The following is a 288358-nucleotide window of genomic DNA, read 5'->3' as shown; positions in this document are numbered from 1 at the left end:
AAAACCAATAGTAAACACTTTTATGTGGGGTGTACCAGCATCTTTTTCACTAACTGCCTACAGTCTAGTTCAACCAGTCACTATATGTGCTGAAATAGTCTTGAAAAGAAGTATGTTTAATTGTGATGAATATTAAAAATCAGTACTTGCACTACTTAATATTAATTAAATAAAAAACAACTTATGTGCACTGAAAAGTACACTTTCATGACTGTTTCTTAAAACACTTAAGTACCCTTTTAAGTGCACTTTTTAATAATGACATAAATAATAAAAAAAAACATTTCAAATAAACGTTTTAATAATGTTTGATGTGTTAACTAACATACAGAAGCACATGTAATGTACTTCATTTTAATTTGAACTGTAGTGTTATTTGATATTATAATTATAATTATATTATAATTAAAGGTAATATATTTTAAATGTACTAAATTGCAACTTTATCATTAGAAATGTGTAATTACATATATATTTAAATACATTACATTTCAAGTAAATAAAATTGGAATTTGTAAACCATTAACAATTGCCAGTAGAATCAGCTGTGCATTTTCACTATATTTCAAAGACAATAGAGGTAATTATGAAATTACACATAAAGATATACTTAAGTCTTAGTGAATTGCATTTAATATAAATTTAAACCATAATACCTTTTAATTTAATTGCAATTACCACGCAGTTAAGTGTCCAAAAACATTGCATTCAGTTCACAATTAAAGGGATACTCCTACCTAAAATGAAAATGTTGTCATTAATCACTTACCCCCATGTCGTCCAAACCTGTAAAAGCTCTGTTCGTCTTCGGAACACAATTTAAGATATTTTGGATGAAAACAGGGAGGCTTGAGACTGTCCCAAAGACTGCCAAGTAAATAACAGTGTCAAGGTCCATAAAAGGTATGAAAGTCGTCATCAGAATACTCCATCTGCCATCAGACGTGCAATCTGGGTTATATGAAGCGACGGGAACACTTTTTGTGAAGAAAACAAAAATAATAACTTTATTCAACAATTCCTTTGTCAACAGTCTCCTCTGTGTACTCCATATCACCGTATGCTGTGTATGCTCTTCTGTATCATTTTTGAATTATTGAATAAAGTCATTAATTTTGTTTTCTTTTTGTTTTTGTTTATAGCCCTCCATCCTCTGTGTTAAGTCTCGACTCAATGATCTATTAAAATAAATGCAGTTAATTAAATTAAATTAACGAGACATTCGATTATTTTTCACTGCAGAATGGGACAAAATCCTTTATCTGAAATCCTTAATTCTTCTTATTCTTTTCCTAGTACATTTATTCAGCTCTTTATTATGAATATAAATTCATAGTGTGTTTTCTTTACCATAAAAATAAAGCTTAGACTGAAAGCTAAAACCCCGAGAAACACACTTCAAATCAGTCCATCATTTACAGTCCTGCAGAGTGACCATAACTTCCACCTTGAGAGAGACAGAGATTGAAGAGAAGCCTCCGTCCCGCCTCAGGGTGTGACAGGTTTTGTCCTTGTTAGGTTCTATGACAGAGAGCACATTGAAAGTTCCACCTCGCCCTCGTCTGCTTCTTTACTTTGTCTGCATTTATCATCCTTTCAGAAGCTGACCTCATGTACAGCCTGTGGGTAATTCCAGATGCCACTGATCAGAGAAGTTACTTATACTGGTTACCATCACTGTTTTACCTCTCGATGTGACCTTAAATCAGAGGTTCAAAATATTATTTAACTTATCCAGTAAACGTTTAGCAGAGACTTTTATCCGAAACTACTTTATTTTTGAAACAATCCCTTACATTTATCACAAATTGCCCTGTACGCATGCAGTTTCAGTTACTAGCAACCCATTTCTCTGGTACAGAAGTCTAAAACATGTATCAGCCTCTGCTTTCGATTCAAAATAAGGTTTTGTGAGAGTTTACTAGGTCAGCAAACAGAGATGGCGGATGTTTTACATCTGATTCACTGTCAACTGGCTTGTGGTTTGTTGCTGAGAGAACATACGCTAACATTAGCATTGCATATAATGACAGGGCGGGTTTCCACAGTTATTAACATCACGAATCCTACACAGCTACATTTGATATATTTTCATAAAAAATGTACATATATAACACTGTTTTATTTCACCTTGAAATAAGATTACAAAACAGTAGTTAACACTGTTATGAGAGTGTTTTTAATACAACGGCCGAGGGAGTGATGGTAATTTGACAGCCTTCTCTCTTCTGACTACAGTAATCAATCTCTCTGTATTTTATTATTATTATTTTCTTCTTCTTTTGGAAAGTTGGTTTACACCATGGCTGTCTAAATTTATACTGTATACTCTGCACTAAAATATGTTTCATTAGTGAAGGAGATTTCTGAGAAAGAAGAAAATAGTACATATATTGTTACCACTGACCCTTTGTTGTGTTGTTTTTGTGTTAACAACTAGTTAAATACTAGATACAAGATACAAGATTACTCCTTTGAAAATTAAGTATGCTTAATTGTATTAAATGTGCAATTTTAGTCTTCAGATCAACTTACTTTAACATCTTTATGTTTAACTAATTGCATTTAATGTACATGTTCATTCAATTGGAATTGCATGCAAAGAAGTTTCCAAAAACATACATTCAATTCAAACTTAAGTATAATGCAGACATTTTTGGCAATGCTCACCAATGAGTTGTGCACCAAAAGTCAGTATTATATGAACTAATTCTAAGTTTGCATCCTATTTAGATGGGATAACATGCAGGCTGGGAGGCAGCATATGTTTACGCTGCAAGAAGGTGGTGTAAAGCAACAGAATGCTCTCTTATATGGTTTTATATGCTTCACTGAGACTAAAACAGCTGAAACTGAGGCAAATGTCACATTCACCTAAAACAACACATGCTGCAGATAATTATAACAACATCTGCCTTTAGGAGTTTCATGAACAGATAAATTTGAGTTGTGCAACAGTTTTGCCACACTTTTGAGTTGCTACAGTATCAGTCTCACTAATGCAGTCATAATTGTACAATACTGTATAATGACCCTTTATTTGATTCAAAAAGGGTCCAGTATAATATCCACTCATGTATTCCTGTTGGGTTTGGAATAGTTCACCATAATAGAGACAGCACGTGGTCACTGTTAACTATCATATAGAATAGAGCTGCTTCACTGTATTCATCAAGGGTCCGTTCATCCAAGATTACAATTCTGTCATCATTTGCCCAACTTAATGTTGTTCCAAACCTGTTTGACTTCTTTTTATGAAACTAAAAGAAGACATATAACAGTTTTGTGAGTTTAAAACAACATGACATAGAGTAAATAATAGTAGTATTCATTTTATATAATTTACTCCTCAGACATTAAGAGCCTGACTGTAGGTGTCAGTATAGTTCTGGGTCTCCAGTCTTGTGTTGTGGTCTTTCAGAGTGAGTTACAGGGCCTCAGGTGGGCCAGATAGGATTAGGTTATCCCTGTAATTCCAGGAGATTAGAACACAGCTGGACCAGCAGAGGTATATCAGGACATGGGCAGTTTGGGGTGAACAGCGCATCCATATTTAGCTGCCCTTTACCAAAGAAAAGTTACACAGAGACGCACACATTCGCACGAATCAAAATGATTCATTCCGCTCGTAGGACCAGATGCCATCTGACAGAACTTGCCATTTTCAAGCCATTTCGCCTAAACTGCCACTTGACTCGATTACTTTAGAGAGCAGCTTGATTTGTGCGGTAGACTTTACCCAGCTCACTGGAGCTCAAATCAGTGTCCCTTGTGTGTTAAGAATACATACACTTCCCAGGAAGCATCAGGTGAAAATCAGTGGTGTAGAACATTGAAATAGCTGTGACATGGTTTCTATTTGCCCCTTTGCATGTCTGTGAAACAAGTGCACAGCACCAAACTCAAAAATTATCCTTTTGTGAGCCTGAAAGGGTTTACTGAGGATAACCTGACCGTTCACACAAATGTGGGACCCCATGTTCTTTGTAGTCTGAACTATTAGATATGTCTGATAAATTACAGCAAACAACAGTTCTGCTCATAAGTTTACACCACCTTGCAGAATATGCAAGCTAATAATAGAGATCTTAACATTTGCTGTTTATTTACTTATTTGCTGTCCATAATAAGCAGTATCACCTTCACTGGTGTTCAAGATGAAAACACAGTGCATTAAAGGAATTAATGTACAAGTGAAAATAAAACAAAATAAATAAAAATTAACAAGTGAAAAGTAAATCCCTTTATCCCTATCCCTTTAATCAATCAGTCATGTTACTGTATAAAATTATTCTAAGTAAGCATAGACATTATCATTATATATATATTAATTAAATACATTTTTCTTTTTTTTTCTTTCTTGTACCAACATACTGCCAAACTAGCTAGTTCCTAATGACAACTTACTTTAGGCTAAATATGCAACCCTTAATATCTAAAATAAATATAAAATAAAGCATTTTATATAGTGTTATATAATAATAATAATAATAATAATAATAATAATAATAATAATAATAATAATAATAATAATAATAAATGTTTTGACCCAAGGACTTTTTCTAAATGTTAAGCACTTTTCATTCATTTATTTTTATTTTTTTTCTTTTAAACAAGAACAAAAAATGTTACTTTCTTTGAGAGCCTTAAAAGGATATTGCAACCAAAAGTGAAAATTCTGTCGTCATTACTCAGTGCTACTTATCTACAGTGTTGTTCTGGTTCCCACTGACTTTCACTGTATGGACATGAACAGACGAAAAATACCACTAACAATAATAAATGATCATCTTTTGTGTTCCACAGAAGAAAGAAAGGTGAATAAATGATGACATTTTTAGGTGAACTGTCCCTTTTGAGCTGTTTTGAACCCTGTTCCTGAGAAGTTACACACACACATACTCTTGTAACTATAAAACGTGTCTGTATTTATAGGACTTTTGCAATATGTATGTTTCAAAACAGCTTTACAGCAAATGCATGTACAGCATGTAATTGTAGCCTCATGGCAGTGACATGTTCTAAAATAGCTGCTTCCGTGAAACAGGAAATGAATCTGTTTACCATTTAGTCAACAGCTTTAGTCACAAGCAGACAGTTGGCTGATTTTAACCAGCTATTCTTCAAATCCCAATGATTGGCTAGTTGGTGGTGGAAGAGATCCAGCCTGCCCCTCTCATGCTCTTCTTCTCGTCAGTCATACAGTATGATCCGGTGGACTTGCGATCACTCATAATATTCCTCATTTACATATGCACCCGCTCATTACGTTCCACTCTCTCTCTCTCCCCTCCAATTCCTTCCTCATTAACCCCTCTTACATATCCTCACCGCCCATGTAATTACAGCTCTAACTGACCACATTATTTGCTTCTCTAATGGATTTTTTTTTTTTTTTTTTTTTTTCTGAGGTGGATTGCAGGTCTTGTGGAGAGATGATTGTTCAGCTTGTTAAATTGATGGCCTGTTGTTTAGTTGAAGGTTTTCACAGGAAGTACACAGTTGTACAGCAGATCGCTTACCTTTTTAAAGATGAACAATCTCCCTTCTCCACCAGTCTCATCTAAAGTGCAAGTTTAAATGGCTTAGGAAATAAATGCATAATTGAGAGGCTCTCTAATAATTCAGAGGCTGATTGCTGAGTCTCACTGTAATTCACACTCTCAAGTTCCTACTAAATTATTAAAAAAAAAAAAAAAAAAAAAACATACTTAGCAGATCCTCAGCTCAACACACTTCAGTGCGTTGCTGTTAAATATGTTTTAAGAACAAAAAATGTTTTCTACTGCACGAATAATTCATCACCGTTTTCTGTCATAAAGTGAAAACATGTCAGAGTTAAATTTGTTTTTCTCTATTATTTTCACATTGAAGGGAGGTGTTTATGGACCAAAAACATCCATAAACACAGAATCCAGGAGTATACTTGCTGGAAATGTAGAATTGCATTGGTTTGTATGTTATTACAATACTGCCATATGTATCTGGCATAGGTAAACTACTATGCAACAACCATTTTTTACCATGACAGGAGGTACAGTATTTTGCCAGGGTACATTTTCTCACATAAAGGTAATTTCTCACTTTTGTACTACTCAACCATTATTGGTCATTTATCTTAAAAAAAACCAATAAATTAAATAAATTAAAAAGCAAAAACAATAAAGACGATTGACAAATCCCTGTCAACTAAAGTGTGAGTATGAGGTTATCAACAGATGTTTAGTAAAATCAGATCAACAGTTAGTGATGATGTGCATGTGCATGAGTGTGTGTTTGTGAAGGAGGAAGTCTGTCTTCCCTTGATTCGCCTCATCTCCCTCTACTGCTCCCCAGATGTCACTTCCTTTAATTATCAGACATGCCAAAAAAAGAAATATTGTTGGATGGAAAGAAGACCCCTGCATTTACCTGTTGCAGTGGCTGCATGAGGACAATATCCACTGTTTTGAAGTATAATTAGCACTTTGGGATGCCTGCGAGATGCACCTGAGGCTACTTCCTGTCTCCATGGCTTTTCTCATTTAGCAAGCTTGTAGATAAAGAGAAACTGTGTGAGCTTTTGGGAGAATAGAGCATAGAGTCTTCTTGTTTTTGTTTATTGCTGAGTGCACTTGCCTTGAGCTCTCTCTGAACTCTACCGAGCCCCGATACAAACACCGTCATTGTTCACGTCAAGGACTGATAAAACTGAGCTGATGTTGGTCTGCTCTGTGTAAACAACAGATGTAGGAGTTATTCCAGAGGCACGCTCATTAATACACACCCAATCGTGGACATGTGCATGTTTAATTTATTTATATAAGGAAAAATATGTATTTTTTTCTGGGTCAGATATATTTGAAATAATTTATATCTTGAGAACGGCATGGTTGAAATACATATATTTTCCAAATTCAAAATGTATATTGTTTAAATATTTCAAAATATGTATGAAAATTGTAAAAAGTATTAAAGATTTAAGTAAAAAATAAAAATTAATAAAAATAGCTCTTATGTTGAATATTCATTTGTTTTAATTTTAAAATATATCACTATATTCAAAAATATGCCAAGAAAATAAATAAATCATATTTGAACCACATTTATATGAACCAGGGTTGTTATAGCTAATAACTAAAATTAAATCCATACAAAAATGTGTTACTTAGCTAATTTCTCATTTTCTAGCTTTATTGTATTATCTAGCTTTAATTGATTTAATTGATTGATTATTTAGCTAAAACTGAAATAAAAGACATATGGGGAAAATATAAAAATAATATCTAATTATATATATATATATATATATATATATATATATATATATATATATATATATATATATATATATATATATATATACTATAATAGTATTTGTTAATATTTATGTAAATCGCAATGATACTAAAATGCATTATATGAATGAAAAAATGATTTTATAAAACTAAATTATACTAAAATAAATACAGACACACACACTGTACATTGTAAAATAATAAATAAAAACATAAATAAAAAATACAATTAATTAATTAAATAAATTCGCTGAATTGTTATTTATTTATTTATTTATTTATTTATTTATTTATTTTTAATTCTGAATCTCATTTTGATTCTCTACAGTGATTCACACTGCACTCAGGTTAGCCAAGATTTCATAGACAGTGTAATAATATAAGTCAAATATTTGAAGATGAACTCAAATATCCCCAAGACTAAATTATTTGGGCTATGCTAGCTACATCAATTTTATATTGTTCTTTCTCTCAGTTATCTTAATTTTAAGGGAAACATCTGCATGTGGATAATTCAGTGTACCATAACTGTGATCTTTGATAGAGCAGGCTTTGATCAATAACATTATCCTGCTTGAAAAACAGATGACGTGGTTAGAGTGTTTATGGCTCACATGAAGGTATAGCTTGCTGATCTTGAAGGCTGGCTGAAGAGTATCTAGTCAGAAGACAATACGGCTGTATTTTATCTGTGTTTGCTTTGTTTTTGTTTTTTTCCCCTGAGCCCCTGAAATAATCACAGCCAGTGATCGCTGACTGACGGCTCTATTGTCAGCACATCCACCAGCTCCGGTTTTTAATAGGCGCGGGTTCGACTTACACAGGGCAGCATCTTATCAGGACACCATGACCCTCATTCTGCTGCTGTCCGTCAAAGCTTTGATACTAGCATGTGGCTAGTGCCCTTCTCTGAACCTAATCTGCTTCACTCTTCTGACTGACAGATACCTGCATCCAAACAAAATCTGGTGACATGTCTCTATTCTGCGTGTTTGCTGTTTGCTCCCAACACTTAATGACAACAGTGAGTCCTTCAACATTTTTGTCCTTCCTCCATAGCTGAATATCAATCTTCATGGTGGTTTGAAGGTCATAAGTTGCTTTAAGAGCTCTGAGTGCTCAATTAATGATAATATGCTTCTTATAGGGGGATGAAATAAGCCTCATTAATAAGGCAGAGAAGATGACTTTATAAAGGCATGATGAATCAAATGTGATACTCAACAAAAACAATGCAAAAAAAAATTATTCTGGTGTAAATTATGTCTAAAGATTCTTTCAACTATTCCATATTGTTTCATATGCCAGGCTTTACAGGATCAAACATCAGAAAAATTATGTAGAACCTACAACTCTGTATCCTTCCAAACAATCCCAACATTAGCAAAGGTAGCTTATCTCAGTGGAAATAGAGAGTCATCTGGGGAACATAAGAATAACATTAAAGCAATCTCATGATAACAATAACACAGCATTGCTAATACAGCAATAAACATAAAAGCACACTGTGCTACATACATGATCCTCAATTAGCAGGCAGTTTATACAGTAATTGACACATTTTTCGCTAAAGGCACCACATTAACAGTTTGTTAATGGCTGAGAACCTCCTTTGAGAACTGTGCAATGTAGCATTCGTGATAATGTTGTGTAATATTGAATTTGTTTTGCATTTGGTTGCATCGGCTTGTTTTTGGCCTGACATTCTGTAGATGAGATGATATTGTAGGTTATTTATCACTTTCAATCTTTACCTCCATCAGCTGGAGGGATTTCAGTGCTACTGCCAAAAGAAAGCAATTATTTTGTTGTTTAATCTAGTATTAGCTGGCTTCAGTTGTTGTATTTGATCAATTTCAGCGATGTATCTCCTATATTCAGCCGTGGATGTGTGAAAATGTCACACCACAGCATGCATATGTAGACCGTTCTATTCAGCAGTTTGACAGTGGTGTGTATAAAAGATTGAAGAATTTGCATTTGGACGTCAAGCCACAATTCACGAGCAAACAGAATTCCTTTGCTTCATTTAATTTGTGTAATGAAAAGCTTCTGAAGAGGATGAAAAGATGACACGAATATTCAAAGAGAGGAAATTGCAATAACAATAATTTGCATTTTTGTCTCAAACACGAGATTGGGTCTTTGTAACTGCAAAAGAAATGTTTATTTTTGCCCCTTCCAGGCAAGTAAGGTGTACCTTACTTACTTCCCTCGATAGGTGTACAAAACATGTTGAAAAGATTGGCTATATTATTGTGTGCCTGTGAACAGATACTGTATGTGTGGGATTCTTGCGGTCATGATCCATAGGTGTCATGTCCCACCCCTTTTTGCTATTGCTGACTTTGTCCCCAACACATTATGTAATGCAGAGAACGTTTCTCCAAATTCATGTGTCCGAGTTCATTTCATTTCAGTTATTTTTAAAGATGTGTGGTTGTTGCGGATGTTATCAATAGCAGAAAGCAATGGTGACAGAGCTTTTCTTCCCTGCACATCTCTCAGATTTGTACTGTAAGCTATTGCTTGAGTAAAAATAATGCGATTCTTTAAGAAACTTTCTAAAATTAAGGACTAGTTATCTCAAAAATAATAAGAAACCAAGTCATAATTATCTCAATAATAACTCAGAATTATCATTAACTCAAAAGTTTAGCTAACATTTAACATTCTAACATTTTAGCTAATAATTGTTAGAAAGTTTCTCAATTTTGAGATACTACAGTATGTCATTATTATGAGAAGATTTCTCATTAGGATAAAATACTATGTCATTATGAGTTTTTTAACATAATGAGATACTAAGGCCTGGTTTACACTAGTGCATTTTCGTTTTAAAACGCATAACTTTTGCTATGGTTACGCCTATCGTTTACATTATTCCTGCGTTTTCGATCCTCGAAAACTGAGACTTTTGAAAATGCTGCAGACCCCGTTTTAGTTTGAAACCTCCAGGGTTGCATTTCAGTGTAAACGGAGCAAAACTGAGACTTTTGAAACCGATGGCATGGCTGCCCACAATTGCTCTGCGAATCCTTGACGACCGTGTAAACAATAACATCATGCGCATTGTTGTACCCATAGATGTATAGGTAGATTCCCCATTCGATTGCTCCAAGCACATAGACGTGTCCGCAATCTAAATAATAGGGAATATACCTATTCATATCTATGGCTGTACCTGCATGAATGGTCACGTGACATGCGTTTCAGGTTGTGTAGTGTAGCAGTTCTCAATTCCAGTCCTCGTGCCCCCCTGCTCTGCACATTTTGTATGTTTCTCTTATAGCTTCAGACGTTTGTTCTATTCGAACGTAAATGCCCTGCAAAATGGACATCACAGTATATTCCGCCATGATTCCAGTTCGAAGCAAACGTATATGTTCCATTCAAAGTGCATTGAAGTGTGCGAGAAATGAATTTGAATTGTATTTATTTACAGAGATATATGATGTCACTCTTGTCCGTGTGTGAAGACGTTGCGCAGAGCAAATCTGTGAATGAATGTTTCGAAGTGAGGAAAACTTCAACAGATTTCCCCTGTTCGGGGAGTAGGGTGCAGTGAACACTGTGTAGGGACCATGTCAATCGGAACACAGTTTATGGATGGGGCTCACTTCTAATAAGCTGATTATCTGAATCAGGTGTGTTAACAAAGAGAGACATGCAAAATGTGCAGAGCAGGGGGTCGCAAGGACTGGAATTGAGAACCGTGGTGTAGTGTAAACGGAGATTGTTTCAGAAATGCAGCGGAAACGTCAGTGTAGACGAGGAGCGTTTTAATTCCAAAATGCCGTTTTAAAACATAACCGCACTATTGTAAACGGGGCCTAAGTCACTATGATTTCTTTTTTTTTTTTTGACTTTCATGCTTGAGAGAAACTTCAAAAAGTTAGTTTTTGGAATTGAGGAAAAGGCAAATATCTGAATCTTGACACTGCACAAGGCTCCTTGACATTTCTGCCAGTGTTATCGGCATAAAAAGTGCAGATCGACTCTGTGTTGCACTGTAGTTCTTGGGAAGTACACATGAGCAATAAAATGTTTTCCATGATGCCTTCTTTAAGTTTCAGAAAGTGCATGCTCCTTGTATTAAGTGAGGGGCAGTACGCAGCCCCATCCGGAAGAAAACAGAGATTTGATGTCACTCTGAAACACCAAATAGCTTCTAATGACACTGTCTGGCAACAATGAATAAAACACAAGTCAAAGAAAATGGTCAATGCTGATCTATAATGAAATGTCAAGCAGAACATTGTGACATTTGTGAAGAGACTTCAGATGTTGGTTCTTATTAAACTTTTGAGTCTGATTAAACTACGAGTATGTCATGATGTAATGATGTCGTGATTGTTGTGTCATTGTTCCTGTCGTGTGATTTTTCCTATTGGAAGGTTTTTATATTATTAAAATGGGTGTATGTAAATAGGTGATGGAGCCTATAGCATGAGCCCCAGGAGTAGAGAGCTGCATAGAGAGAAAAATAGCCTAAAAGATGAACGTTGTCTGTTTGTGCCAGTGGTGTGAGTGAAGCCGCTGTGATTGTGGGAGGTAGAGGACACACAGTGAGGGACCTGCACTGCTGGGCAGACAATCTTAACAGTGCAACACCATTTCTCCACACTCAGCATGGCATCTTAACACCAACAAATACCTCGCACAGACACAAATACACACATTACTCACAAAGCCAAGAGATTACACAAGACCTTCACATTGCCTACGAACAAAATATCACACACATACAGAGCAACAGACACACACTGTTCTGACAGACAGCAGTGTCTATTAATCTGTCTCGGTCCTGATTGTTCACTCCAGTGGTTGAATACCTTTTCTGTAAACGTAACCCCCGAAGAGATTTATAAAATCTTGGTCGAGTTATACTTTTGAAGTAGTTTTGTCTTCTGATTTGTTCCAAAGTTTAGAGACTTGCCTTGGGCTTGGTCTTGACCTTTACCAAGCCGCAAAAGTGAATCAGACTTTATGCCAATAGTCAGAGATTAATCTTGGATGAAATGGCTCATCTCTCATTTCATACCAGTCTCAAACTGTTATATTAGTGTGTGGCCTGGAGCGAATTGATCATATCCTCCGATAAACAGCTCTAAATGTGAATCATTAGCGCAGTGTCTGTTATTTCCGTTCACAGAGGTATTGGTGATGCAGGATCAATGTGCCACCACGCCTCATTACCTTAGTCTTCACAAATATCTCATTTTTCAATTTCTACTCATTAATGGTCACATCAAAAAGTCTCAATAATGCTGAACTGTAGGATAAACTAAAGCTGTAATCCATGAGAATCATATGATATGTACTTGAAAACTTAAACTCTCGAGTGTCTTATTGCTTATAGAAATGGAAGAATAAGAAAGATAATAGAAGCCATTAACATGAATGTGCAATATATATTTATTTATTATTAATAATAAAATATATATTAGGGCTGTCAAATGATTAATCACGATTAATCACATCCAAAATAAAAGTTTTGTTTACATAATATATGTGTGTATACTTTGTATATTTATTATGTATATATAAATACACACACATGCATGTATATATTTAAGAAGAATATGTTATGTTTATATATTAAATATATTTATATATAATATAAAATATAAGAATATAAATATATAAATGTATATACATGTACAAAATATTTTCTAAATATATAATTTATGTGTGTGTATTTATATATACATAATAAATATGCCCTGTACACATACATATATTATGTAAACAAAACTTTTATTTTGGATGTGATTAATCGTGATTAATCATTTGACAGCCCTAATATATATATATATTTATTATGTAAACAAAACTTTTATTTTGTATAATTACAGTGGCAAAAGTGCATTTAAGTTCAAATCTAAATTTCAAAAAGCATTGTACCTTACACCTGAATGTACTTTTTTATTTAAAAAAAAATACAAATACGACAACACAATACTAAGGCTTCTTATATATACTCTATCATTCAAAAGGACACATGAAATTGATCAAACATAACATTAAAGACATTAATAATGGTACAAAACATTTATTTTTAATAAATTCATCAAATAATCTTGAAAAAAAAAAAAACTATTTTCAATGTTTTAAATGTTCAAATGTTTCCTGAGTGTTAAATCAGTATATTAGAATGATTTCAGAAGTATCATGTGACACTGAAGACTGGAGTAATGATGCTGAAAATTCAGCTTCGTATCTCAGGAATAAATTACATTTTATAATATATTACAGTAGAAAACAATTATTTAAATTCTAATAATATTTCTGTAACATTATAACTATTTTTACTGTAATTTTAGTCTAATAAACACAGGCTTGGTGACTATAAGAGACTTCTTTCAAAATCATAAAAAAATAAAAAAATAAAAAATCTTACCAACCCAAAACTTTTGACGCTATTTCTCCCACAATGTGGAAGGGAAAAAGCGTATTTCCTAAATGAATATGGATCTGATGTTATTTAGAATGTACTTTACTGATTATGTTATTTGTCAAGTCACCCTCAACACTGAGTGATAAATTGCTTTCTGGCTCCAGCTTTTAATCTGCATCAGTGTCTGCTTTGACCTTTATGAAGACATAGCAGAGCTGCTTCTTTCTTTGTGTGTAAAATATACCTTCTGTCCTCCGTTTGTGTCTATGTGTGAGCGAGAGATTGAGAGTGTTGTGCACTGGCACAAAGACTTATTTTGGTAGAGTCTGATTGCTTAGTACATCTGATTGTTTGGACTGATTGCTCTTCCAACCATTTACAATGAATGTCTCAGACCACTGGAGATTTATATTTATATTTAATATATACATAATATATATATGACTTGAAGCAGTGCATGTATATGCTGTGTATTTTTCCAAATCGGGAAGAATTTTAAGGTTTAATAAAGAAAATCTACATGTCTGCACTTATAACGAAAATACCTATCTTCTTCTTTGATTACATGCTTTAGGATCCTTGTTTGATGGGCAGCCAGTCTGTCGTCTATCCAGTCTGATTAACAGGACACTGGGGTGCTCAATCAAGCAGTTTGTGAGCAATCACAATCACTTACCCTCTCTTTTTCCAGCAAGACAGTCTACCGACAGACTTTCACTCACGGTCCGGGCATCTCCCTGTGGAGATCTCCTCACTGCAATTCATATTACCATCTCTCCATCAACAATTAGTGCCAGTATTTCCAGTAAAAAATAAATAAATAAATAAACAAAATTGGGGAACAGCACTGAAACTAATTGGATGTTAAGCAGTTATTCAAGGGAAAGCCATTAATGTCAGCAAGATGATGTTTCAATCAGGATCAGAGCACCAGGTGCCTTCTGAGAAGAGTTTTTTTTTTAAGTAAACATTATACTATTTTTGCACTTCACCCCCTTCTAGCAGCTCAATAGCTTCCCATGTCTAATTACAGTGACGTTCTGATAAAACAGGCTTTGTGTCATAAATATTTGATTGAGCTCCACTGAGCACTCCAGATAGCATCTCCAGCCAGTTGCCCCAGTTTGTTCTCTGTCAGGGCTGGGTGGCAGAGCGTGTCAGGACTCATGCCTGGATCCTGGATCAGATGAGTGTGACCTTGCTTTGGGATTAGCCTGCAGCGGCCAGCCTCAGTGACACTGAAACGCTCTTATCCACCCATCTGCTTTGCTAAGCTGAATAACTCATTAACCCTGTCTCATAATGCACAATGAGTGTAATATTTAAATTATTCAGAGCTTTATAATTGCTGTATTTATGATACGGCCTCCTTTGATGTACAGTTTGAGACCACCAGTGAAAATTGTTATTCGGTATTCTTTTTTGATCATGCATAAATAAACACACACGTTAGGTTTTTGTGTTTTGTGAGGACTCTGCATAGACGTAATGATGTTTATACTGTACAAACTATATATTCTATCTCCTAATCCTACCCCTTAATCTAATCCTTAAAAAAAAAGTTTTCCTCGTGGGGACCAAAATTTTGTCCCTACAATATATATACTGTATACTGTATACAGTATGTATATATATATATATATATATATATATATATATATATATATATATATATATATACACACACAACTCTATTGGAACTCAGTGTCCAGATGCTGTGCGAGTGTGGTTTGTGCAGGCAGGATATGTAATAGAATTATGCAAATCTATTTCTGACTATGTCTGAAACTGGTGAGAAAAAAAAAAAACTTAAACGTAACATGTTAGTTTTGGGACCAATTCTCAGTGTTAACTAGTTGTTTATTAGCATGCCTATTAACATATTGGCTATTTATTAGTAAAGCACATATACTGCATGACCATATTATACATCCTTATACCCAATACCTAAACTTAAAAACTACCTTACTAACTATTAATAATCAGCAAATTAGGAGTTTATTGAGGCAAAAGTCGTAGTTAACAGTTTGTTAATAGCCAAAAATCGACCTTTAAAAAAGTGTAATCATAATTTTATGTTTGGTGTGTAAAGTATGTTATTATTATGTCGTATGAAATTTCTGCACTACTAGTGGCACCAAATTAAAATGGCAATTTAATTTTCAAACTGAGTTCCAAAACACTCCATTCAACCAATTATTGTTATGTTAAGCTAAGCTGTTAGCTTGCTAACTAAAGGCTAACTGAAAACACAAATAGGTTTAAGTTGTTTACAACATAGATATGTATAGATAGATGCCCTATTATCAGCTGTTTCTATGTGCCGCTATATGTAAGCTATTCCCCATATTGGAACGGTCAAAGACGGTCCATGAAAACTTGTTGCCTGTGTGTTTGCAAACATAGTTATACACATGTATGAATATCTATATCTGCAATAGACTTCAGCAGATGATTTTGCTAAACTAACTATAATGTCCGCTAGAGGTAAGATGCAATAAAAAGAATTAAGAATCTCATCAAGCAATCAGACCAAAACTGCACCATAAATTGTGTTTAAATTTATTAAAGAGATGAGGAGAAACAGTTACTAAGTGGTACTGGGCTTCAGAGAGACCCAAGGCCCAAAGCAACAAACAAAATCAATCTAGTAAATAAATTAATATAATTAACCTAACAAAATAAATAGATGAAATAAAAATATAAAGAAACAGATTCAAACAAAAGGGCAGGTCTTTCCTACATTGACCATGTATTAAGTATAAAACAACAAACGCTGACAAGGATCTTCGCCTGGAACAGTGCGATTGGCCCGAAGTCACTTCTGGATAGCGAAAAATGCATTTTAAAAGGACCACCACCTGAGTATCCAATAACTGCTGACAGGCGGAACAAAAATTGGTAAATCAGCAGTGATCTAATAACTCAAAGACACACAAAGAGAATAGGAAAAACATAAAACAATTACAAACTACAACAAAACCACATAACATAACGCTAACACAATACAACCATATAAATCTGTTACCTAACATGACTTTAAAAATTTACTATAGTTTAATAAAACTGGGTAACAGTGTTCTTATTACACATGTTACATGTATTTACTATTGTAAAAACAAATTAATTATGCATAATTACATGTAAGTGACCCTAAACCAAACCCTAATCCTAACCCTAACCCTAACCAAATAGTAAGTACATGTAGTTAATTAATATTACTCAGTCCTTAAATGTATAGTTACACTGTAAAAAGGACACCTTAACATAAAGTGTTACCAAAAACTGTAATACTGAATTAATACATATTAAAAACACAAACCAAATTACCTGTGGATGTTTATCCAATTTCTTTAGGAATTGACATTTCAGCGTTTTTTACTACCAGAGGATGCGCAATGTTGTGGCATCTCATTGATTGACAAAAATCATTGATTTTTATTGTGAGTGACAACACATTGACCTTTCCAAGATGGTGGACATGTCGAAGTGTCTAGGGCAGTTGAATGTGGCATCTACCTATATATTTATCTATGGTTTAGATGCCGGAGCTGACTGGAGAAACTAACAAGCCAAACCCTGGTTCGGACATACACTCTTAAATTCACACCACTGGCTAACAAAGAATTTTTCAGGCAGCTCTAAACAAACAGGAATGATTTGAAAGTGTCTAAGAGCCAAAGTAGTTTTGTGGATATCCAATTGAAATCTGATTGAATTTAGCAAGTGTGAATAGCAATAAATAAATAAATAAAAATAATATGAAATGTGATTTTTACAAATCTATTTCATACAAATGCAACGAGAAATGCAACACCACCATAGTAACCAATACAGATATTCCAGAAATCAAAAGAGTGTCACAGCACACAAATTGGATCTTAACATTTGTGATTCAAAGTTAGAACAAACAATAATTAAGATCAGATTCCAGTCCAAAAGAATGAGCATTTTTCTTGAAGTGATGTAATCCGAGGGTGTTTGAGTGCTGCACATCTTTACTGTTGTCCTTTCAGCCAGAGCAACCGAGGGAGCTCACGGACAGGGAACCATAATTATATGAGTTATATGAGTTAAACAGAGTTATGACATATGTGGATGCAGAACTCTTGTATCAACAAAGAAAGACCTATGAAGTTCCTCAAGTGCTCTCTGGTATTTTCATAAGCATAATGTGTATTTATTATGGCAATGGTTAGCATACGTAGCCTTTAGCAGATGGTCTGCTTTGGACCAAGGTATTCCAAGAAAGCCCAAAGGAATACCTTTGGACAAAGGCCCAGAGGAATCCCAAAGGAGGCACAATCAAGCCCCGGAAGTGACTGTCCCTGGCACGCACTAGCATGCTCGCTTTTGGCCCGACAGTAGAAATGCAGCTTGTGTGAACATAGTCTTATTTATAGTTGAATTTATGTATTAAACTGGACTAGGAGAAAGTATTTTAACATAGAAAAAAAAAATCTCATTCCCTAATTATTCATGAAAAACAAACCCTTTGCATATTAATAATGTTTGCAGTTACGTGTTGCCTCAGAAGTGATTATGATGAATGTAAAAGTACTACACTGGGTAATACATTATCAATCCAGTGCAGCTACTCATGCAAAGTACCAATTTCCCTCCGGATAACCAAAGGGTTTGTCTTCAGACGTTCCCATTTTGATCAAATCCTTAATCATACTCATTTCCCATCTCACACAGAAAGATTTGTAACCAGTTTTACTCTTTTTATTTTGCCCGCAGCAATAATGAAAAATGTAGAGTCCACTGTTGTTTCCAAGAGCAGATACACTTGATCCAAAGGCAGCATAAATGTTCCAACAGCACCCATCCTGTCAGAGCACGAGTCACTTTCTGGTCTCTTTCATCGACAGACGGCTGGCTAATGGTGAAGTTTGCTTGTATTAGCAGAATAGTTATCAAAGTCTTTCCCCTAACTGAGCATTGTGCGAGCGTGGTTCGGACGAGCTCCCAGCGGACCCGCGGTTTGACAGCTCCCATGAATCGTCAGGCTGTGGCTCCAAGCTTCATGGCTTTAAACAGCCTCTTCTTACAGAAATAATCTACCTCCCCTCTAGGGACCCCCCTCAGCAGACACTGCTAAATTGTATGGGGCCATGTACAGCCTGCACTCTTTAAAAACGAGTTCATGGAATATTTAAAAATATCTTTGTCTTCGATGAAGCACCTCTACCATTTTCTCGGATGCTTGCCACTCTCGGGTCCCGAGGCACTTTCCTGCTCTAAATAACATCTTAAAATATTTAAAGTCTTAATACATGTGATGGTTGCATTAGGGACGTGTCAAGCGAGAGAAGCCTCCAACACGTTTGAGTTCGAAAACTTTTAATTCATCTTGCTGGGCATTTATGGTGCCTGCTAGCATTTGGCTGTCATGCATTTTGTCCCAGTAATTTGTCATGCCATTTAAGTCATGTTTAATAATGCTTAATACCGCTTTTCTCACTGAGCTGACGTGAAAGGCTGTCTTGTTGTGAGGTTGGTAGGTAGCTTAAGAGCAATTAAGCTTGTAAGGGTGTTGTTTGAATACAGTTAGGTCTGAATGTCTGCAGTCTTGGGATGAATATGTCAAAAGTTGAGTTGGTTTATGGAATCAATCAAAATAGAGCAAAGCCACCATGTTGCTTAGATACTGGGCTATGTATATTCTCTCTGCTTGATGCTAATATTCTCGCAGCTTGATGTTAATAGCAATATTAATTTCAAAGTTTTCTACAGCAGTCTTGTGCTATTTTTGTCCATTGGTGCCACTCCAGCTTATGTACACATTCTGAAGGTGGGAGTTCGTCATAAACTTTCTCACAATCAGTAAGATAATGTGTAGAATATTGCACGCTTTTCACATCAAGATAAGAAAGAAACCAATGATGAAAACTCACTGCTTGTCAATATTGCTTGGTTTTAAATACTGAGTAAGCTATGCTTCATGCATCTCTACACAGTTGACAACGGATCTAATTCTCAAGACGTTTATCCATTGTTCGTAGACAAATATGATGCTTAAATTAGAACATCATGGTTTCCAGATGATGCATCCTTTTTCACAGGCATTAGCAAAATATGTTTACTCACCGTGTCGATTCTCTCTGATAACCTTGGTTTCAGGTTGTGTCTTAATTGGTTTTCACGGCTAACTGTTATTAACCACTGCTTTTGACATCATTGATGATCCATTTCTGCTGAGCACATGAGAAAAGTTTTATAGCTGAATGCTTTCACATTGTACTCATTTGGGAGGGAAACAGCTTGTGAAGTATGCTGATATTCATCATCAATATGGTTTCACACATGGGGGGCAATGTTGGAGACATCTGTGAAGACATTTGATTTATCTATAAAAGGAGAGTTGATGGATGCTATTTGTGTCTTATTGTGGAAAAACTTTACAATGTACATTTTTATTTAGATTTAATAGTGGATTTATGAGGTGATATAATAAAGTTGTGGAGTTTTAAAAAAGCTCACAATCATTTGAACTTTAAACATACTTTCATATAGTTTTCTCTTACATTAATTTCACATGACAGTATCTCTGAGGTGTTACACTGCTCTCTAATGTACAGTAGTACTGCAAAGGTCCAGTTGATGTAATTTAATTTGAGTTGATTTAATGTGTTAATTTAGTGTGATTAATGATTTAATGAAATGCTCTAAAATGAATGCAATTAATGTGTGGTGATAAAAAATGAAATTAATCAAGCCTCTTGTAAGTAAATTCCATAAAGAGGAATTTTCGTACCATGTGAGCAATTTGTTATTTTGTGAGTCCAAAGTGCATATCACCCAGCTGGTAAAATATATATATTTTTAATAGTATAATAATTTAATATGAATATAAGTAATATTTTTTGTAATAATAAGTAACCTTATATATATTAATTATTATATTTATTCATTCATATTTTTTTTTTCATATTTTATAAGTATTATTATTTAAGATGAATTTGAATTTGAATTTTTACAAATTCAAACTTTACTACTACTGCTATCAATACACTGTATAAAACAAACAAACAAACAAAAAAAAAAACAGGGAAGATATATAGTACTGGTGATTTTCTGCCAGGACATTATTCAGTAATTTTACGAACATTTCCGTTAATCCTAAAACATAATGCAAAAATATAATGTAAAATTCAAAACACAGGTAAAACACCTGTAAAGAATATAGAACATGCCTTCATATTAGTACAGTTCATTGTGCCCTGTTTTTACTTTTTTTTTTCAGTGTAAAATATTTCAAAATTTATATTCTGTTGAATTATCAAACATATCAATTTGCATTATATTATTTGCATATGGTGATTTTTTTTTTATAATAATTGAGGTACGGTTATGATTCATGGTGCAGCGAGATGTACTTTGTGTCCTCAGGTAAAGGCATAACCTCAAAGCATTTGAAGAATTCTTCTTCCAATGTTTCTTAGAGTAAATAAAAAGCAGACCTGCCTTCTGCTTCACCGAAGGAGGCTTGAAAGAAATAACTTGTGTTTCCTCACCTCCACTTACTCTATACTGTCTTATATATACCTCTAATGAAAATTCTTTAGATGGCTTCATTTTATTTCTGTTTGTGTGCACAGAAGCTTTAACAAGCCTCTATCTCACCCTTCCCCAAACACTCTCGGTCTTTCAGTCCCTGGGGTTCTTTTCAAAGGCAGAGAGAGAGAGAGAGAGAGAGAGAGAGAGAGAGAGAGAGAGAGAGAGAGAGATTGAAGATGTTGCCCCTTTCAATAGTTGAGAACAGTGTGAATACTGTTTACATGAAAACATAAGGATAACATGATAATTTATTCATATGTAAGCAGATTTAAGAGCTCCAACAGCCACATAGCTGAAATAATGTCAGAAGACTTTACTGTAGATACATCAGTAATGGTTGTATTCTAGTTTCAAGTTAATGAACCAAACAGTGAATGCCCTTTTTTGCTATATACAGTACAATGCATATTTAAATCAAATACCGTGGACTTAATTTTGATTAAGCCTGTTTCAAGGTAACAGTAAGGTAAAAGAATCGGCAGATATGAGACAGAATGGATGCTCACTTGATCAAGCTCAGAGTTGAACTCTGTCTCTTTTCTTCTGTATTTAAATATGAACTTAATGCATTCTTAAAATGAACTCAAATTGAACTCTGTATTCAATGTGTTCATTAACACATGAGCCACACTTTGAAAAACATGTCATGAAAATTAGGTAAACTCCTATTTCTTCACAAGAGCATCCAACTGGATGAAAAATGATAAAAACCAATTTCAAGTAATGCATGTAACTATTGTGTTTATGTAACTATTGGCTAACACTTTATTTTGATGGTCCCTTTTGAACATTCTGTTGACAGTAAATAATGTTGCACCTACATGTCTACTAACTCACACTAGAGTATTAGAAGACTTTCTGCATTATATCTGCTAACTATTTACTGTGATGGTCTCCCAACAGACATTCTACTGACTATAAGTAACTTCGCAAGTACATGTCAACTTATACTAACACTAACTCCACTACTAATACTCAAATGAGAGTTGGTAGACATGTAGGTGCAACGTTACTTAAAGTCAACAGAATGTGTTAAAGGGACTATCAAAATAAATTGAAACCAACTATTGTTTATGGGTTTGGTTATAAACTGGATTTGACTATGTTTAACAAGCATGTGCCTTAGGAACACCTACATTCCCAAAAGTTATTAATAATGCACTGTAGTATATCTGCTTATGACTTTAAAGATATTCCATGTTTTATGCATTCTTGTGAAATTATGAGCTGTGAATTGGGCTGACAGTCCCTGCTGCCGGAGAAGACCTCGATTAGAGGAGAGCGGTCCATTAACAAGGTCATGTATGCAATGCGCCTGCTCTGTCACATTATTCTTCTGCCAGAGCACATTATCAATCAGTCTGTATGGTGCATGATGCTGTAACTGTGTTGTGGTTTCTCTTTACCCAACGGCTTTCAGTTCTCTGATGCTGTTGAACTGCAGTAGCTGGAAATACGTGGAATACAGATGGCGGTAAAATAACACATCCTGTAAAAGAGAACAAAACAGACCTTTAATATTGGTGTAGTAGTCAGTAAACCCTCTTCAGATGTGGTGCCTTAAACTTTGTGGTTGTCATGGAAATCAGGGTGAATCTTGTTTTCAATGAATCTTTTTTCATGTGATATGCATTTTTTCATTATTATGATTCATGTGTAAGTTGCAACATATAGGCTCATCGGAAAAACAGCCAGTAAAACACCAACTACTTTGTATTCTTTTTCACACAAATTATGATTACAGTTGCAGATTATCGATAGATAAAGATTTATTTTTGTATGGTTCCTTGCACAATGTTATGTTATGACCTCAAAATACTTTAACCACAGTGCATGACTTGTAAACTAATATTGATGTTTGCATCACATAACCAGCTCCATATGTACAGCTTTTCCAGCAATGTAAACATGCTCCATAGCTCACCTGGTACAGCATTACACTTATACAGAGTGCTCAGGTACGAGTCCCATGAAACACAAGTCACAATGAAAGAGCTCAAAGACTTGTAGAAGCAAGTTTAATGGCATGGTTGCTTCAGCATTTTTATATCAGATTTGCTTTAGTTAACAATATCTGTTATGTTAAGTTTAGTGTAGGTTGTGTGCAATACAGCATTAACCTTTTAGTGCCACTCACTGGACATTTAATTTCTGAACTGCTGCTTTACGTACAACAACCAACATACAGTAATAAAGAGTGGCCAGATTCATCTGTTTTGGATAAAACTGAATGTTCTGTTAGTGCCACTCACTTGTGATTTCACTTTAAAAGTGTCAACAAAATATAATTTTGCAGAAAATGTTACAACAAAGAGGGTTTTTCAAAAGAGGGTTTTCACAGCGTTGAAGAACTTCATTTTTAAGAGTGCAGGCAATTTTTTTCCAGTGAGCCTAGGTTGGTAACTACATGTTTACATCAATGACTGAAATTTATTTTTTAATTTTTTTTGGTGACATACAGTATATAATGCTTACACAAAGGATTCTGTCTCAACACCCACATTTTTGCCCTAGAATTTGAGTGTACTCTTTCTACATGCCTCACAAATGCATCATTGCCATGTGTCTATTATAAGTGCAAATGCTGGAGGTCTAATGATATGTGTTAATCGCTCTCAACATGTTTCTCACTGTGCCACTTACTCAGCGGAACTATCAGCTAAAAAAGACAGAAAGGCCAGATTTAATCACACTGCCGTGCAAAGCCTTTGCAGAATGCAGAGATCTGACGATTGCAGAATGTCATGCTGCTGTTATCTCTATTACAGCATCTCTATAATGCTTTTACCTTCATAAAGTTCAGGGAACATCCGATGAGGCATGATTTTCAAAAATGCAGTTGTCAAAGTGAGTGTTGTCTTATACATGCTTATCGTGCAAACATCTGGATGTGTAATGTGTTATCCTGCTGACATTGCACTATCTAACCCACTGGTGCATTATTAATGCTACAGAATAATAATGAAATTAATTTAAGAATAGTCTGACAGACCTGTTATCTAGCAGTTATATGTGGACTAGTTCAGCTGTGTGTTTATATACAGTGGGTACAGAAAGTATTCAGACCCCCTTAAATTTTTCACTCTTTGTTATATTGCAGCCATTTGCTAAAATCAATTAAGTTAATTTTTTCCTCATTAATGTACACACAGCACCCCATATTGACAGAAAAACACAGAATTGTTGACATTTTTGCACATTTATTAAAAAAGAAAAACTGAAATATCACATGGTCCTAAGTATTCAGACCCTTTGCTCAGTATTTAGTAGAAGCACCCTTTTGATCTAATACAGCCATGAGTCTTTTTGGGAAAGATGCAACAAGTTTTTCACAACTGGATTTGGGCATCCTCTGCCATTCCTCCTTGCAGATCCTCTCCAGTTCTGTCAGGTTGGATGGTAAAACGTTGGTGGACAGCCATTTTAGGTCTCTCCAGAGATGCTCAATTGGGTTTAAGTCAGGGCTCTGGCTGGGCCATTCAAGAACAGTCACAGAGTTGTTGTGAAGCCACTCCTTTGTTATTTTAGCTGTGTGCATAGGGTCATTGTCTTGTTGGAAGGTGAACCTTCGGCCCAGTCTGAGGTCCTGAGCACTCTGGAGAAGGTTTTCATCCAGGATATCCCTGTACTTGGCCGCATTCATCTTTCCCTCGATTGCAACCAGTCGTCCTGTCCCTGCAGCTGAAAAACACCCCCAAAGCATGATGCTGCCACCACCATGCTTCACTGTTGGGACTGTATTGGACAAGTGATGAGCAGTGCCTGGTTTTCTCCACACATACCGCTTAGAATTAAGGCCAAAAAGTTCTATCTTGGTCTCATCAGACCAGAGAATCTTATTTCTCACCATCTTGGAGTCCTTCAGGTGTTTTTTCATGTGTCTTGCACTGAGGAGAGGCTTCTGTCGGGCCACTCTGCCATAAAGCCCCGACTGGTGGAGGGCTGCAGTGATGGTTGACTTTCTACAACAACTTTCTCCTATCTCCCGACTGCATCTCTGGAGCTCAGCCACATTGATCTTTGGGTTCTTCTTTACCTCTCTCACCAAGGCTCTTCTCCCCTGATGGCTCAGTTTGGCCGGACGGCCAGTTCTAGGAAGGGTTCTGGTCGTCCCAAACGTCTTCCATTTAAGGATTATGGAGGCCACTGTGCTCTTAGGAACCTTAAGTGCAGCAGATTTTTTTTTTGTAACCTTGTCCAGATCTGTGCCTTGCCACAATTCTGTCTCTGAGCTCTTCAGGCAGTTCCTTTGACCTCATGATTATTATTTGCTCTGACATGCACTGTGAGCTGTAAGGTCTTATATAGACAGGTGTGTGGCTTTCCTTATCAAGTCCAATCAGTATAATCAAACACAGATGGACTCAAATGAAGGTGTAGAACCATCTCAAGGATGATCAGAAGAAATGGACAGCACCTGAGTTAAATATATGAGTGTCACAGCAAAGGGTCTGAATACTTAGGACCATGTGATATTTCAGTTTTTCTTTTTTAATAAATCTATTCATTCAAAAATGTCAACAATTCTGTGTTTTTCTGTCAATATGGGGTGCTGTGTGTACATTAATGAGGAAAAAAATGAACTTAAATGATTTTAGCAAATGGCTGCAATATAACAAAGAAAAATATGTGTGTGTGTGGGGGGGGGGTGGGTGTGTGTGTGTGTGTGGATCTTACTAGTAGGCTCCAAGGGACCATGAGGGGCACAGGTTAAAGCCACTTTGTCCTTCCCTGCAGCCTCTCTAAAAATGTGCCTCATCATTTCAGACTCACAGATTTAACAAGACAAGCTGGAGTGACTGTGACATCTCCATTGCCCAAAGAATATGTGTCATTGCCTATAAGGGTCGTGCATGTTTCTGTCACTCATGTTCATGGAGGGAGAATGGAAAGAGTCTAGAACATACCATTTATTCAAAGACTGACATCTATGATTTACATAATAATTGGATCATGTCACATTGACTGCATAGAATTCTGCATTAGACTAGTACAGATTATTAGGCAAAAACTTGTATACTTTTAATGTTTTAAGTTTGCTAAATTGCAGCTTGTGCCCATCGTGACACTGTCATAATGTGCACACTGTCTCCAACAAGCTAGAGGGCAGTAATGAGCCACAGCCAATGATGCTGGAAGCAGGGATTTAAGGTTTGGCTGGTTAGTCATTGCTGATACATAGGTAATATTTCATTATTATATAGTAGATGTTTTCTTAGTGGCACATTCTTTTCTGAAGGGCTATTTTCTCTGTCTGCTGTCATTGACGTCACAGCTCAGGAGAGTCACTGGCTGTGTCCGAGAAAGAAAAAAAAAAAAAAACCCTGCCTACAGGGTAGACAGAGCATGGCAGACTCATATGATTGAGTCACATCATGTCTAATGGATACCTTTATCAAAGATCTGATCGATTTTTTTAAGGCAGCTTAGATGTATCCTTAACCGCCTACATCACACTATCTGGTGTGTTCAATACTGACAGTGACAAGCAGAAAAAATGCAGTGGCATCTAAAAGTTGAGGTTAGAGGTCAGAAATTGCCAACATGGCTATGAATGTATTACATTCAGATTGCATTCATACTTTACATGTATCCTTAGTAGTACATTATTTATACTATACACATGCATAATTTTTTTAAACAGCCATGAAGTAGAACCTATTTAGACAGTATGGGATTTCATTTCCAATAAATTAGTAAAGTTATGCTTAGAAACGAGCATATCTTATGTGAAATTGTTTGTCTCTGTCTGTAAAGATCATTTTCACATAGTCTGTGAGACATGTGGAGAGTGAAGGATCAGACTAGAAAATATGTTACAGTTCATCTAAAATACTAGAGTGTGTTTAAAAAATATATACAAGTGGACAAATGAACATGCTTGAGATGTCGAACATTTGTGTATAATCAATTATTCTATTTATTAAATCACTGGACATTGGACTAATTATTAATTCATATGACTAATTATTAATTTATAGGAGACTGATTGATTGATTGATTGATTGATTGATTGATTGATTGATTGATTGATGAAAACCATATCCAATATGGGTCAGTTTGACCCTGCATATGTTTTTTTTTTTATGCATTCTAGGGTAAAATGTGTTTGTAATTAAATATATTTTTTAATTACACATTTGCAATGATGGAGCTGCAATTTTGTATATTTTAGTGCATAAATATATTCACTGTTGTGGCAATATCGCATACAATTATTAAAAGTATTACGTGTTTTAGTGTGTTAGTCAACACTTCGTAAGTGAACTGTACTTCTTAAAAGCACGACAGAATATTATTTAAATTACATATATTATTACATTACTTCGAAGTGCACTTAAAAGTGTACTTAAGTGTAAAAAAAAACTTTTTTAAGCACACTTGGCGTTTTATTTAATAAATATTATATTATCTACAAGTGCAGTTTCTTTTTTATTAAATATACTTTTACCATTTAAATTACACTACAAGAGCATATTTAATATAGTTAAGTGCACTTCTTTTTCACAAGGCCATGTCTAAAGGATTGGGGTCTGTCATAAAATATGAGCTCATAGATGTAATTTAATCAATCTGTTATTTTTTTTCATTGTTCAAATATTTACATTAGTGTGTACAGTACATTACACCTCATGTATGATGATTGGCTAAAAAAAAAATTGTGTCCAGAATTAAGTGGCCATGAAAAAAGATGTCAGAATTCAAATGGGTGTGTACTGCGCCAGCCAAGCAACTACCATTGAGATTAATAGGAATGACTACAGATAACTACAGATTACTACAGACTACAGACTACAGATAATTAAATTTATTAATATATTATTTGTATTTTATTTTTTTATTTTATTTTTTGAAAAAATAAATGCAGGTCATGTTCAGTGTTGATTGTGAGAATATAGAACTTTTGCATTGATGCTGATATTGAGATTGTGTGGCGAACAAAATTTTGAGTTTGGGTTTGTAGTTTCAAAGCTGAATAGCATGGGAAGAATGATTTTGACATGCTGATTTGTTCAGTTCTAAATAGAGACTATGACTGATGTGTGAATTCCTCATTATGTGAATAATCTTTACAGGGGTTATCTTGAGCTGTCTTTTGTGACCAGCAGCTCTATCCAGTCAGTTTCAATCAGTCATATGAGCATCTCCTGTAATGCGGCATGTATTCTCCAGTGCAGTGTGGATTAAGCCATGTTAGATGTAGGGAGGGATTACAGATAGACATGGGGCACGGCTTTATAGGGTCAGGGAGCTCTGCCAGATGTTGAATAAATCCTCCTACAAAACCCAAAGCACAGCCTCCTAGACATGAAACATATAATGACGTACAAAAGAGACCTTTAGAAATAGATTGAACATTTCCTTAACCTCCTGGGGTTGACAGTGGCTGGAGATTTTTATGATTTTTGCAGATTTTAATGATAACAGCGAAACAAATCACTTTTACAATAAGGCTATTTTAATGGATAACTATCGGGTCATTCCAGGGAGTTTAAAAACAGAAATGTCCAGCTTATTTTTTATTTTATTTTTTTTTTTTTTGTTAAAGTGCATGAATTATTTTTTCCACACAAAACAAATGTGTGTCATTTGTCGAAATAGAAAGGACTGAAGCTTTAGATGGAAAAACTTCTGGTTTCCAAGATAATTCCTCTACAACCTTAAAAACTAAGATTCTTTATTGACATCTATAGTTCCATTCAGAACGCTTAACATCCATGGAATCCTTTCAATCCAAAACACTTTTTGTAGTCGAAAGCCTTCTTTAAATTTTTTAACTGTTCTTGAAAGTGAAAAAAAGCGACGTGACATACAGCCAAGTATGGTGACCCATACTCAGAATTCGTGCTCTGCATTTAACCCATCCAAAGTGCACAAACACAGCAGTGAACACACACACCGTGAACACGCACCCGGAGCAGTGGGCAGCCATTTATGCTGCGGTGCCCGGGGAGCAGTTGGGGGTTTGGTGCCTTGCTCAAGGGCACCTCAGTCGTGGTATTGCCGGCCCGAGACTCGAACCCACAACCTTAGGGTTAGGAGACAAACTCGCTAACCACTAGGCCACGACTTTCTTCACAGTAAGATAAAAGAAGTTCGGAAACACTTTACATCAAGGTTCCCTTTGTAAAGGGTTTATAAAGAGGTTATAAATGACTAACAACTCATTTAAAAATGCATTATAAATCATTTATATCTAATGTAAATTTTCTTGCTATGTCTCTTACCAGAAGCTACTCTGTGTCCTACCCATTATACTCTCTAAAAGTTAATGATGTGTATCCACAGCAATAATTAAAACCTGATATCTTTTGTTTATAAAGATGAAATTATCATACTTTATTTTGGTGGGGGGAAAAAAATCAATATTAGTTACCTGTGAAACTTTTAATGTAGGGTGAACCATTTAATCACAAATTATAGATGTTAATAACCTCTGTAAATGAACCTTAAAGTAAAGTGAACCTCTGTGAACCATTTATTAATAGTTATAAACATTAATAACCTGTGAAACTGCACCTTAATCAAATGTGAACACCTCTGAACCATTTATAAATGAGTTATAAACATTAATAACCTGTGAAAGTGAACCTTAAAGTAAAAGTGGACACACTAATCGTTTATTTATTGATTATTGTTGCACACAGAAGAGATGGTATTTTCCTGTGAAGTGTATTATATTGTTGATGCACTATATCAGTAAACACAACTTTTTTTGCAGCACATTGGAACATTACTGTGCATAGCTTCACACGAAAGGTGGCTTATGCAAGTAAAATCACATTAAACAATTCAGAAAGAAGAAGAAGAAAAAAGGAAGTGGCGTGTGTCCAAGCATGGTGAGCCATACTGAGAATTTGTGCTCTGCATTTAACCCATCCAAGTGAACACACACACAGCAGTGGGCAGCTATTTTCGGTGCCTTGCTCAAGGGTTTCACCTCAGGCGTGGTATTGATGGTGGAAGAGAGCACTAGTTATTCACTGCCCCAACCGACAATTCCTGCCGGACCTGAGACTCAAACCCACAACCTTCAGATTACAAGTCTGACTCTCTAACCATTAGGCCATGACTTATAATTCTTGAAAAGCAATCAAGTATTATAACTAAGCATCACATCTATTCAACAAAAATGTTGGATAAATGCAATGTGAATAAAGGCATCTAAATATTTATATTTTAGCTAATTTAACAGTTTTTAAATAATCCTTAAATCAATGACCGAAACCACTGTTAGAGGACATTTTCATATTAATACGCAATCAATAATTATTAGTGATATCATGATAAAGTCCAATTTAATTTGAGTGTTTGACTAGCCACACTTGCAATACCTGCTCAGGCTTTGGTGATATGAACCTTTTTGATTTTCAGAATGTAACAGTGTATAACAAATAAGGCAAAAGAAGACACAAATTTAAAATGATAAGAAATTATATAACAATTTATGTGAACTTTCACAGGTCTCTAATTTTGATAATTAATATTATTATAATATGTAACATATAATTTATTTATATAATATTGTCACGTTTTAGGTTTATGTTCGTCTGCTAAGAGATACAAACCAGATTCCAAAATAGTTGGGACACTGTTCAAATTGTGAGTAAAAAAGGAATGGAATAATTTACAAATCTCATAAACTTATATTTTATTCACAATATAATATAGATAACATATCAAATGTTGAAAGTGAGACATTTTGAAATGTCATGCCAAATATTGGCTCATTTTGGATTTCATAAGAGCTGTACATTCCAAAAAAGTTGGGACAGGTAGCAATAAGAGGCCAGAAAAGTTAAATGTACATATAAGGAACAGCTGGAGGACCAGTTTGCAACTTATTAGGTCAATTGGCAACATGATTGGGTATAAAAAGAGCCTCTCAGAATGGCAGTGTCTCTCAGAAGTCAAGATGGGCAGAGGATCACCACTTCCCCCAATACTGCAGCGAAAAACAGTGGAGCAATATCAGAAAGGAGTTTCTCAGAGTTTGAAGTTATCATCATCTACAGTGCATAATATCATCCAAAGATTCAGAGAATCTGGAACAATCTCTGTGTGTAAGGGTCAAGGCCGCAAAACCATACTGGATGCCCGAGATCTTCAGGCCCTTAGACGGCACTGCATCACATACAGGAATGCTACTGTAATGGAAATCACAACATGGGCTCAGGAATACTTCCAGAAAACATTGTCGGTGAACACAATCCACCGTGCCATTCGCCGTGGCCAGCTAAAACTCTATAGGTCAAAAACTAAGCCATATCTAAACATGATCCAGAAGCGCAGGCCTTTTCTCTGGGCCAAGGCTCATTTAACCCTCTGAGGTCTAGGGGGTTTTGGGGGCCTGGAGAAATTTTGACATCCCCTGACTTTTGTGCTTTTTTCAGTTGCTTATAAATAGATACATGGCCTTAAGTCTAATAACACTGTATTCAGTACAAACTGGGCTACAATAATACGTAAATAGCATGTATGTACATGATTGTGTTTTTGAGAAAACAACGTTTATGCGTGGTTAGTAAAAAACTGCAATTTTGAAGTCACTGAAATAAGGTCATAAAACACATACAGAGCATTTGTTCACAAGACTGTCAAACCTGGAGCTTTTAGCCTAGAATTTTTGCTTCAAAATGATGTGAAAATCATCTTGTTTACTCACTCACAGAAAACAATAAATTAATTTAAACTTTCTAAGACACTTTTTGTTTCAAAGAGGCATATGCGTGTAGGCGTCAACTATCATGAATATTTGTGTGATTCACACCTGAGAAGAAAAAGACCCGCATAATGAGCTGCATAGTGAGCCATTCAGGCAGGTGAGTGACTGAGAGGGAAGAGTTACAAGAAAGAATGTGAGGACAAAATAAATGTATATATTTTTAGGTTTGTAGTTTATTTAGAATATATTTAATTATCCCACAAAATAACTTGAGATTCACTTGTGAGTGCAGTTAAACAGTTTATTAGGAACAATCAAAGCTAACTTTCAAAGCTGAATTTTTAGCATCATTAATCCAGTCACACGATCCTTCAGAAATCATTCTAATATTCTGATTTGCTACTCAAAAAAACATTTATTATTATTATTATTAATTTTGAAAAGAGATTATTTTTTTTATTACTTGAAAGAACAGCATCGTTTCTAACATGATTATTGTATTTATCATCACTTGTGTGCTAAATAAGTTTATACTGACTCCCAGCTTTTAAATGGTATAGTGTATATTGTTACACTGGAGTAAGACTGGAGTAATGATGCTGAAAATTTAGCTTTGATCACAGGAATATATTACATTTTAAAATCTATTCAAATAGAAAGCAGTTATTTTAAATAGTAAAAATATTTCACAATATTACTGCTTTAGCAAATGCAACGTTCTGTATTTTGGATCAAATAAATGCAGTCTCATGTGTCATGTTGAAATATATAAATGAACATCACACACCTGGCATTTCCAAAATGTATATTGTTTATGTGCTCTGAAGGACATACTTTTTTGAAGAGACTTTGAAGAGATGGGAGAGTGTGTGCCTCGCTTGGTCTTAGCTGTGTTCCAGATTCCTGAGTGGGCTGCTTATTTGCATTGGCTCGCTTTGCAACAGGTTATTATTTATCTGAAATAAAAAAAGTGTGTGTGCTGTTTACGCAAATAAACTGCATTATTAACATTATTGTGATGGTCACTGATACTATTAGTAATTTACAGGAAAAAAAAGAACACAATTACCACATAGAATATTTATTGTCAGTGATATTTACAGCTTACTTTATAGACTTTTATATATATATATTATTTACACCAGAGCAGAAATTGATGAACAGAAGCTTAGTTACATTCTTGAAAACACAAGCATGCTTTGTATGAAGGCCTATACAATATATATAGTTATAAACATAATTGGCTATATTCCTGAACAGAGAATTGTCACAGACACGCCAGGCTCCAACCCTGTCCAATCACAGCGCACTCCCTCACCTGAGTACTGATCACACACACCTGCCCCTCATCAGCAGCCAATCAACCAGCACATAAAAGACACTCTCACGCACACAGTCACTGTCCGGTCTCGTTTGCACATAGGATTACCTACCTGCCGATTGTAAGGACTTCCATTTGGGTTATTACCTGTCTTCCTTGTTCTCAAGTTACCTCCTGTGTCAACTGTGAGTGTGTGAGTGTGTGAGTGTGTGAGTGTGTGAGTGTGTGAGTGTGTGAGTGTGTGAGTGTGTGAGTGTGTGAGTGTGTGAGTGAGTGCGTGAGTGCGTGAGTGTGTGAGTGTGTGTCTCCTTCCCGCAACGTCTCCTATACTCGGATTCTTCTTGGACCTTCATCATACATCACAAGGACAGTATTCAGTTTACTCTCTCTTATCCCTCACCTCAAGAACACTCGTTGCCATATTAACTCTGCTATTGTCAATAAACACCACCTTACCTGTTATCTTCTGTCACCGTCCATTCTGTATTGTAACAGAAGACCGGACCCTAAAAATAGACGGATTGACTTTTAACATGAACCATCCAGATCCCTTCCAGGACCTCGTGGACGCCTTGCGGCGTACACTCAATGTCCCATCAGCACCTTCACCACCGGCGGGCACTTCCGGGAACGACACCACCACCTCACCATCCGTACCTTCCAGTCCCATGGCCAAACCACGCCCTTCTCTGGTTCGGCGGAGGATTGCAGCGGATTTCTCCTGTAATGTCCGCTGGTCCTGGAGATGCAACCGCACGTATTGCCCACTGAGTGATCCAAAGTGGCCTTCGTCATCTCACAGTTGAAAGGTAAACCACTTCAATGGGCCGATTCCATTTGGACCCAGAATAATCCTGTCATTCAATCATATACCAGCTTTGTTGACCACTTCAGGGAAGTTTTCGGTAAACCCACCTGGGATTCATCCATCGGTGAAAAACTTTACAGTTTAACCCTCTGGAGTCGATTAACGCGTATACGCGTTTTGGGGTATTTTCTCCTGATAACCCCGAAAAGAACTTAAATTACACTTTCAGTTTTGATCGTACAGATAAGAGCAATACATCAGTCCAATCTGTAAAGGGTCTACTTTTTTTTTTTTGTATACAGACATAACAACAAAACGTTGTGCACTTATAAAATAAAGATAACAAACCAGGAGTGCTGTCTGCAGCCTTTGTCTGCGCTTATCTTCAGTTACAAACGCGTCATTAAAATGAACTGTAAGTCAGTGAATACTCAACACAGAGACATGAGAGAGATATCTATAAAAAGCCTGACATGTCTACTTTTAAACTAAACAAGTGCTGCCGAAAACAAATATTCTGTGATATATCCTTCATTATCTTCTAATGCGAGCGCGCTTTTGAGATTCAAATGTTTCACTTTGAAGGGGGGGGTTTGATTAGGCCAAAAAAAAGGAGGAAAAGGAGGGGGGTTTTTTTTTTATTTTTTTTTTTTTTTTTGTTTTTTTTTCGATGAGAGGAATAAGACATAATTCACCCCAAAAAGATGTGATGTGGTTGAGGATTTGAGATTTGGATTTCCTCAGAAAAAAAGAATGAAGCACTTTATTCAGCAGAGATCATAAACATGAGTAAGTCTCTTTTTATTTATTTATATACTTGTACTAGTTTTCACATAACGTGTAAACATTTTACTAGTTAGACTTTTTCCAAACTATAATTCCTGACTAAATGTATAATCAAGTGAAATATTATGAAGTTTCAATAACAATATACACTACTATACCATTCAAAAGCTTGATGTAAATAATATAAATGTACCAATAAATGTAACTGTAACAAATGTAACAAACATTGCTGTTCTTTCAATTTATCCCCCCTAAAAAAACCTGAAAAAAATATTCTCCGCTCTTTTCAGCGATGATGATGATAATAATAATAATAATGATAATAACACAGTGTGACTGGAGTAATGATGCAAAAAATTCAGTTTGAAAGTCCGCTTTGATTGTTCCTAATAAACTGTTTAACTGCACTCACAAGTGAATATTAAATTATGTTGTGGGATAATTAAATATATTCTAAATAAACTACAAACATAAAATTATATACATTTATTTTGTCCTCACATTCTTTCTTGTAACTCATCCCTCTCAGTGACACAGCTGACTGAATGTCTCATTATGCAGCTCATTATGCGGGCCTTTGTCTTCTCAGGTGTGAATTCATGATAGTTTGACGCCTACTCGCATATGACTTTTACCAACAAAAAGTGTCTTAGAAAATTTAAATCAATATATTGCTTTCTGTAAGTGAGTAAACAAGATGCTTTTCACATCATTTAGGAAAAAAAATTCTAGGCTACAAGCTCCAGTTCTCAAAAGTCCCGGGAACCAATTTTCTGTATGTGTTTTATTGCCTTATTCAAGTGATTTAACATTTTTTTTAGTTTTTCACTAACCACGCATAACATTTTTTTTTTTTTCTCAAAAACACAATCATGTACATACATGCTGCTCACATATTATTATTATTATTATTATTATTATTATTATTATTATTATTATTATTATTATTATTATAGCCCAGTTTATGCTGATTACAGTGAGATTAGACTTTAGCCATTTAGATATTTATAAGAAACTGAAAAAAGCACAAATGTCAGGGCATGACAAAACTTCTCCAGGCCCCAAAAATACCCTTAGACTCCAGAGGGTTAAAACAAGGCAAGATGTCTGTGAATGAATATGCTCTGCAGTTTCGTACGTTCGCGGCCACAAGTGGGTGGAACGAACAAGCTCTGATAACAACGTATCGACAAGGATTGGATCCCCGTGCGCGGTTGCATCTCGCTGCGTACGAGGATACCATCGGGCTCGAACGCTTCATCCAACTCTCCATCCGTTTCGCCACTCGTATGCAGTCGTGTCTCGAAGAGCACCAGGGCCAGCCGCAGCACAACATCTCACTCTGCCGACCAGAGCCCGTCAGCCCTCCAGAACCAGCCCAAGAACCCATGCAGCTGGATTCGACTCGCCTGACTGGGGCTGAATGGCAGAGAAGGCTGACCCAGAATCTATGTCTGTACTGCGGATCTCAGGGGAATATCCTCTCCACATGCCCCATCCGTCCTCCTCGTTCCCTGGTGAGTGCCATCTTTCCTACCACTAATCAGATGAAACCACTCACCACTATTGTGACTCTTACTGCTGCTGATATTTCCATTCCAGTCAATGCACTCCTCGATTCTGGGTCAGCCGGCAACTTCATCTCTGGCTCCCTCTGCCGTCAGCTCCACCTCCCGACCACGGCAATCCTCCTACCAGATCCACTCTATAACGGGAAGGCCGCTGAGCAGGAGACGGGTTCGCCGTAGGGTCGGGCCTATACAACTGCAAGTCGGCATTTTTCACAAGGAAATGATCCATCTGCTGGTTCTGGAGGAATCCACCGCTGACGTGGTCCTAGGGCGCCCGTGGTTGGAGCAGCATAACCCAGTAATATCCTGGAGTACTGGCGAAATCCTGAAGTGGGGCGAAACTTGTTTCATGGACTGTTTCCCCGAGGTACCGGTTCCGTCCTCTCAGCTCCATCAACCAATCTCGGTCTGTGCTACGTCCATTGAGAGCCCCCTGGAGAAACGCTCTGTGGACATACCGCCTTGTTACGCCCCCTTCAGTGATGTTTTCTGCACAAAGAGAGCCTCTAAGCTGCCCCCACATCGGCCATGGGACTGCGCCATTGATCTGCTACCGGGTGAGTCAGTGCCAAGGGGAAGGATCTATCCCCTTTCCATCCCGGAGGAGAAGGCCATGGATGAATACATCGAGGAGGCTCTGGCTCAAGGCTACATCCGTCCATCCACTTCCCCTGCTGCTTCGAGCTTCTTCGTGAGGAAAAAGGACGGAGGCTTGCGGCCCTGCATTGACTATCGAAACCTCAACCTGATTACTGTCAAGTTCAGATATCCCCTTCCTCTCGTCCCAGCAGCCCTGGAACACCTCCGTGGTGCCACTGTCTTCACCAAGTTGGACCTCCGCAGCGCGTATAACCTCATCCGGATACGCAAGGGGGACGAGTGGAAGACAGCCTTCATCACACCCACTGGACACTACGAGTACCTCGTGATGCCGTATGGACTAGTCAACGCCCCCTCCGTATTCCAGGACTTCATACATGAGGTGCTCTGGGAGTTTCTCCATAAGTTCGTTCTAGTCTACATCGATGATATCCTGATTTACTCCCGGAGCCTGACCGAACACTGTCACCATGTTGCGGAGGTCCTGAAACACCTGAGGGAGTACCAGCTCTACCTGAAGGCGGAGAAGTGCTCCTTCCATCAGCCCTCAGTGCAGTTCCATGGTTACAACATCGATAGCAGTGGCATCCGGATGGACGAGGGGAAGGTGGATGCCATTAGGAACTGGCCAACCTCTACAACCATCAAAGAACTCCAAAGATTCCTCGGATTCTCCAACTTCTAAAGCCGCTTCATACAGGATTATAGCTCCATCACCAGTCCACTCACAAGCCTGCTCCGTAACAAACCCAAGTCTCTGTCCTGGACACCTTCTGCCACGGAGGCATTAGCCACCCTCAAGGAAGCCTTCACTACTGCTCCTCTCCTGGTACACCCTGATCCCGACAAACCCTTCATCGTGGAGGTAGACGCATCCACCACCGGAGTAGGAGCAGTCCTATCTCAGCAGCAGGGGAATCCCAGCAGACTCCCAGCAGACTCCATCCATGTGTCATCTTCTCCCGCAAGCTCAACCCGGCAGAGGTAAATTACAACATTGGCAACCGCAAACTCCTGGCTATTAAGCTAGCGTTAGAGGAATGGAGGCATTGGTTGGAGGGAGCAAGGCATCCATTCCAGGTCATCACGGACCACAAGAACCTGGAATACCTGAAAATGGCCAAGAGACTCAATCCCCGACAAGGCCGGTGGGCTTTATTCTTTACCCGTTTCAACTTTACCATTTCCTACCGACCCGGATCCAAAAATGTCAAGGCAGACGCCCTCTCCCGTTGTCATGCCCCTGAAACAATCTCTGAGGAACCGGAACCCATCCTCCCAGAGGGACTGTTGGTCAGCCCTATTGCCTGGTCCGTGGAGACCATACCCTCCTCCAATGCCTCAGCCAATACTCCGCCGGGTTGCCCCCCTGACCGACAGTACATCACCAGGACATGGCACACTCCCCTCATCCACGCTGCTCACACCTCACTAGGCACTGGCCACCAGGGGGTCAATGAAACCCTCTCGTTGCTAAAAGAACACTTCTGGTGGCCCAACATGGTATCTGAGGTCAGAAGGTACGTGCAAGGATGTAAGGAATGCGCCATCTCGAAGAGCCCCCGTAATCTACCATCTGGCAAGCTCCTACCTCTGCCCGTTCCCAACCGACCATGGTCACACCTAGGAGTGGACTTTGTAACCGACCTCCCTGTGTCAGGTAACTGCACCTGTATATTCGTGGTAGTGGATAGATTCTCTAAATCCTGTCGTTTGATTCCTCTCAAGGGACTACCGACTGCCATGGAAACTGCAGAAATCATGTTCAATCACATCTTCCGGTACTTTGGCATCCCCGAAGATATCATATCAGACAGAAGACCTCAGTTCATCTCTCGGGTATGGAAGGCCTTTCACTCTCTCCTAGGTGTGGCCATCAGCCTATCATCGGGGTACCATCTGCAGTCGAACGGGCAGACGGAAAGAAAGATCCAAGAGATCTGTCGCTTCCTCCGTACCTTCTGTCACGGCCACCAGGACTCTTGGAACCAGTTCCTTGGGTGGGCCGAGTACGCACAGAATTCCCTGCGACAACCATCCACCGGACTTACCCCGTTTCAGTGCATACTCGGCTACCAACCGCCACTATTCCCCTGGAGTGGGCCGTGGGGTGGGGGGGGGGTACTGTCACAGACACGCCAGGCTCCATTGTCTATTGTGCTATTGTCAATAAACACCACCTTACCTGTTATCTTCTGTCTCCGTCCCTTCTGTATTGTAACAAGAATAGCCTATCACAGTTTAATCATTCTTACTGACATTAAGCTAGCAATATTATAACTCATATTACTTTTATATCGTATTGCTGTCTGTTATAGAACATAAAAAAAAAAACATCCTGGCATCGTGAAACATTGAGAGGATGTAAATGAAACTTCATAATGTTTCACCTGATTATACATTAAGTCAGGAATAATAGTCTGGAAAGTCTAACTAGTAAAATGTGTACAAGTTATATGAAAACTAATACAAGTAGATTAATAATAAAAAAGACTTACTCATGTTTATCTCTGCTGGGTCGAGCCACTTCGTTCTTCTTTCTGAGGTAATCCACATTTTATTCCTCTCAGCGGTTTTATTGAGGTGAATTATGTCTTATTTCTCTCAGCGCGAAGCGAACAGTAACATTTAAAAAACTGAAGTACAGTCTCGCTGCTTTGTTTGCTCTGATGAGGGTGGTTACCGCGCGAGCTTCAAGATTATAATATCAATAGCGCGCTCGGCGCGTGGTCGCATTAGATATAATGAAGGGAGTCGTGAAAGACGGACATCGCGTTGTTTTCATATGGATTACTTTATCACAGAATATTTGTTTTTGGTAGCTCTTGTATCTCTCATGTCTCTGTGTTGAGTATTCACTGAGTTACAGTTAATTTTAATGACGTGTTTCCGAATGAAAATCACCGCAGACCAAGGCTGCAGACAGTGCACTCTGTTTTCTTTATTTTATAAATGCACAAAGTTTTGTTATGTGTGGATACAAATAAAAGTTGACCCTTTACAGAGTCGATGTATTGCTCTTATCTGTACGATCAAAACTGAAAGTGTAATTTAAGTTCTTTTCGGGGTTATCAGGAGATCATCAAGGTTATCTCTAGGCCACGGCTCATTTAAAATGGACTGTGGCAAAGTGGTAAACTGTTCTGTGGTCAGACAAATCAAATTTTGAAGTTCCTTTTGGAAAACTGGGATGCCATGTCATCCGGACTAAAGAGAACAAGGACAACCCAAGTTGTTATCAGCACTCAGTTCAGAAGCCTGCATCTCTGATGGTATGGGGTTGCGTGGGTGCATGTGGCATGGGCAGCTTACACATCTGGAAAGACACCATCAATGCTGAAAGGTATATCCAAGTTCTAGAACAACATATGCTCCCATCCAGACGCATCTCTTTCAGGGAAGACCTTGCATTTTCCAACATGACAATGCCAGACCACATACTGCATCAATTACACCATCATGGCTGCGTAGAAGAAGGATCCGGGTACTGAAATGGCCAGCCTGCAGTCCAGATCGTATTAGACAAGAATGGGACAACATTCCTATTCCTAAACTTGAGCAACTTGTCTCCTCAGTCCCCAGATGTTTGCAGACTTTTATAAAAATAAAAGGGGATGCCGCACAGTAGTAAACATGGCCTTGTCCCAACTTTTTTGAGATGTGTTGATGCCATGAAGTTTAAAATCAACTTATTTTTCCCTTAAAATGTTACATTTTCTCAGTTTGAACACTTGATTTGTCATCTATGTTGTATTCTGAATAAAATATAAAAATTTGAAACTTCCACATCATTGCATTCTGTTTTTATTCACAATTTGTACAGTGTCCCAACTTTTTTGGAATCGGGTTTGTACTTTACACACACACACACACACACACACACACACACACACACACACATATATATATATATATATATAGATATAGATATATATATAAATACATTATTGCATTCTGTTGTATTTGTATTTTGCATATCTATTGTGTTTTGATCCTTTTTCCTTTGGTTCTTGTGCATTATAGCCCTGAATTTTAGTCTTTGGTTTTGTTTAGTTTTGCTTAGTAATGTTGTTTTAAGTTTAAAGTTTTGTGTACTTATATAGTGCATCAAAAATAAAATGCATTTCACCAGAAAAAAAAAAAAAAAAAAAAAACACTATTATGCATGTGCATTAATAATTAATAAGTAAATGATTTGCATGTCCGCTTTACATTAAGGTGCACCTTTGCAAGTTACTAACGTTTATAACTCATTAATAAGTGGTTCACAGGTGTTCACTTTGAATTAAGGTTCACTTTCACGGATGTTTATCAATGATTTATAATGCATTTGAGTTATTAGTCATTTATGAACACCTTTATATACCCTTTACAAAGGGAACCTTAATGTAAAGTGTTACCAATTGTTCTTTTAAGAACTGTTCACTGAAAGTTTTATTTTCTTTTTGGTTGTGTGTGTGTGTGTGTGTGTGTGTGTGTGTGTGTGTGTGTGTGTGTGTGTGTGTGTGTGTGTGGAGCCCAACATGGTTCTTCAATGACATTACTGTGAAAAACAACCTTTTGGGACCTTTTTTTTAAGATTGTAGGTGGATATTTTCTTTGTAAACAGTCTACTTGGACAGAACCTCACACAGGTAAGGTGGTAGTAAGCAATTTTATCACACTAGACTCATATTTATGTTGGTACAATGCCTTGCCTCATAGACTATGTATTACTGTATATTTGTCTTTGTTATTATCAGTCAGTCAATTATCTGAAGGATTTTTAGTCAAAATTATTTTCTGTGGCTACTGACAGCCCAGAAAAACCACTGTCAATAGAGCTTAACAGCATTGAACACACTGCCCAGTCAGTTTTTGGCGGTGTCCTTTCTACAACATATCATTTGTATTCACTGAGAACAGCAGTAACATTAAAATATTTTTATCACCGAGTTTTATTGCATGTAAGGACTTAAGCAGTGAAATTTAATTCCATTGTTGGAGAGACTTTACAGCTCCCCAGTGCAACTCAAACCAATTAACTGTCTAAAACGACACAAGTTATTGCAGGACAGACATGCCATTTATTATTTGCATATTCACCACCAATGAAATATATGTCCTTTGATCTGAACTAAATGGCTGAGCATTTCCTATTTGCCTTGCTGCTAGAGTCCCTGTATCTGTGTGCATTTAAACACAGTTATCAATTCCACAGCCTCTCTATAAAGAGAGAGAGAGAGAGAGAGAGAGAGAGAGAGAGAGAGAGAGAGAGAGAGAGAGAGAGAGAGAGAGAGAGAGAGAGAGAGAGAGAGAGAGAATGCATAGAAACAATTTTCATTCAGAAATTGCCAGTAAATTTCACAAATAATTACAAAGAAATGGCAAGTAATTGAATTAACTAATTCAAGTAGACTAGAATAGTGTTTTCTTGTAAAAAAAAAAAAATACTTTTTACAGTGTGGGTAAACTCTTTTTTACCTTTGACCGGTAAGCAAGCACCCTAGCAACCATCCTGAAAACTCTCATAGTCACTTAGCAACATAATGAAAATACAATGGTAAAATTGTAATCTGAACAGACAAATCGCATGTAAAACCGGACCAAATTTTCATGCTGAATATTTGTGTTAACCGGCTTTTAGAGACATAAAATATTTTACAGATATTCAGCATTTAGCATTTTCTTAGAGATTGCTGCTATTTTTTTCACATGTTAGTGTGTTATATCTCAGATCACCCCTAAACGGCAGGTATAAACAAATTAAACTGTGATTCACTGCTTTCCATGTCAGTCAAGCTGTTTTGATTTATCTTAAAGTGGATGGAGATCAGTGCTCTTCTGTATTTCAGTGGAACAATGTCATTTTTGGCACTTAATTTTTCTAACTTTTTTTTTGCTCTTATGTCCCATTATACAATCTCTTGTAATTCAAGGGTTTACACTGTCTGTAAAAAGTCCCACTGTCTGAGACTTTGAAAACTCTGAACCCATATGAAGTGCGCTTTAGACCCATATAAATGGCCCATCTCTGGTACTGTTGTCATCTCTTCAGCAGTGACCAGGTGAGGGTGGGCAATACTATTCAGCCTTTTCAGCAGATCACTGGAATTCAGTGCTCCATTGCCCTTTATGACCTGTTTTCAATGCTTATTAAACAAGGTGCCTGTGCTATTAAGAGTGGAAAATGAGTGTTAATGGCAGAGCTGCTGGCAGCACCCGCCTCCTCAATGCCATCTCACATTTATGAGCAGCGCTATATTACAGCCCTAATTCAGATGGCCATGCATCACCGGCCCCAAAAATGTTTTCATCTATTTTTTTTTTTTTACAATCTCAAAACCTCAGCAATAGAATCTGGAGAGAGGTGGTTTGTCCAAGCATGCAAAGTTTCAGGTCTAACCTTGAATTTTATACACATTCAAAAATCCAAAAGACAAGTCTTTAATATCTCTGAATTTAGTTTTACCCGGTGAGAATGGGTTATGGGGGGTATAATATATCTGGCCTTGAACTTATACAGAAGTAGGTGCAGGTAGAGGTGAAGGTCCACCAGTGAGAAGAGAGGAAATTACATCATGCTCCTGGTTGATGGAGAGAATGGAGATGTGGCTGTGATGTGTCGGTAAATCAAGACTTGAGTGTGACAGCGGTGATTTTTTAACCAAATTCTTTTTTCAGGTATTAGGGCCCTGAGGAAGAACACCAGGTTGAAAGGCTCTATTAAATAATTGAACATACATAATTTTTGTTCAGCCACAAGTTATGGATTTATGACAGCGTAGTCACAGCCATGCCCATAGACCGTCCACAGTCGATTCACTGATTTCTGCATACATACTGCATACAAAAATAACAAGAGATTGATAGCTTTGAGTGCTACTTTTACAATGTTTTCAGTACAATTGTTTGTGCCAATGTTTGAATGAGTTCTTTAACAAATTTTAATAAATTTCTATCTATTTAAGTTGTGGCATCATTTCCACCACACTAAACAACTGTGCCCCTAATTAAGTTTTTTCTTTTTTTTTTTTCTCTCTAAAGTTAGTGTAGGCTATTTGTTACCAAGAAGACAAGAGTCACTGAAGAGCTTGAGAAGAAATATGAGACACATGAGGAAAATGAAGAAGAACAAATAATAAAACAAGGTAAATATAATATAAACAGAATATTTGTTGCATCAAGCTGTAATATTGTCAAATTACAGTATGAGGAAAGTGTGAACAAATTAATTAGTTATTTGCATCATGTGAGCTGTTAAAATACATCACGTGAGCTTTCCTGGAAAGAATTTTTAATCACATTTAGAAAAAAATATTGACAAAATAAATAATTTTGAGTGTGAAAGATTTTGTGTTGCCCATAAACAAAAACCTTAAAAAGAATACAAACCCAGACAGGGAACAATGCTTACTTATTTCAGTCCACCACATGCCACTGGTCTCTGCATATCAAACATATCACATACATCATCTTTTTAGGATACGGTGAGGTTTTTCTGTCAGATGAATGGTATTGATAAGTCTCTGGTATAGTGAGAAATCGACATCCAATATGCTGTCGCTTAACCCCGTGCCCTCTGACCCCTGACCTCTGCCGCCGGAATAGTGAGTCCATAATTATACATGTAGCATCTTAGAAAGCAGTGAGTCACAGTGCTCACACCTCTCCTTCTCCTCTGCAGCACCTTCTAATGAACAGCTTCTCTGTGGCGTTATATGTCTGAGCTGAACTCATAAGTGCCAGGGTCTACAATGAAATATTCATACCTGCATTACTTCCAGGCAATCGGGTATCCACACAGGCACTTATAATTATACAGCAGGCAGGCACGGAGCTCGTCATCGTCAACACAGAAGCACAAAGCAAGAGATTACTGTATAGTTGGATCTGCATGGGATCTCTAATCTTTTCAGTGGCAGCTTGGTGTCACACAAAGGTGAGGTGTGCTGAATACATGCACTTGCTGAATGATGCCATTAATAGATGCAGGCACTTCAAATGCAAATACTAGCAAGCAAGAAACATTAAAGGTTAGCTTGATCCTTCTGATGTTCCTACACTACAGAGAGTGATACATATAATTCTGCAACACAGGATGTGTAAAAGGTTCATTTGCATTCAACTGCACTGTTTTTCCTTTGTTGTTTTTTTTTAAATTATTTTTATGTATTGTTTTTTTTTTTTTTACATTTACTTTTAGGCATTTGGCAGATGCATTTATCCAAAACTATTTACATTGCATTCACAGTACATGTTTTTATCAGTTGTGTGGCTTTGCTAGCACCATGCATTGCTGTTTATGCTACAGGAATGTTACCTTCCATGTATTTTTCATACAACACTGTGTTCTAAAAATGCAGCACTCAAGCTAAACACATTCAACTTTCAAAACACAGGTCTCTAGACCCATTTTATTCCACCTCCCTGTGTCTCACATTTTTAAACAGAAACATGTTCCGTGTGAATGGACCCTAAGGTGTGAATATCTCACTGAACATTTTGGCTAAATGTTTTATCTACAATGTGTATGTCCTTAAGGTGTGTTCTGTCTTCAGTGCAAGTTAAAGCTGAAGTTTTTGTGCCACTTGCCTGTTTGTCACAAGAAAGAATTGTAAAAAAAAAAAAAATAATAATAATAATGATTCTTGACACTCCCATCACTGTTTGAGAAACAGTTCTCTGATTTCAGTTTATTGTGTAACTGCCTTAAGAACAAGACCAGCCAAAACTGACAGGATCCTGACACATAGGCCCTGTGTACACACCTGGTATCAAGATGTGTTTTTGTCGCAAGTGGACAACACTAAATACAGGTGTAAACAGGGTCTGAAAAGTTTTGAGCTTGTCCATGTCGGACCACTTTCAGAGAAAGTCGACCGGATTGTTTTTATAGTGTACTGTAGATGCTCATGTGGTTGAAAGCGTTCAAACAGCAGTTCGAACAGCAACAACATTGAACAATTTATTCTCTTCCATATCAGTCTTCGACGCATGTTCATGAGAGTACCATGATGCATGCGTGTGATGCTGCTGACACAGAAACAGCACCACACGCATGCATTGTGAGAAGAAATTGTTGAATAAAGTCATTATTTTTGTTTTCTTTACACACAAAATTATTCTTGTAGCTTCATAAAATTAAGGTTGAACCACTGATGTCACATGGAGTTTTTTTTTTATGTATTTACTTGCTTTCTTTGTGTTTATTGTGTGTGTCAGTTGCATTGCTGTCTATGAAGGGTCAGAAAGCTCTCAGATTTCATCAAAAATATCTTCATTTGTGCTCCGAAGATGAATAAAAATCTTATGGGTTTGGAAATTTCATTTTTGGATGACCTATTCCTTTCAATTGTGTGTGTGTGTGTGTGTGTGTGTGTGTGTGTGTGTGTTTGTGTTTGTGTTTGTGTTTGTGTTTGTTTGTTTGTGTGTGTGTGTGTGTGTGTGTGTGTGTGTGTGTGTGTGTGTGTGTGTGTGTGTGTGTGTGCATGTATAAGGTGCTAGCAACACCAAGGTCATGGGTTTGATTTCCAGAAAATGCATGAAATGCATACCTTGACTGCAATGAAAGTCACTTTAGATAAATGCATCTTCCGTATGTCATTAGCTGGGTTTCCATCCAAAGTTGCGAATTTAACTTATGCACTAAATATCGCATAAAACATTTACAAATAAGCACCGTTTCCATCCAACGAGTCAGAGAAAACAAAATCATCACTTCTTGATAAACTGGCACTAAGTATCACAAAGAAAAGTAGGAGAAGCCACTGAATATAATAATTTTCATATATAATAAATTACTTGCACCTCAGAGTGAGCGGACGAAACACAATAAATGCAGTGGTTGTTCTGGGAGCCAATTATGCAGAAATACTGTGACTACAAACTTTGCTCAGATATTTCAGAAGGGCCATAACAATATTTCAGATGTTGTGCAACAAGATCAGTCTGCTAGTTAGTCAAGATATGACGTCCCATCGCACAAAGTCACAAGTCATTTTTTGATGCGCATTGAGGAATTTATTTGCTAAATACATTTCCATCTAAAGTCAGAAACCAACTTGAGAGAGCGTAAAAAAAGTTTTTTTTTAATTTTTTTAAATTGAGTGTTTCCATCACTTGGTTATGATGCGATGCTTCAAAATGTGCATAAAAACAGGGTGATGGAAACATAGCTAATGATGGAATGCAGTTGGCCAGCACATGATCACCCTTAAGCATAGACATCCTATTGTAATTGCCAATGAAGAGTTTGTGAATAAGAAACTACAGGCCTCTTATAGCAACTCCTTCAGTATTTGAAAGACAAATTCAGCCTGCTGTGAGGCATCATCCTGATGTGCAGATATCAACACAAAGAGACAGTCTTCAGAAAGCTGCAGTCTAAATACAGCATCTCATGTATGACAGTGGATGAATTACATATCAAACAGAATGACAGTGTCATATGGTCCATTTCTTCTGTTCATTATTCACGAGTCATCTCATCTCTTCATGTTTGCTGCCTGACACACAAGAGAAAGCAGTATCTTCAGAGCCATCGCTGACAAACTGAGATATTACATAGATAAAAGAGGTATTCCGAGGTAATAATGCTCTAATTCTCTCTAAATGCCTGGCCTTGGACTCCTTGATAACTGGCTGATGCAAGAGCATCATGAAGGACTCCATAGAACTTCTACACTAATTCAAGTCAAGTTTTATGAAATGTAAGTAGTTATTTACTGAAAATCTGCTCCAGCTCTCGTTCATTCATGAACAAATTGTTGTTTTGAGCCAGATCTTTTCAGTGAATCAATTGATCTGTTAGCAAAACTGGGGCTGGATTCACAAAACTTAAGGAAATTCTTCTTCTTATTGGTATTCTCAAAAATATTTCTTAAGAATTTTCTTATCTTTTTTTTCATAAGATTATTAAAACGGTTTAGATTTCAAATTCTTGAAAAGAATCTTCTTAAGAATCATTGTTCCCCTTCAGGAACTCAAGCTGCGTTGAAATGCTTTCGGAACGCCCGTGTGTGCCCACGCTCTGAACCACATGTGAAATAAGTCCAATGGAGGGTCTCGGCGGGGTGACTTAGAGACCAGAGAGCTTAAAAGCACATCCGAAACAAGCAGTGTTAGCTTCTGTGTTTTCAGCAAGCGCTCTGTGTGAAACGTGTCAGTCTTATTTATTGTTGTTTGTATTAACAGCGCACAATCACCTCTATATGGTGAGCTAAACAGACACCACTTTAGATCTTCATGTCTAAAAATATAATAATTATGTCTACCAAACTCTGATAATGGAATATAATATTAACAGACTATCCAAATGTTAATAAAACAATAGGCCTATACATTTAGAAGCACGGATGTATCTGTCACTTTAATGATATGGTTCACACAGAAATGAAATTAGTCATAATTTACCCAGGTTGTTCTAAACATGCATAAAGTTCTTTCTTCTGTTGATCACAAAAGAAGATACTTTGAAGAATGTGTCTCAACTAAACAGCTGATGGTTGTAACTTCCATAGTAAGGTTACAAAAAAACAACAACAACAACAACAAAAAAAACATTGTCATTGTGTCATTGGGGACCAGAAACTGTTTGGTTACCCACATTATTTAAAGTATCTTCTTTTATGTTCAACAGAAGAAATAAATTATTACAGGTTTAGAACATCTTATGGGTGTAATTTTTGGGTGAACTGTCCCTTTAAGTCAGACAGTCCACCGTGAACAACCGAAATGCCTCTCTGCAAACTGCGCGTTCATCATTAGTTACCGGACTGACACATTGATAACTTTCCGTATTTCGTATTTTAAGGGACGGGTGGTAACCCTAATAACTGGATGTGTTTACATTAATTTTGTGTCATAAAAAAAAACAAAAAAAAAAACACTTGCACTGAGTCGCGCACAGCCGCATGCGCTAGCAGTCTTCACAAAATTCTCAGAATTGATCCAGAATCATTGGAGAGAGAATCGCGATGCATCTATTTTTTCTCCCACCCCTAAGCTCTATGCTGCAGCTATCTTTCTCTGAGGAGGTTGATGTTGTTAGAAATGATGTATATGAGATTAAGGATTTGCCATCTCAATCTTTTGCATATGAAAAGCATACTGCATTTTAGATCGCTTGTTTCTCCCTGCCCTCGCTATAATTAGGGGATGGAGATGGGCCTCACCCTTTCCCCTCCCTCACTGTCTAAGTACAGCACTCTCTTGGCATATAAAAAATTCTCGAGTTAGAGCATGGCGTTTTACCTCTCTTCCTCTGAGGAGATTGATGTTGTCAGCAAAATATGAGGAGTTGGTATGTCGGGACTCGGGACCTACCAGTTCCCACTATCTCCACACCGAGGTGGTGAGAGCATGGGTTTAACCAATTTTCAATCCAGCTCATCTGCCCTTTTAAAAAAATATATATATATTTGACGGGCTGAATGAGTAGGTTTTAGGGCGATGTATATGGTGAGATAGACGCCTGTGGGTGATCTGTTCCCATTGCAGTATCACCCCTAAGGCCCAGACATTTTCCAATGGTGGACACAGTTCTCAGGGGATCGTTCTGTTAACCCTGCCACCCTGGTGCTTCAGGGCACTGCGATCTCCAGCGAGTGTATCTCTCAGCTTCCGCCCAGAAACGTAGCGGTCCTGAAAGGCTCGCTACCTCCAAGGGGGTCTCTGGAGCAGCTAGATCGGTCATGTCCTGCTGGTCCTTCCCTTCAGGGCACTGAGTTAGCAGCTCTAAATACACCAGAGGTTTCCTTAGTACATCATCTGGCAGCATGGAAGCTTCTGCCAAATGTGTCTCATTGGGTCCTACACACTGTAGAACAGGGATAGGCAACTTCGGTCCTGGAGGGCCACTGTCCTGCAGAGTTTAGCTCCAACCCTAATTAAACACACCTGAACAAGGCAATCGGTGTTTTCGGGATTACTAGATAGATAAAGGCAGGTGAGTTTTTATAAGGGCTGAAGCTAAACTCTGCAGGATAGTGGCCCTCCAGGACCGGAGTTGCCTATCCCTGCTGTAGAAAGAGGCTACAAGATTCAGTACGGGTCGCATCCGCCTCTATTCAACGGGGTGTTTCCCACTCTGGTGGGCCCCGAGCAGGCTCTGGTCAAGGAACAAGAAGTAAACACTCTCTTGAGGAAGGAGGCCATCGAGGTTGTCCTTACTCTCGACAGAGAATACGGGTTCTACAGCCGGTTCTTCATTATTCCAAAGAAAGATGGTGGGTTGCATACGAATTTAGATTTGTTTGTTGAACCGCTCAGTCATGCGTCTCAAGTTCAGAATGCTCACGATCAAACAGGTCGTGTCTTAGATCATGTCTGAGGACTGGTTTGTGATGATAGATCTAAAGGGTGCATACTTCCATATATCCACCCTTCCTCAACACAGGAAGTTCCTAGGTTTGGTTTCAGGGGAAAAGCGTACCAATATTGGGTTCTTCCGTTTGGTCTGGCACCCTCACCCGTACTTTCACCAAGTGTGTGGATGCTGTTCTGGCTCCTCTGTGACTCCAGGGCATCCGCATACTGAATTACATAGATGATTGGTTGATAATAGCTCAATCAGAGCAGGTAGCAGTTCGGCATCAAGAAGTCATTCTCACTCACATGAAAGAGTTGGGGTTAAGACTAAACGCAAAGAAAAGTGTGCTTTCTCCAGTACAGTGGACCACTTATCTGGGCCTAGTGTGGGATTGGACCATGATGCAGGCACATCTGTCTCATGCTCGGATCAAGTCGATCCTCACGGCAGTCAAGAGAGTGAGAGAAGGACAGTCACTCACTGTGAAGCAGTTCCAGAAACTGTTGGGTCTGATGGCATCCAACATGATACCTTTTGGCCTGCTGTACATGAGACCCTTGCAGTGGTGGCTCAGGAGCAAAGGGTTTTCTCTGAGGGGCAACCTGCTTTGCATTATTAAGGTCATGCAGCGATGCTTACGTGCCTTAGACATGTGGAAGAAACCTTGGTTCCTTTCACAAGGCCCCATGTTGTGGGCTCCATGTCGTTGCATAATGCTAGTGACGGACACCTCCCTCATGGGCATCCTGTTGAGGCAGGGGCTGAGGCCCGGGGAATGGAAGCTCCACACCGAGGTGGCTCAGCAGGATCTCCTCTCTCAGGCGGGGGGCACCATCTTTCACCCCCACCCGGATTTGTGGAAACTGTGGGTGTGGCCCCTGAGGGGGCACAACCCGTAGCTTCCAGTCTCTAAACTAAGGCTGTTGAGACCATACTCCACTCCAGAGCTCCCTTCATGAGCAAACTGTACTCCTTGAACTGGGTTGTTCACTTCATGGTGCGGAAATTGTCAGCTGCCCCCTGTTAACTGCCCAGTTGATTCAGTTCTGGAGCCCCTGCAGGAAAGATTCTTCGAAGGATTGACCCCCTCCACCTTTAAAGTATTTGTGGTGGCCATAGTTGCTTTCCACATCCCTTTGGGTGATCATTCACTCGGGGTGAAACCCGTTGTTACATGTTTCTTTTTCGTTGTGCTTGAGGCCAGGGGAAGTATGGTACTGCTCCAGACTTTCAGGTGCTTCTGTCTTAGCGATGCTCACCATGATTTTACACTAGACAGGCATATGTCAGTATGGTGGCGTGAGCATACTCGTTCCCAAAGCATTTCGAAGCAGCTTGAGTTCCTGAAGGGAAACGTCTCTAGGTTATGTATGTAACCCTGGTTTCCCGAGGGAACGAGATGCTGCGTCGCGTTGCCATACTTCCTGCATCCCTTGAGCGAATTGCTTCAGCTATCAGAAGCTAACCCTGCTTGTTTCGGATGTGCTTTTAAGCTCTCTGGTCTCTACGTCACCCCACCTGTGACGTTTAGCCATTCCATTGGACTGATTTCACATGTGGTTCAGAGTGTGGCCACACAGAGGCATTCCCAAAGCTTTTCGATGCAGCATCTTGTTCCCTCTGGGAACTAGGGTTACAAACGTAACCTAGAGATGTTCTTAAAGTTATAATAACTTCTGTCATTTTCATTTTTAAGATATTATATAACTTAAGCACTTTTCAAGTGCAATTTCATACAAACTTTACTTAAATATAGCTCTTAACTTCTTTCTTAAGAACATTTTTGTGTATCTGTCCCTGGTCTGAGCAATTTCTTAAAGAATCAGACTCCAATTCTGAGGCCAAATGTAAGCAGGGCCTGAAGTTCAGGTCACTGATTAAATGAACTGTTAGCAGCAGTTGTCAAGTTAACAGGTCAATGCGAGGAAAGATGATCAGTGAATGGGTCATAATCTTTAAATTTCTTAAGTTTAAACTTTTTTTATACAAAATGTACATTCCTAACATATTATCACTTGTAAGAGGTTCATCTGTAGCCTTTTTGACGAGAAGATGAGAAGAAACTGGAGTTGAGCTGAATAAGTCTGGAAGGCTGTTGTCTACCGCCTGACATTCAGACCTCCACGTCAGACATAATTTAAAACTAGTTTATCAGGAATGCCTGAGATGAATGCGTACCACCTTCTACACTAGATGAATAATTCATCTCATTCATTTCTTCATCCGCCAGCATTGAAACATTCTAAAAGTTGTGTGAAATATCTACAAGGGCTGCTCATTTACTGATCTACGCCTTTGAAGATCTCCCTGTCCCTGCTTTAAAAACTCTTTTCAAACGATGTCTCCTTGATATGCGGGAGAGAACAGAGACACTTGAGAGGTGTTTGCTGTCCCTGAGGCAAGAACAAAAAGTTTCCCCATTACCATTTTAAGTCTGTAAATGGTTATATCTGTTCCTAACTGTTCCTGACAGCAGTTTGTAAAGGTAGAAAGTATGTAACTTATTTGGTGTTAGCTTTATATTTGAGCTGAACCTACTGAAACGTGAACATAAACTTTTCAGCTCTATATAAGCTTGGTGACAGTTATAAATTTGGAAGGAAAGGTTACTAGGTACACTCTAAAAAATATATTTAGGCCTAAATATAAAATATAAAAAATCCCATAAAAGTAGTGCTTTATATTAGTAATACTCTTCGGTATCGTCATATCATGTAATGATATAAATTTTAATCCTGCTTGTAAGAATCAGTCACCAGGTGACTCATAAAGCATCTGCTCTCTACGTCTATGGAGTTTTTCCAATCTTCTTTTTGATCGTACTACAGGGACAGATGCTGAACTCAATTTATAAATATATGTTTTTCTTGCTAAAACATAACCCCATTTTTAATGAATACATTTCAAGAGAGGGTGGGAACCTAATAAAGAGGGTCATATCATACTTTTTTTTTTCTGAGATCTAATTAAAATGTTAGTCAAGGTTTTTGCACCAACAACTGTTTAGTTTAATTTAGTTTTAATTGGCCCTCTCTCTGACCCTGACAATTAAATGGCCCTTTTTTTTTCCCTGATGTGCCTTTAATATTAGTTAAACAGCTACAATTGTTCTCATATTTCAAATACGTTTTTGTAACCATTTCTTTCCTGCCTACATGATTAAATTTTGTTAGATATTATTATAATATTCAACCAACTGAGCCACTTAGTCCTGACCAGTTAGAAGACTTTTCAATCCACAAGTTACCACCCTTGCTAAAATTTACACTGAATAGCATTATCTACTAAGACTAACACTACTAAATAATAATAATAATAATAAAACTATTTATTTTGTCAGATATGTTTTATATTATAAATTATATTATATATTTTAAATGATTAAATTCCCCCTGCAGTCACAGATTTTTATCCCATAAAATTCACATTTGATCATCAAAATGACACACACACACACACACACACACACACACACACATATATATAATCTATGAAAATAATTTCTTCATGCCTAAAAATGGCTTAAATATTACTCTGCATCCTTACTTTTACATATTTTATTGTTAAATATGTAATCTTCTATGGGAAGGAACTTTTATTGAACAAAAGTTTGGTTGACAGATGTAGTAGTAGGTTTCATAGTTCCATATGAAGATTTGTTATATAAATCTATTGTGATTTCATCGTCACAAAATATGACTGTATTTTTGAAATGAACAGTGAAGTGAATTAAACATGACTGTTTCATGAAGAATCTCAGTATGTCATTACTCAGAGGCTTAAACACTTACATAATCTGTGACATCCATTTGTATGTTGGTATCATGTAACTACAATAATATTTATGTGATTATAATTTGGCTGACTTGCATTCAATTCAAGGTTAATTGAGAAAGTACAGCACATCTAAAGCAAACGTGTCTGTTGGCAACCTTTAAAATCATTGTGTGACCTTGGGAAAGTTTCACTCAGGTTTTTTTTTTTTTTTTTTTTTACACTAATACACTTTCATATTTGTGGCACAGGACAGTTTACATTCCAGACAGCCCGAAACTTGAAGCAGATGATGTTTAATCAAGTGTGAGATATGAATGAAATTGTAAAGATCAGTCCAGGGTTCGGGGAGGGGACAAGGCCTCATTAAAAAGTGCTTGCTGCATAATTTGTTTTCTTCGACATACGTACTGCGATTTCAACTGTCTGTCCTCTGATGAACTGTGGCAACGTGTCACAACACCTGAATGTTAATTGCTCTGTTGAGATGTCACACAGATAATAACAATTAGAATAAAACTGCATGAGACTCAGGAGCAAACCAGCTCTTCATGTTCGATGGTACTAATGCCTTTCAGGTCTGACACATTTTTTGGGAGTTATGTTTTGTTTTGTTTTTCAAGCCAGACATGTCCAAACATCTAAAACCAATAGGTATGATGCTTCTATCTGGCAATTTTTTTAAATATGCACAAAACTAAACTCTAGAAATAGCTTTGTTATATGCTCCAAAGCATTGCATTTGAACTGTAAAAAGTGGTGATCTGCAATTGTTACCTTAAAGAGCATATAAAATACCTTATTTAACCCCTAAAAATATTTTTATTTGTATAAATTAATGTAATTATGTTGATTTGGTAATGCTAAATCATTTATTTATTTATTTTTTAAATAAAACCTGTTAATTTAGATCTAACCATTTTTAGATTACATTTTTTAGTGTATTGTAGACTCTTGGATTTAAATATAGCACAAACTGCACATTACATTATCTTACAAAATATATATTGCATAAAACTCATGCAAGGATTATTTAGATTCTTTGCATTTGACACTATGCAAAACATTTCTCCCCACAAAATAAAACATTTCCGCACAAGATTATCCACATTCTATGATGTGTATCCAGATTATTATTTTTTTCTTATTTTCATTCATGTTTCTCATTGTAAAATGGTATATTTTACAAAATATAAATGCTACCATAAATGCGTAAATATTTAGATTCTTATTGTAAAATGCTACTGTAAAACAATGGTCATAATTAGCATAGAGATTTTACAACAAATACTACTATAAATGCATAAACAATTTATAATTAATAATACTGCACTGTAAGACATTTTAATTATGAGTTAGATCATAGTAGTACCTACTCACACACAGATACTACTATGATCCAGCACATATCAAATGTGTTCTTTGTAATTGGGTCAAGGACTCTGCCCTCATGCAGAGTTACCCCACAGGAAGTGTGTGAGGCTCCAAAGAATTGCTTCTATGTTCGGCACTTAACACAGGCCTTTATTCAAGCGTAAGGGCCAAAGGACATGAGACAAAGGCACACCATAACCTAACCTTCCCTCCGAATGCTCTCAGCTTTCAGCGATTTAAGTGGCTGGGAGATTTTAAAGGGCATTATATCAAAATGTGCTGTAACACAGAGCGTCTCCCATTGACGTATGTAATACGCTTGACTACTCAATATAAAATTTTCTCAGATAAAACATTGTATAATGTCTTGGTGCCTTTCCATACCTGAGGTATATCAGGGGAATGAAGCATGAATGTAACTGTAACATGGCATCATGTGGTTATGTACACATTTTTGAGTTGTTTAGCAACAGACAAACCAGTCACAAGTGTTTACCTCAATAATGTTCAACAGAGACATATAACAGAGTAAAATTAACTGGAGTGATAAAGAGACACCTATTATTTGTGCTGTATTTCAGAAGATTTAATACAGCCAGAATAATTTAGGTGGTGACATTTCCATGAGCATTTATTAAAACAGGTTGCATACTCACCACATGCAGCATTTATAAATGAGATTAACATCATAAATATGCAGTGTGAAATCTTGAAACCTGACTACATACAGTAGGATTAATAACTAACCCGTGATAAACTATGAGCAGTGTGAAACATGAAACAAGACACATGTAGCCTACTTCGGATTTTATTTACCTAGGTTTTAGCATGTAACACAACATGAAAAGAATAAAGAACACACTGGACTGTGTGAAGATGTATTAGTGCAGAAACTTTTTTTTTCTTTTTCTGACATGTTGGTGTTATATATTTCACTTGAATGTCATAAGTTGCACTGAGTAAATACAACTGGATAAAACAAAAACTGTATTCCACTTCATTTCAGGCTGCAAAGCATCAAAATTTCTCATTATTTTCTATACCCACTGTAGGCCTATATCAGGGGTGGCCAACGTCGGTCCTGGAGAGCCACAGTCCTGCAGAGTTTTGATTAAAACGCACCTGCCTGCTGCTTTTAGTAACCCTTAGACCTTGATTAGCTTATACATGTGTGTTTGATTGGGGTTGGAGCTGAAATCTACAGGACGGTGGCTCTCCAGAACCGACGTTGGCCACCCCTGGCCTATACACACACATACTGTAACAGTTTGGAATAATTAAGATTTTTTTTTTTTTTTATGTTGCTGAAGTGAGTCTCTTGTGTTTACCAATTAACAGTAATATTATGAAATATTATTTACAATTTAAAGGGAATGTCTAATGCTATTTCATACACTTCATTAGCCTTCTCCTGAAACCATGCCAACATGGCATGTGGCTTGGACGGAAGCAATATAGGCTACACATTTCCGGTTTTGGGGCCTCAAGTGTTTATTTTGCACGTATAGTGTGAGCAGTCAAGTTGCAGCTTGACGAATGGACCGTATAGTGTGAGCACATAAATCCTGAGCCTTGGCTTGACATCGCGTGTGATTTGCTCATACAGTGAGAGTTGGTATTTAACAAAAACGTTGCTGAAACCACAGATAGTGTGTCTGCCTTACAGAAGTCCCCAACAGAGGTGCACAGGACTTGCTCAAGAAGGATTTTTCATTTTGTTTTTAGACCACAAAATCAACAATGTCTACAAAGAAGTGTGTTTTTGGTTGTGAGGGAAAGATGACCTGATTCAGCTTCCCAAAGAACCCAGCATTAAGTGAACAGTGGATGCAGTTTGTTTCTCTGGGGCAGCAACAGAGTTGTGCAAGTGTGTTTGTTTGTTCCCAGCATTTCGGTGATGAATGGTTTATAAACAAATTAAATAAATCAATCAAATTTAAGTCAAAAGCTGCATGTGCTCACAACTCCTAGCTCCGCCCAAGTACGGCACGGCTCCAAGAGCTTGACTATTTTCAGAGAGAAGCATAAAGCTGTATCTGTCTTTTATAAATCTGATCAAACTAAAGACTCTTCGGAGATGTGAAGGATGCAACTACTCTATAGGTACTCAAGATTAACATGAGATCGGCAGAAACTGTGTGTGTTATGTACCCTTTAAAATAACTGTTTTTTTTTTGTGTGTGTGTGTGTGTGTGTTTTGTTTTTTTGTTTGTTTGTTTTTAATGTATTTAAAAATGTAATGTATTCCTGTGATGCAAAGCTGAATTTTCAGCATCATTACTCCAGTCTTTATTGTCAAACAATCCTTCAGAAATCATTCTAATATACTGATTTGCTGCTAAAGAAACATTTCTTATTATTATCAATGTCGAAAACAGTTTCTGTGGAAACTGTGGTACACTACTATTAAAACATTTGGGGTGAGTAAGACAAAAAAAAAAAAAAAAGCTTTTATTCTTTTATGTTAATGTGACAGGAAAGACATTTATAATGTTACAAATGGTTTAAATATATTTTTTTTTAATTCATAATAACCGTTATTAATAACTGTGTACCGATAATAATTGAGAAATCTGAACAATTGAATTTGAAAATATATTATAAAATAGAAAACAGTTATTTTAAATAGAAATAATATTTGAATAGCTATTGACTGCAATATTGTAATAGTGTTTTTGTTGTTGTTGTTTTTGGTTTTTGATCAAATAAATGCAGTCTTGGTGACTGTATGAGAAGTGTGTGTGTGTATATCTTAAAATATTTCAGTGCCATTGTTCTGTCTCAAGATGCACACCTGTTACATTTTCTTCTAAGACATTTTTATAAAAGCTGCTTAAATATCTAAATTTGACTAAGGCCTAGTCATGGCTCTGTGAAACCGGGCCTTTTTAGTTGCACATTAATTTTGACAATTTAATATTTTTTTTCTTATAATACTTTTTCTCTCAAGAAAATAAAGAAGGGGAGCGAAAACCCAACTGCTCATAATGTGCCCTGAGCATACACTTGCCATTTAAACCGGCACACTTGTCTTGTGATGTGACTGCTTATTGAGAGTGACAATGACAAGTCTGAAGTATCCAAGAACATCTTTTATGCTTAAATCTGATGTAATGTTTCAAAACATGACATCATATTGCATGGTTCGTTTTTGTGGCAGAACAATGACAATGACAATCACACATAGCAAACCCAGCAAAGGATTTTTTCTGAGCCAAAATGTGGATTGCTGCATGTATGAATCACATCCGTCAGGCAGCCCTCAGGAGCTCACTGCATGTAAAAGATATCAAATTAAAACCTAAGTATGGCTCCTGTATTTAAAATTGTTTTATATTCTAAAATGTGTCCATTATTGGGGAAACCTGGGGTAGATGTCACATTGGGGAAGTTGTCTAAAGGTATCTGTATATTATACAGTATGTCATAATGTGATTTATATCTCATTCCATAAAGATCCCACAAACATTTCTAAATATAAATCTCTCTAGATTATGTGCGTTTTCAATAAGTTTTCCCACTGCGTCTCTACACAGGGCCATCACTTTAATTCACAGGACCTGGGACAATATTTTTCCTCAGCAGGGAAAGATACATTTAAGTAGGTCCCCTTCATAAACCGGGACCATTCCTGTGACAAAGAATGCAACTCCTGTCTAAAACTCAGGGTGAAAAGCAGCTGATACTGGAATGTCCTTAACATATCCTTAAACAAACTTCTGCATTTCCCATTAAATTTACACGTTTAGGTGGAGGATACAGTGAAGTTTCTGGAACATTCAGATAAGGATTCTAATTTTGCAAGCCAGTGCACTTTGTGTTGGCCACTAATGGCTAATGGAGTAAATAATTACAGAAGCAGCTTGCGATAAATCTGATTAGGCTTCATCTCTGAGCTAAAGGAAGCTACGGGAAGACTGTTTTGCTGTAATTATATAGACTGCAGCATAATATTAATCCATGAGTCTTTTCGGGAAAATATGCAATCTGTCCAGAGCATTAGATTAATAATGTGGGAAAAAAATTAAAAATAGTATAATTGGGATTTAGATGAATCATTATGACCTTTACCCTTAATAGATAGTGTGGTGAAAGCACAGATACTGTATACGTAGTTATATTAACAGGTAGAGTCTGAATAATTGCCACAGCAGGAATTGCAGAGGCAAAGTTTAAGAAAAATGGAAATTCACTTCATTTGCAGTTTTCCTATAGCATATTATATGTAAATCATGCATATTTTTCTTCTCCTTGAGTATAATGTGGTGTTCTATTTCAGTTCCAAAGGGTCAGTGACTCAAATATCTGCAATGACTCACAATTTATTCATACACAACATCTTCAAATTTGAAAATGCATATATAATAAAATCTCTCGTTATATTATATTATCACCAACTCTTGGGTTTAATCTTATTTCTTTTTGGAACTGATTAAATAAATTGAGACAGAAATGCATGGATGCACTTATTTAATCAAAAAATGAAGTGTGAAATTATGGATACTTATGGCTACTGCTTTAATTACGTAGAAGCAGGGGCTACTGGGATGATGGATTACAAACTAGCCTTCTTAAAATCATAAACTAGATGTATACTAAAGTATAAATCATGTTTTCATGTCTTTTATTTTAATATTTCCATATGGTTCCTGTTTTGTGTCATGTGATTTCATTGCCCCTCATTTAATCTGGTCATGTGCTTCCCATTTATGTGTCTTGTTTTCATTGGTTTTTTAAGCTTAATGCGTTTGGTTCTGATTGGTTTATTATTTCATTGCTTTTAGGTGTTTCTTGTTAGGTCATTAGTCCGTATCTATATATATATATATATATATATAGCGACAGTGCATTCAGGATATACAATTTTATTTTATTTTTTTACCTAACGTGTTCCCCTGGGTATTGAACCCACAACCTTTTGCGCTGCTAACGCAATGCTCTACCATTGAGCCACAGGAACACTCCACAGTATTATGCCACAGTATTGACCAGAGCTATAGACCATGTAGCACTGCCCCTTTTCAGCACTGTGCTGGTGTCTTCTGTCTTCCATTTGTATTTCCACACCTAGTGAAGATAAAGCCTACAAATGTATAAATGAACCGCTCATTTTAAAATCATTCCGGTCTAGTGACATTTGTTATAAAAACATCAGCTTTAAACATTACTGTACAATGAACATGAAAACTTTAATGTTAACTCTACAATAAGTAAATCCACTTGACCAGCTAATTATTCTTCAACAGTGATGCTATAGAGTTACAGCAAAAACAAAGTTCAAAGACAACATTCTGAAGAAGTCAGTGCGCTTGATACTCTGCTGAATATAATCTACAGGATTTAGAACTTCTCTGAATGCTTTTTATACAAATTTTTTTTTTTCTCGCCATCTTGGATGGATTTTCTTCACTGAGCTTCTTGCATTGTATTATGGGATTACTTTCTCCCTGAATCTTAAATATAATGATTTAGAATGTTTTGCTAAAAGGTTCCTTTACTGCACTTTACATTGGTAGTGTGTCTGTTATTATGTGAATGTATTCCATATGGACAAATTCAATCATTTTGGAGATAATGATTTTCCTTGGGTATGTATGCATTTATTTATTAATTTTTTTGGCATATGTTCTAAGATTCAAATATATGTGATTTTTATGCATGACTAGTTCTGAAACATACAATGTGTATTTCTATGAAAGATTTCAGCATTTACGGTAAATGATACATGTAGATCTGCAGTATTACGGTAAGTGCTTTATAAATGACAAGAGGTGTGCTATTTCTGTTTAGAAACTGATGATATTTTCTTTAAGGACATTGTATGTGAATTTTGTGCTGTTTTGACTTTGATTAACCCTAAAATGTGTAAGAAGATCACTAGGTTTTCAAACAGATCCGTATAAGGCATATAAGGAAAATCATGAGGAAAGCACTAAAATAACAAAAGGACCAAGTGAATAAGAGTGAGGGCAGAGAGAAAAATAGGAGACATAGAAAAGGGCACATAAGCACTCTCCAACCCTTGCACAAGCCTGAAGGCACCTCAACCATTTATTTTTCTATATGCAAGAAGTTGTAGTCCTGGGAGTGGAGACTGGAGAAGGAGCAGCAAGCTCCTGTTTCTCAGCTCTTTCGATGCTGCTGTGTTGTTTGCAGGGACTTGTGGGTAAAGAGGGCACAATGCAATTTAGCGTTGGAGTGGGCTCAAAAGAGTCGCTTCCGCCCTCGGACTTTCAGTAAGTGCATCAGTCCGAGTACCTGCTGGTTAACTGACATAGGAGAGAGTCACAGAGAATCAGTCCCAACTCTCTTACTTCAGCCGCCTCTGGGTCAGCAGGGACAGAGAAACACAGAAATGTGGATACCACAGTCTTATGTCCTTCACAGTGTAGCCTTCAGTCATGCTAAAATAGACAGAGGAATGTTAAAATTATGTAACCTTGAAAAGGCAAAACATCTCTTTGGAATCCGCCTCAGCTTGAACAAATTATTCTGGGAGCCAAACAACATTTGGTTAAAACCAAGAGTTTTGTATTTAAGATTGCTGGCTTTTTTTAAATAGATGCACTAGTCTTCTGTAAAGTTACTCAATTGAGGCTGTTTTTACCATTTTAAAGATCATATAAAAGTCTGACTTACACTCTCTCATACATATTTGTTCATAAACATCAATTGTATGCACATACTGTACTCCTACACACTCATCCATATTATGTTCCAGACTTTCTCCATCTTTAAATGCAGTTTTATTGCATGAATTTACCATATGCAAGTAAACTGACAGCCCTGTACACTATGTACTGTAAGTATGAAAACATACACTTAAGCATACTTTTAAAAAGAGTACTTATTACGGAAATAACATACTTTAAAAGAATATACTTAAGTGCAAACTGAGCGCAATGTTTTCAGACACTTGCACTACCCAGGCTCACTGGAAATACGCCCCTCTACCTACATTTCAGCAAAACTCAAAAAACGTACCAGTTGAAGTGAACACTAGAGGCTGTAAAACTTAGGGCCAGAGTTTCAATTAAGAAAGCTTAATTTTCACAAAATTCCTTGCAACATATTATGTTATGATTTTAAATATAATTCTAACATGCTCTGAGGTTTGAAAACTGATACTTTGCTCGGTAGCTCACACGATACAGCGTTGCACTTATGAAGTGAAGCACTTCAGTACATATCTCGTGAAACTATGGTTTGACAAAATAAGGAAGCGTACGGTTCTATGGTTCGCATAAGGAAGTTAAAAAAGCACAGTTGCATCAGCTAATGCATTTTTATATCACTTTTGTTGAACCTGAACCTACCTAACACTATCGGGTAGGTTCAGGTTTGGGTTTGGTGTAGGGGGTATGCTATTTTCCAACACAATAGAGCATTAACCTTTTGGTGACACTCCCCGGACATTTAAATTTTGCAATATATGCCTAAAGCAATGTAATAAAAATGCAGCAATACGTCCCTGTACCAACTTAATAAAATTGTGGCCACGTTCATGTACTGAAAGTGCATTTTAGTGCCACTCACTAGAAATTTCATTTTGAAACTGCCAAGAAATGTGAAATAAGGCACGTAATATCTGTGCTGCAGAAACATCGCCATAAGCACTTACATGTCATTTGCATTTAAATGAAAATGCATTTTATTTTAAATTTACATTTTAATGTTTTTAGACATTAGTACTTCTAAAAATCTTTATATGTAATTTTTATTTACTTCTATCATCTTTAAAATATTGTTAAAGTGTACTGCCGAATCTACTGACTAGCATGTATAGTAAACTAAAACATATTTTAATATAATTTCTATTAAAATTTGTCATGTATTTAAATATATTTACAGTCAAACCAAAATGTATTCAGACACCTTCAACGTTTCACACATTATCACAGTTTATTCGTTATAGTTTAGAAAATGGTAACAAAATATGACAAGAACTCAGAGTTAAACCGTGTTCATTTTGAACACAGATGAACAAATTCATCTTGATAATGTCAGATAACACTTAAGCAAAACATGGTCAGGTCAAAGTATCGGAATAATTTTTGGTCCCAAATTTTTTATCAGTTTTACTGGTAGTCTACTGTATGAAGAATTTTTGGGTATAATAGGTCACCGTTTACTTTATTTTGCTATCCTCACCCACTATGTCCTATACCCACTAGTAAAAACATATAAAAAAAATTATATCTGGTGTCTGAATAATTTTGGGTTTGACTGTATATTGTGATATCACCAATGACACTAATTGGCCCATTCTTGGCCATATAAACCTGGAAAGTAGACAGACTTTATGCTGATAGTCAGAAGTCTTACTAGACAAGACTTCCTCTCTATCAGTGAGAAGAGTCTAACACTTCAGAAAAGACCTAATGATGGTAATTTGAGGGAAGAGGGTCATTTTGACCCGGTCATGACTGTCATGTGGCCTTGAGTAGAGGTCCAATTTATTGTAATGACCAATTGCAGAGTCTCAAGAAGCAGAAGCAGCCTCTTGAATGTCAAAAAAAAAAAAAAAAAAAAAAAAAAAAAAAATTGAGCCAGTAGATTTCACACTCTTCCTCTGCTCCCAGCTGGGTAACAGTACTGGACTTGTGGTTTCTTGACGTTTTCAGTTCTGCTTAGAACCTTATATAATCTTCTTTGAAACATAAATGTAGCAGTGGATTTGGGCAATAATTTCATGGTGGACTAGAAAGGGTCTTTTTATTATCCTCTCTTTTGTTTATATCAAGCTTTTTGTGACATTTCAAAAAGTAGATGCTGATTTTCAAACTTTTTCTTCCACATTACTATATATGTATCCTTGTGGCATTATCAGATGCAAATTCAGCAATTCATCGAGAAATCAAGTGCATATTCTGTTGTAATTGAGCTCTGAAATTGCCACAGAGCTCTTTGAATATGGACTTCATCCATCTGTTTTAGAATCGCAGATGTATTATTATTGCTGATTGCGATGCAGAAACACTTCTAAGAGAAAGCATTGTATTTCTCCCCTAGTGTGCTATATCGCCACATACTGTATACTACAGTACCTTCTGTTTTGGTTGTTCACTTCTCTCATGTTATTATTTCTTATTTATTATTTGGAAAGCAGTGAAGCACGGCAGTTTCACAACCATTTTTAATGGGCTGTGTTTTGGGCCCTTAGTCTCACATTCTTCTAAAGTGTATTATGTTAATACTGTGTCCAAGTAAAACATCTCATGCTGAATTGTTGTGCTCTGTTATATGTATCCAAACAAGAAAACATCTGTTGGTTTCCAGATATTTTATGATTGTTGTAGCTTGATGAGCTGATTAAAATCCTCAGCCTACATTTGAATAGTTGACCTATTTTCTTTAAAGATGCATCAGTAAGCTTTAAGTATGGTTTAGTCATACATTGAGAAGTAAATCGGATCGCAGAGAGTTGTCTTGTTCAATATGTTTATCATGGAGCATATTTTTGCATGAGGGTAGGAAAGATAGATAGATAGATGGATGGATGGATGTTTGATGCAATCTGACCAAGAATAATGAAATGTCTGCTGCTATATTTGTCTAGATGTTTTTTTAATTTTCTTTGTCAAATTATGCTGAATGACACAATCTCCATATTTAACATAAAACTTGCAAATGAAAAGAAAATGAAATAAATGCAAATGCTTCTGAACCACACTGTGTCCCTGCAAAATTGAGTTTTAGTTGTATGGTTGTAAAAATCATATGTAAGATAGTATGTAATAGATTTTGCCACAAAACAGCCCACCAGTGTTTTTTATTAACTGTGTATTTCACTTGATATCAATACTTTACAAAATTCAATGAAACATTTTAGAGTATGTACTACACTGTAAAATATAATTTTACAAAGCTGTAAATAAAATAAAGATTGCTGGAGAACATTTAACAAGAAAATGCTATCTTTTTTTTTCTACTGAAAATTTAATGTTTAATTCAATGTTAATTGCCATTTCTTAGTAATTGGTTGAGAAATTTGCTAGCAATTTCTGAATGAAGATATATTTTAAAGGTAAAAATCATACACTCCCCCTTTTTTCAGTGTTTGTAAGAGTGAATATACTACTGTGTTGCCTGAGGCTGAGACTATAGGGTCATGTTAGCCTTAAAACTGCACTAAAGGAAGGTCAGATATTCAGTGTGTGGGGAAAGGCAGAGAAATGAGTCTTTGTCACCAGATAAATATATGCAGATAATTAATGTGTGTACACTGGGAGGGTATAGGATGATTTCACATCAGATAAATTTCCTCATAAACAGTAGGATATTTCCTTCCTGCTATACACCCAAAAAAGGTACTGCCCCAGTGACTGATTTTGTTAATTTTTATAGTTGTACCTTTTGAAAGGGTAGTTTGTTAAGGGTGTATAATGTATTATTTGAAGTTTTATATTTTTTTTGGTTAGACTAAAATATCATGTTATCGCCAAAGGTCTTGAATCAGATAGCATGAAATGTGTCTGACAGTAATGCAATGTTGTCACTGTGCTGGAATAAATTTAGATTCCCATAAACTGTATATCAATATCAAGGATGTAACCAAATAGCGAAAACTATAGGAGAACCAGAGGTAAAGGTTCAAGAATCTGCCACTGAAAAGCCCATCGACCACCAATTTAACTGCTGAGTTTGGAGGGGGTTGACTTTTTCCCTTGTATGTTGGGGGAATGTATGTGTGTATGATGGTTACACCCTCTGGTCAATATGTATTAATAGAGAACAATGAGGTGTCATTTTACACTTGTTTTTGCAATCGTTTGATGCCAGAATAAATTGTGATAGAAACAATCAATGTAGCTGCCCTTATTTGACTTCAGAACGGAAATGTAAGAAATTAAACCAATCATCTGACCTTCATGCATGACTTAATGCTGCCTTCACGTGCTATCGGAAATTTCCTATTTCCCACTTATGGTCATGTTTTGCTATGGTGCGGGAACACGGAGTGAGGAACAAGGAGACCAGAAGTACAAAAGCAAGGAATTTATTAATATCGTGGGGAATCACATGTAGCACAACAACAATACCGGACAAAGAAACAGGGAACTGAATACTCTTTAAATACACAGACAATAGGGACTCCCAACTAGACACACCTGGATACAATCAAAACAAACGGGGAACACCTGGAATGAAATCAATGAACAGGAGACAGAAACTGGGTCACAGAGCACACGGGGAACACAACACAACCAAAACACAGAACAGAGTCTGACCTAATGCCCCCCTCCGGAAGGCGTATCCTCACGCCATATACCATCCAATGGGAAAGGGGGATGTGCGCTCTGGAGGTATCCGTTCAGTGCGCCATGGCAGATCGGGAGACTTGGGCGGCCATGGCGGAGCAGGGGACTTGGGAGTACATGGCGGAGCCCTCCCAGGGCACTCCGGAAGGCACTTTCGAGGAGGGGGCACTGGAGTGAGCTTTGGGGCTGGCAGGCTCAGCTCCGCTACGCTCGCGGGTGGAAGAAACTGAGAGCAATGCTCGCTGGAAGCCGATGCACCCTGGAACTCTGGCAGGGTTGGCAGACCGACTTCACTGAGGCGAGATGGGCACCGTGTGATGCGGTGTGCACCGCTCTACCCCAGTAGGGGCCGCCCTCTGAAATCCTGACCCACTTGTATCAGGATTTCTTAGCCGAGGACCTCCTAGGCCAGCAGACACCAGAGCTAGAGAGCAGCGAGGGAGGAACCGCTGAAATGCCTCCGCTTGTTTGCGGGCCTCCTGGTACCTGTCGACGACTGAGTTGAAGGCCCAAGCGGAGCGTCGAGGAGGAAGTCCTTATCTTTTTCCTACATATCTGATAAGGTCAACCAGAGATGCCTCTCCGTTGCCACATCTTAACTCTTAAGACTTAACTCTTAACTTAACTCTTAACTTAAGTCTTAATGTTATCGGAGTTAAGCTCCTCGCCCTCATCCAGTTCCTTAAGCAGGTCTGCCTGGTACACCTGTAACACAGACATTGTGTGCAGACACGCACCGGCCTGACCTGCTGCTGCATACCCCTTGCCCACCAGCGCTGATGTTGTACGCAGCGGCTTGGAGGGCAGTGCCGGAGCCTTCAGGGATGATGCTGCGCCTGGGGACAGATTCAACCCGGGGCATCACCCTGTAACTGCGCTCACTCAACCCTGCCACATTTCCATAATAATAAGAAGCAGGGATGAAGAGGTGGAGCGAGAAAGGATTAGCCCTCAACCTCGACACCTCAGTGTGAAGGTCGGGGAAAAACGGCAGGCTCTGGCATGGAGGTGGTGGCCTCGACCGCAGGATGCATTCATCCACCTTGCTTTGCTGCGGCTCGGCTCAGCTTGACTCTCGGTGGGCCAATCGATTTTTAACTGGGCTACCGCACGAGTCACCACCTCCAACAACTCCTCGTACTGGGGCGATAGAGGGGGCGAGACCTCATCGATGCTCTCCACATCAACCTCCTCAGAGGAAGACAGGGGAAGCGTCGAGCCTTCACCCCGGGAGAAAGTAGCCGCAGTGCGGGATTCCAAACCCAGAGATCGGGCAGATCTGGTGGGTGAGGAAGGAGACGTGCCTCGAGAGCCGACTGTGCTTGCTCCGCTCCCAAACAAGCCACAAATAGACTGTGTGTATCCCCACCCGTGATGTAGCATGGGCAGGGTGGAATAAATGATCTAAAACTTGACTCTGTCTCACTCTCCTCTTTATATTTTGTCTTACTGAGTGCTTTAGACATAGTGGAGCTTATTATGGGTTGTGTAGGAACAAACAACGGTAAATAAGACTCACAACACAGATTGAGACTGACAACATACAGAGTGCTTGCTGAAATGACAGAAGCCTAACGCCGGCACTGGCGCACATGCTTTTAAGCTTCCTGGTCGATGACGTTTATCGCCTATGACGTCTTGCTTTTCCATTGGGCTGATTACACATGTAATTCAGAGCGTAGTCACGCAGAGGTCATTCCCCATAGCGTTCGATGCAGCTCGAGTTCCTGAAGAGGAAACAAGTTTACCAAATAAGGCAGGCTTATTTCAGTTAGTCTGACTCATTTTGAACCAAATCAACTGACATTAAGTCAGACCAACTGAAATAAACTTGGCTTATTTTGTAAACTTGTTTTATGAAACAGACCCCAGGTTGAATTACTGGAGTGAAACATTTTATTTCAATATGAAATCATCAAGTTAAGTCAAAGAGTAATCATTTAAAGTCAACTTAACATCAAACAATTACATTTGAAACAGATACCTGATAAAATGGTGTTTTTTTTTTTAAATAAATTGTTTAAATAAAGTGAACAGCATAAATATTTTTTTTTTTTTTTGAGTGCACACGTAGTGTAAATAATGAGAGCAGCAAACACAGGTCTATGCAGAAATCAAATGATAAAGATGCTCCGAAGACAAAATGCTGTGCAGTGCCAAGTTGTGGAAAAACAGTCTTTGCATCACCTTCCTTCAGATCCCAACATAGGAAAGAGAGGATGAACTTTAATTTTAATGTTCCAGGCTGCCTCAGTCAGAACTTGGGTCCTGGGGCAGTCATGGCCTAATGGTTAGAGAGTCTGACTTGTAACCCAAAGGTCGCGGGATTTGTTAAGTACACTTAAATAGCCTTTTACTTCATATCATATTATCTTCAAAAAAAATTTTTTTTTTTTAAATATACTTTTAAAATTTGAAGTACACTATAAGTATTTAGTACTATTAAGGGCACTTATTTCTCCTATAAAGGGTATACATTATAACTGCCTACAGTTTAAAGAAAAAAAAAGTAAATAGTAATGAAAAAAGTAGCAATTATTATTACACTCATCATATGCATGTTTAAGTCAGTGAGTGGTGTTAAGTGATCATCTTAGAAATAACAAATGATTATTTTTAGTTACTGGTTCAGGTCAAGTATCTGTCGTTATGATTGAGTCACTGAATCATTCATTCAACCAATTTATTCAACAATTCTAAATTTATTCAATAACTACACATGTGTTCTGTCTTTATGTGTGATTAATTAAATCATTCATTCAAATTATTCAAAAAATGGTGATTACTTTAAACGATTTGTTTAAAGAAGCTGATTTATTCAGGAGCAAAACTGTTTTTTTATAAATGGGTCATTGTATCATTCTTTCAAACAATTTGTACAAAAACAAAATCATTCAGTAATAAAACCATACCATGTGTTACAGCAGATGTGCTGCTTCAGACTAACAGAGGCTTGGAGACTAGACTAGTAGCCTCCGTTAGTCCAAACTAGATCTTGAAATAGTGGTGTGAGAAAATATTTCCACACACACAAGGGTCTTTGTGTCACTCCTTGATTGTCCTTACTACAGTACCTGTTTTTTGAACTGTTATATGAAAGCAATATCACAATTGCATGAGTGTGTTATGGCCAAATATCAGCAGGACTGTAATTACTTGTGGTGCTGATACAGCCATAACACTGCAAGTGTGATATTGCTTTAACAGTTATATGTTATGATATGGCAGTTTTCAGTTGTTATAATATTCTTGATGCTATTAAGCATTGAGTCCACAAAAAGACAGCTTAAGTTGAAATTATAATTAAAATGTTGCTACAGAGCCCTGTAATATTAAACTTTGTTAGAATGTGATTTTTAAAAGCCACATTTTCCACAGCACACCTATTTAATCTTTAGTTTTTGTGTTTTGAATAAGATTAATTTGTATAAAAACTGTTCCTAGATCCCTTATTTAAATGTCTATGAAAATAGTCGTTATTCAGTAACTGTTAACACCTTTATATTGGAAAGATAGAAATACAAATAGATGTCTCTTGAACTATGAACTTTTGTTTAATGACAGTTTCATAGTTTTAATAATTTTGTCATACTAGACAAATAGATTATATTATGTAAATAGATTTCTACTCCTTTTCCATTTTAGCCTTTCCTTTACAGTTGTACAAGGAGAAATATTCAGTCAGCTGACATTTCACAGCAGGGATAACACTCAAATCAGCACAGAAATTATGGTTTTGCCTAAACAGGACTCACATTTCTGAAAATCAGTATTTGATATCTTCAGTACCTCTTATAGTGGCTCAAAGTCTCACTTTCAAACACAACAATTAGTGTAATTCTTGAAAGACTGCTTGTCTCTCTGACTTGAGACTTGTTGACTTCAGAAAAGCCTAATGTTGGTTTCTACTATTATACATCATTAGCAAATGCTCAGCGCTACATCATGGGAATTGATATTTCACCTGATCATAAGCTGCCATTTAAAATGCTCATTCAATGATGTTGCAATCAAGGAAAAGCATTTGAAATCTTTCCTGTCTGAATAAGTAACACGAATTGGCAGGAAATAAATAAATAAATACATGCATGCATACATGATTGGTGTCTGTGAAATTATTCTTTAAATTCAATCAAAGTTTTTGATTTTTCACCCCACTAAATATAGTATAGTTTTTATTTTATTTTTTAATTCTTTAAAAGACAAACATTAAAATAATAATTTACCCCAAAAATGAAAAGTATGCTTAAAATTTACTCCGAGATGTAGATGAGTTTGTTTCTTTATCAGAACGGATTCAGAGAATTTTGGCATTACATCACTTGCTCACCAATGGATCATCTGCAGTGAATGGGTGCCATCAGAATGAGAGTCCGAACAACTTATAAAAACATCACAATAATCCACAAGTAATCCACAATTAGCATCATGTGAAGCGAAAAGCTGCATGCTTATAAGAAACAAATCCAATATTAAGGTGTTTTAACTTTAAATGGTCACCTCTGGCCATCCATAATAACACTCCTCACATAAAAATCCACTGACATATTTGTTTAGAACTGTTTTCCCATGTAAATGCTTGATCTGTGCATATTTCTCCCCTGAATTATACAAGATGACTTTTTCACTGGAGAAAGCAATTTTATGAGCAGTGGATATTTTAGCCGGAAGCAACAGTTTAAAGTTAAAATTGTCTTGATGGTTACTGCCAATAGCCCCGTGGGCAGCACGCCGACATCTAGTGCTGGCCCACAGATCTTTCACAATCCAGTCCCCCTCTCTCTCTCTCCCAGTTTTCTTCCTGTCTGAATACTGTCCTATCATATTAAAGGTGCCATAGAATGCAAAAATCACTTTTATAAGGTGTTTGAATACAGTTGTGTGGCCGCAGTTTGTGAAAACAGCCAACCTATAATGGTAAAAATCCACCAACTCATTGTTTTTTAATCCTAATAAATCATAATCAGTCTCTTGGTAATAGTAGTTCCAGTTTTTTTTTTTTTATGATGTTATATCATTATTAGTTTGTTTTAGGTACGGGCCTCCTGCTCTCCCATCTCCCGGCTTTGCTCACTGGGACAGACTGCTCTCACTGCAAGAGAATGAGTCTCGCCCATCCCGCTCTCTCTTTTCTCCCCTTCCAGCTGCCTTGGAGGAAGAAAAGCCATGGGGCAGAGAAACTAGACTTGAATGATCTCACACCGACACTTTCCCCACTGCACTTTGATACGCCGGTGTGTTTTACATGTGAGGATCAGCGCCCCTTGGTTTAATCTTTTTTTTAGACGGATCAGAGGAAAATGCTATTACTGATGATTAAATATCGCTGGCAGCTTCAGATTTGGGGGAATGGGCATGCTCCGAAGAGGATCCTGACACCCTTCCAAACAAGTTTGGATTGAGCTTAATAAATAAAATGACTTGAGAATGTGTTCAATAACCAAAACTGCAATGTGTGATCCAGGATGCCTGAAAGTGGTTGAACTCCATTGATGAGATAATCCTAGTTATTTCGGTACTTACATATTGCCTGTAGAGCTGAGTTGACGGGGTGGAAATTCACTGTCTCTGACAGTCTCCTTAAACACAAGCACTCTCAGAGTTGTGATAGAAACAGTGAGAATATGTCTTCACGCCTAAGTGTACGGACCTCACTTTCACAGAGCAAAACATGTAAAAGTCACAATGAATTAGGTTGGTGATACCTGTGACTAGAGTCTCTCCTCTCATATTTTTCCATATTTGTATCAGACATGGCGCAGTAAGTAATGCATGAAGAGTAAGACTGATTCCTTAAGGCTTCTTTAGAACAAAAATAAAGACAGTTTTAAAGACTTAATGAATGTTGTGAATGTCAAGGTGAATAGCTGATGAAGATTTTTAGTAATGCTGAGGCAAGGCTGTATAAAGCCTGCAAGGAAGGCTAAATGTTGTCAAGGTTAGTGACAATTATGATACATTCATTCTTGCCAACGAGAATGTGAGGACGCACAATAAATGGCTTGCAAAAGGATGTTTAATTAATATTTAAAACTAAACTATGAATTTTTTTGGTTATTATCATTCATAAAAAATTTATTTGTACATGGTAAAACATTTCCAAAACCATTTTAATGTGACCTTGATACAATAAAAATAAATGTTTCTGAAAAGAAAATGAAAACCTGAAAAAGCAACCCCTGAGACATAAAACTGCCTCAAGTTGAAGCACCCATAAATGTAAAGTAAGACAGCGATGCATACATTCAAGACAGACTGACTAACTGTGGTATAGGAGTCAGATAAATTCAAGTAGCAAAGAATATGCACCATATGGAATATAGAGCCTTTGCTTGTGCGTAATGAAAAATGCCTACATGTCCATCTTTATTTACAGTTGTTCACTGTACGTTTCAAATAGCAAAGAAATATCAATATAAGCTAGAGTGTCAGGCCATCTGTAAACATTTTCATCTCCCCTTTCCTTTGGTGGTATGAGATGAACTGTCCTCCATAATATTATCAGAACAAGTCTAAAATCAATAGACATACAGGGAGTGTCTTGCTCTCCTGAATTCAGTCTCAAACTGTAGTAAGAGAATCCAGCTATTTCTCTATGATATTGAGGAACAGAGATTGTGTGCACTTTATTGTGAAGTCAAGCTTTATATGCAAGATACTGTAGTTTGCATGGCCTTGATTCATGATGTAGTTGCTTTATGACTTAGTTGTTTTAAATAAGTAATGAAAAAACATTTGACATGACTTATTGATCATATCGATTGCTAAGTGAAAACTGTTTCAAAGTAAATCCTATACCAAATTTTATTCAGTTTACTTCAGCTCTGTTCCTAAACAAAACATGCCGTATTACTGTCTAGAGGTCAGTCCATACCATAACTTCAAACTTCAGTAAACAGAGTTATTTGTTTTTCCTTGCTGAATCTGTGTTTACCTGTTGGTGTTTGTTGGGGTGTACCTCCAGGCTCTGTCATGAGCCCATGTAAGTTTTCTTTGAGTTTGTAAGTTTAGTGTGAACCAGGCTTTAGGCAACATCCTAAACATTAATACTGTCTTGACTTGATTAGTGCTTACGATTGATAAAGTTTGAAGCATGTTGTAGGGACAAAATGTGAAACACACATTGGGATTGTCTTATCTATGAGGAACACGTCAATCTTGACATCTGAAGCATGCCTGTCATAGAATGCTGTCTATAGGCAGCTCACTGGAATCTGGAACACAGCTTTCCTTCCAAACTTTATTTCCTTGTCTACACCTCATCAAAAGGTTTGATGAGAATTGTTAATGTTATCAGGACTGAAATATCTCTGTTCAGGTACACTCTGTGCTACTGCAATAAGTGATTAAAACCAAACACAGTTGTGAAGATGGGCTTAATCACTCTATTACTGGTGTTAGAGTCTTATGACCTTCTCTTCCTCTGTCACGGACATTGCAGTAAATCTCCCACATGCTTATTAACAAAGATTAATACAAGGTCATTGCACTGAAAACCCAATAAACAGCACTGAACTCAAAGGATTTATAGCATCCAGTAGTGTGCTTAACAATTAAAAATAATGTCACAATATAAAACTACTGTAACTACTGAAAGGGATAAGTTGTCACAGACAATATTTTATATAAATATGGTTTTATTGTGTCATTTGCAAGCTTCATGGGAGTGGAAGATTATGCTCTTCTGAAAAGATTTTTCAGAAATTAAAGGGAAAAAATACACATTGTCTAAGCATATGATATGTCATCATTTAATAACCTCAGAGCTCACTCTAGGCCTTGAAAGTGCTTTCACTAAAAATCAATTACTTCATGGTGAAAATTAATGGGGTTCACTTCCAACTCTTGTCTTTCTGTAAATCCACTCATAGTTAAGTACCCTTTTTTCTGCTTCCTGAAAGTGCTGTAGTATTTTCTTTAATGCACTGTATACCAAATGGTGTCTTGAGACACTCTTCTTTTGGAGTTTGTTAAACTATTGAACCTTTCTAAAGAGCTTTTCTCTTAAGGGAGAAGCTCAAGAAGTCTTCAGAGACCACTGTCAATAAAATTACCCACATAAACATAATTGGATATAGAGAATGTGGTCCTTTTATCTGAATGTCAATGCTTAACGACCAATGGATACAGTTGCAACCCTCTAGCAGATACCACTAAACTTTCTCCAATCGATAGCTGCCGAACATACAGCAACGCTCCTGCAAAACAGGCTGTGGTAACCTGTGCCAATGCATAACAAATAGTTTTTCTTTCTTTGGAAGAAAATGTGGCTGCCTTATAAAGTTTGCAGTTCTCCAAAAAAACTGAAAACAAACAGGTCATTTGGTCAGTATTGTGTTTGCAAATGGGAATGGTTGCATCTCTCAGTGTGTTTTTCCCTCAATAAAACACAGCTGTTTGTTTTCAAAAATGTTTCCCTGGTGCCTACCACTGATAAATATCCAATTTACCTTCTCTACTCTATTTGGGAGCTGTATTCTAATGGGACGGAGTTTTGTGACTTCCCCTCATGCAAAGGCTCACATACAAACTCTATTTGATGTACTAATTGCATGCTGTATAATGTCTGCTAGCAATGTCAAACCTCCTTTTACCTACTTTAGTAAATAATAAATAGTTGGCCTGCAGGCAGATCCATTCGCTGGCTGATTACACTCCTTTATACGACATGACACCATGGTCTCAGTTTGCTAAAAAGCACATACTGTAGGAAAAAGCTGTCGAAAACATGTGCACCATGTGCCACTGCACCAAATGTGGCCCATATTTCAATCATCTTTTATCTTTGGAGCATTCAGGAGAAGAAGAAAATTAATTTCAGACCCCTCCTTTCCAGGAAACATCAAATAGCAAATGCTACAAACATCGTTCATGATTACTTCAAGTGCTGCATTGTGTCATGGAGATACGAAGGTCTCCACCAAGGAATGGATTACAAACTTTTATTTATTTCTAAAAAGCCAAAAAGGGGAGGGGGCACAATGGTGGGCCATAAAGAAGCCGCTGCAATGCCCCATAAAGAATGATAATGAGGGAAAGAGTTACATATGTCACAGCTGACCAAATATATGCAAGATTTTCAGGCAAATTTATGAGCTGAAATAACAGACATGGGAAAATATTTCTTATTAACTTTATGCAAGGATTATGGCAGAAAGTCACTCCAAAAAAGTTTAATTTGGCAGACTTGGCGCCTAGTTATTAACAGCAGGGAAAACAACTCATTTAATCAAGGTTTAAGCCTTGCTGGAAGTATGCATAAACTTAAACACATGTAGTTACAGTATGTTTTAAACAATGACGCCTTCATCTCATCTGAACAGAAATTAAACTTATATGTAAAAGTATATTCGCCTGCATATACATCATACGGCACTGCCATTCAATATCCTCATCATCTGTCATGCACTCAGTGATAAAATGTCCAAGGTATTTTACTTACGCACACATAGTGAGACTTTTATTAGGCAACTCAAAAACTGGAAAATGTATACTTTTATACTCAGTCCTGCAAATCATAACCACACTCTTACAAGGATTATATAGAATATCATGTTCAAGACCAAAATCAGAACACATAGCTGTTGAAGACCAGCACTACTAGGACTAAACACCACAAGATCATCTTAATGATTCACTAGAATATTCCCAATCATACACCCAGTTTTACAGGCATTCAAACACAGTTTTCCACAGTATGGCTACACCCCCAGATATCATATCTTTAATTAAATCCATACCAAGATCTGTTGTGGATTCACCAGCACCATGAAAATTATCATTAAAAGAATTCGATTAATCCAAGCCTTGCGTTGCTAAAAATGTCTCTTGCAAGCATAAAATGTCACAGTTCTCCAAAAGGCTGTCCACTACCATATGGTGGGCTTTATCTCCAACACTCTGGCCCACACGCAGACCACGACAGTTGTTTGACACAACCCGAATGTCTATGGGGGGCACCAGTACTTGTTTATTCTACATGAGGGCACACACTTTTCCCAGCAACTGGTGCAGAATTAGACCCAATGACTCCCACCCTACGCAACTCATAATAGCATCTAACAAAATCCCCTTCAGGCCAGAGCTGCGGGTCATACTTTTCACTGACTTCATTACATTTAGCAGATACTTTAAATTAACTGTATCTGCTTTGTACAGTTTCAATCTTCTGGCAAGCAATTTTTTTTTCTTTCAGAAACTCAGAAAAAGTCAAGGCATCTAAATAAGTTGTAAACTTGGAGGCAACAACACTCACCAGCTTGGTCTTAATCATTCTAATTCTAATGTTGCCCATAGCTCCAGTACCAAAAACAGACATGACAAAACTTGACTTCTTTTTCTGCCTGGGAATGACAGGTGGCGATCTTGATTTAGTATCAGCATTCTCAAAACCTTGTCGACGACCCTTTTTCACTACGAGACTCCACTTCGGAGAATGTTAATCCTGTAGCTCCCTCCATTGTCACAGGACTTTCCGCTTTCTGAGCATTCAAAGAAAAGGTCCCCACCACCACAGTTCCTTCGCCAATACCTATATCCAAAGTTTCCACCGAGTGCCGTACCCTCAATCTGTGTAGCTCTGACCGTTACTGCCGACACCACCAAACCACAGCTTTGTGTCATATCCGTCAATTACTCCAGAGAACACACACTTCGATTAATATCCACTGTTAAAGCTCGTAGATCTTCACCTATATTAGCATGAAACTGCAGTGTGTGTTTCATGGAACTAAGCTCAGCACTCTGCCCCATTCTTCCAAGCAAGCTTGAGACATTGATGCTATTGAAGGACACTGGCGGCAACTCATCCAAATAATGTCAAACACACCTGGGGATATCTTCAACACATTTGTTTATCACTTTAAGACAGCTTTTTATGTTATTAATGTCTTTCTGTGGCCCTTTATGAGAAACATTCTGTTATGTTGTAGAACATAATTCAAACAGCACCTTCTTTGAGGCCTCAATCCAATCAGAATCAAATGTCTTTTGCATCCAAGAGGACAATTTCATCCTGACTTAGAGTCTTAATTTTAACAGGAAGAAGATTAAGGAATTCATCCTCAACAATAACTTTGCCGTCAACAGTATTATAGTATATCTCATGTTTAGACGAGATCGGTTAAACACAGATGCAGACGAAGATGCAGCCAACCCTCATGTCGCAGCGTCCATCAACATTAGTAAAGTGTTACCAAAAGTAGAAATGGTGGTAAAACTGTTCAAAACAATATTTTTTTTCATTATTATTTTGCAATAATCCAGAAGTCGACTTGGCTTTTCTTCTGTATCCACTTTCTTCTTTGACTTGAGATGACACAGTTGTGATTCACTGTGTTCTCTGGTTCCTCCAACATTGGGCTTGTGAGAGATTTCGAGATCTAGTGTGGTTTTGGCTTTTTCCAAAAGTCATATTTCATTGTATTCTGAGATTTGCCTTCAGACCAGCAGTTGCATAAGAGGTTTAAAAATGGTTTTGGAGAGCGGTGCATGCAGCATGTCTAGATATGGGGTGTCAAACTCAACTCCTGGAGGGCCAGAGCCCTGCAGAGTTTAGTTTCAACCTTAATTAAACACACCTGATCCAACTAATCAAGTCCTTCAGGTTTATTTGAAAACTACATGGTATGTGTGTTAGAGCAGGGTTGGAGCAAAACTCTGCAGGGCTCTGGCCCCAGGAATTGAGTTTGACATCCCTGGTCTAGATCATCAAAAGTTTGCACTCCACACACTCCTCTCTGCTTTTTAGAGTTGCTATGGCACTCACAATGTACTTTACAAAATTAAAAGAGTTTTTATATTAATATATTTTATATTAATAAATTGGATTTTTCTGTGAGTAATTTCAATTTTTTTTTTTTTTTTTGTGGACAGCCAATTGAATAAAGATGTCAGTGGATATGAGCAACTCAAGGCCAGTGGAATCACACATCTGAACATTTGCATGTCTGCAACAGGCTTAAAGTTTCAGATTTTATTACAGCTAAAATAAACCTGCACGGTAAAATAACCTACAATATATGCATTACTTTGCTCAGACACATTTCTTACCATATCAGACTGAAGAAAATATTGAACAGCAAATATTATCAGCAAACTGTTGTAACAAATAAAATCGTATTATTAGAAGCACTAACCTGTATTTCAGTAAGGTAAGGTGATTTTGTTACATCAGGTCACACTTTATTATAATATGTCCTTGTTGCAGTGTAATTACACAAATTAATATCTAACGTTTACTTTATTTATTTCTCCTCATTAGAAAGGTTATAAATGTTGAGAAAAATTGATGTTTAGGGCTGTCAGACAATTTTGTACATTTACGTAATTATATAGCTTGTATTAATCAATAATAACTAAAAGGTGGTTTACTGTATTTTCCCTACAGATTTCCCTTTATGTGCTACAGAACGATAATACACACTAACACCACCTATGCTTTATTAGAACAGCATGTTATTGAAAATGGCAGTCTGAATTATTGCATGATAATGTGTAAAATATAATAAAATGATATTAAATAGCAGGGCCTGGAATTTCAAAAGATAGATAATGCTTTCCCATTGTGAAAAGAGAATTTATTTCACAACATGAGATGCAGGCAGGTCTGTGAGATCTTGGGAGAGGTTTCTATTACTCCACTAAGTGAACAAAATTAGGGGGCTGCAGTTTTGCTTAAGAAACCCTGTGGAGTTCCAAAGCAAGCAGCAGCGATAACAAGATCATGTCCAAGCCTTTTATCGAACAGCGTGAATGGCGCAGGAGTTCAGAATCAGTGTCTGGGAAAATTCATTATTTTTCCCTGCTAACAATGATCAATGGCTGTCAATGGACACACTGAAATCAGGACTCGCTTAAATAGATCTTATTGGTCTGATTGGAGCATGCTGCGGACCGACCATTCTCCTCTGATCAATACCGGTGAGATGGCCAGTGAGAGATTGCATTTTTGAGAAACCTGGGGTGTGTATCTTTGTGTGTCTCTGTATATTTGCAGAGGGCGGAGGATACTGCAGGAGAATAAGCCTGGGGAACAAGTGCACAGGAGAAAAAATGGCTGAAACCCAGGTGACAAAGAGGCTTAATTAACTGTAATGGCTGAGGCTTTTATGTGATCGCAAAAGGCAATTATTGGGCAGTCGCTCCCAGAGGGGGAGTTTTGGCATAGCCTCACATGGTCAGGATCTCTGCCAATCACAAAGTCATACTGTACATAAAACAGGAATATGAATTCAAGCACAGATGCTACATGTATTGCGAAAATTTGCAAACGGTTAGTAACTCCCTTAAGAGTAATTTATCACTAAGTGATTGTAAAATTAGCAATAATCGAGAAAAAGCAACAAATTAAGTGCCAGGTTCTTGTGGTCTACATTACAGATCTTATAAACGGCCAATATGCAAAAAAGAAAATGAACTACTAAATTTAAAGCATTGATGTATTTTATTAGGGGACATTAGAGTTTTACAGAATTGGCTATGTGATAAGATGTAAATGGAATACTTTGTTTTTCTCTGTTTTCTAAAGTTCAAGTGTCTGACCTCTTTTTGACAAAAGAAAGGCTGTCCATGGCCCCTATTATAGCTTTACATGACTGTGGCAGCCCTGTGCTCTATAATATGACCCATCTATAACACATGTCAAACAGAGTGCCTTAAAATGGGTTTTGTGTGTCACCTGGTGGGTGGTGGATGTGTATAATAATGACAGGCATTGTACATTTATAACGCTTTTCTGTTCGTGGTTATACGGTTCACAAATGATAAAACAAAAATAATCATATAGTGGGTATAAAAACAGTGCACGCAACTGGTTAAAATTGCAGATTTTTGATATGATATATATATATATATATATATATAGATTTTCAAGATCAAGTCATGTTAGAACTTTTTTCCACAACTAATGAAATGTTAAAAACAACAATGTTCAAATAAACAAATAGAAACTTAAAAAAAGAAGAGAGAGAGAGAGAAAAATAATAAATTCACCTGGTTGCATCAGTGTGCACTCTTCAAATAATACTCAGTTAAAACATCTCTTGCTTTGAATACAACAGCAAGTGTTTTGAATAAGTGTCTACCAACTGATTTGTCAAATTTTCCCCATTCTTTCTTTCAAAAGAGCTTCAATATTATATTGTGGGGGTGGGGGGGGGTCCTCTGTGTTGTATGATTTTTTTTTTTTTTTTTTTTACTGGATTTTGGTCTAGCCTTTAACTGAGCCATTTTTTTCTTCTTCTGAAGCAATTCCTTTGTTGAATTAGAGTTGTATTTGAGGTTATTATCATGCTGAAAGATGAAATGTCTCTTCATTTTAAGATTTTTAATGGAAGCCTCCAGGTTTTTTGCCAAAATGGTCTTGTACTGTATTTGGCATTGTATGCTATCCCTGATTCCTTCTTGAATGATTTGCAAACCAAAATTATCTGAAATTCTTCTTAATATTAACTAAAGAGAAGCAACCCTATAGGGTGATGCTGGCACCACCATGCAAGCAAGAAAATCCTACAGAGACAGTAGATCTTTATTCAGGGTTGATCAGCATCACTTGACCAGTGTCCAGAGGACATTCAGTAACATTGGACATTGGTTAATTTAAAAAAGAATACCTTATCTTAATATTAAAAGGGTGCATATACAATGTTTGTCAGTGTTGCTGTACCAATGTACATGTACAGATATATGTGTAGGTTATCGGAATCTGTAAACAGCATAATTTAAACACTGATGACCTGGTACTAAGTTCAGTCAGACTTTTCTTAAGTATGTGGAACCATTGGCGTTTTGTTATATATGTAAATATGTGATACTGTGGATTTTTTTGGTATTGTTGTTATGGACTGTGGTTTTGGACCAAGTGTGACACACAATTTGTATTTATTTATTTTATTATTATTTTTTTTTGTGGGGGGGGGGGGGGGGGGTGGTATTTTGTATTTTTTCTTTAAAAAAATATATTTGTTTGTTACCCGAATTTTGTAGGTTTGACATGACTTGGATTCTTCTTTTTCTTTCTTTCTTTGCACTTTGAACAAGGGTGTGTAGTGTTTTATACACAGTAACATCTGAACTGTTTGTTAATCAAGTGCCTTATATTTTTTGAAATTCTTGGGTCAAAAAAAACAAACAAAAAAACACACGGGTCAATATCACTGTAGATAACTTAACACAAGAATTACTATGAAAGGGTGTGTTATATTAGGCTAAGTTTTTATATTCATAACAAAAGCATTACTTGGCTCTTTAGATACATTTTCTATATTTTTAATTTTTTTTGTGTGTGTGAAAGAGGATGCGTGTTATTTTCCTATGTCCCAATGCACTGCTCATTAAATTTGAATGATAGTAGAATATTGTCAAATCATACAATTTAAACATTTTGTTCTCCTATTAATATTTTGTTAAATAAGAGATTCCTCAATTTGAGTGTATTGATCATTTGGTAATAAAAACTATATTTTTATTGTATCATGTCCCTTGAGTCATTGACCACCCTGCCTATTGCGGAATCTGCTCCTTTAAGTAAAGGCCATTCCCTTTAGTGACATCAGGACAAAAAAAAAAAACAGATTTTTTTGTCTCTTCAGTGAAGGGAATTTCAATGGCTGAGGTGAGTAAGCTTCAAATTCCAAAATGAAACCTCAGAACTTAATAGAAATTAATTAAGCATGTGCAATCTATGATACGAAAGAAGCATACAAAATATTATGAAAACTGGAAAATAGATGGTGCTATAATGGTTAAAAATGTCAAAAATACAATATTTCTATGGTAAATTACCTGTACCTGCTGAAATTTGTTCATTTTCATTTCCTTTTTCATTTCTGATTTATGTGCTTGTTAAATAATACATAATATCTTTTAACACATACATTTAAAGGTCTTAAAAGTACCCATAAATGCTGCTTGCAGATATATATTGTCATCATACAGTATATTTGTCAGAAGTGTCTGCTGTGCAGGAGCGAAGGACCGTGGAAACGAAGGAGATACACAAATCACAGTCTTTATTAATCCAAACAGGGGGTAACACAGGGCAGGCAGGAACACACACGTAGCATCACCTACACTGGACAAAGGAATCACAAGACAGCCTACACTTTAAATAGCAGACTAAACGAGGGTAATAGACGAGACACACCTGAACTAAATGACATGATTAACAAGAGGGAAAACTAGAGAGAGCACATGGGGAGAAAAACACACACACACAAACATTCCAGGGGTGTGACAATATTGTTGTTATTATTAGTATTATTTCTTTGCACTTTAAATGTGAAATACTTCTATAATAATAATCAATAATAGTAATCAAAATAAAGAACTTTGTGTTGAAATTTGGGTTTATTCATAATTGGGTTTTGGATTATTCTAAATAAAAAAACAATAAAAAACAAATTACAACATTTTTAATACAGAGTCAATGTTAAAGCATTTATCTTTATATTTTACAGAGTAAAATAGCAGAGGCAGCCGTTTTGTCTGTGCTTCTAGTTAGCAAAGTGACATGAAGAGGACTGGTAAAGTCTGTGGGGTTGAAAACTGAAATTTAAGGTCTTAAGCTAATGGGACACCAGCTAATACAGCCCATTCCTGCCAGGAGGATATAAGTTTGGGCTGGTTGTGAGCATTAGCAGTCAAGCTCAGCAAGTGCAATGCCAGCAGATTGTGACTAGCCTAATGCAATTACATGGCCAGCCCTCCCAGGCCCCAGCCTTAAAAAACAGGGTTAGTGATTTGCCCTCCGCTCCAGTGGTCAGGCTAGCTGCCATCACTGGCTAATCCCCATATTAGACACATGCTGGCAGAGATGAAGAAATAGCCCAGTGACTTACGGTGATGTATACAGATCCTGTGACAGCATCCAGTTGAGTTTATACTGAAGTCTGTACAGAGGGACTTGCTTGGATCTACGTTTCCCTGGTTCCCTTGAAATACATGAAGCGAGTTAATCCAGTTAGCCATGGACATGTGTAAACACACACTTACTACTGTGCATGACAACCATTTAAATACCATGTACAAAAGGAATCTGAGGGAGATTTTTCCCCCCTTGAATGCATGAACTGAATACACACATCTCACCATTACTTTCTCTATTTTAATAATTCCACTTTAGCAATATTTTACTCAAGCCTTTATATATTGCATTATAAATTAATACATAATGAAGAACATAACAAATATAAAAGGTAATTGCAATTTTGAGTTTGTCTCTTGCAGTTTTTTTTTTAGAAAAGTAAGTATTGATTGATGTTTGTTTGCTTTTGTTTTTGAGTAAGAATTCTGAGATAGAGTCACAATTGCCTTCTGGTGAAAAAAAAAAAACAAACAGAAAGATTTGTGAGATGCTAACTCACAAAAGAATTGCAAGAAAAAAAGTATTGTTTAAGGACTTTTTCCCCTCATAATTATGTTTATATTTAATTTTTATCAGAAATGCAAGTTTACATCTTGAAATTTATTTATTTAATTTAATTTAGATCTTGAACTTTTTCTCTGAATTGTGAGATACAAAGTTTGAATTACCTTTTTTTTCAAGGAAGGTGACAATCTCTAATAAGATGTATATTGCATATTGCATACACCTTCAAAAATATCATTAAACACTGAATTATAGTGTGTGAGTTCATTGTTCTCTTGAAAGTAAGGAGTGTTAAGTGTAAGACATTTTAAATGCATTACACATAAAATATGCATATAAAAATAATGAACTTTTTGTGTTATACTTTATATATTTGCACCTTATGTTATACTTACTCTTATATTTACAGTTATTTGCATTGAGCTGGTCTTGTTTCTCTACTTCGTTAATTGCACTCTGTACAACAATGTATATACTGTATACATATACACTGCTATTTGCACTTCTGGTTAGATGCTAACTACATATTTATACAGACTTAAATAACATTATTATTATTATTATTATTATTATTAAACAAATATTAGGGAATTTTATATTTGTAACAGTTATCAAATTTGAATAAAGTGAGTAGTTGACATTGCTGAAGGTGAACGAATGACTGCATGAGTCTAGGATACCCACTGAGATTGTTAATAATTGCTGCTTTGATGCTAAAAGAGGATATTAACTGATAGCAAACTCAGCAGTGTGCCAGCCAAATGGACAGCAAGTTAAATGAGAAAAGATCAATGTTAGCGTTCTTCATTTTAGAAACGTACCACTTTCTGAATTACTGCACGATTGGTCAAATCTCATGAATTAGTTTTGAAAGATTTTTGGTCCTGTGAGACAACTGGGTGTGCGTGTTATACCACTTCTGCCAAGAATTCATCTTTTGCAGTCTTTGGTGAATTAATGTTGATTTTTATTTATTTTATTTATTTATTGGAGTTTTGGACTTTTATGTGATTTTTTTTATGAAATGGATGTGGATAAGCAGATATATTATGCAACACACACACACACACACACACACACACACACACACAAACACACACACACAAAAGCGCACATCTTGTGGATCTTTATTAATGTAAAATCTAGCTTTATTTGGAACACAGAAAAACTGTTTGTTTGACAGCATGTATTTTTATTTTTAACAGGTTTAATGAGCTGTTAATTGGCAGGTATACTTCTAGGTGGTGACACATGCTTAAACCGCAAGGGAAGGAATCTGATCTTCTTAATTTCCCTGCTAGACGAAAAATGATTACTAAAGAACTCATTACTAAAGAACCCCAGTGTAAATATGCAGTAAATGCTTCCTTTGCAGGGTGCCAGCTTTATCAGTGTGATCTCTCACAGTAGGCGGCCTGAAAATCTGTAAGAATTCACCTCAAAAGGCTGCTGAAATTTGACATCTTTGTTAGAATATATATTGTAATTTTATACAATTTCCCTCCAGATCACACAGAATCTCATATAATGTCCAGGTTATATAATTTCACCTCCTTTTTTTATCTAACCATGTGTTCCAGTGCTTGCTCCTGCAAAGCCTGATGACTCTCTGGCAGATGGGCACATTACTGATCACTAATAGAAAGTAACCCTGAGATTGCCTTCTTGCATACTGCACAACCATAAGGCAGTAAAGGAATAGTTCATCCCCCCAAAAAATTTAAATTTGCTGAAAATGTACTCACCTTCAGGCCATCTAAGATGTAGATGAGTTTGTTTCTTCATTGGAACAGATTTGGAGAAATTTAGCATTTCATCCCTTGCTCTCCAATGGATCTTCTGCAGTGAATGGGTGCCGTCAGAATGAGAGTCCAAACAGCTGATAAAAACATCACAATAATTCACACCACTCAAGACCATCACTTAAAAAACAATCCATCAAGCCATGATGTTTAAATTTAAGCCATCACTTCTGGCCATAATGCCAATCCATAATCCACAATAAAGCTTCCTCCAATGAAAAAGTCCATATCATGTTGTCTTCACATCAAAATCCAGTGACATATTTGTTCACGACTGTTTGGACTGTTTGATCTGCTTTATCTGCTTGATCTGTGCATATTTCTCTCCTGATTCAGGTGAGACGACTTGTGGAAAGGAAGCAATGATATACTTGTTTCTTAAAATCACACAGCTTTTCACTTCACATGACATTAACTGATGGACTGGAGTTGTAGATACTTGTGTATTATTATTATGTTTTTATCAGCTGTTTGGACTCTCATTCTGGCAGCACCCATTCAGAGGATCCATTGGTGAGCAAGTGATGTAATGCTTAATTTCTCCAAATCTGTAAAGAAACAAACTCATCTACATTCTGGATGGCCTGAGGGTGCGTAGATTTTCAGCAAATTTTTATTCTTGGGTGAACAATTCCTTTAAAGTTTTTGCATGTAGGGCACTTTTGTAGACAATCAAGTTACTCTGGGAGGAAGTAATTTCAAAGTAATGAATAGTTCCCCCTGATAGCATTGTTTATTTGCAAACACTGTCTACATTGTTGTATTGTGTGATTCATGAGGAATTTTGTAAATCAATGGGACAAACACACCAAAAAACAGTGCCTTGCAGAACAATTCTACAGGAAAAAAAAATGCTATTGAAAGAGGAACAGAAGGTATATTTGTAACACTTTACGATAAGGATCATTAGTTAACATTAGTTACAGTAACTACTTTATTTAACATGAACTAAGAATGAACAATACTTCTACGGCATTTATTAATCTTAGTTAATGTTCATTTCAACATTTACTAATGCATTATTAAAATCAAAACTTGTTCACATTCGTTAATTCAATGTGAATTAACATGAACTAACAATGAACAACTGTATTTTCATTAACTAACATTAACAAAGATTAATAAATACTGTAATAAATGTATTGTTCATGTTGGTTTATACATTAACTAACATTAACTAATGGAACCTTATTGTAAAGTGTTACCCTACTTTCTACTGTCAGTATTTACTAGAGACACACAGTGAAAAATTAGTGGTAAAAATGCATAGACCGAGTTAGGGCTGACCTTATTGCATATGCATTAGTAGGAGTTTCCCTTTCAGATGCAAAATTAATGGTAGGATAGAGTTTCAGTAAATCATGCAACGTGATTTACTAAGGTTTGCGGTAGTCAGTGAACTGGTATTTGCACCATTACTTAATGTCAAAAAAGCTTGTCTTAACCCATTTTGGATGCAATAGTTGTTCATCTCCACTGCTCTTGGTTTTAGATTGAATTGGTCATTACGGAAATGATCTGGTGGTGTCCAAGTTCTTTAATTTGTGCATTGACAGTAGATCACCTGCAAAATTTTCCACTCCCATCGGCACTTTTATGGGATTGCGCTCTGTCGCTACTTTGCCCTGTTTAGTAAATCTGGCCCCATGTCTTTTATCAAAGGAATGAAAGCACTGTTGAACAGTGTTGTGGGTAATGCATTATTAAGTATTGCAAGTTACATAATCAGATTACTTTTTACTAGTAATGAAACGCATTACTTTTTAATTTACAAGAAAATATCTGAGTTATATAAGTAACACCAGTTACTTTGTAAATTTACATTTCCTTCAGCCCGAGGCTTATTCATTTCAATTTTGGTGTGAAAGGTCTTTTTACATTTGCCAATATTAGAATCTTTTATATTAAAAACAAACAAGAATGCCCAGCCCGGATTAAAAAAGTAACGCAAAAGTAATGTAACACATTTCTTTCCATAAAAAGTAACTAAGTAACGTAATTTTGCAATGCATTACTTTTAAAAGTAACTATCCCCAACACTGCTGTTGAAACATGTGTATGTGCTCTAGAACACTGGAGGAATCCCGGAGTATGAGCTAAGAGGTACATTTAATTAAATCTCAAACTAATTAATAAACGTGAGTTATTTCACCACCTGAGTAATGACATTGTTAACAACTGTTCTATATTGGTTAACCAACGTTGTTCAACTGACGGATGTGCGACACAGTTACTGAGGTTTCAGGAAACAGTTTCGACTAGCTCCAATTTATGATCCAATAATTTCTCCAATGTGGCATCGTACTATGGTTGTTAACCCTCGACGGCACACTTGCATCATTTATATTTTTTCCTGATAGCATTGAAAAGAACATAAAATGCTCCATCATTTATATTTATACAGATAAGAGTAACATATCATTCAAAAATGTAAAGTTTAAAAATATAAAAGCTTTAGATATTAAAAAATTTTATTAACTCTTTCCCCGCCAACTTTTTTTTTAAAAGATGCCAGCCACCACCAGCGATTTTGATGATTTTTGATGGCCTCCAGTATATTTTGCTGCATGAATATTTGAATATGCAATACACCAAAATAAAGATCAGAGCCTCTACTTTAAAAAAATAAAATAAAATAAAATAAACCTTAAAGCATTCTTTTTTTTAATCAACCCTTATAAAAAATATAATATAGGTAGATTTTTATAAAAAAAAATGCATAGTTTTGAGCAAAAAGGTGAGAAAATAACATTTTTATAAAAAAATACATCTGGATAATATTCAGTATGATTATCAACCATAAATTCAGTAAATCGCTTCCATCAAAAACTCCACTACTTGCACAACCATATACCACTTCCTGGATCAACATTTTACTCTGTAACATGTAGCAGTTTTCATTTATATTCTGTCTACTGCTGATGATCGCATTATTTCTCATATGCATCTGTTTACTTAAGAGATCGCTCATTTCTCAGTCCTGTGCATGTGTGTTTTTGTTCGGGAGGTTTTGTACTCATTCAGAAGATGTGTAATAGCGCCCCCGAGTGTATAACAGTGAAAACACGAAAATCCGTAAAAACTGTCAATGGCGGGGAGGCGTTTTCTTTTAAAAGACGAGATAATTCGTCAATGGTGAGGAAAGAGTTAACTGACATAAGCACTAAGGGCATGTCAAAACATGTCCCCCTAAGATTCCAGAGGGTTAATCAGTAAGTTACATCATTGTGCAGTACAAGAAATGCACGCAATAAGTGATAACTGGTATAGGAGAAAATATTTTAAGGAAGCATCTGCCCATTGTGCTCTCAGATCTCATGAGTGGCTGACCTGATCGACACAGCCTGGAATTTAAAAATGGGTCTATCTGACCCAAGGTCTTCACAAAAACCCCAATTATCCCTGCACGCCGGGCCGTCTTAATTAGCCTTATCTGATGTGCGGCAGATCCATTATGTTTCTAATTAAGTTCCTATCAGCCGCCCAGAAATAATGGGATGCTGCACATCAAAAACGAGGCATTATCACTCCGACAAGATTACGCAACTATCGCGTGGCAATCTGCCCGACATTGGGATGGGTGGAGTAGGGCACCCTTTAAGGATCTGAATGGGCTCATCAGAGGAGCTCTATCAGTGAGCGGAGTCCTAAATGCATTCAGGACTTGAATTAGACTTATCTCCACAACACAGAGGAAAGACCTCCATCACGCCCACGTCTATCTCCTCAGTACAGTGAGAAAGAGAGCGGGGGAGAAGAGCAAAGACAAGCATCCAGCTCGCTAGGAGACATGCACGCCTAATTTGATGCAAATACAGCGTTCAGTTTACCCAGAGTGCTCACTGATAGATAGTCTGAGTGACACTTAGACACTTGGACTGCTGTCCTCCCATGAGCGTCTGATCCATACAAGGTGACACGGAGGTGGAGAAAAACAACAAATAGATGAAGCCCCAGTCGAAGCACACAGAGGTTAAAAATGAGTCATTTTTTATTTGGAATGGCCAAATTTGTTATCCTCACAGATGACACTTGCTGATTTGAGATGCAAGTGTCACCACAACGGTTTCAAAAAAATACTAATTTTGTTGTCATTTCTTTCTCAAATATGTATATCTGTTGGGCCTTTTTATTCTTTTAGGAGAAAGAGAAATTTCTCTCATTTTTTACTCACCCTCAAGTTGTTCCAAACCCGAATGAGTGTCTTTCTTCTGTTGAGCACAAAAGAAGATATTTTGAAGAATGTTAGTAACCAAACAGCTGACGGTAGCCATTAACTTCCGTAGTATGGAAAAAAATACCATGGAAACAAATGGCCATTGTCAGCCGGCAGAATTGAAAGAATGACAGAATTTTCATTCTTTGGCAAACTATCCCTTTAACATTATATATTTGTTTAACACATATTTTCATTTTATCCATAAAACATAAAATGTGATAAAACAATAATTGGAAGACCTGCTGCATTACTGCCACAGAGCCCTAATTTACTTAAAGGACACGATCTAAGATTTTCTTGTTCGAAATTAACAAAATGTCATTGATGATCAATTACACTATGTCCGTTTATATTGATTTTATGTGCATTTATATGTTGTGGTGCATGTGCAAGAATTTATATTGGATCATGGATTTAATTTCATATAGCTTGATATATAGACATATAGCTTGATTTGTTTTTAAAGAAATTGCTACATTTAATTCTAGGGAAAACGTTTCCTCAATTTAATCAAGTTTAAATTAATCATTTTAATACTTTTTTTATGTATAGCTGCTGGAACTGTAAAATCACCAGCAAGTGTTTCAAAGGATGATTTCAACCTCAACCATCATCGTTATGATGGAGAGCCCTTGAAAATTAGGCTACAATGGCTCAAGAGCAGTCCTTCATTCAACATATACAGTTTATCAGTTTACAAACACTTGTAATCAAGAAAGATGTGCTCCTTCAAGGGCATTGGCCTGTATAGGAGAGCCTGAAGACCTTACAGTGTCTTGCAAGGGACTGAAAATGAATGCATTGCTTCTATAGCTGTTAGTGCCTTGCTCATAGATGCTCATATATGTACGCACATAAATAAGCATCTCCCATCACTCAGGTGCACTTATTTGAACACGGATACATGCAGCCTGTCTGCATTGTTTGGGTGAGGCTCGTAGGAGGATTTCATGAGAAAGAAAACTGGCATTATTGTGTTTGGCTTTCACCCACCATTGCACATTGTCAGAATTGGCTAAACATTTATATTCTCTCAGAACACAGGCTGTTTCTGTATAAGTCGCTGCGTTTGAGAACCTTTTTATTGTTGCTTGAGCTGAAGTCTATTGTGTAACCAAGCAGACTGACTTCAGGCTACAGGGGAGACGTTTGCTTCCGAGGTGCTTAATTTGTCATGCACAGCTTTGCCTCTAAATCACTCTGACCCAAATTAAAAGGCTATTGGAAAGGCAGTGCAGCCTGGAACGGCAAGTGCTGGGGCTGAGTCTTGAGCTGCGGGCACGCAGGACATTTATTTAACTCTCCACTGGAGCAGAAATTTCAAAAAGAGGCAGAAGTCCAATCTGTTGAGGGGACAGTACATTAGGCCAGACAGGATTCCCTCTGGATAAGACTAGTGTAGACTAGTGTATGATAGAGCCAGATGAGAGAAAAATAGAGGAATTGAAGCAATGCCAGTGTCCCAAGATTTGCCACCTACATATGTCACTGAATAAATGGTTGTGACTTAAAAAAAAAAAAAAAATCCAACTTTGGCTCAATGGAAAAATGTGCCAAAACTCCAGAAACATACCTCTACATTCAAGTCACTGAAGTTTTGAGTTTGCAGTTTTTAATTACTGGCCAGCTATCAGTTAATAAAGACTTGTTTTTGCAAGATTCCTTGCACAATACTATGTTATGACCTCAAAACACATTTATCATAATTTGACATTTCCATCACATAACCAGCTCCATATGGCTTTTGTGACATAGTAAAATTGCTCTGTAGCTCAAATGGTGCAGCATTATACTTGTAATGCCAAGTGCTTGAGTATGAGTCCCTCGCAACACAAGTCTCACAATAAAAGAGCTCAAAGACTTTTAAGTCAGCTATAAAGTTTATCACATAACTCACATAATATAATGTAAATGTATTTATGGTCATCTGATTTAGTTCAAACGGAAAATGTTTTTTAGAGCCACTTACTCTTTTTTCCCAATGAACCTGGGTTTTAAAAAATTCATTATAATTCTCTGACAGTGATTTTGTTTGATGTTTCATCACATAACCAGCTCCATGACCTTTGAGATATAGTAAAATTGCTCAGTAGCTCACCTGGTAAAGTGTTGCACTTGTGATACCAAGCACTCGGGTATGAGCAATAGCAAGCAAGCTAAAACAGTAAACATACTCCAAAATACACATACTCAGCACAAGAACATAAAATGTTCAAATACTCAATTTTCAACTTATATTGTGAGGCAACCTTTCCTAGCAAGAGTAGTTTAAGTTAGTTAATCAGTTAACATGTTTAAATCTAGTTACCTGAATAATAGTTGGCTACATCTGGTTTATTAGCACAAACATTTGAAAGTAACTCTGTTGCCCTATTGAGTGTTGAGGTTTGTTACTAATAAAGGGTTTGTTAGCCTGCTTAGTATTAGCAGGAGTAGAAGTATTCAGAAGTACCTGTGTATTGTGATTAAATACATTACAAGTAACATATAAATAAAAATAATAATAATAATAATAATAAGTATTTTATTACACAGAGATGCAAGGAAGCTAGTTAACAAGGTTAACGAGTTGCACTTGCAATATGTGACCAGGTATTCAAATCTGCATTTGTGTACTTGTGTAACTTGTGTTTCTGGCCTATGTCTGGTTTAGTTTAAGGATGGCACATTTGAGAAGTAGTCTATATAAGAAATAATATTGAAATCTACTGTCCTGGTTTTTCACACTCTGTTCTATGTATTCCATATTCTACAAATCATAGGCAGTATATTTATGTTTTGTTCCAGAGCAGAGCTTTGAATGTTGTTTGCCATTGGATTCATATGCACATATTTTGTCTTTCATGTTGAGGCCAGCTCTTTGAGTCAGATCATGCATCATTCATGAAAGCATCTAAGGCCATCTGACTCACGAAACTGATTTTCCGAGACATCAACATGCACATCAAGTCGGGCTATGTCTGTTTTCCATTGGACAAAAGTGTGAGTGGACAAATCTTCGACTGAAGAAAGAGGTATCGTTTCTGTTTAGCGTGCTGGAGAAATGCATGATTATGTGTCATGTCTGTATGAAGCATTGCATTATTACATAGAAAATCAATCCACATAAGGTCCATAACTTACTCATTTGAATAGCAGAGTTAATAATTCCTGACCCTATAGCTTTGCACAGCAACCTTCTTTCACTCTTATAAAACAATACTAATTTAAATCTAATACATAAATAATCAATCAAACAATCAATAAACTTTCAAAGAACTGTCAGAAAATCTCTGGGTTATATTTTACCCCAGCATCAAAAGAAACAGAAATTACATTCATTCTGAATGAGTAAATATCTACTTCAGTTGGTGTTAGTCATGCAAATAAATCCCTTGAAATGCAAAATATCCCAAATCCCTTACTATATAATCTGCTACATTTATTTCCTCAGATCTCAGGAGAGATATTTTTGTCTTTGATATTTTTACAATGTATTCTTTTTAGCATTTTCTCTTGGGTTGCCAAAGTAAAGCTGAAAATACATCATGAATTATAGCTGAAGTTTTATTTTGCATTAAGAAAATTAATCCTATTCTTAGGACCAAGATATTTTGCCTTGTGATATTTTTATGATAATTGAGCATTAGGATACCATATTACAGTAATTAGAATGAGATCTTTGCTTATTAAAGTAATGTAAATTTGAGGAGGAAAATACACTAAATTGACATGAATATAAAGTCACAATGCGAAAAAAAAAAGAATAATAAATTCTAATAATTTAAATAAATACAGCCTTTGTTTTCTTTATGCAAAATGTAATTTCCTTGTTGTCCCCTTTTTATTTTCAGGTGAAATAAGCACCAAAACACAAATATTAATCTGAATAGAGGAATTTAGTGCTCTGTCTTTTCAAGAACTAAGGGTAATTCACAGCAGACGTGGTCCTAGATCAGATTTTCAGTAAAACAGCTTTTGGTGAGCAGAATTGGCTCTCAGTCCTAGTTGTGCACAAGTCTGGAACCCTCTTTGAACAGACTGACTTTTTACACAGAATGAAAAGGAGAGGATTTGCTGGAAGCAGAAAATGGCAGATAAAGTGATGCTTCAAAGACCCCAATTATCATATAGTCACAATCATATAGTTGTGCATATAGTGGGATAAAACTATAGGCTTAGAAAGAAGAAGATGCTTCCCATAGCTTTTATCATTCACAATATACTGTTATGAAAATGCATGTTATTTGCAATTAAATGAAAATGTATTATGGTTTAAATTAAATTAAATTAAATTAATTGAACTTAATAGTACTTATTTTGACTTAAGTAGGATTTAAATAAATGTTTATGTCATTTCATAATTACCTCTGTTTTCTCTGAAATACGGTTAAAGTGAATTGATGAATGTACTAACAAGCAATTATGGTAAAATACAATATACGTTAATGTCACTTGTTTCTATTTAAACTTGTATGTCAAATATTTAGATATATTTGTAATTAAACATTTGCAATGATGAAGTTGCAGTTTAGTATGTTTAAAATATATAAAATATATATGTCATGATCATGACAGACCCGTGTTTTGTGTGCAAGCACATGGCCTTGTCTTTGGGTCATGTGCTTGTGTTGTCTCGTTCCCTTGCCCCGCCCCCCTGCCCTTGTTATCCTCGTTTTGTCATTATTGCTTTACCTGTGTCACCTGTTATGTTATCATTAGTCTCCCTATTTCAATCCCCTTGTGTTCGCTGTCTGGTGTGGTTCATTGTTACACATTGTCAAACCTGTGGATTGTATTTCTGTTGAGTGTTGTGTGATTACCAGAGTGAAGAGTCTTTTTGTTTTACTGTTGGTCTTTAGTCTAGTCAAAGTCTTGTTAAGTGTTCGTCTATTCCCTAGTTGTTGTTTTCCCCCTCGTGGGTTTTGTTTTCCCCGTTTTGTCACCAATAAACCTTGTGTGTAGTGCATTCTGTCTGTGCTTGAGTTCATCCCCGCATCCTTGTGACAGTGCATCCTGTCTGTGATTGAGTTAAACAGACAGGATGTCCTCCCAACCCCAGAGACAATCGGAGTTCCGTGAACAATGCTGGTTGTTGTCCCCCACCGACAAGAGGAGGGTCAACCTTCCATTCTCGTCCCAGAGTGAGTGGATCCTGAGAGAGTATGCCCGACTCTGGGAGAGTTTCTCCCGGGAGGAGCCGCAGGTTTCCTCCTCGAGGTCCCCACCTTCTGCTAAGCTGCCTGTGATCTCAGAGGGTCGTGTCCTAGCCGTGGCAACACTGGGGGATCAGGCTAATCCCTCTTCGAATCCCTAGGCATCTTCCTCACCTATCAGTCTCTGCAGGAAACGAGGGAGACGGATCTCGTGGGAGTCTGCCTCGGAGTCCTCAGCGACGGAGTCAACCCTGCCTGAGACTGTCCTTCCACTACCAGTCACGGCTCCTGCTGAACCTCCCCAACTGATCACAAGTCCGGCTATTGCCTCTGCTCCGCGGCCAAGGAGAAAGAGGAGGAAGAGGGATGCTTTCTGTCCTCTGTCCCCGTCTTCCCCTGAGTCCGCGCTGGCTCTCCAACCCACCACTGTAACAGAGAGCGCTGACCCCAAGCCGGCAGAGCTCTGTTCCAGAGTCAGCATCTATCAACGCCACTACAGAAGCAGAGATGAGGAGTGTCGATTCGGCGTGGGAAAGCATCGATTCTGGGTCTGCTTCTGCGAGCCCAGCACCTTTTCCCACTCCACAGTTGCTTGCTGTACCCCCTGTCACAGTACAACCCCGGACTGTTTCTCCCAAGCTCCCTTACCACTCTACGCCACCCAGACCTGCCCGTACCCCTCGTCATCAGCTATCGTCCCGTCAACCTAAAACCTCCGCTCCACCCATTCACCATGGACTTTCCCCCATGAACTTTGCTGTCCCGCCTCCTCCCCTTCCTTGTTTGTTATTTCTGATATGTCACCTGAACCCTGTCATTGTGTATTCTTGTTTACCTTTCTTGTTATTTGTCATGTTTTGTTGGTTTGTGTCTGTATCTCAGTCAGTCATGTCCCGCGTTTGATGTCCCCTTGAGGAGCGTCTGGAAGCCGCTCCTTAAGGGAGGGGTTCTGTCATGATTCTGCCCTCATGTCCTTGATTTTCTCTAGTCTTGAGGCAGGATCATGACAGACCCGTGTTTTGTGTGCAAGCACATGGCCTTGTCTTTGGGTCATGTGCTTGTGTTGTCTCGTTCCCTTGCCCCGCCCCCTTGTTATCCTCGTTTTGTCATTATTGCTTTACCTGTGTCACCTGTTATGGTATCATTAGTCTCCCTATTTCTATCCCCTTGTGTTCGCTGTCTGGTGCAGTTCATTGTTACACATTGTCAAACCTGTGGATTGTAGTTCTGTTGTGTGATAACCAGAGTGAAGAGTCTTTTTGTTTTACTGTGGGTTTTTAGTCTAGTCAGAGTCTTGTTAAGTGTTCGTCTTTTCCCTAGTCATTGTTTTCCCCCTTGTGGCTTTTGTTTTCCCCTGTTTTGTCACCAATAAACCTTGTGTGTAGTGCATTCTGCCTGTGCTTGAGCTCATCCCCGCATCCTCGTGACAGAATATAAATATATAAAAGTGAGGTGTGCTCTGATTGGCCAGCTATCCAGTGCGTTGTGATTGGCTGAATGCCTGAAGCGTGTGACAGAAATTTTAAGCCCCTTGCCATACTGTGATGCATGTCCCGGTCAGAACACCGGCGAGACAAGACAAAAACAATAAAACACATTACAAATGAGCCATTTGTTGCATCCAGTGTGGACATAATTACAGATCATAATGACTTATACTGTGTTTTTACAGCATTAAAACATCTTAAGAAAAGAGGAGGCATGCAAGTTAATTTTCCCTCATCTAAAGCAATTCATAGGCTATTATAAATGAAGGTTAAGAGATGTTGCTATTTATTTAGAGTTTAGAGTTTTTCGTACAGACACATTGTTAAAAATGGGAGACAGACTCTCCTTTAGTCAACCGTTTCTGTGGTTCCCCTCCTTTGTTAAGATCCCCTCGTGGTGTTAGCTAGCAAACTTGACATTATCTCTGTCTGGGCTTTTATTAGCTTTCTATCTCAGTCTATCATCACCTCTCACTTTTACCAGAGATGACAGCTTACTAGAAGGAGGAAGCTCTGCCCCGTCTCGACCAGCGCTCAACACACACCTCCAGTACATATGGCACATTAAACATGTAATTACAGCTGTCAGTCACCACTTGAGTCTCACACCATCATTAATACAGTATCTGCTGTTTCATCTCTGGAGGCCTGTGCCTGACTTGAAGGGTTCATTCACCCAAAAATGAAAATTCTATCATCATTTACTCACCCTCAAGTTGTTCCAAACCTATATGAATTTCTTTCTGCTGTTAAGCGCAAAAGAAGATATTTTGAAGAATGTTGGTAGCCAAACAGCTGACAGTAGCCAATGACTTGTTTTTATTTTATTTTTTTTCTGATACTATGGAAATCAATAGCTACTGTCAGCTGTTTCAGATCTTAAAAATACAGTCAATTCTTCAAAATATCTTCTTTTGTGCTCAAAAGAAGGTTACCTTCTCTGATTTTCAACAAACTTTGTATTGTTACACTGTTGATAGTATATGTAAATGAACAATGTGTACTCTTTCTCAGTTACATGTTTATTCCCATTTAATTAATGTAAAACGTGTCATCAAGGGATTTTTGACAGCTCCAGAACTTCTGTGAAGCCTACAGATGTTACTTCTGCATTTTTTTTTTTTTTTTTTTTTTAACTTGGGTCATTCCTACACTTTAGTGGATTTTATGTCTCCATGAAACAATACTCCATATTTTACATAAATTGTTACTCGGCTTTCATGCCACATTGTTGTCCATTCAAATATGTATCCCATTTACACAAATTCTTAAGTATAATACATAAGACAATTTAAATAATTCAATAACATTCTAAAATCTGCCCTTTAACATCTTAAGTGTACTGTATGCCCTAAATCACATGACCTGCTACCAGTGACATCATTTTCTTGGAGGAAAAGCAACACCAAGAACAAAGCATTAATCATAAACCTTTAGTTAAAACTCCACATTTTGAGGAAGAAAAAAAACTGCACACACAGCCAAGTTTTCAAAAAGTCTTGTCAGTGATGAATTACCTTTTTAATAACCAAACTTAAAACAAAAATGCAACATAGTGCACACAGAAACTACTTTATGATGAATTGGTGACAGAAATACACATTTATATATAGTAATTTAATAGCCAGTTCTATCCAGAGCAGCTTACACATACAGCATTACAAGGACATGGAAATTCATCCAAAAAATAATTTTCTGTCAGAATTTACTCACTATCTTGTCTTTCCAAACCTGTGTGACTTTCTTTTTTTTAAGTCAAAAAGGGGTTAAACTCACACAAAAACATGTGCCTCAAGCTTGGATATGCATGTCAAATGAAAGCAATATGTGGTGCTTTCAATTGGAAGAAATCATAGTCTGAAGCTAAAAAAAAATCTGACTCTGAATTTTGGCAACTAGTGTTGACTCATCCAGACTGTAAATCATGTCAAAAATCTGAACAAAATTTGTGTAGTGTTTTCCAGTCTTAAATAATGGCAGAACTATGAAATGCACTATGCCTTTAAGTCATCAAAATCGCACAGGTGGTGGCTCATGAATTTCCCATTGTGTAGTTCAATCCTACATGCAGCTCAGATGTTTAAAAAAAAAAAAAAAAAAAATGACGTGACATACAGCCAAGTATGGAGACCCATACTCAGAATTCGTGCTCTGCATTTAACCCATCCAAATTGCACACACACAGCAATGAAAACACAGACACCGTGAACATCCATTTATGCTGCGGCACCCAGGAAGCAGTTGGGGGTTCTGTGCCTTGCTCAAGGGCACCTTAGTCGTGGTATTGCTGACCCAAGACTCAAACCCACAACCTTAGGGTAAGGAGTCAAACTCGCTAACCACTAGGCCATGACTTCCCCACTTTAACCACTAAATCACACCACATTCTATATTAAATGCTGTGTCCAATAAAAGAAAGTGTGCTTTCTCTTAACATCGATGAGTATTATCTGAGGATGTTATTGTTGCATGTTTTATCTTTGGAGCATGTCAGGGCATCTCATGTGAGAGAATGTGGCTATTAAAGCATCATTGCTCTTGTGGAATTGAACACCTCATCCTGCAGCATGACATACGTGTTAAACAAATGCGTGGCTCAGTGGAGAATGGCCTGGACAAATGATGGCTTTTAAATCTTTATACTCTGCTCTTGGTATGGCGCCCTTGTCATGTATACTTTTCATGCTTTTAGGTTGGACATCAAAAACTAATAAAAAACTGGATAGACAGGATATTGATGTGGGAACCAAGTACTGATGGGAGCCCAATGACCCCCTTAAATTTTTCACTCTTTGTTATATTGCAGCCATTTGCTAAAATCATTTATGTTCATTTTTTTCCTCTTTAATGTACACACAGCACCCCATATTGACAGAAAAACTAATTAATAAGTCTTCGGTCTCTCTTTCTCTCTCTCTCTCTCTCTCTCTCTCTCTCTCTCTCTCTCTCTCTCTCTCTCTCTCTCTCTCTCTCTCCCTGTCTATAGTTTAATTGTTTTATTTCCACTTTCTCTTTCTTGTATTGTAATATCAGGACAGTTTCAGCCTGATATTTCTGGGGGCTTAATATGAGAGAAAAAAAAATGTATATGTATATGTATATATATTAGACTACATTAGATTGATTATATAAATAGATATAGATTACATTCTGAAGTCTGAAATCAAACAACAGAAATTTCTTTTAAGCTTTACAACAATTTGAACATGCGACTTTGGACAGTATTTCTATGTGCAAAATTTAGATACTTTCTGTGTATGAATTTTATGGATAGATTAAAAAGCTTATTTTTAAGAAAAAGAAAAGAAAAGAAAACCCTGCTATCATCTACATTTTGAAATCCATATATTTAATCTAAACGTTTTTTTTGTTTAAACTGAATCAATGAAGCCCTGACTGTAGATCCAAGTTAATGTTGATTCATTTAGCAAACATGGCTGTCTGCTGCTTAAGAAATAGCTTTAAGTATGAAAAACAAATGTGCCATTTCATTTTACACCTCATTTAACAGGCTAAGCAGATAACCCATTATTGCCTTGTGGCAGAAGGCGGTTTCAGAAGAGAATGCCTCTCTAATGGTGCAGGAATTAGCACAGCTAAGTGCTTCACACTCCAAAGGTCAGGGCTAGCAGTGATGGAATATTAGCTTGTGTTGCACAAAAGAAATCAATTACCTATGCGCTCTTAAGGAGAGATTAGGTTTGAAAATGAGAGGAAAGTGGAAAGGTGTTTAACTGGTACTGTGTGGTCAGCGTATGCCACTTTATTCTGTCCGAAGGGACTGCTTGAAAGCATCCCATTTTAGTACTGTTTATAGCGCTGCATGTTTTTGAAATAATATTTCAGAATATAAAACTATTCAGCCTTACCATTATATGAGACATTGGACACAACTTGTTTCAATCGTTCAGCTTGATATGAACCAAATCATCAAAAAACAAAACAAACAAACAAAAAAAAGATATAGCACTTGTGAGAGTACACATTAGCATACGTTTTAAAAAATTATTGCATATTGCAGTAACATTAAACTTAAGTATAAAGTCATTTATTTTAAATAGTTTAACTTAAAGGGATATTCCATCCCAAAATGAAAATTTTGTCATTATTCACTTACCCCCATGTTGTTCCAAACCTGTAAAAGCTTTGTTCATCTTCAGAACACAATTTAAGATGTTTTGGATGAAAACCGGGAGGCTTGAGACTGTCCCATAGACTGCCAAATAAATAACAGTGTCAAGGTCCATAAAAGGTATGAAAGTAGCCATCAGAATAATCTATAGAATTGACAATAGAATTGCCAAAATGGCACTAAGCTGATTTGGAGAGACACAGAGGAGAGGAACTGTTGAATAAAGTTGTTATTTTTGTTTTCTTCGTGTACAAAAAGTATTCCCGTCACTTCATAACGTTACGGTTGAATCATTGATGGCAGATGGACTATTCTGACAATGCTTTTCATACTTTTCTGGACCTGTTATTTTCATACTTTTATTGACACTGTTATTATTAGGCAGTCTATGGGACAGTCACAAGCCTCCCGGTTTTCATCCAAAATATCTTAAATTGTGTTCCGAAGACGAACAAAGCTTTTACAGGTTTGGAACAACATGGGGGTAAGTGATTAATGACAAAATTTTCATTTTGGGATGGAGTATCCCTTTAAGAGAGCTTTTTTGTTTTGTTTTTTCGACCCATTTAAATTATTATTATGGTATTTGAAATAAGGTTGAAAGTTCACTGCTAAATTTACTGGTAAGCATTTATGGTAAACTAAAACATACTTTAATGTCATTTCTATTGAAACTTGTATGCAATTTATTTTAATATATTAGACATATGTAATGATGACGTTGAAATCATTAGTACATTTAAAATAAATTAACTTTAAATTTCAGGTGACACTTTATAATAACTTTCATTTATAAATCATTAACAAACATTATATAATGCTTAATATATTCACATAGCTAGAAATAAGAGAGAATGTTATTGTTAATGTGTACTAATAAACTTACTAAACATCACCTCATGATTAACATATGATTATTTAATGTAAATTGAAATGCTTACAAATGTCAGGAAACTTTCAGATCATATGATCCTCATTTGTTGGTCTTTGTTTTTTGTGTAGACCTCTATTTACACATCTTAACAAATAATCTATTTATCATTTGTTCATGTTTTTGCAGTACCCAATCTAAAGTGGAAACTATTCATTATTTGCAAATGTTTATAAATGTTTACTAATCATTAATACCTTTATGAACAGTCATCTCAACGGCAATAAGTGTCCCGAAAGACCTGAATTTACCCTATTCACACATCTTTACTTATCATTTAATAATCATCTGTTCATGTTTTTGCAGTGGCCAATCTAAAGTTGAAACTATTCATCATTTGTAAATGTTTATTAACGATTACTAATCATTTAATATGTTTATGTGCACTGGACTTTTAGCTTCTGTAACAAGGTTTGTGTAAAGGGTGGCTGGTTTAGTTTAGCTAAATGTTTGATAAAGTAGTTTGATTGTAAATTTGGTGCAAAAAAAATTAAAAAAATGTTTTTATGGCCTCAACACTCACGTTAATATACTACTCTTCAGTATATCATTAAACAGGATATTCCTTGAATTACAAATAAAGAGGGGAAAACAAATCATTTTTTAAAAGAAAATACTTGTTAATTTATAAAACAATATAATATAAACAGTTTGAACTGTGTTCCTGTCACATGTATGTTCCTGTTTGTCCTAATTTGGTTTGATTCCTGTTTCCTGTTCTTGTTATTAGTTAATAAACATTCATTCTGTTTACCTTTTATGTTTTTTTATCTCTTTTGTCTCCACTCCACTCCAGCCTTTGTCTCCTTAGTTTCTATGTCTACTTTTGCTACGTGTGTTTTCCTGTTTCTTATTAAAGACTGTATGTTTGAATTGGACTCTGCGTCTCCTCGTTCCTCGCTCCTCACAGTAGCAACCCGTGACGCTTCCCTTACAGTAATCAAATTAAAACAACCTTTAAACCTACCCAAACCACCAAACCTGTCCCTAACCTAACCCATATCACACCTCAATAGCAGCAAAAGTGTTGTGCATTAACACAAGCTTTTAATCATTGTAAAATATCTGTTAAAATCATTTGTAGATTTTCAATAAGTGCTTGATCAAGTGGAATTGAAAGTTTAATGACATTTGTAAGCATTTTAACTTACATGTAATAATGACCTGTTTGAACATTATCTAATGTCCAGTAAGTTTATTAGCAAACATTAACAAGCACATTATCTCACCCTTCTAACTCTTTGAAAATATATTAACTAATGATCCATTAAAGGGTTATTTCACCCAAAAATGAAACGAATCCAGTCGGAGTTATATTAAAAATTGTCTTTGATCTTTCAAGCTGTTTCATGGCACTCAACGTGTGTTGCATTCCTTCAAATGCCTCCTGTAGCGAATCGGTCCATTTTTGTAAGAAAAATATCCATATTCAAACTGTAAAAATCACTTTAATCTAGCTTGCGCTCACTGTTGTAAATTAAGCAGTTCCGTGGGAATTGCATATGGGGTCAGCTTTGCTCATGCAAAACTCAGAAGTGATGCAGACGGAAACGCAGTGGAGAGATCAAAACAAAACAACGGTGGATAATTTGAAGTAGATGGTAACGAGTTTTTGTAAAGAATGTAGGATTTTTTAGATATAATGTAAGAGGATTTTGGTTTTCCTTTGCTAAAGTAAGGAAAGTTTGCTTCTTTTGATCCTGTAAACAAACGTTGGTTTTCACAAGGCGCATGCGCAATGCTGACCTCATACTTCATGCTCCCAGAACTGCTTAGATAACAACAGTGAGCGCTAGCTAGATTAAAGTGCTTATTACGTTTTGAATATGGATATTTTTCTAACAAAAATGTTTCCTTGAAACTAGATAAATAAAAATAAGTTAATAAGTTCTCTCTCTCCCTCATAAAGTTAAACAGGCTCAATGCAATGCATTCGTGGCAGTTTCTGTTCTCGCCTGATTCTTGAGGGAATCTAGTGTTTGAGCAGAGCATGTTTGGCTCTCGGGGGAGCTAAATGCATGCTGCGTGATGCGATCGCGTTGAGAAATGCCTCGTATGCATGATTCTCTTTTGTGGAATGAGAATTGAGTGCCTACCACCTGTGATTTGGGGGCTGCCGAAGCTGCTGAGGCAGACCGTTCATGGGGACTGTAGGTGGGGCATGGAAGGACTCTGACGGGAAGTGCTTTTCCTTTCTGGCTCTCGAGGGGATTATAGTAGCAAGGGTTTGAAAATTAGTTTAGAGGTCTGGGGTGGGGCTAAGAATTGTGCAATAATATCCCCACATACAACTCATTATATACACTAAACACTTTAAAAGAGACAGATATGTAGATGTTTATGAAAGATGCTCATGTGAGGAGCTTAGTCATTTAGAGAACAAATTGTAACCCTTGACTCTATACTTATACTTATGAGCGCTCCGCTAATGACGTCACGGGCTACAGGAGCCAATGGATTGGAGTGTTTTCACATGTGTTTTCAGACACTGGTCATGCTGATGGCATTCCCCAAAGTGTCCCCTAGGGGACGCAGTGTCTCGTTCCCTCTCGGGGAACCATGGTTACATGCGTAACTTGAGACGTTTTGTTACAACTCTCATCCAGTTGCAACTGTTAACTGGAGGGCAAGATTATAAGTGAATAACCCTTTTTTTTTGTCTGTCAAACAAAGACACAATATAAATTAAAATGTTTTAGAATGTAGTGCATAAATCAAGTGAAACTTTTATGACACTTTTATAGTCCTTTTGCATCCTTTTGAACCTTGCAACTTCATTGAAAAGACCATGGAAAACAGCTTTCAAATGTTTTCCTTTTGTGGTTTTAAAACAACACAAGGGTGAGCAAACAATGACAGAATTTTAATTTCTCAATGCACTAATCCTGTAATAATCCAGTTTGGACACATTAAAGAACATTACAGGCCTTTTAAACAAGACTGTTTTGTGTTGCACGCTGGATAAATTCTTTTAAAATCCATCCAGTTGTTCTTTCCAGAATCCCTAAATCTGGTGGAAAGCTTCAATAGAACAGTCCATTTGGATATTTGGCTTCACATAATGGATTTGACTAAAGTCTCAGTAAAATAAAAAATGCATTTCCCCACGTCAGGAAAAAATTACAGCTTTGACCTTGATGTGATAGGTAAAAACATGAGATGAGGCTTTCAGCTCTGTGAGATCCACTTAAGATCACGAGACCCTGGGGCTCAGGCATCAGACAATGATAGCGGCTGACATTTAGTCATGAGAGTAACACCAACAGCGGTCAATACTCACGCATCCAGCCATGGATTATAAATCACATTTTTAACGTCCAATTACGTCCGCAGTAGAATGATATGAATGGATTAGCGGCTGGGGAACACAATGGAACTTGACAGCGGCCTCCAGAACATATATTTAATTCTCCACACTGTCAGTCTCATCGACACATGGACGCTAAGATCTTCAGAGCCGAGAACTCAATTCTTATGCATTAGAGAACAATGGCATTGTGTAAAGAGAAACCATTTGGCAAAGAGACATTTTTACTAGACCAGGTTGGTTAAATTATAATCACTGATAAAAATATGCCATAGTTCATTCCAAAGTTTTGATGTTAACCCTAGGAATGGTTAACTCCAAAAAAAAAAAAAAAAAAAAAAAAAAAAAAAACTTTAATTTTATTAAAGAATATCCTAAAGAACTTTCCATTTATATGAATAAGAGACTACCAAACTCTAAAATGACAAAAACACTATTAAAATAGCATACTTCATATGCCTTGTGCACATTACTCAATGACTTCTGAAGCAATGTGATAAAATTTGTTGTTATTGACTAATTAGTTCATTATTCCTGGCATTATTCCTTATGAGAGAAGTTGCAAGGTCCAACGTGATTTAATCATTCTTTCGAGTCATATTTTAAATTTATCCATTTTATCCAGTATACTGAAATGATTTAAATAATTTGTTCACAAACAAAACATTTTATTTTTTCTCGCTGGAGATGGATTATCACTGAATAACAGCTTACATTTCTGTCTGTTCATCACACTAATGTAACATATGAATTCAGAAGACTTGAAATTTAGAGCATGAGTCATGTGGAGTACTTTTAAGATACTTTTTTATGATTTTTCCACTGATAAAAAAGAGATGGTTCTTGATATTTCTCTGGGCAAAACTTTGCTTAACATACTTCATATGCTGTTAAACTATAAAAATGCACATTATTAAGGATATTAGACATTTAAGAATGGCAAGCACCATTTTTGGTCCACAGCAAACTCACTTAAAACCATTAAAAACAACATCAAATGTGAGTGATAAGATTTCATGGGCCAATCGTTTTATCAAATTTCACCATTAGTCCAGTCACTATGGCTTATGCACACAGTCACTCTTCTAAATTACCATCCAATGTGATAAGGATATCAGATGAGACTTGCTCAGCAACAATGGGCACATCTTGTAGCCTCAGCTACGAAATGTGTTTCCTGCAATTTTCCAGGCAATTTTCACTTGAGACCTCCCATTTTCCTCCTCTAAGTAAAGGGAGATTTCCCATTTATCATGCAAGGAACTGGATCTGTTTGTGTTGCACATCCTCATGCTGAATAAATGAGTTATAGACCCATTTAGCCCCTCATCATGGACAGATTGTTCCAAGATGTCCAGAGTTATGAACTCGATGAATGACAGAAAAAAATCCCTACAAATTACCCAACCCATCCCCCTCTGACAATATTCTGTTGTCTGTAAACACAACTGTTGGCATTTCATTCAATTAATTCGTTATTCTCTCAGTTGGAGTTACATGTACGACATCAAAGAGATCTGAAGGAGGGTTATGTTAGGCCAGCATGAGTTTTTATCCATGCATTTTGTTGAAATATATATATATATATATATATATATATATATATATATATATATATATATATACAGCGCATTTGAACTCTGTGACTCTTTCAAATGAATATGTGTGTGTTTCGCAATTCAAGGGAGGCATTTAGGCCAAAATTAAACTTTCATAATATTTTAGATTCATTGCACACCAACTGAAATATTTCAGGTCTTTTATTGTTTTAATACTGATGATTTTGGCATACAGCTCATGAAAACCCAAAATTCCTATCTCAAAAAATTAGCATATTTCATCCGACCAATAAAAGAAAAGTGTTTTTAATACAAAAAAAGTCAACCTTCAAATAATTATGTTCAGTTATGCACTCAATACTTGGTCGGGAATCCTTTTGCAGAAATGACTGCTTCAATGCGGCGTGGCATGGAGGCAATCAGCCTGTGGCACTGCTGAGGTGTTATGGAGGCCCAGGATGCTTCGATAGCGGCCTTAAGCTCATCCAGAGTGTTGGGTCTTGCGTCTCTCAACTTTCTCTTCACAATATCCCACAGATTCTCTATGGGGTTCAGGTCAGGAGAGTTGGCAGGCCAATTGAGCACAGTAATACCATGGTCAGTAAACCATTTACCAGTGGTTTTGGCACTGTGAGCAGGTGCCAGGTCGTGCTAAAAAACAAAATCTTCATCTCCATAAAGCTTTTCAGCAGATGGAAGCATGAAGTGCTCCAAAATCTCCTGATAGCTAGCTGCATTGACCCTGCCCTTGATAAAACACAGTGGACCAACACCAGCAGCTGACATGGCACCCCAGACCATCACTGACTGTGGGTACTTGACAATGGACTTCAGGCATTTTGGCATTTCCTTTACCCCAGTCTTCCTCCAGACTCTGGCACCTTGATTTCCGAATGACATGCAAAATTTGCTTTCATCCGAAAAAAGTACTTTGGACCACTGAGCAACAGTCCAGTGCTGCTTCTCTGTAGCCCAGGTCAGGCGCTTCTGCCGCTGTTTCTGGTTCAAAAGCACACGCCTGTGCACGGTGGCTCTGGATGTGTTCTACTCCAGACTCAGTCCACTGCTTCCGCAGGTCCCCCAAGGTCTGGAATCGGTCCTTCTCCACAATCTTCCTCAGGGTCCGGTCACCTCTTCTCGTTGTGCAGCGTTTTTTTGCCACACCTTTTCCTTCCCACAGACTTACCACTGAGGTGCCTTGATACAGCACTCTGGGAACAGCCTATTCATTCAGAAATTTCTTTCTGTGTCTTACCCTCTCGCTTGAGGGTGTCAATGATGGCCTTCTGGACAGCAGTCAGGTCAGCAGTCTTACCCATGATTGCGGTTTTGAGTAATGAACCAGGCTGGGAGTTTTTTTTAAAAAGCCTCAGGAATCTTTTGCAGGTGTTTAGAGTTAATTAGTTGATTCAGATGATTAGGTTAATAGCTCCTTTAGAGAACCTTTTCATGATATGCAAATTTTTTTGAGATAGGAATTTTGGGTTTTCATGAGCTGTATGCCAAAATCATCAGTATTAAAACAATAAAAGACCTGAAAATATTTCAGTTGGTGTGCAATGAATCTAAAATATATGAAAGTTTAATTTTTATCATTACATTATGGAAAAATAATGAACTTTTTTCACAATATGCTAATTTTTTTGAGAAGGACCTGTATATATATATATATATATATATATATATATATATATATATATATATATATATATATATATATATATATATATATATATATATATATATTCTATAGATATTTGACAATTAAGAAATGTCAGGTACAGATGAAAGAGACTTAGATATATCTTAAATGTGTAGTAAAAAAAATTTCCTGCTGAAAAGAATGTATATTTTCACAAAATGGCCTAGAAAAAGTTATTCATGGAGTGATCACTCTCATGAGCACCAACGAAATTAAGTTAATATAAAAAGCTGAATATCCCCAGTAACCTTCTCTGTTATGGGACATGTTAGTCTGTGGAATAAATTTATTATGTCTGGGTACAAAGGCATTGGCATCAATAGCAGAAAACCGATGCTGCATCCACATCAGTAGGTGCCACTGACCACAGCAAATGATTGCTAGACAATTCATATGACGCATTATTACAGTAAGCTGTATATCAGGCAAAACGACAGTACATATTTTCAAACTCTTCCTAATCAAACAGGCCTGACTGAAATCATCAGCTCGTTAGTAGAGACTCATAATTATTCATAATTAGTGCTGAGGAGTCTGTTGGAGGAGAGAAGAGGCTGAGCTACTGCTAAAGCAGTGCGAGTTGCATCATTGGATGACTGAACACTTCAATATCATGTGGGGTCATTGTTTTGTTTGGCTGGCTGCGGTTCCGCCTCCAGGCTCTTTTGATTGGCTGGCCAGGGGTCTGCCCTCAGGCTCCTTACTGTATATGTGCTGCTCAGGTGCTGTGCTGGGGCCTCTGGTTCGAGGGTTTCCCTCCGGGCTCGGTGGTCGGCCGGTGGGCTTCGGCTTCTTGGTCTGTCGGCATCTAGCAGGTGTGGGCAGGCAGCCCCGCCTTTTCCGTTCAGTCTTCACGTTATACATGAACTGCCGTGGGGTGTTCTGCACCTGCATGCTCTCGGGGTGCGGCCAGGTGGTGTGGATGTTGAGGGGTGCTTGCCTTCCATCATGTTCTCGTGTAGGCTCTTGTTGTCGCTGTGCTCTTTTGGGTTCGGATTAATGTGGTCGTCCAGTGTCTGGAGGGGGAACCCCGGGTGTCCGGGGCTGGCTTCTGATCTCATTTCCAGTTGGGGTGAGGCTGCATGGGACCCACGGCAGGGCCGGGGGGCCGCCAGTTTTCTGCAGTGCCATGCCGCGGTGCTCAGCCTCATTCCCACCGGTGGGTGTCCGGGCCCTGGCCGTGGTACAGAAATATTCTTTGCTCCTTTGCACAGAATTCAGTTGGATTCTGAGCTTGTTCAGGGACAAGATGAAATTGCATTATGAACATTGTTACCTGTGGAGGGCGTAGATTTAATCTTAGGAAATAATTTGGAACTGTGTGTGGCATGGTGTTGTACCTCGTGTGGTAAAAACAACTCCTACTTTGTCTGCAGAGGCAGATAAAAGTGTGCAAGATATCCCAGGCGAGCCCCCATTACATAACAGGCTACTTTACCGCAAAGTTTAGCTCTAACACACCAGCTTGGAATTGTCTAGTGATTCTAAAGACCTTGGTTTGCTGGTTCAGGTGTGTTTAATTACAGCTAGAGTCAAACTCCGCTAGAAGGTCCTCCTACAGCAAGATTGGACAACCCTGCCCTAGACAGGTGTTGAGTCCTAATTTGCATAAAATTCATCCTTAATATCCCAAAGTATCCCAAATGTAAATATTTATTTGATCAGTATGTCCCACTCTCCTGCTACACACTCAAAAGTATGTACTTTTCTACACAAAAGACTTTTAGGGCACAGTATAAGTAGGTGAATTGGGATGCACCACATAGGTGTCCAATCCTACTCCTGGAGCATCCTAGAGATCTCAACAATGTCTCAAACTATACTCAAATTCCAAAGTCTGTAATCAAAGGCCAGAGATTTCAACTCAATTTGCATCAAATTCTACCAATACTAAATACCCTAAGCTATGATATGAACATTCATTTTAGAACTCTATAATCTTATTGTGTCAACATGGCTAATTCATGTCTATTTCAATTCAGAAACATCCGAGACAGTTGCTACTCAAATTAAACCTAACCATTAAGTCTTCAGAGCTATGAAGGAGCAACCTCAAAGCAATAACATTTTACTCTGTGTTGTTCTTATTTAGATGAGCTCTGGATACTCTCTTTTCTTTCTTTCTCTTTCCTCAGCATTTAAATTTGCTCCTGCACATCACCTCTATTCACAGTGACATTTGTTGCTACCATAAATCTGTACTCTCCAGCTGGGCTCCTCAGCGCTGGAACTGACCCCATCCAAGTCACAAGGCGGAACTAGACGTGGGGCGGAAATGCCAACATGCAGGGGCGAGTCGCGTCAATCAACGGTCCCCTGTGTAATTAAGAGAAAAGCTGCTGCCTCCACTGCTGTCGCTCCCCATGCCTGCATATTCTCCACCTCATCTACAAAGACAACAGAACAGTCAACCTTCTAGCCAACAGAAAATCAAAGAGGGCATTTTGTCAATTCCTTGCACCTCCCATTGACGTTAGAACCGATGCCGCTCTTTCACCAGTTGTGGTAAATATCATGCAGTTCCAAAGCCTCTTTCTGAAAGCTGCTTCTTTTTCCCCTGGCAGCCTGTGGTGGACAGATGCCAAGGAAAGTAAAGACAAGTGGTTTTTCTCAAGGCAGAGGTTTAGATGAACCAAAGGAGGGGAAATCCACAAGTTACCACAGCTGACCACTCACGCCCACTCGTCTGCATTCCTGTCCTGAACCTCAGACCTCAAAGTGACCGGGAACATAAACAAAAAAACATACAGACACACATGCATGACACTCCTACATTTATAAAAAATAAAAAATAAAAATAAAAATAAAAAACAGCACATCTTCCCCACCCCAGGTAAAATGTACATATAGACAGGATCTAAAATGAACACTCGCCAAGCAGCTGGAAGCTTTATTAGAAATGGCTGCATAAAATATTCTTTAAATTAAATTTAAATTCTTTAAATTCAGCACTTTTAGCTTTGGCCCCCACAGTAGTGTTTAAATGTAGAGCACTGCAACATTCACGGGTGCTGAACATTCACAAAATCCTGACAAATTAATTAGTATCATGCAGTAATAATTCCACATGGAGTCTCTCGTCTCTATCACCTAACTGCTTAGTTTGGTTTCCTTCAAATATTTATTGCTGTGGCACTGTGAAACTGATACAGTTGTGTTTTACATGTGAATGAGTTTGGCTTAAAGCAGAATAGGACAGCATCACTCTTCCACACCTGAAAGGCCTGTAGATCATGCTCTTTTTACTCCGTGAGGATCTGAGTATCTGCTTTTATTGTAGAAGTGCATCATCACTCTAAAAACACAGCATCCAGAATGTATTTATCTAATGCCATTGGAAAACCTTCCATGAAACTGAAAACCTTTAGTGGAGAATCTTTTAGAGTTCCTATATGATGTGTTTTTAATAATGGCAGAACTGGAGAACCATTTTCCCATGACACCAGTTCCTGTAACACCACAGGAAAAAATGGCGTAATAATACATTCCTATAATGCCTTTAGAACTGTTCATATGATTTTGTTTGAGAGTTCCTGTGATGCCATCAATTTTTTTTTTTTTTTCTGTGACACCATAGGAGATTGTTATTATCTTGTGTTATTGGAGAAGATTTAGAAGTCTAAATGATGTCACTGGAGAACTTTTAGCACTTTAAAGTTCTTATGACACCACAAGTAATATTTGAAACATCCAGAAGAACCTTTTTTTAAAGTCCCCATGATTCCATTAGAAAATAATTGTAATTTCTTATGATGCCATAAGTTCTTTTGACACTTTAGGTGATGCTGTAGGAGTACCTTTAGGTTTGCTGGTTCTTTTTAAATTGTGACTTTCACAATACTTCACTTACACTTTTTAATGGATATTTTAATGTATTCTGTAAATAGAACCAATACAATGATCTGATAAATCTATAATTGAACTTCAATGCCTTTTTTATCTTCAAAGAGCTAAACAGGTTAGTTAACTGAAGAAACCTATATACCGATTCAGAATAGGTCTCTCTGCTGAACCTTGGGTGTTGCAAGAGATTTTTATGTTAGCGTTGATTCATCACAGCCTAAAATGTTCTGTGGAGTTTCTTAATAATCAAGATGTGAATAATGAATGCACAAGGTTAGCAAAATGTGTCAGAGTAAGAGAATGGATTTATTTCTTAGCAGAGGTGCTTAGCCAATTTAGCGAACTCCATGGAGGACGTAATGGCTTTACAAATCAAACTGGTTAAAATAGAAAAAACTTAAAATGTTCTTCTCGTTGCTTAGAAAGAGAGAAAGCCATGCTATAGCACATCTGAAGTAAATTAATTGCAGTTGGGCTTAGCGTTCCTCTCTTATTTCTCCATGCAAATATTTTCCTTTAAAACTCCCTGCTTTGGTCTCTATCAGTGCGACGAGGCAGGAAAGGTCCTTGCTTTTGTCATTTACACTTTATAAGACCTGTCAGTATTGGTTTCTAGGGACATTAGAAGCAAAATATTTAAATGCACTTCCTTATAATGTGAGATATACAGAATGGGTAGAACAATCAGCGCTGTGCAGAGCCACTTCCTATCACAAACCCAAAGGGAGGCTATTTTGGGCTTCTCAACAATTTCAGCCCCAGCATGTAGGATCACTGTGAGCTTGAGTTTTCTCCCCAGGGCTTCAACAGAAGCACGCACACCAAACAAGAAAAGCCTTAGGGATACGGAAACAACTTTAATGACAAAGCCGTGGAATCAGCTTCAATAGCGGGCTAATAGCAAAGAAAAGAGATGTAGGAGTCGTTTGTGTATATAATTCAGATGAGTTCTATACAGAACTGAGAAATTCATTAACCTTGTGTTTACAGAGTTTATTTTAAAGCCAGTCGGAACTAACTTTGGGGGAAAAAATGTGATTCTATTCCCCAAATTACTCCTGTAAATCAGACACAAAATCAGGTATTCAGAACCAATACTGAATCTAGCCAAAAACTTCCGAAATCAGTGTCAAGTTATCATGTTATATGTTCAGCGGGTGACACATTAATGGTGACAGCACCTCTGCCAGCTAGTCAGCCTTCCTGCAAAGAAAGAATAGGAGAAAAAATAGAGATGTACCTTGTCACCAAGAACTTCAGCAGAAAAAGTTAAACTTCACATATTGTCACAGCACCCATGACAACAGTTATGTTAGTTTGCCAGGGACCAACAGCAGTCCTAACACCTGTTTGTAGCTTCGTGATTTTAATTATGAGTACTGTACCATAGGTACTTATGCTATTCCTCATAAAACATGTAATCATTTTCACAATAACCCAAAATAAAGTGGCCCCAAAATGATTTGGACCCTTACACTACACATTGGTTACATAATTCAAATAAATATATCACTGATACTACTTACTGTATCTTGCTTAATACAGTTCACACTTAAAGGGATAGTTCACACAAAAATGAAGATTTTCTCAGAGAAAAATATTTTGAAGAAAATTGGTAACCAAACAGTTGCTGGTAGTCATACAGGTTAGAAACAACTTGAGTGTGAGTAAATGATGATGATTTTCATTTTTGAGTGAACTATCCCTTTAAATATATTCTCATAAGTATAATATTTCCATAATAAGTACTCTTTTTAAAATTTGCTTAAGTGTATTTCTATTTCACATGGAAAGGTCCACATTTTTGCCAATCAGATCTTTATTTCATCAGAGAAAGATTCACTTCTCCTTCGTCAGTGTTGTCAAAGAGATTCAGCAAGTATCTGACACACACCAATGGAGAAAGATGATAAACAGTTAATCTCATTATTGTGTAGAAGAGGTATTGCACATAATAGGTCACAGCAGTACTAATCCACCGTACACCGTACCGTATTAAATCCTCTCCATCTTGCAGCTTTCTAATCATATACAGTAGATATTCTACAGCTGTGGAAAATAACATGATCCTTCGACTTCGGGGTGTATTCAGAAACAGCTGTTCGGTTTTTTCCCACTTTCAAACCTCCAGAGTGCATTAGCCAGCAGCTCCTGCAGTCCTTATCTTTAGTTTCTCATGAGCGATAAGATTTTCAGCAAGCTGAGCAATATTGAATATCACTTTTCACCGTTATCAGCGTCATTGTGTGTTTGTGTATGGTAGAGGAATCTGTACGGCATAAAGCGTTTAAGGATTTCACACACACACACTACGTTTTGACAGTATTGAGTATAAAAGCGACCCGCTGGCCCAACATTTCCCATCCACTTCCAAACAAGTGGAAATCAGCAAGCTGTGATGTGGATGTAATACTAGCTTCATACTTGCTGGATATTATACACTGTATACTGCTTACTGTTCTTTGAAAAAAAAAAAGTTGATAAAACAGCAGGCATTAATCCTCAATAAACGTCACATATGATGTCAAGTTAGGGGTTAATTATTTTGTATTTTTAATTACATTTTTTTTTTCTTTTTTTTATGAATTAGTTTCTTATATGACAGCTTCAATTGCAGAATTAATTTCAGGTGGGTAAATTGTAAAAGGCGTCACACAATGCAACTGGCCAACTTCATTTGGATTCACATTTCACATGCATTTAATATCTTCAGAAGAGGGATGAAGTAAGGTTTTCATCAGAATGTTACACACAAACAATGTAGTGACTCATTTGAATAATTTAAAATGAAATGTAATGTTAGAAACTACAGAAACAAGTCAAACAATATCAGCAGCATAATATCTGCATCAATTCAATGAGTCCAGCTCCATGGCAACCATTCTAGAGATATTTTTGCACTGAATTCATCATCTACATACTGTACATGGTGGTAAGAGAAGGAAACACAATTCAGCTTAATAATCATTCAAAGCTGCTTATAGATATTGAATCAACTAATAGTTTTATTAGGCAGGCACAAATTAAATTGATCAAAAGTGACAGTAAAGAATTTTTCATTGTTACAAAAAAAATGTCTATTTGATTTTTTTTTTTTTTTTTAAATCCCAAAAAAATATGAAGCAGCACAACACATGTTTTCGTCATTTATAATAATAAATGTTTCTTGAGCAGCAAATCAGAATGATTCTGAAGGATCATGTGACACTGAAGACTGGCATAATGATGCTGAAAATTCAGCTTTGCATCACAGGAATAAATAACATTTTAAAATACATTAACATAGAAAACAGTTCGATTAAATTGCAATAATATTTCACAATATTTATGTTTTTACTGTATTGCTGATCAAATAAATGTAGCCTTTGTAAGCATAAGTCACTTTTGAGCAATAATGTATAGTGGAAATTGTGACAATAATTCAAGAGATTAATGCTTATGTGAGCATTATTAATAAGGAATAATGAGAATTACATTAATATACTTTGTTTTCTCAGTTGTTTGCTACCTTCTACCTGCTATCTGGGGAAAATGTGTGTGTGTTATACTTTTTATACCAGCCTAAAGGTTTTTTTTTTCCAGTCGTAGTTCTTTCTTTAGCCTGACCAACTGACAAGTTTCCAAAACCCCTCTTAAATCATCAAACCAAACCATCCTAACAAGCCTCGTGGTTTAAACGGTGACTGCAGAGCCTTTGGGTATATGTGTCACTCAAGTGGGTATGATGGAGCAAAACCAAAAGTCAAAGTTGGTTTATTGTCATATTTCTCTTGTGCTGTTGAGTAAGGAATAAGGTCACATTTTATGTTAAGTTCCAATTCGTGCAATTAACAAATCATTAACTATGACTTTTCCCTCAGTAAACTCCTAATTTGCTGCTTGTTAATAGTTAGTAAGGTAGCTGTCAAGTTTAGGTATTGTGTAGGATTAGGGATGTAGAATTGGTAGTTGGTATTTGGAAGAATGATGGTAACCAAACAGTTGATTCTAGCCATTGACATCCATAGTATTTTTTATTTTTTTTTTCCATACTAGATAGGAATAAATAAAGGAATTTTCATTTTGGGGTGAACTATCCCTTTAAGAACTTAACAACAATAGTAGCATGACCACATTTTTATCAAATCTAACCACTGCCTGACCAATGAGATTTAATAAAAATAATAAACCCGTCAATAAAACAGACAATATAGCTTAATCAGTGTGATAACCCTTGTGAAAAAAAAGAGCTTAACTGTATTGAATGTGCACTTGTAGTGTACTGCAAATCCTAAAAGTAGGCTATAGTTGTTAAAATATTGTAAAAACGTTCATAGATTGGGAAAGGAGGCGGGAACCGGGGAACATTTCAACATAAAACATTACTAAATAAATAAACACAAAACGAAAGTAAAAGCGGCAGCCCCTCACAGATGACTGCTGCATAGAAAATAATAAAACAACAACATAAATAGTAGTCCAGGCCTGGTCCTCTCTCGTCCTTCACTGTTGTTACTCCTCCTTTTATCCTTCCGGAGCTCCTCCGTGGGACTCGAGACCAGTGAGTGGCACAGGTGTCGCTCGGCCCCGCCCCACTCATCACAAATATGTACAGATAATGTACTTGCATACTATATAAATATTAATGATAATAATGACAATATTATATTAATGAAAAGGGCAACTTACAGAAAGTACACTTTAATGACTATGTTGCTTAACAAACTAACGCACATGCTAAAGGTTTTTTATTATTATTATTATTTTAACAAGGAAGCAGAGGTGATGGTTTTAGCAAAACTAATGTACATTGCTGAGAGGTTCAGGCAGGAAATGCAGTTGATGGTGGTGCACCTGAAATCTCTCGGCCACAACAAAGAGAGGAGTGGTGGGAAATTTCTCTACTTCACTAATCTTGTTTTTTTTTTCTCTCTCTCTTTCTTTTGAAAAGAGAATCATGCAGTGAATACATTGATTCTTCTGCCTCCAGTAGCAGTTCCTGCATGATTCTCACATTCTTCACCACCATGAACTCTCACTTCACTGAATCCCAGCATGCACCACTCACTGTGACTCATTCTAAATATCTCCCTGTTTTTAAGTGCAAAACAAACACCTCTTTGGGACAGTTTCATGCCATCTCCCCATGCTGGACCTTATACATCACCACCTTTTTTTTCCAAATCAAGAAGAAAATTTAGACCCATGTGAACTCATGTGATTAAACTTTGGTTAAGTTTCAATAATAGTAGAGTGCTTCTATGTTATATACTTATTATTATTATTATTATTATTATTATTATTATTATTATTATTATTATTATTGTTTATTTTTTTATTTTTTTAATGAAGGTCACTTTAAAATGGTCTTGAAAACCTTTTACAATGCCTTCGTCATTTATATTTGCTACTTTTTCATACCCAGATCTGGCCATTTTATTCCAGAAATGTGTGAAATGTACATTTCCATCACACAATGTTATTACATACAATACTGTACATAATTAGAGATACTTTACGGAAATGTAATATATGACATGTATTGCCCATATGGTATTGCCATATACACTCACCTAAAGGATTATTAGGAACACCTGTTCAATTTCTCATTAATGCAATGATCTAATCAACCAATCACATGGCAGTTGCTTCAATGCATTTAGGGATGTGGTCCTGGTCAAGTCAATCTCCTGAACTCCAAACTGAATGTCAGAATGGGAAAGAAAGGTGATTTGAGTGTGGCATGGTTGTTGGTGCCAGAAGGGTATTTCACAATCTGCTCAGTTACTGGGATTTTCACGCACAACCATTTCTAGGGTTTACAAAGAATGGTGTGAAAAGGGAAAAACATCCAGTATTCGGCAGTCCTGTGGGCGAAAATGCCTTGTTGATGCTAGAGGTCAGAGGAGAATGGGCCAACTGATTCAAGCTGATAGAAGAGCAGCTTTGACTGAAATAACCACTTGTTACAAACCGAGGTATGCAGCAAAGCATTTGTGAAGCCACAACATGCACAAACTTGAGGCGGATGGGCTACAACAGCAGAAGACCCCACCGGGTACCACTCATCTCCACTACAAATAGGAAAAAGAGGCTACAATTTGCACGAGCTCACCAAAATTGGAGAGTTGAAGACTGGAAAAATGTTGCCTGGTCTGATGAGTCTCGATTTCTGTTGAGACATTCAGATGGTAGAGTCAGAATTTGGCGTAAACAGAATGAGAACATGGATCCATCAAGCCATGTTACCACTGTGCAGGCTGGTGGTGTAATGGTGTGAGGGATGTTTTCTTGGCACACTTTAGGCCTCTTTGTGCCAATTGGGCATCGTTTAAATGCCACGGCCTACCTGAGCATTGTTTCTGACCATGTCCATCCCTTTATGACCACCATGTACCCATCCTCTGATGGCTACTTCCAGCAGGGTAATGCACCATGTCACAAAGCTCATATCATTTCAAATTGGTTTCTTGAACATGACAATGAGTTCACTCTACTAAAAAGGGCCCCCACAGTCACCAGATCTCAACCCAATAGAGCATCTTTGGGATGTGGTGGAACGGGAGCTTCGTGCCCTGGATGTGCATCCCACAAATCTCCATCAACTGCAAGATGCTATCCTATCAATATGGGCCAACATTTCTAAAGAATGCTTTCAGCACCTTGTTGAATCAATGCCACGTAGAATTAAGGCAGTTCTGAAGGTGAAAGGGGGTTAAACACAGTATTAGTATGGTGTTCCTAATAATCCTTTAGGTGAGTGTATGTTATCTATAGAGCATTAGAACATTCTAACATATGTACATTCTATGGGTAGATAAAGATATGTTAATAATATGTTAATAATACATATGTTAATAATATCATAATTAAATACATAATTAAATACATAATTTAATAATATATCTATCTATCTATCTATCTATCTATCTATCTATCTATCTATCTATATATGTGTGTGTGTGTATATATATATATACATGAACATCACATATATGTCCAAAAATGTGTTACACATCCATAAACATACATATTTGCATGGACTAGATATATATGCTAAGATATGAGATCTTTTCAATTTCTAATAGGTTTCATGTGTTTTTACTTCATATGACAATATGTTTCATATATGTAATGAACACATATACATACAGTGTATCTAATTTTGCATACATGTGGCATAGTAGTAATAATGATAATAATTTATTGTTTTTGCTATGTTAAAAATTTCCTAAAAAAATATTTTTATTTTTTAAGCATGTTGCAAGGGCACTTAGAAAGAAAAATGTGTATATAGAGAAGGCTGGGGAATATGGAACAGGATTAATGGCTTTGCTCTTAACACAATTAAGGCCATTAACCATATTCACAGCATGCTAATCTGAACCAATTAGCTTTTAATAAGCCAGCCCAAAGACGTCCTTCTTAAATTATACTTGACCTTTTTGCAGTTTATTGGAACAGTTTAGGGCAAACATTAAAGGACCCTCAGTGTGGACATAAGACGTCATCTAAAGCCATTTACCATCAAATGCATCATGATTAACTAAGACTTACAATGTGTTTATCAATCAGAACGTGTCTGATAATTGATTAATGTGCGATTGGAAATCTAAATGCTCTAAAAAGCACATACAGTAGGATTTGAAAAATCTCCAGCATATCTTGATATGAGCTTTGAAATGAGCGTTTGAGAAAGGAGGCGCATGTCATTGTGCAGAATGCTGAATCAAACAGAACGAACCTCATTTTTTCCCATTTTTCATAAATATTGAAAGCCGAAATAGCTCGCCTCGACATTACCATATTTCAATATCAACCTTTTCAACCTCCTTTTGCTACTTTGATGAATATGTCAAAGCTTCAATTCTTTCCTCTAACTTTTGATTTGGCTCTTCACTTTTGGCTTGTTGAAGCTGTCACTCACATGTTTATCCAATACCTCAACAGATTCCCTCTGATTGAACAGGAACAACAGCTGCTCGTGCATTTGAACACAGCAGAGATTTGAAGCATTACGAAGAAAATATTAACCTGAATGAGCCTTTACATTTTAACATGCTTATTTCTCTGAGACCCTCCCTAGAGGTAAACATGAAAACAAGAGGGGAAAGACATACGGCACACTTTGCATGTCAAAACAACCATTGCTTGATTCACTTTGATGCTGCCCATAATAAGGTAGAAGGTAAACCAATCACTGAAAACACATTATTACTTATTTACATGCATAATTAACTATTCTTACAAGTCTATCTTCTAAATATCAAAATATTATCTCCTGGTAAGAAACCTTCACAATCCATTTTAACCATATCAAGGATGTTTTTGTTGTCCATGTGTGATAAGGCTATCACCAGCAGCTTTAAAAGAAACTCAAATGTGGCGTTGTAAAGGGGTACTGTATACAGACCTTGCTTCTATCAGGTTCCTCTGAACCAGTTTGACCTTGTGGTTAATGAGTTACACTTGACTGCCAGTGTACGTTCACCCACAGGGCGCCATATTGGGCAGAATCCAGCACTAAAAGAGTCTCGTTGTCCTTTCTGACTCAGAGGCTTCGATTAGACTCTTAGCTGTACAGTCAATTCTGTTGGTATGAACAAAAATGAAATACCTTGATATATAAAAAAAAAAATGGAAATGTATTTATTCAAATCATTTTCTGATCGTTTTTCATTTGTGGATTTCTTTGCCAATTTTAATAAGACAAGAAGTGACACAAGTCAGATTCACTATGGACATGTGTCAGACCATGTGTGAGCCCATAGCGCTTGATATTTGAAAGAGTTTAGATGCATTAATATTAGCCAAGCTTTGTGGGCAACAACGGTGCATTGTTAATAGCGATATTTTTGTGACTTTTTCAATGACGATAATTGAACAAAATTTTGCCTAGCGTGCTTTTATGCTGGCACCTTGGCTGGTTTAGGCCTGTCATAGATAACTAAATATGACACTAAAACTGCCAGTAGGTGGCAGCAAGTTCTTAAAGGGAAAAGACAATTTCCACCAATAATATTGTTCAATGGTTTACTCACCTTGTTGCCATCCTAGCTGTATATGGCATTCTTCTTTCAGACGAATACAATCAGAGTTATATTAAATAATGTCCAGGCTAATCCATGCTTTATAATGGGAGTGGATGGTAGCCCAAAATTTGAAGTCCAAAAAACTGCACCCATCCGTTATAAAACAAGGCCTTCTGAAGCAAAGCGATCCGTTTGTGTAAGAAAACTATCCATATTCACAACCTTAATCTCTAGCTTCCACTAACTGGTAATTTTCCATAAGGAAAGTAAATAGTAAATCCAGATTATTTTATCTAACTGAAAAGTGAGGTTATAGCCACAGGAACCAACTAATCCTTCTTGTTGTTTACAGACTGGTCTGTGTTCAGGACGTGGTCACCAGGCCATCCTGACCTAGTAGAGGCTGCCAGGATGAGCGATAAGGGAGGGTGCAAATCTCTTCAGTGAAATGGAAACTAGAACATTTTCTTTAGGGAGAAGACTTCATGATGGCAGTCCCTACATTCAGCTGTTGCAAGAAATGACTGTAGAGATCGGATTAATCAAAACGATTTTCTAGGTTGGTTGGTTAGCTCACACCCATCAGGCCCATGAGGAATATCAGGCTCACATACAAACAGCAAAGACCGAAAAACTTATTGATTTATAGGTAGAGTAAGAAATGACCTCAATGTCAGCAAAAGATAAATCAATGTGTGGTAAAGTTCAATTTAAATGGTATGGTTTCAGGCAGTTTTTAAACATTAAACAATAATGACCTATTGAAGCAAATGCAGTTTTAAATAATTCAAAAAGGAGATACAAAAAAATTATGCCCAGGCCTCAAAACTAAATGGATTTATAAAAAAAAACAAAAACAACAACAACAACAACAACACTGATTTGTAATAAAAATGATACAAAATTAAAAATAATAATAATACAATTTAAAAAGAGACAGAATCTCAGGTGTCTACAGCCTGTCTTTGATTACACATTTGTTAAATATATGTTTAACACATTAAACACTTGCTGGTGGCTGTGACCAATCAATTTTAAAAGCATGTGAAGTCCAAATTGGATTTCTTTCTTTATTTAATATTTAAAGCAGCACAAGAACATCACAGCAATTTGATTTTGATTGTGTCTAGTTGTCCCCATCACAGTCCTCATTAAAGAAATAGTTCAACCAAAACTAAGAATTCTCCCATCATTTATATCCACCCTAATATTACCCCAAACTCTTTTTTTTTTTCAGCAGAGCACAGATGGAGAACTTCTGAAGAATCTCCACACAGCTCTTTCCATACAACAACCATTATAGTGACCATGATTATTGAGCTTCAAAAAATTAAATAAAATAAAATATAATTATTATTAAATTATTGTAATTCTTTCTTTCTTTCTTTAATTTGATGTTATTAAAACATATTTTATTTTATTTAATAAAGTGCATTTTTATATTATTTGCAAGTACAGTTAATATAAGTAAATATAAATTTCAGATTTGGACATTCAGCACATTTAAATTCACTTTTCTTTCACAAGATTATGTCTATAACTGTATGCTTAAAATAACCCAGTTTGGGGATTGCTAATGACTCACCACACACCACAACAACATATTGCATATTACAGTTATGAGGAAGAATATATGGACCAATGAGGTTTCACTTTGACACACCATGACAGGAATAGAAAGCCAGTGATCGTCTATGGGGTGTCCACAATGACGGCGAAATGCAGAAACAAAAGGGCTGGAAGTCATTTATTTTCAGTGATAGTTGGTCATTTGAGGCGACATGAGTGACAGTGACCTTTGCCAATCTGCAAAGTTGAGCAGAGTTCTAATAAAACTGTGCAGCGACATGATAGAGAATGACAACAGTGAACTTCACAAGATCCACCACCTGAAACGTCACAGAGTATGAGCACTTACCAGAAACAGAGACTTAGTGACCTGCATCGATTAAATCACTGTCATTGTGAACAGCCCTTACACGTCTTGTCACCATCGATTGTCACAGCTGATTAGGACAAAAACTTAAAAGGAAAAGATAGGATTTATTGCTTGTCCCTTCATCCTGTCACATCTGCTTAGGACACAATGTAAAGCTGAATGTTCTGGTTATCTGCTCTGAACGTATTTGTACAATAACCTTGAATTAAAAAATCCACAAGCTAAAAGGCTGCCAAATATGCTTTACAACATAATTTACACTGCAGGTCAAAAGCTTTGTATTTTTTTTTTCTCTCTTTTTCTTTATGCTTACAAAAAGTGTCACATGATCCTTCAGAAATAATTTTAATATGCTGATTAAAAAACATGTTAAATTCTTATTATCATCAATGTTGAAAACAGATGTGCTGCTTCATATTTCAGTGAAAACTAGGCCTACTCTACCATTCAAAATGTTGGGGTTACTGAGATTTATAAAAAAAAAAAATGGAAGAATTTTTTATTATTATCATTAAGCATTAAATACATTTATAATGTTGTTAAAAATTCTTATTTAAAAAAAAAAAAATTACAAAGAAAATTTCATTTCAACATAAATAAAATCAAAATATTATAAATAATATTCAGCAGCAAAGACCGTTTGCACCACTGACAATAATAAGACTCATTATTAACAATAAAACACCAAATAATAACTGACAATAAATCAGCATTTTAGAATGATTTCTGAAGGATCATGTGATGCTGATGACTGGAGTAATGATGCTGAAAATTTAGCTTTGCATCACAGGAAAAAAAATGCATTTTAAAATATTTTACACTAGAAAACATTTGTTTTAAATTGTAATATCTCGCAATATTACTGTTTTCACTGTATTTTTGATCAAATAATGCAGCCTTGGTGAGCATAAGAGACGTCTTTCCAAAATATATATATAAAAAATTATAATTTCACACTTTTGACTAGTTTGCAGTGACTTCCCTTTCCGTTTAGCTAATATGGGTATTGTCACTTCCTGTCATTTCTTGTGACCGCTCAGCCCTCTAATTCCACACAAACCATAAAGCAAACAACATCTTAACCTCTTCCTACTGAGAGAGTATCCGCTCTTGTCTAATTATGGGGCATTCGGGGCAGGAGGGAGAACCCTAGCCAAGCACAACATGCCAGTGACTGGCAAGACATGAGACACAGAGGCCGCTCCTGTTTTCAGCAGACCATCACTCCTTCCCTTCCGCTCCAGTCATGCGCCGTCTGAGCAATGATGTTGAATGTCTGGAGGTGAGACTGTCCCACACCGACCCATATATAAACACAGTCAGGAAGCAGCCCACGACAGCTGTGGCTGAGCCCCGCCAGTTTCACAACGGTCACTTCTTACATTTGTCTTACAGGAAGTTGGTGCTAAATGGTTGTATAATATCTGCCCACAGGATTGCCACATTAAATGCTCCTCACTGCCTGGATCCCTTTCTGCATTATCATGATACTTTTAATCAGAGCAAATGTTGACCGACTGAAGGTCAAACTGAGACGGTTAGGGTCAACCTGTCCTTCAATCAAAGATGTCAGTTCATGACTCTTGTTAGTCCATCCGTTACTATCCAGTGAGTGGTATGAGCTTAAAAGATCAGAAAATGTTCTGTACGATCTGTCTGAACTATGAGGAGGTCATAAAGGGAAAGTCGTGGATTGGATGGGCTGTTTTAACCCTGAAAAACCTGTTGTGAACAATCTACTACATGCCTTCTGTTGTCTGATTGAGTTTACTCTTGTTAGCAAGTAAAAGGCCCTTTGGTATAACTGTAAAACTCTACCTTCAGGCTTTTTTTTTTTTTTCGTAAGAATACATTTTATATTGTTAGTAATACTTGAAATGTAAATGTCGAAAATTGCATTAAACATGATCCGTCAGGCTTTTGCGGAATTTTTATTTGTTTATCTCTCAATCATCATCACATTGCATTATATGTTTTTGCCCTCCACAATTAAAACTACAGAGATTTGAATATAAAACTAAGCATTCAAATATCATATTACTGATATTATTGGAAGATATTTGGCCATATAAATATCAGCATCTGCACCGAATTGCACATTTTTGTTCAGTTTGGGTCCTTAAAAATTGGCTTCATATTCTCATATATCATACTATATGAGTCATAAAAGCCTGATGTATCATAAATGATACTTAGCAGATATATATGTAGGCAATTCTTTTAAAGATTTTGCTTAAATGTTCAATAAACTGTTCCATTATTATTATTATTATTATTATTATTATTATTATTATTATTATTATTATTATTAATGATAATATTATTATTAATGATAATATTATTTATTTATTTATTTATTTCCTGACTATAATTTCATATGACTGGCTTTACAGTGTTAATATCCTATAGAGCAGCCTCCCTATTAGCAATGCTCATATAGCACCCTCATGGTGGCAATTATCTGTATATCTAAGCATCACATGTAATCAACATTCTACAACAAAAAAAAAAAGAATATTCTCTGAAAAGTTTTTTTTTTATTAGTTTTGTATTTTTATTTATTTGTATATTGTATTTTTTTTTTTTTTTTTTTTTTTTTTTTTTTTTTTGTATGAACACTGAGCAGTATTACATTCTCTACAGCCACCTGCCTGCTCAATATAATGTAATCCTTTGGTAGAGAAAAGTCTTTTGCTTTCCCCTTTGCACCGCAGATGTTCTGCTTGAAATCTGAGAAAGGTTAAAATGACAGGATTTAACCTCAACCGAGGGGATTTCTATGCTTTTCTTTATCCAGGGCTTTAGCTAAAGTACACTGGGAGGACACATCGCCTCATTTCACGACTGAATCAGCACACTTGAACACGACTGCCAGTTTAAGACCCGACAGACAGCAGTAATATGACCTTGAGCAGCTCTGTTCTTCTGAGCAGCATTACACTGCATTGGAGATTTTCTTTTTCTTAAGGTAGGGAGATAATAGAAAACACTCCTGCATATATTTATTGCTTGAACACCATGCACTTGTACACAGTGCAATGACATGTCACTGTGCCATTTGTTTGATGTGGAGTGATCAGAGTCAAAATCAGTTTTGTTTTGTTTTTTGTACTACTGTATGTCATTCTTTCTCTATAATACTTCACTTCTCTCATGATCCAATCAATTGGATTAACACCAGTACCAACCAGTAATTACTTGTTCTTTAAGCTCTTTTAGTTTAACCCTCCTCAGTGTGTCAGATCTATATAGCCTGAAATCTCCAGTGACAGCCTGCTGGTATTTGAAAAGAAAAATGTTGAACCGTATCAGCAACACTATCAGCCGGCCCGTGTTACACACATGTCCTGATCAGACACTGATATCAAAAGACAGCAGTCTTTGCTTTGCAATCATTAACAAAGAAAACAAAAAGAAACCCATCAAACAAAGCAAATACCATCATACAAAATCATACAAAAACAAAACCAAGTATATCATAAACACTGAAATAAAAAAGTCAAACAAAAAACAAGTGCAACATTTTATTTTATTATTTATTTATTTATTTTTAATAATGCATTATATATGCATTGCAATAAATAAAGTATTTATAAATAATATTATGACAGAGTGCTGTCATATGGCGCCTTATCAAGGGCATACTTTTCAAATGCTTCATTATTGTGAAAAGTGCAGGGAAGATGAATGGTGGATGAAAGCTGGCCTCTTCTTAGTTGATGCGTGGATGAAGTGGTGTTAGATTGGCAAGGCATGAGTCACACTAGCTCTATAGGTGAGAAATTACACCCTGTGGCTCCCATGTTTAAGTGTGAGGATGCTCTTCATTGCTTCACAATCAGTGTATGCATGTGTTCGGAAGTCAAGGTCACCACTGATGGTATGGTGATTGTGTTATTTACATGTTATTTAAAGCCCTATTTGCATGGAAATTCGTAATCAAGCCTGCATGAGGACCCTTAGATTTAAATCAAATGGTCAATGATACAAACACATTTTCATCACAGTTATAATGCTGAATAGATGTTTTTAAAATTTCAACCAACAGTGAATGTATTCGGCGAGTTATAAATGAATAAAGCTCTGCGGATGGTGTCTGTGTGCATGTAAAAGGTCAGCCATTGCAGTTATCAATAATGTAAAGAATTCATCTGCCTCAGGCTGAAACTCAAGTTGAGATCATCGTTTACAGAGAGACAAATAAATGCCAGCTCAAAGAGACATTTGTCGGTCCAAAATGAAAGCGGAGCCCTTGAGATCATGCCAGTTACGAACCTCTTCCATTCCTTCTTTTCTTTGTTTCATTCTTTGTTCTTGTGAGACAGTTGGAAACGAGCAGCCAGATTCTGCCTGGAATGTAATGTGATCTTGCGGACGCTTTATAGATGTAAGCGATTTGTGGTTTTTCGTGTACAGTGTACCTGCTCCTTCCTGTCTGATTTGTCTGTCACTATGTTCCAAAACATTTTTTCCCAGACCTGCCAATGGCAAGCATTTTGAGAAGATTTACCAGAAAAAAATATATATATATAAAGAAAGAAAAGAAAAGAAAAGAAAAGAAAAGAAAAGAAAAGAAAAGAAAAGAAAAACATATTATACATACCTTTAGTATATAGCATATTGAGCAAGCATATTGAGAAGATTTAACAGGAAAATAAAATAAAATAAAATAAAATAAAATTAAATTAAATTCTTACACATAGTAATATATACATGTACAAAGCTGCCAACACAAAGCATAATGAGAAGATTTACCAGCAAAATAAAATAAAATAAAAATAAACTTGATTATAGAAATCTATAGTCTATAAACATATACAAAGTTGCCAAAGACAAGCATATTGAGATTTACCAGAAATTTAAATACAATTAAAAAAAAATAAAATAAAACAATAAACTTTATTATGCATGTTTGTAGTATGTACAATAAGCTGTATTAAACATTATTAATTTAATATATATATATATATATATATATAATTTTTTCTACATTTTGGACCCTGACTGCCATAGACAGACAGCAGAGACTTTGTGAACATTATTGTCTAAAACGTTCCTCAGGCTCACTTGTCATACAATCCAGACATTAATTCATTTAATTGTGGACCACTCTATTATTATTATTTTTTTTTAGCAACATTCGAAAATTAGCTACAATTTGTACCTTGAACTCAATCAAGTTGTCAGACTGCAGACTTCAAATACTGTAGCGGCCCCTCGGATATATTGATCAAGACGCAGAGAGTTTCAAACGGGTGTCAATTTATTTCTTCCTCTCAACGAGCACCATGCACCATGAACACCGTGAAAACTCATTCCGCTTCTCCAAGGGCGCTAATCAAAGAGTTTCTGCCATCAGCTACCATGCTCTCTAGCTCGACACACCCTCACAGTTCAGAGCTCGTTCTTCCGACGATACGTGAACACCACATTGTGAAAAGAGAGTAGCGGAAGTCTAGCGTCACAAAAAAAAAACATCATCCGAAGCGGGAAAAAAAAACGGCGCTTTTCAAAATAAAAGCGGAACAGACAAAGTGACACTGTAGAATTATAATGTCTTAACATATAAATGTAAAATGTTATATATGTTATAAACTGTGTAGGAGAAAATGAATGCGATTTATAAGACATTTACACTCCCACCAAATCCTAGTACAATGAATAAACAAATATACAAAGAGTAAGTGAATTGTGCAGGATTTCTTGACTCTAAGAAATGAATAGCCTGAAGTTAAGCTATCAGAGGCGTAACTATATGGCATTATGCATAATAAAGCAGTTTGTGCAGTGTTGTCAATCGCTTTTTTTTTTTTTTTTTTTTAATCAGTTCTCTAGGAGGAGCACCAATTTTTTGATTGGTCTCTCAATAACTGAGGGCTTGGAGGGTGGATCTTGTTTTTTATGAGGTTTCCTCTCACCAACTTGCACTTTAACTCGACGAACCAAGCCATCACTACTTTGAACAGTCTCAATCACCCGTCCAAGTTGCCACTGATTTCTTGGGAGGTTGTCGTCTTTAATAATGACAATGTCATTCACTTTGAGGTTGCGCTGAGGTGAGTGCCATTTCTGTCTCAAGGATATGTTCAGCAGATACTCCTTTTTCCAGCGGCTCCAAAACTGTTCGATGAGATACTCAACTCTTCTCCACCTCTTTGTCGCATATAGGTCCTCCCTGACAAATACTCCAGGAGGAGGAAGAGCAACTTTAGATTTCATCATAATGAGATGATTCGGCGTTATAGGCTCCAGTGCCTGTGGATCATTGATTCCATCCACTGTTAACGGGCGGCTGTTAACGATAGCCATGGTCTCATATAGCAGTGTTCTGAGGGAGGCGTCATCAAGTCGACCTGGACACTGTGCAAAGGCGGCATTCAGCACATTTCTAACAGTTCTGATCTGGCGTTCCCAGACACCACCTGCAGAACTGTCAGAGGGAGCAATGAAGACAAATTCGCACTGCTTCTCAGTCAGGAAGATTTCCAGTAGCTTAGTGTCACATTGTTTAAGTGCTTCCTTGAGCTCATTCCTGGCGCCAACAAAATTAGAGCCTTGGTCGCAGCGAAGTTGTTTAACAGCTCCTCTCAGGCTGATGAAGCATCTCAATGAGTTGATGAATGAGTCTGTTGATAAATCTTCGAGCATTTCAATATGAACAGCTCTAGAGTACAGACATGTGAAAATCAAGCCGTATCTTTTGTACTCTTTGCGGGCTTTCCTTACAATGAAAGGACCGAAACAGTCCATGCCTCTGTATGTGAAAGGTGCTGAGGCTTCAACTCGTTCTGTGGGAAGTTCGGCCATTTGTTGTCTCTCTGTCGGCCGTCGCAGTTTCCTGCAAAGCACACAAGGTGTATCAGCTTAGCAACCAATCTGCTCCCACCAATTACCCAGAATCCATTGGCCCGAAGCTCCATTAAAGTCTGGCTTCGACCCTGATGGCATGTCTTAGCGTGGAAATGAGACACAATCAGCTTGGTTATGTGGCTGTTATTCGGTAGGATGACTGGGTGCTTGACTTTATGACAGAGCGATGACTGGTTCAATCTGCCACCAACACAGAGGAGTCCTTCAGACCAGATAGGGTCGAGACGGAAAAGAGAGCTTGAGTTTGGAAGGTCTTTTTTACCCTGAAGCATCTTTATCTCCTGGGGGAAAGCTTGCTGCTGTACGATCTTAATCACTTCGTATGCAGCCTTCTCACGCTCCTTAACAGTCACATACTCACTGTGCTGTTTCTGTTTAGACCCCAGCCTCTTGATTCTTGCCACCACCTTAAGAACTGTTGTCCAGGAGGAAAACTGACACAGACGCCTGAGGATGTCATTGTAGTTTTTGACTTCTGTTGCAAACACCTGAATTGTCTTGACTTCAGGATCACCAACAAGTAATTCTGATGGAGCACTGGGTGTTAGAAGTAATTTACTCTCCCAGAGAAACTTCGGTCCTCGCAGCCAGTTTGTTGAATGAATGTCTGAAGCACGAAGACCTCGGGAAGCATGATCTGCCGGGTTTTCTGCGGTGTCCACATAGTGCCACTGACTGGGATCACTGTTATCCCTTATCAGCTGAACACGGTTTGCAACAAATATGTGGAATCTACAGGCATCATTGTTAATATACCCAAGCACAACTTTTGAATCTGTCCAGAAAACCTCTTCATCAATCGCTATGTCAAGTTCACCTTTTAACATGACACTGACTTTCGTAGAAACCACAGCTGCCGCGAGTTCTAGTCTCGGGATACTTTTGACCTTTGAGGGTGCAACCCTTGCTTTCGCCAGCACGAGACTGCAATGGACTTCATCCTTGTCATTTTTAAACCTGAGGTAAGAACATGCACCGTATCCCACGCAGCTGGCGTCCGAAAAATGTTTGTGCAGCTCTACTCTGACAATGTTATGGAAGTCATAGGGGTGGTAACATCTCGGAATTGAAACCTCTTTCAACCTCTGAAGCCCATTTATCCACTCCTCCCACCGTGGCCTTATATCTTCGGGGAGTGGATCATCCCATCCGATGCCTCTGTGACACAGCTCTTGAAGTATACGCTTTCCAGTTAGGCTGAATGGAGCGATGTATCCAAGTGGATCATAAAGAGAGGCAATGACAGAAAGGCAACCACGCCGGGTTGAAGGCTGATCTTTCAAGTTGCTGTTAAAACTGAAAGTGTCAGTTTTAATCGACCATTGAACGCCGAGTGCACGCTCTGATAGGGTTGGTTCCAGTCCTAGAGGTTCAATGGTTGCTGCTCTTTCTGAGGGATCAAGCAGGGCGAGGGCTGCTTCCTCATTAGAGTTGAATTTATGGAGGCGTAGGCCTCCTCTATTGCACAACTCCTGTGACTCAGTGATCAGTTTCTTGGCTTCCTCGACCGATGGAACACTGACTAGCCCGTCATCAACATAAAAGTTTTTCTCTACAAATGTTGATGCTAGTGGATAGGTAGCTTTGTGTTGCCGTGCCAGATGTTTCAAGCCAAAGTTGGCACATCCTGGAGACGAGGCAGCTCCGAAGAGATGAACCGCCATCCTGTATTCCTGTGGTTCCTTCTCCAAATCTCCATCTTTCCACCAGAGGAATTTCAGATAATTCCGGGATTCAGGAGTGACAGAGAACTGATAAAACATTCTTTCAATATCACAAATGATCGCTACAGCCTCCTTCCTGAAGCGGCAGAGAACTCCTACCAGAGGATTGATAAGATCAGGCCCAGTTAGTAGAGTGTCGTTTAGAGAAACACCATGGAATTTGGCTGAACAGTCGAATACGACTCTCAGCTTGTCTGGTTTTCTGGGGTGATATATGCCGTGATGCGGAAGGTACCATTCAGTCTCTCCTGTAAATGTTGTAGGGGCAGGCTCTGCATCACCCTTGTTAATTGTTTCTTCCATGAATGTTTTGTATTGATCATAATATTGTTTATTGGTCTTTAACTTCTTCTTAAGGCACTGCAGGCGAACTGTGGCTAGCCTCTTGTTGTTTGGTAGGTTGGGTGGACTGTTGCCCTTGAAAGGGAGGGGCATCTCATAATGTCCATCTTTCTTCTGCGTGATGTTGTCACTGAGGAACTGTATGAAATGAACATCGTTCTGGGACACATATTTATCTTCATAAGTTCTCTCTGTGAAGTCTGATTCTAGGGCTTTTAGAACATCTGTCGTCGATGGAATTGGCAGTTCCTTTACTGTGAGCCGATGCACAAAGCTCTGACTTCCTTGTCTGTCTAGGTGAGGATTTGATGAGCCTATGATACTCCATCCTAGATTTGATCTCTGTGCAAACGGTTGATTTTTGTCCCCAATGATAACCTCAAGGGAGTGAGTGCTGCTGGACAGTCATATCCAATCAAGAGCCCTACATCACAGTCTTGAAGGGGTGGTAGCTTATCTGCCAAATGTCTGAGATGAGGCCAGAGTAAGGCTGTTTCCTTCGTAGGAACGTAAGACTTGTCCACCGGGATAAAGTCACGGCTGTAGGCCTGCTGTAATTGGATGTGGTTCTTAGAGTGCAGTCCTCGAACTTGTAGACCACGGACGTTCTTGCTAGATATGATTGTGTCAATAGCCGTCATAGTACTAAATTTTAATTTCACTGGTTGGGTATCAACATTCAGTTTGTCAAGTATATCTTCTAAGACAAACATTGAGTCACTCTGTGTGTCCAGTATTGCGTACATAAGTACTTCTCTGTGTGGCTCTTGTATTGAAGACACAAGGACTGGGACGATACTTGAGGTAGCGGAAGCACGTTGTGTTGATGCATGGGATACGACATTGTGCGTTTCCAAGCTTGCATGGTTTTCTGTGGAAGTGGAGCTATTCGTTGTTGCTTCCACAGGTCTTTGTTTCCTGTCATCGTGCAAGCAGGTTGGGTGACGACGGCTGCATATGCTGCATGTGTGTCGTCTCTTACAATCTTTGGTCATGTGACCCTTCCTCAAGCACCCAAAGCAGAGGCGATTTTCACAGATGAATGCTTTTTTGTCTTCACTACTCTTTGCTGCGAAGGTGGGGCACTTGGTGATGTTATGAGCTTCACTTTTACAGATGAAGCAAGGTGATTTTGGTTTACTGCCGTTTGTTTCTTGTTTCTCCTGAGCGAAACTCTTTGTTTGTGTATTTGTGTTGAGAGCTTTGGCTCTCTTTGGTGATCTTTCATTTGTGGCCCTGAAGTTCATCAACAATGGAGAAGCAATAGGGTTACAGGCTATCCGTGCCTCTTTGCTCAGGAAGTTTGTGAAGCATGCAAGATCTGGATAGCTTCCGGATGTGTCAAGTTCCTCTACAACAATTCGACTCCACTTGCGCACAATCCATTCTGGTAATTTTTTGAGCAACTTGTGGTTTTCCTCACAATCGTTAAGGATAGCTAGTCCTTTAACGTGGGGCATCGCCTCAGTGCAGCCTTGGAGGAAGTCAGCGAACTCTTGTAGTGCTAGTGGATCGTTTGTGTTGATCTTTGGCCATCTCATGAGCTTATCTCTGAAAGCCTTTTGTATGATGAACGGGTTCCCATATCTGTCTTGTAAGACTTTCCATGCTCCATTGTATGCACTTTCTGAATCTCGATAAAAGAAACCTTCTACCGCTTTGCGCGCCTCTCCAGCAAGATAATTTTTTAAATAAAACATCTTCTCACTTGGTGGGAGGGGTTTTCTGTCAATAAGAGCTATGAATGACATCTTCCAATCTGTAAATTGTAAAGGGTCACCACGGAACGTGGTTGGTTCAGGGACCGGCAAGCGGTTCATGCTTAATGAGCTGGCGATTACCTGGGCTAGACTGACAGACTCCTGGGTCATTGTCACCTCAGGAGCAGCTTGGTGTGGATGGAATGATGCAGCATCAGGATTTAATCGAGGTTCATTTTGCTTTCTGTAACAAGCAGAGTTAGTTTGGTCATTAATCTCCTCATCATGGTTCTCAAACCCTTCAAAATTGTCATATGCTCTCACACGAGCTGCTGCTATGGCAACGTCTTTTGCTGCTTGTAACTGCTGCAATTTGGTTCTCTCTTGTTCCAACTGTTGTTGCATTTCCAACTCTTTTTGTTTTATTTCTACTAACATTTTTGCCTCTTTAAGTTTCCATTCACCTTCTAACTTGTGAAGATGTGCTTGCTGTGCTTGGATTTCTTTCATGGCTTTTGATTGTTCCAGCTTAGCCGCAAGCTCTGCTTGTGCATCTACTCTACTGCTGTGGGTACTGGTTGAGCTGGAGTGGTTGCTCAATCTCTCCGGTGACTCTGCTGAGCTTACCGTTTCAGTTTTAGTGTGGCCAAAGACAGACCCATATTCATCTTTGTTTAATGTTTCTCTTACCCTTTCCTTCTCAAGTTGATCATTATAATCTTGATTAATAGTCTCTAGACGGTTACTAATAAGGTCACGAATGTCTTTTGTTAGCGTAACACAGGCATCCATCTTCTTTACAATCTCTGGTGTGGTGTTACTGTTACGAAGTAAAGGTTTATACTGCTGGCACACGCCATCATGCTTTGCTTGAATGTCTTGCTGTAATTCAATAAGGTCTTCTGATGAACAGAGGGTTTTTAATTTTGTCCTAGTCTCCCTTGCTACCAGCTTCCAAGCGTCATAGGTCTTGTTAAATGCTTTCTCACATTTTCTGGTGTCTTGGTCATGCATCTCTTGGCCTTTCTCTGTTAGCTTTCTTTCACGTGAGCTGGACCTGCATGGGTTGTCTTTAAGTGACATCTTGTTTGTTTGTGCTGCTGCTTTAAGTCGAGTGTAGCCTTCGATTGTCCAACGCCTGAATTTACATTTATAAGCTGTAGTTATCCTTTACCACAGAGTAATATTTATGCCACGCATTAACAGATTATGGACATCTAAAAGGATTTTTAGCTTAAAACAGTAACAACAAAATAACCCTTTTAACCTTTTCATAAACAGACATGACCCAAGCGCATGGGGTAGTTTCTTGAAATAGTCACCAGTTTTAGAAGCGTTAGGAACTGAGAATTAGCTTGCAAGATATTTTGACTTTATAATACCATATTATTATTTGAGTCACTTCAGTTATGCTGCAAGCGTGTTTAAAAGATTGTCCCTTTTCAGCTTTTTTGCTCCTTGGCACCCAGTGTCTCTTTTTGCAGCTCTAGCTGTACCTTAAGCATGCTGTCCATTTTAAGTCTTGCCTGTGTGCAGGAGTTGGATGCAAGCGAAGTAAACTGGCCGGTATTAGGTTGGTGGTTGGACTTCAGATGTGATGGCATCAGCTTCACACCAGGGATGGCAGGGCTGGTGCAGCGATGAGTTTTCACTTTAGCGGCCCCTCGGATATATTGATCAAGACGCAGAGAGTTTCAAACGGGTGTCAATTTATTTCTTCCTCTCAACGAGCACCATGCACCATGAACACCGTGAAAACTCATTCCGCTTCTCCAAGGGCGCTAATCAAAGAGTTTCTGCCATCAGCTACCATGCTCTCTAGCTCGACACACCCTCACAGTTCAGAGCTCGTTCTTCCGACGATACGTGAACACCACATTGTGAAGAGAGAGTAGCGGAAGTCTAGCATCACAAAAAAAACATCCGAAGAAAAACGGCGCTTTTCAAAATAAAAGCGGAACAGACAAAGTGACACTGTAGAATTATAATGTCTTAACATATAAATGTAAAATGTTATATATGTTATAAACTGTGTAGGAGAAAATGAATGCGATTTATAAGACATTTACAAATACCACTGGGAACACTACAGACCATCATGTCAAAGTCTCAGAAGAAGGAACATTATGCTCTGTGAGACAAAGAGAAAAGGCCACAAAAACATGAGAGAAATTCAATTATCCATTTCACAATGCTGCATTTTACTCAGGGACATGCATCTAAACAGTCTGGATGTCAGTCAGACTGATGCACCGAAACCCTGTGAGGGACTATAAAAACTGGCAGAGATACTGAAAGTTCTTCTGAAGTAGACCCAGCTGGACCTGAATGGTGTGGAATCATGAATACACATTGATCCGATGACACCAGCCCTCTTCAATGTTTTATTCCCACATTCCAGTTTTCTTCTCCTGGAGGAGGAACAATCCATTCTTGAAATACCTCCCAGACTTGGTAAAGAGTCCACCTCGGATCAATGCCACCTCTCCTCTAGCTTGGACACACCACGTCTGAGCTCACACTCATTGTAGAAGACCAAAGGTCATCAACCTTCAGCAACAACAACTTATAAATATGACACTCTGACATCATCCTGGGAGAAGCACTGTAGCTGAGGAGGCGAATGGAAAAAGTTTCACCTCGTTGACCTCATCTATATAAAACGCTTACTGGCATGCATAAAATAGTCTTTAAGACACAAAGCAAAACAAAAGTGGGAATTATGCATTCTGGATTGGGTTTTTACCATGATTTTAAAAGCTAGATGACTAATTGTTGGACAGACCCGCTGTGTAAACCATCATTTATCACACTTCTTTCCATTTGCATGAGTGTGAACATACACCACTCAGTGACTCAGGAAGTCTTTATAGTGCTGAATCATAGTATGTTGGCATCAAAGTAAGAATTAGTCTCAGTTGCTTTCTAAAAACTGGAATAAACTACACAAAAACACTAGACATCATACACTTGTTGACTTGTAAATGATTACAGAGAAAAACTGGTCATCATACACTAAATGAGTAAAGATCACACACGACTTTCAAGTCGATCTGAACACAGAAAAAAAAAACTCACATGGAAATATGCGCCTCATTAATGCTAGGAGATGTATGGCAAATGAAAAAAAAAAAAATAAGTGCATCAAAATTAGCTCAAAATGTTAAACATGTTTGATATCCTCCGACTGGACGGAATCATAGTCTGAAGCTAGAAAATCAGTGTCTGTGCCCATAATGCATTACACAAAGAAAATGTAGTTCCTAATACATGAATGATCAATATATTAAACGATATAACGGTATATTAGAAAATATACAGAATAAAATATAATGTAAATATTACAAGATATTGAACAATACATAAGAAATTGCCGATTTCATATATTGAAAAATATGTGACAATATATTTACTTATCACAATGTATGCAATTTTATATTCAGTAATACACAATACATAGATGTAGATGTGATGAGATATGGTATTGCATGTGTATAAATATAAGTGAACATATATTTACTCATGCAGTATATACATACATGGAAATATATATTTCTTATGATTAACAAACATTCACAATATACATGTGTAGATTGGGGCAAAAATCTGGGCAAAACTCCTGTAGTGTATTCCAGGCTAAAGACAAATATCTCAGATCTTCCTACTGAAATAACTGCTGAAATTTTATGACCATGGCTTACACTGAAGAGGGGAATCTAGCCATCATAAACACATGGAAAAGGCCTTTTTTTTTTACTTTTGCCGGTAAGAAACTACCAAGAATACCTTTGCATCCACAAATCATTGCACAAGCAACCATCTAAATCATGCTAGCAATACGCTAAATCCACTCAGATCTTCTTATCAATCTTGTAGCTCTGCCCTAGCAACCACCCGGAACGTTCTAGCAATCCTAACATAGCGACATGCTAGAAACCACATTACTACAGCATTCTGACAACCACCCACGGCACTCCAGCATAGTGGTGGTGGCTTGTTTGCTTAGGCAAGCACTACTCACATTTTCTAGTTATCTCTTCAGAAATCTTATTTTATTTTCCTCGCAGGATTTTAAGTTTGTTTTGATCCATAAAACTGGTATATGAATCTAAATGAATGACGTTGTGCCTCTTTTAATACTGCTTTATGTCAAGAATGTAGTGACAGATGAATTTACATTGCTCTATTGGGCATCTCAGGGACCAGATTCTGCTATCCAAACCCAGAATATAAAAGATGTCTGTGAGCTTATATCAAGTAGAAATGGTAAATTCTGCCAACAAGCTCATCCAACTGGCTCATCAGCATTCTGGGTTTACAAAAAAATGTTCATGTTCCTTGTCGGAGGCTTCAAGGAAATGCGTGTGTTTGCGATTTTCACAGACCTGTTTGAGAGTTAATGAAGTCTTGTTGCAACTGCTAGGATGATTACAATGTTTTATTTAGGCCGGTACACCCCCTCAACACTGTATTTTAGCCTGCATTGAAAAATCCATCTTGCGCTGCCATGAATAATCTTGACAAAAAAGGAATGTTAATCTATTTGAGTTTTTGAGGCATCAATTTTTGTTTGAGTTGTGAATTTTTGGAGATTTTTTTGTTTTTATAATGTTTCTTTTTTTTTTTTTTTTACACCTCCGTCACAAAGAAGGTAGCACCTTTGTGCTTTTAAGCAGTGTTTATCATATTATTGTGCTTCAGTACCCAGGTTTTACTTTGGAAAAGTACTAAAATTGTTTATCATAAAAAAGAAATAAAAAACTGTCCTTTAAATGAAACACTGAAAGGTATTAATACTGAAAGTATTGAGTTTTCACTTATTCACCAATGGATCCTCTGCAATGAATGGGTGCCGTCAGAGTGAGAGTACAACTAGCTGATAAAAACATCACAATAGTCCACAAGTAATCCACACCACTCCAGTCCATTGATTAACATCTTGTAACATAAAATGCTGTGTCTTTTAACATTTAAGTGTAATTTAATTTAGCATTTCAATTTTAAACCATCGCGTCATGGCCAACATATGAGTTCATAATCTATAATAATGACTCATCCAATGAAAAAGTCCCTGATGTTGTCTCACATCAAAATACTGTACAAATGACATATTTGTTTAGAAACTGTTTTCACTTGTAAACAGGGCTAGATCTGTGCATATTTCTCTCCTGATTCAGACAAAATGACTTTCACTAAACTTTCACTGGAAAAAGCAGTTTTATGCATTATTTTAGTTGGATGCAATGGTTTGAGGTTTAAAACAATAAAAGTTATTGTGATGCTTACTGTACATCAGCTGTTAAGACTCTCATTCTGACGGCACCCATTCACTGCAGAGGATCCATTGGTCAGCAAGTGACGTAATGCTAAATCTCAGATGGCCTGAGGGTGAGTAAATCTCCCGTCTATTTTCATTTTTGGATGAACTATTCCTTTTCTATCCTAATGATATTAACATGATAAGTTGCATTTTATTATTTACATGAAGCATTGTTTTTTGTTGTTGTTTTCCTTCTATCTAAACAGAACCCAATTTTGGGTTGTGACTCACCAACTGAACACTTCACAACATGGACAATATCACAAGCCGATCTACATGGTAAACCTGTTTATTATGCATTCTATGATGAGGAGATGATGTCAAAAGATGAAAAGGTTAAAAGGTGCTCTTCTTTTGTTACACTCCCTTTGGCCAGCTATTAATGAAGCACTCTACTGTCTGATTCATAGTAAACACAATGGCGTGTTCTTACAAGCTCTCAGATTTCCCGGATCACGTCAGATGAACATAAGAGCGAAGGATAGAAGCAGAAAGGATAACATCTTTACTGCTCCAGATCCTTTGTAATAGCTTGAAAAGGAGCCGAAATTGGCTTACATTAAGGAGGACAGTGCAAAATATGGAAACGTTCATTAAAGTCATTTAGCAGTTGAACAAAGGGGTCCTGGCCTACATATAACCCTGATTTATTTTACTCTTATGCTGTATTCATAAATGTGTTCTATATATAGGAAATTTAGGAGTTTTATCCACCAAGATTAGTTCAGACTGCACTGGCATGACAAAGTGTCAACCGAGAATGCATACAAAACAATAACACTTACATACAGCACACCTTATGTAATATGTCTTTTCATATTTTCCCACTAAGAATTTTAAAGGATATCACTACGAGTTGGTGTTCTGCTTACAACAGAGCACATCATATTTTGGTAGATTTTCCGAAAACATAATCATTTCTCCCCTACATTACATAAATATGCTTTTTTTTATGTGACCTTCATAATAGTTATGTTTAACTGTTTTTATAAAGTAGCTGAATAAACACCCACACATGTTTTTCTGCAAAACTATTTTGGCTGTTATTCCAGCAAATACTTCAACAGCAGATCTAGGAAATATTAGGAATAATTTTAGCAACAGCTGCTAGATCCTGCAGCACAGATAAAGGGAAAAAGGAGGGGTTTAAGGTTTTGTATGGCAACACATATAGCAGGACTTAAGATACATATAAGACTGAGTTCTATGTGCACACACACCGAACATTGTTGTTGTGACATGGATACTGTAATTGATTTTAACTCACATATTTGCAAACATTTCCTGGAACTCAAAAGGTGATGTTCAAGAACAATCACCTATTGTTTTTGCATAATTGCATAGATTTTTTTTGCCCATTATTATTATTATTATTTTATTTCATTTTTCTAAATGTAACATTTAAATCAGATTAAATCAGATTCACCCCCAGGGCTCTATGTTAAACTTTAAATAAAAACCCATAACCCCAGTCACTGAAACCTTTCATGAATAACATTAACAAACATTATTCACTCACCCTTGTGTCGTTCCAAACCTGTATTATGTTTTTACATGCAAATGACATGATTTTCATTTGAACTGATTTCAACAGATATACGTTCAAAATACCAAGAACCTTTGATTCATATATTTCCCTTAAAATTCGTATAGCATCTACTGATGTATTAAGCATTATATAATAGTTTTGCATTAATGAGAATAGTGTTACCGTCAGTTTAATGCGCATCAGCGCCCTCTGTCTTCACAGCAGAGCACTGACATTCCAAGCCGAGTATCTTTGAGTCGCTCTTCCTTGAGTCTCACTCAGCCAATCTGAATGCTGTGACGAGGAGAGGCAGGATCCCAATATTTAACACACAGGGCACTGATACATCTACACCTGTCACTGACTGCTCCTCATGAAGAACTAATGCACTTTATCTCCCTCTTCACATACTGAAGATATCCACACATGGGACTGCCGATCCGACATCCGTGCGTTTCTTGAGAAGTCACAACGTGTTTTGTGATTATTTACCGGGACATTTTACAGATGCGTTTTATCATGAACCTGTAAAGATGCGACAGGACATCTGATCCTCACCTAAAACCAAACATGCCACTGGCAACTATGCCGAACCGAAATCTGTCTTGATACAACTGGAAACAGCAGGATGCAGAAGAAGATTTTCGCACCTATTTGAACATGGATCTCCCATCATAGCGAGGATTACAGTAGGACACCACATGCGCCCCTGAATCTCTTTATTATAGCCTTTATCGTATTGTGGCAAGTGCTTTAGGTAGCCTATAATTATGATCCTCTTCCGTAAATTTCGCGTGTTGATTTTAATGGTGTTTCTCGTCGCCTGCACCATGCACATCATGATAGACCTGTTACCCAAGCTGGAGAAGCGCGCGGCGGGCTCGAGCTCCAGCGCTGGAGGTGGAGGCGGCTGCTCCTGCGCTCACACACCGGGCGAGGAGTCTCGATCCTGGGCCAAACAGCGCCCAAGAGCCGCCGCCGCCGAACCGGGCTGGCCTAATAAACACTCTTTGAGATTACTGCAGGATTTCAGCAATGAACCCAACTCCAACCTCACTTCGCACTCACGGGAGAAGGTGACGGAGAGAGCGGAGTCTGAGAAGAGAGTGAGGCAGCTGCAGCTGGGCTCGGAGAAGAGAGGTTTGATGAGAGACATAGTGAGCGGACAGAAGCAGAGAGCTGCCCAGGGTTCCTCCAGACTGAAGGCGCTCTATGAGCATCCCCTCTATAAGACCGACCTGCCTCATCTCTCTGAAGAGGACAGCTTGTTCAACCTCAACAGCGATGTCAGATTTTACCCCAAAGCTGCCGGACAACAAGAATGGCAAGTGCTTCTTTAAACCTTGCGTAGGCTAAATCACATATTGATTGTATGTTTAAAAATGAGCCTTGAAGACCCGGTTATGTGCATAATTAAAATGTACTATATGTTGAACATGACTTATATTAGGCTACTTTGGAGAAGATTTCATATTTCAAACAAAGATGTTTTTCTAAAATCAGTATCAATAAACTGCAGGTTCCATTGTGACAACCATATAGTGTGACAGCATGCCTGGCTAAGTGGTTCACAAGGTTTTGTTTGTTGTCAAGGTAAGTCTACAGTATAAAACAAAACAACAAAAAAAAAAGGTTTGAAAAAATAACTCAAAGTAAATATTCCCAACATAGAATAAAGTGACAAAATGTGTCTTACTTCCAAAGAGCATTGAAGGTGATCGCTCATATTTTATCCCAAAGCAGCAGGAAAAGAAGAATGGAAAGTACTGCTTTTAAAGGCATAAAATATAAATATATATAAATATAATAATAAATATTGTTATGCATGTGAAATGATTTTTATATCCCAATTATTTGCATATTTAAAATATGAATAGAGACTGGTTCTAGTTGTTATCGCTTACTATAAGATTTATAGTGAACAATCCAGTTTAAACAAAATGTGAGTTTTATTTTGCAGTGGTTGGTTTTCAACACCTAGTTACCAAATGTCATATTAAGATAATTGGGATAGTTTTTGCTATTTAATGAATTGGTTTGCATTTTAGTGTTTCCTGTTTAAATTGAGCTGAAAAGTAAGTTAAATACTCTATCCTGTGGAGAATTACTTTTTTTTTCACTTTAGATAGGCTAGTAGATCATATTTGTGTTGTCACCCATTGTGACAACATGCCCCAGTATAGTTTTTCTAGTCAAGAACCTACAGTGTGTGCCTATACAGTAGCTGAGAAGAGTGATGAAAATGCATTTACCCCAAAGTAACAGGGAAATTAAAGACTGCACAAACTAAAAGCAGATCTTAGAAAAGAAAAAAAATGTTACACATCACACCCAGGGGTCATCATTTTTTCATTCTGAGTAAGTAATATTCATAATAAAGTCAGATTCTCAATGGAAATAGAGATTAAAAGCAATAATTTGGTAGAGAAGTACATGTATTTTTAAATCTAGAGGTAAAAAAAAGGTGCATATGTTGTGGAAAGACATGATACTGTGGCTTGGGTGCTTTTTATAATTACCAGTTCATACTGACTCATTGTGAGTGTTAAAAGCTTTGCTGCTGGGGCTAATCTATGTTCCTCTGGTGTGATGTGTTGTTTTCTTCAGAGCTGTCAGATGCATTAAGATGAAGGGGGTTTTGTCGGTGTCGTGCCCTTTGTTTGCTCCTGTGTCCTCTCTTTTTGTTCTTCACCCGTGCTCCAGGGATAGCTTATTCACTCTGCCTTTAACCATGCCTGAATTAACTAAACATGCCTTTTAACCATGCCTGATGGATCTGGATCCAGATCCAGATGAACTAAACATGAATAGTTGAGTTAAAATGCCTTTCTACAGTGTTTTGTTAATCACAGAAAATGCATGTGACAAGCTTGTCCTCCAGATGCTGTCAGATTACTGTTTAATATTCCTTTTCATTTTTTGATGGGACACAGTGATTTAATAGACTGAACTGATGCTTGTGTGTTGTTGTGCGGTCAGGGGCCTCAGGGAAATGAAGTAGAGCTGATGTATTCAGTCATTCCACTGTCACCACAGTATTTTCTGTGCATGGCATCAGACACATTCAAACATGCTCACCTTCATTTAAATGTTTTGAACAGTCATCAAGCTGTACTACATGACTGAATTCAGTAATGGAATTCATTGCATCTATTTTAATACAATTTGAATAAATAAAATGTAAAACAATTTAAATGAAATAAAATACTGCTCTTTAGATAAATGTAGAGTATTTATAACTCAAATGAAGCTGAATTTTGGAACATATTAATGAAATAATATTAATAAAAGAAAAGGTTACTTAAGTGTACTTAAAAAGAGAGTACTGATTTTAACAGTTTTAAAAAGTGCACTTTGTAATAATAATAATAATGTCAAATTAAAAGTTTTACTTTTTAAAGTGCATTGTAGATAATTGTTTTAATATTCTTTTGTCTTGATTTATGAAGTATATTTATTTAAATTGCTAACATAATAAAGTGCATGTAAAGTACTTGATTATCATTTTAACTGTAATGTGTTTCATATTTAAATGTACTGAATTGTAGCTTCATCATTATAACTGTACATGACAAGTTTCAATAGAAATGATGTTAAAATGTATTTTAGTTTACTATGAATGCATGTGGTATAAGTGCATATCTATTTACAATAGAAATCATTTTGTAATTAACTAAGTGAAGTATTCTTAAGTTTGACCATTTACATTTTCATTTAATTGTAATTAACTTGCATTTAAGTGTCTGACAACATCACACTCAGTTCACACTTTATTTTAGAGTATATTATTTCCGTAACTTTTTCAAAAGGGTAATTTTGGCTTATTTGATTTTGCTTTCAGCTACAAATGAAAATTTGGTAAATTCAGCTTTGTTTTATCATCTTTAAATCCATTGCACAGATTCCCCCACAAATCAGTGGAAAATGTGTACAGAATTGAGCTGGGCCTAGTAATAATACAGAAATTAATCAATGCCCTGCTAGTTTGTCTAACTTACAACTGTATAATATTATATTAAAGTATAATGTAATATAAATGTATCAACATTTCTTCAAAGTTTGACGCCTTTTTTCTCATTAAAAAATAATAATAATAATAATAATGATAATTCAGCCTTAATGTGGTTTCCTGTTGTCAGGCAGCATGTGTGTTGGTAGTGACTAATGTCCTCCACTGTTCTTTACCGGCAGGCATAACGAGGGGAACGTGGAGGAAGAGGAGTACAGTCCAGCAGGGGAGGCCAGTGCTGAGTCATATCCCAACTGGCTCTGCTTCCACATCGGGATTAACCGATACGAGCTCTACTCCAGACACAACCCCGTCATCGGTGCCCTGCTGAAGGACCTGGTCTCCCAGAAGATCACCAGTGTAGGTGAGTTCGGGTCAAGGACCTGCTCCTGTTTAATGGAACAGCCCGGGTGAAGTGGAGAAGACTCCCTGTGCTGCCATCCCAAAAGCAATTATTGGCAAGTGGTTTAGAGCCATTGTGGGAGTGACGTGAGCCAACTAGGTCAATGGTGTGCAAAGTGTAATTGTGGTTGAATTACTGTACAATGATTTTTTGGAGGCTAGATGGGCTTTACTGGATGTATGTGCATTGTGCATGTGGATGAGGAATGGTAAACCGGGATTATTTGAGAATATTTGCCCATTACTTTTTAAAAGCATTAGATGCACAAATCCCATATTTTTAGTAGTAGTTAGATGTTATATGTTACATAAATTATTATCTAACATAAGATTAATATGGCTTGAAAACAGGTTATTTTAAAAACTTTTTTAAAATTTTGCCAGGTAAAACTGAATTTATCTGTGAATTATAACATTTTGTCCCAAACTAGCCCCTACTTTTTTTGTAACTTGGCAAAATCTCCAGCCCTGTTACCAATTGTGTGTAGAAAAGTTTAGAATTTAGAAAATCTGGGGGAAAAAAATCATACAAATCTGGATTGGTAAATGTCCTAAATTATGGTAACAAAATTGTAAATTTCTCATAAAATAAAGCTGCTCATGTAATTTATATTTCTGAAAGTTACGCACCTTCTTTCCCTCTTCTTTTGCTGAAAAAGGAAAAAAAAATATGACTTGAATCTTAAGAGTTTCAGACCCTATTTTGTCCCTTGTTCTGGAAAGTGCCATTTGGAAGTATTTTATTTAGAAGCTCGTGAGGTGTACCGAATGATCTGCATAGACATGTTTATGTGTGCATGCTTTCAGGCACTTGAGATGGCTAGTGAACATCAGGACCTATTTCTGTAGGCAGAATGATGGCAGAAGCGGCACACGCACACATCCTTTTATTCCCAAGAGAGAGTGTGATTGACAACTACTCTTCATCCATTAGACTCTGAAAGTCCACCTGAAGATCTTGTGTGACTTATTTTTTCCAGTCCTGTGCAGTTTGAGATGTCTGTATTGTGATGCTCTTATAAAACAGTCTCTGATTTCAGAAACTATAACTACAAACCTCACATGCTCTGTGCTTCATGTGGTAACATCTAAATTAACTGGATTTATTTGAATTACAAATATTATTTAATAAACCTGACAGCAAATAAAGTCATTTTAAGGGTTATTGAAAATAGATTATTTAAAGGGATAGTTCACCCAAAAATAAAATATTCTGTCATTAATTACTCACCCTCATACCTGAAAGACCTTCATCTTCGGAGCACAAATTAAGATATTTTTGATGAAATCGGAGAGCTTTCTGACCCTGCATAGACAGCAAGGGAACTACCACGGTCTAGGGACGGAAATGTAGTAAGGACATCGTTAAAATAGTCCATGTGACATCAGTGGTTTAACTGTAATTTAATAAATCTATGAGAATCATTTTTGTGCACAAAGAAAACAAAAATAACGACCTTATTCAACAATTCTTCTCTTCCCTGTCATTGTCCGCCGTCATTCACGGGACTACCATGACGTGAATACTCTCGTGAATGGTAGCGTTATTTTTGTTTTCTTTGCGCACAAAAAAAGTATTCTTAAAAAGCTTTAAAAAATTATGGTTGATGAGTGTAATGTTTTTGAAGACTTAATTGCATGTTATTTGCAATTAAATGGAAATGTATTATAGTTTAAATTTATATTAAAAGCAATTAGCTGAACTTGTGTGCTTCTTTCACTGACTTAAGTAGGACTTTATATGTAATTTCATAATTACCTTTCTTGTCTTTGAAATATGGTTGAAGTGTACTGCCATATTAAAATATATACATTTGTAATTACACATTTTTAATGATAAAGTTGTAATTTAGTACATTCAAATATATTAACTTTTCATAAAGTTACAAATGGCTTAATTTTAGTTTTCTGCATGTTAAGCAGGAGAATATATTTAACATTTAAAAAAAAAAAACACTCTTCACCCCCTATGGTACAGTTAGAATTGCCTTTGTTCACTTTTTACAGTGTGGTTCAATGCAGCCTCTGAAATAAATATAGCACTTTGCTGGAGGTTATTTTAGACATATTAGGATTCATTAATTAAGGTTATAAATTTAGCACTTGGTAAATTACTCTGTTGTGATTGCAGTGCTTTAAAAATGACTCTAAAATAGTTTTGCTGGAAACATTTAGCAAAAATAGGACGGATTTAATCAAATAAATAGAGCAGTTCTCCAGGGACTGAAGAAAATCAAAAGATGTGCAGTTAAACAATACTTATTTGTGTATGTGTAGACCTAGATACTCCAGATAACAACACTAAGAGCTACAACATTATGGCTTTGTTCCAACTGACGTGTCTCTGCTCAACTAATGAGTTCAATAAGACATTAATGCTGCAGAATTGCACAGGTGCCCTCTGGGGAAATATGATACAGAATTTTTGGATTACTCAACGTAAAGCCATATCAGCCATCTTTGCTGTCCAATCTCATTAATCATCCTGACAAAAAAAAAAAAAAAAAAAAAAAAAAAATTCTGCTGATCTAAGGTCAGTTTCCTGACTTCTGTCATAGTTCTAAGACTTCCAGAACTAGACTGTCTGGATCTGGCACTTAAAAAGAAATTGCGAGACATGCACTGACACAGCCCCTGCTTGGAAAGCCATGAGAAACATAACTTCACTGTAAACAGTATGGTGTAATTTGGCGGATTATTCGCTTTGTAGTGAATATGATTTGTTGTGACTAACTTAAGCTGCCAAAGGCCTATGCACACACACGCTTGTGCACACTTGCAAAGGACTTAATTTGTGATGAAACACCCATATGTCCATTCTTATGAAAGTCTGTTTACCTTCCTTTGAAGGGATATCAGGGGCTGTTTAATACTTGCCATCCTTAGGTCACTGTGAGGATGTTTTCCATGCTTATGAAGATGTGCTTCTCAGACAGTCCTCAACTAAAGTATATATATATATATATATATATATATATATATATATATATATATATATATATATATGTATATATATATATATATATATATATACTTAATTTATGAATTAGTGTGTTACTTCAGTATTATTATATCAATTTTATTCTATTCTGTTTGTGGGTTTTTTTACTATTTAAATTTTAGTTAACGTTTTAGTAATTTTGTTGTGGTTTATCATTTTTAATTGTCCTTTTATATGTTTTTTTTTTATTATTATAATTGTTGTTATTTCAGATGTGGTTATGTTAGTACAGTGCATCAAGGTGAACTTAATTAAAATGAGAAATGTTGCCGTGGGAAGACTGGGAACTATCTGAAATAAAATACTTTTGAGCTTTTTTTATTGTTTATTTCAAGTAATGAAAATGTCTTTTTAATACTAATTTAGTTTAACTATAATAACTATAATGAAATGAGTGTCACGCCATTGACCCTTTATTTGAAGTACCCTGAGATGGTCATACTGCTGTAACTCACAAGTGTGCACCATAACTCGTTACTGATATTCCAACCATTTAACTCTTTGACTCTCATGAACAGCAGATGGTTGCATTCCTACTCATGGGATTCTCCATGTATTCATGAGATTTGTTGACAGGCTGACAAAATGCACTAAGAAATCACCACTGCTGTTTACAAGACTGCAAAACATCACAGCTAATACATGCTTGTGTGAGTTAGAGCAAAAGCTATTTAGCATGAATGCTGGAAGAGAAGATTGTGTTAGTTTGTGTGGGTGGGTGTGCATATTGTCTTGTTTTTAGAAAACTGGCCGGCTGTTGTTAAAGTATTTATGTTCCCTTCACAGCAATGAAGTCAGGTGGCACTCAGCTGAAGCTCATCATGTCATTCCAGAACTACGGACAAGCCCTGTTCAAACCTATGAAGTAAGTGATATTGCAGCCTTTCATTTTTCATCATTGCAAACCCAAAGGAGAACCAGTTTTTTTTTGTTTTTTTTTCAGAATTTCCTCTGCATACATTCATGCTAAGTGTTGATTTAAGAGGTGTGGACAAAGCCTTTTGTGTTTCAAAAAAAAAAAATGTTGTTCTGCTGTTGGATGTTTACCAAGATTAGTGTTGTATATATATATATATATATATATATATATATATATATATATATATATATATATATATATATATATATATATATATATATATATGCAGTCTATATTCATAAAATATGAAGAGTATGTTAAAAATAGAATGTGGTCAAAAAATAATGCACAAATAACTCTGACTCATCAATTTTTTAACTTCTAGGAATAGTTCACCCAAAAATGAAAATTCTATCATTTACTCACCCTCATTTCACTCCAAACCTGTATGACTTTGTGTCTTCTGTGGGACAAAAAGAAGATGTTTTGAAGAATGTTGGTAACCAGAAGTGTATTTTAAAGAATGTTTAATAACCAAACGGGTCCCATTGATGTCCACAGTATGGAGAAAAATACTGTGGAAATCATTGGGTCTCAAAAATGTTTGTTTACCAAAATTCTTCAAAATATCTTTTTGGTTCCTACCATTCTTAAAAGTACACTTTTGGTTACCAGCATTCTTCAAAATATATTTTTGGTTGCCAGCATTAGTCAAAATACACTTTTGGTTACCAGCATTCTTCAAAATATCTTTTTGGTTGCCAGCATTCGTCAAAATACACTTTTGGTTACCAACATTCTTCAAAATATCTTTTTGGTTACACGCATTCTTCAAAATACACTTTTTGTTACCAACAATCGTCAAAATACACTTTTCGCTGCCAACATTGGTCTTTTTTTTTTGCTTATAAAGATCCTTTAAAATACACTTTTGCTTAACAACATTCTTCAAAGTATGCTTTTGGTTACCAAAATTATTTTGTGTTCCACAGAAAAAAATAAAAAAAATAATGAAATGGCAAGTTTGGAATGACATGAAGGTGACTAAATAAATTTTACACAACGGTTTTGTCAAATTTTGGGGTGTTCTGTCCCTTTAAACTCACTTATTATGATATTGGACAAAGCAAAGATAAATTGAATAAGTAGTTATTTACCTAAAAATCCCCAATTATTTAAGCCCTTAAAGCCTGCACCTGAGGTGATTGGTTATTAGGGTAACTCCTCAGTTGTGATCAGCATTTGTTGGCCGCTAGCACAAGCATCCGTATGATCTTTCCTGGTGGGTAATGATCAGTCTGGTTTTAATTAACATCGCCAGGCTTATGCATTAATTAAAAACTGCAAGACACTATCACATGCTCTCTGGGATATTTGCCAGTGGAAGCTGTAACAGCCTCACATAAAACAGTGTGGACTGATGGAGTGTATCTGCCATATTCCCTGTGTTGAAACAACAATGCCAGGGCTACCTGAATTATTTTGTGATCAAATAATTGCCAGGGGATGCTTGATTGCTTCCAACCAGAGGAAAACCTTTTTTTTGTCATTGTTTTCTTTGATTATGCTTTGTCATTGCCATCTGTGATTTCTTAGTCTTTCTTGGTGGGAACAGACACAAACAGTTGGTGGCTAAAAACACACACAGTTATTGCACAACCATAGCATCAGGAGATGAGCAATTCACACACAAGACAAGGTGGCTTATGCATGTTTGGAATAGCACTCCCTGCTGAAAAAATGACCGGCTTAGGCCAAGATGAATTTCTTCTGGTTTGATGTCGAGGTGTACAATGCAGCATTGTGCAAAAGTCTAAAGCGAGTTAGATGTTTTTTAAAGATGGTTATTTTTATCATTTGCTTTAGTGTACCAGTAGGAATTTGTCATTTCCAAACAGTCCTTTTGCCATTAAAGTAATAGTACACCCAAAAATGAAAATTTGTTGAAAATGACTTTGCAGATATTTAGCATCACTTGCTCACCAATAGATCCTCTGCAGTGAATGGCTCCCATCAGAATGAGAGACATACAGCTGATAAAAAACAATACAATTAACAACAAGCTGGGTGTTTGTAATAAACAAATTCATCATTGAGATGTTTTTAACTTCAGAGCATCGCTTTCTACAGTGTAAAAGTCATCCTGTCTGAATCAGAAGAGATATATGCACAGATCAAGCACCATTTTCAAGTTCTAAACATGTGATGTGAGGGGACAACGGCGCATGGACTTTTTGGCCAGAAGCAATGGTTTAACCCTCTGGGGCCCGAGGGTGTTTTGGGGGCCTGGAGAAGTTTTGACATGCCCTGATATTTGTTTTTTTTTTTTCAGTTGCTTATAAACATATAAATGGCTAAAGTCTAATAACAGTGTAATCAGCTCCCGCGGCTGCTGCAGAAGAGGTGAGTGCACTCTCCGTCTCTGTCGCGGATGTGACCCGATCCTTCTGATGGGTGAATATCCGCAAGGCTGCGGGTCCTGATGGCATCCCAGGCTGTGTGCTCTGAGCATGAGCATTCCAATAGCCGGTGTTTTCACAGACATTTTCAACCTCTCCCTCTCTCTGTCTGTGGTTCCCTCGTGCTTCAAAAAATCCACCATTGTGCCCATACCAAAGAAAAATAAAATCACATGCTTAAATGACTGAAGGCCTGTTGCTCTTACACCCATCTTCAGCAAGTACTTTGAGAGACTCATCAGAGACTACATCTGCTCTGTGCAGCCTGCCTCACTGGATCCGCTACAATTTGCATATAGTAGCAACCGTTCTACAGACGATGCTATTGCTTTCACCCTACACACTGCTCTCTCCCACCTGGAAAATAAGAACACCTATGTAAGAATTTTGTTTGTGGACTACAGCTCAGCATTTAACACCATAGTACCTGCCACACTTGTTGCGAAGCTCCAGACTCTGGGACTAAACAGATCTCTGTGCAGTTGGATCCTGGACTTCCTGACAGGCAGAAGCCAGGTGGTAAGAATGAACAACAACACTTCATCCCCGCCGACCCTCAACACTGGTGCTCCTCAGGGCTGTGTCCTCAGCCCACTCCTGTACTCCCTGTACACACATGACTCCAACGTCATCGTCAAATTCGTTGATTACACAATGGTGATAGGCCTGATCACCGACAACGATGAGAAGGCCAACAGAGAGGAGGCGAGCACCCTGACTAAATGGTGTCAGGAGAACCAGCTCTCACTCAACATTGACAAGACCAAGGAGCTGGTGGTGGATTTCAGGAGACAGAGCAGTGAACACCTGTGGAGCAGGTAAACAGCTTTAAGTTCCTCGGCATTAACATCAGTGAGGATCTCACCTACACACACTGATGCAGTGCTGAAGAAGGCACATCAACGCCTCTTCTTCCTGAGACGGCTTAGGAAGTTTGGAATGAGCCCCAGCATCTTCAGATCATTCTACACCTGCACTGTAGAGAGCATCCTGACGGGCTGCATCACTGCCTGGTTTGGAAACAGTACCACTGGCAACCGCAAAGCTCTGCAAAGGGTCGTGCGAACTGGCCGCCACATTGTTGGAGGTGAGCTTCCCTCCCTCCGGGACATCTACACCAGGCGGTGTATAAGGAAAACCCGGAGGATCATCAGTGACTCCAGCCACCCGTCCCACAGACTGCTCTCTCTGCTGCCCTCAGGAAGACGTCTCCACAGCATCCGATCCCGCACAAGCCGACTGAGGGATAGCTTTTTCCCTCGGGCTATCAGACTAATGAACAGTCAAAACTAATACACCCTACAGCACCCTACAGCATACTCCCACAATATGGTATGCCACACACTGCACTTTAACTTCAACAGTTCAACAACGGACTATACATACAGACTGCATTTAATACAATAATCTACCTGCTACCACTGGATACCATCCAATGCACATCCATGACATTTTCTGTATCCAGTTCATGTATAATCTGTTGCACCTTAGCATATCTTTATGCGTATATATATCTACATAATGTAGAATGTGTACATACTGTGTATAATGTATAATGTGTAGTGCTAACTGTATGTATGTACAGTACATATTGCGTATAATGTGTAGTGCTAAATGTAAGTATGTCTAATAGTACACAGTGTGAACTGACTATATGTATTTCTAGAGCACGCAAGGCACATGTGCTGTGGTGATGTGACAATAAAAGTGACTTGACTTGACTGGAAATAAGGCAATAAAACACCTTTAGAACATTTGTTCACAAGACTTTTGAGAACAGATTTTGAAGCCTAGAGTTTTTGCTTCAAAATGATGTGAAAATCATCTTGATTGCTCACTCACAGAAAACAATATATTGATTTAAATTTTTCAAGACACTTTTTGTGTAGGAAAGGTATATGCGAGAAGGCGTCATCACGGATAATGCTGTGATTCACACCTGAGAAGACAAAGGCCCACATAATGAGCTGCATAATGAGCCTTTCAGCCAGTCACTCTTTTATGATTTACGAGGAAATCTTGGTTTGGTTTTTCTTGATACACATACCTGCATGATGTACTGTACATTTGCTAAGATGCTGGCAATAAAAAGCAATAAACATGCATGAAGTTTTCCTCTGAAATCACGCATTCCATCCAGTTCCTAAGAAAGATCACGAAAATATATTAGTGGATAAATAATTAAACATAATAATCTAGACAGAGACATCAACTGACAGACTACACTGACGAACACACAGAGTTCTCTTGAGCTGCGTTTCACACTTTTGAGCAATTGCATCTTGGAAGTGTTAATTAAATAATAATCATATTGTGCAATAGGTACGATTTGGCATTAATTTCTCGGTTGTGCTTTAAATGATCACCGCTATAAAGCAAATTCCAGGTACTAAGCTTGAATAATTGTCTATTCATCATTTCATTGACATGAATAGCCTTCCATGTGGTCCCACTCAAACCACTGAACCTCCAGAACACACACCACCCTCTGCGCAGCAAGTAGGCGATTTTTCATCCCAAATAAAGCTGCAGGATTCCCCTGTTTCCCAGCCTCTACATCTATCTCAAACGCTGAGAAGGCTATAGATTTCTCCAGCTCTAAAGGCTGGGGGCTGGGAGTATTTCCCAGAATCCTTGTTGACTGCACGGGGCCACCCTTTGCCTCACCTGCCCCTCTATGCAGCCATACTGAGCATCAAAGCTTCTTTTGATGTGCTGCTGCTTTGAGCTGGATCCTAATCTATCTGCAGGCGCATGGAGGGGTAACTGCTCCATTTCCTGAAGTCTTAGAAAGCCACGCATGTGTGTATGTGAGAGGAGTTTATTGAACTTGAGTTATCTGACTGGGATCTAGGTGCAAATGCAGCAATAAATCATTGTGCAATCTTTCACTCTACCTTCTCCATGTTCATTCAGAGACCAGCCAGTGGGACTTGTGCCATGGAAAAGCACTCATCCTATCAAAATGAGGAAGGCATAGCTGTATTTTACAGGAAAGCCCTGCTCACTGAATGGTTTAATTATTTCACACCACAGCACTGAGTGCTAGCGATCGCCATGGAATAAGAAAGGAAAGAGAGATACGATTAGAAAAAGACAGAGAGACAAAAAAAGAAGTATACTTTTAAAAGGACTGTTTATTACAGAAATAATATACTTTAAAGGAATACACTGAAGTGTGAACTGAATGTAATGTTATCAGACACATAACTGCATGTTATTTACAGATAAATGAAAAAAGGATTATAGCTTTAATTTATGTGAAATAACTTGTTTTTCATGTATTTAAATATATTAAATGAAGTTGCAATTTAGTACATTTAAAATATAGAAACTTTGAATAACTTAATACAGTAAAAATGCTTTTTAAATATCTACTTAAGTGTTACGAAACAGTGTACACTCTTTCAATACATTTAAGTGACCTTTATTTCATTAATATTATATTACCTGCAAGTAGAGTTTTTAAAAAATATACTTTTAAGATTTGAAAGTGCATATTTAATACAAATGAGCACTCTTCTTTTTCACAAGGGAAGGAATGAGACAAGGTGTTGTTTGGGGTAGATTTACAAACTCGACAGTCGAGACTCTTTCTAGTGATCCGTCAAGTTACAACAATGAGAGACTGTGAGATGTTGAGATTATTTGCATAGTGGGCCCTGTGTCTCACCTGCTTGACGGCATCATTGCTCAAAAAGGTGCCCTGTAATTATTTTTCAGGGTGCAGTATGTTCGTTGTCAATTCATTTCACACACCCACATTGTCTTGAGCCAGCCCTACCAATTTGCCAAACATCAAATATTGAAACTTGTATTTGTCATTTACTACTTGTTGTATCCAATAAAGTGATAAATAATGATGGTACTTATATTTTGTCAATGTATGTCCAATACAGATCCAAAGAGAAAACATCTGAACAGAAATCTCCTTAACTGAACATGACCGTTAGCGTTAGTGAATTACTTGTAATCTTAACTTTTGTGGTTGCCGAAATGTTGTGTGAAATATTTAAATACTCATACATTCCAATTTTTAGAGTAAGATGTTAGCAATGCCAAAGTCATATAATTACCAGGGCAAAAAAAAAAAAACAACAACAACAACAAGAGACTTACCACACTTTTAGAAGGTGTGTAGGCCACAAAAATCATAAACACAACTAGATTTGAGGTTATATATATATATATATATATATATTGCATCTAGTGGTGTTTATCAATTTATTCTCATTTCTGCAGCGCTCAGGCTTGTGATATTTACTTTACCTCATTTTGATTCTGAGGGAACATGCAAACTGATAAATGTATGCCTTGAATGCAAATGTTAGGTGCTTTGAGTAACAGCATTTTCGAAGTGTATAATATGCATATCTACAACTTCCTCAGAATTCCTCTATTTATTATCAGATCCATCCATAATTCACTCTCTGCATCCAGGATCTTATTATAACCTCTAAAAGAGCAATAAGTGGTTAATAGGAATATTGTTCCAGGACCATAAAGGCTGTTGCTTGAGGAACCTGTCCCACTACGCATGTGTGTGTTAGACACTATTATGAACCCTCAAACAGCTCTTGTTTATTCACATGCTAGAAAGTTTGGTCTGTGAGCAGCTCTTTAAAGTGTATGCCAGACTAGATGTGCCTTAACAGGAACAAAAACTCTCACACCGCAAAATAGCTTGTGGATCTTTAAGCTAAGAGCCAAGTTTGAGTTTTCCACTCCTTTGATGTTAATTATTTTTTCCCCTCATATTGGTTCTGAAATTGCTGCAGTGCTTTGATATGAACTCTCACAGCAACAACAGAGAAAGTATTTTCGGCTACAGCTTTTGTGCTTTCAAACCTATAATGCAGAATATGTTCATGTCATATAGAATATTACATCCAGCTCACCCAGGAAGATACCATCACCCCTATGCTCCATACTCTCTCTCTCTCTCTTTCTCTCTCTCTCTCTCCGATTGTCACTGTAAATGTGTGGTATCTCTATGGTATCAGCTTCTATTCCCAGTTGTGGGCTATGGGTACACCATGGTATGTACTGTAAAAGGTTAGATTGGATGTATCTTTACACTTTTAATGCGCATCAGTTTGATTTATGACATGGGAAATTATTTGCTAAAGTACAAATCATGTAAAAACCTGCACCGGGGGTTTTCAGACTAAGCAGGGTTTATCTGTGTGGTTTTGGAATGCAGATAGAAAATCCAACTGGAAAATTCAGGTTTATTCCCAGCTTCAGATGCATTTTGTCATGAAAAATGGAGGGGAAAAGGGAGTGAATTTGCTGAATGAAAGTGTGGGCAGGAATAATAAAAAAGAGATGATAAAAAATGCTCAATGTATAAGTGTATTTAAAATAAACAAATAAAAAACAGTACATTTGCTACACTATATTGGATCTTATATTGAAATATTTTGATATAGCGAAAGAGGCTTAGAATATTTTAGGTTCAAATCCTGTTACGGCAGTTCACATGTCAAACTCCATGAAATATGACAACTGGGGTAATGTTTAGAGCACGCCGTCTGAGCCCTCAGCCGTGGCAGAAAATTGAGCTAAAGTGATGCATTTATGCGTTGTGTGTGAAGAAGGGTTGGATTTTGAGTGGCAGACATGGAACCTGCTGAAAGGCACAATGTTTGGGGATTAGAGAATTTCAAATCTGACTGCAACAGATTGTTGATGATGCAGTTAGATCTAGACAACATAAAAATGCTGGTAAACTATAATTAGAACAGGACAAAATGTTTAATCTAAAGACCAAGGGCTCAAAGTTTGGCTGGTTAGCATGGTTACCATTAGCATCTTTCTTCATTGATGGCCTTTCAAAAATATATGTGTTCTGGCTGTTTATTTATTTATTTATTGCAAGCAACTAAAACATTTTATAGTAGTATGGTTCACTAGTGACCAACGCTTGTTTTTAAGGGTTCTTAAATTTGTGAAATGTACTGCTAACTGCTAATGGCTAATTATAATCCTCCTTGCTTTTCCCATGAAACTTTTTTGCTGTTAGGTTTTTCCACACCACTTTTATATCTTTTAAAGGAAGACAAATGTTTGTGTTAGATTCTTCCTGCCTCAATTTTTACAGTTTATTTTAGTTTGCCTGCTTGCCACAAGTACCACCCGCCAAAGTCCATGGTTAAACCCAAGCCATCCAGTCATGTCTGTATGTTTTCCAAGTACTCCAAGCAGAAATATTTTATGTTGGAACCCCTGAGGAGAGTGGAAGAAACCTTCATTAATGCATGCATTTCTGAAGCGATGCAGGCTGCTCGTAGCCAGCAAGCAGTGAATCAACATGTCAAAGCGCATTGTCTGCCTTATTCCTGACAGCTGTCTTACACAGCTGCATGGCTTTCTGCACTGATCCAGGTTCTGTGCACAGAGGGAAGTCTGTTTCTCTGCTCAGCTGAATGGGGACTTGGAGTGTGTGCGTGTGTGTGGTGAATTGCAAGTGTTGAGATCTTAAGGCTAAATGTCCCATTGGGTGTGAAAAACTTTCATTGCAAAAAAAAAATACCATGTTAAATTTAGTTACTAGATATACAATAGTTTTGCTCATTATAATTACTATTAAGGTCTGTAATAGTTGTAACAAACAGGCACTGATAAGAAAGTCTGTTTTTTAATAAATGTTGCTTTACATTTTTATTTAGTCGGAATACTCAAATAATTTTGAATGGGTTAGTGCTAACCAGGCGCAGATTGACCCCTTGGTTTACCACAGATTTAAAGGTGTTTCAATAGATTTGGTTTTATCTGGTTGTATCCTACTTGCAACACTCAGAGCGAGATTTGAACCAGAGTCAACCTTCATGGGTGGTTAAAGGACACAATATTTAGTGTCAGTTGCTAGCACACCTTTGAGAACAGAGGAATGAGGTTTACCTGCACAGCTCTTACTAGTTGGCCTCCGTCACTCACCGCACTTAAGATCCCTCCCATCCAGGTCATGGCACCATTTAAACTAGTCCCACTCACACAACAATCATAATTCAAACCATCCTCAACCAGCATGGGAGGCTGCAGGTTTATCTGCACAACTCTTAATAGCCAGCTTCCATTACACTCAGCCTCCTCAAAGCTCACTCCCATCCGGGTCACGGCACCAATTAAGTTGGTCCTATTCGTGCAGTAAGGAGTGGGATTCAAACCAATGTCAACAAGCATGGGTGTCAGTTGCTAGCACACCTTTTGAAACCAGGGGAGTGAGTTTTACCTGCATAGCCTTTTCTGGCTAGCATTCATTACATTCACCCCCCTAGAGCTCACAACCAAACTGGTCCTACTCACCCCGCAACAGGTGGGATTTGAACCAGCATCAACCGTTTTGAGAGGCAGGTATGCTAACAAGGATGATAGCACAGAAAAAAAAATTTGCCTGTAGAATCAGTCACTAATGCACCTCTTAAGGGCAGGGTAGTGAGGTCTGTTACGTAGTCACTGTAGTATTTTGATTTAAAGCAAATTGTTGTACCCTGTTGTAGATTTGGTTACATAATTCACAGTTGTTCATTGCCTCTTCAAGTGGTTCATTGCCTCTTCAAAGGTACCTTTGTCGTCTTCTTATTATTCTTATTCTTATTATCTTTTTAAATTTCCCTATTAAAATGAATAGGAAATCAACAAGAAAAATACTTCTGGAACATTGTAAACATGGTTGGTCCTGCTGCACTCCATAGTTTGGTGACTCAGCTTAGCAATGACGAAGGAGAAATCTGTTGCTAGCTCTGAATTCTGTGAGCACTGGCCTTGAGAACAACCACGGTACAATTTATCTCCCTGATAGTATGTTGTTATGCATGAGGGAGCCAACCAACAGGAGTTGTGTTATCAAACAACACAGAGTCAGATTTCACAGATGACTGTCCTGTTAGAGAGTTTTTGCATTACTGCATTACTCGTTCACTGAGGCTTTTCTGGGCACATCAGGGATCAATTTGTTAGTTCTGACTTTTGTGATGCAACAAAAAACTTGTTCAAAAACTTCAGAGGAATCAGATGAGATTGATGAAGGTTCAGCTTCTCGCTTGGAGCTACAAACACGATGGGAGGGGTGGTGGATTATTATCTGAATTCTCTGTCCTGGCTGTAGTGTGATAGTGTTATTTCTTGGTTTTACTTGGAAACTGTCAAGGGAAGACTGTCTTCTGCATGTTTATGAAACTACCTTTAGATGTTGTGACTGACTTGGAACCAACTGATTTGGATGTTTGAAAGTTGTTGATCACCTGTTGTGTTTTATTTTGTTCAGATTCATCGGCCCCTCTCCCATCAGTCATGCTTCATGCTGCATATAATGCTGGGAACCACATCTGCTGTAGAGTCCAGCAGTTCCTGTTTCACAATCTCAGCATTGTGTTTTAGTTTCAGTTTGGGCTGCTCAGAGAACGTGACCCTCTGCCCACCCCCTCATCTCTCGTTCCCTCCCTCTTTGTGATTCCATCTGTAAGATGGCAGGCAGTCAAAACACACTCAGATAACAGCCATCTCTCTTTCTTTCTCTCATGAGCATACGCTCACTGACTTTGTATGAATGTCGTCTCGGTTCCTCTTTCCCTCTAACCCCCTGTCTGTCTCACACTTTCCCAGTTTTCCTGTCTCTCTCCATATCCACTTGTCTCTCTCTGCTTTCCCTTTAACCCATCTTTTGTCTTATCTCTCTACCTGCCATCATTTCTCCCTTCCAATCTGTCTCACTCCATCTTTCTTTGAATGTCCCCACACCTTCATATCTCTCTCTCATTTTTGACTTGTCTCCCTCTCTACCTGCCGGACTCACCATCCCCTTCCACTCTTCTTGTCTTTGTCTTTTTTCTGCTTCTCTTGCTGCCTTTCTTTTTCTACCTCTTCACCTGTCTGTCTCTTTTTATCCTCCCTCTCCACAACTCTACCTATCTCTTTCTCTTCCTGTCTCTCTAGTTGTTTTTCTCACCATCTCAATCTGCTTATGTCTTTGTCCCTCTCTCTACTGGTCTCTCTCTAAATGGCTTTCTTTTTCTACCTCATTTTTTACCATGTTCTTTCTCTTCCTCTCTAATCATTTTTCTCCCTGTCCCCCTTTTATTTTGCTTATCTCTCTGTTTGTCCCTCTCTCCCTGTCTTTGTCCCTCTACCTCTCTATCTCTCCCTCCCTCTTTACCATTCTCTCTCTTTCTTCCTCTCAAATAATGTTTCTCCCTCTCCTTCTCACTTTGCTTATCTCTCTATTTGTCCCTCTCTCCCACTCTTTGTCCCTCTCTTCCTGTCTTTCTACCTCTCTACCTCTCTTTCTCTCCCTCTCTCTTTACCCAGCTTCCTCTCTCTGTATTATTTTTTTGCCTGTTTTCTCCCACTATATGTCCTTTTCTCTGCTTCTAGTCTATCTGTCTTTCTCTTCTTGCCTCTCAACATGTCTCTCCCTCTCTCTCTACCTGTCTCTCTCCTACTTGTCTTTCTTTCTATCTCTTACCTTCCTACTCTACCCATATCTCTCTTTTTTACTGTCTCTTCTACTCCTTCTAGTCTACCTGTCTCTCTCTACCTCTTTGCCTGCATGTCTTTTTACTTGTCTTTCATCCTATCTATCTATCTATCTCTTACCTACCCACTCTGGCTTTCTTTATTTTATACCTATCTCTTTCACTTCTTCCAATCTACGTCTCTCTTTCTCCTTCTCTTACTGTCTACCTGTCTCATACCTTCCCACTCTACTCTCGCTATCCATTCTTTTTAGCTGTTTATCTTCCTCTAATTGTCTCTTTATTTCCTTTCAGTCTACTCATCTCTCTCTTTCTCACTCTCTACCTGTCTGTCTCTCCCTGCCGCTCTTCCTGTCTTTACCTGTCAGTGTCTCTTTTCTTTACTTTCATGCCTTTCTCTGTACCTGTTTCTCTCTTTACCTGTCTGCTTGTCTTCTTCCTCGCTTTCCACTTTTTCTCTCACCCTCCCACTTTACCCAGCTCTTTCCATTCTTCACGTCTCACTTATTCTTGCTGTCTCTTTCTCTGCTTCCAGTCTCCAGTCTACCTACCTTCCTTCTCTCTTCCTCCTATTTTACCTGTCTCTTTCCCCTTCCCTCTTTAACTGTCTCTCATATTTTCTCTTATTTTCTCTTTTTCTTTGTTTTTATTTTTCTCTTGTTTTCACTTTCTTTGCCGTTATATGTGCTGAGATGTGTTTGGCTGTGTGTGGTGTGTGTCAGAATTAATCACTGAACTTGAACAATAAAAACCTCAGCAATCTCACCCCTGCAGACAATGAGGTAAGAGTAACTACTGAAGCACTGAAACAGCAGTGTGGACTTAAGTAACTTTCTAATCTCATCCCAGTCATCAAATTCCATTTGAAAAATGTTTCCAAAACATAATAAAGAGATTTTTCAAAAGTTTTGAGCATATTTGTATTATCATTATAGCATCCACCCTGATCCATCTGTGATCTGCCCATCATAAATTATGTCTGTGAAAGCAGATGGTCCATTGTGTAGTATAGCTGCTTTAAGATTGATCTGTCCATCCTCTCTCATCACAGCAGACGGCAGTCAAATTCACTGTTCTAATCTTGTGCAACCAAAATATTCCAAAATATCGGCAGGCTGCCAATTACCACAGAAAACTATTTTGACTCATCTCCAGTTTGTACAAACAAAAAACATGTTGACAGAAATACATTTACAGTGGATGTCTATGGAGAAGTGTTGTGTGTTGACCTGCATAATTCCACTGTAATTACATGACCACTCAATGCATTCTATGTTTGATGGCATCTACATGTAATGCAGTTCAGTGTCAAGGGAAGAAGGAGGCGGGAACCAACAAACATTCAAACACTTTAATTATAAAATAAACAAAAACAAAATTGAAAGTAAATGTGGTAGCCCCTCACGGACGACTGCCGCACACAAACATAAACAAAACACAACATAAAGTCCGGACCTGGTCCTCTCTTGTCCTGCAATGTTGTCACTCCTCCTTTTATCCTTCAAGGGCTCTGCCATGGGACTTGTGACCAGTGTGGCGCACAGGTGATGCTCATTATCACTCATGTCACCAGCCTCACTCTGTTCTCATGGCTCTCAGCCCACCCAACTCGTCACATACCCTCTTTGCTCCTCGCAGGCCATGGGGTACCCACGAGACCGTACTCTACTGGCCCTCCCCCCCTCCGGAGGGGAGCTGATTATGGTGGCCGCAGCACCTGGGGGTAATGACTGACGAGGCAAGAAAACACATTGCCGCTCGGTCCTCCACTAGCTGGGTGAACTTCTTTGCGATGCCTGGTGACGGAGCTGGATTTAAGTTTGAGATTATCTCCAGACAAGTTCATTAATCCTCTCATGTTAATGGAAAGAATAGATACAGCTTCTCTGACAGCACGTCAGGCCCCAATAATCTGGGATATGCAAAAATATGCGATAACCTGCACATTCAGCCTCAGGAGCGAGACTCTAAGAATAAGGTTAGGGACAAAGACAGTAATGTGTTACCAGAAATATCTCACAGAAGAGACAGAACATCTTTAAGACCCACTCAGGTTAAGGCACTTCACATCGTAATGTACATGCTTTATTAAAATTTCCATCAGTCATTGCCCCATAATTGTGCGGGGAGATTTAATGTCTGCAATTATGACAACCTGTTTGTGTAATTAATTGTGCATAGGTGCTAAAAAATTTAACTTGTGTTTCCACTCATGCTAATGGTAGATTAGTTTAGATGTGTGGCTTTTTCAATTATGCTAAATGTTATGGATGAATACATTTAAATCAGCCAAGGAAAATTTCAGCGCACATTAGTAAAAAATGGATTCATTCCCGCACTTTGTGATCATTAAATCAGTGCCATGGCAGTAGATTTCACTTCTAATCTCCATTTACAAGAAGAAAAAGCATTTGAATATCTCTAAACACTGTTGAACCTCCAAGTAAAATGACGAAGCTTTAATAAATGAAGGAATACCATCCCACAGTTAAGCGTGGGGCTAAGAGCGATGTCTTAATGAAGAAGAGGAGGTAAAGAGAGGCCAAGACTTCTCAAAGTTACACTATACTGTAATATGCTCCAACTATATCATTTATTATGAATTTTCTCAAGCATGAAGGAGTGTAGCAATCGTTATATCCACACAAACCCTTTCTTTTTGCTTTCTCTAGCCAGGATATAGTCAGATCTCTGATCATCAGGTCATGTATCACTTGGTCAAAGCTGAAGGTATGTAATTCTGCAGCTTGGCTTTTTAACCCTGCTTCTGCAGAGCAACAATTAGTGATGCTTAATGAAGCTAAAATAATATTTCTCAATATTTCTCAGCCTTTTGATGATGTTCAGTAGGTAGGTGATTTAACCAAACAGCCATTAAGTTGAATCAGTTAATTAAAATGGATTCATGAATTAAATACTAACGCAGCTCAAGTTTAATTCAGACACTATTAAAACATCTGTTTCAATGCTCTCATACTTTCAAGTCTTTAAGAAACCTAATGGCCAAATAAAAAGCTTTATAAAATCATTGCAATATTCACAGTGTTGCTTCGTTTATGTTGTCACAACAACCAACACGTACATAGTGTGAATATTTAGTATATCACTCAGTCCTAGCTGCAGTTTTTGTAGACATTTAGCCGTTGTCTTATTCCTGAACTGTTATGCTTCAAGGCACATCTGAACTGCCACGGACAGAGATGTTTTTTCTTCCTAACTCAGCTCACAGTTAGAGGTGGAACACAATGATATGTTATAATGGTGCTAAAAGCCCTCAGCAATCTTGCCTAAATTGCTTTATTTGAGAAGTGTTTCAGTCCTTGCTCACAATTGCCGACAGGTTGAAGAACCATGTGCTTTTCCTGGAACTAAAGGTGAACGTTTTGCCGTAATCAAGCAAACACCATTGAGAGGCCTGAGTGTGTTACTTGTGTTTGAAGCCTAGACTGAAAATACCTTCCAGGGACCTCAATGTAGAAGTATAACTGTGATACCCGGAAGGGCCTGAAAGAATCTTCGAAATCAGTTCCAGCAGTGAACAGTTCTCAGTAAACGAAAGGGAAAAACAAGTTGTCTTTTTTAAAAAACCTGGAAAAGCCACCACCATCCGCCTGCATTCCACCAAGACCACAATCCACTAAATGCTGTTTGTGCATTTGTTTTATTTATGAAGTAAATACAGTTTTAGAAACCGTACAGAGAAGATGATGGGTTTCCTAACATTGTACTAGAGGAATAAAAGAAAGGGCCTCCTCAAGAGGTTACAATCTCAGAATGTTTTCCAATATCATTGGCAGTATTCATATACAGTAGCGATAGGGCTCACTAGACTTATATTTGTGTCTCAATAAAATATATACATTGTGCCTTAAGTGACAAGCACTTTTGTTTTTCAGGGTCTGAAATTGATCACTTTTGGATTCTGGAAGACAAAATGATACATAACAAAAAACATCTGCATTCCAAAAAAAAAAAAAAAAAAAAAAAAAAAAAAAAAAAAAAAACTAAATGTAACCATTCATCTGACAGCTAAATAAAAGATACTAAATCAACAGTAATTCTGTTATGAATCATGTGCCACCGTAAATTACGTTTTAATGAGCGGCAGGCTGTTTTAATTGAGAGAGTGACATTTGCCGTGATGGGGGTGGGGGTGTAATCTTAGGTGGTGGTTGTTGTTGTTGAACTCTGCGGAAAGAGCCCAAAATTGAAAGCTGTGAAATCCGCACTGTTATTGTGGTCGTTTCTGTGGCGCATCCAGTTTGTTTAACACAGTTGGAGAGTTGACAGAAGATGTTTTCTCCATATCTCTTTCCTTCTCTCCCTCTCTCACTGTTTCCTTCTTTGTGTCGCAGTTTGTCTTTCTCATTTTCACTAGATTTGCTGATCAGACTTCAGCAGCTGTCAGACTCTCACATCTAGAAACTGTTTTCGACTTCATGTAGTCAAAAACTCCCGAAAGTCTTTTAACTCCTGAAACCTGGTTCAAAATATAAAGCCTTTCCAAAAGCCTTCAGCGCTATGTATATGAGAACAACTCTGCTGAGATTCATTAGTCAAATGTTAAGAGTCAAATGTTAAGAGGAGTTTGTCTGAGAGGATAACTTTAGAGATGAGATGGCAAAGCCAGAGCACACCTGGTGACTCAAAAGCCCAAATGAGATTCAGATTATTTCCAGTTAATATTGGCCTCTTCACAACTCAAGGAGCAGCTAAAGCAAAATTCAGATACTTGGGTTCAGATAACTGATTTCGAACATGGTTTCTGTCTACTAGTTGATGATTAGCTGATATAAAATGGTTATTAATTGGTCCAAGGGTTTTTGTTGTTGTTGTTGTTGTTTGCTGCTCTAGCACTAAGATTGTTATCACCTATTTCAAGCTGGACCCTAGCTGGTCTGAGATGGTCATTAGCTGATCTTGGATGGTCAATAGCTTTCAAAAATGGTTATTAATTGATTAAAAATGGTTATTAAGTTGGTCATTAGCTGGTTTAAAATGGCTTTTAGGTAGTCCATGCTCTTTTTTGCTGACCTAAGATTGCCATTAGCTAGTTCAAGCTAGTCACTAGCTGGTCTAAAATGGTTATTATTTGGTCCAGGTTGGTCATTAGTTGGTATAAAATGTTTATTAATTTGTCCAAACTGGTCATAAGCTGGTATGAAATGGTCATTAGTTGGTCCAAGCTGTTTTTTGTTGCTCTAAGTTTGTCAGTTGCTGGTTCAAGCTGGTCATTAGCTGGTCAGTAACTGGTCTAAAATGGTTATTAATTGTTCCAAGCCAGTTATTATTAGCTGCTCTAAGATTGCCATTAGTTTGCCCAAGCTGGTCATTAGTTTGACCAGCTACAAACCAGTTACCAGCTGGTCATACCACGTTAGCTTGGTAGTGCAGCGTCCAGCTTTTTTGCAGCTGAATTTATTGCTTTAAACCTTCCTGCACTACTGTAGTATTAGACAACATGAAACTGCATGTGTGAAGCAAAAAAGTGGTGTAATTTTGAGGGGAAGCAGAATATTCAGCAGAAACTAATGTTCATTGCTGATTGTGCACTATCCTTTACGTAGCGCAACCTTGGTTACATCAGCATACGGTTGTTTCAGAGGCAGAGAAAGTGATTACATTTTGATGAAAGATTATGAGAAACATTTTTTCTTAAGATCAATATGCACTGATGAATTGTGCTCAATAAGGCTAGTGACATTTATGAAGTTGTTATGGTTATTTTTCCTCTCCCTTTCTCGTCCTCTGTTCCTAATATTTCCATTCTGTCACTATGAACCTGGCAGGCAGATTTTCTATCTTCAGCATCTGTGTACTCTGCAGTAAGAACGGTAGCCCAATATGTACAGTGGCGAGACAGTTTGAGACATGTCTTTTTAGAGCTGTTCGGTCAGCCCCTGAGAATTGCGTGCTCACGACAACAACACCTTTAAATTGGAAGCGTGATGGACGCGTGGCTCCGTTTTCTCTGTGGTGTTTTCTCATTTAACCAAAAATACTTGTGAGATTAGAATGTAAAGTCAGCCCTCAGGTGGAAGAACAGGGTGTTTTTATACTCATTCTCAGTGGCTGTCAAGTGTTTAGATGAGCCTCTTGTAGATCCTGCAATTTCGCCAGGCACAGCAACTCAGATTGCCATCAATCCCAGGACCGATGCACGCTGCATGCTAAAAGACCGCAACTCGATATACTAGACGGTGCAGGGATAGGAGCATGATAAACACCAGTTGATTTTGTGTGCTGGGAAAGACACAGGAAAAGTGCTTAAGATGGCTATCAGAGTTAAGAAGCTGGAAGTGGTTGGGCTTGTCATCATTAATGCTTAGGCATTAGTTGGGCAGGGACACGCACTCATATTTTAATACCAAAGCTGGCTGTAAGCCCGGGAAGTAAAGCTAAAACTCCAAGCGTCTCCCCGCCTGCCCTCTCCTCCTCTAACACCTCATCCATCCTTCTGTGTGCTCTCAGAAGCCATGAAGGATTGAGGCCTTTGACTGCGGCTCTCGGGAGGGGAATTCTTCTGGTTCTCAGCTGCCTATTATTCCGGTAAATCTGGGCTTTGCGCACAAAGAGTTTAGGAATGAGGAAAAATGACCAGCCCGTGGCACTCTTAAACTGTGATTGTGCTTTCATTATCTGGTCTTGCTGTAATGGCTTGCTTGTGTGTATCTTCGGTGGACCGCCATTCCCTCCAAGGCTGACAATACACATCCATCAACTTTCCAGCGCCGTTTGTTATTTACTTGCTGTGCAGCTCAGTTGAGAGGCTTTGTTGTTGGAGTGTGGGGTGATAACAGATGTACAGCAGAAGAAAAAAAAAGAAGTTTATCTAAGAAATAAAGTCAACACTTCTGTAAACACATGGGTTTTTTAATGTAAAACTGCAATGTTAATAAAACTGAAATTGTAATGCAGTTTCCCTTAGTTTCTGCTATTTTTGAAGTTTGTTTAATCTGCATTATATATATATATATATATATATATATATATATATATATATATATATATATATATATATATATATATATATATATATATAAATTGGTACCTACTTAGTTCACCCAAAAGTTAAAAATCTGTCATTATTCATTATGTATGAAGTTATTCACTATTGCAGCATTTCTCGATTTAAAATCTCACTGGAGGAAACTGGAAAAACGCAGATCTGGGGTACAATAGAAATGAAACAGCAGGTAATTGGACTATATTAGCTCCACAGACCAATAATGCTCCTCAAGCGTGTGTTGCAATTGCTTGTGGACACCACGCTGTGTCCAACATTAACACTAAGGGCTGGCACTAATCTCGGCTTTCATAAAATGTCACTAAACAAAGAATATAATCAACTTTAATTTGATCCCTCTCTGATTGGTTGCAATGAAGTAGAATGTGTTTGTTATACTTTTATTTCCATTCACTTGTCGAAACAGTCGGTAGCTCATTGAAGGCCACATTGGCTTCCTCTCATTACTCTATTTGCTGCCAGCAAAAGAAAAAAAAAATGAATTTGCCATCATTGCCTTCCAAGAAATCCATTTCAAGATGAGGATTATGAATTATGGAAAGGTCCCTGCAGAAGAGATGGTGCACAATATTTCCTTAGAGAGAGAGGGTCTGTGGTAGCGAATGTGGACCTCTGAGCTACAAAAAAGCTTTCATATGGTTTGATATTCTCCAGCAAACCATCTAAAAAGAGTAAAGGAACGTGCTGGAGTTTGATGATGTTGAAAAAAAGTTGAAGCAAGTCTTCAAGTCATCAAGTCTCACAGGATAGAGCTAGTTGAATTATTTCTCTTACAAAGTTTTTCAAATGTCAAATTGTGAAGCCTTGTGGCTTTTCCATCTTACAGGATTCCCTACCCACTCCCTTGCATTATGCATGCAACAAGAGGAAATTGGTCTCTCAAGAAGAGTCGCACACTGCATTTAATGGTAACGCGGCATTATTAACTTCAGGTGTGTCTCATCACATTTGGGATTCAACAACTTGGCCTGCCCTGGGGTGCGTTTCCCATTCAACAGCATAATTCGTATCATAGTATGATGCATTGCTGGAGAAATTAACTAGTTGCGGCAGTTTCCCAAAACTGGTCATTACTAACATCATGCGCAGATGGTAGAGTAATAACTTCAGCTAATTAATCACATTGAGATTACTAGAGTTAATTTACCTTATACTATAGAAAGCCATTGTATAAGTGGTTAATTCAGTCAGCAGCTTTCTCCGAAATGCTGTTGTAATAAAAATGGCATCTTTAGCTTTATTTGACGTTTGATGAATCACATATTTCCTCTTACATAATACTCTGGGGGTTCTAGGATGCGTTTACGCATTTAAGAGACACAACAAATAACGACAAAACTTCTGGCCATAGTTGGTTAACAACGCTTTTGGTAAAACACCCTTGATTAGCTATACTGGTATGGGGAAGTTAGCCAATCATAATAGAGGTCATTTGCAAATAGAATTATTAAAGGTACAGTGACTACACAGATGGTTTAATTCTGTCTAAATTTGCACCTAAATTTGGTGCAAGGAACACTAGTTAGAAAATTCTAAAAATATTTAAGCAAAAAAGAAAAAGAAAAGAAAAGAATGCTATGTGTGGAATAGACAATGACCAATCTGTTCTTCGAGGTATTTTTGAGTCTGTTTGTGAATTGCAATTAGCACTTTGAGCCTCAGGGGTCTTCAAGTGCTGAGCTGGAGTCTGGCTCTGTCGCCTCATTCATTTAGTTTTTTTCCCTTTGGATTCTCAGCAAGTATCCACTCTCTTCCTTGTTAATTAAAGAGACCTTGAGAAGCATGACATCCATATGTGCTCGCACAGTGGAACACTAGCAGAAAAACAGCCTACTGACATATGTCCAGGCTTCAGACTCCTTTCAGACAGACACAGGGGGTCAGAGTGGATGCTGGGACGTCTGGGGCCACTCAAATTTACAGCAGGGCAGCAACTAGTTGAATTGCTTTGTTTATACAGATCCTTACACAAGCTTGAATCTCCACCCATCAGGAAGCTACAGCCTGGGGAACATGTCAATTATATTTGGTGAGAAAAAGCTTTAGCACGGCAAGAATGAGTGAAATTAAATCAATGTACTATAATCTTCCTAGGGCGCCCTAGGGCAATTCTAATTAAAAATCACAATGACCCTTAATTCTCTTAACCCTGGAATATAATTATTGCATTAATTTGCACTGCTTCTAATTATTGTATGTCTCTTAACGTATGTTAAAGTTGTGGAGTAAAGTGTTTGCAACAAAACTGTCAGTAGAAACATCGGCTCCTTCTGTCTGACATCAGCTGTTGCAGGTTCCAATCAGTAGTAACGTCTTCACTAGTTATTAATCACACTTTAAGGTCGGAGCCGAAAATCATGTTTCCAAAATCTTAATTGCATCTCAGAGTTGAATTAGAACCTAAAAATCATTGCTGCATTAATTACACAGCTTACGAAAATGTGTCAAGTTTCATTGATTTTCTAACGCACCCCATCCAGTTATCCAAACATGGCAGGCGTCATTTCTTACTCATTTACATTCGTTTTTCGTTTCGTTTTCCTTTCCATGGAGAGCAAAAAAGTTTAGCTGTGTACATACGCAACTAGGATCAAATAGCTCCAAAATCATATTTATAAATAAATTAAAAAGCATTATTTAATTTTATAATCCAATAATATATTTATAAATCTTAAATATACATTATATAAAACTTTGGGGTCTCTTATGCTCACCAAGGCTTTATTTATTTGATTAAAAATACAGTATAATATGTTGAAATCTTGTGTATTTTTTCAAATGTAATTTATTCTGTGATGGCAAAGTTGAATTTTCCATTACTCAGCCATTATTCCAGTCTTTGGTGTCATATGATCCTTCAGACATCATTCTGATGTGCTGATTTGCTTCTCAAGAAACACTTCTTATTATTATCAATGATGAAAACAGTTGTGCTGCATAATATTTTTATGGAAACCATTAAACATTTTTCCAGGATTCTTTGATGAATAGAATGTTCATAAAAACTATTTTATTTAAAATAGATTTTTTTGTAACATTAAAAAATCATTTTTAAAAAGTTTGTGTCCTTTCTGAATAAAATTAATGATTTCATTAAAATATACACATGACCCCAAACTTTTGAATGGTAGTGTATATATATATAAAAAAAAAATTTAATTATTTCATTTAATATTTTTATTGGCATCTGTATTAAAGTCACAAAACATTAGTTATACATAATTTATTCAGAAAATAAATTGGTTTTATGTAACAGCAAAGGGCACACAAAATATAGAACAGGAAGAAAAAAACGCTAACAGTTGTATGAAAGATTTGTTAGTCTGAATTATGTTGGAAACCTCATAAGCAGATAAACCTGTATAATATGCTTTGCACTGGCTTATGTAAGCCCTGGGTAAGCCTTCTGAAGACACTAATATTTTGTCCTTAAATTTTTAGGCCTTTTGCACAAATAGAGTACTTATTCTATAGGGTTCTTTTTTTTTTACATTTAAACTTTTTAAACTTTGAGTTTCTGAAATGTTTGATCTCTCAATATAATTGTAGAATGTAGAATTTTCTTTGTTACTTACTTGTCTAGACCCTTGAGCTGATCTCATCTTTAAATCCTTATCATTCTAACTCTTGTTTTTTTAACAGTTTGTTCTCTTGTGTTTTGATCAATACCTTTACTTAGGTTTCCTCCATGCTTTTTATTATTTTGCTTCATCTCTCTTTCTCTCCCAACATGAAAGATGGTGAGCTCAGGTCGAACATGAGTTCCTAAACTGTCCCCTCAGCACAGTCTACATGTGGGCTCTAACAATCAGTCCTGTCATTGGAGCAGTAACCATATCCAGGATTATGTCCGAGTGATAGATCCCTCCCGTGGATCTGCCTGCAGGAGAATGGACAGGATTCAGGGAGGATCTGCGCAGGCGGGCCGAGCTCAGGAGCGCATTTCTGTGTGTTTGAGCGCTCAGGCAGAATTCATGACCTGCTTAAAGGTTTCAGGTGTTGGTTACAGTTTTGAGGTGTTGCCCTTGGCCCCTCCAGCACTGACAGCACCACGGGTCACTGAGTTTGAGCAGGTGTCACTGACTTGTTAATACCTGTGGGAAACACTGGGAGGACACTGCAGGAGAGGAAAAACAAGAACGAGAGAAAAAAGTTGGTGTGTTTAAGCTCTGGCACTCTCAATGCATGGTTTGAGACATCTGTGGTGGGATAAAACCATCTGGATGTGCTGTCGTGAGTTGCTGATTTAGCTGGCTGACAGCTGTCCCTATTCCTTGATGATATGCCATTATTATTTTCAGATGTGCACATATAAACCTGCTAACTTCGGTGGGACTTCCTAGTGAGGTTTATATACAGCACTGTTATGCACTGACAATAAGTGACGGATTATTTTATGAATTGCATCATTTTGTGATGTCTAGAAAAATTTTGTTTGGTCATCAATCTGCTGACACATGATACTTTTTACTTTTCTAATACACATTCAAAGCCCTATTCATGATTATTCATCAGTGTATGTTATTCTAAAGAAAGAAAATTGTTTTTATAATTTTTAATCAAAATGTAATAGCTTTTCTTTTGAGATGAAATCGGTATTGCTTCTCCAACCACCTGTCACACCTGTGACTTTCACAATTTTGATTTTCACATTTTTACTTTATTTTCACTCAGAAATATGTTACATTTTGGAAGTATGGTTGTGAATGTTTTCATATTGAGGTTTAATCTGCCATCAAACTGACTGTAAAACCGCAGTTCATTCAGTCATTCCACCACAAATGCCAAAAATCTTAATTCAGATAAAGTAAATACATGTTACATGATGTTCTTTCATTATGAAGATATCTAAATGTAAAAATTATCAAACTAAACACTTGTTTAAAAAACATCTGCAGAGCTAAGCTGTGTTTATTTTGACAAATTTTAGAGAATACTGGTCAAATTATTAAGGACTGAATACATAAAAAGAGATGTGCATACAATTTACAGCATTTTTGGGTGCAAACTCTTGCTTAGCCATTTTTAGAGAATTATTGAAATAAATAAATTGTGTCAACTCATGCATCTGACGCCAAAATATGTCCTCTAAAAAGTGGTGAAACCAATATAAAAAAGAAATTGGTTTGCTTAAAAAAAGTTTTTGAGGAGTAGGAGAAGCGAGAAAATGTCACTCTGCATGTTGAATAAGTTAGCATCTCTGTTGATGTTGTGATATTCAGATCTCTCATACATTACGGTCCAAAAACTCAGTGGCAAAAAGGTGATTCATACATTTACTGCATTTTCTTAAATTACAGTTTGGCTGTCTTGGTCACCTTAGTGGCACAGCAAAAATATAATTTAGTTTAAAGTCAATATCGTTTATGACTTCCATGCCATATTCCTTATTGTTTTCTTAGAAGGCTTGTTTCCAGACCAGAGATTTTATTAGTATTTAGTTTACATCGCAAAAGCAATTACGCATATAGCCAGTTCAGCATATTCTGGTTTTTGTTTGTCTGAATGACCTGCCCTCCCTTCTGTCCGTCTCTCCAACATCAAGAGATTGGCCCATCAAAACTCAAAGGACTTCTAAAGAGGATTAATTGCTTAATGTATTTTTTTTTCCTTCTTCTTAAAGGTTTAGTTCACCCAAAAGTAAAAATCTGATACCATTATGTAACATCAAATGACACATAAAGAAAATGAAGGGGGATCAATCACCATTGAATAGCATACTGGATTTCCTTTAGGAGCACACAACTACAACATCTAATACCATACATGTCTAAACCATATATTGTGTAACAGCACTGTCGGTCTGTCCCTATCTAGAGGCAAAACCTTTTAAATGTCCATTCAACATTAAAGTTCTAAATAACCACAAATGTCCTGGGTTCATCACAGTATTCTAGATGTTTAGGATGTTAAAAGGATAAACTCCAAGATCATCCACAGCGGTAATCCAGAGTAGAGAGAGAGAGAGCAATTCAGAATAGAGTCCAAAGTTGAAGTAGATAGTAAATTAGAAACATTGACCAGTTGAGTTGAGATGCCCTCAAAATTAAGTGGATACAAAAACTCTCTAGACAAACAAAACAAACAATACAATACAACATGAGGTTCGGGAATCAAAGTACATTACCAACTATAAAACCTCTGACAATATTAAAGAAACAATAAAGCAACTTACATTGAGATGTAGAACACCAATGTTCCTCAATAAGGGTTTGAGTAAGCATGGGGAGAGCAAACACTCCCAGCTCACAAGTGTCCTTCCTCAAACTTCCTACTAATCCTCTTATTCTCTGATCTAGAGAAACTTCACTGATAATGACTACTTCACACCCCCTCATGACTGGGAGTAAAATTACCTCTCACTTTAAACACGAAAGTAAGGTAATAGCTTACTAGATCTGTTACAACTTTACAATAATTTTTCATTTGTTAACATTAGTTAGCTACATTAGTTAACAAGAACTAACCAAGAAAAATATGTCTAAGGTGTTAATTAATCTTATCAATCATTTACTAATTTATTATTAAAATCAAAAGTTATATCTGACTTGCTTTCTTCTGTGGACCATAGAAGAAAATATTTTGAAGAATGCTCAGTACGATCTTTTCCACACAATAAAAATAGACACTGAACAGGGGCTGTCAAACACCAAAAATGATACCCTAATAGTAAATTAGACAAAACAACATGATGGTGAGTTAAGATGCGAGATTTTGAGGATACAAAAGCTCCATTGTCTATTGTCAATTGTGTAGTGATGTACAAGGCAGAACCCACACAGAAGTCAGTGTAAACCAGTCAGCATTCTGTTGGTCAGTGCGGTGAATTTGCATGACTAACTTGAACCCGTTGCAAAATCTGCATGGGGAAATCTTTCACTCTTGGGTAAATTCCCAATTGCATGGATTCCTACTGAAATGACTGGGTTTTGTGCATGAAAATATACACTATGTGGATGTATTAGGACACACCTCTTGATTACTGATTTCAAACTTTTCAGTCAGACCCTTTGCCACAGGTGTATAAAATCAAGCACCTAGCCATGCAGTCATAAAAATGGGTCATTCTGAAGAGCTCAGTGAATTTAAGAGTGCTACTGTGATAGGATGTCACCTTTGCAATAAGTCAGTTTGTGAATTTTCATCCCTGCTAGATATTCCACGACATAGTGCTTAAAAGTCGCCAATGCTTTGCTCATTCCACAATACCAACACAAAATCTGTGCACCGGGAGATTCATGGAATGGGTTTCCATGGCAGAGAATCTGCATTCAAGCCTCACATCACCAAGTACAATGCCTAAAGTCAGATGGAGTGATGTAAAGCATGCTGCCACTGGACTCTGGAGCAGTGGAAACCTGTTCTGTGGAGTGACAAATCACGCTTCTCTGTTTAGCAGTTTGATTGGTGCGTCTGGGTTAGGCAGATACCAGGAGAATGTTGCCTGACTGCATTGTGGCAACTGTAAAGTTTGGTGGAGGAGGGAAAATGATATGGAGCTGTTTTTCAGGGGTTGGGATAGGACCCTTACTTACAGTGAAGAGAAATCTTAATGCTGCAGCATATAAAGACAATGCTATGCTTCCAACTTTGTGGGAAACATATTGGAAAGGCCATTTTCTGTTATAGCATGACTGTGCCCCAGTACACAAAGCAAGGTTCATAAAGACATAGCTGGATGCTATGCTTCCAACTTTGTGGGACAACCGTTGGATGACTGGAAGAACTAGCTGGACAGTCCTGAGCTTTAAACCCAATGAACACCTAGGGGATGGAACTGGAACATAGTTGAAATTGTTGGGGGGAAGCCAGGTCTTTTTGTCCCTGACAACATTACCAAGAACAGCCCTTGACTGCGAAGCCAAAATGCCTTCTACTGAATGATGCTTCACAAATGCTCTACTGAATGAATGGGCAAAAATTCACACAGAAACACTCCAAAATCCTGTGAAAAGTCTTTTCTGAAGAGTGGAAGCTCTTATAACTGCAAAGGGTGATGTGTCATTATACAGTAACTACCTTTTAGATATTTACCTGTGCAGATGGGGACTCGTGTATCTCTTTTGAGTGACACACATATTCCTGACACTTGGCAAACAATAAATATGCAGGCTGTCTTCTGCTTTTATTGGCAATGAGATTTATATCAACATAGTTGATCTGCCCGTTCTTCAGCAGAAAAAGCACATTAATTAAATTAAAACCCACCAGCCCCTAGAGCCATGAGCTGTCACATGTCAAACTGCCAGAACTTCTTCCCAGACTGGAGGCAGCACACAGGGTCAGGGTGACCGTGGCAACCGTCCTGCCAATCACAGTCCAGTAAGAGGCAACGGCGCATCCAGTAAAGTGCTCTGAGCGCTTTTTAGCCACAGCGCAAGGTGACGGAGATGTACTGTGTCAAGAGCATTTGGAGAAATGTCGCTTGTGTTTTGTTATGGGGGATGCGAAGACATAATGAAAAACAAAAAGCATTGCTTTTCCACTATTTTGCATGTTAGGTAGGAAATTGAGTCACTGTCTTTTATATTATCATATTATCATCTGCGGCATATGCATGATATTCATAAATATACAGATATACATTAATATACATTTCAAAGTCATTTCTATTCATGTTTCAGAGTCAAGCCGTAATGCACTTGCTCTGACACGTGCCGTGGTGATGGAAATCGGGCCTGATTTATTTTCCCTTCCTCCATCTTCCAATCATTTCTTGTTCTCTCTTGACTGTTATTGCTAATGAATATGCTTAACACTATACAAATAAGACTAAACACTAAAAAAATAAGATCATGTTCTTTCTTCTGTGGAACACAAAAAAAAAGAATGTTTTGACGCATAACAACATTGGAGCCCATTGAACCTTTTGAAAAATAAGTACACTTTAGCATACTATTAAATAAGAGTACTTATTACTGAAATATTTTAAAATATATATGCTTAGGTGTGAACTAAATGTAATGTTTTCATAAACTTAATTGTTTGTTTTTTACAGTTAAATGACAATTAGTTTATAATTCAAATGTATATTAAATGCAACTAGCTGAACTTAATAGTGATTATATGAGTAGACTTAAAAAGGATTTAAATACATTTTATATGTAATTTAAAATTGGTTAAAATGTACTGCTGAATGTACTGACAAGCATTTTCTATAAACTAAAATATACTTTGATCAAATTTTTAGCAAAACTTGTATGTTATGCATTTAAATATATTTGTAATAATAAAGCTGCAATTCGAAATATATTTACTTAAAATGTGATGACATGTTAAAAATAGTAGTATAGTATTAAAATTATAGGAGCGTATAGATTTTACATTATCATTATTTTATAGTATGTAATTATAGTATATACATGCACTTAAGTATGTTAGTCAACATATCAAAATAAGTGTACTTCTTTGAAGCACAACAAAACTATTAAAACAATGATTTAAAATGTACTTTAAAATAAAAAAAAATAATTTGACATTATTACAAAGAGCACTTACTGTATACTTGTCAATGGCTAGTCAATGGCTCAATGGCTCAAACTTGGTTCACATTTCAAAATGAAATAATTTCTCATCAGATTCTTTTAAGACCAAATGATCTGAGTTGTGATATCCACATTCATTTTATAGTGTTATTCTCAGTCAACAATTAATTTGTGTCGATTCATTTTAACTTCTCCAGAGAAGAAACATCAGTGCTGCCAGACACAAAGTTGATACAGTACTTAAATGAAACCCCATTCAGTTATGAGCAACCATTGAGCAGTTTTCCTCAGTGTTTGTTAGTCACCTGCAAACTGATGTGTTTTAAGCTAACATTAGCCTAGCATAGCTCTGATTTGCCATTTTCTGACCTCACTCTGTAACGCTTCCAGGAAAGATCTTACAGTTGTTTCAGGAAAGCACCGTGTAAAAGATACCATGAGCTGTTTCAGACTGATATCATTGTACGAGGTTGAGAGTTAAGGTCAGTGGTTTAGTGCATGTCTGTCTGGATTCTATGGCTTTTTGTCCTGCGCCTGTCTGAGTCTTGTGATCTCTCCAGCTGAATGCATAGGTACGTGGAGAGAACATGCACCTGCAGTTTGTTTCCTGCCAAAATCTGTTCTGTACACACACACACACATTCCTTTAGTTGCTGATCCAGCCAAGTGGCCCACTCGGCAGATGTCCATGCTGTCTATTTGTCTGTCCGCTAGTGTCAGGATGTCTGCTTGTAAATACAGTTAACTGAAGCTAGCATAGCACTACCTGACATAACAGACTGCTGGAGGCCTTTTATCTTTTGTTGCAGCCTTGTCAAAAAAAAAATGCATTTACATTTGTAATATGTAATAAAGTATGATTAAATGACAAACGATGAAATATTAATACAATAAACTCACATTTAATACAGTTTTGTGTATAAATGTTAATATTTTCTGACCAAATATTTAGTCAAGAAAAAGCTGCACGGTGGGATACAGTATCCGCAGTATATTACATATTATGGGAAATGTATAGTACTAGGTCACCCAGCTGTTTTATTCATACAGAATATATGCAGATATAAATAGCCTACTGTATAATGCATAAATACTGTAGCAAGTGTTGTATGGTGGTATGTTATTCTAAATAAAGGCAAGGTAGTTAATGACCTGGAAGCAATGGCAACTCTGATTTTAAACATTTTATACATGCAGGTACATACATATTTCATACTTCTGATTTGATTAGACTGCTAAAAGTTGGAATAGTTTTACAAAAAAAAAAAAAAAAGTATTATAAATGCAAAATGTGTGGTTGATACTGTCTTATACTACAGCATAAGCAATACTCTTTTATTGCATTATTGACACTATTAGGTGTCAAACGAACATTTCTGCTGTACTTTGTGTGCTAACTGTACCTCTGTTTCTGCCAGCAGCTCACTGTCTAACAAGCACTAGCTAACATCAATCTTTTTTTCTACTCCGTCCTCTAGACAAACCAGGGAACAGGAGACACCCCCAGACTTCTTCTACTTCTCTGACTTTGAGCGACACAACGCAGAGATCGCTGCATTTCATCTGGACAGGTAAGAGTGAAATACAGAGAGAAGGAGAGAGTTATCTGCAGGGCTTAGTAGGGCAGACCAGTGGCCAGTGTGAGAGTTTGTTTCCAGTTTTTGTTGGTTGTATTCCTTATTTTGTTTTAAGGTGTATGACAGTAATGATAAGGTTGGAAGAGACAAAATTAGATTGCCAGTGTATTTGAGAATGTCATCATTATTGGCTGAACTTTAAATAGTATTTTCTATTATTTCCAACTTTTTTCCATCCATTATTCTTAGAATTGGGGTTACTAGTTAGCGAAGACAGGCATCATTATCACTACTGCTTATTGCTCATGGTTATGGATCAAAAATAACCTAATAAATTAATTATGTTTTGTAGTTACTATTAAAGGAAATTATATTATGTTAAATGTTGTTATTATTATTACTAATAATAATAACAATGGTAACACTTTACAGTAAGGTCCCATCAGTTCATTTCAAAGCAATTCATTTGTTACAGTGTTTATTAATCTTTGTTAACGTTAGTTAATAAAAATATAACTGTTCATTGTTAGCTCATGTCAGTTCAGGTCCATTAAATAATATTAATAGACGAAGCTTTGGATTTTAATAATGCATTAGTGAATACTAAAATTACATTCGTAATTACTTTAGAATATTTTTTCTTTGTTAGTTCATGTTTACTAATGTAGTTAACTAACGCTGGAACAAATGGAACATTGTTATTTTAATTTAATTTAATTTAATATTAATTTAATTAAATTTTTTTAATTTAATTTAATTTTATTTAATTTTATTTTATTTTTATGCACCACCAATAGATAGAAAGGTTTCTAAGAAAGGTCCATTATTATAAAATGCTGTTTTATGGTGCAAATTGAACAAGTCTGGTACAAACTTACAGTCTGGTAACCTGCATGAAGCTTGTCCAAACCACATTCAACCACCCCAGTAGCCTTTAAGAGGAAATTCCCCTTGCAGAGACCTTCAGCTTGGATTCCTCCTAGTTCTTTCACTGAAAACACCTGTAGTGCTCTGATACTGCTGTGGAATGGATGTTGGCTGGGAAAAAGAAACCATAACCACACACCCACACATACTCACACATCTCCACATTTCACATTTACGCACGAGAGCGCTCGTGCCATTGTGATGTCAGAAAGCCAAACCAACTCTTATTATATTCTCGCCGCTCTGCGCATGTCACTCAAGACTTTTGGACAACGGCCTGAAAAGCACTTAGTGCGATAGAGTCGATACACCTTACAGTTACTCAGAAAGTAACAAGGTGCATGTGAGTGCAGTCAGAAGAAACTCCCTGCTGACTTTAACAAGAAGCCCCACAGAGAAAGGCTTTGTGGAGTCAGAGAGCTAATTGAGCTTGTGAGACCCACTCGATTTCCTTCTGAATGTTGTTGTTCTCATTTGAGGTGCCTGTCATATCCATGATGTGTTTTATTTAGGGGAGGAAAAAGCATGGTATGATATGTCAATTTATTTTCAGCTGAGTGATAACATTGAGATGTTTGCTAGTGAAATGGTATATTGATATTTTATTAGTTTGAGAGCATGTGGATACGACTGAATTTTACAAGAAACGTTGTGTTGCTACAGTACGCTCACCTTCATGGAAACCTCTTCCACTGGTAGCTTCCTCGCGATTATACTGTAGCTTATTTCCACAAACGTCTGACAGAACGTTCCTAGAATGCAGTGTTTCCACACTGGGCTCTTTGTCACCTGCATCCAGAGTGACTCGGCAACTTGCGACCCCTGAGTAGTTTCATCTGAAAGGCTTGGGTTTCTGTCTCTCAGGGCCCAGGAGCCCATGAGTCTTTGGAGGTTTAATGTTGAAAGTGCTCACACCACACGATGTGGGATTTCCTCCGTGACGGCCCATTGCACACACAGACAAAGACTGAGAGATTAACAAACCCTCCAGCATGCTTGTGCATCAATCAGATTTGAATTCAGAAAGACTTTTAAATTAAAATTAAATTCCTCGGTTTGGACTGAAGTTACAAACAGGATGCAAATTTTTATTTGAATTCCAGTTTGAATTTAAGGAAGTTAAACTGAAATGGAATGATGGTTTTGAAATTATTGAACTCAATTTTGAGAAATATATCTAATCAGTTGAGGAAAAACAGGATGTAGATTTTTAAATTAAAATCTAATTGAATTACACATATAGACCATAATGAGAGGTTAATAAATATTTTACATGTATATTTAATTTTTCTAATTTTTAAGTGTGTCTGTTAATTGAGGAAAAAAGTCTTTTACATGTTAAGGGATAAAAACCACTTTTTTTTCAATTTAATTATGCAAGTTTGTGGTTTTATTGCCAATCATGTTTCGAATTTCTTAAAATAGCATTCTGTAAATTCCTCTTCCTGTAGTTCCAATTCTTGAAAACTTCTTGTGAGGCGTACAGCCAGTTGATAACTGGCCGCTCATAATTGAAAAGGAGACAAATTCTGATTTTGCCCAATGCAAGTACACAAGAAAGGCCATTTATATCCTGTGGTGTGTGGCAAGATACTAAAATGCCAATAAAAGTTTAATAAAGAGCAATCACAGAGGTGTCATAAAGCCAGTGAGTAAAGAGTGGACTTAGCAGTAGCACCTTGAAGAAAAAATCGTTACCAAGCCAATTTAAAAATGGCTTTATTCTACGTATTTCCTGTACTCCTTATTGTTGCTTCTTCATTATTGAATGCAGCAGGAGATTGAATGTCTGCTGTCACTGTTCTCATAAAGCAGTCTGTGAACTGTGCATCGTCTGCATGAAGAAACACCACAGGTGTTGTATCTGATAATTCATTGCAAATAAATCATTTGACAAGGTCGCTTGTTTGTGGCGCACAGAATCCTGGATTTCCGGAGAGTTCCCCCGGTGGCCGGCAGGCTGGTGAACATGACACGGGAGATCCGAGACGTGACCCGTGACAAAAAGCTCTGGCGGACATTCTTCGTATCCCCAGGTATGAGTGGCTTCCACATGGCCTTTTCTTCTATCCCATCAGGCCATGCTTCCCCCCTCCTGACTGTTGGCTTCTCACGCGTATAGAGTTCGAACAATGGGAAAATCCACATTTCTGTGAATGAAGACAGTCATTCAGTTTCATGACAAACTTCCCTGTGCCTATGTGGTTTAGAAGTGTTAGCATTCAACAAGTGTTAGCATTTGTTGCATAGTTTACATACAGCATGTTAGCATCTTGCTATATGTATTTTTGACTGCGTATTCCTTTTCTTACAGCTTAAAAAGTCCATAAAGAACTGTCAAACTAACCAACTATGGGCTATGACAAATATTAGCACAAAAAGCGTGCAGTAAACCAGCCGTATAGACCAGCTTACAACACCCAGTCAAGATGCTAGGCTAATTACAGCTTTTAATTAGGGAGTAACAAACATGCAATAACACACGTGCAGCAAGTTTGGCTACTAAATTACCGACATTTAGATGATGTAAGTGTTCAGATGAGGCACACAGATTGGCCATATTCTTTCCCTGCAGGACTATCATTAGCATTCTACCTCCACTTTTCATGACAAATGTGTTTTTGTAGAGACTAGTGAAAGGGCTCCGCTTCCCCCAGGGAGCTGTGTCAGGAAACATTTGAAAAAGGCGTTATACACAATGATTCATCATTGGCTAAACAGCAGCGTTTAATGAGCCCTTGGTGAATCCGAGCATTTTAGATCACTGACATCCTTCATCACATAAAGACACATCTGGAGAAGTCACCTATTTCAAAAACATATTCTGCAGTCTGTATTAATTCTATAAACAAGGCTGCTGCACAAAAGATTGTCATAGTAGCATGTTGTTGCTTTTGAAATGTGTTTACCATCATGGTGGTGGACGGCCAGGGCTTGTCGGTATAACAGTATATGTGTCAACTGTTTTTCCAGCCACATTTATTTGAGGTTTTTATTGAAAAAATGTTTTTTGGGATTTTTTTTTGTGTTTTTTTTACTTATATGTGTATTTTTTATTTTTTGTTTTAATTTTTTTTATGATGTTATTTGTATTTTAGAGTGCTTTTAACCCACTTAAGTAGGACTTAAGTACATCTTTGTAAGTCTTTTCATAATTACTTAAATCGTACATTGAAATATGGTTAAAGTGTACTCCTGAATGTACTGAAAAGCACTTATCATAAACTAAAATATACTTTAATATTATTTCTATTGAACCTTGTATGCCTTGTATTTAAATAATTTATAACCAAGTACTTTACATGTGCTTAAGCGTAGCAAGACAAAAGATTATTAAACATAATTTAAAATGTACTTTAAAGTAAAACTTGTAATTTGACATTACAAAGTGTACTTTTTTAAAAGTATTGTATGTTAAAAACTGTAAGTAACTGTAAGTAATGAAAGTGTCTCTCTTTAAGCACATTTAAGTGCCCTTTTATTTAATTAGTATTAAATTATCTGAAAGCACAGTTTAGTTAAATATACTTTTCAAATTTGAGGGGAGTTTTACTATTTTATGTCTTTTGTGTTTATATACTTAACCACATTACATGGTAATGGTGTGTAACACAATAATAATTCTTGATTTATTTTATTTTTATTATTATTTATTTGAAACTTGATGGACGCATACAAAAAGATATGATTATTTATTCATTACAAATTAATGCATCAGTGGAAAACAGCTGCTTCACATTATATAAAACTTGGGTTAAATATCTGGGGAGTCTGAAAGGTTGTAGGTTAAAACCCTGTAATAGGCAATCAATGAGCTATTACCATTGTGTACTTGAAGACACTTAACCCCATGTTACTCAGGAGGGACTTTTCCTTTCTCTTTGTCTCACTGGTGGTCTATTTTAAAACCCCCAAGAAGAGTTTTCTCTTTCCTTTCTTTCTTCCTCACCCCTGCAGCCAACAACATCTGCTTCTACGGCGAGTGCTCCTACTACTGCTCCACAGAGCATGCCCTGTGTGGGAAGCCTGACCAGATCGAGGGCTCCCTGGCTGCATTTCTTCCTGACTTGGCACTAGCCAAGCGCAAGACCTGGAGGAACCCCTGGCGCCGCTCCTACCACAAACGCAAGAAAGCTGAGTAAGCTCTTTTTCTCCGCTTTATCTCAGGTCTCCACGCACCACCCCATATCTTCATTAAACTACAGTCTGACTTTATCAGCAAAAAAAGACTACTGCGGTTCTCACTTACTCTCAGAGAAATCCTATCTGTGCAGTTAAACAATGGACCATCTTGTTTGAGATGGCAGTTGTACGCTAGTAGGGTTATATATGAGAAGGGGCAAATGCAGCTCAAATTTAAAGGTAAAGAGAGTTTCTTAGTTGTTTTCTCTGCTGTAAGGTGGGAAGTGGATCCAGATTATTGTGATGAAGTCAAACAGACTCCTCCGTATGACCGAGGCACACGACTTCTGGACATCATGGACATGACTATTTTTGACTTTCTAATGGGTAAGTGTTGAACGTGTTTAAAAAACGTGTTTATAAAATTAATTACTCCAGTAAGTAATTTTCAGGGTAAATTTATTTATACATTTTTGCATTTTTTAATTAAATATTTGTGTAGCATTGTAAAAAATATATAGTTAATTGTGATATACAAGTTTTAAAATGAGAAATAGACACATCGTGAGATATAAAGTCACAATGTGAGGTTAAAAAAAATAAGTAAATCACATTTTGAGATTAAAAACTGTCAAATGTAGGAGATGTACAGACACACTGTGAGATAAAGTCGAATTGTGGAAAAATTCACAGTTGGAGATATGCAGTCACATTGCAAGCAAATAAAGTTGCATTGCAAGGTTTTTTTTTTTTTTTTTTAAAGTCACTGTGAGATATAAAGTCACATTGCAAGATAAACACATCTGGCAGATACAAAGTCACATTGTAAGATGCATCACACTGGGAGATATAAAGTCACAACTGGGAGATATAAAGTTCTAATTTCGAGAAATAAAGTCACAATTTTGAGATATAAGTCACAATAGGAAAATATAAAGTCACACTGAGGAAAAAATAAAGAAACAAAAGTTGTATTGTGAGAAAGTCATTTGGGAAACATACAGTCACATTACAAGAAAGAAAACAATCCCTGTGCTATATATAAAGTCACATTACAAAGTAAAAGACAATTGGGAAATACAAAGTCACAATTAAAAGAAACAGTCACACTGTTAGATTAAAAAGTCACATTGCGAAATAAAAAAAGTTGAATTGCACAGAAGTTACTGTTGGGAGATATACAGTAAAATCGAAAGAAATAAAGGTACTGCAAGATTAGAAAAAAGTATAGATATAGTCACATTGTGAGGTAAGTCACACTGAGATGTAAAGTCACAATGGGGAGATATAAAGTCTAAGTTTCAAGAAATACAGTCACAATTTTTAGGTATAAAATCACAATTACAAAAGTTATACAATGACATTGTGAGATAAAGTTGTATATAAGTCACATTGTGAGATAAAAATGTCACTGCAAGAAATAAAGTCACTAACTAAAAGTATAAAGTCTCAATTTTGAGAAATAAAGTTACAATTTTGAGATGTAAAGTCTCAATAGGGAGATATAAAGTCACATTGTGGGATAAAAACTGTAGTCACTTTGTGATAAAGGTCACACTGCTACTGTAGATACTGTATAAGGTCAGAACTAGAAGTGTAAAGACTCAGATCTGAGAAATAAAGTCACAGTTTTGAGATATAAATACAGAGATATAAAGTCACAATTATGTAAAGTATAAAGTCTCAATTTCAATAAAGTCACAATTGCAATAGATAAAGTCTCAATTGTGAGTTAATGAGCAGACTGTGGGTGGTCTCTGAGGTTGAGAGTGTTTTGATCCGTTCATGAGCCGTGTGCCCTTGAGCGAGGCTGTTAACCTCAGGCTGATCTGGGGGAATTTCCCCTGTTCAGTTCATGGTGCTTTTCTGTAAGGACATTGTGTGAACACCATGGAAACCAACTCCTCCAGCCCTGGTTGTGTGTGGATAAATATAGATTCTGATTCAAGTGCTAACTGATTAGTCATGAAGACGACTAAAATTATCAACTGCAGAATTGGAATCTGTTGAACATAACTTAACTTCAAGGAGCGATAGACTACCTTTTATCATTATAGTTATAAGTTCAACATCCCACATCAATCCTCCTGTATTTCACTCTCCCTCTCTCCATTTTCACATTGAACAGGCAACATGGATCGCCACCATTACGAGACTTTCGAGAAGTTTGGAAATGAGACTTTCATTATTCATTTGGACAACGGCAGAGGGTAAGCCAATTTTATTATCATATAACGTCCCCTCTGTCCTTCACACCTAACTCCTCAAAGCTCCACATGACTCCACAGCTACTTCCTTTTTACACTGAAACCATGGAAACAGAGTGTTTCTATCTTGAGAAACGTGAATATGTAGATGTTGAGTGTAAGGTCAGATTCATATGGCGTCCTGTCTCAGGGTGTAATATGCATGCCGTTGAAGGGCTCACAGTGGGTAGAAGTCACACAGGTGCTCACACGGATAAAGCATTTTGATTAAACCGACATTCTGCTCAGCTGAAGTGACTGATTTTTCATTCTCTACATTTTTTTCTGAAGTAGGCCACTGTGTAACGCCATAGGTCTCTCAAGGCCGGACTAAAATGTACATTTATTTTCTTCTGTTTGTGTTAAATTTATACTGAGCTGTATTTCTGATGGGGTTTTACTGTTACAAATATGTTGCAAGGTGCTGTCATGAAATTATATAAAGGACCACTCTTTATTTGTCAGTACTCTTGTTGAAGTTGCCGTTCGGTCATGACTTGTGTTACATATGAAGTTTTGCAGGATAAAATAATGGTAACAATTTATTTTAAGAACCAATTCTCGCTATTAATAAGTTGCTTATTAGCATGCATATTACTAGCATATTGGCTGATTATTAAAACTTATAAAGCACATATTAATGCCTTATTCTGCATGACCATATTTTAAATCCCTTAATCCACCCCAACTACCTTACTAACTATTAATAAGCAGCAAAATAGGAGTTTGTTCAGGGAAAACTCTTAGTCAATAGTAAATATGTGTTCCCTATTCGAAAGTGTCACCAAAATAATATATTTTATTATAACTTATAAATAAAACATATTTCAGACCCACTGAACCACGGCAGTAATGTGCTGTGCAATTTGACATACAGATATGAAAGTAATAGCCCAAGATGAATGTATAACAACAAAAAGTGACTTAAGTTTCCATGTTATGAGCTTGGTTCTATTTCATCTTAAATAAAGACCTGAATGTACAATTTGGTGAGTTCTTCATGTTCTAACTTTTATGTCTGGTAAAGTTTAAAGGGGTCATATGATGCGATTTCAAATTTTCCTTTCTCTTTGGAGATTTTCCTGATCTTGGTGAATAAAGAAGATCTGTGAAGTTGCAAAGACTAAAGTATCAAATCCAAAGAGATATTCTTTATAAAAGTTGACACTCGTCCACACCCCCCTGAAACGGCTCGTTCTAACATGCCCCCACATCTCTACGTTAGTATGTGGGAAGATTTGCATAGCGCCGCCCAGATGTTCACGCAAAGAAAGGCAGCGTACCTTTTATTCTCTTTGTAGTATTGTTGTTGCCGCCGCCCCCATGTCGTATAGACGCTGTGTGTTTCACTGTGAAAGCGAAACTACTTTTATTGGCTTTCCAAAAGAGGACGATATTCGCTTCGTCATACCTAGAGCTGATCCGTGCTGGTCGCTGAGGAAATACATCAACTTTGCACTGTGGATCGCAGAATCGGCTTTCACTGTGAACGAAGCGGCGTCCAGCCCGGGGTCGTCACATGTGGTTACTTTGTTTTTGCCTTCCAAAAGAAAACACGACTAGAAATCATGTTTATATCATGTTTATAATGGGTTTTATGTTAATGTCTCGTCGCTCCGGTCGGACAAGGCGTCACAATATGTTAAGAGGCGTAACATAAGGTATACAGCCAATATATAAGGTATACAGCCAATCACTACGCACTGGATAGCTGGCCAATCACAGCGCACCTCGCTTTTCAGAGCGATGAGCCTTGTAAAAATCGACGCGTTTCAGAAGGTGGGGCATAGAGGAGAAACAATAATGTACAGTAAGTACCTTAAGTAACCTTAAACCACATAAACACATTTCATTACACCAAATACACAAAATAATGTTCTTTTTAGCAGCATCGTATGACCCCTTTAAATAAGTTTATAGAGACTGCATATCACACTACTAGTGTGCTGGAAATGGTTGTTGAGAGTTTTAGTATCTTTACCCTAGTAAAAACAAAGTACACTTTAGCATACTTTAAAAAAAAAAAGTTCTTAATATGGTAATAATATACTTTAAAAGAATACACTGAAGTGTGAATCGAGTGCAATATTGGACACTTATTTGCATGTTAATTGCAATTAAATGAAAATGTATTATATTTTAAATGTATATTAAATGCAATTAGCTTAACTTAGTGCTTTTTTAGCCATCTAAGTAGGACTGAAGTACATCTTTATATGTAATTTCATAATTACTTCTTTTGTCTTTGAAAAATGGTTAAAGTGTACGTCTCAGGTTACTTGACTGTAACCCTGTTTTCTGAAAAAGTAGGAACGAGATGATGTGTTTCATTAATGCTTATGAGAACATTCTTTGTCCTACCGGGTGTGAGGCATGTGTGTCAAACACGCCAAGAACTGACTTAAATAACCTTGGTCGGTGACATCATTGGAATGCGTGCACCTGTGAGGTTATAAATAGACATGAAATGGACACACCTTGTGTTGTGTGTGCGCACAAACATCGAAGAGGTCTCAGAAATGACTTTGGAAAGTGGCTCAAAGACATGCAGGCCCGGAGTAGCATGGACATCAAAACTATAGAATCTGATGAACGTGTGCAGGGAGGATTTGCCTGTCACATGACACAATTGCTGCAAGGGGACAACTCTTGCTAGTGCCTTAGAGGATGCAACTCCCCCTGGCTGAATGAACTCCTAGAGGCAAAGCTTGACCGCATACCTCATAGGCTATGCTAATGTGACAACCGCCCCCTGGGTGTGGCCCCCCTAGCATTTGAAAAGCTGCCCCGACTTACAGTATCTCACAGAAGTGAGTACACCCCTCACATTTTTGTAAATATTTTGTTATATCTTTTCATGTGACAACACTGCTACAATGTCAAGTAGTGAGTGTACAGCTTGTCTAACAGTGTGAATTTGCTGTCCCCTCAAAATAACTCAACAAATAGCCATTAATGTCTAATGCCATTAAACTCCCCAATATTTTATCATTGTGGGAGGAGCGCTCGGAGACATGAAAGTGTCTCTCTTTAAGTGTACTTAAATGGCCTTTTATTTCAGTAATACTACATTATCTGCAAGTACAGTTTTTTTTTAAACAAAATATGCTTCTAAGATTTGAAATACTCTAAAAGTGCACATTCAATACAATTAAGCACGCTTTTTCACAAGAGAACCATTTAAAAATATCAGATATTTGACTTCTTTTTTCTCTCTAACCCCCCAGATTTGGAAAGCATTCACATGATGAAATGTCCATCCTGGTCCCTTTGACTCAGTGCTGCCGGTAAGATTGTTTTTCTCCACTTTCAGACATCTCTTGAATCCAACTGAGAGAGTGACTGCAGTGCAGTAATTCAGTATAGCACCAACACAACCTCATCCTGCTGTCTGCTGTGCTCTGTTATTCTAGCTTTGTCCTTTATTGCACATTTACATTTATTTCCTGTGGCTGATGTTTTCTTCCTAGAACAATCTATATGAATGGTTGCAAAAAAAACACTGACTGTCTCCCAAATTGCATAATTCTGCAAGCTGGTCATAGTACACACCACTCTGTTGCAAACATTCTGAATGTGGCTAATTTCCTATTCTAAGGGGCCATTCACACAAAACACGTTTTGCATTCCACTGCACTACTTTTACATTGTTTTTCTATGTAAACATTTACTAGATAGTTGTTAATTGCACTTGTGTCTTTCGTAGAAGAGTTTGTTTTTCATTCCACTGCTCACCGCTCATGTACTGTAATTTGATGCAAAATTTTGTTCTGTGTGAACATTGCTGTTGGAATTGAATTGTTTCTTTTTTTTACTTTACTTTTTTTCCAAATGTTATTTTTTAATGGTTAAAATAAATGCTAATATAAAGTATGTCTAATAAATTTTAATCAAAGACTTTATTTTAACAATAATTTACTAAAAGTTTAACAAAAATCTAATTTGAAGGATGAAACCCATTTTATTTTCCCCAAAATCTGTGTTTATCATTTTCAATTTTCTGGACACTCAGAGCAGCTCGTTCAAATTTTCCTGACATTCCATGTTATTCTTTAAATTCCATTTTTATAAATGGATTTTACAATTCCATCTGTATTTTCATAGAGCTCTGTATCCTAAACAGATTGGCTGATGCTGAGTTATACCTTCTACTGTTCTCTCTCTCTCAGAGTGAAGAGGTCAACGTACCTGCGGCTACAGCTGTTGGCTAAAGAGGAGTTCAAGCTGAGCTCTCTAATGGAGGAATCGCTACTGCAGGACCAGTTGGCACCCATACTCATCTGGCCCCACTTGGAGGCCATGGACCGCCGCCTGCGCCTGGTGCTCAAGGTGCTGGCTGACTGCGTAGAGAAAGAAGGCTTCTTATCAGTGGTGGAGAACGACCTGGAGGGACAGCCCTCCTCGCACCACCACCAGCCGCATGGAGGGAGGTAGTGAGGCCTGAACCTCTGTTCCCTCCAGTCAATTCCCCACCATGAGCCCCACTGAGGCTTGTGCTCGAGTCACACTCTGAATTCAATGAATTCCACACCACCAATGCCTCTGAGGAGCCACCCTATCATATGTGTAGATGCAGATGTACAGAGACACAGCTATCAGAGGAACTCTGGAATGAAGAATTTGTTTCTGGATGGCTTGTGTTTGAGCTGTGCTCGGAGCTGCAGTACATACGTTTCTATTGCAACCTGATTTGTTTGACAAGTCTGCTGATATAATTTATTACATTTGCATATTTCGAGTTGGCGAGTGTACAGAAGAGTTGGAACCAAAAGTTGGAACAGATATGATTGTGGTTTTGGTACTCAGATCTATATATTCAAAAACACAACTGTTATTTACTGTGCTCATGAAGGTCTTTGACATAAGGGCACGTAAACAAGCTTTAATGATAGTACTGCAGTGCAGTACTACTGTGCGAGGACACTTAAACACATCCTTCTCTGTGCGTTCACAATTCAACATCATTTCCTACCATCTGAACTAAGTCATCATTTACATTGCACATCGTGCCATCAAGAATTCAGTCATCGTGTCAGATTCAGCACATTTGTTATTTCACTTAGGGAAATTCAGAGGTGAAGTGTGCGCTTCATTTGAGGTTATTCAGTGGTGAAGCACGTGTTTAAACGTCTCCGTGGAGAACGAGAGAATCATGCTGATTGGTTCTTCAGGCATCCTGTGTCCGCAGTCAGTGTTTCCCATCTCAGGCCTCATGCTGAATACACCTGCTTTCTCTTAATGAGAACCTTAAGGACGGGCTGATGCTAGGCTAGCATAAGTTCATAATGATGTTAGTCATACTTCACGCTGCAGGTTTCTCTTGTCTCATCTGGTGGAGTGATTTCAGTGCTTGATTATAAAGTAGGGCACAGGCTCAAGGGAATGAAACAAACCAATAGGATGTGTAGGGGAACTGAGAGGAAACAACATTCCAAGTTCTTTCATGTTAAAAAGAGTTTTTGTCCTAACCAACGAGACCAGTGGAGTCGAATCCTGTTTCTGGAGTTTGAGAGGAAACAACATTCCAAGTTCTTTCATGTTAATTTTGTTTTTTTTTGTTTTTTTCTGAATCTTATTATTTTTTTATTTTTTTTTGCTTTGCCAACAGTGAACTTTCACAGGTCCGAAATCCTGCTTTCCATAATTGTGTATGCTGCATTCCATTCAGTCAGAGGTGGGATCTGATATCTCATCCGTATCATTGGTCAGTGTTCAGAACATGACTTAGAAAACCAAATGCTCTTGTTAGATCTGCAGGTGTTCCATGGTTACATGATGGTAACCAGTGCAAGCATTTGCTATTCTGTGATTATTACCAGAGCTTACATCTGAATGTTTAGCATTAACAGTATACATCTCCCTGTGTGCCACAATTTTTGTGTGATCATATACCCTAATCTTCTGTACACCAAATCTCCTTAAAGGATAGTTCACCCAAAAATGAAATTTCTGTTGTTAATTACTCACCCTCATGTAGTTCCAAACACATAAATCCTTCATGCATCTTCAGTACACAAATTAAGGTATTTTTGATGAAATCCAAGAGTTTTCTGACCCTGCATAGACCGCAAGGGAACTACCACGTTCAAGGCCCAGAAAGGAAGTGACATCAGTGGTTCAACCGTAATTTTGAATAATGTCCTTAATATGTTTCTGGGCTTTGAACATGGTAGTACCGTTGCTGTCTATGCAGGGTCAGAAAGCTCTCGGATTTCATTAAAAATAGCTTAATTTGTGTTCTAAAGATGAACGAAGGTCTTATGAGTTTGGAACAACATTAATTAATGAATTAATGACAGAATTTTATTTTCTGGGTGAACTATCCTTTTAAGTTGAAAGTGGCGTTCCATTGCACTTTTCCGAATTAAAAAAAATAATAATAATTATTATCTAAAGATTATTATCTTTCCAAGTTGAATAGAATGCATGTGTGTTCTGGAGTCGGATTCATTAAAATAATCTTAAGAAATAAGATTATTAATTAATTTTATTAATTAATTTCTAATAAAAAAAATTAGTTGTTACTGAATTTTGAATTCAGTAAAAAGTCATGCACACATAATAATGACCAAACATTGTTTATCAATCAGTGCTGTCTTATATGGATATTATTAGTTATTTCATGTATCTATAGTGTTTTGTTGAAATGCTTAATATTTGAAACAACCCAGTAAATGTATTAAACATCTTGCCTTTGGGGATTTAAGATAATATGGAAGTTATCCTAAATAGAGGGTTATTAACAATGGTTTCTAAAATATTATTTTCAAAATTTTTGTCTGTAGAAAAATCTTGATAAAAACAATGACAGCATTCTTAAAAAAAAAAAAAAAAAAAGTGTTTTTGAATTACTTTTTTCTTACAGTACGTTACAAAATAATAAGAAAAAAACAGTTGAGAAAAACATTAGTCTTAAGAATCATTTGTGAATCCAGCACTGATTAGCAGATTACTTGTCAGTGGAAAGTGGTTAGGACATGATTTAATGGTCATTGATTGTTTTATAATATGACATAATTTCCTTCCCACTGTTTTGTTTCGTTTTTCAGCATTAGTCACATATACTGACCTTTCAACAAAAGTCATAATTCCATTGCTCTCTATTAAAATGTTTTCAGCTTCTTTTGTATTGTGTAAACCATGGCCAAAAAGGCAATAGAGTGCCTTTTATCTTTCTAGCAGTATTGATTGCCACTTCCAGTCTCATTCAATCACTCATATTCATGCCATCACACTTTAAAGAAGTTTTAGTTGGTTGCTAAATGGACCTTTTGAAGTAGACAGTCATGTGTTGTATGTTAAAAGCTCACATTGCTATTTTTTAAGAGAGAGTACATTTGTGAAGAAATCTTATTGGGGTTTTAGGTCTTGTTTTGCATTTGCGATTTTAAATGAAATCCCGGTTCCTCACAAACGTTGTAAAGATGATTTGATAGTGTGACTGCTCTGTGTAAAGTGTGGGGCCACGTGTGTGTTTTGTGTTTAACCCCAGTGCCTGTGCAATGCTCAAGAAACTTGAATGTTTTGGGACTATTCACAAGCGGACCTTTTAGTAGCCCATGGCCTGGACTCAAAGTTTTTTTGTTTTTGTTTTTTTGCAGTAAGTAATTAGCCAAACAGACTCAAATATTTTCCCAGTGCTCTCAGTGTTTCTGTACATATCTGTAAATATGATACGTTGATCCAAGAGGCTGTTTTTGGAGAGAAAAAAAAATGCTTCAGTTTTCTTTTCCTCTAGGCATTGTTACTGTGAAGATCTGTTTGCAAAATGATAAAAGTGTGCAATAAATGAAGCTATGTTGTTGAACTCTGTTATGTGCAATCACAAAACGAGATTGTGAAGGATCTAAAACTTTAATGAATGTTCCAGGTTCAAGTTAAGCCATGGTCACATTGGGTTTTTAAGCATGTAAAATTTCTTCAGACGCTGCAGTGGTCGTGGTAATTTGAACTAAAGTATATTATTAAATATTGATTACTTAAAATTAATTAATTGCTTAAAATTACCACTCTAAAATTCAACTAACTGCATTTAATATAAATTTAAACTATAATACATTTTCATTTAATTGCAAATAATAATAAAAAAATTTAATGTACAAAAACATTACACTCAGTTTAGTATATTATTAGAATATATTATTTCAGTAACAATGCTCTTTTTAGAAATATGCTGAAGTGCACTTCTATTTCACAAACAGTTACAGATGTAACTATATATTATGTTTGGACTTTTCTCTGTTTGAACATTCGCTTTTTGATATCCTTGTGCATATAAAGTTTCCAGACTTACCAGTTTTACCTACCTGTAGTCAAAACAGGCGTTATTAAATATTAGGCAAGAACTTTAAAAAGATGACGCCAGTAAGTGATTTTTGTCTGGTCTCATGCTAATTGCTCCATAGACTTCTGTTGTAAATGCATGTTTATGTTTTTACAAACTGAGGGATCTAGCATTGACCTTACTTTCTGTGGTGCTAGAGCTCAACCTGTATTAAGCCTGTAACATTCCATACAACATTTCATACAATACATCTCAAATGAAGTCTATGAAGAAAATATTGTGGCTGCATTTGAATATCTTAAACTCACAACTATTGGACTATCTGTAAAATGAACCTCAAAAGCAGGCAGATTTATCAGCTCTGTGCTTCTTCAGATATGTGAGGCTGCTCTTACTCTGACACTCTGCCAGGTCACATACAGACACACATTTAGAGACGATACATAATACCCCTCTAATCCGTAAACCCTCTATCTCTCACACCCATATCCTGCTATATTCACTTCTATTACGTTATAATCATTCACATGCTGAGGCAGTTACAGGACACACAGGAATGTCACTGTGACCTTAAAGTAAAAACCTTCCTGTTAGCACAATGGAGATAAAGTTCCAGTCTGTTACATCTGCTGGTGTCTGTTACCATTGATAAACAGCAAAAACAGACTTATTTTTCTCTTCATATGCTTTTCAAAAAAATTTTACAACAAAAAAATTATAAACGAAACATCTGAAGTACACTCAAAAAATAAAAAAATATTTTTAAGTTAAGATTTGTGTATTTTAAGATTTATTTGTTTGAATTGCATATAACATTTTGGCCCATTTGAATTACAAATACATTCATCTTAAATTTAGACCTAAATATTTTTAGTGCATCAGAGGCAGCAGGACATGTAATTTATTACTTGACCACTGGATGGCGGTACAACGTTTTAAAAAATAATAATAATAAAATAAAACAAAAAAATGCTGTATTATCATAGTACAGCAAAATACTATAGGATGCCTCCTTCTCGCCGCTTTAAATTCTCAAAGCACCTGCAGATACTGTTGTTTCGGCTTAGTTATTCCTTCACAAAGCCAAATCATGCTGAGGCTCTCATGTGAGGAGTACAGTAGGAGGTGTTTCATGTCCTGAAATGGACCCCTCTAAACCTGCGCCCCGCCGGACGGATTAGACGGCAAGATGACGGAAGGGCCAACTGCTGTCTCCAGGCAACAGCTTGTGGCGCACTGTGAGCCAATATCTCACAAAAACAAACAAAACTGAGATGCTGATGTCGTATTCATCCCCAATTGCTAAACAGCAGGTTGCATTTCAAAAGGGAAAATGCCTTTTTCACCTTTCCTGAAATTAAAACGCGCCACCTGCGACATCGAAACTCTCAAAGCTGATATTTCACACTGAAAGAGGCTTAGATCTCACTGTGCTTTTGGCTTAGCCATTTATGATTGAAATGCAAATGTCTCTATCTACATGTCATTCATAAAGGTCATTAACAATATGTGGCCCTGCTCTCCCCTAACTGCATTTTCCTATACAATTTTTTTCAAGTGAAGTGAAATATTACATAGGCCTACACTTGAAAAACAAACAACGCATTTAATATTAAAGAGGTTTGAGTGGTCTGATTTGGAGCATTCATACTGTGACAGTGACAAATTAATATACAAATCATGTAAACAGGTCATGCATAATCATCAGACAGACAGGTGGCTTGATTGTGTAGTCTTTGATTACTTATGAGCTACATTTACATGTGTCATCATCAGCCCTGAGGGTGCAAATCAAGGTGAATTTGCAACCAATTGCAAAATTATAGTTGTATTTATTCAAATTCAAGAGATGCAATATTGGTTTTCTTTTTTTCACTCTTTGAGTCAGGTCCTTCAAAAATATTCAGAATTTAAAATGCCTAAATGAGTGATTCATAAGTATTCAAGATCTCATGTGCATTTGCGAGCCCCATATTAGCCAGTGTTTATATAATACTTACTAAATTATTAATTTAAAATGATCCAAACTATCAGTTTATTATGTGAGATTAATAGAAACACATTCAAATTATTCAAAATCATTTGTGGCTAATAACTGATGTTTAAAACTGTCAGTCATGAAAGCCAAATGGAATTTAGGGGTGAAATTTATAAGATTTTTTTATTATTATTATTTTACTTTTATTTATTTTTTTTATGTCAAAATGCATTCTCTTAACCTAGTTTATTGTTCACTGACTTCTATAGGAGTGCCATTCATGGGTTTTTCTCACCAAAAAGTGTATTCATTGTATTCACGTTTTAAAAACATTTAGAGCATTCGCTCAGATCTGTCAATCTCTTTCCAGATCAACCAATAGCGAGAGTTTGGGGCGTGGCTACTGTAGCAGGCTGAGCCGAAGGGTGTTTAGCTGGTGTAGCAAAACAAATTCAGATTTTATTACAGAAGTGAAAGCCAAAAATCGAAACCTTGCCAAAATACACAGAGAAAGACAATGGGGTAAAACAATGGTGGAGTTTTTACAAGATAGAGGAATCTGAGTGAATGTTTGGCTTCAGTCGAGACGCCGAACTTGCAGAGTTTCTTCTCGTCAGGTAAGCTAAACTTCACGTTTTTGCAACGTATGTTAACTCTTTACTGTCAAGCACCAGATAACATCGTAAGATATTGTGAGGATAAGAATAATGAGTGTGATGAGTGTCAGAGGCGTTTGCAAAAGTTGTTTGAAAATAATGCTTTACTTTTGTACTTCCACTAGATGGCACTAGTAGCGCAGAAATGGCGTACTTCACCTTTAATTATGACTAATTCGTTTAATGCTTAAATGCTATTTACTGTACACTAATTAGTCATTTTTAACAAGAAAATAATAGCACATTTTTTGGGATTTCAATGTCCAGCTCAGATCTTTAAATATAAGGCCACAGCATGGCTAATGATTGTTAGTTTGTATTTTGAGATTAATCTTGTCAGGCACACAGAGACATTTTTAGTGATAGGCCCTATATGTATAAACCTTTAATGACCAAAAAGATGTTTTATGGCAAAATTCTCTGTGAAGAACTACAGCTCCCATAATCCTAAAGTGATATGAGAAACAATGTCGTTACTATGGAAACTCCCATAAAGTATTATGAATGATATAATCAAGTCAGTCTCCCTACACTCTCAAACTACTTACATATCTGTATCTAAATAACATGTTTTATACTAGTCAAGGTATTTTATATTGTGCTGTTTATCAACAACAACAATTTGATTCTCAGTGCCTCATGAGATTAGTTCATTCCCTTCTAAGATTCATCAAGTACACAGTCTTTTTCCTTTTTTTTCTTTTATCTTGATTTTCAAATACGTTTTTGTTTCAAATCAAAGTTTGTAGTGTTGAGTTGGTTTGGTTCAAAGTAGAAATTTGTAACTATTTTCTTTATTTTAATAAAGCTTACATGAAATAGAACAAATATTAGATGAGAAACGTAAACTTAAAAAAAAAAAACATAAACGTTAATTAGAAATGTTGTTTTGGAATGTTGTGTTTGAAAATGTTGAAAAACATATTAAGTGCTAAAATTACTAATTAAAGCTAAATATTATTTATAAAAAAACAAAAGCTAATAAAATCGACAAAAGCACATAATAAAATTACTAAAACCTAAACTACAATTAAAACGAAAACTAAAAATATAAAATAAAAGTTAATTCAAAATATAATAAATACTATGAGTATATAAATAATATTAAAATAGCACTGCCCACAGAGATGAGTGGACCCACATAAAATGAAACATACAGCAAGTGCAAACTTGTTGCTTTTACTCCAGATTTATTAGATAAACTGCTTAGATTTATATAAAAAAGACAGTATTCCTACTGTAATTTAAGTGTAATATCTCTTAGCTTTTTTTATTATTATTATGACACAAGACACAAGTCTTGTGAGCTGTAGCACTTTCCATGGATGTCCACTGGATGGAGACAGAAATCAATAAATGGACTCGTTTATAACACCCACATTTTTATTTATTTCTTTATTTTTTGTAAACAACCCAAATCCAGGTCAGTCTTTTCGATTTGTTGTTCTACATGTCGGCCAGCGTGGACGGGTCCAGAGTTTTGTCTACAGCTCTGGTCAGTTCATCAACACGATCTTCGCCTTTAAATGCATTTCAATCAGAAGAGTTGTATCACTGTGTCACCGCTAGATGGCAGCGCGTGTGTTATTGTTGTATCATTGAGCTGTGTTTACTTAATCTGGCTGTCATAGACTGTGTATTAGGCCACACATATATTCTGACACTAAGCCTTTTCCCATTATTGCAGTGCAAAGGCAAGTAAAACTCAGACATTCTAAATCAAGTGTCTAAAATGTTTACCTATTACAGTAGTAAAAATTCAGCTTTAACTCTACATCAACAATGTCTGAACCACATCCCTTATTTTCATGCACACCAGCGTTTATAACCTTTCCCACAGCTTGTATGAGCATGCCTCCTGCCCAGCAGTGATGTTCAAGACCACTGTCCTCTCGTCTCTATGGTAACAGTGAGACACCCTCTCCCCCAACACACACACACACACACACACACTTTCCTCTCCATTGATCATGAGGCTCATGTGCTCATGAGAGCATCTGACCCAAAGATCCCTCTCTCTCCTTATCCAGCGCTCATTAACATGATTCCTCTGTGTCAGGCATCCATTCACCGTTAAAAAGAGCAAGTAAATGCAGATGAAGAAAGAAACAGACATTCATTAATTGCTGTGCGGTGGCCTCATTAGTATGTCCCAAACAGAGACGAACATGTGACAAAATCTCCCCCTCAATGAGCCATTAATGAATCTGTGTCTGTCTGTCTATCTATCTATCTATGTATGATGTGATGCACCTTTACAAATCTTACAGGAATGTATGGAAGACTTAGTATGGATAGAGAATTAGTATGGATATAATATAGAGAATACAGAGTCTTAATAGATTACATTTATTACACTTATGCGATGCCATCAAAAAATGTTAAGTCAAATAAGAGCAGATTCTTTCAAAGTATTTAATAACTTGTTGTAGATACAAAATCCGCATGTAAAATATCAGTCTGGTCTTGCGTTGTCAAGGTCGCACAGTGGCACACGTCTGGAGAGAAATGAAATCCCAAATCAATCGGTTACTCTGCTGGGCTCTGACGGTAAACTTCAAGAGTGAAATACTGTCAGGCAGTCTCGGAGCACGATCAGAAATGAAGCAGTCTAGTCGTTTAATGTGAATGTTGCACTCACGACAGAGATGAATAAGAAATGAAGGTTGTTGTGCAGTGATACTGATGACTGCATTCTGGATTCTGATTTGATGGCGCTAAAGAGAGTATAAAGGGGAGACTTGCAATTATAGGCAGAAAGGTTTTAGTATGCTCGGCTTATTTTTATTCATGGCACAATCTGTGACCCCCACACGCGCACACACTTCTTATCTTGTCAGTGAGGACACAGACACACACATAGTCATAGTCACTGGCACGAGCCTCTGCATCATAAAAATCTCTCCGGCCTCCCCCCACATCCTCTGAGTTTCTCCCCGGAGGAAAATAGCTCAGGAGATCTCAGTTATGTATCTTTTACCTATCAGCTTTCTCAGATGTTTCTCGTAAAATACTTTATAAGTAAAAATAGAACCAAATTAGATTTGTTGACATACAATTATTTAAATTTTTTTTCAAGAGGCCTTTTTTTCATGAATATTATGTTATCTACGAGTTTATCTTCAGTTTGTTGTTTTTTAAGTATACTTTTAAGATTTTCACTACAAGATTACACTCCATATTACTGAGGTCAGATGACACCAGATAAAGACAACATAAATGCGTTGACACATTTCCAACAGGAAGTTGGGGAAGGGATCATCAAGCAATCCTTCCTTTTATTTTTTTTTTACAGCCAACAGTCTTTTTGTTTATGGTACAGACATGAACCATTTTTTTGCTACTTTTTATTGTTAATAGGTTGCAGGTGACTTGGGGGAGGGACATTAGAGACCATCTGATTGGACGAAAATTTGCATATGCCTGTGAGTTCAGGATGAGTCATCGGCCCGGTTGTAGATTTAAAAAAAATGCTAAATGTTAATAACCTCCGTGTTTAGGAGTCCACTAGCATATAAATGACCACAAAACTTCCATTTCGTTTTCACGGGGTGCCCATTTGTTCTCTATCCAATCTCAGGGCTGTCTAGGAAAAAATAATTGAAAAATTCAAGAGATCTCATTTGTGATTTTTCTTTCCTATGGGTCTCTCCTCATCTGAGTGAACTCTTTCAACTCCTGCCTCATCTACACTGCACTCTTTCTGTTGACTCACACACACACACACACACACGCTTCAGCAGCGGCTCTGATGAGAGATCGCTAACCTGTGAGACAGCCTTTGAAGCTGACATCTTTCCCCTCCATCTCTGTCCTCTCTCTCTCTCCCAGCTAGAGCAGGTGGTCTTCAATCGACCCCCCCCCCCCCCCCCCTTCACAAATCAGCATTCACACATGCATTCGCCTCCATCCATCTCTCACTGGCTTGTGGACGGGCTGCGAGCCCCCCTGAGCTAATTCCATTATACATTCCATCTGGAAGTAAGAGAGGACTGCCCTCTAATTGCTTTCTTATCCCCCTGAGCCCCCTTTCTCTCCTTTACGCTCCTTTCCTCTCCTCCAAACAGCACCCCCAACCCTGTACGGCCCACCCCCAGCCCCCGCCCTGCTCCGCTCCGCTCCGAACATGGCAGCAAAGGGAAGGAGGAAAGTGAAATAGAGTGACTACACGCGCCAAAGAGAGAGAGAGAGAGAGAGAGAGACGAGTCTGCCACTGACAGGGAATATCTGCCATTTTCCGCGTTGCAGGAGGCTGCAGCCCTGATCCAGAGGACCGGGATCCAGGCACAGGCACCGCCGCAGGTAGAGACACATTTAAGGGGCTTAATGTCAGTGCGAGGGGATGGATGGACGGATGAGTGCTGGGGGAATGCGGGACGGAGCGCTGCTGTGCATCTCCAGAGCTGCATGCATGGGGACAGGGGGGCGTGTTGGAGAACAGGATGCCCATGTGTTTGCTGTTGCGCTCAGAGCCTGATCTGAGTTCAGTTTCCTCCCGTGTGAATCCCATTCCAAAAACTACAGAGCTAGAAACAGATAATATATGAGAGGGTTATATTCTTTACACATTGTGTTCATGTCAACACTGTACTTAGTATGTAGTACAAGCTCTTAAAAGGCTCTTAAAAGCAAAGGTTCCTAAGGGGGAATTCTATGGCGATGCCATAAAAGAACCATTCTGAGTTTCAGTGAACCATTTTTAGAACATTTTAATATTCTAAAGAACCTTTTTTTCATTTTGTGGAATGGAAAGGTTCCATTGATGTTAAAGGTTCTTCATGAAACAAAAAAGAACCTTCATGAGTTTATGAGTGTTTTTACCAATAAGAAAGGCATTTTTAATATTCAGTCTAGCTGTGAATCACGCTCTGTATTTATGTATGGATATAGCTGAAATAGAGCAGAGCTATATTTAGAGTGCAAAACACAAAACTAGATTCAACATGCGCTTGCGTTTATGTTAAAGATGCATTATGCATATTCAGTGTGTGCATTATATGAAAACCTGTGTTTATGTGATACTATGAGGAAGATTTTAGGACTGAGACATTCTAGAATGTGCTAAACAGGGGCTGCATGTTGAGTCGAAATCAAGAAGAGCACAAAACTTGTGTGTTTGTGCCATACTCAACATGCTCCTGTGTTTATGTTGACGACACTTCATGCATATGCAGTGTGTGTTGCGTTTTATTTGACAGCCTGTGTTTATGAGATACTATGTGATTGAGACATTCGGTAGAGCATAAAGGTCTGTTTACATGCATTCAAGGGAATTCATACTGTTTGTGTGTGTATTATGCATGTACCGTGCCCTTGATCAAGGAAGCACGGGGGTAAGACAGCTCTAACCGATTAAACGCTGCACTGAGACTGCAGTGTCACAGCTGACTGATATTGATGCTCTGGACAGCCCCCCTCCGCAAGAATCCATTTAGAGACGTGTGTGAGTGTGTGTGTGTGTGTGTGGAGGAGGCACGTGCACAGGTAGGGCTCAACCTGTGCAGAGCACATGCCCTTTTTGCCCTTACACTCGGAAGTGCCCTTTTTTTGGTGGTGTGTTTTTTTTTTTTTTTTAATCAATGCTATTGGTCACCCTTTACGTCTGTCTGTCTGTTTTACAAATATTTAGCAAATGAAAGTTCTTAAAACGAGCTTGTGTAAATCTTATTCGATCCTCAAGCTGTCAGTAAGCTGATAACTCCGCCCCCTCTATATTCATTGAATCAACTGAAGTTCCACAACAGCCGCACAGTAGACAACAGCTGAGCTGAACAAAGTTTTGCGAAGGGTAAATAAATATCTTGTTGTTTGAATAAGTACTACTAAACACTATGTCTATAAAGGCTCATATTTTATTTATTTGATGTCTGACTGACTCACTGACTGAGACATGTGGGACGTCGCCTGAGAGAGAGGGCTAGCATTTGCCATCTAGTCATAGCCAATACATAGCCAACACTTAAATAGCCTGTGCATACAGTAGCATTTCATCTTTTATAAAATGCGATTTTGGCCAAATGCATTTTACCACAGGAAAACTGAGCGCTCCGTCTAACCGTAACCTGTAGATTAAAATGTAATGTGAGGCGCCGTCGCCGTTTTAATGACGGACAAAAAAACAAAATTCACATTTGCACACATTCGCTGGTCAAAAACTATATATTGATAAGTAATACAACAACATATAATTTGTTTTTTTAACCATCGGAAAATCATAAAAGGTGCGCCCCCGCGCTGTTTCGTACTGGAACTTACACAAAGCGACGAGTGATCCTCGTCACCTAGATAACATTTATAAGAAATTTCTTCTTTGATTTATGATTGCTGATACACTTAATTTATTAACATTTAGGCTAATCATGTTATGGTATACTCTTCGCTCGTCCTCACATGTATAAAATGTAGTAAAACATGGTTTTATTACAGTAATGTAGTAGTAACTAAAAAAAAATTACAGAATATCACTGTGAAATCTTTATATTTTATCATGCAGAATGTAATTCATGATTCATTCCAAGGCTTCATTTATTTGATCCAAAATACAGCAAAAACAGTAATATTGTGTAATATTTTTACAATTTTAAATAACTGTTTTCTATTTGAATATATTTAAAATGTAATTTATTTTTGTGATCAAAGCTGAATTTTCAGCATCATTACTCTAGTTCAGTACTCTTCAGTGTCACGTGATCCTTCAGAAATGCTTTTCACTGCAACTGTACTTTTCACACTATTTTTATTTATTTTTTCATTGCTGGCTTATTTTAGGGAAAGTGTAGTGAATAAGAAACCTTCAAGAGACCAACATCCCTGGTCCACCACAGTATCAAATTTTTGCCAGGTAGGCGGATACATGTTGGATATGTTATAGTAACGGTATGGCTATAGTTTGTTATAATCTGGAATTGAGTTGGACATAATTACTTAAATTATATTTCAAAAAAGTTTGTCAAAAGTACTTGACTCATTGCTCACCTTCCCCTCTTCTCAATGTCATTCATAATCATGTTAACCAAATAATACAAATTAGCTTAAAAAACCAAACAGAATAGCTAAAAAAGAGAATATATATAATTTTTTTTTTGTATATATAATTACTTAAATTATATTTCAAAAAAGTTGGCTCACAGAAGGTTGCTGTTGTAATTAGGTTTAAAGAAGCCCTTAAAACCCTGTTTTATCTATATTATCTAATTATCTAATATTATTATTATGGTTGTTATTAATCGTGAATAAATCTAAAGCTTTTGAGACTATTATTTTGTGTTATTGAATTTTGTCATGAAGATGTGACCATTTCTTCCTTTTATGCAGGCTTACTAAATAATCTTGATATAAAAAAAGGGAGGGGGTGCCCTTTTTCAGTTTCAGCACATGCCCCTCAAAAGGTCTGTGCACGGCCCTGGTGTGGAGGGAGTGTGACTGACAGGCAGAGAGCGTTGTGTGTGTGTGTGTGTGTGTGTGTGTGTGTGTGTGTGTGTGTGTGTGTGTGTGTGTGTGTGTGTGTGTGTGTGTGTTGTTTTTTTTTGTGTGTGTGTGTGTGTTGGTGTGTGTGAACGGAGAGATTGAGAGGTGAGAGGAATATGAAGGAGGGGGAGAAAAATGGAGGGATGACATGAATATGTGAGTGAATTAGAGAGAAGGAGGAAAATTGATACCAACATCTGTAATAGCATACTAGATGGAGAAAAAAAGGTTGCAACTGTATTCCCAAGGTTAAGAGCTTCACTCTGCATGTAAAACAACCCAAGACATCAGCAGACGAGATCATGTGCCAAACACACACACACACACACATGCTTGCGGGGGGTGGGCAGTATGACCACAATCTTATATCACGCTATGAGTCATTTTATATCATGGTAATATAACAATATTTTAATTATAAGAATTTGATGAAAATTGTAATTATAAATTAAGTCATTTTTTATATTATTAGTATTTGTCATAATTCATGATAATACAGATAAATATAGAATAATCACTTTGGATAATATAGGAAATTATATAAAATTTCGCAAGTGAAAGGTACTTAATTATTATTATTTGAATTTATTTATTACACATTTATTTTTATTATCATTATTATGCATTTGGAACTTGATGGATACAAACCAAAATACAACAGTAAACTCCCAACAAAAAAAATTTATAATAATTTTTATATTTGCATTGTTATTTATTTATCTATTTTTTCCATTTTCCAATAAAATATTCCCTAGATATTTAACATCTATGGACCCCCACACATGGCATGCAGGAAAAAAAATAGTAGGCTAAATCGTGTGCACGATTTACTATTTCGTTCCCTCAATTTATAAATTGCGCGCACGATTTACTAATTTGTTTCCTCGATTTGCTAAATTGTGCATGCGATTTATAAATTGAGATACTGAATTAGTAAATTGTGCGTACGATTTAGCAAATCGAGGGAACAAAATAGTAATCGTGTGTACGTTTTAGTACATCGAGGGAACGAATTAGTAAATCGTGCACACTATTTATTTATTTTTTCTTGCATATGATGTGCGGGGCTCCGTAAATATGTAAACAAGATATATTTAATCGAGAATTATTCAGAATTTAAAAATATTCAGACAATACAGAGAATATCTTTTTACTATTTGTTCATTTATTTTCTTATTTTAAACAAACTTTACTATTTTCTTAGATTTTAAAATAAGATTTAATAAATAATTCTTAATATTAGTAGTAGCATTAGTAAATTACTAATATTAATAAGATAATAGATAAATAAAACTAAATAAATGTATCTTTTATCTTGCACAAAAGTACAAACAGCATCACAAATAAACAAAAACACGAAACTAAAACTAGCATTATAATGATTTTGAATTCTGACTGGATGAGCCACATTGAAGCTGCTGCAAAACAGCTGATATAAACACATCAAGTGAATTCTATATTAATGCAGCCAGTTCTGATGTTGATTGGCAAAACTCTGTTACTGCCCTTAATAACAAGTTCTTTGTCATCCTGATTTGTTTGGGATACGTCACACTCTCATCACTCTCATGTGTACTGAAAATAACCTACGCAAATACAGCATTCAGGCAAAATATATAGTGGCTGACAAATTTTACCATCGCAGAGTATATACCATCATGCGCCTAGCTCTACATGGTGCTATATTGCATTTTGTCAGGACTATACCGAATGTAGCATGGAGACTGATGCAATCCCCTGAAACTGTCACACACCTGAGGGTCAGTCAGAGAACAACCATGAAAAACAGAACACACGAGAGAGAGAGAGAGAGAGAGAGAGAGAGAGAGAGAGAGAGAGAGAGAAAGGGAGATCGGAAACCATCGCCTCTTTCAAGAATAGAAGGTGATAGGAATGAAATTAGATAGAGGCAGGCTGAAGAGTAGATGGAGAGAGAGAGACAGAAGGATATGAGGTGAAGAGAGGGAAAGACAGCACCCCTCCCCCTTCCGCTGTTTTCTAGGTGCGAGAGTCCTGAGCAACAATCTGGCACGGCTCAAAACAGATCCATAAGGTCAGGACGGGGCAGAGCGCGCAAGGGAGGAAGAGAGGAGCGATGGAGGAATTATTTATCTCCAGATGCTGCTGTCTCTGCAGCACTAGGCTCAGCAGTCTTGCTCCGAAAGAGCGGAGAACGGGAGATGAATGGATGGAGAGAAGAAACAACAAACTCGACGTTCAGGGGGTCAGATATGTGACACCGAAATGAATTGACACCACAGAAGCGTTTCACAAATGCACCAGGCTCAGGCACATTAATGCGCAACTGAGGGTCGCAAGACAACCCGTGATTGATGAACGTCATATTTAGTGAAAATACTGATTTGTTTAAAGCTTTTCTCTCGCAGTAATAGCATCAAATGGGTACCAAAATTACTAATTGTTTCCAAACTGGTTTCCAGAACCCCAACCCATCTGCCATTGGCCAAATTAAACAGACAGTCCCGCCCTAAACTCAATATCATAAAGTCAATATTGCTGTGTCAGGATGCTTAAAGCACGATATTTTGATAGTTTTGCAGTGTAAACCACTTGCTTACGGCCATCTCTGCATATGCTACGATAAAAGACTTAAAAGAAAATTGTAATTTAAAATTCTATACTTATACACACACATTTTTAAGAAAAAGGGAAAAAAAAAATTAATGTAGTAGAATTCTATTTAAAATAAATGCTGTTCTTTTGAACTTTTTTTCTCCTGAAAAAAAAAAAACTGTATTATTGTTTCTACAAACATATTAACCAACTGTTTTTGCCACTGATATTAATCAAAAATGTTTCTTGAGCAGCAAATCAGTATATTAGAATGATTTCTGAAGGATCATGTGACTCTGAAGACTGGCGTAATGATGCTGAAAATTCAACTTTAACATCAATAAATTACATTTTGAAAAATACTGAAATAGAAAACACTTATTTTAAATTGTAATAATAATTCAGAATATTACAGTTTTTGCTGTATTTTGATCAGATGCAAGCTTGGTAAGTGTAAGAGATTTCTTTTAATAATAATAATAATAATAATAATAATAATAAATATATATATTCCAAACTTTCAAACATTAATGTACGCATATTTGTGAAACATAAAAAATTTAAATAATAAAGCAATAGAGAAACTGTTCTGAGATATCAGTTAGATAACACTAAGTACACTTTTTCACAAGCAAGCAACACATTGTGACGCAGCAAAACTGATTTTATGTGACATATGATAGGATTTGTGAGGGTAATCAAAGCAAACATGGTTCTTTGGTGGCTAATGGTGTAAAGTTAACAGAATATCAGTTAAATTAAAAACAAAAATTCCTGGAAGCTTTTCTGTGTAGTCTTTAGCTCTCTGTTTCTGGACTGTTTAGTGTGTATGTGTGTGGTTGTGCTTAATGAACTCATGGCCTGTTGTTTATGTTTGTGTGTGTGTTTACGCCCCTCACCTCCACGTGTGTCTGAATATACACATCTGTGTGCATTTGGGACCGGAGCGTGACGTATGGCGTTGGTGGTAGCACAGTGAAATCGCTTGGATGTCATCCAGCTCGGAGGAAGGTCATCTAGCGTGTCTCCAAATAGATCCAGCCTTCATTTCCACTCCGCAGCCGCTGTATTTACCAGTCCACTGGCGCAGAACGCTAGTGCACACACGCATGCGCACACAAACACTCCTGCTTCCTGCTGCACCTCACGGCTGAGAAACGATTCCTTAATAAAGAGAGGTTCTTGAGATTTCTTATTAAGGAGTAATGTTTCCGTGGCTTAAACCATGGCTTAGCGGTGAGCACAACTGCTCTGAAACTGCAGCACTCAAATACAAAAAAAATGCTGTGACTTTAAAGTGGCGTAAAACGAGACTGTAACATTAAAAACTGGATACATGGTGTACTTTAAAACCTCTTGGGGGACGGAGTTATATCGTGGGACCCATGAGGAGCAGTAAAGTGTGCCATGAAAGCACACCTCTGTCTCAGATTAAAAAAATGAAGCAAAAATACAATAAATTGCTGTGACTTTAAAATGCCTAAAAAACGAGATTGTGACATTAAAAATTGGATACATGGTGTACTTTAAAACTTGCATTCTTTACAACTTGCCTAAAATGAATATTAAACATGAATATGACAAAAAAAAAAAATCAAAAACACTAGACTGTGATGAGAAATTTTAAAGCTGTTAAACATTTAAAATGATACCAGTTAAATAATAAAGCCCTTAAATAGTTGAAATAAAATAATTAATAACCAGAAAATGAAATAAAAATCAAAGAAAATAATATGTGACCCTGGACCACAAAACCAGTCTTAAGTTGCTGGGGTATATTTGTAGCAATAGTCAAAAATACATTGTATGGGTCAAAATTAAAGATTTTTCTTTTATGTCAAAAATGAATAGGATATTAAGTAAAGATCATGTTCCATTAAGATATTTTGTACATTTCCTACTGTAAATATATCAAAACCTATTTTTTTATTAGTAATATGCATTGCTAAGAACTTAATTTGGAGAACTTTAAAGGCGATTTTCTCAATATTTCGATTTTTTTGCACCCTCAGATTCCAGATTTTCAAATAATTGTATCACGGCCAAATATTGTCCAATCCTAATAAACCATACGTCCATGGAAAGCTTATTTATTCGGCTTTAAGATGATGTATAAATCTCAGTTTCAGAAAATTGACCCTTATGACTGGTTTTGTGGTCCAGGGTCACATATATTTTATCAGCAAAACTGATAATAATAACTGAAAAGTAGAAACAAGAATCAAATAAAAAAAAAGAATAATAATAAACCTGGTTCTTGGTGGTTACTAGTGTTCTGTGTGGTTGCTAGGGTTATTCAAAACAGGCCACTACCAGGCCTCTATGATATATTCTGGTCTCTAGATATGACTGCTTCTTTGTAAGTCTAAGGGACTTATATAATAATACCACAGCTTTCTCAGTATGCCGCGTGATTTGAGGTTCATTCATGTCCATGCACAAACAATACAGTTTTACGGGCAGAGGTTTAATAATTAGGGTTAATGGTTTAGAACAAACCCCTAACCTGAGTATGAGCAACAGTTATAGTCGTGCTTTACCAAGGACACTAATAAGTAGAAAAAGGGCAAAAATCCCTTTGCATATATGGTAAAGCTGAAAGCTAATGGTTGAGGTGCCACGCACGGAGCTGCAGGTTCAAGCCCCCACAGAGACAGAGTGAAAGCATTTGCATGTGATTTATTTGCGTCCCAATTCTGACTGTATGTGATCCATACCACATCCCCTCAGGAGAAACCAGCTGCGGAGACTAATTTACCACCTAGCATCAGCACATCCTGGCCTACCAGAGTGCGACACTATCAAGGGCACCTACAGGTAGACGCTGGTGTGAGATTTTGGGTGGCGTTGGTTGATCTCCGAGGCTTCCTTCGGATGCTGCCGAACAAATTGCATGGGATTTTTAACGACTCTCAGGGGCCGACAACAGATGAGAAGGTGGTTTTAAGCAGTGCTGTTGCAGATGATTTTTTTTCTTGCCGTGATCACAGCAGCACAAAAAGTTCTGCAGTTTCAAACAGCCGTTTGAATTATGTAACCATTAGAAGGAGGGCGAGAGGGAGAGACAGAGCTTAGCCTAACGTTAGCATCAAGCCCCTCGCTGTAGTAAAGACCACACAACAGGGTGCTATAGTCAAAACAGGCTCTGCTTTTGAAAATGAACCAAAAAATAGTGCTTTCATAGCACTAAAAAGCTGACAAAGTTGCGTTGGTTTGTTTTGAGAAGATCTCGTAGCTCGTAGTTTCTAGCTGCTGCATCAAACAGACTTGACCTATTGGGGTCAGCGTTTATGTGTGTTGAGGTACATGCATCTTTGTGTTTGCGTGTGTGTTTGTGGTTGGCTGGTGTGTGTGTGTGTGTGTGTGTGTGGGTGGGTTGGGGGAGGACAGAGAGGATCTCATGGAGGACTGCGTGAATCGTGAGACCCGTGAGGAGCAACAGTGCAGTAAAGTGGGCCATGGAAACACACCTCAAATATCTTTTTCTTAATTGCGATAAAAATATAATTGAAACAATAAATTTACTTGAGAAGCAAAATGTACTTGCTTTCAGAACACACATCTTGAATACAATTTAGTAATATTTATGCTTAAACCTGAAATGCTTAATTTAATGCTTAATTTATTAGATAGATATCTCAATATATTTTTTTTTTAAAAAGTGTATTAATTATGCATGTACTAAATGACATTTAGTGCTATGACCAATAGAACTGAGTACACTGTAAAACCTGATGTTAAACACAAAATAACAATCAAGTTCAAAATGTTCTCTTTGTGTGCAATTGTTCAATGTGTCCAATGTTTTAAGATGAAGGAAAGTGATGATGAGTAATAATGGTAGTTCTAGAGTAGTTATAATAATAATAATTTCTCAATTCTGAAATATTTTGTAATAAATAATAAATTATTTATATATATAGATATAGATATAATTTATTCGCCAAATGCTAATTTCTTTTTGTGAAAACAAAAACTTGAATATTGTATATACAATTCACAGTATTCTAGGCATTTTTGGTATGTGAAGACTTTATTAAGGTAGTATAGCTTTTTATTATTGTGATATTTAAAAAACACTGATTTATTTATTTATTATTTTTATCAACTAAAAATGTTTTAGTGATATAACTTTTCTAACCCACTTTTGTTGCTTATGTAAAGGTATCTTATTTTCAGAAGGTTTAGATGTTTTACTCCAAAACAACACAAGAATCGAATATTTGCCTACTGATGAATCAGACTGCTTGGACCCTGCAGTGCATATGGAGGACCAAACCTGCAGACAGACAGACAGACAGACAGACAGAAAAAAGAAAGAAAGAAATAAAGAAAAAGAGAAAGAAAAAAAAGAAAGAAAGAAAGAAAGAAAGAAAAGAAAGAAAAAGAAAGAAAGAGAAAAATAAAGAAAGAAAGAAAGAGAAAAAAGAAAGAAAGAAAGAAAGAAAGAAAGAAAGAAAGAAAGAAAAATACATAAAGAATGATTCACCGGAGCTCTGCAAGGACCACAGAAAAGTAAAAAGAAATAAATGATTAAATAAAACTGGAAATAAATACATGTGGGACTATAAAATAAATATGAATATAAAATAAATGTATAAATGAATAAATAAATATAAAATAAATACAGAAAATAATACATAAAGGAAAAAAGTAAAAGTTTTATCAAGTCATTCATTTCTTTATTTAGTTTTCTTTTATTACATTTTCTTATCTATCTATCTATATATTATTTATTTATTTTTCTGCAGGTTTAATCCTCTATAAATGGAAGGATATTTACACTGAAAATCTGCATGTACAGTATTTGTACTGTTTATGTCAAGGGATACATCAATTCCAAAATGAATCGTAGTGCTATTTTTCAGCCTAATTTCTATTTTGATGTGTTGTCCACGTGGAAACCACACTGTATCCATCTACCATTATGAGAAAAATACAATTAAAGCCTTATAAAAGGGTTTACAGCAGGCAAAAAAATTAATGAAATTAAATTAAAGAAAAGAGAGTGAGAAAAAACACATCCCCCTAATGCATAACCCTCCATGGCAACTCTACAGCTTTGGAAGAGGTGTTATGCCCATATTTTGGACCTAAGTGGCAGTTGTGCCTCACTTGCTGCCCTATAAGACATGACCAGAGGAAATAAAAAAATAAACATAAATTTAACTTTTAAAACATGTCCAATAAAAGTTTCAAGCAACATAAGGATCAAGCAACATGAGTAAATGATGACAGATGTCAGTCTAAGAAAGTACTGTAATTTAAACAGTATTTTTAAGTACACTTAAGTGGCTTTTTATTTCATTAATATTATTATATTTGCAAGTATATGTTTTCTTCTGATTCTTTATGACTGAAATGATTTCTAATCTGACATTTTAGCTTATTAACATCACATTGTGCAAGTAAACTGCATTTTAAATCTAATCTTTAAAAAGCCAACTTTAATAATGTGTAATAAATTAAGAGTTACTTAATGTGTTTTTTGATTATAATTTTAACTGTAGTGTGTTATTAAATATTACATTTAAATATATTTTAATGTATATTTTAAATAGATTTTTATATTTAAAATTAAATATATTTTAAATATAGTAAATTATAACATTATTATAAATGTGTAATTACAATATGTGCATTACATATAAACTACATATAAAGTGTACTGAAATATCACTCTTATGTTCAACTATTTTCATTAAAAATTTAAATTTCAACTATAATACCTTTTCATTTAATTGTAAAGTACACCATTAAATGCATGAAAACATTACATTCAGTTCACACTGACGTGTATCTTTTAAAGTACTGTATATAAGTATGCTATAAAGTGTACTTCTTCACAAGGAAATTAATTTCAAAGAAGACCTTTGGGATAATTTGCATCACTGAATCATTCCCATTAGGACTAGAAACATTTATTAAGAACGTAAGTAAAGTTATATTTTTTTTTGTTTTGTTTCACGCTGACTTAGCAAATGATCTGCGGAAGGAGTTTGCCTGGACAGAATCAGTTTCTCCTGCAGTGATTTTAGACAGCTTTTTTTTGTTTGTTGTTGTTGTTGTTGTTTTTGTTTTGTTTTTTACCTTATATAGGTGGAACTTAAAAGTTTAGTCCACCATAAAAATGAAAATTCTGTCACTATTTATTTACCCTTGTGTTGTTGCAAACCCGTAAGAGTTTCTTTCTTCTGCTGAACACAAAAGAAGATATTCTGAAGAATGTGGGTAACCAAAGAGTTGACAGTAGCCATAGACTTCCATAGCATTTTTCTTTCCTATACTACCCATACTATGGGAGTCAATGGCTACCAGCAACTGTTTGGTTACCAAAATTCTTCAAAATATTCTTTTGTGTTCAGCAGAAGAAAGAAACTCTTGCGGGTTTGGAACAACATATAAATGATGACAATTTTTGGTTGAACTGTCCCTTTAAATTTTTTTTCTTTTTTTTTTTTGGCTTTCAATTTGCATTCAAAATCAACATAGCTAAAAAATCTGAGGGGGCACGAGGCTTCTGAACTTTGCTGTGCGTGAATACAGGCCCCCTGCCAGCAGAAAACAATGCCCTCGGCACTTTACCATCGGCAAAGACAATGGGCAAGCTGTGCCGGCGGCACTGATAATGGCACACACACGCTACGTCAAAACAGAGTGAAAGAGAGAAAGAACAAGAATTATGACTGCGTGTAGGCTGTAGTGCTTCCATCGCCTGGGAGGGCCCATCAAAGCGGATGCCACAAAAGCTGGAGTGACAGAAACAGACCCCTCCTCTACAAAAACACACATGCACAGACACGCTAGCTGGTCAGAGAGCACACTGTCACATCGCAGACCGCTCTCGCGCTCTCAGCCGTCTGATGCTAACTAGTCACACTTCCATTATTAATGTCAGTCATTCTCCGGACACACTCCCGGTGCAGTTAGTCTGTCTGGACTCATCTGCTCACACACTAAGACATGCAAACAGAGCATTTCATTTTCTCTCTGCCATCTTAGCTTGTCTCTAGACTCCTAACACCTGCGTACTTACAGGCAATCAGGGTGTAGAGCACTGCACAGTCTGACACACAGACAGAGACTCACAAATGCTGTCTGTCTCTGTGCCTCTGTGAGGAGAAGTAGTCTGTGCTGGAAAATAACATGCTACAGTACTACACATACTACTTCTGCAGTATGCATATTATGCATAATGAAAGTTTAGAATTTGGAATACTCAGATGACCTACTTAATTTACCAAAGCTTGTAGTATGCAAAAAAGCACACTACAGCTATGGTTAGAATAGCATACTAACAGGCATACTACTCATGCTATTTCTGCAGTATGCAGTATGTAAATTGTGCATGAAAGGAGTTTGTATGCATGAAATACCAAAATAACACTCTACATTTACCAAAATGTCTAGTATACAACAGAACACACTGTCATTATGTTTAAAATGGCATACTAATATACTACTCACACTATTATGTAGTATGTAGTATGTATATTGTGCATGAAGGGGTTTTTGTATGCATGAAATACCAAAATAACCTACTACATATACCAAAATGTCTAGTATACAACAGAACACACTGTCATTATGTTTAGAATGGAATACTAACATACTACTCACACTATTTATGTAGTATGCATATTGTGCATGATGGCGGTTTGTATGCATGGAATACCAAAATAAAACCTACCAAATTTACCAAAAATGTCTCATATTCAACAGAACACACTGCCATTATGTTTAGAATGGAATACTAACATACTACTCACACTATTTATGTAGTATGCATATTGTGCATGAAGGCGGTTTGTGTGCATTAAATACCAAAATAACTTAGAATAGCATGCTAGCATACTACTTACAATACACTATTTTGTAGTATGCAGTATGTATGTTTTGCATGAAGAGAGTCTGTATACATGGAATACTAAATCACCTTCTACTTTTATCAGGTATTGGTGTAGTATACAAGAGAGCACAATGTAAATATGGTTAGAATAGCATACTAACATATTATTTCTGCAGTATGTATATTTTGCAATAAACGGAATAAGCATGCATGGAATACCTGAATAACCTACTTAGTTTGCTAGGTAATTGTGTAGTATACAACAGAGAACACTGTGGCTATGGTTAGAATAGCATACTAACATACTACTCACACTGGTTCTGCAGTATGCAGTATGTATATTGTGCATGAACAGTTTAGTATGCATGAAATATCAAAATAACCTACTACATTTACCAAAATGTCTAGTATACAACAGAACACACTGTCATAATGTTTAGAAATGCATGCTAACACTATTTCTATAGTATGTAGTATGTACTTTATATAGTGCATGAAGGGAGTTTCTGTGCATGGAAAACCAGAATGACCTACTACATTTACCAGTTATTTACTACAAAGAACATTGTGGCTGTGCTCGAAATTGCATACTAACATACTACTCACACTGTTTCTACAGTATAATGTGCATGAAGAGAACTTGTATGCATGGAATACCAAAATAACCTTGCCAAAATGTGTAGTATTCAACAGAGCACACTGTAGCCATGTTTAGAAGGCCTCTAACACTAGCTTGCTTTATTCTTTTTGTATTCTATTTTTTTTGTTTTTTTTTTTTTTATTATTTTATTTTAAATAAATAAATGATTGGTTAGTTAGAGTTGTTTTTTTTTTTGCTTGTATTTGATTTCTTTTTTGATTTTGATTGCTTGCATTGTCCTCATTTGTAAGTCGCTTTGGATAAAAGCATCTGCTAAATGACTAAATGTAAATGTAATTTAAATGTAGAATACCATACTAACATACTAATCACACTGTTTCTGCAGTATGCAGTATGAATGCTGTGTATGAATGAAGTTTGTATGCATGGAATACTAAAATAGTCTAATATATTTGCCAAGTAATTGTGTAGAAAACAACAGGGCACACTGCAGCTGTCTTGGAGTTACAAACTAGCATACTATTATTTTTGCATGTATGTGGTTATAATTTTCTTTATGCAAGGAATATCCAAATGACCTGCTAAATTTGCTAAAATGTGCACTATACAACAGAAATTCCTGAAATAATGTATTCCATAACGCAATATGTTTACCTTCCTTCCACTGTGATGAGTGAACAAAAAATAATTACAGACAGAATTTTTAACACATTTTTAACCCAGTATATGGTGCCAAAAATATCATCAAGTAAAACAAAAATGCAATATAATTATTTTAATTTCCAAAATGATAATATAAAGGCACTAACATGATGAGGTCATTACTCATTATATTATTTTTTGTAGTCTATTTTTTGAAACATCCATTGTACCTACTGCTCAACCTACTATTTTTAAAGACTAGTCATCACTAAATTAAACATGCAACAATAATAGCATTCTGCTGTTTGAAATGTTTAGTGTTGCATAATGCATACTGCATACTATTTTTTTTTAAAAACAGCAGTACACTAGTATTCCATTCCAAACATATCTGTAGACAAGCCAGATTAATCACAGCATCTTTCTCTCTCTCTCTCTCTCTCTCTCTCTCTCTCTCTCTCTCACACACACACACACACACACACACACACACACCTTTATACAGGACAGATGAGAGTGTGCCATAGTCTGTGTGTGTGTTTACATCAAAGACATGCATGTCTGAAGACATTTATCCTCTCACTACTTTCATATGCAATGTTTTAAGTGCATGCACACACACTCAGAATAGCTGTATATATCATGGACACACACAAATGGCAAGCACATTCAGGTGTGAATACTGTACATAAATACATCTTCAGAGTTTAGGCGCATGCGTTCACGCACAGGGCAATTTAAAGAGACGCGCATTCAAATTCACACACACACACACACATACACACAGCAGCACTACAGACAGATGTAGAGGCGGGGGGAGGCAGAGCAAGCGGACGGATGGATGCCTGTGTGTCTGTACGTTTGTACATGATGTGTGTGATTATGTGAAGAGGATGTGCTCTATTGATAGGTCCCCATGTGTTTGTGTTTGTACGTGTGCGTGTGTGTGTGTGTGTGTGTGTGTGTGTGTGTGTGTGTGTGTGTGTGTGTGTGTGTGTGTGTGTGTGTGTGTGTGTGTGTGTGTGTGTGTGTGATGAGAGAGAGGTGAGTTGGGCTAAATGAAGTGTGTGTGAGTGTAGATCTCTAATGGGAGAGGGAGGCAGACAGATGGGGGGTCCAAATGATTAGTGTGTGTGTGTGTGTGTGTGTGTGTGTGTGTGTGTGTGTGTGTGTGTGTGTGTGTGTGTGTGTGTGTGTGTGTGGAGAGAGAGGCAGACAGCATTACCACGGCTTCTGTGAGTCATACTGAAGCTGTGCAAATCAATACTACAATAATCAACACAAACATCATGTTCTTCACACATACACAGCCATATAAACACCCACTGTTCAAATAAAGGTTTAGCTTTTATTTTTATATTTGTGTTCATTTTAGTTTCATGTTATTATTTTTGTTATGAGGTTTACTCATTTTTTAGTAATATTTGTTTCCCTCCCTAATATTTCTGTTTACCTTTATTTTTATTTCAACTTAAACTTAAGTAAGTTGCCAAGGCAACATTTCTTATTGGTTTAAAAACTTGCTTTTTATTAAGAACTATGTAAGTTCCAGACGTTCCCCAGGTCAGTGTCTTGCTTTCTTTAAAGCAATAGAGAATAAAAAGCTCTTTGTAAAATAATTTGTGGTTCTATGAGAGACCACACTGCACAGCAAACATACTAGCAACCACTCAAAAAGTCAAAATACCTAATCATCTTCAAAATACTGCCCTAGCAACCACCCTAATAGCTGCAAAGCCACATGCTAACAAGCACTTTATACACCTTAGCAACCACATAACAACAACCAGCCACAACATCATAACATTGCATCTGGTTTTTCACAATCACAGAACTACGGCACTACTTTTTATAACATAAAAACATAGTTGCTAAAATGTTCAAATAAAACATTTAGAATTAGAATACAATTATTATTATTATTATTATTATTATTATTATTATTATATAAATTATTATTTTGGGTGGCATTTCTCAACAATACTGTTCAAAAGTTTTGGGTCAGTAAGTATTTTTTGAAAGAATTTTTTTTTTTTTTTTTTTTTTTTTTTTTCAGAATAATATTTTTATTCTGAAAGGATGCAATAAATTTATGAGAAGTGACAGTAAAGGAATTTGTTACAAAAATGTCACATTTCTGTATCAAATAAACTGTCATTTCAACTGTTATTTTTCTGTTTATCAAATAATCCTGGGGGGAAAATGTATTAAGGTTGCAAAAAAAAAAAAAAAATATATATATATATATATATATATATATATATATATATATATGAAGCAGCACATCTGTTTTCAAGATTAATAATTATAAGAAATGTTTCTTGGGCAGCAAATCAGCATGTTGGAATGATTTCTGAAGGATCATGTGACACAAAACTAGAGTAATGATGCTGAAAATACAGATTTAACATCAATGGAATAAATTACATTTTACAATATATTCAAATAGAAAATGGTTCATTTAAATGATGATACTTTTTCACAATATTAACATTTTTACTGTATTTTTGATCAAGTAAATGCAGCCTTTGTGAGCGTAAGAGACTTTAAAAACATTTTCTTTTTTAAATCTTGCAGATCCCAAACTTTTAAATAGTATAACAGTAGTAACTGCTCAAAAAAGCTTTGAACAGGTTGTATGTTGTTTCTTGATTTTATTTGGTGTTTAAGCACACAGACACAGTCTGACGCTTGTGCAGCGGGCTACAGCGCGGTCAACATGAGCCCGGCAGCCTCCGAGCAATTTAAAGAGAAAGAAGGAGAATCTTTGAGAAAGTGAATCTGTCAGATGTCTGAGAGTGCGATTGTGTGTGTGTGTGTGTGTGTGTGTGTGTGTGTGTGTGTGTGTGTGTGTGTGTGTGTGTGTGTGTGTGTGTGTGTGTGTGTGTGTGTGTGTGTGTGTAATGGAAAGGGAGGTAGTTGCACACACTAATACAGCAGAAAACAGCACCTCTGCCTTCCCTCCATATCTGTCTATTTTAAAACCATACATCTTCCCTTTCACCCTCTGCGTCTGCCTCTCTCTCACACACTTTCTATTTGACCCTTTTGTTTCCGTCTCCCCCTTTCTCTTTCTCCATCTCATTTTCCCTATTTCTATCTATTTTTTGTGATAACAATTTCTCTCACGTTCCCGCCTCTCTCTCTCTCTCTCTCTCTCTCTCTCTCTCTCTCTCTCTCTCGTGCTCTCTCTATGACCCTGTCTCACTCTCTCCCGCTCTCGTTCTCTCGTCTAGCTGCCAATTTTAACACTAAGCATCTCTCATGTGCATGCACCCCACCATCCCTCTCTCTGATTCATTCCTCTCTTCCTCTCGCGCTTGTCACTATCTCTCCATTCTAAATGTAGCTCTGAAACCCCATCACCCCAATACAGCACGATCATTTATTCTGTGTTATGCTGAGAAGCACATGCTGGTCGCAGAGCAGAGGTGGCTGATAGGAATAGAGGTTCACAAAGCAGCTGATTTCAGGGCAGATGTAAACAACAAAATCCTGACATTTTCTGGATAAATAACACGGAAACAGGACCTTTTCGTGATCAGTTAATATAGTATCATAGTATAATCAATCAATCAATAAATATTAAAAATATATTTCATGCTTTACAGATAAAGAAATATATAGCCTACAGGTTTGGAATGACATGAGGATGGATAAATAATGACAGAATTTGTATTTTTTTTAGATGAAATATACCTTTCATAACAACAAGCAGAAACTTTCTTTATAAATAATGTGAAATGTATAAATGTATTGTTTATACCATTATAATATTTTGAATTAGCTTTCATTTTTATTTTTATTTTAATTTGTTTGCTTTTGTAAATTCATGTTTTTTTTTCATTTTATTTTACTTTAATTTATTTTTATTTTAGTTATTATTTAGTTATTTTAAAATTGATTTAAGTTAAGGCAACAGGGTGAGTAAGTGATGACAGAATTTTTATTTTAATGAAATAAACCTTCAACAATAACAAGCCGAAACCTTGTTTATGAATAATGTGGAACCAGAAAAGTGTTATTTTTTATACTATTATAGTTTTTTTTATTAATATTTTGAATAACTATTCATATTTTCATTTTAAAGTTTTTGTTATTCTTTTATGTGCTTTTGACATTTTTTTTATTTATTTATTTTTATTTCTATTTAACCTTGTTTTTATTTTAGTTGTAGTTTTAGTAATTGTAATACTTTATAACCTAAACTTATTTCATCTGCCAAGACAACAGTTCTAATAATGACTACATTTTTTAAAGCTCAAGGTTTTCATCTAATATTTATTGTTATTTTAGCAATATTTCAATTACTGAAACACATTTTAATAGATTTAGTTTTAACTAACAAGAACCAGTATTATTATCAGCATAAATAGCATAGTGGAGCATTTACAATATACTGTAGTATCATATAGGTGTTGCTTAACATAGTGTAGTTAGCATAATGTAGTATAAAAAAAGAATATCATAAATACAGCGGAGGATGGGTTATCAGTTGGCTTTTTATTTGTTAACAAAAACCCTTCAGAATACTGAGTGTGTGTAAGACAGAGAGTCGGCTCAATCTCATTGCTCTCATTAGGATTTCAGGATTTCACGCTTCATTATACTCTAACTTTGTCTTTAATTATGTCACTTAAGAGCAGAAGCATTCAAACCATTCTTTTACAGCGATTTGAAATTAAAATACGCCTCCACGCACTCCACTCTCACAAGCAAATCAGCTAAAAGCAGCACAAAACAAAAGGATAATTTTATTTTCTAGGTCTCTCTCCATCCTTTAGCGTCTGTAGCCAGCTGCGTCTCGTGGCCATTAGCGTTCTGTCCTCCCCCATTTTCCACGCCACAAATTCCCAGAGCCAAGACTGAACCCCACCTCCACTCATTCACTCCATGTTTTCTATCCGTCCATCCTCCCACTTTGACCAATCCGGCCTCCGTGCCGCTGAGAGGCCAATGTCACAACATCCTTCACTGCTTTTCTTCAAGCTTGCCACAAAATTAGGAACAATCACTCCACACGCACTGTTCTTTCTCTCGATGATGGCATGAGACGTGTGTTGTTTGCAGAAAGTGTAAAATATCTGTATGGTTGGGTGTTCATGGTATGACTGATGGATTTATTGTATCTTCCATGTACGTTTTATAGCTGAGAAATGTTGTACATGCAAGTGAGCATATACACTTTAAGTGGGTGATGTATGTGAAATATCAGGGGTACATGAGGTTTGCATGCCATAAATGGCTTCAGACAAAAGTATCTTGATGACATTTGTGTGATGCAGTATGTGTAGGTATGAGTGCTGCACATGCCGGCTGTGAGAGTTAAAGTAGATAATTGTAGCCTGATTAACACTCAAGCAGCTTCAGGTGGAGCAGTGTATGTGTGAGTGAAGTATATGTAATTGTACGGTGTGTGTGTGTGTGTGTGTGACAGAGTAGCCTAGTTTCCCAATTGGTCTAAATAGTGAGGTTGTAGCCTACTATACACCACCAGAGTGGCTGTTTTTAACCCGTTTGGGATTCTGAAATTGTTTTGCATTGTGTGCTTTGATTTTAACACCTTTAACATTACTATTTATTATTCTCAGGTTATCTAAAGTAAGTTGAGTCTGGCCTAAGTTACTTAGTACTTAGTCTTAAAACACTATACATTAAAACCTTGGTAGGCAGTTTTTTTAATCAATTAAATTTCTTTGAATTGGTTACGTTTCCTTTTATAATAAACAAAAATATAAAGGCAAATAATACTCAACCACTGAAGTATAAAACACAGTTTCAATCAAAGGTGTAGTCCGCTTCTTGTCATCAGCTCTGGGCTTCTAGGCATCAGGGGTACTGACGGTATCTGCTCATCAGTCTTTTATACTTCTGTCTTCTTCTTGACATAAGTCGGAATTTCCCCAAGACATCCTCCCAGAAGCAGCATGGCTTCCTCATGTCTTGAACTCCACTAAATTCGACCAAGATGGTGGAAATCCTTTTAAGGTTCTTGCAGCAGAACCACACACACATAAACGCACATACTTCTGTGTACTGCCAGTTGTCCGCTCCTCCTTCTCATGGTTAGCACACACATACATAGCTAACAGTTATTGTACGACTCTGCCTTTACATTATAGTATTGGTTTTAAAAGGTTTCTTTAGATATAGATTAGATTATGCATTATACACAAATGGGGCAACAATAATGACAGATTTTCAATGACACTTATCCTCATTAAGGCTGCATTTATTTGATCAAAATACAGTAAAAGCAGTAATATTGTGAAATATTATTCACACTTCAAATAACCATTCTCTATTAGAATATATTTTAAAATGTCATTTATTTCTGTGATGCAAAGCTGAATTTTCAGCATCATTACTCCAGTCTTCAGTGTCACATGGTCCTTCAGAAATCATTCTGATATACTGATTTGATTTATTATTTGATGAATAAATATGGTTCAAAAGAGCAGCCTATATTTGAACAGCATATATTTGAAATAGGAGTATTTTATAATATTATAAATGCATTTACTGTCACTTTTGAGCAATTTAATGTCATAACTGAATAAAAGTATTAATTTCTTTCAAAAAGAAAAGAAGAAAAAAACTTTCTGACCCCAAACTTTTGAATGGTAGTGGATGAACAGTAATACAAAAACAACAACAAAAAACATACATTTTTACATCCTTTTCATTTAGACATTTGAGATATAAAATGGGCTACAAACATTGACCAAAAGGTCAATTACTGGTACATTTTGTTAAATAAGTTCTTGTGAGATTGTGTAAGTGGCAGCTTAAGATGACCTGTTTTTAGTTGACTCCCATGTCTCTCTCTTCCAGCCGCAGTCTAAAGGTGTTGTCACTTGTACTTCTAGCGGCAGATTGCATTCCAGGTGTGAACCATGTGGTTTGCGGCTTCAGGCTCATCTTCACTTTTCTCTTGACCTGTTCACCTGCTTTCCTTGAACAGAGGCAAGTAGAGAAAAGGGATGGGCAGCACATACGAATGCTATTGTGGGTGAGGCGCATTACATCACTTACATCTGTACAATGATCTAATCTCTGTCTGTTTCTCCCTCTCTCTCTCTCCTCCATCCCATTGATTAAATCACTCCATTTTCCTGGCACTTTTAAATATGGATATGAAGTAAAGAGGTGGAACGCTGCGGAACGAGCCAAGACTAAGAAAGAGAGAGAATAAGTGAGAAGGGAAGAGGTGGAGGGTTTGTTGTTGTACATGCATGCATCAGACGCTGGCATGTGCCTCATGCTAACATAGGAAAATACGCTTCCCTGCCTCTGTGAAACAAGAGTCGGGATGACATCACTTTCCTCACAGGCGAGAGGTAGAGTGAGACAGATAGCGAGATGTACGGGAGAGAACAAAATCACTTTAAGTACGTCTCCTCTCTCCACACCCCCCGCTCCTCACATCAGTAATGGAGGTGCTATTCGTGACAGGATTCTGGCTTACGGACCCTCAGTTCAGCCTCTGAATCTTTACGCAGTCCCTCCTCAATATCCATCGCTGACAGAGCCAAGGTCACTGACGAAATGTGTCTCTCTCTCTTCTCTCTCACACACTTTCATTGTAGAGTTTCTGAGTCCACACTAGTCTCAGCCTCAGATGGCAAGCCCAAGGACTCTTTTTGGACTGCATAGCCCAATTTAGATGGTGCATATGATGCATATTACATATAAATCGCAATTAAATGCACTTTTAAATGTGTGCCAGAAGACATAGACCTGTTTCCATGGTACCAGTCTGCTAAATGCTATTCTGAGGAAGAACTAAACACTGGATTTTAGAAAATTTGTGACATTCTTGAAGTCAAATTTTTAAAAGACGTTTATAATTGAAAGTCGATATCTTTTCGCACACTTATTCAGCTTGTTTCTTATGTCCAACCCATGTACTTACCCCTACCTGTCACGTAAACATCAAACTATCTGTGGTCCTGCCTCTTCCTGTCTAAGTGTGTGGTTCTTGGCTATAATAAGTTTGCAAAGAGGACCAGACTTTATTTACAGTAAATGATTGTCTGTGCATTTTAAAAAGGTCTTTTGACACTTGTGAAAATAAAATGCACTTCATTTTAATAAATGTGCAATGTTTTAAATCTTAAAAATATATTTTAAGAACTGTACTTGCAATTAAGTGTACTTAAAAAAAGAGTACACTGTTTTAACACACTTCAGTACACTTTTAAGTGCACTTTGTAATAATCTTAAATTCAAAGTTTTACTTTAAAGTACATTTTGAATCATTTTGTTTTCATCTTTTTTCATGCTTTATAAAATACACGTATTTGGTGTGTTGACTAACACACTTAAGTACATGTAAAGTACTCATTTTAATATATTATATATTTTAATATATTATAATATAACTAGTGTGTTATTCTATGTTACATTTAAACTAAATATATTTTAACTAAATTGAAACTTCATTACAAATGTGTAATAACAAATATATTTAAATACACAATATAGAAAGTTTCAATGGAAATGACATAAAATATATTTTAGTACAGAAGTACACTTAAACCGTGTTTCAAAGACAACAGAATTATTTAATTACATATAAAGATGAACTAAAGTCCTACTCATGCCAAATAATCATTCTTAAGTTCAACTAATTGGATTTAATATAAATCTTTGTAAATAAATTGTAAATAACATACATCTAATTATCTGAAAACATTACATTCAGTTCACATTTAAGTATGTTCATTTAAAATGCATAATTTCCATAATAACCAATCTTTTTTTAAAAAGTATACTTCTTTTTCACAACTTGATGAGCGTCTCCTTTAAATTTGGTCTTGTTTCCACATTTATATCCGGATTCTAATCGTATTTACGTTTATTTAACTTAACCTTTTTCTCAGGAGATAGGTCACACATTAGATTTAGTATTCATGAGGTGATCCATTGCGTCAATGGGAGACGACAGTGTGATGGCGCTGATATGAGGCTTATTAGTGGGAGTGTTTGTGTTTAAACTTCCTCCTCCTCTGCTGGAGCAAAATGTAATTACTGCAACTCTCCTGCACTGCACTCCCAAAAACCTCACTCACACACACACACACACACACACACACACACACACACACACACTTAGCAAAGCATGTCTATATGTGTGGTTCTGTTTTAGACATTGTCAACATTACTCCAGCCAGCATGCTTGCCCAACATCAATAAACACACCTTTCTCTGTCAATTGTCAAAACTGAAAAAAAATTAAAAAAAATAAAACATTGTCCTGCTGAAAAAAAAAAGTTCTTTGGGAAGCTGAACAAAGTCATCTTTCTTTTACAACCAAAACACACTTCTGTGGAGCCATTGTAGATTTTGTGGTCTAAAAACAAATTGACAAATCCTTCTTGAGCAAGTCCTGTGCAGCTCTGTTGATGACTTCTGTAACCCAAATGAAGCACGTTGATGGGATATCATGAATTGGTCAGGGAAATGCTGGCTAATAATGCTAACTTAGCGCTTAGCGTGTTAATGAGGCTAGCCTTGCCACAGGGCTCACAGAGGAGGCTCAGAATATATCCTTAGTCATAAGAGCAGTGTGCCAGCTTATTGACTTATGCCTGATCCAGCCTGCCTCAGAGCTGCGGTGGCTGTCTGCTTTATTGCTGTTCACCCCTCCTTCCCTTCTTTCAGATATTACACAGAGGGAGCGAGAGAGAGTGAGGGAGAGAGAGAGATCACAGGGGAGATGAGGCTGCACGGCTTGGATGGATGGACAGATGCATTGATAAGGATTGCAAGCGCAAAAGCACCAGCACTGAATGTCCAATCACTTCTCCCTCCCTCTATAAAGTTTCCTCTCATCTCAGTGGTCTCTGTCCCCTCTCACCTCATTAGTCCTTGTACACAACATTAAGAGAAAAAAATAAATAAATCTGTGTTTTTGAATTTTGTGAGATATGATTAACTGTGATGAATTATTTTAACTTCTGATACTTTCTGTTTGGTAAAGCAAAATCAAAATCTTTACAAGTAGCCCCTTATTAAAGAGAGTCAGTGAACTAAACCAGCGAAGACAATCCTCCAAACACTCTTAAATACATACAGTAGCTTCTTTATTTGCTTATATGGTTTCATGAAGTACTTTTAACATCCAATCTTTCCACAAAAAGTTCTTTATAGTGGAAAAAGGTTCTTCAGATTTTTTAAAAATGTTTTTCACACTAAGGGCAAAAAATGATTCTTTTAAGAACTGTTCACTGAAAGGTTCTTTGAGGAACACAAAATGGTTCTTCTTTGGCATTGCTGTGAAAACTCCCCTTTGAAAGCTTTATTTTTAAGCAGGGTTTGTCTGTTGAATTTAGTCAGGTTAATCCTAAAAAAAATAAATAAAAAAAAAATAAATGGGACCCCTAAAAATGGTATTAGCCACTGGTTTTATTCAAGTCAAAGATATTACTTGACATCACTGAACCCCATATACATTTATTTATACTAACAAAACTATTTATCATATGTTAAATCAGATTATAGCTCTTTAAAATAGCCTAACAATTGCAGGTTAGCATTTTTTACAGAGCCGATTCTCAAAAAAACAAGTCACGTTAGGGTGTCACGTAAATTGTTTTGAAGGCTGTTTCGATATTTTTACTGGAAAACGAGACAGAGCTACTTATTGAGACAATGAATTTTGTAGTGTATATTCCACTTTCCCCCTCTCTGTTCTCCCCTTTTCAGATTTCATGAGGTCTGAGTGCTCTCTAATGTCTTTGTGTCTATTAGAAGGTAGGTCGAGGAATCACACTGACAGCTCTTTTGCTTTTGTGCACCGGACCAAAACTGCCTTCATTTTCGAGGCGAGAACGTGGCAGGAGAGAATTAGAGGTTGTTTTGAATGTGGTGGTGGTGGTGGTGATGTTCAGGTCTGGACATATTGAGCCGTAAAGTGCTCGGCTGCAGTAGGTGTCTATGAGTAGGCGTTCATGGCTAGCAGCCACCATTGGGACTCAAATGTTTACCGTCACACCTTGGGTCTGTTTTGTTTAGTAAGTTTTATCCGTGACATCGGTTTTATCAATTGGCAACATTTGTTTTGTTTGCAATATTTCTCTATTGCCGTCCCTTTGAAAAATCAGTGACATTGGCCTTGAAACCTGTTATTGTCTTGCCTCTAGGATAGGCAGCTCAAAATGAGCTCGCCGGTTTCCATGGTTACCTCCCCAGAGATGCGAGCGCGCTTGTTTATCTCTGGCCAGTGTGCGCGCTCAAGCCGCTCGTCGCGGGGGCAGACGATCCCGAGCAGATGTGAGCGCTCGACTAGATGGAACGATTAAAGAACACACGTCTCATTGCTGTGAAACACGTCAATCTGCGGCGCTTTCACCTGCATGCATTGCCAATGCGTTTGTGTGAAAATCAAAACAGCTCGAATTAAAGATAATGAGGACGACAGGCTCCAGTGCGCTAAGATGCGCTCTGTCAACACCGCGGGTGATTCAGCCACCGAGCGTGCACGCGAGCGCTGACGTACGCAGCCAAAAATAAGCGGCATATAAAAGGAGGATATGAAATGACCACAGTCAGCTCCTGCTGCCAGTGAGTGCGTGGCTGTCTGGAGGCGATATATGTCAGATGTCAGAGTGTGTAAGTCACTGGGTTGACCAAGCACAAACCCAGACTTTTCTGCAAGTCTAGAGCCTCTAGTGCTTTCAAAGATGCAGTGACTTTTGCATCGCAGAGAGATAATCATGATGAGATGAAAGAATTTCATTTTGCCACACATGGGAAGGAGAATGCCTTTGATTTAAATGTTTTATGTATGAGCTCTCCCACTGTTTAGCCTGGATTTCAATGAGTAGTGTGCTACTATGTGCTGCAAAATAAGAAGGCATTTTTATATAATGGCTGGAAAGTGCTGGTTCGCTGCCACGCATGCCTATAACAGCGTAAAGAAATGCCCTTCTATTTCCTTCTGTCCCCTCAGTTTTTTTAGACAAGTACCTGTGAGGTTAGCATCAGAGTCACCCTCCTAAAAATAACCGGCTTGCTGCACGGCAGGTCCTCCCTGAGGAACAATAGAGCTGTCCTGCTGTGGCCCAGCTCTTCACCGCTGCCCTAATTCATACACACACACACACACACACACACACACACTCACACATCATTCGGTATTGTACCCCTCACATACACTCTGTCTCCACAGGAGGGATGTTCACACATGAAAGAAATTTCTGTTATCATTTACTTACCGAACCAAACCCATACCTGTACAATTAAAACAAATTTAAATGTACTTTAAAGTAAAATTTTATTGTGATATTGTCATAGTGTACTTTTTAAAAGTGTATTTAAGTGTGTTAAATGCAAGTTTTTGTGTGTGTGTGTGTATATATATATATATATATATATATATATATATATATATATATATATATATATATAATATATATATATATATTAGGGGTTACATAGACTAGTCGAGTAGTCGAGTGATCGACTACTTTACCCACTAGTCGACGCTGTCGGAAACAATCGACTACTCGAGCGTGCATTAACCATAATGCATACACAGTTTGCCTCCAACGCAAATTGTAGTATTACAATATTGCGTGTAGATGTTACTTTCTATCACTTTCTCTATGTTACGTGTAAAATTAAAATATGTAATTTAATAATTAGGGGTGTGCCCGAAGCCGAATACCTTATTCGGAATGGCACGGATAATGGCTTCAAAAACGAATAATGGATAAGGAATAATTCTGCCTGAATATTCGGCTGAGGCTGGCACACTCTGCTGTTTGCTAGATAACAGTTGAGCCAGGGGATCAGCGCAATATTATACACAGACCTCTAAAGTCAAGCAATAATGAGTGTGTGAAGTGAATGAATATAAACTTTATGAATGAAAAGAGCACAAATCAAACACCGCATTAATGTTGCCTCTCCGCGCATCTCTCAGAAATCAGAGCTTGGCGAGAGTAATATCACCTATAATAATACATCATACACAGTCTATTATTTGTATATATTTAAAAGACAATGATTTAAACCGTAGGCTACAAAATTATACATGAATGAATGGAATAAGCACAGCGCGCTCACCAATCAAACAGCCGCGTTGCGCGCCTCAGTCTCTCAAAAACCAAACCAGTTCTCTCTCTTAAAAGTAGGCTGATAATCAACTTAGATGCAGATATATTTTCTATGTTTGCTTCTTTATCTTTTGCTGGTTTGCGTGGCACACGCACATTTGTTTAGTAAGTTCAAAAAGACTCGCTTAGAGAATTCTGCGTAATGAAAATGTGTGCCTTGAATTCATTCAGTCGTGTTCAAATGATCACTAAACGTTTGTCATGACGTCTCTGCTTATATGATTAATTTATTTTTGGAAATTAATAATTATTTTACTTTAACGCAGCATATTTGTTCAGTGATAACTACGGGAAAAAAAGATAGTCATAACGGTCTTATCAAGTAACTGTATACGACACCTGGTTTTATCCGAAAACAGGTAATAATAATTTTGTGACTGTTACAGATACAAATACTGGCTGTTACATGAAAATTAAAATAGGTGATGTCATAATTATAAAGTTTTGACAGTTAACATATGTTATGTAATTGTTGCATTAGGCTATTAATTATTTAGTTAATTAATAAACGTTTATTGATTAAAAACTATTTCATGTCTATTCATTTACAGTAGCATGAACCACGAGTAGTCGAGTAACTCGAGTATTTTTAAAATAAGTAATCGACTAGCAGAAATCAGTAGTCGTGCAACCCCTAATATATATATATATATATATATATATATATACTGTATATATGGAAGCCCATTTCTGCCACTAAATAAAAAACTTTTTATTTCGCAATTATGACTTTTTGCGATTTATAAAGTCGGAATAGCAGGATATAAACTTGCAATTGCAAGAAATAAAGTCAGAATTGCAAGATAAAAACTCGCAATTCAGATTTTTTTCTCACAAATGTGAGTTTGTATCTCAAATTTCTGATTTTTTTCTCACAAATGCAAGATTATATCATGCAATTCTGACTTTTTTCTCAGAATTGTGAGATACAAACTCACAATTCTGCACATATCTGTATTTTTCCCCCCTCAGAACTGGACTTTATAACTCACAATTGCGTGTTTATATCTCACAATTCTGAGAAAATCCACTCAAAATTATGAGTTTTATCATGCAATTCTGAGAAAAGAACTGCAAGTTTATATCTCACAATTCTGACTTTATTTCTCAGAATTGCGAGTTTATATCTCACATTTCTGACTTTCCTCACAATTCTGAGAAGAAAAAAGTCAGAATTGTGAAATAAAAACTTGCATTTACCTTTTTTTATTTTATTCAGTGGCGGAAACAAGCTTCCATATTTTAACCTTGAAATGTCAGTTTCAAAATCATTCTGGTGTAAAACTGACTTCTAATGAGGCTAATGGCTTCTGTTTCTTTTTCTCACTCCCACCAAACATCTGTTTTGGGAGTATGTAAGTTTGTTGAGCAGGTACAGAATTCAGTGAAAGGGGGGACTGCTCTACAGTACCAACAAATTATAGTCTACAGCGATCTACTGTAATTACGACTGAATTCCACTAACATAACTGTAGGGCACAAAAATACACAAAACCGTTGTAATCTCTTTACATACATTTAAGAGGCATTTTGTTGCAATATGATCTGATGTACACTTACAAGTGCACATTCAACACAATTAAGCGCAATTCTTTTTCACAAGGATCTTTGTTTTCAGTGAACATCCTGGCCATTCTTTTTCTAAAACGAAACAAACTGGAGAGTGAATCTAATGTATGGTTACAATGCAGGTTAGAATCAGTGGTATTTGGCAACACAGCATTTTTGTTGTGCATACAAGATTATCAGTGAAAAACTTTACTTTAAATCCTTTTCTCAGAACACTTTGAACAAAGTCCATATGTCATATAAACAATTTTCACAATACTTTTTGGGAGCTTGCCAGACGCAGTCTGCATCTAATTTCATTATATGAAAAAAAGCAGCGAGGATATTTGAGAATTAACCTTTTGTGTTCCATGGAAGAAATTAAGGCATACAGGTTAGAATCTACTCCAACTGTACAATACTCTTTCTCTTAACCACTCGATCTTGGCATCACATATTGTGTTTTAGGACCACTCTACTTCTCCAAAACTCTCTAACAAACATCCATCAGACCCTATTAGGTGTTACAGTAGTTGTCAACCTAGTAATCACCTCACAGAATAGAGATAACACTGATAACAGACCGTTTAAAGGTGCCCAGCACACTGGTCAGCTGGTATTGTGCCGTCTCCATGTCAGGTGGGCGATTCACTGCAGATGCCACATGATGTAGCAGCCGGGATAAAGTGGGCAAGGTTGGCACCAGCTCCAGCCTCTGTGCCTAAGCGGTGTCATTGTGGAGCCAGAGAGGCATCAGTATTACACGCTTCCTTGGTTCATCCCCATGGACCCGGGCGACTAATTGCACAAACTGTGCCAGCACAGATGAGGAGTGATTTGGTGCTGATGGGATAGGCTAATACAGGCAGGCTGGAGGTAAGAAAGAAAATCAATGAGCTTGAGGGCCGAGAGAGAGAGAGCAAGAAACAGACAGCCACCCACTGACAAAGTGTGAGCCCCTTTATGCCTGATGGAGTAAACACATATATGAAACTCTCAGAGCTACTGACCTCAAAAGCATTAGTTTGTGTCACACATATCTGCTTTTGCATTTATTGTAGATTTCATTAAATATATACATTTTATCATTATGCACTTTCCTGTAAATCAAACCCATGGCTTTGCCTTTTCTACACTCTTTACTGTGCATTGTGCACCTTGCTTTATTTGTAAATAGTGGAACCAGAACAAGGATTTGTGAAGGATCAAGCAAGTTTGAAGGAGTTATGAATCTGGCAAGACTGGGAGATGAGGGAGTGTGTTTGACACCTAATCAACACTGCAAGCAAGCACCCCAATATAACCACCTCTCCCACTAATCGACAAAGCTGATAGAACTGGAGCTGCTACAAAATAAACAGTGTGATGTCAGGCTCTTGCAGTTTACACAGCTTTGTTCATTACCGTGGAAGGGATTACGTTTTCCTGCATTGCAATGCCTGCTTGTTGTGTTCATCGGGTGTAACAGGTGCATTGATAGCATTGGCACAGTCGTGGTGAGTTTCCAAATAACTTGTATTAGCGTAAATAAATATGTAAATAAGATTATTCTGCAAGCAAGGATCATTTTCTCCTGACTACACTAGTGGAATAGACTCTTAAGAATACCTCAACAGACAGCATTTGTGTGTATGCCAAGATGTGACACACATCAGATATGTAGTGGAAGTAGCGACAGATCTTTTCTTCTGTATTGTGACGTATTTCTGATATGCAATGGAAAAATGTAGACCGGGGTCGTGGTTCAACTTACTGAAGTCCTGCATGTATCACCAGAGGGAAATTTGTAATTTAATTGGAGAAAACAAGCATGAGATTTTGATTAAAAATTAAATAGGCATGGATGAATCGTTCACAATAAGATCAATAACATGCACTAAGAAAATAGATGGTGGATTTCCACTTCATGCAGACTTATGGAGATATCACAAGGTTTTCAACAACATTATTGTTACTCTTGATTTCTCTTGAAACATATGCACAGTTCTTACCATCAATTTATGAGGTCAACTGAGTTTGGGGATCCACTAAAAAACATGCCTGGTCCAATTTCAGCGGTACCGGATCTGTATCTGACTTGCTTCGGAACAAATTAAAGCCTGAGGTGTGTATATTAAAACACCTTCTAGTTGTGACTATTCACAATATTGCTCTACATCTCATGCCTTGTGTAAATTTCATCTGAACTAAATCGAAATTGAACACAATATATCAAAGCACATTTCCATGTGATTGTAAGGGTGCTGTGTTTATATCTATGACTTTTCCTATAGACCAGCTTGTATGTCTCAGCTGGGGGAGGGGACACATCCTTGCTGTAGGTGTTGTGGCCACATCTGTAGGGGGGAATTGAGGCTTTAGAGTGAATCAATGCGTTTGAACTGAGGGATTGCAGCGGAGAGCCGCCACAGCAGCGCACAGCCAGCTGGAGCACGCACACCCACGCACACATGCATGCTGTCAGCCCGGCGCTCCCTCTCTCCCTTCACTGTCACCACCTTTCTTTCATGCAGACAGGACCGAGAAAGAGAGAATTTTAATGGAGGTCTCATCTGAGCTCTCTGAGGTGTTAGCTGTGGTCAGGCAGATAGACAGAGAGAGGAAGCTCTTATGACAATTGATGAAAAGGCTTCTCTCTTTCCGATCTATTCTCAATGGAGGAATGCATATCTCTTGCACACAAGTCCTTTCTTTCACCTCATATGTATGCAAATCAAGCATCCTATGCAAATGGGCCAGGCTGGCAAGGAGGGGGGCTTTCGAACCTGCTGTGCCTCCAGCATCCAATCAGTTATTCATGATGCACAAAGCGGCGTGCACCTGAATCCACGGGTGAATGGAAATCCTGCTGCAGTTCCGCAGTCGGCGTCACGCCGCTCACCTCGTCGCACCGCCGATGATAGGAGTAGTTGCTGCCAGGCTTTGCATTAGTTGCTGGCATCTGCATCTGCTCCACGCCCTACAGCGGCACCATTGTCGCACCGCGGCCCTGAACTTCCTGTGTGATGTTAAGCTGCTTTCGCAGGCACGGCTGTTTGCGCCTTCTGGTGAGAGACTTAGCAGGCCGATGGCATCATTTGCTTTCACGCTTCAGAGCCACATTTCCCCCCACCTCTACCTATCTGTGTGTCTCTCTCTCTCTCTCTCTCGCATGTGTGAGGATGGGGATCTTGTGAGGGAGAGATAGTGTTTCCCAGCCTCAAAGCTCTAAACTGTCAGAAAATGTATGTGCAGACTCCTGTGTGGCATGGTGTCAAAAGCCATATTCGCAAGATCAGATTTGCATGGACTACTTGATCTGAATATGCAGAGTTTTATTTGTGTTGTGAATTAAAGGGTTAATTGAATAAAGTTTTTGGGTGCAAAAATCCTGTAACCATTCAAGACCCCAAGACATGCATCATGAAAGCCACAAATAAATAATGTGAAGAGAGTTACTGAATGTTGCTTAGGGTAAAAAAAATATTTTCAGATAGATGGCACTTCTCCAGAGAAGCTCAGCTGTGCTGATATACTGGTTAAAACACCCAAACAGCAGTAAGTCTGGAGCCTGTAAGGTGTACACTGAGCCGCTGAGTTAATATCCTAAAAGAACCTGTCATGCACTACACACACATTTATCACCCAGAGCTCATGTATGTGCAGACATAGCCCTAGCACAAACTACTATGCACAAACACACAACCCTCACCTGAAAACACGAACAAGCGTGCAAACACATTTCATCTTAGCCACAAACCATCATAGCTGCTATTTGTAGTTGGTCCGGTTTACAAAGGTGAATGCAGAATCACCAAAGCAGCTAGGCTAAGGCCTGAAACATACTTCTCGCAAGTATGCAAATTCGATTTCACACTTTGTAGAGTTCCAAAATGTGTACAAACAGAATTTCCTAAATGCAAGTAGTTGTTGCATTCTCAGCATTGCCAGAAGGGGCATTATAGCAGGTATTTGTAAAATGTCTTTTACATTAAATTTCTCTTTCAGATTAGCTACTACTGCCATGAGTTTGAAGAGGATCTTATAGAGTAAATGAAAGTTTTAGCTATATATCTGAAAAATGAAACAGACCTTATTACTCCAAGGCGATAAATGGTCTTAGTGTCTAAGGGAAAAAAACTACCCTGGTTCATATCAAAGATCTGCTCTTTGAATGGGTCTTGAAATGCTTGAGGGTGGTGTTTCACACACTTCCTCTCCCAATGTCAAATCAAAAGCATCTATCGTATTTTTTAAATGCAGAACACCACAGGCACACACACACACACATTTCTGCACAGGAAATTTGAAGATGTTTATGAGATCTGTTGGTGTAAGAGAGAGAATACTGGCACAAGGACTGCATTAGAAAGGGATAGAGGGCGACAGAATTAGACAGACAGATGAGAGACAGAGAACTGGAGTGCTATTGTGTAGACCTTACCCAGGTGCAGAGCACTTTGAGTCAGAGAGAAGCCTCAGCTGACTGCTCCATTTTCCGAGCTGCACAGACACCACTCTCCTCTATCTACTCAAAAAAGAAGAGAAAGAAAAAGACATTTCCCCAGCAGGGGGACATGACCTTCAGTATCCAGCCCCCTTACTTTCAGTCGCAGCCCTCTTTAAACCACAGCTCTTTACTCAATTACGTTGCAGGTAATTTGTGTGGTATTGGAGATTAAAGTTTAATTAGGGTGACTGGAGTAATTTGAGCCTGGGTTTAATATAATCACGGTGAACTGGCTGCTTGTGAAGTGCCCTGATGTCAGGCTGAGGTAGATTGGATCCAATGCTGATTTTTCATCAACAAAGAGCAAAGAATCCTGACTCCCCCAGCCCTCTACTGGCTTGGCTGAGATCCACCAGCACATTTTCACTCACCCATCCCTGTCCACACTCCCCCACCACACATACACACTCACAGCCCCCTAGCAAACAGCGGCACAGAAGATTTGGACAGAGAGAGAAACAGCAAGAGAAAAGGAAAACGAGAATGAAAGAGAGCGGGAAATAAATATGCCAAAGCCAGTGCGTCCCTTTGTCTTAGACCTTATTCGCAAGCCACAGACTCTCAAGCATCAGAGAAAGCATTTCTGACAGAGCAATCAAATCGGTGGGCACCCTTCAAAGCGCAAATCCCCCAACCACCACCCACCCCAGCCTCGGCAAGATAGAACGACTCGTACGCTCTGTCAAAGAGCATGTTGTTGCGTGGATGTGTGCATTTGCATTCCGAAGGAATTGAACACAGAGGCGTGTGGAGGCGGTCAGCATTAGGGGTCTAAAAGAAGCCAAACAATAGATCCCAAACAGGATTTTATAAGACACTGGTAGCCTTGTCCCAGAGTCAGTTTGATTCCACTAGATGAAGATGCCAAAAAGAAAAGAGGAGGGATGGAGATCAATGACAAAACTGCCTGGCAATAACGATATCCATTACATCTTCAACCATTCATCCACCCTAGTAAAAAAGTAATATATTTAAAATACATTTATTTCATACTAAGTATAGTTCAAATCTATAAACATATTTACTGACAGATAACTTGAGACTTACTGATATAAAAATTATAATTAAACTTTACTTGGCATATTACTTGTGCACAATGCACTTTTCTTAATATTAAGTCTAAAATGTGTTTTAATGTCACTTTTGGTGAGGATTGTAAGATCTTTGAATAATATCAGACTTTAAATGCAAAATATTTAAAGTGTACCTGAAGCGTACTTGCAATAGTTCCACTTTAGGACAACCAAATATACTAAGTATATATTTTATAGTACTTTAGCACTGCTTTCGCACAATTAAAGTGCATTAAGTACAAAATTAGTTCTTCCAATTGAGCAGACTTTAAGTATACCAGTAAAGTATACTAAAAGTACAATTGCAGGACATTTTATTAAGTACATAAATAGAAAAATGTATTTTAGTATACTTAGCATGAAATAAATGTATTTCAAGTATATTTATTTTTCACTAGGTCATACCTCCCTCCCTTCCTAATCTACTATCTCATTCCTGCTTTGCCTGCAGTCTACCCCTTCAGCCTGCTCTGATTTCATCCATACTGTCAGTGGATTGTTGAAAGAGAGGCTTTTAGTGTCAGCCCAACTGGATTTTCAGCGCTAGAAAATTCCCCTGCTCATTCCTCAGGTAACAGGTCAGTGGTTGATAAGGCAGAAAGCTGGGATGACATACATGGAGCACAGAGAGACTGGGAACATCAAGGGCACCTTCCGGGAATCGCCCAAGGTTCTGTCACAAAATAGAAAAGACCCCAGCATGTGCACCTCAGCAACCCCACTAAACCTTGCCACATACACTTCAGTTCATTTTTTTGAACGCTTTCTTCTTTTCACCTTTAATTGTATTATAATGTCCTTTATTTTGCATTCTCTACGTGGCAACCTTGAATTCCGGTCCATTCTTTCACTCATCTTGCATTTAGACAAACCTGAGAGCCTAAGCCAAGTGAGTGTCCATATCAACTGTCTTTGCTGGAGCAGAGAGCAACTCTCTCTGATGGTTTTCTCTCTGATGGGCGTGAGATGAATTGATGATCTGGTATGTAAATAAATCAAATTGGCATGATTTTGTGGCCAAACTTCAGAGATACACCATTTTTGCCAATCAGACAGACTACAGTGACTGTTATGTCTTTACACTAAACCACCTGTCTGACAATTACAGCAATGGAAGAGTAGAAAGCTGCCCATAGGGAATACGATGAAGTAAAGCACAAAAGGGGTAGAGGTGTGTGGGGAAACATGGGCTGTGTCTCAAAATCTGGTGACCTAACCTAGACAGCGTGTTTGGGGACCATATGTAAATGCAGCATTTTGGGGCATCATAGACACAGAAAGCTCTTTACCGTAACAGTATTTTTTGTCATGAAATTTGCACTCCTAGTCAGCTAAGGTAGTGAGCTGTCTGTTTAACAGAAGCCAGCAAGAAGGTGCTGTGGAGGTAAACCTCACTCCCCTGATCTCAAGAGATGCACTAGCGACTGACACTAGTGGCTGCAGTCTTTAGCCTCCTTGTTAGTGCATCTGCCTCCCATGCCGGAGACCTGGGTTTGAGACCCACTCGAACGAGTAGGAGGTGTGGCGGTGAGGACCCGGGAGGACCCTCATCGGTGCCATGACCCAGATGGGAGTGAGGTTTAGGGGGGTGAGAGTAACGGAGGCCAGCGAGTAGGTGCAGTGGAGGTAAACCTCACTCCCCTGATCTCAAGAGATGCACTAGCAACTGACACTAGTGGCTGCAGTCTTTAGCCTCCTTGTTAGTGCGTCCATCTCCCATGCCAGAGACCCACTCGGAACAAGAACAAGGTGTGGCAGTGAGGACCCGGAAGGACCCACATTGGTGCCGTGACACAGATGGGAATGAGGTTTAGGGTGGTGAGTGTAATGAAGGCCAGCAAGTAGGTGATGTGCAGGTAAACCTCACTCCCCTGATCTCATGAGATGCACTAGCTAGTGGCTGCAGTCTTTAGCCTCCTTGTTAGTGCATCTATTTCCCATGGGTCTCCCTCTCGAAGGCCCGGGTTTGAGACCCACTCAGAACAAGAAAGAGGTGCGACGGTAAGGACCTGGGAGAGAGGGGTTACATTTGCATAGACAGCATGTTTGGATATTATGCAGAATTTTTGGCCATCAAAGCCTACTAGACAGTATTTTTAAGAACCACTAAAGAAACACTAAGTACCGATACACGTGATGCTCAGGAATACTGTCTAGGTAGGCAGCTGATTTGGTTTTGATCTCTGCAGCTCCTGAATGCAACAATACATGGCTTCGTCTCAAGGTCACTGCCAGCGTGTCCCCGCTTCAGGGTAGAAAGGTTAATCTGTAGTTAAGGTGGAGCCAAAATAGGACAGAGCCGGGATGCAGTACAGAGATATGAGACGGAAAGAAAAGATGTGTGAAAGAGAGAAAGATATTGGTAGCGTGAGTGACACTGCGACCGCTTCACATCATCAATTAACTGAGTTGAAGTGGCACAGAACAGGAGCGAGCACAAAGTGGTGTGCCTCACAGGGAGAAATAAATGACTGTGCCCTTATTGAGCGCAGCAAGGCATATAGCATTTCAGGCCAGTAATGTCATTGTGCCTTTGTACCAGCGTTATTGATGAAGTCTGTCTCAAAGAAAATAATCCCTCAGCACGCCACCATTTGAGACTTCTCATTCCATCTGAAAGATCAATGTAAGCGATCTTTGGAACAGAAAATGCGCTGGGAGAACGAAATGCAGTGAGCGTGAGTGCGGGCTGTGGGTGTGGAGAGCATGGCCACAGTGTAGCGCTGCAGCAGAAAGAGGGTGAGATTAAAGCAGAGCGCTGCCTCATTGGAGCGCAGCTCTGGGAGACTAGAGCACAGCGGTTTCACCTGCTGCAAAACCTTCCTCTCTTTACATCTGCTGCACCTTACCCCTTTTTACTCGGCTAATGCCCTCTCCTGCACACGCAGACCTGCTGAAGAATATCAATCAGCCTCGCACCCCAATTTAAAGCAGCAATTCCCCAGATACTATGTGCCTGGTTATATTGGCACGTACAGGCTTGTTCCTTGTTGCCACGGTAGCTGTATCTGTCAAGAATTGAGAGATGTTGTGTGCCATCAGCAGTTGGCTTTATGTTTCTTTAGTCCGCCACAAAGCAGCTCAAAGCCTATCGTGCTGGTGCAAACATGCAGTTCAATCTTATTTAGGTTTTATTCAGGTATTAGGGCTCTTGGAGAGGAGCTTTAGACCTGATTTACCTGCGCACACAAACACACACACCACACATCTTTCGCTTAGTATCACATACTCTAATGCACAGACAAAAATCGATCACAGGAAGAGGACTATCACCATGCCATTCCCAGCACCCTTTCTAAACAGTTCTTATTTCAGCCCCCTGAGGTGTGATGCCTTGGGCACCGCTGGCACAGATGAAATGGGCACCAGGCACCTCATTGCAGGGAGGGCAGGTTTGCTTTTTCGCTCCCCTAAGCGTCGCCATGCCAACGGTGGCAGGTTTCAGCATTTAAAGGGCACACTTTGCAGCCTCCTAATAGAGGAAGCAGCAAAATAACTCAATGTATTCTGGGGGAAAAAGCGTTGAGTGCAATTCTAAGCTAATTGGAGGATTTGTGTCTTCTGCGCAAGTCATTCAAAAGTATCGCCTGCTTCCGCAGTCAGATGCAGTCATTATCACATTGTTGATATTATGACTCATGATTTTTGAGTGATGAGGTTGTCAGTAAAAAGGCAGTTATGTTGAACATCGTATATTTCTTTTTTTTGATATTATGTATAATGATTTTTGTGTTTTTTCAATGACTACTGACACAAATAAATTAGTAAACTCTTTTAAAAATGTGTAAGCACAATTTAAAACTGATTTGTGTGAAGTGTCATCATGCTGAACAAAATATATGGAAGCCCGTTTCCACCACTGAATAAAAATAAAAAAGGTAATTATGACTTTTAATCTCACAATTCTGATTTTTCTGAAATTTTCTCAGAATCGTGAGATATAATTTTGTTTATATTTCGCAATTGCAACTTTTTTCTTTGACTTTATAACCCGAAATTGTGAGTTTATTTCACACAATTCTGAGAAAAAAGGTCAGAATTCTGAATTTATCTTGCAATTCTGACTTTATAACTCGCACTTGCAAGTTTACTGTATATCATGCAATTCTGAGAAAAATAGTCAGAATTGCGAGATACAAACTCGCAATTGCGAGAAAAAAAGTAAAAAATTTTGAGATAAAAACTTTTTTTTTCAGTGTGGGAAACGGGCTTCCATACAAATGTGTACTATATGGTGTAGATAAAAATGCTTACTGCAAAGATAAATTATTGAAAATTGTACATGGGACATTTCATCTAAATTGGAAAAGTCATGAAGCTGATTCATTTGTAATTAAAAGCTATAATAGTGTATTTTTATTGACCTCTCCTTTTGTCTTGTATATGCTTATTTACAATGTAAATTGGTGAGAAAACCAACAACACTTGAAATACTATAAAGAAGAACAGAATGTTCTAAACATTCCAGGTGTCTGTTGTAGACAATGCCTTTCACCCTTTATTTTCCAGAGAACACTGTTTCTCTGTATGGTTCTGTTCTTTCAAAGGTCAGTAAAAAGCCGCAGTGATGTCAATCAAAATGACATCTCCAAGGGATAGGCCTCATGCCTGGCCAAGACAGACAGTCCAGTTGAAAACCTCCGATCTGATAACCATCTTTCAGTCCACCGTGAACCATTCAAATCCATATGAGCCATCTCTAGAAAACTGACACTCTTATATAATAATATTTTTTACCCCCCAATTGTCCCTTGAACATATTTGCCTTTGGATTCAGGTTGTAAAGTACGCTTTTACTAAATCAATGCATTTAATTTGTGTATGTGTGTGCAATTCTTGCAGGAAGCAGATTAAATTTGGTCCTCAAATTCAGTTCATGTCCTTAACGGACTGCACTGAAATTGAATCGACCCCCTACCCTGACCTTCACTCCCACCTCCTTTCCTTCTTCTTTGGCATCTTCTTTCCTGACTCAATGTTTGCTTTGGTTGAAAGCTCCTTATGTGTAGATTGTCCTTCTTGCTCCTTATGCCCCTCAATCTCATAACTAAGCTGTGTTATGAAGGATTCAGAAAATGGCAGAGAGCTGGTTTATTATTTCTCAGAACCATCAGTGTGAGAGTATTCCTTCAACTTTTTTCTAAACCAGGGAATTTGTATTAATATACAGGTGCATCTCGATAAATTAGAATGTCGTGGAAAAGTTCATTTATTTCAGTAATTCAACTCAAATTGTGAAACTCTTGTATTAAATAAATGAAAAACATTCATTGCCAAAGAAGCTGGCTGTTCACAGAGTGCTGTATCCAAGCATGTTAACAGAAAGTTGAGTGGAAGGAAAAAGTGCGGAAGAAAAAGATGCACAGCCAACCGAGAGAACGGCAGCCTTATGAGGATTGTCAAGCAAAATCGATTCAAGAATTTAAGTGAACTTTACAAGGAATGGACTGAGGCTGGGGTCAAGGCATACAGACGTGTCAAGGAATTTGGCTACAGTTGTCGTATTCTTCTTGTTAAGCCACTTCTGAACCACAGACAATGTCAGAGGCATCTTACCTGGGCTAAGAAGAAGAAGAACTGGACTGTTGCCCAATGGTCCAAAGTCCTCTTTTCAGATGAGAGCAAGTTTTGTATTTCATTTGGAAACCAAGGTCCTAGAGTCTGAAGGAAGGGTGGAGAAGCTCATAGCCCAAGTTGCTTGAAGCCCAGTGTTAAGTTTCCACAGTCTGTGATGATTTGGGGTGCAATGTCATCTGCTGGTGTTGGTCCATTGTGTTTTTTAAAAACCAAAGTCACTGCACCCGTTTGCCAAGAAATTTTGGAGCACTTCATGCTTCCTTCTGCTGACCAGCTTTTTGAAGATGCTGATTTCATTTTCCAGCAGGATTTGGCATCTACCCACACTGCTAAAAATCACCAAAAGTTGGTTAAATGACCATGGTGTTGGTGTGCTTGACTGGCCAGCAAACTCACCAGACCTGAACCCCAGAGAGAATCTATGGGGTACTGTCAAGAGTAAAATGAGAAACAAGAGACCAAAAAATAGAGATGAGCTGAAGGCCACTTTCAAAGAAACATGGGCTTCCATACCACCTCAGCAGTGCCACAAACTGATCACCTCCCTGCTATGGAAGCATATGGGTAGCATTATTCAATTTGGGATGTAATATGCAAAATGACAATGTAATATGTAAAATGGTAATGCATTTCTACATTTACATTTACATTTTCCAATACATTTGTGCAACGTTTGGTGCAAAATGAAAATGAAAATTAAATTACATAATTTTTATTTGCCATTTCCTACACCAGTTTTAATATGTAAAATGAATACTAATTTTAACGCTTTATAAGTTGCAAAATGAAAATGAAAATGTATTACAGAAATGATTATATATGTCTAACATGTTCAAGGAAAAACTGTGGCAAAATGATCATTTAAATGTTATTTTTCTTAAATGCATTAACACTCACAGTCAAGACACTTACGATTGCATTTTCATTCAATGACCCGCAATGAATGTAGCAAAATTCAAAGTGCACATTGAAAATGCATTCCGAGCCGATCACGTCTCCGCCCCCTCCCGCCCTGTCAATCACTGCGTGAACAAGGCGGGGCTTACAGAAGGTCAGAGACTCAAGTGAGAGAACATGGACAAGACAGTTGGCCCGTGTACATTTTGATCATTTCGGTTTATGGCTTCAATATTTCATTCGCACTTTTGGGCGGAGCTGAAACGCTGCTTTCATCTGATTGGTCGAATCGCTCCGCTTTCAGCTCGGTCTTTTTATTCTTTCAGGCAGAATAAGAGTCAGTGCAAGTGAAGCACTGTAATGTCTGAAACCACCGCTCACTGTTAATTAGCATAATATTTGAATCAGATGTAGCTGGGCACATAATTTGTGCTGCTGAGACCTGCAAAGAGACCCCGTTAAATTATTGTATAAATATTTTCCCACTGATAAATACAGTGCAAATAGTTCTGTCTCCTTGGATAACAGTGAAGTGGAAATAAATATAGTTAAATATATGAAATAAAATTAAATATGATTTTTTTGGGAAGGTAAGTCTGGCCAGTTATATAAGCAACACGAGTCTGACGAGTCTGAAGATCTGAGCTGAATTGGGTGAAACATTTAAGTTCCAGTCTGTGTCAATTACTCTCATAATAAATAATAATAATAATGTTAACTGTATTTTTCGGTATAAGTTGCATCAGTCCAAAAATACGTCATGACGAGGAAAAAAAACATATATAAGTCGCACTGGACTATAAGTTGCATTTATTCAGGACCAAGAGAAAACATTACCGTCTACAGCCGCGAGAGGGCGCTCTGAGGTAGGCTACAGGAGCACTGAGCAGCATGAGCACTGAGCAGCATAGAGTTAATTTTACTATTTTTATTTAGAAATTTAACTATATTAATTTTTACAATTATTTATTAATGTCACACACACACACATACCTAGTGCCTTATGACTTAAAATATGAGAGTGGTAAATGTTACAGACATGGAACTGTTCAGTCTATTATTGATTTTTATTTCCACTTCACTGTTATCCAAGGAGACAGAACTATTTGCACTGTATTTATCAGTGGGACAATATTCATACAATACTACAACCTAGAAATAATTTGCAGGTCTCTACAGCACAAATTATGTGCCCAGCTACATCTGATTCAAATATTATGCTAATTAACAGTGAGCGGTGGTTTCAGACATTACAGTGCTTCACTTGCACTGACTCTTATTCTGCCTGAAAGAATGAAAAGACCGAGCTGAAGACTGAGCGATTCGACCAATCAGATGAAAGCAGCGTTTCAACTCCGCCCATAAGTGCGAATGAAATATTGAAGCCATAAACCGAAATCATCAAAACATACACGGACCAACTGTCTTGTCCATGTTTTCTCACTTCTTGAGATTTGAGTCTCTGACCTTCTGTAAGCCCCGCCTTGTTCACGCAGTGATTGACAGGGCGGGAGGGGGCGGAGACGTGATCGGCTCGGAATGCATTTTCAATGTGCACTTTGAATTTTGCTACATTCATTGCGGGTCATTGAATGAAAATGCAATCGTAAGTGTCTTGACTGTGAGTGTTAATGCATTTAAGAAAAATAACATTTAAATGATCATTTTGCCACAGTTTTTGCTTGAACATGTTAGACATATATAATCTTTTCTGTAATACATTCTCATTTTCATTTTGCAACTTATAAAGCGTTAAAATTAGTATTCATTTTACATATTAAAACTGGTGTAGGAAATGGCAAATGAAAATTATGTAATTTAATTTTCATTTTCATTTTGCACCAAACGTTGCACAAATGTATTGGAAAATGTAAATGTAAATGTAGAAATGCATTGCCATTTTACATATTACATTGTCATTTTGCATATTACATCCCAAATTGAATAATGCTACCCATATGCTTCCATACCCTGCCACGCCGAATTGAGGCAGTAATTAAAGCAAAAGGAGCCCCTACCAAGTATTGAGTACATGTACAGTAAATTAATATACTTTCCGGAAGCCCAACAATCCACTAAAAATGTCTTTTTTCTTGGTCTTATGAAGTATTCTAATTTGTTGAGATTGGTGAAATTGGTGGGTTTTTGTTAAATGTGAGCCAAAATTATCACAATTAAAAGAACCAAAGACTTAAAATACTTCAGTCTTTGTGCAATGAATTTATCTAATACACGAGTTTCACAATTTGAGTTGAATTACTGAAATAAATGAACTTTTCCACGAAATTCTAATTTATTGAGATGCACCTGTAGATCTTGACTGCAGTGGTGGTTCTAGATTGTATGGTGCCCTGGGCGAACCACTCCTTCTGCCACCCCTTACATAATTAAAAAAAAAGAAAGAAAAACTACAATGCAGAACATACACAAAAATGAAGTGACACCTTTACACACACACATAATGTTGTGACATGACTGCAAAAAAAAATAATTATAATAAATAAAAATTATACTTAGTACAAAAACGCTAAATTGATGTTTTAATAATGACTTGATAATGTCTTAATATAAATCTAAATGAAAAACTTGGGAATGATATACGAGGCATTGAGTAATCCTCTGCTGCCATCTAGTGGCATTCGTGTTATTTTAAAATAACAAATTCATAAATTCAATGTTTTTTTTTCCAATAGATGGCAGCAATCTTTCACTAAACCATGCCACATTTTGTTTTACTCATTTCATCTAGTTTGAGATAGTAGATCTTTTTAGAAGTTAATTTTGCAAAAAAATATTTTCTTTTTAATTATCACAAATTGATGCAAATAAAAAATACCATAAATTCCCCCAAAACTGTACAAGTGCACTGTAAAAACATTTTAACAACCAGATTAACTAACCCACATGGCGACATGATATCATTGACCATTTTAGATATTTTTAAGAGACCTTTGCACATTCCCTACATAATCCATAGGAAATGCAAAATTGAGACATGATTGCCCAACACTCAGTCTGAGAAACCTGCCTCCAGAGGTGATGTAATCAAGGAAAAGTTATTGACTGCAGTTGAGATAAACACACATGCAGATATAACAGAGCATACTCTGTTTATACATGCAGTCACTCTATTGTTAATGAATGATTGCATTTTGTAGTGAAAGGTCTCATGGGGAATTCTGCCTCAAAGTAAGTAGAAGCTCATTGAGCTCACGGCAGGCTTAAACATATTCCTCCACAGTCTCTGTTTCTGCATCAACAAGCCTCAAAAATAAAACTTGAAGAAGAAATACTGCAAACAGTGCCTACAAATCAAGTAACAGGAATAGAATTTTTACCTATGTATCTTTTTTAAAGTTGGCATCAATTCAAACCTACTTTGTTGCACCACAGAAAGTTTAAGAAATAAGCCATAGATTTTGACTCATTTTGGATATGGGCCAGTCCATGCTGGTACAGTCATGGTTAGTTCTACAGTAAGAGTATCTTTGTCATTATTGGGCACCCCAGGAGACAAATTCTGCCCTCTCAGCAGACCTAGAAAACTCACTGTACCTTTTAGACCATGCTCTCAACAGATCTCTGGCTGTGTCAGCAACACAGCCACACACAAGTCTTTAATCAGCTGCAGTGGATGTCATGCAGTATGTTCGAATAAGATGATCTGAATGTCAATGAATTGAATGATCTGAATGATTCCACAAAAAATCTGTATAGGAACAAATTTTATGTTTAACTTAAACATATTAATACACCACATTGTGCCGTTTCAATAATACGTGGAAGGGAAAGCAGGATCAAACATGTCACTTGCTCACTCTGGCCAGCATGTACATTCCACCACATACTCTATGCACTTTTAAAGGCTTAAAGCATAGATACCGAGTGGTCCTATTTGGGTCACTGTGTAAAACAAGCAAAACTGAAGCAGTAGTGGATGGTGGGACCTCTTGGGAGGCTGCTAAGAGGGGAGCACGTTGCTCTTGGGCCTGATGGCTTCAGACAGTGCGTTAGTGAGATGAATAATGTGTGTGTCTGATGGGACTGGGCGGACATCCCTCGACAGGCCTACAGCACTGGAGTGGAGAAATAGAACAGCCTCCATCTATGCCTAAAACACACACTTGCTACTTCAAACTCACTGCTGAGTGAAAAGAATATTACCAGAAAATCACATTACCAACTGTATCAAATTACTCAGCTGGAAATATGCAAATAGCGCAGATCAAAAACATAGGAACAATAATAATAGAATTCTCTCATTGCACATGTGCGATACTGAATATAATGCTGGTTTTATTTTAATATAACACTTCATGAACCAATAATAAAATGCTTTGTTTGTTTGTATTCATGGTCCTCATGAACACGTCTTTTTAAACCATTGTGTGTTGAAGAAAATTAATAATAATAATAATAATAATAATAATAATAATAATATAACTGCACCTATCATAGGTATTTACCACAGAAGATGATACCACCAAAACACAGAATAGATGGGCTCAAATTTAATACAGTACAACAATGATTGATTGCAGCTGCAGTAAGGGAGAATAAAATTTTAGTCTCTTTGAGAGATATATGATTTGATGTTATGAATGACCGAGTACGTGTATATTCTAATATGATTTGTTTTAGGGCAAATACAGCAATGAATTCAAATTAATTGAATGAGAGAATAATCACTGATAAGAAAATGAAGCCACTAAGCACAGACTCTCTCTTTTTTATTTTTTCTCTCTCTCTTTCCAAAGAGCCCTCTAGCCAAAGTCATGCAGTCCTTCAGAGAGCGGAGTGGTTTCCATGGCAACCAGCACTGCTACCAGCAGGAACCCCAAGAATTATCACGCCTTGAGAGTTATAGACATCATCACAGCCAGTCCAGACAGGGCTATGAGCCACACTCTCTAGCTGCTGTAGGGATGTCAGCAGTGGGAGTGGGTTCTAAAGATTGTTATGGACAGCAGACCTATCCCATCTACACCAGCACCAGTGGTACTCCGACTAAAAAAACATATAGAGGAGCCAAAACTCCAAACCAGCATCTGCAGGCTGGCTACAGCAATCACATGGGCACTGGATACACAGCCCAGTACATGAATGAAGGTCACTTGCAGCAAAAATGGGATGAGTCACCTCAGATGACCCAATTTGAGCAGGACATGGTGGGACGGCTGGAGTCTGGGGTCAGTGGGTCATCCCTGTACCTAGAGCAGAACATGCTAGCTATCTCTCAAAGTCAGTGCCATCTACCTTCGCAGTCCTCTGCCCCAACCTATACAAGTTCCCATCAACAGGGCCTCCCACCCAATCCAGCACCATCTCCTTTAATGTATCCACAGGGTCACCTTCATTTCCCTCAGCACTCACAACCCCCGCCTTCATCGTCGTCATCTTATATGGAGAAATGTAATACAATGCCGCATGGCTACAAAGGCTATGGTATACCACCTAATGTCCAGTATGGAAGACAACTCAGCAATCACAACAGTCTAAAGCAGAGTGGATACAGACCTCAGAATAATTATGGTTATCAGCAAACTCCATCAAGATCAGGATTCGAACAGGGTTCCCTGCAAGGAATGTCTGGTACACAAGAGAACCTTCAGAAATTCCAGCACTACAATCAGCCCCAGCAAAACTACTGCATAACAGATATTTCTGTAAGGTCACCAGAACAATACTACCAGACCTGCAGTCCAAGTTCTAGTCATTCACCTGCAAGGTCTGTGGGAAGATCTCCCTCATACAATTCCACACCATCCCCCTTAATGCCAAACCCTGATTCATTCCAGTATGGCCAACCTCCCATCAACCCTGGGACTTCATCATCTACAGGTTTGCAAGACCAAAATATGCTGATGCCCCCTCATACTCATTCATCACCCAATGTGAACCACCAATCCCAGAGCTATTCTGGTTCCATGAAAGAGCGATTTTCGGAAAAGCTCTTGTCCAACCCCAGTTTGTGGAGCCTCAACGCCCTGACGTCTCAGGTTGAAAACATCTCCAACAATGTCCAACATCTGCTGCTGTCTGAGGCCCTTATGGCTAACAAAAAGACCAGCAAACGAAATCATCCAAAAAAGGAAGAAGATTATAGAGGTCAGTTAAAGGGTATGGAAGAGTCATCTTGTCCTGATAACCAACATGGTCCTCCTCCATCTGATGCGTGCACCATTTCCAGGTCCATGACAGCAGAACTGCAGGAGGGAGGATACTCTAGCAGCACTGAGGACCAGATGGACAGAAGCTACTACTATTTTGGGCAGGGAAAAGGTCAAGCACAAACCCAGACACACTCACGTCTCAGCCTTGACACAATGTCTACTTGCTCCTTAAACTCAGCTGATGATTTATCCGTTAGGTCAGGTGACTCAGTGCGAAGTCTCCAGAGTGTAGCATCTGAGGATAATCTCAATTGTGACCCAAGAGTTCAGAGAGTATTGACTGGAGAAGAGCCCAACAGATCTCTCCGTTGCATTAGAGATGAGAGGTCTCCTATCAGTGTAACAGCTCCAAGTCCTATGAAACAAGAGAGTAATTCACCACCAGATATAAAGAGTTCAGAGAGCACTCTAAAGGAGAACTTTGAAGAGTCAGCATGGACTGAGAGGATGGCTGATGAGGATGAAACTGGACAAAGAAAGCTGTCTGCAGAGCACGAGTGCAAAGGAGAGGTTGCAGAACAGAAAGAGAAGTGGCTGGAGGATGAGAAAAGTCCTTCTCTTTTTCATAAAATAAATAAAGCCGTATTAGAGGAAGGTTACACATATGAAACAGAGGAAAATATCTACCAAGGACTGCAAAACAAATCTGATTCAGAAAAAGAAAACTCAGCAGAGATGGAATGTTTTTCTGAACTTAATCATAAATGTAATGAAGGCACAGAAATAAAGTCAGAAAATTTCAAACCAGAGCCACAGACCAATGCTGAAATGCTTGTGAAAACATCACCCAGCAATTCAGGCACTGATCTGTATTTGCCGGAGAAAGAAGAAAATTTAAAGAGTGAGAATTCCATAGAGACCCTCACATGCACTGAGGGACCAGTGGACACCCTTGAGGAGCAGCCGCCTGTCCTCTCCCATAATTCCACTGAGGTAAGAGATGAAAAGGAGAGTCTGACAACTTCAGATGAGATCATTAATAATATACCCAGACCAAAAGAGTCCTTTTCAGAAGCCTGTAGTACATTTGAGGAGATGCGAAACATGCCACAAGTCGACACAGAAACTGCAGAAAGCTTTGCCCAGGACACACAACACAGAAGCAACGAAAGGAGGTCAGCCATATGTGACATTGCACCTCAGCCTTACACTGCCAAGATTGGCTTCTCAGCTCTCAATGAGAAAACAACACCTTTGGCTAAGGCTAGAGATCATCACATCGATCGTAGTGATGCAAAGGTACTGGAGCCTGACTCTCCTCAGTTGCCGGGCAAGTCAATACTGCACTCTGCACCATCTTGGGCTGACACCCCACCCTCTCCCAAGAAAGGGGATGAGGATATGGAACTGGGCATAAGCTGTCCCAGTGCAGTGACTCCCTCAGCCAAAACAGAGCCTATAGCCCCATCTGCACATACAAGAATGTTTGGTAAGAAACATGCACGGGGCAGAAGAAGACTAATGCATTCAAGTGCGGGAATCAGAAGGCAGTTAAGTGTAGATGGAGATAGTGCTCCACCTTCTGCCCAAAATCCTAGTATGCTCTCCAGCAAAAGCACCCTTATTCTTGATCAGCTGGAAAATGCACACCAGGATATTAGCAGTCAAACACCAAAACTTGTGACAGAGAGTTTACCATCACGGATGTGCACTCGCTCCTATGGTTCACAAAGTAGCCCAAAAGTCTGCCCTCAAGAGAGAAAGAAACCAGGTCCAAAGCCTGGTCCAAAATCAGGTTCCAAACCAGGTGTGAAGCCAGGACCAAAACCAGGTCCAAAGCCTGGCCCAAAATCAAATCTAAAACCTGGTCCAAAGCCTAATCCAAAATCAATTTCAAAACCTGGTCCAAAACCAGGACCTAAACCTGATGTTATGCCCAGTGTAAAACCTGGCCTAAAAACAAGTTTAAAATGCACAGGACCCACAGAAAGTGCAAAGCCTGGTCCAAAACATCCTTTAAAGCCAGGTCCTAAACCTGGTCCAAAATCCGTTTCTAAACTAGGCTCAAATCCTGCAGCTTTAGCAAGAGAAATACTTGTTCCAAAGCCAAGTCAAACCACCACAGAGTCAAAGCCAATTGAGGTGTCAGTACCTAAAGGTCCAGGCCGACCAAGAGGAATCACCTCTAAGATCAAATCAATAAAACAAGATGAAAATGTTCCGATTACAAAAGACCATACCAAGGGCACACACTGTACACATGAACTTATTTTGCAAGATGTGACCACAGCATTAACTTTGGACACACTTGTTGGTGTTGTGGACATCACTAAGGGTGAAACTGTGGGTTCCACTTCTGAATCTACTCTAGACAGCAGTTGTGTGAAGTCCTTAGCAAGAGATCAAAAGTCCATGGTGCTGAGATCACGGAAACAAACAAGAGAAAAGGTGACTGAAGTTAAAGAGCAAGAGAATATTAAATCAGCTGAGACACCTTCAGCAATGTTCATACACTCACAAATACAGGATGTTACTGTGGATCAGTCATGTAAGACCGAATCTTCAAATCTTGAATTACCTGAGCAGAAGGATGTTTCTACAGACTCACTTCAACAACCAAATGAAGATGTGGTTTGTATCAAAAGAAAATCCAGTTTACTGTCCTCAGAAAGCAAAAAGAGAAAGAAAGGTGTGAAAGATAGTGAAGTGAAGACACAGGAGCCTCCATCAGATACAGTCACGGGAGTCTGTACTGCAAAGGGAAAGCGTAAGAGAGGACAACATTTGCAAGCAAAATCTGTAAGGACCACTGTGACCACTGATAGCCCTCCCACTGATGACATCAGTGACATACCTTCTGTACCTCATCAGTGTCCCACTAAAACCAAATATTTGCCTCCTCGGAAAGGCAGGGGACTTAAATATGAGGCAATGGTCCAGAAAATCACATCTCCGGGGTCCAAAAAGCAACCTGTAAATATCCAACCAGATATTGTACCAGAAGAATCAACATTAAAACCGTTGCCACAGGTATCAGAGCAGAAAGAGACAATGGACATCCCTGAGGTGACTCACGAGGCGGGCGAGAGTACAATAAGCACACAAGAGACCCAAAATACAGGTATTCAAACTCCAAGGAAAAAGAGGAGAAAGTGGGCCACTGTAGAGAGCAGCGATGCACCAGATGTAGCCCTGGAGGCTGGGAGCCTCGTTATCAACACACCAAGGCTAGCCAAACAGAGAGCCATTAAAAACAACCATGAGATGCATCTGAAGCAACGTAAGAGGAGAAGAAAAGGCATTGAACCACCAGAAAGCATCCCCATTGTGGAGCAACAGGAGCCTATCCAGACTGATATTTTGCCCCCACCTCCACACTCCTTCTCTTTACCAGAAACAGGTGAACAGACACAGTATGAGGAGCCACCAACAGAACTATTTTTACCACTAATAAAACCCAATCGAGGCAGGCGGCCATCTCTTAAAAACAAACAGGAGGACCTCTCAAGTCAAACAGAATATGACAAAGTAAAGGAGAAAAAAAAGCCTGGACCAAAAAAAAAGGTTATGAATGTCCTCAAAGTTGTAGTGAAGAAACCTAACATAAAGACAAAATGCAGCAATGATCTCAGCCCAACAGTGAAAGTGCAAAACTTGCATCCAGCAGTGGGTAACGGAAAATGTTCTTTTAGACCATATGTACACATTGACAGTTCTTTGGAGCTAGCATCTCTTTGTACCATCGTCAACAGGCCTGAGGAAGAGCAGATGCTCAGCCAGGCAAGAAAAAAGAGTGCAGCTAAACTGAAAAATGTAGTCACAGTTACCAAGGCAGTATCAAACTCCTCAGTAATGCTACAAGGGCCCTTAGTTAACAAAAGCCTAATTGACAGGTGTCTAACGTGCTGCCTATGTGGAAAGCCAGCAAATTACGGAGAGCTTGGGGACTTGTGCGGCCCCTATTATCCTGAGGACTTCATACCACGAAAAATGCTGTCATCAACACACAGGAATGATTTCATGCAAAACAGCAACTGTGCAAATAAGACAGAGGTCAGCTGCATCACAGAGCAAATGAACTCACAGAGTGCATGTGAGAAGGATGCCTATCAGGAAGGGGCAAGTGAAGGACACCGTGGGCATCCCAGGAGGGGGAAAAGGGCAGTTAGGGAACAGTTAAGAACCCGCCCCACTTTGCGGATGAGGTTCAAAAGGCTGCTGCTGCAGAGAAGACTTAGAGGAACTTCTCCCACTTCTGGTGAGGAGGGCAATGGAACGGCTCTGCAGAAATTGCAGATGGAGGCTGAGGTAAAAGAGCACTGGGCCCATGAAGCTTGTGCTGTCTGGACCACAGGCATAATCCTGGTAGGAGGCAAACTCTTTGGGCTGAAGGAGGCTGTTCAGAAAGCTGCACATGCAGTAAGTGTTTCATTTATATAAAATACACTTAATAACTTCCTGTACTGATAACTTCCTGTACAAAACATGTTTTTTTGATGTTTGGAATAGCATACTCAGAAATAGCAAAATACACCACACTGTATCCCACAATGCAATGTGTTTGACTCAAATGAAAACAAAACAACTGTAATATCATGTGCAAGCTCTTTCTAAACTGACAAAAACAAATTTTACACCTAATTAGATTAAAAAACAAAATAACTATTTCTGAGATGAGGTTGAGATTATTATGGATTTCTATATTAAAAAAGAACCCAATAATAATAATAATAATAATAATAGATAATAATAATAATCTGGAATTATATTAGTTATACTATATTATAGGCTTTCTATCTCATCACAGAAATGCTCCAAGTGCCAAGGTGAAGGAGCTTCCATCTACTGCAGCTGGAAGAGCTGTACTCAGAGGTACCATTATGTCTGCGCCAAAGAGATGGGTAAGAGTTCTGGCACTTAGAAGTGTGCTGTGTGTTTGTGTACAATATTTACTGTCCATCTAATGACTCCACCCATGAAGCTCTGTTTAGAATCTAAGCAGGGAATCCAAGCATACATACTACATAATTACTAGATTCCTCCTAGACTCACAAACCATACTTTCAACCGTTAACTTACTGAAAGACCTGAGCAGAAGGTTCTGACTAACAGGTAAAAATAAACCAACCACACTGCTATGGTTTTTTTGTGATATTTAGCCATAGGTAAATCTGACACTGGTTCTACCAGAATAATTTTTCTATGAGTTACTTCACTTAATTAACCATATTATGAAAATGTCTAGTTTACCTGCTAAAATTCATGTGACTTGCTGTTCCTTGGAAGCTCTTAATGTAGCTTCCTGGGAACTGGTTTGACTGATAAAAACTTGTGTACTCCAAATCCCAGAAGTTGCATAGAAATGGAACTGGCAGATATTGTAATTTCTGGACAATATGAAACCAGATGGTTCAGGAATGCTCCGTGGCATCATCCAAGGCTGAGACTAGTTTCCATCCATCATGCATTGGTCTCCGCCATCAGAAATTGCCATCATAGAAAGTGGTGGTTACATCACTGGATATTAAGTCAGAAATGAGGGCGAACTAGCCTAGCTTTGCATTTCCTAATTTCTACCTTTAATTCTTTGCATTTCTTTCCTCTGTATCTTTTTCCAGGCTCCACATTTCAAGAAGAGACCTTCTCTATTAGGTGTCCGAAACACAAGGTAAGCAGGTGAATTGGTTTCACACACAGCAAAGGACATCTCTGATCTAAAAGACACTCCCATTATACCATGAACTTCAGTGTCCTTGTAACATTTTACCACCTCCCTAACAACAGCGAGGAGTGAAACTAGACAGCAGAGCACAGTTCCTCATCAGCACCATCTCTCAGGGTAACAGATGAGCCCTGAGCATATCTCACCCTTATCTGTCTGCTATTGACTGGGCAGTTCTCCATTGACAGGAGAAGTTAGTGAAGGGATGTTAATTAGACATTCTAGGCTCTCTCTCAGTCTCCTTGTCCCCCTTTAGGAGCCACAATCTTTAAAGAGCAGAAAAAAGAAGACATTTAGAAGTGCTGCCTGATGATTATTACTCGATGGGGAACGGCTAAATTTTTCACTCAAGGTCTTGGATCTTGCCTGAAGCGGAAACCCATCCAAAACCTTAATTGCTCAAATCCAAGCTCATACTTATTTTTTCAAATTCCAAAACCCTAAACATTCTGCATTATTTACTCACCCTTCATGTCATTCCAAACTCACTGGAACCCAACAGGAACATCTTTGAAGAATCTTTGCACAGATCTTTTCCAAACAACGACTGCTCACCCCAACTGTCAAGTACCAAAAAGGACTAAAGACTATAAAGAAGTCCATATGATTTGTCTATTATATTCAGAGTCATGACAACACAACTGGGAACCAATAATGTCAATCCAGGCTTGACAGTCTGTCAAGGTGTCATTTTGGTGACATTGTAGATAAGATTTTATAGTGATTTTATGTATAGAGATTTTATTATATTGTGTGTTTGTATGGTGTTTTAGTTCTTTTTGGAGCTTGATAGAACTTTTGTTGTATGGCAAAGAGCTGCATGAAGATTCTTCAAAACGTTTTCTTCTGTGTTCTACTGAAAAACGTCTTGGGGGTTTTGAACAGCATGAGAATTAAATGAATAATCCAGATTCAACACTAAGTTAAGTTCATTTGATAACCCTTGTGGCATAATGTTGGTTACTATGCACATTTTCTAGTTACTTGTTAGTAGTTGATAACCTGTGCAAATGGTGCATAACCTGTGCAAAGGTACGGGCCAGTTGTGGTTGCAAAGGTGTTCTGAGTGTTGCTATGATGTTGTTACATGGTTACTAAGCTCTCTAGATATGGCATGAGAATTTTTTTTTCACAGATTTTTCACCAATGTCCAAGTTTAATACTTAGGGTTAGTGGTTTGTTCAAATCCCTAACCTAAGCTTTATGCAGTAATATTCATAATGCTCACCTTTGCTTAGATTCACATGCCTCTTCATTCTTACACTGTTCCATTTTGCTGGTCCACACGCCACCTACAAGTAATCTGTGAACTACAACAGAGGTAGCTCAGGGAGATAGAAAGGAAAAGGGATAGACTGAACATAAAAGACCAAGAAAATGGGCATGGCAGAAAGAGAGAAAGAGAAATGATATTCAGCAGTAGTACAGCTTCCTCTCGGAGACAGTGAGACAAAACCTGGACGAAGATCAAAACACCCCGCCCTCCCCTCTCTGGCTCTCCCCCTCCCTTCCTCTATCACCCTCCCACGACAAAGGAAGAGGAGAACGGAACGAGAGAGAAAGAGACAGACAAACAGAGCAAAGGAGAAAGTTCAGAACAAGCAGAGCATGCATCAGCAGGGGGATGTAAGGGCTTTGGGTCTTTGGGATGCCAATTTGCTGCTTTAATGAAAGCGAGCGGGAAAGATACCACCCCCGTCCAGGTCTCCCAGGAAATCTCCTTCTTCCTCTTCATCTTCCTCTTCTCCTCTGTGTTCACACGCACTCAGTGGCGAGATCTCTTTTAGGTTCATGTGGCTTGAGAATATGACAACAGCAATGCAGCAAAGGCAGCGCTTTAGGTCAGGCCAAAGGGGTGCAGCGCAGCAGAAAGGACAAGGGAATGATGCCGTTCTTTCCCCTGTGCTTGCATAAGAAAAGCTCCATTTGCATTTCCTGAAGGAAACACCAGTTCTGGCCAGGCAGCAAAAGCAAAGTGTTTAAGGTTTAGGTGTATTTATGTTTGAACTATGGTTCTGAGTATAAAAAATGTGCCTTCCACGGTACTGACTAGGTGACAAAAAATAGATTAATATATGGCAAAAAAGAGAGAAAAGACCAATCATTTCAGTATGCAACTAGATGGAAGAAAAAGGACACTAATGCAAATGTTGCAATGAAGCCACTGCAATCAGATTTTGAATGTTGAACATTCTATCAATGCAAGTCAATAAGAGATTCTCTTCAATTAAAAAAAAAAAAGTTTAAAAATGCAGTGACGCACAACACGGAAGCACATCCGAAGTTCAGTTATTACAGCTGTGATCGGATCACCCGAGATGAGCGATTATTAGATGTAAACACGTCCTAAGTTAAACAGCTCGAGCTGACCTAACTGCCGATGTTTGTTTGGAACACCAGAACGTTTGATGAATATCAATGCAGTCCTTCCTCGCAAACACTGCAACCAGGGCTGCGGTTGCGTCGCGGTGTGAGAGACATGCTGATTACCAGCGATGAAGAGCAGGAGGATTAGTTAAGAGATCAGAGAGAAAGCGAGAGATCGGACCCAGAGCAGAGGAGGGAAAGAGAACGAGCGCAACAGCAAGAAAGGCTGCGGAGGAGGAGAGACACATAAAACAAGAATAGCATCCATGCCAGCGCAATTATAGGAAACGGTCCTGCAGTGTGTTTCAGAGAGCGGGCCGGCTGTAGATCCCGGCTCGACAATGCTTTCATATCGGCGCAGGCAATTAGAGAGCTCGTGCACTGCGTGACGCACAAACACCCCAGCATAACCACGCGCTTAGTGCGCCTCTGCTGCCGCATACGCTAAATAACACACGTGTCATGCACCGATTGCAGACATGTAGTACTGTAGAAGTAATAATAATATTCATATTTTATTTATAATATATCTGTCAATAGTAATAAAAATACAAATATTTCAGCTTGATAATAATTGTAGAAATGTTTTGATAATATTATAATAATAATTGTTATTAATATACAGATATTTTTGTAATTATTATTATATGTTAAATATTGTGTAAACTGAGTTAATTACATTTCAGCAAATTTGTGTACATACCATTTTTGTCTTGTTGATTATCTGATAAGTTTTGGCTAATATCTTGTTTAAAATAAAATGTAATTTAATGTAAGTAAATAAATCAGCACTTTATTTTTATGACAATAAAATGAATGGGATAGAAATAAAGAGCTAAATTAGCCATGGTAGTTAACCTTAGTAATGAACTTTTTTTAACAGATGGAATGTTTTAAAGTGAGACAAATCAACTAATACCACAAATGAATTCATTAATCCATTGCTATTTGTGATGTTTTCCCTCCCTCCAAAATGATGTCACTTCCTGGAGGATAATGTTATATGGGAACTGGCTTTTGTTAGTTAAAGAAATATTACAAAAGACTAACAGGATGGAAAGTCGACAATGCTTTAAAAAGATATAATAAGACATATTACAACCATATTTCCAAGGAAACAAAATGTAGCCTATTGTCAACATTTCTAATTGAGTATGGAAATATGAACAACTTGTAACCTAAATAATTTAAAATTCATTTCAGTGAATTGTGATAAATGTAACTAAAATGACTTCCTCTTTAAAAACTGTGAATTGAGACATATGAGGGGGTTTGGCTTGAAGATGTATATGACCCAGCAATATTTCAGAAAGCTCCAGAATATTTCTCCACCTTACACATTTCAAATGGCTCTGTTTTTCAGGCAATGTAATATCCCAACACATGAGGACTGGTGAATGTCACCTGTGCAGTAGAACAAGGACATGCGTCTGCCTGTGTGCTAGCTGCAAGTTGCTGTGGACACCCGAAACACCGAGAACAACTGGGGCTTCAGCCGAAGCACAAAGATACTGTAGCAATACCGACCCAAGATCAGATCATCTCTGAATCCATCCGGCCCGGCCCAAACACAAGACCCTTAATGACCAAACGCGGGAAAAGGGAAAGACACTTTTGTTCTGAATCCGAATGTGCCATTCTTCCATTTTATTCTGTGTTCTGGAGCGGATGTTATCTGTCAGGGACACCTGGTGGCAGATTTGGCCTGCTGCCCCGAGCACTGGCTGGCACAGACGCATTTCCGCTGTGGAAGGGGAATTGAAATTTGAAGATGTCATGCAACATGCACTCACTGGATGTATTTCAATGGACACTTAATGTTACTAAGAAAAAAATAAAATTGTACATGGTGTGCTTTACAGGTTTAAATATTCTGATATCATGAAAAAAAGAACATATAAATGCATTATTTTAATATATTGCTACTCCAAGATGTAGGCTTATTTTCATGTGCATTTGAAGACAAAACAGCACCACTGAGATGTCCAACTGTGCATCTGGATGACTAAAATATCCTGCGTTCATATATCAGCTGCTCAGCATTTAGGGGTTAGTTCACCTGAAAAACGGGAAATTCTGTCATCATTCACTCACCCTCATGTCGTTCCAAACCTGCATGAGTTTCTTTCCTCCGTGAAACAAACAAAAAAGTCAAATTTCAGACCGTTATTTAAATGTCAGTCTGTATATCACATGATTTTTAAGTATTTATGGTGCATTTTTGTCATTTTGGAGCTTGACAGCTCTAGTCCCCATTGACTTTCAATGCATGGAAAAGGGCAGCTTGGACATTCTTCTAAATAACTCAAATGCACAAAGTCAGTCATATGGGTGTGAAACGACATCCGAACGAGTAACTAATGTCAAAACTGTATTTTTTTGGTTGAACTTTAAGCTCACGAAAGCCTCGGCAAAGTGAAACGATCTATACCACAAACCGATTTTACATTTCTGTTCATGTTATTTGTGAAACGATGCGGAAGACGACGTGAAATGAGAATTCACAGTCATTTAATCAGATGTATATGTAATTAACAGAATATAGCCTTCACTCCACTGCAGTATAACAGGTAAGAGATGACAGAACCATCACGTAATTATTTGATTCCTGATTCTAAGTAATTGTGTATATAAGTATTTGATGCTGTTTAAATGTAAAATGTGATGTACTATTATAATTGTGTATAGTATTTCTTAGAGATGTTTATTTTCTATAAAACAAATATGTTATTGCTTACAAAAGTTATTAAAACAACGAATCAAAATGATTGTTTTTTTGGAATTGTGTTTGTTTACAGCTCATACTGTGATGCTGGGTGTGTGTGTTTTTTTTTTATGTAACACTGCCATGAAATATAATAGATGTGTGAACATGAACAGCTGTCTTTGGAACTGAGATCAAAATCACGTTTTGTTTTCTTTCTGTGCATCTTTTTCGGCGTTCAACACAATTCAGTGCTATTATCCTTAAAGATGTCGCTGTCTCACAGCCTGTGCTCCCAAATTACATCTGGAGGCATACGGAAAACAGATCTATGCCTGCTTGCTTTCTTAACACCTTTATTTACTCTGCTGGGTGCTTCTGTTGGTTTAGAAACCATTCTGTTTCAGGTTGAAGAGTTTTGCATAAATGTTCAGCCCACCTGAAGTGAACATCTCACCACCAGCACACATGACTTTCTGTATTTATTTCTGGAAATTATATCTTTTCAAGTATCAACGCAATATTCATACATTGTCATGTCTCACAGAATATAAAAACAAGTGAAAAATTGCATTGCCACAAATGCACTTATAATGAAGTTGATGGAAATCATGCTAAAATGCACAGTTCTGCAACAAGAATAGAAGCAAAACCTAAACAGGAGACCGGGGCTAGTTGTCACACTTTTTGTACTTCTGTACACAGATACTGTAAATATTTCCACTGTTACTTTAAGATGTTGGCTAAAATCTGTAAGACATTTAATGTTTAATGCTCATCAAGGCTGCATTTATCTGATCAAAAACATAATGTTGTGAAATTTTAAACAATTTAAAATAACTGTTTTCTATTTAAATATATTTTAAAAGGACAGTGCACCCAAAAATTGTCATTATTTACTCTACCTTGTGTTGTTCTAATGTCATATGCCCCTTCCTCTTTCCTTTTAGAATGACAAAAAGAGTTCACTCAGACTCGCCCAGGAAAAGCACACAAGTTGTGAAAAAACCCGCAGAAAGGATTTCATTACAAAAGACTTTTATTTACATTTGTAAGAATAAATCAAACAGAAGACAACAGGATATGCTATGTGTGCGCCTGCGAGTTTAAACACGTTTCGTCTTTGAGACTCGATCACAAGCACTACAGAAAAGTTAGCGTACAAGTAATGAATGTCAATTGCGACTCTCACGGTTACTGCGAATAGAAAACATGTCTAGTAATCAGAGTCCGTACACAACGGTGACTAGAGATGAAATACAAATATGCTTCTCTCCCTAACAAGAGTTGCAGGCAGATCTTCACATCGCTATCAAAACTTCTCTTTGGATAAAGATGTCTGATGTCTTTGCTTTAGAGTCAATTCTTCAATAACATTCGATGCAGATGAAATTATTTGGATTTACTAACTCCAATGGAAGACTGGTTGGAAAATACAAACTAAACAGTGGATTCAATGGCAACCGGTGGGCTTCTTGTTGTCTGTAGGTGACCGAGCAGCCCACTCGCTAAATAGTGCAAATGGACACAAATCCAGTGAAACTGTATTTATTTAGTTCTGCTGACTTCTGGGTCAACTGCAGCAGCACGACAAAATGTGCCGTCAGCCCCTCTTCAAATACTGCTCTCCCACAGAGTCAGACAAATCATAAATACACTCATTTAAAACATATATACAAAGAAAAATTATTTTTATAAAGCCTTAATTTTCTCAAATCAATATGCAGAATTCATCTCAGATGATAACGTGCTGTAAGTAGGAACTACTTTATTCAACTCGAGGTTGATATCGTAATGTCTCTCAAAGGTGCTAATAGTAAAGCAAAGCTTTACAATACGTTTCCAATTCAACCAGGGACCAGGGTCCAGTTCACCCCACCAAATCACCATCTAGTGGCCCAAGTCAGCACTGACGGTGCATCGCTTCACAAAGCCATGTCACAGAAGAAAAACATTCTCCTTGATTTCTTTTAGGGCAGATAAATAAGTTAAATATTCAATTTCATATCAAAAATGTCAAGCAAACACTGCGTTTGGATGAGGGTCCCGTTATTGCCTCTTCATCTCATCATTGGTTTTGAATATGCAGTTCTGAATTGTTGGGGAGAGTCGAAACAGTCTTGGTGTTCTTGGATGATACTGAGGCCTGAAATAAAGAGCGTGTTGATTCTCGATTGAGAGATCTTGGGGTGTGTTTGTAAAAGTGCTCTTAAGTGTGTGTGTGTGTGTGTGTGTGTGTGTGTGTGTGTGTTGGTGTGTAGTTGGCTAGGTGGACGTGACGGTCGTTCCGCTGCCTAGTTTGATGATCATCTGTTGGCAGTCGTGGAGGGTGCGTTTGTCGCCTAGTTTCTCCAGCGTCCGGGCGGCATCCACCAGCATGCCCACCCTTTGGCCTGGAGCTGAGAGGAAGGAAGGGGGCAGATAGCGGCACGCCAGCATCACGGCCTCTGCCTGCTCCCGCTGGCCTGGATGCACCTCACACTCTTCTGCAGAAACACACACATTAACTGTCAATGGAGTTACTCGTCTATTGGCTGAACTTTTAGGAACTGCAACACAATACATGATTTCAATTGATTTGGAATAATGATAGAATGACGATGTGATTCAGATCAAGTTCACAGCTTGTGACTGGCAATATAATACATATAACATGATTATAGCTTATATATATATATATATATATAGTTTTAAAAATATTTCATAATAATAATAATGTTTTTACTGCATTTATTAACAGCATTATTATGGAATATTATAAAAACTGAAAATAACTCTTTTTGAATATCTTTTCAAATATAATTTATTCCTGTGATGTAAAGCTGTATTTTCAGCATCATTATGCCAGTCTTCAGCGTCACATGATCCTTCAGAAATCATTCTAATATGCTGATTAAATGCTCAAGAAACATTTCTGATAATTATTAATGTTAAAATGTGATTTTCATCAGTATTCTTTGATGAATAGAAAGATCAAAAGAACAGCATTTATTTGAAATAGAAGTCTTTTGTAGCATTATAAATGCCTTTACTGTCCCTTTTGATCAATTCAATGCATCCTTGCTAAATAAAAGTATTCATTTCTAAAAAAAAAAAAAAAAAAAAAAAAAAATCCTTTATAATAAATACGGACCCTAAACTTTTTAACTGTAGTGACATTGATAAAAGTAACTAATTCCATCGCTGGTATGCATATTGAACCTGAAGGCAACATTTAAACTCGGTTGTTCAAACAAATGATTATTCTTTCTTTAATGTAATAAATTCTATTCAAATAAAGACATTTAAAACAAATGCTTTCAAAAAGTGAGACTTGGCAATGCTCTGCACAGACACACGAATGTGGCGCATGTTCACCTGTTCTGCTTCCAGGCGTGGCGCGGCGGCGCAGACTGCGGTCCAAGAGCTGGTGTGTGCGTGTTGGACTGGCTCCCGCCATCAGCCGAGCTGTGGCCTCATGCAGGAACAACTGCAGAGAGAGAAACAAAAGAACCCACGCTAAATAACCCAGCCTGCACAACGTCAGCTCAACCAAGAAAATAACGTGCTTTTGATGTCAAACATATTCATACAAAAAAGTCTGGGTGGCATTATGAAAATATACCGTTTGATGGTTATATAAGATTTTAATCACACTGCCTGACCCAGGACAAGTTGTATGCAATAGTTAACGTAAACAGATCATTTCTTAGTTCAATGAACAATCTACATAAATATGAGCAGGTCATGTTTTTAGTGTGGACTCTGGCCTCTCACCCTGCGCATGGCCGGTCTGAAGCTCTGGGCGAGTTTGCGGAGCGAGCTGAGGTCCTGCTGGAAGCCCTGCAGCTCTGCAGGCGAGGCGGCTGTCGGGGAGCTCTGCTGAGACGCCACCTGCTGCTCCCGCCACACATTAGTGCGCGTCACCAACAACAGATCACACAGCAGCAACTGCACCAGCTACAGCACAGACAGAGACAGACATCCAGTCATTCCATAAGAAAAGCCTTGAGATGGTTCTCTTTGAGAGCACAAATGCCATCTGCGTGTGTGTGTGTGTGTGTGTGTGTTTGTGTGTGTGCGCACAACACACAGCAAAAAACAACATGCTCAAATAAAGAACAGTTTGTGTTGTTATACAAATGATGTCTTGACATCTGTTTAATATCATTAAAATTAGGTGCTGCCAAACATTATTTTCCTCCAAATGTTTGATACCCAATTCGCATATTTTTACATAAATTGACAGCTTAATAAATGAGAATTTTCTTTTCTTAGGATGGAACTAAATGCCTTTTGAACAACATTTAATTATTACAATTTCACTTAGAGGGAAAAAATATACAAACATATTTAGACACTTAAAAATGTATAAATGTTTTTGGACAGTTTACATTTAAATAATAATAACAAAACAAATATATAAACAAAACAATAAAATAAAATAATCGTATTATTATTATTAAAATATTACAAATATGAAAACGTAATCGGTGTTTATTTTAAAAGACAGCACAAAAGACACACTTTTCAACAAAAACACTTGATAAAGTATTGAAACATTTTATGCTTGTGTTGTTATTGTTAACTAAACTAAAAAAAACTTTTTTTTAATTAAAGCTAAAAAAAAAAAGAAAGAAATTAATTTTAATTTTAAATTTGAATATGAATAAGTATGAGTAATGGATGGCTGAAGTAAGTTTACATACAATTTTTTTTTAATAAAACTAAATGAATAAATGAAATAAAGCTCAATAGAAAGATTAAAAAAGTAAAAAATTGAAATTAAAAATGTTCATTTAAAAAAATGTGGTTGTACATGTTCAGAAACAACATGATGAACTACTACCATGACATCTGTGTTAACTTGAGGAGAACTGACTTCATTCATCACCCTGGGACCAGTTAGTTAAAAGTAACTTGTGTGTGTTCAGTCACTGCGGTCCAGCTCTGTATTGCACTGCAGGAACATTGCACAGTTGAGGCACATGCAATGCAACTACAATGCACTACAGCCCTGTCCAAGACAAAACCCACACCGCAAACTATCTGCTCCACATAATAAAGAGAATCAAACTGTGCATGTGCGGACCTACCTTGTCTAATGTGTTGGTGCTGCAGTGTGGGCCAAGATTGAGGCTGTCTCTGAACAGGCCGCTGGCTTTCTCACAGTAGCTGAGGCTGAGCTGGTAGTTCTCTGGTTTGGCCAGCAGGGAGCGTACCGCTTTAAAAGTGTTAAGACAGGCTTTGGGCAGTGGACTCCTGCAAGACAAACAGGATGTGCTTAGCACAGACTGAGCTGAAAGCAATAAACTGACACAAAACACACATCAAACGAAGTGTTATTCCTGGACGGCGAGTGGAAAGATAAATGCGGCTGTATCAACAAAGAGTGATTCACCAGGAAAAGATGAGAGCAACTGATAACTGCAGTCTCTTTACAACCAATTTGATCTTTATTTACTTGTGGTAATATATTTTTTAAAGTAAATATGGTTTGAGAGTACCATTAGGGGGTGAATTTAACAGCTTTTCCTGGAGAAACCACAATAATAATAATAATAATAATAATAATAATGATAATGTTTTGATATGTATATATATAATTTTAGAGAAAGAAAAAAAATTAAATAAATTCAGTGCACAAAGACTGAAGTCTTTGGTTCTTTTAATTGTGATGACCTGGGCTTCCATACCCCCTCAGCAGTGCCACAAACTGATCACCTCCATGCCACACCGAATTGAGGTAGTAATTAAAGCAAAAGGAGCCCCTACCAAGTATGAGTACATCTACAGTAAATTAACATACTTTCCAAAAGGCCAACAATTTACTAAAAAATTTTTTTTTATTAGTCTTATGAATTATTCTAATTTGTTGAGATCGTGAATAAGTGGGTTTCTGTTAAATGTGAGCCAAAATCATCACAATTAAAAGAACCAAAGACTTAAACTACTTCAGTCTGTGTGCACTAGATTTATTTAATACGCGAGTTTCACAATTTGAGTTGAATTACTGAAATAAATGAACTTTAAATAATAAAAAAAAACTGTTTAAAATGTACAATTATTCTGTGACACTGCCAGTGTTACTGTTAACTAAAACTATAACAATTAAAAATAGTTTTTTTAATTGAAATAAAGCTGCAATAAAATGCAAATACTACATGAATAAAAAATAAATAAATAAACAAACACTAAATTTTATTGAAAATTACAAATGGCAGAATAACTGAAGAAATAATATTAGTACTTAAACTTATTTTAAACTAAAACTGAAATAAAAATAAATAAATATTGGAAAAAAATAAATATAAAAAAAAAAACTAACAAAAATAAAAGTGCATAAAATTACAAAACATAAAACATGAAATATATAGAAATAAAAAGCTCATTTAAAATAGAAAAAAATATATTTAGCTAATTATACTAAAACAACATTTCTTAGCGCTGTTGAACAGTTTTTTTTGTAAATTTAAAATATTTGTAGGATTTTTTTTATTTTTTATTATTTATATATTAAAAACATACAGAAATAATACTAAAAGAGCACACTTTGTTGTTGTCAAATGTGTCCATAGACAACATCTAAACTACTACCAGGAACCCGTGTAATCAACAAGAGCAACCTTTCAGCCAATTTGATCTTTATTCACTTAATAATATTTTTGAAAGTAAAAATGGCGTGCGTTTCCTGTAGACTATGTCACATGTTACTCACTCAGCGGTCTGAAGGCTGCGTGGCAAGTGCTCCACCGCCGGGTACAATCTCTCTGCCGCCACATCATCTCCCTGGAGCCAATTAATGATCACCACGGCAACCGACGACCACCATTTCGAGTGAGGGTCACATCCTGGAGGTCAATGACACAATGGTGATCGCACACTCATGAAGTGTCCCCAAAACTACACTCGGGGTCAAAGCAGAAGTTGACTGAGAGCTGACCTGTAACAGTGGCCATGTTTGATCCGATGGCGAAGGACTGTGTCGTGGCTCCTGCTGCGTCTGACGCACTGGTGAGTAACTGCAGGTATTCCAGAGAGTCTGAGTATTCTCTGTCAAAACACACACACACACACAACTCAAATAAGCAGCCCAATCACAATAAAAGTGATTCAAAACCAAAGCGTATGTAAAATAAAGTGTCACAAAAGCTTGGCAGCAAAAATCTTGCTAATTTGAGGTACACCGATATAGCTTTCTGATGTAATAAGAATCATATTTGGGCACACATTAAAATTAACTTTCATTTAATGTTTCTGGAGTGAATACACTTATTTACTGATGCCAATACTGATTATTATATTATGGGCAATATTATAAATCTGTACTATTTTGCTCAAATTTTATTCCCCGAAACCATGTTGACACTTAACCTCTAATCTAGAATTTCACATGCTTCAGTGAAATCAGACATCAAGAAGTAGAAGCCTGCATGAGATTGTGTGTAAAGCAGCATTGAGAAGATCACCCACCCATCTCCATCAGTGAGGTTCTTGTCGCCTCGCGGCTGTGCCACACAGTAGAGGGCCTTCTCCAACAGATGCTCGCGGAACGCCTGGGTCACCTGAGCCAGCGGGTCAACTACAGACAAACCCAAAAACACCGGGGAATCATTATCAGGAGCACATTATTAAACACACAACACAATAAAAAAGCGGATCCCTTCAGCCTGATTTTCTCAGTATGGTGCTGACCTGAGTTCCCTGCCTGGCTGTAGATGCTCTCTTTAGGGGTGCTGCGTATGGACCAGTCCTCATCCACAAAGAAACGATGACCCAGCGGGTGACACAACCACTGCATGGCAGGAGGGACGCTTCCACTGGGCGAGAGACAGGCCTGCCGAGCGCTGCTCAAGAACACTCGCTGCAGGACAGAAAGATTAAAAGTCATATCTCCACTTAGCATGTGCAGCACGCGAACAAAATATGGATACACTATCAAAAATGAAAGCAAGTGCAATTCAAATAACTACTGGATGAAAAGAGAGATTCGGATGCTGTTCCAAAACCTAGTGAGATTTCTACCAAGGCAGCATTTTAAGTGTCACACATGCACTACTGTCGCCAAGTCTAACAAGTACGTGCACTTCTAAGATCTCTCATTTTGGGCAAAGTCTAAGGCAGCACTGCATGTATCCTTGGTGCAAAATCCAATCCCAGAATGCACTACGACAAGCTTAGTGAAAAATAAATCCAAGACCAGGTGAGAGAAATGCTGACTTTAAGTAAAATTCATTCGGTAATGGAAACCACTGCAATGAAATTACAAATGGACTATTTCACCAAATATTAATGTGCACTATGCATTTTTATGCTTATTTAGAGTACCATGCTGTTAGCTTAATAACATGCTAATGGCAAACTCCATTGAAAATGCAAAGTATACTTCAGTTTTGACTCCACTATATAGTGCTAAACCAACACAGGTGCTTGATACAACCAAAATGGAAAGTTTCATCCCTGTCCAGTGTTGATTGCTCACAATTTCCTTCCAGAAGTTCTGAGCAATTAAAAAAGTCTTTGTATTCATTTACCTTAAGAGTTTCTGGTATACTGAGTATGTTCGGTTAGAAAAACTGGGTTGCACACTTAGGTTATGCACATATTATAATCTATGTAATTTATGTCAGGTGCACTGTGAACACACCTTAGCGTACATGTAAAAACTGACATATACTTAGGGCTTAACTGTCAGTTGCTGCCCATGTACAGTCGCTTTTGAGTAGACAGCAGAGCAGGTAGACAGCAGAGCAGCGCACTAGGTTGTGGAACAGGGCTGCGAGTGTGCACGTGTGTGTACTAACAGTAGTGAAGTGAAGCAGGCGGGGCAGGCTGGTTTTAACCCGGAGGGCTGCAGACACATAGATTTCAGCCAGTGTGGCGACGGGGAGACAGTCTCCTGCACACTCGGCCAGGTTGAGAGCGCTCAGTGCCATGTGGATCGCAGAGAGGTGGCTTCCTCCAAGCTTGCCTGCACACAGATCAACATCATGAGCAAGTGGCTAGAAAGCTCTAGAAAACCACACTTTTCTTTCAAACATATTGGCCGCCATACATTTGTGTGGATATGTGCATGCATTCATTATTAGTTTTACTATGACGAACCAATAGATGAAATTCGACAGTCAAATGTGAAAGTCAGAGAGTGTAAAAAAGGGGGCCTAACAGTCGCTCTTCACAAGTTTAGCTGATTCCTCTATATGCTAGAGTGACTTACCGGTCATGTGGAGTTGGTGTAGACGGTGGTAGACCAATGCAGCATCGCGGCAGCTCTTACATGCATCTTCCTGTAGGGGGCGGTTGGAACGGAGGGTTCCGGCGCGGCTGGCTAGCCAGCGGCCCACCCACAGTCTCTGCAGACACAGACGCAGGGCAGACCACAGCACCGCACACGTCAGGTCCAGCTGAGACGTGGGCAGAGGACGACCGAGAGCTTTGAGGCATGTCCAGAGGTTCTGAGAGGCCTGAGCAAAGTCTCCCTGCAGAAAAACATTCGAGAAACGGATATCAGATGTGTAGAAGAGGGTCTGGTGAAATCTGACCTCCAGATCAATAACAGATGAGAGCAAGAAAGCGTTTTATACCCTGGCTAGATCCAGATCGGCCTGTTTGCGGTGTCTCCAGAAGAGGACAGATGATTCTGAGTGGGGTCTGGTCACAGGCTCTCCATACACGAGCAGGCGGATCAAAACTCCAGCGACCAGGACACCGTTCAACAGCCACAACAGAAGAGTGGGCAGCATCCAATCCATCCAACCCCAAGACTCAGCTACACGTATCAAAACCAGATTGGATTGTTACCATTAAGATTGGGATGGGATGCTACTTTGAACATATTGTGTCTCTCACGAGCGAAGCGGTGAGTATAAGCACCTGCTTCCGGCACCGCCAGCGGACTCCTTCCTGTGTGTCCAGAGACAGTCGTCCCAGAGCTGCTCCAGTCGCCACACAGCAGGGACGCCAGCGGGTTAAAGGACAGGAAGAGCAGGGTGAAGGCACACAGAGCCATGCGAGAGCGGTCCAGCATTCCTCCAGCCCTCTCAACCCCAGGCTAATAGAGAGAACAGGAAACAGAAATTGGAGTTAAATTATTACATTATTATTCTTCCAAGTTCTTGACCTCAAGCAATCGAATTATCCACCACACACTAACACATACAATTACTTCACGGCTGATGCCAATTTCATTAAAGGCATGACAGGAGCTCTGGAAGATCTGAGTTTCTGCTACCTTGCTGTCTTCTTCCATCGGGCTGTCTGGCTCCGAGTCGCTGCCGTGGTGCGAGAAAGGGCCGCTGGATTGAGGCGAGCCGACATCTGATGCTGGAGGGGTGGGGATTTCTGGTTTCACATCCACCTCCATGATCACAAGGTCCTTCAGAGACTCTGAGGAGGAGAAGAGACAGGTCAATGCAAAGACAACCAAAGCCCAACATTTCAAAAAGAAATGTGCTTAGGTGTATAAAATGTGCACTTGTTATGTACTTGCAGATAATATATTACTGGAAAACTGTATACAAAATAACTGTATAATAAATACAAAAAAACTGTACTTGCAGATAATATATTACTGGAATAAAAAGCCATTTAAGTGTATTTAAAGAGAGACATCTGCATGACTAGTAAACTTTTAAAAAGTGCACTTTTTTAATAATGTCAAATTAGATTAGATTTTAAATCATTACATTCATTATCTTTTGGCAGGCTTTAAAGTACACTTATTTTGATGTGTTGATTTGCATACTAAAGCACATGTAAAGCACTTGATTGTCATTTATATTGTTGTATTATTTGATAACACATTTACAGTTAAGATTTATAAATGTGTAATTACATATATATTTAAATATGTGACTAGTTTCAATAGAAGCACAATGATTGCCAGTACCTTCGGCAACATGCTTTAACTATATAATCAACAGAAGTAATTAAGAATTACATATAAAGATGCACTTAAGCGGGTCAAAAAGTAACTTTTATTAAATCATATTATTGCGTTGAATATAAATATAAACTGAACTTACTGTTCTTCTGAATGGACATCTTGAGTGCAATGTTCTCCTGCTTTAGTTTTTGGTTGGACTGCTGAAGGTAGCGAATGAAGTCAATGGCTTTCCTCAACACGGCCGACTTATTGAGCTGAATAAGAGAGAAGATTCATCTTATAATGATGTTAAAGACATCTTCTAGGTAAGATAAGAGCTAGGAAATCTACTTTGGTTAGCTCATACCATCTGGGTAAAGTATTCAAATGAATTTCAAGGGTCACTACATGGGGAAAGTTTCTCTTGGTGACTAAAGAACCAGATTTGTAATTAGGTTTTGACAGACTATGAGCCCACCTTAGCTTCTGTCCCAGCCACCAGGTCTTTGAGCTCAATGATCTTGTCGTTGATGGAGGAGCGGTAGCGTTTTTCAATGGCGTTATGGGCTGTGCGTTTCTCGCCCTTATGTGGTTGGCCGCCTGGTTTCCCGCTGATGGTGATGCGATTGATGGGCAGTTTCTCTGCGTCCACCATTAGTGGAACGGTGGTCAGGATAGTGCCTCCACTCATCAATGCCTGAGACAAGAGATGCACACATCCACAAATTAAAAACTGGGGCATTTGAAAAAAAAAAAAAGGTGACATATTATTAAAAATTTGACTTATTTAATTACCTTTGCCAAGGTTTAAATTTGACATTTAATATCAAATATCTTAAACATGGATCTACAGCACTACTAATACGATTTACAGCCAGTTCACACCAAGAACGAAACAATAAACTGAAGCAAATCTGCAGGTTTTTAAATTGGCTTGGTGCTATTTTGCAACTCTTGGTCTTGGGACTGTGTTTGTGTACCTGCAGTGAGGTGTTCTGGACTGTCGCCGTGGATGTAGCCAGCGATGTGATGCAGGGTGACGCTACTGTTGTTACCGTTGTTACTGTTGTTACTGGCTTCAAAGTTGTGAGTAAGAGAGAGTCTGCCTTAATGAACTGCGGCTGCAACAAAACCTGCATGCAAAAACACACGAAGAACGCTCAACGCACACAATAAAGGTTTTTTGGCTGTAAAATGTCAATTCTTGTGCATGTGGGCATCAGCAGGCTAATAACAGCACTTACAGGAACCTGCTGAACCTGAGGGGAGATGGTCTGTATGGGAGGGCTGGAGGAGGCGGTCAGGATTGGTGAAGCCGAGAGGCTCTGCACCTGGGCTTGGATGGCCATTGGCTGAACGTTCTGTGGAGAGGCGGGGAGACTCGGGATTGGCTGAGGGGAGCTCTGCTGAGTGACAGCTGCAATAACCAGATCACGGGAGGAAAGAAAGGCAAGAATTTCATTAAACATGCTTTGCAGTCTCACACCTACTTCTAGCTCACATAAGATTAATAATATCCTATGTATTTTTAAAACTTAAGATAAAAGTCAAGTGTGTGCTCATCACAGAAATCTCCAGTTCCTTCTGATGGGATGTCCGGTAAAGCTTGTCCCTGTAATAATAATAGTAAGGTGGCGGAGGGTCATTTAGGGTAACTATAGAAATACATAACTCACTTCACCGTGACTGAACTTTGAGCTACGCTAGTGTGATGTTGTATTCTCTCTTTGGCCTGGTAGAGACATTACCTAAGCCTTGATAAGCGGAATGAAACAAAATGATAAAAGCATATACAAAGAAAGAATGTGGGCTGGGCAGCTTTACACATGAACCCGATGTACGGTAAAAGTTCACTGGGTGTCCAGTGACTTCACCGTCTGCACCTTGAACTCAAATTGCCTTTTCATAAAAGATTACAGCTTCCTGAACAGGCCTGCTGGCATATGACTGATCAAAGGTGATGGATTTTATAGGCTTAGTAATGACATTATACTGTGCATTACTCATGAGCAACATGTGCTTAATCACTGCACAACAGAACACATAAACAATCTTTAAAAAAGGCTGTTGGAGTTAGACTGATTGCAACATCTAGTTACTATAAAGTTTTTCACGAGGCCCCCAAAACACTGTTGTCATGTAAATGAATGGCTCAAATGCATACGTTTTATTTTTAGTTGGTGTCATGTAAACACCTTCTTACTGATCATATTCTTTTAAGGTAATAAAACTGACCCGTATAGCTGTTCTGGTTGGGGTAAGTGACCACGGGCTGCTGCTGCTGCTGTGGTTGGGGTGTTGGTGAGCTGAAGAGGACCTGCTGGGTAGCGCCGAACACAGGGCTCTTCCCGGCCGGAGCAGCTTGGCTCGGGGCCGGCGGGGTGGAAGGGTGGAGGCTGGGAGATGGAGCAGGCTGAGCTTTGGGCTGCGTGGTCTGCAGTGTGCCGGGGTTTGCGGGGGTGGAGGTCACCTGCGCCAGAGGAGACTGCTGGAAAGTGGGAGGGTGAAACACCTTGTCTGGGATGGAGGAGCTGCGGGTGATGGGGGGGCCCAGCAGGGCGTCCAGGTGTGGGCTGCTGCTGAGGATGGAGGAGGTGTTGGTGGGCGTAGAAGAGGTGGGTGGAGGAGAGGAAGGGCTGGAGTGGGGCAGGACTGAGAGGTCCTGCGAGGGGGCAGGGAATGGAGCATGATCGAACAGCCCTCCAAACTCGATGTCCTGGTTGTTGATAAGCTGGAGCATATCTGGTAAAACATGACAATAGAGACGGATATAGTGAGCAGTGGGTACAAAAGCAACACCACGATCATCAGTTTGATTCCCAGGGAATGCATAAACTTAATCAGATGTACTGACAAAAAGTGTGTGTTTGACAGCACTGTAATAAAAGGGAGGTGTGTTACAATTAGATGACGTTATCCCCCAGATTAATCCAATCCTTCCAATGCAAAACATACTTTCAGAAGATAAACTACTCTTCAAAAGTCTGAGATTGGTAATACATTTGAATATTTTTGAAAGAAGTAGATGCTATTACCAAGATCTATTTGATCAAAAATACAGTAAAAACAGCAACACTGTGAAATATTATTACAATTTAAAATAAGTGTTTTCTATTTGAGTTTCTTTATTCATGTGAAGCAAAGCTGAATTTTCAGCATCATTACTCCAGTCTTCAAGATTTACTCGATGAATAGAAAGTTCAAAACAACAGCATTTATTTGAACAAGAATACTTTTGTAACATCATACATGTCTTTACTGACACTTTTTAAATCAATGCAATCAATCCTTTCTGAATAAAAGCACAAAAAATAAATAAAGAAATCTCACTTCAGGGAAAAATGGACCAAAATACTGATGACTCATATTACCCACATTTTTGCCCAACAAAATGTTCTTAAAAGCCCCTGTCTTGCTAGCAATAATAGCATGTAGCACATCATCTTGGCACATAATAAGAACATAGTGCACTTTAATTTCCTTCCCAACCATGAGTTGTTTGCAAAAGAAATATTTTGAATTCAATCATTTTAAAAACATCTTCGCTGCTTTCTTTTAAGTGTGGGTTTACCAGGCTATGAAGTAAACTAAAGCTTACTGGCTATTAAAATAAGGCACTCATATGCCCTGCCCTGGCTTCCTGCTGTAGAAACATAAATAAATAATAAATAATGTCTTTTTGTGGGGTTTTGTTTTTGCTAATTATATGAAGGTCCCATTTATTTCAACATTTATTTAAATTAGCATAATTTTTTTTAAGTGTAATGCACTTGCACAACTATGACCGTTCTTCCTTGAATATTCAACAAATGAATTAAATTAATTTTAATATGAACACAGTTGATGATCAGTATAACACACACAGCACTCATATTTTGCATTTACCTCCATATATTTTTTTCCTATTCTTTCTCCATCTCGCTGATCTCACAGACTTTTAAAAAAAGAACATGTAAAGGTTTTGTGTTTCATTTTCTACAAAGATTTTTCACTTTGACTGAGGAGTCAAGGCCTGTGAGATCCAAAGAGCACAGGTTCACTTCTACACTCATCAGGTCTGATCCCACATCTGCACTAAACCATGAAGAATTCAGCTCATGCTGCCGGGCTTTACTTCAGCACTAGGCTGGAGACACTGATCTGACTGCACAGTGCCCCATTACAGAGTTTCACCATTCCCTGAAAACCCTCTCGCACAAGGACAGAGACACAGCCCGGTCAAGATCATTCATCTCACAGCTGAGCCCAACAAATACAATCATTAGAGGAAATCATGACACCTCAGATTAGTTACGAAACTCAAAAAACTGCAAGCTACAAAAACACCTACGAAATTAAAGTCTGATAATTAGTGACAACACTCGGTGACCATTTATCAAGATAATATAAATCACATCCAATTAGTTGTGCCAATTAGTTGTGTAAAGTCCATTTACACACCCTAAAGGCACAATTCATCCTCTTGAAAGTAACATTACAGTGAATTTTATATATTAATCATCATATTTATTTATTTACTTAAAATGCAAATAGTCAGGAGAGTTCATTCACAGTGTAAAAAAAAACTATCGCAAAAGTATGGGGTGAAAAAAAAATTTAAACCTCAAAATGTGTATTGCATACATCATGTGACCCCATATAACACGAGACTCCTTCAGTGTGCACAACAATGGCGGCGGCCAGTGTGTTTGTATGAGGTGATCGCGCTCAGCCAATCAGAGGCCTGGAAAGCGCCTCGCTATGTGAGGTTACTACCGGACAACGTCCGCTTCAGCGCAGGGTTACCTTCGGTCACCTCGCTACATTCACTGGACAATTAATAACATCAGTACTGAAGGCTACTATGATGCAGAGAATATAAATGTAAACGAATGCACAAGGTGGTATATATATATATATATATATATATATATATATATATATATATATATATATATATATATATATATATATATATATATATATATAATCACACTCTGAAGATAATTCCGTGTCGAATAATTTATTTTAACACATTTTGGTGTGAGATACAGAACCGATGCCGTTTTATGCGCTTAGGTCTTAAAATATGAAGGGACTAGCCGATAGTAACCTCGCGTGACGTCACCGACCCAAGTTTTTTGGGGTGGGGGGGCGCTCTCAATGCAACTTCTGCTGCTACACAATGAACACTATCCAGTCTAATGACACCTTGCGTTTATTTTCTATTTCATGAAGTCTAACATACAAACCATGCGCAAATACAGCAGCCGGGCATCTGATTTTTGTTTTCGTAGCTGACGCCCACCAGATCCCGGACAGCCCCGGGTCAGACCTACTGCACCTCCACTGTCACTGTTAGCATGTTTTATCCACCTTTAAGTGGATAAAGGTGATTCTGAACAATATGTATCGGTCCTTAAACTACACACAAATCATTTGTCCAGCCTGCCGACCAGCAGCGCGAGTGTAAACAAACGATCTCTTACCGTCGATGTCGTTGAGCAGAGCCGTGTCAATATCGCTCGGATCATGAAAAGTCAAACTGGAGTCCAGGGTGTCCAGTGACTGGTCGTCAAAAGACAGATTCATTGTCCCCGAATGCTCTTTCAAGCTGACTTCAGAAGTATTCGAGTCCCAGTAACACACGCAAAGAGCGTTATTCCATATAAACCGAGAACTTCTTGCACAGAGCAGATGTGAGCGGACATTTACTGGCTGCGTTTCTTAAGATCCCTCCGCTTAATTCTGCACAAATTCAGCTTTGTTGCTGATGCTGTCAACTACCTGCTCGCGTCCGTTTCCATGCTGCCTCGCAAGGCAAAGTTGACTTAAGAGTTTGCTTTGCACATTAGCATGCTAACTGAGCGCGCCAGGCAAACCCACAGACCGCCGTGGATGATTGACACGCCGCCCAACCAATCAGAACTCGCTCTTTTACTTGACGCTCTTTCACATGACGTGCGCACTCTCGGTACAGCCTTGAGATTGACTTTTTACTGTAACGTTTTGGATTGTTATTATCATTTTTGTCGCAGTTTTTTTTTTAGCATATATTATTTATTTTAAGTATTTAAATGTTTAAAATTATTTGTAAGCTAGTTACACAGGTTAATACTTAGACTGACCTGTTTAATTAATACGCTGACAGTCAATATGTGTTAAAAGAGTATAAGTATTCGATATATGCTTAATATGAAGTGCCGAATAAAAAGCCCCTTTTTGTTTACAAAATCTCAGTCGGCAGCGGCATGGTCGGGATTCCAGTGGGCTTGTCCCCGTCAGCCAATCAGAGTTAAGCAGAGGCGGGCGCTGGGCGATCAAGTTAGTCTGAGCCGCAGCGATGACTCCACCTGTAGAACCAGAGAAACCGACCAATAGGGAGTCCGAAAGCGAGTGGGGTGATATGACGACACACGTGTGGCTCCGTGATTACATCATGTGTTTCTCATAGAATAAAGGTAATAAACCTGAACGGGGATAATTAAAAATAATAAAATAATTATACTAATAAAAAATATACTAATAAAAAATACTATTAGTATACTAATATACTAATAAAAAATAGTAAAATAATTTTATAATAATAAAAAAATTAAATACATCAATTATTATGCACAAAATATATCATTCGCTTAAAAATGAATATAAATACACAAATTGATCAAGAAATTAATCTAAATAGGATGGATCTGCCCTTAATAATTAGTTGTCGTTGCGTTGACAAATTGAAGTAATTCTATACTGAACTCGCATATATCAACAAACCGAGGTGAAGTGGGTCAGTGACCGAGAGTGACACCGCCGCGTGACTGCAGGAAAACCGGCGAAACCAAGGAGCTCGAAACCAGGGCACGTTACAGAAGTGTGTGCTGAGGGCAAGAGTCCCGAGGAGTCAAACTACCGAGCTCTTCAGCAGCTCCACTGTTTAAATTTACATCGAAAATTAACATAGTATTCATATTGTTAACAATGTTATCATTATGTTAATATATTATTATAATGAATAATAAACAGATGCATTGAATCAGACTATTGAACTTATTACTATTACTTATTATTATTAAATTGCATTATTTTTTAGGCATATTCTACACATGTAAAGTGAATAACTGATCACTTTCTGTTTTGTCCACCGTATTTTTAGATTAAGATCAGAGCACTGATCTATAATAGAGAACTTTAAATCATTATTATCATTATTTATAGCTATCATATAGAAAGAGCACTAGAAACGATAGTGATAGAGGTAGATAGAGCACTAGAATAAAAAGAGAAAACTGGATAGAGATTTAATTTGTTTATGTTTTAAAATGTAGTTTAATGACAGGATAAAATTTTAAGTCATAAAATATTTTTTTACAACTTCATCTGCGATCTATGGAAGCCTGTTTCCCGCCACTGAATAAAAAAATTAAAAAAACAAGGTAATTGTAACTTTTTATCTCACAATTCTGACTTTTTTTCCCCCTCAGAGTTACGAGATAATAAACTCATATAAACTCAAAATTCTGAGAAATAGTAAAAATTGAGATATAAGAGTAGCAATGCAGTTTTAACTGAACTCTAAGACAAAAAGTTAGCACACATGGTAAAAAAAAAAAAAAAACATTAAGAGGCAGGCTGAGAAAGGTTTCATTATTTTGCTATAAAAAAAAAATCTGTAGTCCTTTTTTCCCTCAAAATAATGGATATAATAGAATATTTTATAGATAAGCTTGTTAAAATGAATCACGCAGGAAAATGTTTGCACTAAGCAAATGAATCACTTTAATAAAATAGTTTGGATTAACAATAAATCTGACCATAGGAAATCTTCATTATTCTAAAATACATTTAAGACATTATGAGATAAATAATCAAAATAGTTAAGACTTTTAATGTCACATGGCAACATTCATTTAATCAGTTCATCCAAATAATGACTGCCACCAGATGAAAGCAGAGCTCTTTAGAACAAGCAGGATATTACTAACAGGTACTGTATTACACTTTCTTTCTCACAAGTACTTAAAGGACGGAAACAAAAATAGATATTAAAGTCTTTAGAGATTAACATTAATCTGTCTGTTATTACTTTACGGCATAACAAATATAGCCGTCTTTCAAATGGCATTGGTTAAGAAATCAGACGATTACTGATTTCTGAACATGCTGCAATTTAATTTCAATCAAAACCACAGTGACTTGTGCCTCGTTTGCAAGTAAAGCATACGGCCCTCCAGTGTTTTACTGATTTAGGGGGAGTAATGGAGGTTCGCAACAGGTTTGATTCACTGGCAACAAAATTTAAGCCCTTCCCACCATTAGACGCTTAGCATTTGAGGTCTTTTAGTGTAAAATGCATCATGCTTGATCTAGCTGCATTTACTTTATATACATTTAAGACTGAAGTGAACGTCTTCCTCATGTTATTGGAAGATAGCAGTGCAATATTTAGCATGATTTAAAGGAAGAGCTGTCCGGTTCAGCTGTTAGTGACTGGAATGAAAACCACCGGCGGTCCTGCAAAGCCTGAAATCACATGGAGTAGAATCTTTCTTTCATGACAAATCACAAAAAAAACAAAACAAATGGACGCGATTAAACATTTACATTTTACACCAAAGTTAATACAAACTTTTAAGTACTATACACACTTTCCTATTGTATATACACATTTTTGTCTATGTATGGATACATATTTTACAAATGTCATTAGGCTAATATAATCCTTGGTTAGGTCTAGCAAAGGACAAAGCAAAATATCCATTCATTTCCGATCTTTACTGCCAAGTGTGTCGGTTTTAGCTAACTGAAATCACTCCTTAAACAGGAATCTGACAGAAAGATGCAGGAAGTATCTTAAGAAATTTGTCATTTTCATTTACCCTGAAAACAAAAGAAAAAAAAATTCAGAAATGAAATATTGTATCAAGCAGATGAAACCTATTTTTGGCAAACGAAGCCTAATTTTTCTCTTATCCCAGTTTAAATATGTGTCTAGGGATGCAAGATATTATCGGAACAATATCGGAATCGGCCGATAATGGCTTTAAATGTAAATATCGGCATCGGCCCGATATGAAAAATTAGCCGATACGTCTTGCCGATAACGAGGAGTACATTAACTCACATGTGCTCAGGATGGGCTAGCGATTAGATCACATCAGCTTTGTTGCTCATTCTTGAAGCAAAGTTCTGCTTGGATGATGATTGGATTCACATCGTTGCATTTAAACTGAGAATGCAAGTACAGAATGACATGTTTGGTGTATGATAGAGTAAACAGTAATAGCACGTGCAGGGGCGGCAGCCTCCCCAGGGTCCTAATGCCCGCTCAGTAAGGAGTTTTAATCTGTAGGGGGCACTGTTGGCCTACTTCTGATAAAAACGGAAGCAAAATACACAAATAATTGATAGACGGTGTTTCTGATTAAATAAAGTAATTGATGCCATAAAATCTTGAGTATGTTTCGATTTAAAGGTCAGAAGCTATAGCTTACATGAACAAAAAAAATCACAAACATTACACTTAGATTAAATAATAATTATATATACTGATTTATTCATTAATGTGTAATATGTTATTTTTTAAACAAATTATGAGCTCTAAAAGATTTTCAGAATTTTTACAACGATTTTGCTTTAGACCATCTACAAATGTTAAATCGTAAAATAAAATGTAGAGGTTACCACTGCATCTTTCTGAAAAAAAAAAAAAAAAAACGGATTAATATATAATTTATTTATAGTTATTTTCAAATCTTCAATGCACTGTCATTATAAAATAACTTTATTATTGTTTGTTTAATTCTAACAAATAATTTCTTGTTAAAAACTAAGCAAAATTAAAAATAATTATATATCGGTATCAGCATCGGCTATCAGCCAAAATGAGTCGAAAATTATCGGCATATCGGATATCGGCAAAAAATCAATACCGTGCATCCCTAATAGAGTCTATAGGTAAGATAGAAGTTTATGAGTAAACTATAAAAAAAAAATAAAAAAAATTGTAGGTAAACTGCTCTGAAAAGTGCTGAACACTGCTGGTGTGAACACATTTTTAAGAGTATAACGTTTGAACTTCTGTTCAAAAGTTTGGGGTTTATTTTTTTAATTAATTAATTGCATTTTAATTTAATAAAAATGTTTTTCTTATGATCAAAAATACAATAAAACTAATAAGTAATACTGTGAAATATTATTACAATTTAAATACCTTTCTATTTGAATATTTTAAAATGTAGTTTATTTCCTCAGAAATCATTCTAATATGTTATGGAAGTGGATTAGGGCCAAGCAATAATAATAATAAAAAAATTAATAAAACCGAGATTAAAGTCATTATAATTCAAGATTAAACTCGCAGTTTAAAAAAAAAAAATCGAAATAAAATGTTAAGAGTAAACTCATTACATTTTGAGAAAGTCACTTTGGAAAGAGCCTACATATTTTTACAAAAACCTTTATCACATGATGATTACGTGAATGTAGCAGAGCCTCATAAACATTTTCCTGCTCTGTCACAATTCTTAGCTGACTCACCGCTACAGAAGAACCGGCCCGCACGAATACCTCACGGAATGGTAACCTCATGGAATGACAAACTTTAAGAGCATTAATGAGCGATAAATATGAAACCAGTCAGCTCCATTCGACTGTTATTCAACATGAATGAAACAAACAAGCCTTCTAAAGAGAATTATTTTGGCTACATGTTTGCTCAAGCCATCGCTTGACTGCACCGTTCAGCTCAAAGGTTATAGCTGTTATGAAGCTGGATTCTCACAGTGCTCTATCAGGCGGGGAACATAAGACATCAGTAGGTTTGTAAAGCATCAGCAAGCGTTTGTAAGGTGTGATCATCTGTCCCGTCACTGTTCTACAAGGCAAAGAGATTGTCCTCCGTCTGCTGTGTCTTCCTGCGGTTGCTGCTAGACGTGCTCGCGGGAGGTCTGGGCTCTCCAGCAGGGGCCAACGGTAAAGCCTTGTCTGCACTTTTGGCCCGCTGCTCTAAGAACTTGTCGAACTCTAAAGAGACATCAGGAGAACAACTGTCAGCTGCATTCATCAGTTTACACCTGTAGAGACCAATAGTCCAAAAATCTGTTCTTTTTTAGTGGATATTAAACATTTAGATCAGTGCTTCCCAAACCTGCCCTGCACCTTTTGTATGTCTCTCTTATCTAACACACCTGATTCCACTCATTAGCTCGTTAGTAGAGACTGTGTCTGATTAGGGAGACATAGAAAATGTGCAGGGCAGGGGGTCCTCCAGGAGAGGTTTGGGAAGCACTGATTTAGATGAATGTGAAGAAATTTGCCTATCAAATATGATACAGTAGGCTTTATAGAGTTAATGCAAATTTGAAATAGTGTTTTAATATTTCCAGAGGGGCTGGACATACAGATAAATCCAAATTTAGCTCTCACACTGTACCTTCACTCGTGACTCCTTCCTCGGCCTCTTCGCCCTTCTGTTTAAAGAAGTAAAGAGAAAAACATTATTAACACATCAGACAGTCAGTTTTATTATTTGTATGCCACATTGTGCCTTAAAAACACAGAATGAACAACTACTTACCATTCAGTTTGAAAAAACACTTTACAATGTGACATTTTTATATACACATGTACATATTTAAGTATGCTTATTCCCTATTATTTACGACAATAGATCAGTGTTGGGGAGAAACTTACTGGACGTTATGACATTAACTTAAGTGTAACAAAAAATAGTCAGTAGCATGCTACTGAATTTGGTGATAATACCGAAACAGGACTGCAAGAACTGAATGAAATTTCAGTTCTTACCAGAATTCTTACAAATCCTGCATAAATACTGTTTCTTAAAAAAAAAAGTCTTATCACTTAATCAGTGTAGGCTATTTAAAAAAACAAAATAAAATCTGCTCAGTTTTACAACGTAACGTATTCTGAATCCCAGTAGTTTGCTTTAAAGTAACGTCCCCAACACTGCTCAGTGGACATACATCACATCACATTTACTGACTTACTACACACGTATTTGAATATCAGTACAAACACTACAACAACCAACTCCATAAGATGATATAAGAACAGATGAGAGAAAGCATCTGGCACCAGTGAACTGCAACATTCAACAACATCACACTCATTGTATCTCCAACAACACCGGCTGGAGCTTTACGGACATCTTAATTTGGTCATTTATCCCTAGTTAATGTTCATTAGTATCATGTAAATGAGTGGCATATGGTGGACTGACTACATGGTGGAAATGAATGATAAGGTACTACTGAGTCGGGAAAAAAAAATAGAACCAAACAGACTTGGTTAGAAGTTACCATGGAAACAAAAACAAAGAGAATGAAGTCAAGGTAAAGAAGTCTCACCACATCAGCACAGAGCCACTCCTCAATGTCATCCATGACAGAGGACTGCGATACGGGGATCTATGGAGCAAAGCCATGGACAAACCAAAGACCCCCAAAGCCACGAAAGAACAAAAAACACCCCCCGACAAACAAAAACACAAACAATAAAATCACCAGAAGGTCTGAGAGGAAAATAACAACAACAGAAAAAATGCAATCAGCGTCAAACCAAGCCACACACACACACACACACACACACACACGGCTTGCACATAGAGCTGGAGCAACACTGTTTCACATGCTGTGAGAGTGACACTGAAGGAGTGATGCAGTGTGAAGCGTCTGAATGAATAGAGAAGCATTTATCCTCAAGAATATAGGATTATGGTGAAAGATTCTGTCAGAGAAGATCCATAATCAGAGCTTGATAATCACGGAAACAGCGGCACAAGAGCTCCCCCTACAGAGAACCTTTCTCCCTGTATTTCTACAGGACAGAATTGTTCATACTTTTTTGTACATGACATTGTTTTTCATTTTTTATTTTTTTATTTTTTACAAAATCAAATATAACAGCCACAAGAAGTTTACAGTGCCATTTCTTCTATTTGTTAAGATCAAAATCAAAATAAAAGTTTTTTAACACTACCAGTCCAAAGTTTGGACAAAAATAATGATTTATTCAGCTGTATGAAATTTGTTTTGTGGACATATTTAAATGGTGCCAATGTATGCATTTCTTTGCAAAAATAAAATATAATTTTCTTAATGTAATGTCTTCATGTTTTATTTTAGAAATGTATTTATTTATTTTATTTTATTTTTTAATGTTTGGAATAAGCAGAGAAATAAAAGTAGCCAAACACGGAGGATAATATGAAGTGTTATTAAAAATTAACTATTAATTAAAACAAATATGTAAAATATAAGTTAATGATTATATAATATAATATAATATAATATAATATAATATAATATAATATAATATAATATAATATGAAAAAAAGATTCACTTATATTTATTTCATCCCAGGTTATATTTTTGGTTATTTTGGTTAATTGAAATGTGATAAAATACAAATGTTAGAACAGAACTGTCATTCAGCTCAGAAAGTTGTGATTAATGAGGTGAGGAGGGGAGTTTTTTCATGTAGTGATGATGAAGATTATGTAAATGGCAAGGCTCTGACCAGACAGCTGTCCAGTTTAAGATTATGAAGGACCAACCTCTGGGCAGTGTAAAGCCCATTCACACTGACAGCGATTAACACTACCCTGTAGAAGTTTGGGTCAGTAATAATTTTTTTTTATTAAATAAATACAATTATTCAGTAAAGATGCATTAAACTGATAAGAAGTGACATTAAAGATATGTTACAGAACATTTCTATTTCAAATAAAGACTTTTCTTTTGAACTTTCAGTTTCTACAAAAAAATTAAGCAGCATGACTGTTTTTAACATTGATAAGAAATGTTTATTGTTTAGATAATAATATTATTAGGTTGATTTGTTTTTGATCATGTGACATTGAAGACTGGAGTAATGATGCTGAAACTTCAGCTTTGATCACAGGAGTATATTACAACTTACAATACATTTAAATAGAAAACTGTTGTTTTACATTTCAAAATATTTCTATTTTTACTGTATTTTTGATCAAATAAATGCAGCCTGTGTGAGTAAAAGAAAATATTCAAAATTCCTACAAACCCCAAACTTTTGAACAGTAGTGCATTTTTGGTGTTCATACTGCTGGATGCCCTCATGTTTTTGTTGGGCTGCACAACTGGCCAATCTGATCACAAATCAAGTCACTGGCACTAAAACTAACATTCTCCAGCGGGAGACAGATCTTAACTCGTATAGGCAGTCTTCAGATCGTGTTGCTGCTCATTTGCATAAAGATAAACTTTGTTGCAACACTAGACACTGCATTGTCAACAGCCACTGCTGCTCATGTTACCTGGAATCAGCAGCTCTCAATGAAAACAAATGACTTCAGGGGAATATCTTACGCAAATCTCTATCAGTGTGAATGTCTTTTGAAACCCTGAGTTCGGAGTTCTCCAGAATAAAGGATCCAGAACCCTCCACGAGCCGAGGGCTGGTTATAACTGTGTTAATTCATGTTATAGTCCAGGGTGTAGCTAGTGTATGACATGAAATAGATGAGATGAAATCTACTGCTTTTACCATGAAAAAAGATAGGTGTTTCCTACCTGTGATGATAAATGAAAATGAGGTGATGAGGAAATTCACAGTAAAAGGGACAGAGCAAAGAGAAGAGCCCAGAAAAGGCTCTGGAGCCTCTCAAGAGTTATTAAACTAGAGATGTTGAGAGAGAGAGAGAGAAAAAAAGAGGCTGCTCTTTCCATTCAATAAAAAAAAATCAAACACATCACTTACTCAACAGTGGCTTCTCTGCAGTGAATGGGTGCCGTCGGAATGACAGTCCAAACAGCTGATTAAAAACATCACAATAATCCACAAGTAATGGACTGGATGATGGACTGGAGTCGTGTGGATTGCATGTGGATCCTTTTTTGCAGCTGTCTGTACTCTCATTCTGACGGCACCCATTCACTGCAGAGGATGCACTGGTGAGCAAGTGATGTAATGCTGAATTTCTCCAAATCTGTTCTGATGAAGAAATAATCTCATCTACATCTTGGATGGCCTGAGAGTGAGTACATTTTCATTTCTAGGTAAAGTTTTCTTCTTAAGCTTTATAAGATACCATTAAAAATCAGATTCCCAATGGAAAATGAATGTAGCTTTTACATGTTTAATCCGACTGTCACACTATATACCTTCATGGTGCTTTTGTGGAGTTTGACAGCTGTGGTCATTATAAACTCTCTCTGTAAGAACACAGAACTTTGGAACGACATGAGGGCGAGTAAATAAAGGCAGGTTTTTCACGTTTGGTTGATCTCTTAACACATGCGAGCGGCTCCTCCACATATCAAACCAGGATCACCGCAGCAGGCTGTGATTAGAGAGCGCCTCTCCCTTTTACTGTGGGTGAGTTTTAGTGGTGGTGGGAGGTAAGGGATGGAGATCGAGGTCAGGGCTGAGTGGATGGGCGTGGACACGGAGGGGACAGTGGTTCTGGTGAAATCCTCACCATTCCTTGGGTAATGAGCCAGCTGTCTATGGGCTCCAACTCAGCATTAGGACCTTTTACATTCGGCTAAATCAACAACAGAAAACACCTTACAGATGTGAAGAAGAACAAAAGCACCCACCACAAACAAATCCACCTCCATCTTCAGGAGAACTGGAGCAGGTGTCATTTAAGGCAAGAGAAAGTTACTCTGAGTCAATGGACTAAGGTAGATGAAGTGGAAAACAAACAAAAAAGGTGTAAACTTTGACCCATGGGCTGATCGCTATGAATTGCACCTCTAAACCACATCCGTTATGTAACCTTGGTTGATTTCAACACATGCATGTCTGGTACCAGAGATACAATCAATCTATAACAATTTCCTAATATCACTCTTGAAGACTACAGAGCAATTCTTTATATTAAGTTTATTCAAAAACATGTTTTTGTGATTAAGTTGAGTTAGCTGCCTTAAACTGCCTTAGCAAACACCACTAATAGAATAATAATGGATCTCATTTAAGGGTCAATGAGTTTGTGCTCCTTTTGTGCCCAGATCTAATAATTTATTCACAAGTAAATGTGAAATGATACACACAATAACTTGAACACACCACTTGACTGATGATGATCGTGTAAATTGTAAATTGAGTAATATGTACTTTTAAAGTACTAATATGTGCCATTTAAGGGCAAATAGGGTATAAAGATGTACCTTTGAGCTTGTGGTATGACAGCTTTGTACCTTTCTGAGTGTAGAAACTTAGAACAACTTTTTTGACAGTAATGGCAGCTAATACCAAACATCACATTTTAATTATAGCAACAATTACTGTAGTGATATGTTGTAAGGAATATATATAGCAATGTAGTCTTGCAGCAACTAATATTCTTTCATCCAAAGCAAACCCAAGCTAATCTGGCAGCAGATATCCTGTTGGCATGTTGAAGTCTAATTGTGAAAGTCATTATGTGACTTCATAGTGACCTCATAGTGCCAATACATGAGTCAGCAAGAACAGGAGCATTGTTCTGTCAAAAGTGACTATGAATGACATGCAAAGACTAGAAATGTGTTAAATTTGCCATTCAAAACTAGTGCAAGTCCCCATCTTCTGAGAAACAGTGTCTAAGTCTAAGTGATAACATGCACACACTGAGTGCTCAGAGAGTCTCGTCAGCCATTAGCACCACACAAAAACCAAACCCTTCATCACTATGAAACTACATGCTGTAGGAAACTCACCCCAGTGGCATTATGCTGTCTGATGTCTAAAGCAGACGCTAGGCCCTCCAGAGCCTGAGGCTCCTCATATTTAACGCTGGAAAATAAGCAGAGAAAACAGTTTAGAGTGGTTTTCTTTTTAATGTGGTTTAACTATAGTGGTGTGGAAATGGCACTCACTTTTTGCGCTGGTCAGCCAGAGAGCTGGACCTGGTGTGGGCGAACATGTCAAAGTCGTCCTGAGGGTTGCGAGCGTTTAGAGAGCTGAGAGTCCCGCTGACGCTGTCTGCACCCACTTACCGGGAGTAAATCATGTTAAAGAGAAGTTTTTTTAGTTGTATACAGAAAAAAATAAAATGTATTGCATTATACAACAAAAAAAATCATGCTAAATACTTTTGAATGAACTGATTTTTAGGTTTATTAGCTGTATTTAGTCTATGTTGTCATCCTAATTAAGATGTGTGTGTGAGACCCTCACCAAGTCCTGCCAGCTGTGTGGAGAGGGATGCAGCAGCAGCAGCAACAGGAGGCTGCAGGGTGGCTGTGGGTGGATGAGTGGGTGTAGCGCTGACCCGAGGAGTGGCCACTGCTGGAAAAGCAGGACCTAAATCTATTAGATTATCCTGCTCTGAAGCCTCATTCAGGACCTGTGCATTCACAACACACACAGAGTTTTCATCAGAATCAACAAACTCTCTATTACTTCACCTGTTATATAATGCCATAATAAAGGTTTTCTAATAATAATTTAATTCAGCTCAATTCAAAAATAGAAAACAAACAAACAATCAACAAATGCAATTTAAAAGCAATTAAATAGCCCTTGAACGTCACTGCATTTTTTATTTTATTTTCAGATTAATATTTTAGCTTAATTTAAGATTCATATATAAAAGAATATATAAAAGATTATGAAAACAGTATTCTTATAATTAAATAAATGTAATTTAATAACTTTAATAAATTATACATTATGTAATAATAATA

The 288358-nt window shown here is 37.5% G+C and overlaps 4 protein-coding genes across 10 annotated transcripts in view; 2 read left to right on the top strand and 2 right to left on the bottom strand.

Annotated features, from left to right (window-relative positions):
* Positions 1-140895: 140895 nt before the first annotated feature.
* LOC109080000 (extracellular serine/threonine protein kinase FAM20C-like) lies at positions 140896-191703 on the top strand. Its single transcript, XM_042730371.1, has 10 exons — positions 140896-141935; positions 144803-144984; positions 148810-148888; positions 178808-178900; positions 181754-181869; positions 183791-183971; positions 184233-184342; positions 186084-186165; positions 189429-189488; positions 190371-191703. The coding sequence occupies exons 1-10, from the start codon at positions 141382-141384 to the stop codon at positions 190633-190635; spliced, it is 1722 nt and encodes a 573-aa protein (XP_042586305.1). The 5' UTR covers positions 140896-141381; the 3' UTR covers positions 190636-191703.
* A 9342-nt stretch (positions 191704-201045) lies between these two features.
* Positions 201046-261534, top strand: LOC109056091 (retinoic acid-induced protein 1). The gene is made up of 5 exons (XM_042730302.1): positions 201046-201421; positions 247718-253492; positions 253881-253974; positions 254692-254741; positions 258526-261534. The coding sequence occupies exons 2-5, from the start codon at positions 247736-247738 to the stop codon at positions 258532-258534; spliced, it is 5910 nt and encodes a 1969-aa protein (XP_042586236.1). The 5' UTR covers positions 201046-201421; positions 247718-247735; the 3' UTR covers positions 258535-261534.
* LOC109056088 (sterol regulatory element-binding protein 1) lies at positions 260888-276589 on the bottom strand. 2 transcript variants are annotated; one of them, XM_042730308.1, is made up of 19 exons: positions 276178-276589; positions 272945-273451; positions 271954-272126; positions 271690-271842; positions 271188-271406; positions 270870-270984; positions 270005-270231; positions 269719-269896; positions 269430-269614; positions 269063-269324; positions 268650-268816; positions 267541-267709; positions 267319-267427; positions 266789-266898; positions 266564-266696; positions 264942-265107; positions 263623-263805; positions 263224-263335; positions 260888-262352 (listed from the first exon to the last, which is right to left on the bottom strand). In XM_042730308.1, the coding sequence occupies exons 1-19, from the start codon at positions 276278-276280 to the stop codon at positions 262132-262134; spliced, it is 3492 nt and encodes a 1163-aa protein (XP_042586242.1). In that variant the 5' UTR covers positions 276281-276589; the 3' UTR covers positions 260888-262131. The 2 variants fall into 2 exon arrangements, with proteins under 2 accessions (XP_042586242.1, XP_018928861.2); XM_019073316.2 differs by having other exon boundaries at positions 270077-270231.
* Positions 276590-280956: 4367 nt separating this feature from the next.
* The window catches only part of LOC109056134 (TOM1-like protein 2), a 22971-nt gene continuing 15569 nt past the window's right edge, over positions 280957-288358 (bottom strand). Inside the window, exons 10-16 of one of the 6 annotated variants that reach the window (XM_042730327.1) lie at positions 287850-288018; positions 287549-287666; positions 287390-287465; positions 286162-286227; positions 283051-283110; positions 282114-282150; positions 280957-281704 (exon numbers count right to left, since the gene is read on the bottom strand). In XM_042730327.1, the coding sequence (XP_042586261.1) occupies positions 281556-281704; positions 282114-282150; positions 283051-283110; positions 286162-286227; positions 287390-287465; positions 287549-287666; positions 287850-288018 (675 nt within the window). In that variant the 3' untranslated portion in view covers positions 280957-281555. Of the gene's footprint in view, positions 281705-282113; positions 282151-283050; positions 283111-285507; positions 286315-287389; positions 287466-287548; positions 287667-287849; positions 288019-288358 lie in introns of those variants that run through there. The other 5 variants (XM_042730335.1, XM_042730345.1, XR_006155483.1 and 2 more) reach the window with 5 other exon arrangements.

This window comes from Cyprinus carpio, chromosome A3, assembly GCF_018340385.1.
Source record: "Cyprinus carpio isolate SPL01 chromosome A3, ASM1834038v1, whole genome shotgun sequence".
Lineage (NCBI taxonomy): Eukaryota > Metazoa > Chordata > Actinopteri > Cypriniformes > Cyprinidae > Cyprinus > Cyprinus carpio.
Note: the sequence above shows the minus strand (reverse complement) of the source record. Positions and strands in the feature narration are given on the sequence as shown.

What these genes read in the sequence shown, in the direction of transcription:
- LOC109080000 (XM_042730371.1), top strand. Translation starts at nt 141,382, where the DNA reads ATGATCCTCTTCCGTAAATTTCGCGTGTTGATTTTAATGGTGTTTCTC. An exon ending in GCCCTGTTCAAACCTATGAA is followed by an intron (nt 148,889 to 178,807) that starts GTAAGTGATATT and finishes TCCGTCCTCTAG; the next exon opens with ACAAACCAGGGAACAGGAGA. An exon ending in TATTTTTGACTTTCTAATGG is followed by an intron (nt 184,343 to 186,083) that starts GTAAGTGTTGAA and finishes CACATTGAACAG; the next exon opens with GCAACATGGATCGCCACCAT.
- LOC109056088 (XM_042730308.1), bottom strand. Translation starts at nt 276,280, where the DNA reads ATGAATCTGTCTTTTGACGACCAGTCACTGGACACCCTGGACTCCAGT. An exon ending in AAACATGGCCACTGTTACAG is followed by an intron (nt 266,697 to 266,788) that starts GTCAGCTCTCAG and finishes ATTGACCTCCAG; the next exon opens with GATGTGACCCTCACTCGAAA. An exon ending in CACGCCTGGAAGCAGAACAG is followed by an intron (nt 262,353 to 263,223) that starts GTGAACATGCGC and finishes GTGTTTCTGCAG; the next exon opens with AAGAGTGTGAGGTGCATCCA.
- LOC109056091 (XM_042730302.1), top strand. Translation starts at nt 247,736, where the DNA reads ATGCAGTCCTTCAGAGAGCGGAGTGGTTTCCATGGCAACCAGCACTGC. An exon ending in TTCAGAAAGCTGCACATGCA is followed by an intron (nt 253,493 to 253,880) that starts GTAAGTGTTTCA and finishes ATCTCATCACAG; the next exon opens with AAATGCTCCAAGTGCCAAGG. An exon ending in TGTCTGCGCCAAAGAGATGG is followed by an intron (nt 253,975 to 254,691) that starts GTAAGAGTTCTG and finishes ATCTTTTTCCAG; the next exon opens with GCTCCACATTTCAAGAAGAG.